This window comes from Thermobia domestica, chromosome 14 (genome assembly GCF_964235325.1).
Source record: "Thermobia domestica chromosome 14, izTheDome1.hap1.1, whole genome shotgun sequence".
NCBI lineage: Eukaryota > Metazoa > Arthropoda > Insecta > Zygentoma > Lepismatidae > Thermobia > Thermobia domestica.
In genome coordinates, this window is record NC_137467.1 from 14,311,258 (window position 1) to 14,533,417 (window position 222,160).

General features: G+C 36.8%; 3 protein-coding genes across 4 annotated transcripts; 2 read left to right on the forward strand and 1 right to left on the reverse strand.

The window, feature by feature from the left end:
- The first annotated feature begins 310 nt into the window (after positions 1-310).
- Positions 311-33,103, forward strand: LOC145669533 (exosome complex component RRP43-like). The gene is made up of 7 exons (XM_081737719.1): positions 311-402; positions 3,224-3,260; positions 4,987-5,124; positions 8,550-8,844; positions 26,598-26,718; positions 30,474-30,577; positions 32,922-33,103. The coding sequence occupies exons 1-7, from the start codon at positions 386-388 to the stop codon at positions 33,032-33,034; spliced, it is 825 nt and encodes a 274-aa protein (XP_081593845.1). The 5' UTR covers positions 311-385; the 3' UTR covers positions 33,035-33,103.
- Positions 33,104-47,860: 14,757 nt separating this feature from the next.
- Spt20 (transcription factor Spt20 homolog) lies at positions 47,861-134,922 on the reverse strand. Of its 2 annotated transcripts, none has more exons than XM_081737721.1 (17): positions 134,674-134,922; positions 114,878-115,007; positions 110,464-110,607; positions 100,591-100,932; positions 94,923-95,135; positions 92,992-93,123; positions 87,878-88,152; positions 83,364-83,646; positions 80,682-80,901; positions 77,572-78,180; positions 70,805-71,193; positions 69,366-69,509; positions 65,248-65,380; positions 61,193-61,278; positions 55,586-55,736; positions 55,189-55,256; positions 47,861-52,950 (listed from the first exon to the last, which is right to left on the reverse strand). In XM_081737721.1, exons 2-17 carry the CDS (start codon positions 114,911-114,913, stop codon positions 52,819-52,821), a joined length of 3,357 nt encoding a protein of 1,118 aa, XP_081593847.1. In that variant the 5' UTR covers positions 114,914-115,007; positions 134,674-134,922; the 3' UTR covers positions 47,861-52,818. The 2 variants fall into 2 exon arrangements, with proteins under 2 accessions (XP_081593847.1, XP_081593846.1); XM_081737720.1 differs by having other exon boundaries at positions 80,682-80,904.
- Positions 134,923-134,965: 43 nt separating this feature from the next.
- Rrp45 (exosome complex component Rrp45) lies at positions 134,966-211,983 on the forward strand. The gene is made up of 9 exons (XM_081737722.1): positions 134,966-135,101; positions 145,643-145,787; positions 148,949-149,043; positions 153,272-153,494; positions 159,368-159,588; positions 164,707-164,928; positions 170,573-171,006; positions 205,891-206,002; positions 211,702-211,983. Exons 2-9 carry the CDS (start codon positions 145,722-145,724, stop codon positions 211,910-211,912), a joined length of 1,584 nt encoding a protein of 527 aa, XP_081593848.1. The 5' UTR covers positions 134,966-135,101; positions 145,643-145,721; the 3' UTR covers positions 211,913-211,983.
- The last annotated feature ends 10,177 nt before the right edge of the window (positions 211,984-222,160 follow it).

Genomic DNA, 222,160 nt, shown 5'->3' on the forward strand with positions numbered 1-222,160 from the left:
TTTTGTATTAATACCATTTACATTTTGATAGAACAAGTGCAAGGTACTCATATTTTGGTTTAAGCTAATAAGAAAGACAAATTTATTTACCTGACTTTTCTTCCTTTTCGTTCAATAATAATAATAATAATAATAATAATAATAATAATAATAATAATAATAATAATAATAATAATAATAATAATAATAATAATAAAAGTACAATATTTATATGTGTAACAAAAACAAGTAGTGACTGATTAAATAGAAAACCAAGATTTAAATGCAGTAATTGGTAATTTCTTTTTAAAGAAAGCGTATAGTTAATATTTGGAACACGACTTGGCAGCAATAGAGTAGGAATGTATCAGTGCTGGCAACAGTTGGTTACTTATGAATTGAAAACATGGCTTCGGAGTACAAGTGAGTATTTGCTTTAAAGTCGTATAATTCATGGTTATTTTAAGGAAAAGTATCCATTATTAAAGCTAATTTGAGATGGACATACTAATTAGATCCATAATCGTAATTATAGTGAATGTGCATTAAGTAGAGTAAAGTACCTAATATTAGTACAAGGGTAAACAATTGTTTTGTTAGTCATACATAGTTCGGTTTTTTTTTTTTTTTTTTTTTAAAGAGTTGAAAATATTATTGCATTGTAACCATCTTAGTGACAAAATCGATTTTGCTTTAAAGCTGCCAGTCTAATTATTATAATCCAAAAAGATTGAATAAATTCACACAAACAATTGATTCATTAGAAACCAGCGTTCAAAGGAACGGAACGGCGCAGATTGGGAATATGAGGCCAAGTAGATAGTATTACACATACCCAGAATTTTTGTTTAAATTTAGTAGACCTACCTTCAGAGTTGTATTTAATAGCTAACTTATTTATTGTGGAAGATCTTTCGGCTAAGGTTCTGGTGATAGCCCACTGTGATTGGAAGAACATAAAGCTGTTTTAACGTTATTTTTCTAATTACGTATGGTTACGTTAGGAGAAGGTTCTAGATTACTGGTCCCCCATGTAGGTTAGTAGATGGGTGGGTTTCTTTCTATACTAAAGTTTATACATTTAATTTACACAGTAGTGCCGAGCGAGCGATAGAGAGTGAAGGCGGGTTAGATCCCCGCAGGGCACGTTGTTTTCTGTCTTTATTACCGCTCAATGGGAAGGGGGACCAGTAATCTAGAACCTTGCCTTCTGTTAGTATACACTACTCACAATTAATCCTCTTTCATTTCTCTACTTCAGTTGTATGTATTTCGCAAACACTTGTTAATTTCCTGCTTTATTTACTCTTCTTCTGAGATAATTTTGGAAGTGGAAAGTCAAAATCAGGTTAAAAAAAAAAAAACACCATGTTTACAGTACGAATGAATTGTTTACGTAAAGGGAATTAGTAAGTATTAACATAACATAACCTAGCCTAAACCATCAAAAACAGACAGTATAGGAAGAAAAGGCAAATTTTAAGCAAAGAATTACGGCCTCCCAAATCCAAAAATTCTAACCAAAAAAATTCTGTTCCTTCTGATGAAGTATGCATTGATATTGCATTATTGCGCAAAGGTAATACCTTTCCACAGTTTAATGTTGCAGAGTCTTGTCATATCCAGAAATAAGAACAATGTTTCAATGGAATTATAAACGTTTTCTTACCTTATCACTGTGAGTGAAGAGTTGCATTAATAGATGCAGATTGATATTGGAACAAGTAAGTATAAATATGGCGTATGGATATATGGCATAAAGCAAGAACTATCTTAAAAACACTAACCAACTTACGCTAGGTAGACACTAAAAGAACGAATGCTAACCGACTCAGGGAAGGAACGCAGTAGGGAGCCTTACGGGGTGCAGGCATGTCAGGACGCTGGGTATACGTATAAACTAGGGATGGCCAGAACCGGTCCCTAGTTTGGAACCGGATCTCCAAGAACCGGAACTTTGTGGCCATTCCTAGGAAACTTGGATATTAGAAATATACTTCATATTCTATAAAAAACACAGGTCTTGCGTATGGCACATCTTTGCGCCCTTCAATGAGTACTTTTTAGACTGTCTTCACATAACATTTCACTTCATCATGTCTTCCGTATAGAGTACTAGGCCTACGTGGTAAGGAGAACGTTTTACACATTATATTTCTACATTATTATTCATGTAAGAGGTAAGATCCCGATATATTTTGTTTACTTGAACAATGATATTGTGAAATAAATTCTTATATTTTTTCCGGGCATTTTACAATTTTGTGTGTCCCGACATAGAATAACAAAGGAACGATACGTTGTGGGTCACTGTAGATAGTTGCTAGAATCAATCGGCACCTTTTTCCCCCCCTGTTGCATCACACACTTCCTAAGTTAGTTACGAAGACAGAGAATTTTCAGCGTCGACACATTATGCTCTATTGTCGGGTTAGCTAATATAACATCATTATGCGCCTTCACATAGTCCAAGATAAAACTTCATTCTTTTCCGTAATTAGTCACCGTACAATGATTATCTTTATTACATTTTTTTCTTTAATGCTTACATTTTGTATAATTCACTCAATTTCCCCGTAAATTTTGTAATTTTGGGGGATCTATCTGCGAAACTTAACCTGTCTTTCTTTGTGATTTCGAGCGTGCATATAGATTCCTTGCTATCCCACTGTATTCCTGCTTCAAGTATGTATTCAGCCACAGAGTCCGAAAAATATCACTCATACACAATTAGTTTAGTTAGGCTAAAACTTAGTTAGTTCATCTTGAGTTGTTGGAAAATAAAATATAAAGAATACATTAAATCTCTCCAGAGAAAATTATTGGCAAGGCTCCAAGTTTTATAGTAAAAAGAGAAAAGATTAAAAAAAAAAAAAGAAAAGAAAAGATTTACTTTACTAAGTTCGTATCATAGCCTAAAATTCTAATAGAACTCTTCACTTTATTAAAAATTAATTTTTTGTATTCATTTCTTAAGAAAAAGCAGAAAAACTCTCAACAACTGAAACAATTTATATCAAAGCTTAAAATCTTAAAATATGTATACGTATGTTAAATACGTAACTTTGATAACTTTTGAAAAAAAAAAATAAAAATACTTAAAGTGATCAAGAATATGCCTTGCTAGATCTAATTAGTCAAAAAATGCAAAAGTTTGCAAAATTATTATTATTATTTTTTTTTTTAAGGGTGAGGTACTTGCTTATTCTCATTCATTCTAATTGTAATTTTGTCCTTGTTTCAGGATAATTCATCCAGTGAAATACTACAGAGATTATTTGGTAAGTATTTATCGAAATGTAGTAATGTTTTTGTAAGATATTAGTATTATTTTTGTATGCTGTCAATTTTAATTGTTTGTTTGTTTAGAATAAATGGTGTTTTTGTTTGTACATTACTACTGAGATTTACAATAAAAGAAACATATATGTTTATTTCAAAGTAGTGTCTTTCTGTGGTACTACATCTGTCCCAACAATTCATAAGGCTGTAATTTCGTGCATTCCCATTCTACAATTTTCTTCCATAATCATTCATTCCGTCTGTTTCTTTTAAGTTTTAATCCTAAAGCGCATAACCATGCGACGTTGAACTAAACACTTTTATTTTCGTTTCATTCCGTACGCTTATTATATTTAAAGTAAGGGCTGCGGTGTCTCAATGCTACAGGGTTCAACTCTGGTGCATGGGGTCCTTAGTTTGATCCCAGCTCGCGCCAAGTGAGCTTTGTGGTGGACAAACACCGTGTGCATGCGTTTTCTCGGGGTTCTCCCGTTTCCTCCCAGTGCATTCCACTATTTCCTTCATTTCTCATCATAGTCAGCATAACCGTGGGACGTAATAAGACCTAAAGATTTCATATATATATATATATATATATATCGGGTGTTCTAAAAATGGCGCTGACACAACAGAACGCTGTTCTTCAGGTCAAAATAAAGCGAAAATGCTATATAAAAATATACCCTTCTGGGCCTCCTTCAACCGCAATGGGGAATCAAAATTGCACTATGTGGCAACGTCGCAGATTAACTTGGAATCATAGCATTGCTCTACGAATTCATCAAACAGTTACACCGATTCTGAGCTAGCGTCAACGTCTATCAACTTCAACTGCCATCCGGTAACGAATCGATGTAACTATTTGATGATTGTTAGATCCTCTCTGAAGTTTTTTTTTTATCTGCGACGTTGCCACATCGTTTAATTCATGTCTTCAGACGAGGACCCGAAAGGTATATATATTTTTCGACTTATTTTGACGTGTAGAATAATGCTCTATAGTCTGTGGGCTCCACTTTTAGAGCATCCGATATATATATATATATATATATATATATATATATATATATATATATATATATATATATATAAAAAGATGCAGGAAATAGGAGTGAATTCAAGTATTTATTTACTATCAGTTGTGAGTAATATTCTTAACTCAAGCCGGTAAAATGTACCAAAAGTTTATGGTAGAAGCAAATAAGAAAGCTTAGCGTGCCATTTTTGTGCGTTCTCCATTTCATCTCATGAAGTTAGTGGCTTTCCTTATAGTTTTTATATGAAGATTAAGAACCAAAAAGTTGGTCTGAAACTCCCTCCCTTCGATAAGATGCTGATGTATTTCAAAGAAGAAGTATGAATATTATGTTCTGCACTTGAAAGCAGAATGAGATCAAAATACTTTTGCAGATTTAAATGAATGTGATGTAAATGGTTCATAACATGGTTAGCATGAAGGTGATTAATTTCGCATCCAGAAAGTAATCGCTAAAATAACGGCTACTTTTGGGCCCTTGAGTGGTTTTCTCTGTAGATCAATCCGCGATGCAATGGTAGCACATATTAAACTCCAGGTCAAATCGTAAGTGCTTCTTCTCATATAATGTTATTGATGAGTACGTGTGACTCCAAGCCATGAGCTTTATTGCATATATTATTAACTAATGTACGAAATAGCGCTTCATGCCACTTGTATAATGCTTTATGTTTATTATTTCTTTACAGTCTCACAATGTAAGACCAGATGGCAGAGGGTTAATGAAATTTCGCCCTGTGGCGATTAATGTCCGCTCGATAAGCACTGCAGAGGGTTCTGCATTAGTGAAGATCGGGAATTCCACAGTATGTTGTGGGGTAAAAGCGGTAAGTAATTTGATAATTAAAAGGTAGTTATATTCAACACATACGGGCAGAGCATATACAAAAGATTGCTCGATTTATATCTGACTGATTTTTAAAGCGTACTCATCTAACGACAATTCTCTCGCCATCATTATAAAGTATCGCCTGACATCGAAATTTTCATTAAAGTAAATTCCGGTGAAACACGGAGAAGAGAAGTTTCTCCAATTCTTTCCTGCAAGTTTTCCAGGGTACGCAGACGCTGATGTTTCAGATGTCTTTTCAATCCGGCAGGCCAATCCGTTAGACTGGTATCAAGGGTCTTCACCGAAATGCCTTGAACAAGGAATGACACAAATTCCTAATTCCCTGATAAAAACGCAGAGATGTTCTGGTGGTATGACATGAAGCCTCGCTACCTGGTTGGCGTCCGCACCATTCAATTGCAGAGTGTCCATCCTAAAGATATGTGTCATAGTGGATTCCTGGAAGTAACTTGTATAATCTACCTTGCGTATCAGCAACTTCTCACATAACTGAATCACGTAATAAAGTTGCAGCAGCCCTTGACATCGCTATCACCCTAATGTGACCACCAATCACAGTGAGATAGATAGATGTTTGCTTCGTTCATTTGACGGCATTCTGCCATTTGGGCTGTGCGTGATGCTTTTCACACAGTTTTCTGCAGTTCCTTTATCGTTCTGCAATGTGGTGCGGGTGCAAGTGGTGTACACGAGTCTTATAAATGTACCTCAGTTAGAGCCGCGTACGGGAGAATGTCTACATAGTTGTAGATGCCAAATTAATCGATTGTCCATCGCACATTTGGTCATTGGATTTTTCTGGTAGGCCAATCGGCAGATCTTCTGCAGCACATTTTTTGGAACTCTTTTCCTGGTGCTTTTCGTAGGCGACTTTATCGCTAGGGACTCTTAGTTTGTAAAACGGGCCACAATAGCTTTCCCAATAGTTACCCTGAGTGTGAACTTATTCTTCCAACACTGTTTCACTACGTTGTATGTGGGAAAAACTAGCATTGAAAAGGGTCATCGCATAAAATCAAACCATTTGGCATAACAGCCCTTTATGCGCCTGAGCCGTTCACATATTCTTCCGAGTAACGGTTTAATTTAGGTGCAATTTAACAACGTCCACCTACAATTTCAAATATACTGCTACTCACAACTGTAGATGCGTCATTCTAATGTAATTCCCCGGATGGCAGTTTATAACAGAAGCATTTGTGGACATTGATGCGGTCCTTAGCTTGTGTCAAAGTGTTTCGGATAGGGTAGATGCGTGTTCTAGTAATGTTGATGGAGTATGTTACGAAATTCTAAAGGATTAAACAGAATTTAATGTCTAATTTAAGTGTTTAACTACTTAATGCCAATATCTGTACTCTTATCATTATTCAGTCATATACTGTACACGTACTTATTATATGTATTTATCGTTTCCTGTAGATATCCATGAGCAATTTAACATAAGTGAACTGACAATACAAAAGCCTTATGCCTAATAACACAACTTAAATCCTGTGTATTAGTACTCCCAATAATATATTTGTATCTTCCTTAATAAACTTGTAGAGCCCATTTGTTCTAAACTGAATCCATCACATTAATTATGCAGCTTTTCTATCGATACTTCTGCTGAACTCGTAATGTCCCATCAATAATCACATACTAACCATTTAACAACAGACTTTACTACCTATATATATATATATCACAATCAGTAACGTTCTTTGTCCATAAATTATTCCTCGACACTACTTAGCTACTATATATCTACTTGTGGGTCACACGGTATATATATGGAACTTTATTTAATCTCCTTCAAAGTACTGACCTTGGCTAGCAAAGCACTTATCCATGACTGTAAGCATTTCTGGAAGGGAGTTCAGCTGCTCTGTCGTGGCCCTCTTAGGGAAGAGCCAGAAGTCGTGTCATGTTATATCTGGAGAGTACGGTGGATGTGGACAGACAGGAATATGTTTTTAAGGTTAATGGACGTTCCAAACGTTGCTCGTCTTCTACCGACTCATTTACGCTTTTAAATCGCTCATTGCACTTGTAAGTAGTTTTCAGTCAGAGCATTATCGCCATATACCAACATTTCATGGTTTTTTTTTTTTTTTTTCAACTTGAAACAGAACTTAATGTTGTTCACGGGTTCGAAATCCATGATGCGCGACAAACACGGTAAACTTAATCTCACTCTAGCGGCTCTGGACGTTGACTGACAAGTCAGAACGTGTTCCAACTTGACGCTGCCTGTCTCAATGGATCAGGCTATCGGACAAGTTACATCCAATGGTTGGAGCGTCATCAGTTGCTGCTATTAAAAAAAAAAAAAAAAAAAAAAAAAAATCATTCACCGCATTTTTTGATCACACATAGTATATCGTATCGGTAAAACGTTTTGAAGTTTTTCGCTACAAGCGAAGGAAAGTAAACTTCATAGGGTTTCAGAGTACTGTGTACAAGAAATTTTGTATTTCTTTCTTCTTCTTCTTCTCCTCCTCCTCCTCATTCTTCTTCTTCTTCTTCTTCTTCTTCTTCTTATTATTATTATTATTATTATTACAGTGGAGTCTCGTTAATTCGAACTTGGATAATTCGAAATATTGGCTAATTCGAACAGAAGTCCATTCCCCTTGAAAACTGTATTGAAAACAATAGTAAAAAATCGTGGATAAATCGAACTTTTGAACCTATGTTTTGGATAATTCGAAGTAAATACATAAATACATTTGAAAATTTTTAAGGTTGGACAGATGTAAACAGAGAAATATAGTTTTAACGTGTTTTCAGTTATCCAGATGCAGCCATAGGGAAGAGTAATACAAAAGATAAATAGAAAAATCTATGTAATGATAAAGATGAAGGTGAGTTGGGGAAGAAGTAAAGATAGAGAACGTGTGCCAATCTCATCTTGTTTCAGAATTGGTTGAAAATTTAATATGAATTATTGATAAAGACAACCAGATGTTATTAATATCGTATTCCACGCAATACATGAAATTCTAGATTTATTGACCGTACAAAAACAATCAAATTTAAGCAAATGAAGTTTACGACTTCTTAAAAGTGAGAACAGAATATTCAAATTGTTACTGGTGTGTAATTGTTTGGGCTATTCAATGTATGTTGTAGTGTTGTACGTAAATATAATTTCCATTGTACATGTAGTTTGAATTAGGTGGAGTCAATGTCGTTTGTTAGTTTGCGGTATTCGATCACACAAATAATAACCTGCTTTAAAGATATAGTCTACACCATATGAATATGTTTTTGATGCACAGTACTTTGGTTTGTTTGTTGTTATATATGTGAAAATAAATGTTGTTGGATAATTCGAAGTTTTTTCGTGTTCCCTTGGACTTCGAATTAAAAAGAGTCCACTGTATTATTATTATAATTATTATTATTTTACAGGAATTAGCAACCCCCAAGCCAGAGGAACCTGATTTAGGCTTTGTCATTCCTAATGTGGATTTGACTCCGCTATGTTCATCCCGATTTAAGCCCGGACCTCCAGGAGACCAAGCGCAAGTTTGTAATCAGTTCATGGCCGACGTGATCGCGAACACTAGCATTCTGAATAACAAAGAGTTGTGTATTGCGTCAGATAAGCTAGCCTGGGTGTTATATTGTGATATCGTTTGCTTGGATTACGATGGGAGTGTCTTGGATGCGAGTGTAATGGCTTTAGTTGCAGCCTTAAAATCAGGTATTTTATTATTATTATCATTATTATTATTATCATCATCATATCTTGTTGTTTTCGTCTGCAGGATGATGCATACAAATGTGTACAGTATAATAAATCTTTGTTTTTCGCGGCAGATACAATAGTCGGTTCCGGAATAATTGATCTGCATACGACAACCGCTTGTCGCCTTGAAACTAGTAACGTAATCTCATTTGGATGAGAAAATATTTACAATTTCCATAGCTTAGGACAATAGTCTTGAAACTTATGAAACTTCTGAGCTAGCCTACCGTACCGTTTTTAAATCCTACTGTGAGCTACCAACAATAGAACTAACAACTTTATTTTAAAAAGTTTTACATTTGTTTATTGCCCATAAACTTATATTTCTAGTAAGTATGAAATCAAAAGTTTTACATTTGTTTATTGCCTATAAACTTACATTTCTAGTAAGTATGAAATCAAAAGTTTTACATTTGTTTATTGCCTATAAACTTATATTTCTAGTAAGTATGAAATCAAAAGTTTTACATTTGTTTATTGCCTATAAACTTATATTTCTAGTACAGTAAATATGAAATCAGACTATCCAAGTTAGCAAATGTCTGATATAACTAACTAACTAACTCTATGACCTATGGAACCCAAAGGTTCAATGCCGTGCTCACAAAAGCTCTCCACTGACTTCTATCCTTAGTCAATTGGATCCAGTTTCTACTTTGTATTCCTCTCTCTGCGAGATCCATCTTAATATTGTCCTCCCATCTGCGCCTAGGTCTTCCTAATGGTCGTTTTCCGATTGGTCTTCCAGTCAAGACTTTGAAACCGTTTCTATTTTCTTCCATCCTAGCTACATGACCCGCCCACCTAAGTCTCCTAGACTTGATGACCCTAACAATGTTTGGTAAACCATATAAATTATGTAGTTCCTCGTTATGAAGTTTCCGCCATTCCCCATTCCCGTTCCTCTTGGGTCCGAATATTCGTCTCAGGATCTTGTTTTCAAATACTTTTAGTCTATGTTCTTCTTCCAGAGTAAGCGACCGTGTTTCGCAAGCATATAGAACAACAGACATGATTATCGTTTTATATATTTTAAGCTTCAAATTCCTCGACAGAATTCGCGACGACAAGAGATTTTGAACTGAATAATAACACGAATTCCCTGCTTTTAGTTGATATTTAATTTCTTCGTTAATATGATTTTCCTCTGTTAATATTGATCCTAGATATTTAAAAGTGCAAATGTCTAATATACACACGAAAAACATAACGTTCACAACCCCACGCATATACAATCAATTTAGAGATGAGGCTGACAATTGCAGTTGAGCGGGAGAAAAAAGCAGTTGTTGTCAGCGCCCCCTGTCGTTACCGTCAGTTCAGTGGAGGAATCAAGGTTAGCCAACCGGTGCATTAACGCGATCTACTGAAAATGTTCCCGCGAACTACTAATAGCTCGCGATCGACGGTTTGGCGATCACTAACGTAGGAATTGTAATTATTTCGTGGTTTTAGAGAACTTGAGAAAATATGAATTAAAAGATTATTAGAATTTTTCTGTATGTATTGAATATAATAAGAACAGAAATAGTTGTATGAAATAGAACATTTATTCTACAAACACGTGAAAATATACTAGTCACTATGTATATTTCAAAATAATTTTGAATCCTTGTACTTCCTTATACCTTATAAATTGAAATGTTTTGATAGATTATAAAACTTCAAAAATTCGTTTTCAGCTATTTTAAAGTTGCCAGAAAGTAGCACACGATATATTCGAGTTTGTTCAAACATTGTATTCATCCTTCTCCTTCTTCTTCTGTTAATATTCAAGGATTTTGTCATTCCGTCTGGTGAATAGTAAAATAGTATTTTCCTAAGAATGTTCTTTTTTTTTTAATGAAATTTATCGCAGACAGGGGCGCCTGAAGAAAATTTTTCTAGGGGCGGCATCTCCATGGATGCTATATTACATCTGGTATTTCTGATATTTAATATACATGGTTTGCTATTTTACGCATACATTTTCGTGAGCCAGTGGGGGGCCGGTTCCTCTTGCTGCCACCTTCGGGCTCCCATGATCGCAGACCATATAATTTAATTATGTATTAGGATAAATTAACCCTTATTGCCAACCAGTTTCAAACCCAAACAATGACATTGAGAAAACTAAAAGAAAATTATGCCATATCGTAGTAAGAATACAGAAAAAGAAAATTACTGAAGTTGAAAATGAAATGAAATCTTTGAGTTTTACGTCCCACGCTTATGCCGGTTAGGCTAAAGGAGACGGTGATGATGAGTAATGAATGAAATGGTGGAATGAATAAAGTGGGAGGAAACGGGAGAACCCAGAGAAAACCCACGCACACGGTGTTTGTCCACCACAAAGTTCACTTGGCGGAGGCTGGAATCGAACACGGGACCCCAAGCACCAGAGGTAAACGCTCTACCACTGAGCCACCGCGGCCCCTACTGAAGTTCACATAGCATATAGTTTTGTTATTGCATTATTCATATGAGGACCCACCACACTTCACTTTAAACCAATAATTCTTCACGGATTACAAGCTCAGACATGCAAAGTCGCAAGTAAAGTACATGCCATATTTCATCAAAACAGGATAAATTTTACGAAAGTTATAGTAGTACAAACAGTACAAAAGATGGGCAAACACACAAATGCATGTCATTGCTTGTTGCGAAATCTAGAAAGAAAATCAGTAAGATCTTGGAAAACTTGAGGAAGGGGTGTAAAGAATATGGAATGAAAATAATCGTTAGAAAGACAGAAGCTATGGTGATTGTAACGAAGTGATCTTGTGTCAAATATTGAAGTAGGAGATGATAAAATAGAACAGGTGATTAACGTTTTGGTTCATGGATGGTATTATTAATGATATGAAGCAGGGTTGGCTGGTTTAAACCAGCAGTTAAAAAAAAAGAAAGAAAAAAAAAGAAAAACTGGTTTAAACCAAAGAGAGAGAGAGAAAAAAAAAAACGAAAAATGCTTTAAATCGTGTGAAGTTCATGGTGACGTTTCCACATATCAAACCATCTGCATTAGTTTTATCTCCTTTTCACCTTTTAATCAAGGTGTCCCATGTTCAATTCTCGGTCGAACCATAACCCTTCTTTCATGTGTAAACCAAGTAGCGGTTTGGATGTCACTTTAAAGCGAAAGTCTTCTTTATAACCTCGGTATTACATAAAGATGTTAAGCCTAAACATACGAAACGAAGCCAAATTGTCTGTTTTTGCTTGCCTGAATGCTTGTTGGTTTATAAAGAAGCAAAGGTTGCCTAAATGTATTGATAGACACTGGCAAAATTTATCGACTGTAATATGCCATTACAGTCTAATGATATTATGTTCTTAATAGGAGGGTGCTCGAAATTTTTTTTGCACCGACTGTACCTGACGTTTAACAAAAAATTTCTGGCTGTTCATATAATTCGTAATATTGTTCATTATTCTATTTCAAATTAACATGGAAAAACTGTAAAAAATTTCATTGGGAATTATAGTTTTGTGAATCAATATCTTTATTTATATTTTAAATTAGTTATAAGTCTTGTATGTGGATGTGTAGATGGATTATTACAATTCTTACGGTGTCAGTGCTATCCGAAAATATAGATCCACTATTGGACGGAACTTTCCAGATCAAATAACCAATCTAAAATTCGACAGAATTTTCTGGACCACCCTTCACCTCTCTTTTAGATACCTAGGTCCTTCTAAAATCTAGTTTGATCCAGATTTTACCAAATTTTATTCGTTTCAAAGCCCCACCGCCAAAATGCTTAGTTTTGATTGGATGATAAACCCACGCTACGATATTAGGGCGCAATTATTCCATTCCATGCCGGAACGTCTCGCTGAAGACACTAGATTTGGATCGTCTAGCTCAAAAAGTTGAAAAAGGAGTAGAAAAGCTGCAACCAAGGTAACATTTGGATTTTATTAACACCTAAAATCGTTGGAAGTCTCTAGGAGCCAAAAAACTGTTAAATTTCATAGTCAAAACTGGACTAAAAAAGGCTGAAATAGTAAGGGCAATATACTGACGCCATGATTTCATCTGCCGATCGATATGGACAGGATTCAGAAGTGGTGTGATTTCTGTTTTCTTTTCTAAAACCGGTTCTGAAGATCAGTGTTTCCCATCATATTTCCACCTTCCAATTTTCCTGCTAATTGAGGGTTACAAGACCTGTCCATATAGAGATTTGTTTATGTAGGTAGCGAGTGATTTTTTTTTTTTAACATACATGGCGGTATTTAATTTTGTTGTAGTTAGAATAGTAATCACAATGTACGTGTAAATTTACAATAAGGGCTCCTATCTGACTCCCAAATTGGGAGTACGGCTTCCAGCGGGATGAGTTGAACATGTAGTTTGTTCCGGGTTCCTGCCCCTTCAGGGCAGGGGTCCTATTGTTAGCTAATACTCCGATATGTCCCCTCAGGGCATTGATTAAACACTTAAGAATGTGATTTAGTAAATATAAGGGCCAGTTGGCCCTGTTCCTTTCTTTCCTTTTCCTTTCGAGCCGATTTAAAATGGTAAAATATGAATGTTTCCTGTGTATATTTATTAGTATAACATGTATTAATGATAGTGATGATTGGTGTGTAGTGGCATGTATGTGTATATTTGTAATGTAGTAGTAGTAATTGTGGTAGTTAAGTGATGAAAGAGTGTGTGAGATAATTAAATATGGACAGTGTAGTATTTACTATGCGATAAATTCTTTATTATTCCGTCATTAAGTGAACTCATACACAATATTTAAAAGTGAACGTAATATAGTATAATAATTCCGTGTACAAGGTCACATTCAGTTGTTCAAGGGTTGATTATATCGTCGCTAGCCCTAGTGTCAAAAGTCAGTACTAACCGCCATTCTTCTGTCGAGGTGCTTAGTGATTTAGATTTCATGAAATTGACCTTTCTTTCCGAAATAAAACCTAGAAGGTATAATTCACAGCCCATATGAATGTACAGTTAGGTCAAGTGACCCAAAATTAATATATTCTGAAAATTTCAACATTCTGCCTAGTCTAGAAATCGAGATATTTAAATAAATAAACAATACGTAAATTTTTAACAGAAGTCGGGCGATATGATGCTAGTTCTTCGCTTTGGAATTATATTAGATGTTCATTTTTCTTCGTGGCTGCAGAAGCTCATTGTTGCTGCAGAATTTTATAAACATTAAATATTATCGCGGATAATTCTATTTTCAGTGAACATACGTAGGATTTTTTTTTTTCGTTCTAAATAAAGCTACCAGGTATTACATAGAATTGTGTGTGTGTGAAAGAGTCTTGAGTTCGAGTGAGGTTGTCGTGCGGTGATCGGAATGGGAAATGTTTGTAGTGACTATAGATTTTAAAGTATTATGATGAAATGTGTAAATAGGCTGGGCGTAGATAGAGGAAACAGGGTGTTTGTAGAATATAGCGTCGTGGCAAATGAATATTAATGTGAATATGAATATAAAGTGTATGAATATTGTAGTAAATGAATATAGAAGATAGAACGCCCATATAGTTAAATATATAGTAGCCCAGTGAATACTTCGCCGTGTGTTGATATATAGATATTGAATAGATACGTGTAGCTACAAACATCTCAAGTTCTGACCCCTGCACCATGATATCACGCGGACCGGAGGGCAATATATAGTCGGACTATAGTAATACTTTGTAGTTTAATGTGTTATAGTAATAATCAACCATAGTAATACCATCTGATAGAATGGGTAGCACCATATAATCGCTGACTAGACATATTGAATAATAAATTATGAAAAGACAGTAGCAGTTATACAACAGGGCTTAGTGAATTATATTTTCTGGTCGGTTTTTAAAATAGAATATCCTGCTCCGTGAGATTTTTTTTTTCCTTCACGTTACCTACTCGGGCTAGCTTACAATGTTCATGGAGGCGACAGCTCTGACAGGGTTACAGAATCAAAACAATTAATTATTGAAATTTATTCGCGTACCCGGATGTCGACCCCTAGTCCCTTTAAGTATTTTCATTTCTTTTCTTAGTTTAATTAGACGAGGGAAATTAACGACATCCCAGACTGTGGCGTGTCTGCGCAGGGTAGCTATCGGTGAGGTTTGGCATAGAAATCACCGATCCAAAATTCAGTTTATTTAATTTTTTTTTATTTTGGCAAATCATTAGTTAGGGATATCTTAGCTAATACTTCTATTCTAGTTTCATTACTGTCCTCGAACCTTCTTAGTTTTTCTAAGGGGTCGAATATTTTTTTTTTTTTACTTAGAGATTTCAAAATTGGGGACGCAGTTACCTGGTCCCTTCTCCCTCTCCTTTTATCCTGCTGGTCTGGGCCGGATACGGGGATCGGATTTCAATCTTACAAGCAAACTCTTGTCGGATTGGGATCTGATGGACACAGAACTTGCATCCTTGGCAGCAGGGCGCCCCTTGAGTCTACGTATTTGAGTAGACCACCCCTTTTGGCATGTTAAGAATATTTTGGCTATGGATTTTGTTGAGAGCGAAATTCGACTTCTATCTTTGTAGCGTTAGTTATTTCTCACTTAAGTCTTTGGCGCCCCTATTCTTCGTCTTCCTTCTTCTCTATCTCTCTCTCTGTCTTCATTTCTTCAAGTTTTTTTTTTCAAATTTTCAACCTTCCCCCCCCCCAAGATTTTGAACTTGTTGTTTACGATTTATTTAACGTACAACTCTGATCTGAAATTACCAGCTGAGACGTTGCAAGACACGATTCATGGATGAAGTAGATAGTGATTGGGTCCTCCATCACATTTTGACCTATGGCCGAAATGAACAAAGACTTAGTATTTGACGACACTTCGATTACGTTCTTTCACCGTCGTTCGTCTTAAGTTTTTTTTTTTTTTTTTTTTTTTTTGTAATCCGTTGGTCACTTTCCTTTCTGTTTTGGTTTTCAATTACCTTGTAGTTAACCTGGGCCCAGAAATTGTACTTTGGTTTATCTAGTTATATCTTTAGAAATGCTCTGTGTTACGTGCCTGCCTCACAAAGTTTTTTTTTCATTATTTAAGCACGAATTGAATATATAAAAGTGAAAAAATTTATAGATGCGCGGTATCAGGTAGAAAAGCGATTTTCTTTTTCATATGTAATGTCGGAAGTCATTTGTTTTGGGACAATGTTTGCAACCTTGTAAAAAAATTTATTATTGGGGTGATTAATTTAAATGTGTGCGCATTTATTGAATATAAATATATATATATATAGAGAGAGAGAGAGAGAAATGAATACGTCGAAATGTATATGTACTTAATATGTGAATATGATTTTAAAGTAAAAGTATGATATTAAATGTATTACGAATATATGTAAGAGCGCTCGTGTCTGTCCCCCCTAAACGTGTATTGGTTGCTATAGTTTGCCAGTGAGTTTTCCGACGAATTTGAGAATGTAGATTTTGTTAAGAATACCGCCGTGCACTTAAGTAATTTTCCTTTTCTTTTGAATAAATGTAAATGGTACCTTATGTAATTATGTAATGGCATGTATTGAAAAGTAACGGCAGGTCTAAACGTAACCCACATCATAACGAATATTATCCCTGAACTACCAACCAAAAACCATTGTGGAAAGTGTACCTTGAATCCTTCTCACCTGCATATGTATCCTGTGACTTGACCAGTTTTTTTTTTATCCTCAATTTGAACCTTTATACTCCGTACACCTGCGGGAGATCGATTTAAAAATCCGAATTATATACACATATATACGAAAGTGATCCTAAGGAAAGGCCTCATGACATGTCCCAGTGTTGCATAAATAACTTAAAACTATTCAATTAATAAGTTTGGAAATGGACCGTCTAAGAGGAGAAACATCCTCTAGCGATAGTGATTTTTCGAAATCCCTGGATGGGTATAAAGCGTCGCAGTGTGCGATTGCAGATATAAACTGTTAAAAGTTATAAACCAAATATAGACGATAAATGGTTTTTGTAAACCGATAGTTAGATATATATATAGATATATAAATGACCACAAACTAAGTTAAATGGAGCGAAATGTTCTGGACACTACGAGTAGTGCGTGATTTGTGATTTGAACTCTCAAAATCATTAATATCTTATTACCCAATGTGAGGTAGAGACTCATATAAGATCTAATACACCTAAAAGTTTTTTTTTCTTTTCTTTCCTTTTTGTTCATATATTTTTTTTTTAGTGAAATAAGTGTCTTCTTTGCGTATGTCGCAAATCATAATTTGCTTTACCATGCCTAAGATATGATACATGTAAATAATTTTTTTTTCTTTCCATTTGTCAATATGATTGAATATATAAAAATTTACTAAAATATAACACTATGTACTCTATTAATATATAACCAAGAACTTGTGCTTTTAAGATTTTCCTTGTAATTATTTTTTCTTTTTTTTCACTATGAATGTAATAAACTATTTGTATCTTTGTAGTTAGTTGGTTTCCTTTAAATATATATACACTGTCCTGAGTGAGTGAGCGTGTGAATGCATGATAAATTTAATTTAAGTAATTTTAGTGATATCATTTGTCATATTAACATCTGTAATATATGTGTCATGTTTTAATATATGTGTTAAGGTAAATAACCTAGGTCATGAAGGACCGCTACTAATGGTTTAAATCGGCTCTAGGAGTGAAACAAAAATAGCAGGATGAGCCTAAATCCGACATCTTTCTTCTAGGAAGTCGAACCTTTTATTGATACGATACATAAATTTATATTGAGTTAATAAGTTTGTTTTTTTTTTTTTTTCTCTTGGCTAATTCATATGTGTGGTCGATCCTAGAGAACAGAGTTCAGATACTGGATGGTTATCAATCACTGGTTAGAATAACAGTACAAAGAATTAAATTTCACTTTTCTCATTTCCAGGTCTAGGTCTGGGCAACCCCACGATCGTGGTGCCTGGAGCTAGGTCTGGGTGGTATGAGGGAACATGTGTCTATTCCGAAGCATTCCAAAATTGATTAGTCGTTAATAACATTTAGAATGATTCGTCTTTCAACGACTTTTCCGACCTCTTACTATATTTCCGGAATTATCCAGTAATCTGTTTCTTATTAAAATACCCTATTTCTTTTTCTTTCTTCTTTACCTACCTCCTTCTTTTACCCTTCTACTTTCTTCTCTTTCTTTCCTATTTCTAAATGAAAGAAAACGGAGTCATGATTGAGAAAAGTCGCTATTGGCACGGTCAATAAGATGTTTCGATGAGTTTTCTTCGGGAGTCCGATATGGAATAATTAACAATAACAAAAGGTTTATTGGAAGTTACTTTATTGAAGAATAATCATGATTTCGATTAGTAGATGATGTTTCGTAAATCGTCCTCGTTAAAGAGAATTAATTTTAGCGACTCCTCTCCTCTACATTAGCTCTTTTATCTTCGTTTTTTTTTTTTTTTTTTTTTGTTTTCTTTCAATTTTGGCGACCGTTGACATCGGACAGTTACCATGGAAACAATTGTTTTCCCTGGTAACGAATCTGAAATTATTTATTAAACACTGTTTAGGATCGAGCACATATTGACTTGGCCACAAAAGGTGCATAATTAAAAAGTTATAGTGAGATTAAATAGTCGTAGTCATTGGCTGTTCTGCTATCTTTGTCTCTCTCTGTAGAAAGGGGGAAATGAAGGAATTTGCTAAAGTGACTTCTAAAATTTGAAAATGCTGGAAGTTGACCCAAGGAGGGAATTAGATAGGAGTTCCTTAATTTATGAATAGTACCTGATTAATAAGTATTGTTAGTCTATAAGTATATAATTGCATGTGTTTATATTGTGTCTTTTTGTATGGAAACTATGGCAACTAATAGGGAAGTAGTATCACATGAGAACGCGGAAGTCTCATGTACACAATGTACTTTAGAAAGTAATGAGAAAAGAGCTCGCGTCTCCCGTAGGCTAGTGAGGTGTCACGAATGTGGGCTGAAATGGATCCATTTCAGTTGTATTAATTTAGAGGATACTGCTGAAAATGCAGAAAAGGTCCGGGCTGGTGAAATAGTTAAATACTGCAAAGAATGTGAGGGGAAGCTCCACCAGTCGCGTGAACCCATGAGTTTATCCTCTGAAAAAGAAAATGAACATCCCGATTCGGACGGTGAGCGAGGGTATAGTACCCCGAAGAACCGAGGCCAAATATCTCCAGTGGAGATATCTGACCTCGATGATGATGAAAAAGATGGGGATCCAATTGGTGATAAACCCAAAGAAAAGCAAAGGAAGACTGTGTCATCTAATAATGACGCTCTCCTCCTTTCATTGCAACAAATGCTACAAAAAATAGATGAGAAAATAGATAATAATAGCCTGGAGATGAGACGTGAAATGAATGAAAATAGCCGGGAGATAAGACGCGAAATAAATGAAAAATTTGACACCTCGAAACGAGAAACCGAATCTCGATTCGAGGTATTAACCCAGAAAATCGACAACATATGTTTGGACTTTGCTTCCTCAATAACCACATTGAGGCAGCAAACGTCTACTGAAATTGATTTGGTCAGATGCGAGGCTCAACAGTCCCTAAAGCAATTTCAGCAGGAGACTGAGGGTAAATTAGAGCATGTAAATTCTGAAATTGAACAAATGGATACCAAATTGCATAAAATCAACAATAAATTAAAAACACAGCAGGCCGAAATTGATAGTTTAAAGTCAACCTTGTCAGACTTATCATTGGAAACCAAACGGGAAGTAACTGACCAGAAAATTTCGAAAATTCAAAACGAGATAGTAAATATTCAAAAAGAAATGACGAAATCTAGTCGCGAAAAATCAGAGGTAACCTATCCTTTCCCCGGTAGCGATTCCTCAGAAATATTACCCGCTATAACAACTACCCGTGGCGCAGGAAAAGAAAATTTAACGTCAGTTGATGCACGGGATATTGCGACGCACTACCCCATGCATCGGTCAGAACCAAAGTCGTGGTTCAATTCCAATAGTGCACCGAATCAGTCGAGTGTTGTGACGACTACGGTGACTAGCGTGAGTGCTCCCTCCTTACATGGAGGTATACAATCACATAGCGTGTTGCCGGGAAGAGGAGATGGGTGCCATTCTGAGTCGTTGTTCACGGGTGCGATTGGTCCGGGGATGGAGCCCAACATATTCAATACGACCAACAGAATCCCTTTCACTTACATGGGTAATTATAACACCGCTACGACGTCGTCGGTGGTAAATCCGGTGACGACTCCGATTGTGCAGGATAATATGTTAATTCCCAGTAACTATTCCCCTGCTTATGTTAGCATGAGTTCTAAAGTGTCCCTCCGGGATATTGAACGTTTTCCCACGTTTGATGGGAACATTGCGAACTGGTTACCTCGTGTTTTCCTGCTACCTAAAAGGTGAACTCACAATTTCCAGAATCTTAAACTTTTCAACTGTACTGAGGACAAAAAACGGGAACTTCTATCTCAATACCCAAAGTGAATGTTACACTGTCTCATTTGAGTGCATGAGTGTATGAGTGAGTAGTTAGTTTATTAGTATTAATACATGTTAATTCTATTCAACAAAATTTTGTTATTCAAACAATTTTTTTTTAACGACGCCGGGGAACTGTAATATGCCATTACAGTCTAATGATATTATGTTCTTAATAGGAGGGTGCTCGAAATTTTTTTTTGCACCGACTGTACCTGACGTTTAACAAAAAATTTCTGGCTGTTCATATAATTCGTAATATTGTTCATTATTCTATTTCAAATTAACATGGAAAAACTGTAAAAAATTTCATTGGGAATTATAGTTTTGTGAATCAATATCTTTATTTATATTTTAAATTAGTTATAAGTCTTGTATGTGGATGTGTAGATGGATTATTACAATTCTTACGGTGTCAGTGCTATCCGAAAATATAGATCCACTATTGGACGGAACTTTCCAGATCAAATAACCAATCTAAAATTCGACAGAATTTTCTGGACCACCCTTCACCTCTCTTTTAGATACCTAGGTCCTTCTAAAATCTAGTTTGATCCAGATTTTACCAAATTTTATTCGTTTCAAAGCCCCACCGCCAAAATGCTTAGTTTTGATTGGATGATAAACCCACGCTACGATATTAGGGCGCAATTATTCCATTCCATGCCGGAACGTCTCGCTGAAGACACTAGATTTGGATCGTCTAGCTCAAAAAGTTGAAAAAGGAGTAGAAAAGCTGCAACCAAGGTAACATTTGGATTTTATTAACACCTAAAATCGTTGGAAGTCTCTAGGAGCCAAAAAACTGTTAAATTTCATAGTCAAAACTGGACTAAAAAAGGCTGAAATAGTAAGGGCAATATACTGACGCCATGATTTCATCTGCCGATCGATATGGACAGGATTCAGAAGTGGTGTGATTTCTGTTTTCTTTTCTAAAACCGGTTCTGAAGATCAGTGTTTCCCATCATATTTCCACCTTCCAATTTTCCTGCTAATTGAGGGTTACAAGACCTGTCCATATAGAGATTTGTTTATGTAGGTAGCGAGTGATTTTTTTTTTTTTTTAACATACATGGCGGTATTTAATTTTGTTGTAGTTAGAATAGTAATCACAATGTACGTGTAAATTTACAATAAGGGCTCCTATCTGACTCCCAAATTGGGAGTACGGCTTCCAGCGGGATGAGTTGAACATGTAGTTTGTTCCGGGTTCCTGCCCCTTCAGGGCAGGGGTCCTATTGTTAGCTAATACTCCGATATGTCCCCTCAGGGCATTGATTAAACACTTAAGAATGTGATTTAGTAAATATAAGGGCCAGTTGGCCCTGTTCCTTTCTTTCCTTTTCCTTTCGAGCCGATTTAAAATGGTAAAATATGAATGTTTCCTGTGTATATTTATTAGTATAACATGTATTAATGATAGTGATGATTGGTGTGTAGTGGCATGTATGTGTATATTTGTAATGTAGTAGTAGTAATTGTGGTAGTTAAGTGATGAAAGAGTGTGTGAGATAATTAAATATGGACAGTGTAGTATTTACTATGCGATAAATTCTTTATTATTCCGTCATTAAGTGAACTCATACACAATATTTAAAAGTGAACGTAATATAGTATAATAATTCCGTGTACAAGGTCACATTCAGTTGTTCAAGGGTTGATTATATCGTCGCTAGCCCTAGTGTCAAAAGTCAGTACTAACCGCCATTCTTCTGTGCGATTGCAGATATAAACTGTTAAAAGTTATAAACCAAATATAGACGATAAATGGTTTTTGTAAACCGATAGTTAGATATATATATAGATATATAAATGACCACAAACTAAGTTAAATGGAGCGAAATGTTCTGGACACTACGAGTAGTGCGTGATTTGTGATTTGAACTCTCAAAATCATTAATATCTTATTACCCAATGTGAGGTAGAGACTCATATAAGATCTAATACACCTAAAAGTTTTTTTTTCTTTTCTTTCCTTTTTGTTCATATATATTTTTTTTTAGTGAAATAAGTGTCTTCTTTGCGTATGTCGCAAATCATAATTTGCTTTACCATGCCTAAGATATGATACATGTAAATAATTTTTTTTCTTTCCATTTGTCAATATGATTGAATATATAAAAATTTACTAAAATATAACACTATGTACTCTATTAATATATAACCAAGAACTTGTGCTTTTAAGATTTTCCTTGTAATTATTTTTTCTTTTTTTTCACTATGAATGTAATAAACTATTTGTATCTTTGTAGTTAGTCGGTTTCCTTTAAATATATATACACTGTCCTGAGTGAGTGAGCGTGTGAATGCATGATAAATTTAATTTAAGTAATTTTAGTGATATCATTTGTCATATTAACATCTGTAATATATGTGTCATGTTTTAATATATGTGTTAAGGTAAATAACCTAGGTCATGAAGGACCGCTACTAATGGTTTAAATCGGCTCTAGGAGTGAAACAAAAATAGCAGGATGAGCCTAAATCCGACATCTTTCTTCTAGGAAGTCGAACCTTTTATTGATACGATACATAAATTTATATTGAGTTAATAAGTTTGTTTTTTTTTTTTTCTCTTGGCTAATTCATATGTGTGGTCGATCCTAGAGAACAGAGTTCAGATACTGGATGGTTATCAATCACTGGTTAGAATAACAGTACAAAGAATTAAATTTCACTTTTCTCATTTCCAGGTCTAGGTCTGGGCAACCCCACGATCGTGGTGCCTGGAGCTAGGTCTGGGTGGTATGAGGGAACATGTGTCTATTCCGAAGCATTCCAAAATTGATTAGTCGTTAATAACATTTAGAATGATTCGTCTTTCAACGACTTTTCCGACCTCTTACTATATTTCCGGAATTATCCAGTAATCTGTTTCTTATTAAAATACCCTATTTCTTTTTCTTTCTTCTTTACCTACTTCCTTCTTTTACCCTTCTACTTTCTTCTCTTTCTTTCCTATTTCTAAATGAAAGAAAACGGAGTCATGATTGAGAGTAGTCGCTATTGGCACGGTCAATAAAATGTTTCGATGAGTTTTCTTCGGGAGTCCGATATGGAATAATTAACAATAACAAAAGGTTTATTGGAAGTTACTTTATTGAAGAATAATCATGATTTCGATTAGTAGATGATGTTTCGTAAATCGTCCTCGTTAAAGAGAATTAATTTTAGCGACTCCTCTCCTCTACATTAGCTCTTTTATCTTCGTTTTTTCTTTTCTTTTTTTTTTTTTTTGTTTTCTTTCAGACTGCCTACGTAGCTTCCAACATTAGCTTGGATTGGACTTCGTTTTAATTTTATTGAATGATATCTACATACTAAATTTGGAATTTAATACCTCAGTTTTAGCGTACTGATTATGATACGTTGACCTTATATTTTACATGCAAAGCAATAACAGGATTTGCTTTGTATTTAACACGTTCGCTGCTGAGGACGCCATCGGCGTCCAGTACTGAATTTGGCATATGCGCCGGACGCCTCTCGGCGCTTGTTCCTGCAGCTGATTCACTTTCCCGCCAGTGCTAGCAATACCTGCACTAGCGCTGGCGGGAAAGTGAATCAGCTGCAGGGACAAGCGCCGAGAGGCGTCCGGCGCACATGCCAAATTCAGTACTGGACGCCAATGGGCGTTCTCAGCAGCGAACGTGTTAAAGTAATAACAAGATTTTCCCAATGGCTAACGCGGGAGTTTCCCGAATGTATATGTAATTCTGTATAATGGTTTCACTTGTGCAACTATTTATCTGTTTGTCCTGAAATGACTCTTGACAATTATATTCACAAGTATGTAAAGATCAGTACAACGTATTTTTATCAGGAGTCCTTCGTGAGTGAGTCGGCAGACTCATTGCATTTGTGGCCAGTTAGTCCCTGTTTCGAGTCCAAATGGACAATTTCTTTCGGATGTAAGCTGGGAAGCTGTTTGGATCCCGCTTCAAGCTTATAAGATCCCTTCCAGTATAACCCTGTCGTTGCATAATAACAGCAAGGCAAAACAAACTTATTTCTGTCTATATGTAATATAAATACATAGAGCAAATTATTTAAACCAAAAGAACCTTTTTTTTAAATAAAAACCACGGTTTTTGCCAACCCTGCTTTGTCTACATTATATGGGACAGAAATATGGACATTACACAAAGAGTGGAAACCTTCGAAATGAGTGTGGAGAAGAATGGAGGGAATTTGCTGGGTCGAACGGAAAATGAATTAAAAGTGTTGGAAATGGTGGAAAGGAAATTGGTTGATACATTGGCTGAGAAAGAACTGTATCATGAGGGACGAGCTAGACAGTATGCTGTCAGGAATGAGACGAAGGGGTGAAGGAGGTTACAGTTGATGGGCCGTATCAAAACAGAAAAATCGTACGTGAGAATGAAGAAATTAGCTGAAGACTCTAGTGCACGGAAGCTCTCAGTTACAGCAAGTGACCTGCCAATAATAGCAAAATAACTTTAATGATGATCATGAGTCGAATGGTATAAGCTCGTCTGTCCTCACTTCAGTAACACTACCTAAACATTGTTCGGCGTAAGCTCTAAACTCCGATAAACAAAATATTTGTATCCTTCCGCTTGTCGCAAACACGATTGGCTAGTGATGTATCACTCCCAGTCCCCAGGGGAGGAGCAAATTATACACGTGCATTTTGACAATACTGTCTCGTGTTGTCCAGATACTTACAGCAGCAGCAGAAAAGAAAGAAAAGAAACTCGAAAGATTAAAAAAAAAAAAAAAGTATTTGAATTTCGCTCGTAAACAATTGTTGCTTAGTGAGTAAAGGTTTGCCTTGTTGGTGTTTTACCACAACAATCGCGGAACTGGGATTCATGCCAGTCATCTTTCAGACTTTAAAAGCAGAACACCCGTCTACAGTTGAGTTGGCGCCATAATTATTGCGCATGCTTAGTGTTTATTTCTATTGTTTCATTAGCCACACTCGATTGCAGTATTATTAGATAATTCCTATTATATTTTTGTCATTTATAATAATATAGCAGTTTTATATGAAGCTTCATAGTAAAAGTAATAATCCAATCACATGAACTATTTTGCGGAGGAGTACAAGCGTCGGTAGGACAACAGCAAATCAGTGAGATTTGGTTTCACGTGGCTTTGTTTATCGCAGTTTAGAGCTTACGCCGAACAATGTATAGATAGCGATTAGTATCCTCTTCTCCTTTTTACCGGGGACGCTGTGGCTCAGTGGTAAAACACCTATGACGCGAGAGATTCCTAGTTCGATCCCACGCTGTGTGATTTTATGGTAGACAACATCGTGGCCATGGATTTTATCGGTGACTTTCCCATTTTCTCCCCCATTCTCATTTCGCAATTATTCCTTTCCATTACTTATCTGTCTCCTTTAGCTGAAAGGGTATAATCATGGTACTTTAAATTAGTTACACATTGCATTTAATTAATTTTCTACTTTCTATCTTCTAACCTCTATATACAGGGTGTTACCAAAAAATTGCCACGGTATATTGGGAATAGATGACACGTCAAAATAAGAAAAAAAAAATGGTATGGATCTGGGGTCGGATACATAGTTTCGTAGTTACAGGGTGCCGTAAACGTGAAAAAATAAACTTTAAAGGTCCACAATTCCATTACTATAGGGCTGATCGTAGTTGGGTCAAACCATCACTGAGGAACTAGTATGTGAATTATCAAAATATCCATCTTTCAAAACCTCCGGTACTTGCACAATCATTTTTAGAGAAGCTGTATGGGAGTACTTGATCACTCTTCACCTACCTCTCTAAAAAAAAATAATGTGCAAGTACTGGAGCGTTCTTAAACATGGATATTTGGATAGTACACATACCAGTTCCTCAGTGATGTCTTGACCCGATTACGATCGGTCCTATAGTAGTGAAACTATGGATTATTAAAGTTCATATTTTCACGTTTCGGCACCCTGTAACTCCGAAACTATCCACTTTTGAGCACATGTTCATATAACTTTTTTTTCTTATTTTGATGAGAGAAATCTGTTCCCAAAATATAGTGACACACTTTTGTAACACCCTGTAGTTATTATTACTTTCTTCGTTACATTCACTAATGTTTTTATTTTTTAACATTTATTTTTTCTCCTGTACCCTTTGCATTTTAAATGAAATCTTTGGGAGTAAGAAAAAAAAAAAAAACTAAAATAACGACAGTTATTCAGAACACTACACACCTGTAAAGTTAGCTTACTGTATTTTTATTGTTTATCAGTAGAAAACTTTTGAGTGTTAATAATACGATTATCATTATTTTGTAGTGACATTACCTCGAGTGGAATATGATGCTGAAAAGGAATCCATCGAAGTATTCGATAATGAAAGGAAACCACTGAATGTGCAGTGTATGCCTGTAAGCACAACATTTGCTATCTTTGATGAGTAAGTAATTTTGTATAATATTTTCTCTTTAAAAAATTGCAGCAATTCAGACCTAAAAACAAAATTTAAAAAAAAATGTTGAGTGTCTAGAAATAAGGGAAAAGAAGGCAATAAATGAAAGCGCGTGTACGCAATTGATTATATTACTTTGCAGAGTCCATTTAAGAGCAGTAAGGGCCAGGGGGCTGAAGTCTGATAGGGGGCCCTTTGTGAGTAGTCATGTAGAAAACACGAGGATCATTTAACAGGCACACAAAGATGTATAACACTTAACTCTAGTACCTAGGTATACTCTAGTTTGTATAGTTTACTAGGTCGCATTTAAAAATACAAATAGAAGAAAAAGCAGTATATTGTAATTATATGAACTTACACTATGTGATCAAAAGTATCCGGACACCTGGCTGAAAATGACTTACAAGTTCGTGGCGTCCTCCATCGATACTGCTGGAATTCAATATGGTGTTGGCCCACCCTTAGCCTTGATGACAGCTTCCACTCTCGCAGGCATACTTTCAATCAGGTGCTGGAAGGTTTCTTGGGGAATGGCAGCTCTTCTTCACGGACTGCTGAACTGAGGAGAGCTATCGATGTAGATCGGTGAGGCCTGACACGAAGTCGACGTTCCAAAACATCTCAAAGGTGTTCTATAGGATTCAAGTCAGGATTCTGTGCAGGCCAGGCCATGCAACAGGTGCTCGATCGTGTTGAAAGATGCAATCGCCATCCCCGAATTGCTCTTCAACAGTGGGAAGCAAGAAGGTGCTTAAAACATCAATGTAGGCCTGCACTATGAAAGTGCCACGCAAAACAACAAGGGGTGCAAGCCCCCTCCAAGAAAAACACGATCACACCATAACACCACCACCTCAGAATTTTACTGTTAGCACTACACACGCTGACAGATGACGTTCACCGGGCATTCACCATACCCACACCCTGATATTTGATCGCCACATTGTGTACCGTGATTCGTCATTCCACACAACGTTTTGCACTGTTCAATCGTCCAATGTTTACGCTCCTTACACCAAGCGAGGCGTCGTTTGACATTTAACTGCGTGATGTGTGACCGTTCGACCATGAAATCCAAGTTTTCTCACCTCACGCCTGACTGTCATAGTACTTGGAGTGGATCCTGATGCAGTTTGGAATTCCTGTGTGATGGTCTGGATAGATGTCTGCCTATTACACTTTACGACTCTCTTCAACTGTCGGCGGTCTGTGTCAGTCAACAGACGAGGTCGGCCTGTACGCTTTTGTGCTGTAGTGTCCCTTCAGGTTTCCACTTCACTATCACATCAGACACAGTGGACCTAGAGATGTTCAGGAGTGTGGGAATCTCGCATACAGACTTCTGACACAAGTGACACCCAATCACCTGACCACGTTCGAAGTCCGTGAGTTCCGCGTGGTGCCCCATTCTGCTTTCTCACGATGCCTAATGACTACTGAGGTCACTGATAATGAGTACCTGGCAGTAGGTGGCCGCACAATGCACCTAATATGAAAAACGTATGTTTTTGGGGGTGTCCGGGTACTTTTGATCACATAGTGTACTTTATACAGCTTCCTTGAACAGGAGACAGGTCACGGTATTGTTTCAATTGAGAATAACTCATCTTCCTTAATTTGTTCGTTTTACTTACATACACATTAAAAGTAACTCTAACATAGTTGCTGACATTTCACTTCCATTTCCATGAATAAATGTCTTTTTAGGGAAAAATACCTGGAACTACTAATTACATGTTAAACCAAACTAGAAATAGGGAGTGTTTGATACAGGCGAAGAACTAAACATATTTGGAAAAATTGATACCAAATCATTATTATACGTATGTGTATATACACCTTGTGTAGTCTTATCTTGTGCTTGAAGCTGCGTTTTCATAGTGTAGCTAGATAAATTAGTGATTCTGCCGGCATTCTCCAAGCACCATAAGCATGTCAAATGCTTCAGCGTTGCTATACAACATTGCGTCCACCACACCAAAAATTACACTACACTTGCCGCTTTCTTGTACGGCTCGTCTATAAAATATAACTTTCGTATAATTAGTCACAAAGTATATTCTTGGGTTTTGACCTGTATCGGAGTAATTTGACAACTACCACTGGAATTGTTCGTAGCACCTCCAGGAAGACAAATCACCATAGAGTGTGAACGCCATCTACTGTACTCAGCTGATACGATATTGGTGCTAGTGAGGAATGAGGTAAAGCTAGTGAGGCGCTGTTTTTGTCTGCAGATAGTAGGGGGACTGTCGTCGTTATATTTGTATAAACACAGGAACAAGTGTCTAATAGAAAGTCATAATTTTAGCTATGGCCAAAGTGTAATATTTTCTCTAAATTAAATCTGTTAGTCTTTTGTTCTTTATTTATTCTAATTAACGAAACAAATCAGGAAGCTTGACAACAGCATTCTGACTTGAACACATAAACCACAAAAGTAAGGACTACTACCCAAAGAAATGTGTTCACTTATTTCGTTAGAAAACATCTTGCTCTCCCTACGTATTACCAATCTAAACCGCTGAATCGTTCCGTTCAATAAACCCTTACTAACAGGAAAAACATTCTGCAAGAAACGTTTGTTGTTCAGTTTTTTCAATCATGAAGTAAAATACATACATTTCTCTTTACAATGGTCTAGTCTCTACGCCCTTCCCCCAAAGGTGAAACATGTTATGGGCCTTTTCTGGGAATAAAGCACACTGTGTTCAATGCACTCTATGACATTTCCTTATCGCACTATTTCAAAATGGTTACCCAAATCGAACATTGTTTCTTTCCAGTTGACCATTTAATAAGGTATGACCCATCCAATGTATCTATTTGAAAATTTGAAGTTGGCCCCTGGGTTCCCTTCATGGAGGGCCTTGAGGGTCACCACAACACCACTTGATATGTTTTATCAATCATTCCCTATTTCAGTTTTTGTTTCATCTTTTTATTCTTAGCCGTTTCTGATTTATAAGCTATATATATAAGATATATATAGGAAATACATTGATCAAAAGGGAAAATATACTTCCCATATCCCGAAGTGAGTATATTATAGTTACTATTAAACAGTTAAGATATTAAACAAGAGTAACAACTATATTATGAGCGCTTTCCAAGTGCTAAGTACACTATAAGTAGTTCCAGCATGGTGTATAGTACCTGAACGCATGTCTTTTTTTTTTTTCTATCTTATTTCTTCTATCTTCTCTCTAGTGAAGCGTCAGCGAAAGGACTTACAGTATCTTTCTTCAATGTTGTGTGGTAAATGTTTACACTATTTTCTGATAAAGCTGACATTATTAGACTACGGTATTACATTAGGATCAGAATAAGAAATGAATGGCATTTGGAGAAGCATGTGTTGCCAGTCGTCAATATTTCGCTGAGGCGTTCAATATGCACTTTCCACCTTGGTTGACATACACTTTTGAATATATGTTACAAGGAAGCATCCCATCCCTTGTACAGAAACTTTTCACTTGTAACTACCACCACGACGTTCATGATTGGGCCCTCTCTCTCTCTCTCTTTGTGACCTTAATAACACGTGACCTAGCTTCCCTTCTCAACACGAATTTCCACGTGGGTTTGAATTGTCAATCCGGTTCTAATTTTGATCCATGTATAACTAGTATGCAAATGTTTTGTCTTGTAGCAAATTCAAGATGGAAAAAAAAAAAAGTGTGGAAATTACAAGTTTGTTCTTGAAAATTTTCAGGAATATTCTTTTGGTTTAATTTCAGTGAGGTTCTGATCGCTGACCCTACGTCTGACGAAGAGAATTTATCTTCAGGCATCGTTACTATAGTGATTGAAGGGGAAAAGTTGTCTGCTGTACACAAACCGGGTAAGTTGTCAGTTTATGTTTAGTGTGTGTGCTGTATACATAAAACGGGTAAGTTGTCGGTTTATGTTTAGTGTATGCCGTACACAAATTGGGTAAGTTGTCAGTTTGTGTTTAGTGTGGGCTGTACACAAAACGGGTAAGTTGTCGGTTTATGTTTAGTGTATGCCGTACACAAATTGGTTAAGTTGTGAGTTTATGTTTAGTGTATGCCGTACACAAATTGGGTAAGTTGTCAGTTTATGTTTAGTGTATGCCGTACACAAATTGGTTAAGTTGTGAGTTTATGTTTAGTGTATGCCGTACACAAATTGGGTAAGTTGTCGGTTTATGTTTAGTGTGTGTGCTGTATACATAAAACGGGTAAGTTGCCAGTTTATGTTTAGTGTGTACAAGATGCCATGCCCTGTAAATTTAAAGTGTTTTTTGTCGTCCATAATGTCGTTCATTTCATTATTCATAAGTTTCTGTTGCAGTTTGCGGCACATTTAGATATCTTTTCGAGTTATTTTTCACTGTACTTACTGTACATCGAGTGCTGTTTCTCCATTACGGTATTGAAGACTAACAGTTTTCGTTCCTTTTGGTTTACTCCGATCTTGTTCTCACAGACTTTCTTCAGTTTTCGTAACTTTTCCTTACTCAATTTGCGTGGGCGACCTTCTCTAGGTTTGTCTTCTACCGGCAGACCGTTTTCACAGTAGTAGTAATTGGATGATTGATGACATACAGAGTGTTATAAAAAATGTATTACAATATTTTGGGAACAGATTCCTTACATTAAAATCAGAAAAAAGTTCATATGAGCCTGTGCTCAAAAGTGGATGGTTTTGGAGTTATAGGGTGCCGAGAACGTGAAACAAGTGAATTTTAAGAGTTCATAGCTCCACTACTATGGAACCTACCGTAGTCGGGTCAAAACATTACTGAGGAACTGTTATGTGAAGTATCCAGATATCCGTGTTTAAGAATGCTCCAGTACTTTCACACCAATTTTTTAGAGAGGTAGGTGGAGAGTGATCAAGTACTCCCAAACAGCCTCTCTAAAAATGATTGTGCAAGTACCGGAGGTTCTGAAAGATAGATATTTGGATAGTTCACACACTAGTTCCTCAGTGGTGTCTTGACACGACTACGATTAGTCCTATAGTAATGGAATTGTGGACTTTTAAAGTTGATTTTTTCACGTTTTCGGCACCAGTGTTGCTATTCAGCCGGTTTGCTGGAACCGTTTGTTATACTTAGACATAACACTAAATTATACCCAAATATACTCAAGAAGAGTAAATTTTAGTTTAACTATCTTTGTTTCTAGACATTCTTACAGCTACTGAGTTAAACATATGATCTATCAGAACAAGGTATGAGCATTTGTTTCTTAATCTCAAATGCTCAGATATCAAGAATGAGAACTGGAATCCATGAATGTAGTAGTGAGGATTATTCACATTTAAAACACATACAGTACATACCATTATCAATAATTGTTGATCTATAAGGTCATTCCAATACTTGTGGACAATTATCTATCTTGGATAATTCGTTTCCAAGATATTCGCAGTGCTACCTAATTTCGTCACACCACCTTGTATTAGGATGCTGTGTCAGGTCTCTACTTGCCCATTTGTGGTAGCCAGTAAAAAAATTGATTTTGTCTACATTGTATGATTTGTTTCGTAAGAGAGTTATATATATCCATTTACTATCTGTCCCTCCCTCCCTCTATATATATGTATATAGATAGAGAACCGATTATTAAAAAATTAGAAACACACCACTGCGTATAATATGAAACTATGAACTTCTTCGTTTATTTTGACAAATTTTTGTAATACCCGGTACCAGTGGCGGCGATTGAACGTTAAAAGTGGGGGGGGGCAAGACATGATCTGAATATTTGTATATCAATGTTAATATACAAATTTCCCTTGTTGAAACTATATACATTAATAGGCCATTTCAGAAAGTAGGGGGCAACTGCCCCCCTTTCCCCCCCTAATCGCCGCCCATGCCCGGTACATTATAATAATTGGTTCTACGCGGATACTTCTCCTTCTGAAACTGTTTTACTATACCCACCTTCTTCAAAGATCCAAGAAAGAGATATACACGCTTCCGGAACAATAGTCTTTCCGACTTAACTGAGCTTATGTTTATTAGAGCTTCTACACCTTTCGACTCTACATCAACACACGCTTCCCTTCGTCACTGTTAACACTGACGCAGATACATCCTTGAAAGTTGTGCAGGAACTATTTACTCATCTGTTAGTTTTTTTTTTTTTATTTATTTATTTATTTCAATTTTGTAGTTATAATTCTTTCAACTGGCAACTGTTTTGTTTTAGGTGGAAGCCCATTGTCTGAATCGCAGCTTCAAGATTGTATTGCAAGAGCAAGAAACAGAAGCCGATTAGTCTGTGAAATGATCGAAAAAGCTCTTCAAACTCCTGATGGATAGAGAATCTTATCTTTAATTTTTAATTTTTTTTTTAATGAATATAAATAAAACATTATTTTTTGTAAGAAATTATTGTTTCAATAATGTTAAACATGTGAGACTTTCCGGGTAGTGAGGGCGAATTCAACGAAAATTACGTGCAGTCTGGTTGTTTGAAATGAAATGAAATCTTTAAGTTTTACGTCCCGCGCTTATGCCGACTAAGCTAAAGCAGACGGTGATGATGAGAAATGAAGAAAGTGGGAGGAAATGGGAGAACCCCGAGAAAACCCCCACACACGGTGTTTGTCCACCACAAAGCTCGCTTGGCGCGAGCGGGGATCGAACCGAGGACTGGTTGTTTGAGTAGTAATACCAAACTACTCTGTGGCAGTCAGTTCTCGTGCTTATACACAGTGCGTGTGTAGTTTATAGAAGTCGCTTCTTTTTCTCTCGGAAAACACAGTTGCAAACAAATAGATGATTATTTTGACCGTTCAGAGAGTATTTTCAGAAAACAAACCTTTCAGAGTTCGCCCTCACTCTCGGAACGCCTCATATAAATTCACAATTTCTAGCAAAAGTCGTCACCCCTTCGGAATAGTGCCTTACGTTCAAAAGATTGCACTTATGAAGAGGTACAAGATATAGCTATTAGTCCTATTCACATGTTTTAATGTTCTGTGGTACATTTTTGTACACAATATAACGAACATAATATGTTGAAAGAGAGTAAAAGAAACATAATAATAGTAAAAATAAAGAAAAAACGAAACAAGCAGTTGGCGGAGTGAGAATGTGGGAGTAAACGAGAGAACCCCGAGCATCATGAACGTGGGCTGGGATCAGAGGTGAATGCTCGCTCATCATAATAGTAAAATGGTGAAGAGCTTTCAAAATTCTTGCAGATACAAAAGCCACTGATCTTTTGTGAAGACACAAGAAACTAATCAATCCTAGCACTTCATTATCTTAATTGGAGATATTCCTGGTTTGTTCCACTTGAATGCCAGGTACACTCATGTCCAAAATTATTGTCATGTCTGTAAATATGTTGTTGTAGGAATATAATTTGATAACGAATTCGCCCGGTATTTCCTATAATGTTAGTATGTGCAAAATCGGAAGAGACATGTATGTGGTACATTTCATGTCAAAAGAGCAGCAAATAAGAACAATACAACTAAAATAAAACTTTCTTATCCATTTACAAAAATTTTTTTTTTTACTCATTCTAATTTTCATATTTATAATTTTTTCCTACGAAATTTACCACAAATATACATTTCCCGATTATACACATAGTATTAGTATTAAAAGTACCCTGCAAAATTATTATCAAATTATATTCTTACAAGAGGACAGTTATAGATATGCGACAAGCATTTTGGACATGAGTCTACCTTAATATTCCTTTTACCCATGATCGTTAACTTCTCGTTGCTTTCATCATCATTTTGGATTCTGTTCTATTGAAATATTGTTTTTATTTAGTGTTGCTTCTCATAGTCTTGAATCTGTAAGTTGTGTTATACTTGACATGGTATAACATTAGCTCGATTCCCAATCGCAGTGCTGATGGTAGTGTCAAGCGTTGGGTTTTGATTACTGGAAAAGTTTTATTCTGTGTATCCATTAGTTAACAAGCAAACACAAAAAACAAAACAAAACAAAAAGAAAGTCCTTTTGGTGGGCGAACGCCGTATCGAATTCGCAATTTCTTCCCCATCTGGTAGTTTCCGAATTTGTGCAAATAAATTAGATACAAGGAACAAAATACACACGTAATAATACTAAATCTTTCTCCCCTTACTCCATTTTGTTGTGGAACTTGTGCACGCGAATAAAGTATCAAAAAGTATTCACAAGCCACACAACTAACGTTCATAGGATTGATAAAAAAGTCCACACCTTTCGATAAACTTCCAATTGCGTTTTTTATACTAATTGGAGGGCGCTGAATACAACGAAACTATTTTAAATGTACACTCATCTCCAAAATTATTGTCGCATGTCTATAAATATGTTGTTGTAGAAATATAATTTGATAATGAATTTGCCCGGTATTTCTTATAATGTTAGTATCTGTATAACCGGCAAAGACATGTATGTGGAAAATTTAATGTCAAAAGAGCAATAAATAAGAATAGAACGAAAATAAAACTTTCTTGTCCATTTAGCAACATTTTGTTTTACTCATTATAATTTTCTTATTTATAATTACTTTCCTATGAAATTTACCACAAATATACATTTCCCAATTATACACATAATATCAGTATTAAAAGTACCCTGCAAAATCATTATCAAATTATATTCTTAAAAGGAGACAGTTATAGAAATGCGACAATCATTTTGGACATGAGTGTACCTGTCCATTGGGTCACAAGGAAAATGACATCAAAAGTTAGGATCTTTGAAGTATCGTTTATGCAAATGGTGAAAGTGTTCACACTTGGATACATTTCTAATTCGATTTGTATATTAGGTAATTTGAGAAACCTGAATCCGATTAACTATTTTATAAATAAAATATCTCAATTTTAAGATAAGTATTCTTTTGACTCAATGAACGGATGTTTTAAACTAGTTTCATTAGATCCTGCATTTTCAAATTAGTATAAAAGCCCAATTAAAAGTTTATCCAAATGTGGGATTTTTTTTTTTTTTTTAACCAGTGGCATGAGCGTTAATTCTTTCGTGCATGTACACTCATGTCCAAAATGATTGTCGCATATCTATAACTGTCTTTTTGTAAGAATATAATTTGATAATGATTTTGCAGAGTACTATTAATACTGATACTCTATTTATAATCGGGAAATGTATATTTGTAGTAAATTTCATAGGAAAAAATTATAAATACGAAAATTAGAATGAGGAAAGCAAAATGTTGCTAAATGGACAAGAACGTTTTATTTTCGTTTTATTGTTCTTATTTATTGCTCTTTTGACATGAAACTTTGCCACATGCATGTCTTTGCCGAGTATACACATACTAACATTATAAGAAATACCGGGTGAATTTATCATCAAATTATATTCCTCCAACAACATATTTATAAACATGCGACAATAATTTTGGACATGAGTGTACCTTGGGTTTAAAAAAAAACTTCTCCTATATCTAATAATAGACGACTTTAGTGAGATTTTAACACACTCGCTGCCGCATATACCAACGGTGGAAACGCCGAATCGATTTCTATAAGGCACGTATATTACCCGTGGTATTACAGAACCTGTTGCTCTTCTGTAGGCTGTAGACTAGTAGGAATGACCTCTCCATGAAATCTATAAACGTAGCCCCCAAGACTGCTTAGAAAAATATTACTATTGCTTAAAATAAAAGACAAATTCTGACCAAACCATATAGTATTTATTAAATAGTATCGTTACAGTTTCGGCAAAATATCTTTGCCTTCATCAGACTATAGAATACAATCTGTAAGACTGCAGCTTATACTTGTATACCTCAGAAATGAGAAAAGGTCATATCTAAGAACCAGTAAGATCCATCCATTCATATTTAACAATTTTTAATTACATATTTTTGCAGTTTTTAATAATACAACTTATTAATGATACAAAATTGCTAAAAATGAAAAGACCTTGTTATGTTATTGGTTTTCTAGATATGACCTCCTCTGATTTTCTGAGATACTGTATATATGAGTTGTAGTCTTAGCGATTGTATCTGATAATGTGTCTGATGAAGGCACGTATACTTTACCGAAACTGTAACGATTTTATTTATTAAATAGTATATGGTTTGGTCAGAATTTATTTTCTACAGGAAGTTCCAAAGCCAGAATGCCATTACTGCTATTTTGAAAATGAGGAGTTGCACTACTGATGCTGACCTGATGGCAACATTCACTATGAAGTTGCCCGGTAGCTAAGGGCATTCTAAAATACGACTTACCTTCCGGGTTGCCATCGTGCATTTTAACCCTCGCACTACCTAGGTATTTTTTTGTAATGCGAACTACTAAGGGTGATGGTGGTGATACCCACTTGTTAAGATTAAAAATATCTCGCAAAAGAAACATATTAGAAACTCTCAAAAATCTCCAGGGACTGAAAGTGAACAGTTCATGGGATAAGACTCACAACCAAATTCAGGAAAGGCGGGATAAGCTATTTATTATACTGCAAATCTAGGAGTGGAGCTCCTCCGTGGCTAAGCGGTTAGTATACGCGCCTTTGGGTGGGCAGCCCGGATTCAATTCCCGACGGAAGCTTATGTGGTTCGGATTCCACGTTAATCAGTAGGTCCCGTCTTATATAGCCTCGCTGCTGAAAGGGACGTTACACTCAAAATCAACTCAACTCAATCTAGGAATGACGCTACTAAATGTCACATCTACTACCAACGTAAGGGGGGGATCTGTGCCCACCAACTTAAAATAGCAAACCATCGTAAGGTACACGCTTAAGCTAAACATGTTGAGCACCCCCCCCCCCCCCCCCGTTGGTGGTCCGAGGGTTAAGTCGATGGATACTTAATTTACCATCAGGATTACCCTGACTATTGGCAAGGTGATCTGAACTGCCAAATAGATACCATACACTTTCAAACCATGGCCCAACGTCCACGTCGGAACCATAGCTGTCTTCATTGTATTATATACAAACAAAACAGACAAATTGCAAGGAAGAAAATATGAGACTTTAAACTCTGCTATAGAAATTTAATCAAACTTCGTAAATAAAATTATCACATTTTAACATAACTCCGTTCTCATCAACAATCTCACATTATATCTTTCTTGTTTTCATCCATTCACTCATCATAGCAGATCTCATAAATAATCAACGCTGTTCTCTTCCAAGGTTGTCATGATTCAAAGAAGACTTACAATAACACTATTAATTACATTCTCTGCAGCAGAATATCTATAGATATACATATATGTACATATTTACGTCACAATTCACACATACACGTTTGCGCAGTTTATTTCAAACTAGTTTTACTAAAGGTGTTCAGAAGTGATTAATATTTACATTTTTTTTAATGAAAAAAAAGAAAAGAAAAGAACTTGTATGCATAACATGTCTAAAGACATGACAATAACGAACAAATGTCTGCATAATTTGAAATCAATTTAGTATTTTTTTTCCTACAACAACCAATTCATTTTTTAAAAATTTGGCACAGAAATGGTTTATATATATACACACACACATATATATATATATAGTACTGTCGTATACAGAAACAACACACTATTCGTAATATTGTATTATAACTATAATTGTTAAGTGTCACACAAGAATTCTTAGCCAGGTTTAAATTTTTCCTGCCGGTTTCAACACGGATTTTTGTTATGTTAAGCATTGGAAAGTTATTTGCTACAGTCCCCTGGATCACCGATTTTTTTAACGCTTCAGTAAATAACCTGAAAACAATTTATGTACTTGTTTACTCAACTAAAATTTATACTTTAACATAACTTAATTTCCAAAATGTGTCCCTGATTTATATATATATATATATATATATATATATATATATATATATATATATATATATATATATACACACGAGGGGCAGTCAAAATGTTCACGAAATGGTGATTTACCATTGCTGGAAACAACGCTGTAAGTCCTGTTTTGGTATGTTCCGAAGTTCAATCATCGCGTTAGTTTGAACGTCTTCTACAGTGGCAAAACGATTACCTCTGAGGCCGTTTTTGATCTTGGGGAAGGCCAGAAATCTGCTGGTGCTAAATCTGCCGGAGAGTAGTGGCGAAGCCTAATCCCACAAGTAGGGTAAGCCCGATAAACTAACAACACAAATAACATTTAATGTATCATAAAATGTTCAAAATTATAGTCAGAATTCTATTTTCCTTATTGAGTTAAACAAAAGACACTACCAAATCTATTTATTTTACAGAATTTTCTTAGCTGCATTTCTAACTGTTTAGAGTTAAATTGATGTGCATGTATACATAGTATTTTTTTTTTTTTTAATTTTACAAGAAAGGATGAATACTTTATAAGCAAAAGTAGACGGAAAGTACTCTATTATTATTATTATTATTATTATTATTAAACAAATATTTACATGGAGGAAAACATGCAATGTGTATTAATGGAATATTCCCATTTAGCTCCACTACAAATATTTTGAAGTGCAGTTCATGTTTTCTTCTGTTTGGAATTTGCAGGGGGGATGAGGTGAATTTCCTCCTCACTTGCTGTTTTCATTTCCTGCATATTTGAAAATGGAGGGAGAGAAAAAGTAAGTACATTCTTACAGTTAACTGTCACATTTCTTGGATAAGCGTTTGTCACTTGCATCTCCCACTTTAAAGTAAGTACAATACTGCATTTAATTAATACATTATGTGATAATGACTTCACTAGAAATGTTAATGCTCAGAAGGAACTTCATTTGAATCAAAGCAAAATATTTAATATTGTATTCTATGCATTTGCATATTTAATGGGGGTGGCTTCCGGGCCTAAGCACTCACCGAAATTTTATCGCAACTTTTGTTTTATATATATTACAGAATTTTCACATTTCCAGGAATGAAGTTAGCAAAGCTCCTCCCGAAACAAGCAAAGTCCCTCGAAACAAAATCGTAAATTCCCCACTGATTCTAAGAAGTGGAAAACTCAAATTACACAGAAATATTATTATTTATCCTGTACGGTAGCGTTTGGTAAATTTATATATATGTTTAATGTATCAGGCTTGTATTCTACAAGATATTATGGTCCAGGCCCCATGTAGAAAAAAAAAAAAAAAAAAAGAAGCTACTCTGAATAATTCCTGAGAGTATATACCTAAAGTAAACAAACTAAACAAATTATCACTAGGGGCACAAGTTTTTTGCACTAAAAATTTGAAAATTTCGCGTTTCGTTGTTCAATAATTGTAAACAGAAACTTCCTACTCTGTGTTAAGGAAATCATTTTACAACATATTTGCATTGAAAGATGCCTTCAACGCTAAAAACAAACCTCCCAGAGGCGAGCCTTCGCACCTTCCCAACAATGCGTGCAATCCCCAGCGATAATAGCTTCGCTTTCTGAACAGCAAAACCCATAAACCTGTCTAGCGAGTTGGTGAGGCTCAGACGAAAGGGACTCCCAAGTGTTTCCAACCTACTATTTTGTTACCGAAAAAACCGAAATGTTGAAGTATTGACTTTATTTTATGAGAAACCGAAGATAAAGAAAATATACGGTAGGAAACAGGGTAGGCCAGGCCTAAGAGCCTCATAGTACGCTTCGCCACTGCCGGATAGGGAGACTGGTAGGCGAAGGGGATCTGCCGTTTCTGTTCGTTTCTGCGATCCGTTTTGCCACGTAGAAGACATCCAAACTAACGCGACAGCAGAACTTCGGGACATACCAAAACACGACTTTCAGCGTTGTTTCCAGTAATGGCAGAAGCGGTGGAACAAATGTGTGTGTTCTCAAAGAGCTTATTTTGAAGGCGATTAAGTGAATATGTATCTATATTGTGGTAATAAATAGTTACAATGAAATTCCGGGAACTTCTTGACTATCCCTTGTATATATATATCTTAAGGGAAGTCACATTGGTGTACTAATGTACTAATTCCTGTATAGAGCTTTTAAATCTTTACCCATGTGACTTCCGTAAAACATCATCATTGTATAAATCCAATCTTTTTAAACAGGTCTGTAAATAAATAAATAAAACTAATGTCTTCAACATATCATGATAGATATCAGAAAATTTTCGTTATTTTAGTGCGGTCTTTACTCTTGGAAACCGGCATAAATCAAAGGAGGCTAAATACGAGAAATACGAAGGATGATCTAATTCAGTAATCGATTCCTCCCCCCCACAAACTCTCTGATGAGAAATGTTCGATCACTCACATAAAGTTTGTCCAGAGATCAACATTTATTTCGTAAAATCGCCAACTAGCGAGTAGTTCATTTCACTTGAGGCATACACACGGACATGGGTTTAGTTAAAACATGTCGGAACACAATTATTCAGTTGATTCCAACCAAATCACTGATGGTCCAGCCAAGAATAAAATTGTCCCATCTCACAAACTCATTCAATGATGATATTTTTTTTTCACTGGGTTGTTTCCAAAACCTTATAAAAATGCTGCAAAATATTGCCAATTGTAATAAATTAAGACAAAAAAAAAAAAAAAAAAAAATGCTTAGCTGTGAACCAACATGACGAGATTGTACATGAAACTTCTTCCACGGATACGTCAGTAAATATACTATTGTCAATAAAAGGATACTTAGACAACCAACAGAATCTTAGCAAAAGCGGACACCTCTCCCTATTATCAATAATGTTAGAAAGAACAAGCCAATTCGAAACTTCTTTTGGCGTAGAAAAGGACGTGAAACTAGACAAGATTTCCACTTATTTGGCAAGTATGAATTTCCTGACTTTTCCAGGTTTTAAAGTTACGATTTATAAATTTCCACGTCAATATATAATATAAGAAACAACTATATTTTTCCCGACCGGGGGTTCCTCATCTACTATGCATGTACAGTCAGCGACAAAAGTTATTTCCGTTTGGTAGAATTTATTTTGGGAATAATGGTGGTCGTTCTGTATGGTTGCGAAACATGGTCGCTTACTCTTACGGAAGAACGCAGACTGAAAGTCTTGTTCAAGACTGAACGCAGACTGAAGGAAAATTTTTGTGGGGGGCGCAGTGGCTCAGTGGTAGGGCGTTCACCTCCGGTGCTTGGGGTCCCTGGTTCGATCCCAGCCCGCGCCGTGTTGACTGTGGTGGACAAACACCATACTCGTGGGTTTTCTCGGGGTTCTCCCGTTTCCTCCCACTTCCTTCCTTCCACCATTTCATTCATTTCTCATCATCACCGTCTCCTTTTAGCCTAACCGGCATAACCATGGGACGTAAAACTGAAAGATTTCATTTCATTTTTTTCTTCTTTTGAAAGTGTTTGAGAACAAGATCCTAAGATGAATATTCGGACCTAAGAGAAATGGGAATGGTGCAAAAACTTCATAACGAGATTCTACATAATTTATGTCGCTCATCAAACATTGTTACCCTCTTCTAATCTAGGAGACTTATGTGGGCAGGGTCATGTAGCCAAAATGGAAGAAAGTAGAAACGCTTTCAAAGTTCTAACTGGAAATCCATTCTGAAAACGTCCATTAGGATGACCTAGGCGCAGATGGGAGGACAATATTAAGATGGATCTCGCACAAATGAAAATACAGAGTAGAAACTGGATCCAGTTAGCTAAGGACAGAAGTCAATGGAGAGCTTTTGTTAACACGCCATTGAACCTCCGGGTTCCATCGGCCATAGAGAGAAAGAGAAAGAAAGAGATAGTGGTATGGCTGGAACGTACAGTAAATTACATACTAAAAACAGTACAGTAAATTACATTCTTTTTAACATACTAAAAACTATATTCAAATTGTCCTTCCGTTCTAAAGTTACTGACGAAACTAATTTTCATCAAATGGAAACAGCTTTTGTCGTTGACTATACATGTATATACTGTGTGTGTGTAGGCAGAGAAGTTTTGCAAAATAAACTAGTTTATTTTTTATAAAATATCCCCTATCAATTAAGCAGGTAAGACGAGAAGAGAAACAGGTTTTGACAAGTAAAAATCCGTACTTAAAATTCTCTGACTTTTTACGAGTAAAATAAATTCCTGATTTTTCCAAGATTTCCAGGTCAGTGAGAACCCTGCCAGACATGGTTATTTTGCAATCTAGACTCATGTGGATCCAGTCTCAGTATCCTCAAAAGGGCTGGCGCTCACTGATAACGACTGAAGAGCACGCTAGTTCAGACTCGCACTTGCTCGAGCTCAGGCACGCGTCTGAACATGTCAGTTAAAATAAAAGAATTTGTAAGGGCAAGTATGCACTCTTGTCAGTAATTGTATAGGATAGAAACTTGCAAAAGATAAAGAATCCACGGAACTGATTACTTCCAATTTTTTTAATAGTAATTATAAATTATCATAACAGGACATTGTGTCTACGGTCTGCAAGGTGGCTACACTCCTTGTGCTCTTTAACCAACAACTTCTTATACACAAAATGAAAAACAGAAATCAATCCACTAGTGTTATTAGGGACTTCTATAACAATAAATTCTTCGTAGAACGCACAGGATTCTACTGCCACTGGTTATTTTGATCACTGAAGCACATATATCCGTTATAGGGGGGCGCGGTGGCTCAGTGATAGAGCGTTTACCTCCGGTGCTTGGGGTCCCTGGTTCGATCCCAGCTCGCGCTGTGTGGACTTTGTGGTGGATAAACACCGTGCTCGTGGGGTTTCTCGGGTTTCTCCCGTTTCCTTCCACCATTTCATTCATTTCCCGATATTACCATCTCCTTTAGCCTAACCGTCATAACCGTGGGACGTTACACTTAAATATTTCATTTCATTTTAAATATCCGTTATACTGCGACAAGTAGTACGATAGACATAATGACGGCCAATCACAAATAGCTGCCACTACAACTATTATAACCAGAAAGTATATCGCTGGAAACAGTAATAGTCAATTTGGGAAGAAAATGTAGGTATATATTAGTGAATTCATACACTATTCTTTTACACTTGCTAACACAATACCATTGCAACTAGGATCTGAATTAACAATATGAAAAGGGGTGAAGCTAAACGAGAACCGATTATATATGCGGTTGACTGGCTAATTGTACTTCGATCTTTATATGAAAACCAGTCAATGTAAATGTTTACAAAATAGCAGATAGACTTCCCTCCAATATTATACGGAGCAGAATGTTGGACGACGAAGAACAGAAGTTGCATGTTGCGGAGATGGAGATGCTACGGTGGATATGTGGAGTGATGCGGAAAGACAAAATTTTAAGAATGAAGAGATCCGGGGTACAGTAAGAGTGAGACCAGTAGTAGAAAAACTGCAAGAAAGTAGACTGAGATAGATTGGGCATGTACGAAGAGCTTTGGAATACTTAGCTCACCGACTGGATGCTGTAGAATTGAATGAGAAACGAGCGCGAGACCAGTCAAAGAAGTGGAAAGATTGTGTTAAGAACCAGGGGCGACATTTAGGAGGGGGCAGGAGGGAGCAACTGCCCCTCCCCCCAAAAGTTCGAGGAATACATATACTTTAATCGATTTTCTATTGATATACTAGTACAAAACGTGAAAATCTTATGTCTATGGTGCTCTTGCGCCCCTCAAGCGAAGTCTGAAATGACGCCCCTGTTAAGAACGATATGGTACAGTGTGGTGTCATAGCGGGTATGATACAAAACAGAAACAAGTGGAGAACAACGATCTGAAAATCTGACCCCAGCTAACTGGGAAAAAGGATTAAGAAGTCAATAGAACTGGTAAAATTTTTGTACAGAGTAATTTGTTTTTCAAGCCCTATTTTCCTTATACTAAACGACAAGAAATGTCATTCTTAATGTAATATTACACAGCGAGTACCTTTTTTTTTGTATGTGTTAATAAGTATCACTTTTAAAAATATTTTTGGAAGACCCATAACCAGGGGCGTCACTTAGGGGGGCAGGAGGAGGCAACTGCCCCCCCCCCAGAGTTTGAGGAATATATATATTTTAATAGATTGTCTACTAATATACTAGTACAAAATGTTAAAAGTCTTATGTCGGTTGTGCTCTTGCCCCCCTCAAGTGAAGTTTGAAATGACGCCCCTGCCCATACCATTTATAACTTCATGTTTCATACTATTTTATACTTAGTTATACATTTCATGTTCAGAACTAATTCAGTCATGGACTTGGAGGAGCATCTGACTTTGTCTTACACCATATTCTCCAGCGGTGAAAAATTGAATATAATTCAGAACAAGGGACGAACTGCGTAACCAAGTAGGTAGGTTAGCGCACCGCCATCGTAGGCCGAAGATCAGGGTTTGATTCCCGTCCCAGCAGCATTTTCTCCTTCTAAATTTCACTGCTGATTGTTTCCTTTACCCACCAGAACACTTCATCTTTCATTAAGAGAAAAATAAATGATAACAGAAAAAGAAGACGACGACTTCCACAACTAGCATCAACATATAGGGAACTTTGATTAGGGTAAGGGCTTATGCAGATGTGGGTCCGCACTTCTGGATATTTTCAAGTGAATTATTTATATTATACAGGATACTAGTAAAAGAATGGCTGAATTTCTAAAGGAATAAAACATATGTTTACTATTACAGACAAGCTCTAGGGTGGATTTTTCTGAATAACTCTTACTTTGTACTACGAACGCCGTTCCTTTTAATTTGAAATCCTTAGTTGGGAAGACGTACTCTAAAACGATTAGTAAATAAATAAATAAATAAATAAAAACAATACATTCAATTATAAAAACAAACATAAAGAATTTTTTTGAAGTGAATAATACTACAGTGGTAGTGTTAGTGGCTTTTAAACATTAATTCTGTTGCAGAAGTTCGTAGAAGAGTTGCAACACACAAGGAAATAATCGCTATATATATATAAACTACGCAGTTTGTTTAAAGTGATAGGCAGGGTAAGAGAACTGAAATATTGTTTCGGCAACATCTCACGGAAAGGGATTTAGTTCTAAGAAAGAGGCTGGATTTAATTATAAGTGCTAAATTAATTGACAAGAATGTTTCTCAATACTTGGGGGCGTTTATTTTCTTTTTTTACAGGACAAGAAACATAATTTTTTCAATGGAATTAATGTGATAGCTTCTACCCACATCGCATAAACATGGGATTAAGGTCACGGAGATTACCGACGTATTAAAAGGAACGGTGTTCTTGGTGCAATGTGAGAGTTATTTCACTATCTTACACGGAAGTAACCTGTGTCCGAGATGTTCAAGCACGCAAGGCCCGTTTCATTCGAGCTCAAGTTCAATAACTGATCCCAAGCCGTGAACGAGCTCTGTAAATGAATAACAAACCAAGCAAGCCAGAGCATGATTTCGAGCAAGCGTGAGATTTAATAAGTTTAGTGAGCGCAAGCGAATTCTGTCGAGAATTTGAAGCTTAAAATACATACAACGATAACCATGCCTGTTGTGCTGTATGGTTGCGAAACATGGTCGCTTACTGAGGGAGGAACACAGACTGGAAGTATTTGGGAATAAAATCCCGAGGCGAATATTCGGACCCAAGAGGAACGGGAATGAGGAATGGCAGAAACTTCATAACAAGGAGCTACATAATTTATACCGTTTACCAAACGTTGTTAGGGCTATCAAATCTAGAAGGCTCAGGTAGGTAGGTTACGTAGCTAGAATGAAAGAAAATAGGAACGCTTTCAAAGTTTTAACTGGAAATCCAATCGGAAAACGACCATTAGGAAGACCTAGGCGCAGATGGGAGGACAATATTAAGATGGATCTCGCAGAAATAGGAATACAAATTAGAAACTGAATCTAGTTGGCTAAAGACAGAAGTCAATGGAAAGGTTTTGCGAACGCGACATTGAACTTTCATGTTCCATACGCCATAGTGCACGAGCGAGCGAGCGAGCAAGCCAGAAAGAAAGAGAGAGAGAGAGAGAGAGAGAGAGAGAGAGAGCAAACCTCATTCAGGATAGAGAGCCCGAGTTCAATCGAATGCAAACCTGACAAAGCGTGAATTAGCCTGAGCCCTGATTACAAAATCGTCATCTATAACTTTCTTTTTTTTGTTTGTTTGTTTGAAATACGTTAATTATTTTCCTTCACTATATTCACCGCTAATCATTCGCAGACAGTCAAATTTTCTTCCCGATCCTTATAGGCCGCACTACACACACGTTATCCAACTAGAAAATCCCTACAGATCGTGACTAAATGATTGTACGTAAATATTTTGTCTTTAATAAGCTCTGGAAAGAAAAAAATCATATGGGGTTAGATCTGGCAAACGTGATGGCCACAAAAAAGTTGTTTTTGTGGTCATTTTTACAAGGACAGGATTGAGAAATATGTACACGTTTCTATATATATGGAAGGAAAAAACTCCGAATTATCTACACTGTAATTCCGTTTGAACAAACTGCTCATACAATTGTGAGGTTACATCTTTGGTAGGTGGCAAATTGCTATTCACTTAAGAAGTTCTTGTACATAAATATTCTTAAGTATAAAACTCTAACCGAAATTAAATAATAACATCAATAACAAAAACGTCTGCTTCAGTATCACTGTAAGTACAGGGGTGCCTACAGGCAGGTCTTACGGCGCAGGTTGTGCCTATGAGAATATTTTGGACGACATAATTTTTCATGGAAACTGGCACAGTCAAACTAGAAAATGGTAAGTTTAAACCTGTCTGTCAATATATTTACGAATGGCAAATTTGGGGTTTACGCCTAAGTTTCTGAATAGGATGGGCACCAGTCTGACAATATATTTACGAATGGTAAATTTGGGGTTTACGCCTAAGCTTCTCTGGGTAAAATGGGCACCCGTCTGTCAATATATCTACGAATGATAAATTTGGGGTTTAAGCCTAAGCTTCTGGGTAGGATGGGTATTGTGTGTCAATATATCTACAAGTTCGAAACTATCCCCTACTATATGCTAGCCCCTGTTTTGCTTTTCCCACTAGATAATCACTGTGAATTTTTTGTAGAGTTCACCGGTCTATTGGTATCCTTTCCTCACAAGTTCCTGTTTATGTTCTACGCATTCATTCTCATAATCAATATTTCATTTGAAAGGTAATTAATTGTAATTTAAAAGAATGTCTTCGTAGACTTATAAAAAAGGCCCAAAATAACGGAAGAGTTTAATGTATCAAAATTGGGACTTCTTAAACGGTCTTCAAAAGACTGGAGAGAGGTCTACTTGTAGCTGATCAAAGTACTGATATAGTTTCGAAATGTTTCGCTGTGTACTATTTCTGCTTTTTTTTTTTTTTTTTTTTTTTTTTTTTTTTTTTTTTAAGAATTACATCAGTATCATATGAAAGATACTGCTTATCACTTCGTAATTTGAATGCCAGTCACTTATTACGTTATACAACGGGTCGTAAAAATATGCAAGTCGAAATAAAATTATGAACAGCGGATTATATAAAGTATCTGGTGTATACTTAATTATCCACGTAGTATATATAGATCTTTAACTTTGTATATCTGTGGTCAAGAGGTTATGCAAAAGGAAATAGAATTATGAATAGAGGGCTGTATAAAGTCTCTGGTGTATACTCAATTACTCATATGCATATATTCTATATAAATCTTTAATTTCGTTTGTTTGTGACCTCTGTAATATATTCAATTATCGATATCCATATCCATATACTGTATATAAATCTTTAATTTTGCTGTCTGAGATCAAGAGGTTATGCAACCCGAAACAAAATTATGAAGAGCGGGTTGTATAAAGTCTAGTGTATATTCAATCATTCTATCTATAGCCTTTTTTTTTTTTTTTTTGTTTTAAATAAAGAAATACAAAGCTTGAATATTTACAACTAATCGACAATTACATACGGGTCCGAATATTTATTGAACGTCCTACGATTCTGTTCTTCAGGTCAAAAGAAACGATGAGAAATTAATAATGAAATGAATATGAAACGACAATATGCAACAGGAAGAGTGTACTTAGCAATCGTAATATATCTGAGTTAAGACTTGGCTTTTAACTGTGCACATATTTTCTTTTAACATATTGGTTACCAATCCCACTCTGCACGGTAAGATTGTTGGTAACGAGCCGAATTTTAGTTTTGGATGTTTGTACCTCAGATTCTAACTGACCCACATACATATGAAACAAGAGGCAAAGTATAAACACTAATTCAGAAAAAGTATAACTTCCAGCAGGAACGTAAGCAGGGGGTGGATCCTGGGGGTCCGGACTGCCCCCCCCCCGAAATCCGGACTTTTTTGTAAATTTAGTCTAATTTTAGGGGCAATTTTACAATTTTTAATATCATTTAGCCTGAAAATGTGTTTGGACTCGCCCCGAGAAGCTTTGGACCTCCCCCCCCCCCGAAATAAAAAATGAAATGAAATCTTTGAGTTTTACGTCCCACGTTTATGCCGGTTAGGCTAAAGGAGACGGTGATGATGAGTAATGAATGAAATGGTGGAATGAAGAAAGTGGGAGGAAACGGGAGAACCCCGAGAAAACCCACGCACACGGCCCCCCGAAATAAATTCCTGCGTATGTCCCTGACTTCCACACCTCGCAGTGGATCACAAACTGGCCGTCACTCCCTCAGACTACTCGGCCATGTCAACCGTCGAACTTTCCCTGGATCTCTAATACAGAGTGGCACCAAGCCGACTGACATATTTCAAACTTGAATATTGCGTAGGCGTAACAACTTATATTGGTTGGCCGGGTGGGAAGCGAAAGAGAAAAGAAAGCCACGTTATATGGTCATTGCAATGGAGCATTGGGTGCACAAAACATTATGTTACCTAAGTTCGTAGCTATTACGAAACTAAGTCTGTACCAGAAGTGCGAAATTTTAATGTTGGTCAACAGAGTAAATTTCCATCTCGGAATACCATATTGGCTTGGGTGAAGAAGTCTAAAAAAAGTGGTTGGATGTGAAACATGGAGCTCCAAAAACAGTTGGAACTCTTGAGAGCGTGGAGAGACCAACATTAGGTTTTTTTTTTTTTTTTTTTTTTCCACTTCTGGCACAGACTTAGTTTCGTAATAATTACGAACTGAGATTATACGATGTTCTGTGCTCTAATGCTCTATTGTGACTGACTGACTATATACGAGGCATTGTTTCCTCTTTCGGTTCCCACCCCGCCGACCAATATCAGTTATTACGCCTTCGCAATATTCGAATTTGAAATATGTCAGCCGGCTCGGCGCCATCTTGTATAAGAATTTATGAAACTTGTGCCCGGCACAACATTGGCTACTCTCAGAAACAATAATATATTTTCTTTTTCTTTCAAATCTATAAACCGCTTGCTATGAAGCCCGAAATTTCACTGTTTTTAGTTTTGTCCATTATTTCTGAAAATACAAAGTATAGCGAATACACATTTCACATTCTGAACGAATTAACCCCTTTTGTGAATCACACACTATTTAAACGACCGTCAAATCGAATGTTACTAAGAAGAAATTAATTTTTATCAAGCGTCCCCCCCCTCCACACACACTTCTTCCTAGGCGTCCCTATAATATGAGCAAGATCAAAATGATACAACGAACGTTCTATAATAGAAATAAAGCACAACCCAAGATAAAAAGTACAGAACGGGGACATACCCGATACTGTGCATAAGATTCTAACGGCACCAAATAGTTAAACAATATAATTTGACTAGAAGTGTTCACAATCCACTTTTAACCAGAAAATACGATACATCGCAAAGTGGGACAATATTTGGACTCAGCATTTTACAGAAATCGCATCTTATAATTAATCTACTGTATAGAGAAAATGTATAAGAAATCCTTGAGCAATCATTCACAACACTTAACGGCTAATTACTTTTAATTTTTACATTATATTTACGTTTGTCTTGAGGCCATTTTTTAAATACATTCGATGAACTATAATAATAAAAACAATGTCATAATAAAAATACCTCAACGTTATTACCATAAATAACAGGACAAAAACAACAACAGGACAAAAGAACATATCAAATAGAGGAAAATAACACTTTTTGAGGAAAAAAATATTTAAGGACCAACTCAAGGTGACTTTCTCGATTTTTTTTTTTTTAAACTTTACGACGAGGATCATTTCAAAAGTCTTGCATACAGCGCATGCGCGACCGTTTGAGTGCTGTGATCAAGCTCAATTTTATGTCAGTTGTGAGTCAGAGTTTGAGCTTGACGATTGTGTCTGTGTTTGCTGGTTTAGTGTTGCTATGTTGTGACAAATTCAGTGTAAAAAATGGAAGGTGAACCCGACTCAGTTATGCACTATTAACCGAGCCACGTAATGTCCATTATGCACACACATTCTTTTAAAATGTAAGTGTGATTTTGGTCATCTCAAAATAGAAGCCGCACCAAATTTCTAGTGCGGCCTATACGTAAAACAAATAACAGAATCCAATAATCCATTAAAAAGAAATTATTGAAAATATTGACAAGAAAACCATCTTGTACGGGTCCTTAGTTGGAAACACAAATACATAAAAAGGAAGAAAACAATGAAGTGTTATTATATATACAGGTTGTTTCAAAACAACACCGACAACGTTTGGAAGGTGATTCCTTACACCAAGATAAGACAAAAAGTATATCTGGGTGCACAAATGTTTCCTTTCGGAGTTATACGCTGTCGAAAACAAGAAAAAGTGAACTGTAAAGGTCCATAGCTCCAATACTATGGGACCTATCATAGTCGGGTCAAGACTTCACTTAGGAACTAATATGTACGCTATCCAAAAGTACATGTTTCAGAATCCTGCGGTACTCACTCAACAATTTTTATCGAGGGAGTTTGGTTATGGGGATATAATTTGAAGTACTTACCTCTATAAAAATTGTTGCGAAAGTACCGCAGGATTCTGAAACATTGATATTTGGATAGGACATATACTAATTCCTAAGCGAAGTCTTGACCCGACTATGGTAGGTCCCATAGTATTGGAGTTATGGACTTTTAAAGTTCATTTCTTTCTCATGTTTTCGGCAGGCTATAACTTCGAAATGACGGGATTTCTGCATCCAAGTTGGTCTATACTTTTTGTCTTATCTTGGTGTCAGGAATCACTTCCCAAACGTTGTCGGTGTTGGTTTGAAATGCCCTGTATATATAAATACATACACACGTGCTCAACCATACACACTCACACTCACACTCATACACACGCAATTATTTCTAATAGATAAAAATACTGTTTGTAGAACAGACTAGGTTGATAACTTATGAACTTAAAAAAAAAGAAGATTATAGAAAGAGACCATATAGAAATAAAATAATAATTAATCACTTCTGAACACGTTTGTTGTTTTAAAAATTAAGTTCATTGATAATGATCAGTAAAAAGATCAGTCTCCAGTAATAATATTAACCATCCATACATTTTTTTATAAATAAAAAATAGACACCGAGTCTCACACCATTCTCAATTCATTTTGTTTTTTTGTACAAAAAAGTAAAATAGGCTCCTCTTTATTATTACAGTATTATTATTATTATTATTATTAATACGTTTACAACCTTCTAAAACGAATTTGGCTGAGGGAACAATAATATGGAATTATTATTATTATTATTATTTTTACCCACACGTTTCATCGCCACGTGTGCATCAAAATGCCTAAATTAGTTAAAATAAAGGCACAATGAATTAGCTTCGTCTTTTTTTGTTATACAGTGTTTGGATCGCACAACAATTTTCTTTCGTATAATATATATATATATTTTACCGCTACTTCAATGTAAATTATTTATACATTCAGTACGCTTTTTTCTTTTTTAAAAAAATTGCTCAACAAAGACCCACACAGCATTTATGTTTAAAAAAAAAAGAAACATTCATCATACAGAAACTGTTCTAACAATTTTTTTTAATTATTTTTATTTATTTTAGAAAATATGCATTCTTTTTCTCTAATGCACTTGGTGAGCACTGCTACTGTAATAACAGTAGTCGTCATATGTGTCAACAACTTGTATATATATATATATTACATATATATTTATATATTTTACAAGAGAATTACAGCCTCAGAGCAGTCTTGAGTACGGGAGCACGTAACAACATTCTGGAGGATTTACAGTAAGATTATTTTTTAAAAAAAAATCATTATTATTATATTCACTGCTTTACGACTGTGGTTTAATCAACTATCGTTCTATCGTATTTTAAGTTACCTCTTTTTTTTACGTATTACATATTGTTCTGTTTATTTGGGATCGCTTGAGGTGGATTTTCTCCGGTGTTTTCCTGCGATTGTTGCCGCTGTGAGATTGGTCTTTTGTTGCTGGTTTAAACACTGTAGTCGAAGTTGTGCTTGTTTTTGTAGCGCCAACTGGAACTGTGAATGAAAACAACAAATTAATACTATAAAAGGCTACTCATTGTTAAAGTGATTATATTGCGAAATCAGAAAACGTGTGCTCTGAAATTCCTGGAAAGAACAGGAATGAGATCTGGCAAAATGAAATGAGAACAGGAATGAGATCTGGCAAAATGAAATGAGAGCAGGAATGAGATCTGGCAAAATGAGATGAAAACAGGAATGAGATCTGGCAAAATGAGATGAAAACAGGAATGAGATCTAGCAAAATGAAATGAAAATGGAAATGAGATCTGGCAAAATGGGATGAGAACAGGAATGAGATCTGGCAAAATAAGATGAAAACAGAAATGAGATCTGGCAAAATAAGATGGAAACAGGAACAAGATCTGGCAAAATAAGATGGGAACAGGAATGAGATCTGTCAAAATGAGATGAAAACAGGAATAAGATCTGGCAAAATGCGATGAAAACAGGAATGAGATCTAGCAAAATGAAATGAAAATGGGAATGAGATCTGGTAAAATGAGATGAAAACAGGAATGAGATTTTGCGAAATGAGAACAAGAATGAGATCTAGTAAAATTAAATGAAAACAGGAATGAGATCTGGCAAAATGAGACGAAAACAGGAATGAGATCTGGCAAAATGAGATGAAAACAGGAATGAGATCAAGCAAAATGAGACGAGTAGTGAGGAACGCATGCACAGAGAGCGAATTTAAGTTTCCTAGGACTACTGTCACTCGTAGTCAAGGTTACCAAACCTCTTCATGTCTTTTTTTTTAAGAGTTACCAAACGTCCTGATTTTCCAGGACATGTCCCCTTTTCTAAGAGCTACCAAACGTCCTCATTTACCAGGACACGTCCTCTTTTCTAAGAGTTACCAAACATCCCCATTTACCAGGACAAGTCATCTTTTCTAAGAGTTACCATACGTCCTCTTTTACCTGTAAATATTTTTAGTATAATAATTTATCTAATATTATTCCTAGATTTTTAACGTGTTTCAAAATGAAATGAAATTTTTGAGTTTGAGTTTTACCAAACATCCCCATTTACCAGGACATGTCCCCTTTTCTAAGAGCTACCAAACGTCCTGATTTTCCAGGACATGTCCCCTTTTCTAAGAGCTACCAAACGTCCTCATTTACCAGGACACGTCCTCTTTTCTAAGAGTTACCAAACATCCCCATTTACCAGGACAAGTCATCTTTTCTAAGAGTTACCATACGTCCTCTTTTACCTGTAAATATTTTTAGTATAATAATTTATCTAATATTATTCCTAGATTTTTAACGTGTTTCAAAATGAAATGAAATTTTTGAGTTTTACCTCCCACGGTTATGCCGGCTAGGCTAAAGGAGACGGTGATAATGAGAAATTAATGAAATGGTGGAATGAAAAAGTGGGAGGAAAAGGGAGAACCTCGAGGAAACCCACACACACGGTGTTTATTCAATTTCCTGATTACCTATACATTTGTAAGGCAAAAGATAAGTTTTCCTGGGAAAAGTTATATATTGCGTTTTGGCAATATTCAAAGGTAGGAAATTATTCTTTGACCATTTAGCTAATATATCAATTTTTTCTTACAATATAACTTGATCTTAAACAGTACTAATTTAATTAAAGATTTTAATGTCATCAGCATACATCAAGTATTTACAAGTTACCTTATAAGATGAATCATTTATATAAAATAAAAAAGCAAGGGATCCAGGTTAGAACCTTGAGGTACTTCAGATGTCATGTTATAAATAACGGAAATATAGCCACTATGTAACACGATTTGACAAATTGTACTTGTTCAGCTTACTTATTAATAAATGATGAGGCAGTTTATCAAATGCCTTTGCAGAATCGAAGTAGGTAACATCAGTTTGTCCACCAGATCGAATAACAGAAAATACACTTTGCATAAAACCTGCCAAGTTTGTAATAACTGATTTGCCGTTTATAAACCCATGTTGATTAGTGTCCAACTGCTCACAGACAGTGCTACACAAGTAATTGTACATTATTTTCCAAAAATTTTGAGTATAACACTCATTAAAGACATAGGTCTATAATCATTGATATTATCATCATTAGTCTTGGATATGTGTGTTATAGTTACTGCCTCCCAAACTTTAGGTTAAGTATTTTCATTTAAGCTCCAATTAAACAAGGATGCTAACACTGGTGAAAAGATATATAGTAGCGATAATAATAATAATACCAACTTTGTCAACATTCTTTGGATGATCATCTTACCTGCTGTTGAGGTGTAAGCGTCGGACCACTGACGACCTGGGTTCCTTGCGTCGTCATCTGCCCAGACGCTGTAAGAAGAAATATATAAATATATTTCGTGTATGACAGTAAATGGGGATAGATAGTTAAATATTATCTACCATCATAATTATAAAATATCAGATCTGTCCGAACTAAAAGAACAGAAAATTGTAGATAGAATATTATTGCCTGCTTATTAACTTCAAGGCACTGTCGCTTTGAGGTGGAAGAGAAGTGAATAAAATAAGATTTTGTATTAAAATGTATTACATGCTTCAAAATAAATATGTGATGCGAAGACTTTTCGATTTTTCCTCGCATAATGATACTGCTTACTTCATATGGTAATATAATATAAAATCTTTAGCTCACTTACGTGATGTCGCCGCCATCTTAACAGGTGCACTGGGATGCCTTTGAACAGCAGCATTAAGCAGCCCCCGTGCAGCTACTTGTTTTGCTGTTTGTGGAGTGAGACCTCTGGCTTTTTGTAACGTGCTGACTAGTTGGATGGACTGTTGCGCTGCCTGAGATGGAAAACGAAATTTTTTTTATCACATTTGTTATCTTCTTTCACTGCACACACAATGCATGTTACAGTAAAAACTTGCAAAGTTGGTCATTGATCTTACTTGGTATTTTGACAAGTTGGCATTATTTCCTATAAAATTAAGAGATCCATTAACAGAAATTATCGTTGGGCTCTCCGCTCCATAGAAAAAAAAAAAAAAATCCGATAGCTTACTAAGCTGATCACTTCTTATTTGGTCATTTGTTAAGTTGGCCTGAGAAGTCCGTCAAAAGGATTTATCATCCAGCTCACCGCTCCAGAGGAATATAAATTTCCGATAACTTACTAAGCTAGGCTTTTTTTTTTTCTTTCTCTTTCTTTTCATTTACTAAATTTCCCTTATACTTACCTGTAAGATTAAAAAATCCATCAAAAAGATTCAACACCCAGTTTCACGCTCAAGAGAAAAAGAAATATCCGTTAACTTACTAAGGTATCCACTCATTTTATTTGATAATTTACCAAATCGCCTTTATCTTTATAAATAGACTCAGAGATCCATCCAAACGATCTATCACACAGCTTTCCGGTCTAGAGGAAAACAAATTTCCGAGAATTTACTAACCTAGCCATTTATCTTAAATTTGGTCACAGCATATCTATAAAACTACGAGATTCATTAAAAGGGATCTATCAGCCAGCTTCCTGCTCCAGAAGAAAACAAATCTCTGATTATATTTGGTGAGCTTTCTCACCCACTTCAGTCAATAATTTGTACGCCGAGAACGGTTGGCTCTTCTTTCGGTGGGGCGTTTTTATTTTTGTGTCAATTTATCACAAATAGAAAGAATTATCTCGAACTTTTATATATTTGTATTAAAGAGCCAAAATTAGAATACACAACATTAAATCTCGGTACAAATATGAGTATAGTAAATAGATGTCTGTGAAACCACTCTTAACGGACATCTTCATAATATGAACAGACTTCCTTGCATTAGTAAGGGACGGAACTCTCTCCTTTACGAATATTCAGATCGGACACGGACAGTCTTCATAATGGAAGAACTATTTTCCGTTTATACGTATTTAGGACAGAAAATCCCTTCTCCCTACAAATGTCTGTGTCACGAGTCAATGATGTAGTGAATCGGCACACAGAATAATTACAAGCTGAGTTTGAAGTTCTGCTTTTTCCCCTGTCCATAATAAACTAGTTCCTGGAACAGGCTTCTACAAGTAAAACTAATCGACGAAAGCCAGTCGTATGACAAAGGGGCTTTGTTACAGAACAGTTACAAAACAGATTCGAATCATTTTACATCAGACAAAACATCCAACTTTAGACTTAGATAAGAATTGCTTAGAAAAACGATGGGACAGCATCATAAAAAAATACCGTACAAAAAACTTTTATTTTATTAAATTAAGCCACATAATACGAGGTGCGTTCGGAAAGTAACCTGTGATCGGTCACTGTGTGTGTAGTGGAGACAGCGCTACCATCTTTGCACAGACGTGCGCCGTAGATCAGCCTGCATCCAGCCGTGCTAGTTCCACTTTTATAGCGTCTCAAAGTGTGTGCTGCAATAGAAAACCCCGTCTAGTACCAGGTGTGATCTGTTATACGTTTTCTTACGGCAAAACTCTATTCGGCAGCAGCTATTAATCGGGAACTTTGGTACCATGTGTGGATCAAGTGTGATGAGTGAAGGAGTTGTTCGTGAATGGGTTTGTTCATTTAAAAGTGGACGAACAAACATTCATAACGAAGAGAGGAATGGCAGGCCATCAGTGGTCACTGATGAACTCGCTCAAAAAACACGACCCGCTCGGGAGAGTAATGCTCCAGGAAGTACTTTTTTTCGCGCGCTACTCTAGCCAGCTGTTTTACGCGCTATCCTAGGCAGTTGTTTTAAGTTGGTCACAAAATTGATATCATGGAGTACAAGGGGAATAAAACGAGCCCTGCGTGGCTTCTAACCCGTTCCTACTACTACTACTACTACTTATCTGCACAAAAGTAAGTAAATCACTTTTTTGAGTATTATTTTCATATTATTTTAATTTAAAGAGTTATAAAAATGTAAAAAAATGTAAACATACTTTCCTCGGGCCGGGTTTGAACTCACGCCAAAAGAGATTTTTGTTAGTAGCATATAGCACTAGCCCACTCGGCCACGAAGACCGACAACAACAGTTCTTTGATTTCTGCTATTTGAATGCAACTTGACAAGAAATGGATAACTCCAACCAATCAGAACTGTGTTTTTCGTTCCTAGATTTGGCTATCAGCGGTTATCATCTCTTCACAGATATGAAGAAGTGGCATGGATTTCAGCGCTTTGGTGATTATGAAGAGCTGAAAGATGCGGACACAGGCTGCCTTAAGGCACAGGCGGGAGGTTTTTATGCTGATGGAACTTCTAAGCTAGTGCAAAGATATGATAGGTGCTTGAATGTCTATTACAAACTACGCTGAAAATAGAGCAAAGAAGTAGTTTTCAGATGTATATAATAAATTCTTTGTATTTACTTTGGTGTTTCTTTTATAACCAATTCGAGGTTACTTTCCGAACGGCCCTCGTATCTTACGTAATTTATATTCCATAGCAGCTTTTTCATCTTCATAAATGTTCAGTTCGCAAAATATATGTCTTTTAAAGTGTTTGTCAAGATTTGGCGTTTTACCTAATGTGTCTTCAGTACTCAATCTGGCGACAAAACAGTTGAATAACAATTACAACATCAGAAGTTCAAAACAGTTTACACACAACAATAACGTAAAAGGAAAAATGGGATGGATTCTTAGTGTAATACGACCAATTACGCGGAATTACTACACCAGTTGGTGAGTAGAGTACAAATATTTGAATTTCGTGAATTTTATAACTTTCTTTGATAGAGAAACTACATAGTTTTAGGTTATATGTAAAATTATCTTCAAGAAATGAAGTAGAAGTGCACAACTGATATTTACACATAGTTTGTGTTTAAAGAAAATTATTAAGATCTCCGATACTCTTATCAAAAAATCGCTTCAAGGACTTTTCTCCTACAAAAACAAGTGTATCTACAGGTCATTTTTTTTCTTTCAATTTTAGAATCCTTACTCCTGAAGAGTAAGGTGTTTTGCTAAAGTGATTCGATCTTCATGTGTCTATCTTCACCTCCTGAGAAAAGTTACATAATAGACCACTGAAACTAAAGGAAATTGTCAATTTCTGCATCACCTCTCTCTCTGTTTGTTGTTTTGTTTCATCTTTTCTTCTTTACTTCTTTTTGAGTTTCCTCCTTTCTTAGGTTTTCTAAGTATACTTTGTAGTTACGGTAAGCAGACTTAGCAGATGTAAGAAGCTTCTGAGTAAGCGGAACCAGTTCTGGCCTATTTCCGAATTTCTTCATTCCAGACATTATATTTAACTTAGCATTGAGAGTTCTCAAAGCCATGAAATAATCAAATTCATCACCTACTCTTAAGAAGAACATACAAGAAGCATAACACAAGACGAACATGATGAACCACACAACGTTGAGCGGAGCCTTAACTATTACGAGAGAAAACTAAAAGACTATTATGATAGAAGAAAGCATAGACACAGAAGGGTTCTCAACCCCACTTTGAGAGCTTAAGCACCCACCAATCATTCACTGTGGTTTAGAAAGAATAAAAGCTGAAGTGAGAATAAAGCTGACTGTTTTACATGTGGTAGCAAGTACTGAAGCTTTCAGAAGAATAATGAGTAACAAGTTTCTGCCTTTTTCCATTTATTTTTATATTGTTCTTAGAAAACTGCCAATGCAAAACACAAATCACAAGAAAAAGTCACTTTACCTCCCAAAAAAGTAACTTTTAGTGACAAATTTGACCCCCCAAAAAAAGTAACTTTTAGTGACCAACTTGAAAAAAGTAACTTTTAGTTAAAAACTGATTCGCTATGAGCCCTACAACCGATTCTGCCGAAATTGTCTACGAAAATTATAGAAGGATGCAATAAGTGATAAATTTAACTAAGTGACCTCAGAAATAGTTGCAAGAAGAAATAATATAATCTCCAACCGATAAAGGTACGTCTTTTAAAATTTATTTATTTATTTATACATATTTCTGAGCAATACCGGTATCTACGGCCTTAAGCCCGTCGTGTATGAGAGATGACGTCCTTCGGCGATCACTATCCGGGGAAGGAGGAAGGAAGAAAGGAACAGGGGAGAGATGAGTGTGTTAAGTATGACCCGGCATTTGCCTGGTGTGAATGAGGAAAACCAAGGAAGTTAAAAAAAAAAATAAAAAAAATAAAAAAAACTCATTTAGGATGGCTGACCTGAAAAAGCTATTACACCTTTCCGAACGAATGTCCCCACCGGGAATGGAACCCGGGGTCGCTCATGCCAGAAGTGAGAGTGTTAGGGACTACGCTACGCCGGGCTACTATTTTGAAATGTAAACTTAAGTTTTACGAGAAGAAGTGTAACACGGATTTTAGCAAGCCTTAAGCCACATTGTCACGTTAGAAGAACTTGTAGCCGTCATAATAATTAATTAATTAAAAAAAAAAAATCTTGAAACCCTACACATAGTCTTGAAAGGGTCATAAAACATTTTTTTCCATCTTGCAAGGAGTTGAACGATGCGCAACTTTCTGGGACGTCTTGCTTGCTACCTGCTATCGCCCTCCCGCTGACATAAAAGAAAAACCAGTTTTGCCGCTTCCAAAACAATGGATTCTTTTGGACAGGGAGGGGAAGTGCGCCAAAATACACGTTTTTAATGAGGAGGTTCACTGTTTGTCCACTAGAGTGCAGTGCTGCATGTGTGGAGAAACCTTTCTTGCCTTCAAGAAGTTGTAACATGTAAACAGTAAATAGAAAGATCGGGTTGAAAGGTTCTTTTTATGACAGCTACAAGATTCATTTAACGTGGCAATGTGGCTTTAGGAATGCATTTCTAGCGTGGTTATCTGAGTAATCATAGGTATACCATTTATCGGATTTGATGACTGTTTGATTGGATCCCTAAACGAGTTTCATACAATTAAAAAAAAAAAAAAAAAAAAAAAAAAGTAATGCAGAAGTAACTGAAGCTTGGCAGAACTAGTGTGACAAGCGAGAAAACAAAAATGAAATCTTTGAATTTTACGTCCCATATTTATGCCAGCGAGGCTAAAGGAGACGGTGATGATGAGAAATATAGGAAATGCTGGAATAAAGGAAGTGAGAGGAGGAAATGGAATAACCCCGAGAAAAGCCACGCACACGGTGTTTGTCCACCATAATGTGATAAGCAAGAATCTTATAAACAAAATTTAGTAAAATAAATTCATGAAAGTATTGTAATTACTCACGGAATTGGAATTAATTACCTCACAAGAACAATACAATATACTTACCCAAAAACAAATTGCAAATATTTATAAGTAATCAATTCATGGATTCTTAAGTAGTTTTAATTAATAAAAATATTTATCGTACCTGTGGAACAGACACAGAGGCAGGAGACGCAGAGCGTACGTTTTGCTGCTGCCCAAGTCCTTTAACGCCTGACGCCATTATTTGCGCTACGATAAAATAAATAAATAAATAAATAAAAAGTTACACAATTATTAGAATTTGTTACTAAATAAAATACACGTACAATACAGATAAACAACGAAACTCACATTAACACCACCAAGAAAGAGTGCGATGAATTAGGGCAACGGAATGAAACCTTCCAGATATCATCCGATAGAGCTTTTTAGTGAAATATAGCAATTTTCCTGACTCTCGGTATATTCTGAAGCATTTCCCGGTTTTCCGTTTGACCCGGTTTGAATTTTTCATGATTTTTCCACATTTTTCCCTGACTTTCAAGATCTGTGTGAGCTCTGAATTGGAAATTTGATGCAAGGAAAATGAGACATTTACTTTACCATAAACAGGGAAGAGTGGATTAACAGTAAGACAAATTACATTACCTATTCAGTGCACGTCTTCAGAAGAACGAAGTGGGGAAAAAGTTGAGAATGCTAAAAGAGAATTGCCAGAACGAACTTAAAAAGAATTATTTTATCGAACTTTATATAAAATTGTATATTAAATTTATACGATTAACTAATCACGAAATACATTATTGAATAAATAACTGGTATTGTTATTGAACCAATATTGGTATTGATCAACACCAATATCATCTCTCTGTGACCTACAGTTCCCGAGATAGGGCTTGTTAAATCTCTCGAAATCGGAGCTTTTTTGGAACGGCAAGAGTGACGCGAAAAATTCCATCACTTCTTTTAGATAGTTTTTGATGCTCTATCGAATGAAGAGCTCAAAATTGAATCACCAACACCAATATCATCTCTCTATGACTCACGGTTCGCGAGATATGACTCCTTAAATCTCCCGAAATCGGAACTTTTCACGGCCCATATCTCGGGAACGGTAACAGTGATGCGAAAAATTCCATCACTTCTTTCTTGAGATAATAATTTGATGCTCTATCGAAGGAAGGGTTCAAAATTGAAAAATTCGCAAATAACAAACAAACAAACACAGACAGCCATTCCCCCACACACATATATATATACAGGGTGTTAATGAACTATACCGACAGACTTTAAGAGGTGATTCCTTATATCAAAGTAAGAGAAAAAGCTCATATGGACCTATGGCAAAAAGTGCATAGTTTCAGAGTTAGGGCTGTCCAAAATCGCGAAAAAGCCAAATTTCAAGAGGCCCTATTTCGAATTCGAGAGTCTGTGGATGGTGGTCCTTATCAGCGTAAAGGAAATCACGCATACGCATTCAAAAAATGCATATTTCATTAATGTTCAATGGGTGTATGGATTATTCCCTGCTGGGTGAAATTCCCAGACATGCCATCAACCGAATTTTGAGATATGCTCTGATTTTATGATTAGTTCAAAGTAGGCAAACGATAAGCCTTGATAGCAATGAGCACTGAATCCTTTAATGCGATGTCGGAAGTGTTAAGGATCGTCAGCAGCACGGTCTCTCGTACTCGGGAAAACGCATGGTGAGATGTTTTCTCTCACGCTTATAAGTGAAGAAAACGTGAAATATACCGTGAAGAAATACACATGATAACACGTTATTGCGAACACAAAGAAACATGGAGCTGCCGGTTCCTAGCATTTCCGCTTTCCCTCCGAAGCACTGGATGTCCATTGTTGTCAAGGTTTACCTCCTGCTTACTTTGGACCCTTCTTGAAATCAGAGAATATCTGAAAAATCTATTGAAAACAAATCTGAGAATTACATCCTGTAGGGAATAACCTTTTGCTGATGATGTAAATTTAATAGGGGATGATAGGAGAACAGTAGAAATAAATGCAGAGATCTTATTAAACGCTTGCAGGGACATGGGTTTAGAAGTAAATGCAGAGAAAACTAAATACATGGAAGTGCGTCGGGACCGTAATACGGCAAATTGTGGAGGCGTTAAAATATTAAATAATGCTTTTGATAAAGTGGATACTTTCAAATATTTAGGATCAATATTAACAGACGAAAATCATATTCACGAAGAAATTAAATGTCGACTAAAAGCAGGGAATTCGTGTTACTATTCGGTTCAAAATCTCTTGTCGTCGCGAATCCTGTCGAGGAATTTGAAGCTTAAAATATATAAAACGATAATCATGCCTGTTGTTCTGTATGGTTGTGAAACATGGTCGCTTACTCTGAGGGAAGAACATAGACTGAAAGTATTTGAGAACAGGATCCTGAGAAGAATATTCGGACCCAAGAGGAACGGGAATGGGGAATGGCGGAAGCTTCATAACGAGGAACTACATAGATTATACGGTTTACCCAACATTGTTAGGGTCGTCAAGTCTAGGAGGCTTAGGTGGGCAGGTCATGTAGCTAGAATGGAAGAAGGTAGAAACGCTTTCAAAGTCTTGACTGGTAGACCCATAGGAAAACGACCATTAGGAAGACCTAGGCGCAGATGGGAGGACAATATTAAGATGGATCTCGCAGAGATAGGAATACAAAGTAGAAACTGGATGCAATTAGCTAAGGATAGAAGTCAGTGGAGAGCTTTTGTGAACGCGGCACTGAACCTCCGGGTTCCATAGGCCATAGAGTTAGTTAGTTAGTTAGTTAGGGAATAACCTTTACATCTATTGAAAATTGATGAAATATGCACTTTTGGATTGTGTATGCCTGGCTTCGTTTACGCTCATAAGGACCATCAACCACAGTCTCTCGAATTCGAAATAGGCCCTCTTGAAATTTGGGTTTTTCCCAATTTTGGACAGCACTAGCTCTGAAACTATGCACTTTTCACCATAGGTTCATATGAACTTTTACTTTTATTTTGATGTGAGGAATCACCTCTTAAAGTTTGTCAGTATAGTTTATTAACACCCTGTATATATATATATATATATATATATATATATATATATATATATATATATATATATATATATATATATATATATATATATATATATATATATATATACAGAGGGTTGATTAATTCGTGTGGCAATTTCATTTGTTCACTGTGCAAAAGTGGTATGACGTAAAGCCGTGAAATTTGGTGTAACTTTAGACGAAGGACATAAGTTTTGTTTCGTCGTAGAAGCATGTCACTTGTACTAAAGATTGAAGAGATATAGGGTGAAAGGTCAAATTTCGATTTTTTCCTTATGGGGCTGCAATGGTAAATTCTGAAAGAGCCTGAGAAAACGTAAATCGAAGTGATAACAAAGAAAAAGCTGTATGGTATGATTCTATGTCCCAAGCCGACCAAATATGCGTTAATCAAGTGCCAAGGTCAAAGGTCACGGTCAGATCAAGGTCACAGGTTATCTTGAGAACCTATTTGAATACACTGAAAACAATGCAATGTCCGTACCTCATCATGTCAAATGGGTTCTCAAGGGACCTGTGACCTTGATCTGAAAGTGACCTCTGACCATGACACTTGATTGACGCATATTTGGTCGGCTTGGGACATAGAATCATACCATACAGCTTTTTCTTTGTTATCACTTCGATTTACGTTTTTTCAGGCTCTTTCAGAATTTACCATTGTAGTCCCATAAGGAAAAAATCGAAATTTGACCTTTGACCCTATATTTCTTTAATCTTTAGTAGAAGTGGCATGCTTCTATAGCGAAACAAAACTTATGTCCTTCGTCTAAAGTTACCCAAATTGCACGGCTTTACCTCATACCACTTTTGCACAGTGCACAAATGAAATTGCCATACGAATTAATCAACCCTCTGTATATATATATATATATATATATATATATATATATATATATATATATATATACAAGAAAAGACATAGAGAATTCCGTAACGAACTTTTTAAGTTCGTTAAAAAAAAAAAATCTCAAGTATCCATCTTATTTGAAATCCAGCTAATAAATATTTGCCATTCAAACACACACTACTCCTTCACTGACATATGGATTGACAGATAAAGTGAAAATTAATGTCTATTTTTTGTGTGAGAGTTCCGAAGAGGATTTCAACTTGAAAATACAGAGAACGATACTTACCTACAGGAAGAGATAACACCTGGCCTTGACTTGGAACCCCACCCGCAGGATTGGCAAGGACCATCGCTGGCGTTGTTGCATTATTTAAAGTTGAGGTAGCAGTGACCGCAGTTGAGGCAATCGATGAAACGATCTACGAAAAAGTAGACAGCAAACGTAAGCTTACTTCCAACGGGTACGTATTAAACTCAACAAAATAATAGTAAAATATTGTTCAAAAGCGTTTTAACCCTTTAACGCACCATTTTTCCCCCGATCAACTGATTTTTTAAAAATTTGAAGTATTTTTTGTGTAGGAAACAAGGGATTTTTTTTAACAATTGGGTGGTCTATAGAATATTTTATGGTGTTTGCATATACAGAGTGAAATTTCGTGATTTTTTCGTCACCTTCTACTATGAAATTTCGTGACCTTTTCGTGACCTTTTCTTCACCAAATCATAAAATTTCCTAACATTTTCAAGAGCGAACTAGGCCGAATTTTCATCCACGCGATAGAAACGTACTTTGCTTGTAATTTGGTAGCATCTAAAGCCGACCACTGACATTTTTGGTGGTGAATTTTGACGTTTTATAGAACGAAATTTTCCAATCTGTTATTACATGTGTACAGTTTTAAAAAATCGTAACCCAAAAGCTAAATTTCGTGACTTTCATGACCGTTTTCTGATTTCGTGACATTCCTGACTTTCGTGACCGATAGACACCCTGTCAAAAGCTTCTCCATTTAGCGTTTTAACCCTTTAACGCACCACTTTTTTCCGATCAAACTGATTTTTTTAAAAATTTGGAGTGTTTTTTGTGTAGGAAACAATGGATTTTTTTAAAAACAATTGAAGCAAATAATATGTAGTCTACAGGATATTTTATGGTGTTTGCATATAGAGTCTATGCAAAATTGCGCGTTGACATCTGCAAAGTCCACTAAAACCAGATAGAACCAATAAAACGCGACGAATGTCAGCGTACTTGCACTTTTACACTCCTTACACTTCTGTCTAACATAGAAAAAGTCATCAGTTCAAAACGTATCCACCTAAACGAGCAAAGAAAGCTCGAAGATGACAAGATGACAACTCCGCGTGCAGCAAGTAATACAAAGGGACCAACGCTGGCTTACTATGACAACTAGCGGGAAATTCAGAACTTCATTAGTGAAAGGGCATCTTAGCTGATACGCAAAGCTGCTTTTCTATGTCCGAACTAGAAACTAGATGATGCAATATAATTTCAAAGTAAACTTTATATATATGCAAAGCTGCGCGCCAAAGGGTTAAGTTACAAAAAGAACCAGACAACAAATGTTTACAAATTTTACGTATCTTATGTATTTCATGATTTACGAGGGCTCTCCAAAAAGTAATAGACGTTTTGAAATAATAAAAAAAAGTAACATAATAAACAAACCTAATTGTATTATATACACTTGAAAGATACACTCTGAAACTATTTTTTCACATAATCGCCATGCAAATTAAGGCACATCATACCGCGGCACGTGTTTTTCAATACCGTCGCGGTAGAAATTCGACACCTGCGATTTCAATCACTGGCTTACATCGGCATGCAGTTTGGCGTCAGTGTCAAAGCGTTACGTAGCGAGCCATATTTTCGTAGCTGGGGCAAGCTGGCAGTCGCTCGGCGCCAAATTCGGACTGTATGGTGGGTGATCAAACACCTCCCATAAAAATAAAGATCCACGTGATTGAACATTGGAACGGCCATTTTTTAAAGTCAATGCATTATTGCCTCACTCGGTCTTCACTCATTCTTCCATGTTTACATGTACACTTCACACAGTTGGCGATGGATTTCAATTGGCTTGTGCTTTTGCCAACTAAAACCTAATCACAAAACGCACCTCCAAGAGGCGGAATTTTCTCGTGCAGTGCACATTGTAACACGTCACAGAAAGCACAGTACGAACGTCACAGTCCTCACGTTACCGTAGCTGGATGCGTACTGAGTGTGGCAACGTTTTGACATCAAGATGGCGACTCTAGCCCCGCCCACTGACGCGATAGAGCAAAACGTCTGGGACTCTCGGGATAGCCCTCGTATTACTATAATCTATAAATATGTAATTTTTCAATTTTTTTTTTTGAAAAAAAGAAAGAAAAAAGAAGTTTACGAATTAGCAGAAATACTGCATGATAGAGGCACAAAAAACTTCCATTTAGAATATGTCTACTTTTCCACCTATAGGATACGTTCCACTTAACATCTGCTCAACTACAGGGTGGCTCATGAATAGTTGACATATTTAAATATTAGACGCTACTTTTATTCATAAAATAAAAAAATATTACATTAGTACACACTGGTTATTACATTCCTGGAAAAGCACAATGTAGCACATGTTCCATGTGGGCACTTTTACACCGAATACCCTCTTCAAGACGGCTGTACATGTTTCTTACCTCTCTGCAATACATCTCATTACACAACTGTGCTATACGAGCTCGAATTTCCAAAACATTTTGAGGGTTTAATCGGTATAGTCTGTCCTTTAAATATCCTCAAAGAAAAAATTCACAGAGGTTTAGATAAAACAAAATAAACACTTTCGCTCGCTGCAATACGGGCAAACGTGCGTGTTCAGCCATTGTTTTCCTTACAATGAAGGTTTGCGATAAGTTTAGTTGCCACGCCATGCCTAAAGATAACTTTCCGTGAGGTCGACTATCCGTGCTTCCACGGACTGCAAAAGATGAAATTTAACATGAAATATTTTTATCATATTTTAACAGTTACATGTGTCAACTATTCGTGCGCCACTTGGTACATATAATTATATAGATCAATTGGAGTTTACTGTCCATTACCAGCACCGAAATTACGTAGCACGGGATTTATTGTTTCACAGCACTCGAGTTTGTGAACAAGACAAGTATATCAACCGGGAATTTAATCTGGGACTACCATAACGACTTGCACACGAAAGGGCACACTTAGTCATACTTGAAAACTTAATATAATAGATAATTTTTCACCATTTGATACGGCTTTACAGTCTCAGGAAATTATATTTTTAAAACCATCACATTTATCTTTGCGATATAGCACTACGAAGATCTGAAAAAAAAAAAAAAAAAAAAAAAAAACTTTAGCGTTTCAAGTGTCATTTTCTTATGTGCGTGCTGTAATACCATTTCATTTAGTGTTAACTGACTGTCTAGACCGTAATATAAGGCATAGTTATTGTGCGCGCGTGAGAAAAACGTTCACATTACTGATAAAATCTATTATTTGCATTGTGAAACATTTGGACTGAAATTCTGATGTTCTGAAAGGATTTTATGCTGTATCAGGTTGGCAACACTGACCGGAGATCAAAGACAAAATGTTTCCTTTTCCGATCTCGAAGTTGCTAATTGTTTATTGTCAAAACAAACACATGTAAATTATAATTCAATGCTTCCTTCGGCCTACCATTTACTGAGACAACACATTTTTTTGTCTCTTCTGTCAGTAAGGTGCTGTCACCTAAGGAGAAATAGTAGAAGTAACTCATGCCTTGCATCCACTAACAAATTTCATCACCTCCAGGATTAATACGACTTTTAATCCACTAACAAATTTCATCATCTCCAGGATTAATACGACCTTTAATCCACTAACAAATTTCATCATCTCCAGGATTAATGCGACCTTTAATCCACTAACAAATTTCATCATCTCCAGGATTAATACGACCTTTAATCCACTAACAAATTTCATCACCTCCAGGATTAATACGACCTTTAATCCACTAACAAATTTCATCATCTCCAGGATTAATACGACCTTTAATCCACTAACAAATTTCATCACCTCCAGGATTAATACGACCTTTAATCCACTAACAAATTTCATCATCTTCAGGATTAATACGACCTTTAATCCACTAACAAATTTCATCATCTCCAGGATTAATACGACCTTTTTAATACGGGATACGTTTTCATGACATCCAAATGGATGTCACTGGTACGCAACGGGTTAATTGATGATTTAGAAATCATGACTCGCTCTACCTGAACTGAGGAATATTAATCTAATTGCACAATCTCTTCAGAAACTAGCAAAAGAGGAAGTATCACCAACAGACAGACATTTGATAGTACAATAATACTTACAGAAGTAATAGTCGTGCACGTGGAAGTACTTGTTGTAACAGGAAGTGATGTCACAAGAACCCCCGTTTGAGGAGCAACAACACCTGCCGTTGTTGATACATTCAATGACAACGATATTGGTACAGCTAATCCGGGAATGGACACCTGTAACGGAATGAATGATGAAAAACAAAAGTGTTAGATACACAAGTAAACTACGCTAGTCGTACAACAACAGCAGCAGCAACAACAACAACAACAACAACAAAAACTCATTCATTTGATTTTTATTTTGTTAGTAATCAACTTAACTGTTAATAAACTTACATATTAAGCTAACAACAGCTGAATTAAATTCAATTCTTATCAGGGTTGGCAGTTTTTTTGTTTAAACCAGTTTTTTTTTTTTTTTTTTTTTAAAGTTTAAATAATTTGCTCTATGTATTTATATCACATATGGACAGAAATAAGTTTGTTTCGCTCTGATGTTATTATGCAACTACCAGGTTATACTGAAAGGGGTTACATAAGCTTAAAACGGAATCCAAACCACTTCTCGGCTTACATCCGAGAGAAATTGTCCTCTATTTGAACTCGAAACCGGGACTAATTGGCCACAAATGCTATACATCTGCCGACTCACTCACGAAGGATCCTGATAAAAATACGTTGTATTGATCTTTAGATACTTGTTAATATAATATTCAAGAATCATTTCAGGACAAAAAGATAAACAATTGCATAAATGAAACCATTGTACAGAATTACATATGAACAATTTCAAAATACTGCAGTGTACACAAGAACTAATTTAGTCCAAGTTAGTTCACTACGACTTTTATTAGTCCAAGTTAAAGAAATACGACGACTTAATTTGCATATCAGTAAGAAAAGTAATAAAGATATGAATTATTTGAGTCCACTTTGGCTCTGGCCTATTTATACATAAATACATACCAAAGATACTTTTTATTTCCATAAATGCCTTTCGTAGAGTTTGTATGACCACATCCCCCCCCAAAAAATACGGCATTTCAATGTGTTTTGTCAATAGTAAACATGATTAAAACGAAACAATATTTAGATTTTTTCTTTGATTGCAGTTGCATAACAATAATAACAAACTATAAAAAAATACAAAAGAAATATTCTGATAAAAAGGCCTTGTGTCCATCTTAAACACAAACTAAATAGACAGCCTTGTAAGAAAGTTGTATTTAGTTTGTGTTTAAGAAATATTCATAAAATCATTAAAAAAAAAATGTTTGAGTAATGAATGGGCAATTTAGGTCTGAATATAATACGAATAATACACGAGAGTGAAACGTGATAACCACAAATGTGTGTTCATCAAGATTTTACAAATACTTACACTTTTACAAACATTTTTCGTATTTTGGTTTAACGACGGATAATGATGTCGGTTAAAGTATTAAATGAAGACACGTGCGGAAATTTACCTGTACATTTTGAAGACCTGGAATGCTCGCGACAGCACCTTGAAGACTGGCTAAGTTTAATCCCTGCAAATTAAGATTCGCCACAGTGACTTGGGGTTGAGGACTGGATAAAGGAGAAGGAACAGTCGGATGAGTGACCGTGACTACAGCCTTTGGAGCAGGAGGGGGAGGAGGCGGGGAAGAAAATCCTGGAATCGTTCCAAGACTTTGATTGAGATTTGGAGAAGGAGTGGAATTCGCCACCGTGGAAGGGCCGGACACCGAAGACGTAGGGCCAGGTTGTTGTCCTGCATTCGAGGTATACGATGTCCCTGAGGAAGCAGTGAGTCGTTCTAACAACGAGGAACTCGACGTTGCACCTGGAATTGGATTATCAGCCGAAGGCGTCCCTGCAGAAAAGAAGAACATACTTCAGTAATATACAAACAGTTTGCTGGAAGTTAGTATTTGTTTAACGAATCCTGTCATTTGGTTTCTTAATCGCATCACATGCACTTTCTGCTACTCTGGCATTTTCTTTTGTACACAATAATTCATAATGCAAAGAAAAACTCACGAAGTGTAGACTGACTATAAAATCTGTGCTAAGTGCGGAAATGAAAATGCTGAGTACAAAGCCCAGATGTTACTTCAGAACTGATGGGGCATATACCCACGCGCATTTTTCTGGCGATTATTGAATTACATCCACAGTGAATACTAGATAACCCGTTGTTCACTGAGCAGTGTTAGGCACATAGACCACATTTCGACATTAAACCGAACATTTCCATGTTTGGCACTTAGCCCGGATTTTATTTTCAGTCTACAAGTATTTCTGACTTTATTTCGAACTACAAATATTGAAAAAGAAAAGTTTTAGTAAATAGTTCCATTCTAACATGCTGTTTAAGACAGTTAGCGCCAATTTGAACTACCAAAAAGGGTTATATATGAAAAGTTGAGGAAATAACCGATTTTATGAGACACCAATTCCTTTATACAGGATGTTTCAAAACAACACCGACAATGTTTGGGAGGTGATTCCTGACACCAAGATAAGACAAAAAGTATAGACCAATCTGGGTGCACAAATGCTTCCTTTCGGAATTATAGGCTGCCGAAAACATGAAAAAATGAACTTTAAAGGTCCATAGCTCCAAAACTGTGGGATCTACCGTAATCGGGTCAAGACTTCACTTCGGAACTAATGTGTGCGTTATCCAAAAATACATGTTTCACAATCCTGCGGTACTTCTATAACAATTTTTACATAGGCAGTTTGGCTACAGACATATAATCTGTAATACTCACCAACTACATCTATAAAAATTGTTGTGGAAGTACCACAGGATTCTGAAACTCGGATATGTGGTTAGGGCACATACTAAGTGAAGTCTTGACCCGACTACGGTAGGTCCCATAGTTTTGGAGCTATGGACCTTTAAAGTTCATTTTTTCATGTTTTCGGCAGCCTATAACTCCGAAAGGAAGCATTTGTGCATCCAGGTTGGTCTATACTTTTTGTTATCTTGGTGTCAGGAATCACCTCCCAAACATTGTCGGTGTTGTTTTGAAACACCCTGTATATACAGGTATAGATGCTAATTCAATGATACACAAAGAGAAAAATATCTACGACTAGACCAGGTTTCGAACCTGGGTCTTCGCCTTACCATGCCAATGCATTAACTACTACATAACCACTACAGCCAGTACAATGTACCGTGGTTTGAGTGATTGGCACCGACGGCAAAAGTGATAGAATATATGACTGTTCAGAGAGCGAACTGGGTACGTGGTGATTAATGCATCGGCATGGTAAGTAGGAGATCCGGGTTGACAACTCGGTCCAGCCGCGAATCTTTATTTCATTTTTTTTAACACTTTGTATACCAAACAGAATTTTAACAACCTGAGACGATTCTTCTGAAACGAGACAAAAAAAGTATCAAAGTTATTAGTTTAGATATTACGGCGATAAGATTATTACTACTATTATTTTTAATCTTTTCTCTGAAGAAGTGGAAGAATTAAGTAGAATTCTTAACGTACAGACAGAGCTCGAAAACCTCCTTGCACCGGTCGACATCGTGATTGAAAATACGAATCTGGCGCCTAGTTAATTTATGGATCAAACTATAGGCCTATGTATGAAACTGGATTTGTATTTGTATGGCGCCTGGCTTTCATATCTAACGCCTAGATCAGAAGAAAATTCTTCGAGCACTGTATACAAATATTATCTTTAACTTCGATATACATCAATATATTTTTACAGAATGTTTCAAAACAACACCGACAACGTTTGGGAGGTGATTCCTGACACCAAGATAAGACAAAAAGTATAAGACCTACGTGGGTGTACAAATGCTTCCTTTCGGAGTTATAGGCTGCCGAAAACATGAAAAAATGAACCTGAAATGTCCACAGCTCCAATACTATGGGAGTACCTTACGATTCTGAAACAAGCATTTTTGGATAGCGAACATACTAGTTGCTAAGTGAAATCTTGACCCGACTACGGTAGGTTCCATAGTTTTGAAGCTATGAAACTTTAAACTTCATTTTTTTCATGTTTTCGGCAGCCTATAACTCCAAAAGGAAGCACTTGTACACCCAGGTTGGTCTATACTTTTCGTCTTATCTTGATGTCAGGAACCACCTCCCAAATGTCGGTGTTGTTTTCAAGAACACCCTGTATAATTGTCATAATTTTCAATACGGACTTCTATCTTTAGCGGCGATTTTGAACCACATCTCGTGATGTCAATCATATTTTGAAAAGTTAATCTGCTATGGTATACATAGATATCAAAATCAACATCTTATTTTGGAGATTCCATCAAGAAGAGCCATTGACACAATGTTCAAAATAAGAGGCTGATAAATGGTCGCTGATAAGAGTACATGTGTACCATTTTGATAAAGTTACAAGTGATTTCAAGTTGAAGGTCATATTAGTTTAAACATTCTGGCTTTTAATCCCACTTCGGACAATCTGACTCAAAATTTGACCGTCCAGAACTCGTGAACCGAAAGCCTGCAACCATATTTCACACCCTTTTATAGCAGGTCAAGGATTACATCATGCCAAGTTTGATCCTGATTGGATTAATTCAGTTGAATTTATTAGATATACAAGGTGCGATTAAAAAGTACGGTGAATGTGGTTGCACAGTGCCATCTATCGATGCTGTATTCATTTCAACTAGTAACCCTGGTAGCCTAAGCTTTTGGTACAGTCAGTGTCGAGTTTGAACGAGTTGTGACATGTTAGTTGAGTTCCAGAGGCAGAAGAGTGAGGACGTGTTAAGAGTGTCTGTCGAGTGCCAACATTAAGTTTTGTTCTAAGCTGGAAAAAAAAATGATAAAAAAACTCATGAAATGTCAAAATTAGTGTATGACGATGAAGTGATGACAATGAAGACTGTTTACAAGTGGCATGAGCGATTAAAAAACGGCAAGGAGTCGGTTGAAAACGAGCAACGATCGAGACGTCCTTCGACGTCAAAAACAGATGAAAACGTGCAAAAAGTGGCACAAATGATTTGTTCAAATAGGCGAATGACTATTCGAAAGCTTTTCGAAGAACTAAATATCTCGTATGGGTCCGTGAAAAGCATTTTAACCACCGATTCAATGAGCAAATGGTTTCCTTCTTCACCATGAAAACGTGCCATGCCATACTTTGCTTTTGATCCGCGAGTTTTTCGCCGAAAAAAAATATTTCTGTCTGTCCACATTCGCTCTGCTCTCCAGGTATAGCACCATGCGGCTTCTGGCTCTTCCGTATAATTAAAACCGGGTTTAAAGGAAAACGTTTTCACACCATTCCTGAAATTGAGAAGGCCACAACAAAGCAGCTGAACGCCCTTCCAAAAGAAGCCTTCCAGAAATGCTTCTTGTCATGGGTTCAACGCTGGGTTAAGTTCATTGCCTGCCAAGGACAGTACTTTGAAATAGATTAAATCAAATTCCTTGTAAGCTTATTACTCTATTTCTAATAAAATTATTCACAGTATTTTTTGATTACACCTCGCATACAGTATCCTTGAATTTTCAGGGTAAAATCAAATTAAGATGGATAAGTTTTAGTTTTATAGTTCCATTATTATAATGCTCCCTCGCACTTGGAATATTTTATAGTTCGAATTACCGGCAAAATTACTAGCTGAGGACATTAATGTGGCATAAAACTGGAGTGCAAAGGGCTAAAGAATGCACTAATGATGATACGAATTTATTGCTGAAAATAGGATTAGGAATTAGATTTCTGGGCCATGTGAGACAACGATGAAGATAAGACACCAGTAATATACAAGTGCCAGTAGCATGCTTAAGGGGGGCTTCTGGGCTTAAACCTCCCCGAAATTTTATTCACTACATTAAAGTAAATGAAATATCTTGCAGAATTTTCACATTTCGAGAAATAAAATTAGCAACCCTCCCGAAACAAAATCGTAGATACGCCACTGACAAGTGCAAAATATTTTAACATAATATTTGGTCTAGGAATTAATTCGTGCGGTTGGTACGCACACATTGAAGCTGTAGTACAAACACAAAATACATAAATACCTTAAGAAAAATATTGTCCATCGCTAGCCACCACTTTCGCCCATCTGTCAGGCAATGTACGGATTCCGTGGCGAAAGAAGTCCTCATCCTTGGAAGCGATCCAGTCAGAGACCCATGTTTCGATATCTTCTGAAGAAGTAAACCGTTGTCCAATCAAATCGTTGTTCATGCAATCGAACAAGTAGTAGTCCGAAGGAGCAACGTCTGGTGAATACGGCGGGTGGGGTAAAACTTCCCATCCGACATTTTCTAAATAGGTTTTGACCGGTTTTGCGACATGTGGGCGAGCGTTATCATGTTGAACAATAAGTTTATCATGTCTGTTCTCCCATTCTGGTCGTGTTCTGGCCAGAGCTTGCTTCAAACGCATTAATTGTCGTCGATAACGTTCTCCATTCATAGTTTCACCCGGTTGCAGCAGCTCATAGTACACCACACCTTTCATATCCCACCATATGCACAGCATAACCTTTGCACAGTGAATATCTCGTTTTGGTTGTGATGGACCTGGTTCACCTGGTTTCACCCAGGCCTTTTTTCGTTTAGGGTTCTCGTAATGGATCCACTTCTCATCACCCGTAATAATTCGATGCAGAAACCCCTTTCTGCTCTGTCGTTGAAGCAGCAATTCGCAAATGGTTTTTCGTCTTTCAACGTCTCTGTCTTTCAATTCATGTGGAACCCAATGTGACATCTTTTGAATCATTCCCATGGCTTTCAAGCGTTTGGAGACTGTTGTTTGATCAACACCTAATGCTGCTGCAAGTTGTTCCTGCGTTTGACACGAATCCTGCTCGAGCAATGCTGTCAATTCTTCGTCTTGAAATTTTTTTGGCTGTCCAGCTCGCTCTTGGTCTGCCAAGCCGAAATCACCACTTCTAAACCGTGCAAACCACTTCTGACACGTTCGCTCAGCTAGAGCATGGTCACCATACACTTCCACCAAAATACGATGACTTTCAGTCGCACTTTTCTGCATGTTAAAGTAATGCAGCAGGACACCCCGCAAAAACAATTTATCAGGCACAAATTGCGCCATGTTCACTTAACTACAAACTGGTGTTGTTGACGCTTTAATCCACTGTCCTATACTACGAACGATACGCGATGACAGGGGTTTGCAACACATGTGTGGATACACGGAACTGTGGGACGCTCCGTTCGTTGCGCCATCTCTTGTCCACCCGCACGAATTAATTCCTAGACCAAATACATCAATACATACAGCCAAAAAGTCGTAGATACTATGGCAAAATATGTACATTTTCCGCCCTAGCCACACACTTGATATGACATATCAAGCCCTGTTATTCACTGTATGCTGTAGTTTACTCCCTACTGTACATTTGTTTCTTCTGCTGTCTTGTTGTTGTATATTTGGGAGTTTCATTGTACGGATCCCATAATTTAATTTTACAGCCTCTATCTCCGTTATTTGGTAACACTGATAACTCACCTTTTGCTTATTTTCTTTCAAAGTTTTAAGCAAATTGTTTTAATGCCATAATATGGTATATGTTCTATTTGAAAAACTATAAGTTTGTGTCCCCTCACGTAGGTATCAGGTTACCTGCATACATTTTTCATTTTCTGCCTTTTTGGGCTATAACTCAGCACAGCCTCACTCGGTCACTGCTTGCTGTATGTATTATACGTAGCGGGTAAACAAGGCATTTCCGCACCAAGTGACTATCACCACATGATTAGCAATCCACAATTAGTGAGATTACCAATTTTCATAAATATCTATGGTCACGTTAGCCCGTCACGTATATAAGGGATTACGTCCCTTGGCAATCACACTATCCGAGGAAAAGGAAGGAAGAAAGCGGCCGGATACCTGTGTGTTAGGTACCATCCCGGCATTTGCCTGATGTGAATGAGAAAAACTTTAGTCAGGATGGCTTGTCTGAAAAAGCTTTTATATTTTCTCGACTAAGTGTACCCAGAGGGAATCGAACCCAAGACCGCTCGTACCAAAGATGAGAAGTTTAGCAACTACGCTACGCGAGGTCACTTATCGGCGAAATGTTTGCAATGAGTGTTAGATTCCGATATTTTTAAGTTTTTAATTAACTTTCATTAATAAAATTGGCATATATCAAAGTTAAAGTTAATATTTCTAATCATACGCCAGTTTAGTTTCTTAAGTAGTCTAAATATGTAAGTAGCTTAGGAGTAAATAAAAGAACAAATCTTTTCCTTACCTGCCAATAAAGCCGATAACCCAGGCATAGAGAGCCCTAAATTGGAACTTGTAGAAGCGTCTGTCCCAGAAGAAGGCCTCCTGGTCGTTGAGGCGGTGGAAGAGTTGACCAACGACGACGCATTGACGCTGGTGTCCGCCGCAGCAGAGGACAGCATGGAAGGGACCCTTCCTGAGAGGTTGCTCGTCCCTGCCACTTTCCCTGATACTGAGACCGTGTAGCCGGACAACGTAAAGGAAGCATTGGGCGTCGTACTGGCATTAGGCGACGACTGCGGTCGAGCAGTGGTCACCATGGAAGAAGGCGGGATAGGAACTGGATTGCTTAACTGGGAAACTAGATTCGACAACGTCACACGAACCTGCTGCGACGCCGACGGTGCAGGGGTGGGGGTTGTTGTAACTGAGGCGGCTGAGGGAGCGGGAGCAGGAGGAGTGGCGGTTGAAGCGTTTACACGGGAGTTGAGAAGGTTTGTGAGAGTCATCTTCCGAGCGGCGACGAATTTTTGATTCAAAGCTTGAGCAGCTGCCGACCCCGCCGATGTGTTCAAGGCCCCAAGGTTTGAGTTTGTCGCAGCAGCAGCCGCCGCGGCAGAAGCGTTATTCATAGCTGCAAAAATACCAATCATAAAGATAATTAGTATAAAAAAAAATAATGAAATATTATATCATAAAATCCTTAACACATACATACTCAGATTGCATATTATGAAACTAGATATCATAAAATAGGGTAAGAAAACGAGAAAGATAATACTTCGATAATTTTCAAACTGGAGAATTAATAAATACAAGTGTTTTAACTATCCGTACAGTCTGAAAAATTTCCACTTTTTGGAATTTCGGAGAGTTGTCAAAATGCTATGGCGAGACATTCTCGTTACCATTCTATTCAGGAATTTGCTACAGTGGAAACTATTCTCCCGGGTCGTTACATCGGACTAAATGGGTGCTGGAGATAGGGTATTTACTAGCCAGGTAAGTAATTCAAAGAGGACTACTTCTATCGTAAGCAATCCTCTGTACAACCTGGTCATTCAGTAAAACCTATGTTCCACCACATCGCTTCTCAATAATTACCTCAAAATCTTCAACAGCACTCTCGTTGTAACCATAGAGTCCTCTACTCCCGAATTTCGTCACTCAATGCTATCTTAGCTTCCATTCTCAATAGATATTCATGAATCTTTTGAGTGGATGTTAGACTTACGAATTAATGACTCGAAATTTACGTATACAGGGTGGTCCAAAAGTAGGTATACATCCCTGCAATGATCAAGTATAACATTCTAGTTTACGGATTTATTTGCTTCGACTGTTCCGGGCCTAAGTTATAAGTAAAAAGACGTTAAGAACAAATGATAAGGAAACTAAGTCTACGTGTTTGATAACAATAAAAAATGATACAAAATACGGAACGGGACTATATACCTACTTTTGGGCCACCCTTATATCAAACCTACCAGAAGCATGCAATATCCCCTCATCCAGGGTATTTTATCGTATCTTTTGTCGCTTATACAGCTACGCCAAGTCATTATCAACTACAATAGACCTTCAATTTAACAGGAACCTTCCAGTTACCGAAAAAACTATTAAAATAGCGCAAACTACACTTGGTCTTACTATAAACCTGTACATAAACAACACGTAGTTACGTACTTCAACCGTTCTACCAAATCAAAATACTTCATCCAATTAAACATGAATAACACCTTGTCTGATTACTTGTCTTCCCAGGATTGGCTTACTAAGAACGGTTTATAATTACGTTAAATTACACGGTGCGGCAATTAGGAAAAATACTGATTTAATTTGTGCGAAGTTAGTTTTGGCAAGGAGGATTTTCATGGTGGTGAATCTTGTGTCTGACCTTGGGAACATACGTAGAAATTCCCAGCTTGGATTATTGTCAGTGTAGTGCGTGACGCGGGTAAGTACAGACTGGTATTGTGATACCTCGCCACTACTTCAACAATGGGACAGAAAGTGAACATCAAGTTCTATGTGCGCGTACGGAAAACTTCAAAGGAAACACATGAGATACTGAAAGAGGATTATTAGCACAACTGACTTTCTCGTTGCCGTGCTTTTGATGAGCAGAAAACGTTCAGTGTTGGAAAGCTGTTTGTGGAAGATGACAAACTTGCAGGCCCAAGGAAGTCAGTAAGTCCTTCGTTATTATTTGGCAAAACAGTCTTCTTACTACCCCCATGAGGTCCCATACTACTCTGAAACTTGCATTTAATATCCCGAACTCTGTTAGCTTTAGTTGTTCTTACGATTGTGACAAACTCTCCATATATAAACTGATTGCCACACTGTGTATATCTTTCTTTACGCAACACTGCAAGTACAATTTAAAAACATAAATTTAACTACAAATGCAACGTATAAGAACCCAAGTCTCTGTACAATGTGGTGCAGGATAAAGTAGAAAATTCTGACTTCTTTACCCAATATTGGCGTTTTGAAAAAATTACTAAATTTTGTTTGTCTTACTGGTGGTGCTCTTGGAGACATGTTTTGTCACGCAATCACGCAATCTTGTCACATCTCAGGGATAACAACAATGTAAAAGAAAAAAATACACAACTTAAAAAAAAAAATCCGATTTCACATACAACACTTGTTTAAACAGTGTTCTGAAACTTTGCAGTAAAACCCCTGCGTCGTTAGACAACGATAATAATGCTAAATGTACGACTGCCTATAAGCATGTTATTTTGGCATAATTAAAGCAGCATCCATTGAGATGTTTCACAGATTTGCTCCAAAGATTACTATCATATACTAACAAATTTATATGGGACTCTCGAAAGGTACATTATATCAAACAAGAAAGAGAAGCATCAAAATCAGTGAACTTATGTCGAAAGTATGCGAGAATATATACATATACAAACAAGCTGAATTGACAACAACTTTTTTTTTTTTGAAGTTAGTAAAAAAAAAAGTTTTGGCAACCATATTACAGGAAGGCCGAACAGCGAGAGTGTAGTATAATATTGATGCACCTCCATAATTCAACAACATGAAATTACATGCATAAAGGATTGTTTTACACATATCAAATGTAATGACGTACCGAAGCATCAAGATGATACTCACCAGCTGCCTGCTGAAACTGCTGAGCTGAATTCATTAAACTCGTAACTAAAGCACTAATAGCAGGATTTGTTACTGGTCTCGATGGTGCCACTGGCTTTGCAGGAGTCGGTGGCTGAGTATTCACAGTTTGCATTGCTTGCGGCTGGGGCTGAGGTTGAGGTTGAGGTTGAGGTTGAGGCTGAACTTGTGGCTGAATTTGGATCTGCTGCGGTGTTGGTGCCTGCTATAATCAGAGAAAGAAATTATATATGTATGTTATATACAACCTTCTTTCGAAACTCATAACGCATTTAGGGATAAGATCATCTAAACATTTTTTTCTCCCTGACAAAAATTACAGATAGACAGACAAAATTGTTATCCTTGCATACAATTGTTTATTGCAGTTTAGCGTGTGTCAGCACAGCGGTTATATGAGACGTGCACATATGTAAAGTGATTTCCGAATTACCGTAATGCGTTCCAAGTTTACTGCTCTTCAGACTGGCTCAATACTATTTAGACAAGTAACGATCATGCCAAAAAACGCGTACACAATTGAAGGGTAAGGGGAAAAAACAAGGAATGTCCATGCATGTGCTTTACCGGGTGCTTTGTCCTATCTGTTGGGGACTCTTGGTACTATTTGATTGTATATGCCATGCACGCGTAGATGTAGAAATATTCATGTAAAAAGGGACGAAAGATTTAATAACCCTATTCTTTGTACGTGATTTCCAATATTAAAATGCCGTTTTCTCAAAAATGTAATTTTGTGACATTCCTTCTTTTTTCCCCTTACCCTTCAATTGCCCTTAAATATCGTGCATCGTGCATATCTCCTTCAACACTGGATTAGTTCACTTCTATAGTATGATAATAGCCCATAAAATAAAGTGATGTTACTTTGTCGCGTTTAAGCTGCATTTTCGCGACACTCACACTGTCTAAGGACATAAGTGATACTTTCACATATACTATTACACTTTGAATACACAATAATAATTCTACTTTATAATGTTATTTTTTACAAAGTATTTCTGTAAACTTTGTTTCGTCTCCGAACTTACATCGTAGAATCCACATTTGAGCACCCAACATCACCAGAAATCTTTAATTTCTACCATTTTTTTAAAAAGACTCATACGCTAGAATATATACCGGTATATATTGGGTGTTCTAAAAATGGCGCCCACGGACTATAGAGCACTATTCCGTAAGTCAAAATAAAGCGTGGGGACGCGGTGGCTCAGTGGTAGAGCGTTCACCTCTGTTGCTTAGGGTTCCGGGTTCGATCCCAGCACCTGCCAAGTGAACTTTGTGGTGGACAAACACCGTGTGCGTGGGTTTTCTCGGGGTTCTCCCGTTTCCTCCCACTTTCTTCATTCCACCATTTCATTCGTTACTCATCATCACCGTCTCCTTTAGCCTAACCTGCATAACCGTGGGACGTAAAACTCAAAGATTTCATTTCATTTTTCAAAATAAAGCGAAATATATATATATATATATATAAATATAATTGTACACCTTTCAAGTCCCCATTTGGAGACGAGAATTGCACTATGTAGCAATGTCGCAGATAAAGAACCATAGATTCTACCAATCCAACAAATAATTAGTAACTGTGTCTTGACAGATGAGCCCACTTGTTAGCATAACAATCGATATATCCGTTATTTGATGGACTTGTAGAGCAATGCTAATGGTTCCAGGTTAATTTGAAATGTTGCCACTTAGTGAAATGATTCTCTATAGCGGCTGAGGGAGGCTCCGGAGGATATGCCATTATATACCATTTTCACTTTATTTTGAGGTGAAAAATACCGCTCTGTTGTCCGTAGGTCTCATTTTTAGAACATCCGATATATATATATATATATATATATATATATATATATATATAGGGTGTTTCAAAACAACACCAACAACGTTTGAAAGGTGATTCCTGACACCAAGATACGACAAAAAGTATATAGACCAACCAGCGTGCACAATTTTTTTTTTTCCCGGAGTTATAGGCTGCCGAAACCATGAAAAAGTGAACTTTAAAGGTCCATAGCTCCAAAATTATGGAACCTACCGTAGTCGGGTCAAGAATTCACTTATTAGAAACTAGTGCGTACCCTATCCAAAAATACATGTTTCAGAATCCTGCAGTACTTCCGCATCAAGTTTTATAGAAGTTTGGCTACGGGTATATAATTTGAAGCACTCACCAACTACCTTTATAAAAATTGTCGTGGAAGTACCACAGGATTCTGAAACATTTATATTTGGATAAGGTACGCACTAGTTTCTAAGTAAATTCTTGACCCGACTACGGTATGTTCCATAATTTTGAAGCTATGGACCTTTAAAGTTCACTTTTTCATGTTTTCTGCAGCCTATAACTCTGAAAGGAAGCATTTGTGCACCGAGGTTGGTCTATATTTTTTGTCTTATCTTGGTGTCAGGAATCACCTCGCAAACGTTGTCGTTGTTGTTTTGAAACACCCTGTATATTCGTTTAACGTCCCACGTTTATGCTCTTTAGGTTAAATGAGACGGGTAATTAATGAAAGTGAATGATTGTAAAATTAAACTTTTGTGCTCTCCCACCGGAAATCGAATCTATAACTACGTGCACCAAAGGAACATGCGCTAGCCACTAGATCAGCGGTGAGGGCCTATATGCAGAAAGCCAGCTAAGGTACTACTTACCGGTATTGCCGTGGCGTTGACTGTAATATTTGGAGCTGCCCCTGCAGTTACAGCTACATTAGCTGCCACCGAGGAGGAAGATGCACCGGCGGACGAAGCTGCCGTTGCAAACGCTGATGCAGCCTTTGGATCTCTCTCACGCATGCCTGCTGTGCACGTCACACGAGGAGGCTGGCCTGGAACGATGTGAGTAATCTTCACAGATTTACGGCCTTCTTCGGTAAAGATCTCTGTGAACTGTTGAATGTAGCGGTTCGCATTGGTCCTTGTTCCCAGTGGAAACCTGTAAAATCACACAGTAAGTATGTAATACCGTTATTTCAGAAAAAAATAGCAAAGTTATTCATGATTAATCTTTAATCAGAATACAAGAGAATACTGCCTCTATAAAATATCTGTCAACTATCTGATTGGCTTATGTTCGAAGAACATGCAATTCAAATATAGGTAACCCATCCAAATTCATGCAACAAATATAGCTTTCATCAGTTTTCTTAGTGACGATTCACAGAAGAACGTTCTTACCTTGAATTAGGAATAGTTGTACTTCAATTAAACGTTTCAGTGTATGCTGACACCTCTGTCGATGACTTCTGAATTTGCTAAGATGAAAACATATATGGAAATTCCGATGTTTCTGTGAAACTTTTCTGAGGAAAAAAAAAGTACACAACCTCTCTTCTCAAAACTGTAACGATCATGACTTCTAGAAAATCAGAATAAAAATTCTTGATAACTAATTCATTTTGCGGCTAGTTCAAAAGAAAAAGAATTCGACTTCGTGTTAAAAGTACGATGCACACTTTATAGTGTAATACCCCACACATGGTTCTATTTGTACACATTAACATGTACTTTTATTTATAAACAATACCACGCGAATTTACTACAAGCTACTATGAGAAGCAGACGACAGGAACCAGCCAAACCACTCATCACGTGATAGAAGAGTAACACCAGCGCCACTGCCTCAGAGGAGCTTTGAGGTTTCCTTTCCCACTTAGCTTGCAACGGAGCTCTGAAGTTTCCTTTCCCACTCTCTTAGCTTGCAGTGGAGTTTCGAGAGATTCCTAGCCACAAGCACTCAGTTTGCTGCGGAGCTTCGTGGTTCTCCTTTTCCTGCCTAGCTTGCCGTGGAGCTCTGCGGGAATCCAACCTCTCTCTGCTTGCACTGGAGCAGTGGGAATTCTACCCCACCAAACTCAGCTTTGAGGTTTCCTTTCCCACTTAGCTTGCAACGGAGCTCTGAAGTTTCCTTTCCCACTCTCTTAGCTTGCAGTGGAGTTTTGAGAGATTCCTAGCCACAAGCACTGAGTTTGCTGCGGAGCTTCATAGTTCTCCTTTTCCTGCCTAGCTTGCCGTGGAGCTCTGAGGGAATCCAACCTCTCTCTGCTTGCACTGGAGCAGTGGGAATTCTACCCCACCAAACTCAGCTTGTGAGAAATCCTTCCCTCGACTATCCTCCTAGGAACGTCTACTTATCCTGATTATTAGTGAATTTTGTACTTATTCAGTGGAATTGTATTATACTGTTTTATACCAGGAAGTTTCTGTAATAAAACTGATAGTGGAAGACAACGATTCCCCTATGTAATCGCTCTACCTTCTACCTGCTTCAGCAGAATTTTACAATAGGCTTATCACTGATTTTAATTTATTGTCCTTCCTGTGAGCGAAAATTGGAAAGAATTTCTACAACTGTAATTCACTTCTCAACCACCTGTGGAATCGAAATACAAAAATCAACGAAGAGGATAAAGTTGGCATGAAATTGATATCTTGCAGCTGATAACAATGGGCTAGCGAACAAAAGGAAAATATAAAGTTCATGTCAACTTTATCCTTCTCACACATTTTTGTATTTATATTCTACAACTGGCTGAAAAGTGAATTACAGTTCTAGAATATTAATGAGAGGAGGAAACATTTATTTATTAATTTATTTATTTTTACACATATCCTCTGTAGCTGCGAATTCCAAACACAGAAAGAGTGAATGACTGGGCTGTGACTCGAACCTGGGATTTTCAGTATACTGTGCCGATGCACTAACCACTACGCTACCCAGTCCGTAGAATAGCCACACACTCTCTCACTCCTGCAGTCGGTGCTCTCCACTCAGACTATAAACAGTGAGAGAGTGTGTGTCTGTTTTGGGATGCGGAGTGATTAAGGCATCGGCGGTATACTGAAGATCCTGAGTTCGAATCTCGGTCCAAACATTCACTTTTGCACTCTTTGTGTGTTACAGTTCTAGAAAATTCATTCCAATTTTCGCTAAACACTACGAATTAAAATCAGTAATAAGTTTATAAACTGTGCACCGTACTTTTCCTAAAAAAGGTCGAGTTAGTCACAGTTTTGAGAAATGAGGCTGTTTATCCATAGGAAGACAGGAAGCTTCACAATGTTTCCAGTTAAAGCAACTTTTAGATATCATTGATAAAGGTGTTAGCACAAACTAAAACTGTTTGACTGAAGTACAATTACTTCCTGATACAAGATAAAACTATTCATGTTTCAGTTATCCATCATATGAGGAGCCTAGTATCAAAACCCGTCAAATCCATTTTTTTTTTAAACCGAAATTGAGTTATACATCGCTTGTTATATGTTTGATCTAAAAGAATTCCATGGAGATTTGTTCAAAAGCTTAATATTTCATATTAAAAAACTAGTTCAAATATGGGACTTTGTACGCGTATATATGGAGCTTCACTACACATTTTGCAAGATTACTCGAAACTAAGCGAAATGGATGTAGCGGATTTTGACACTAGGCGCCTCATATATCCTATCGCACTAATCAGTTACTACAGTGATACGAGTTTTCGGTTCTTTTACAACTTACAGATAGAAAACCAAGGTCAATTTACCAACTGTTTTCTAATTATTGATAACTATGTTCTCTGCAACGAACATGTTTTATCTTTATGTGCTAATAAAAGAAAAGTAATAATGTTTCTGTGAAGTTCTATGTTAAATAATTTCAGCAGCTTGCTTGCCGCTTTCATCGGACAATCAAAAAAACTCAAAAATCTCTGCTATACTGCTGCAAATTACACGATGTTCAATTTAGGCCATTCCCCACAAAACACAAGCCAAAGTTACTGCATTAATTTCTTCATCTTCTTTTTATATACCTTGCTGAAATGCTTATTATATTTTTGGAATCATGCGCCAATTCTGTTATGAGTGAAGGTACAAAAATGGGAAGTTGATGGAAATAGGCGGCTTTCAATTTAAAATTGTATATTTTTTTCCAATCACACCAGATAATTGGGTTCCGCACTGGTATATTAAATGGAAAAGCAATGTTTTCAGTTGAGCAAGCTGTTCGGTGCTGTTCAGCAAGCCGTTCCATGAGAACTAAAATGAAAGAGAGATGGGTGCTTTCTTTCACTCACTGTGCTCTGCTCGTGATTCAGTACCCACCTTTCTAGTTACATTCATTTGGTGATATGTATTCCTTTTTCCATACCAAATTTCTCTAATCCATTTTTGTCCTTGCTACCTTACTACTGAAGACGGAACTAATTTGTTCCGATACGTTTGGAGAATATTTAGTTTCCCTACGGGAGAATTTAGTGGTAATTATGGTAATGGGTAAATTTACTGGTAATGGTAATGGTAAATTCTGGTAATGGTAATGGGTAAATTTACTGGTAATTAACCCATTTTTTTGTTAAGGTAAGGAACATATGTTTACGTTATATCTTCAGTCTTTATAACAATGCTATGGCACTACAGCTATGAAGGTATTTATAGTTCGAAAGACTTCGATTTCATAGTTCCACTGGAGTTTTAGATATGTATCAGCTCTGTTCCTAAGACGGAATTAGCCTGCATACTACCGAGGAAGAACTTACCTATTGGAAATATTTAGTTGATTCACGATTTATGGTGGGTTTAAGAGCATGACGCAGGTCATTCAATTAGAATATAGTGAACTGATTCTTTAACCCTTAACGGTTCACTACCTTTTCTGTCTGTTTTCGGTACTGCTTGCAAAACAACATATCCACAGACTACTTCCCGCGTAAAATTCACCAGAATTGTCACCAGGGGGCAATAGCTGCTCTGCCATCGCGGAAAGTATGTACACAAGTAATTACAACGAACAATACCTGAAAATAATACTCTTTAAGCGCAATAGGCAGGATCAAAAAAATGTATAGCCAAATAGTAACGAAAACTCGTTAAGGGTTAACAATGTGTCACACCTTATCTGTATCACAACTATGAGTAGTTCTATAACAATGAATGGCAATATACTATTTTTACTTAACGAAATTAATAATCAAAACCATTCAAATTCATTAATACAACGAACAGAATATGAAGATCTACTTTCCTAAAAACTTACTGGTTCTCGTGTCCGTGTTACCAAAACAGGTCCAGCAGTTCCAGAGGCAGTAGAGTATATCTTCACATACTTACACACATACACACAGAGCAAAAAAAAAAAAAAAAAAAAAAGAACCTCTTTCTTTGGAAGTTCTCTTAAAACTCACCTGCACGACGCTCCATTCTCCACCCCTTCCTTGTGGTCCCTATCTACGTACAATTCACCCAGGTACTCGTAATTGGAAAGTCGCTGGAATATCGTAAGTTTGATGTGATAGATTCTTCCTTGGGCACGTTCCGTTTCTAAAATATATTCTTCCACCAACTGTGGTGTGCAGTCATATGTATCTTTGGGTCTTTCAAAACATTTGGCATGTTTCATCACATCCACTTGTTCAGGTACACTAAGTACAACATCCATTGAAGGTACACTTTCGCTAGGCTGCACACAGAAAGGAAAGGAACAATTATTTTTATAAACCATTCATTACATTTTAATCTTACTATACTACAATCAGAATTAAATTTATGGGTTTATTTAGCAATATTTAGATTATAAATAAAACTGATAAACTGTACTGTTTTGAAATTTTCAATTAGAAATTGTAGATACAGAAAAAGCTTTTGACTACGTAGATTGGAATATCATGTTCAGAGCGCTGAAGAAACTGAAGCTGGATTACAGAGACAGAAGAATAATATACAAACTTTATAGGAGCCAGATAGCTGTTATAAGAAGAAATCAGAAGGAAGCAAGAATAAGTAAAGGAGTAAGGCAACGATGTGGACTTTCACCTCTCCTGTTTAACATCTATATAGAAGAGGCTATGAAAGAATTCTTTTAAAAACACGAAAAAGGCGTAAAAATAAATGGCCAGGTTTTCAGCACAACAAGGTTTGCTGATAACATAGCGCTGATAGCGGGAAACGAAAAGGATTTGAAGGAAGCACTTTCAAATCTGAACGAGCAGCTGGAAAAAAAAAATGCAAAATAAAGATAAATAAGAAGAAAACCAAAGTGATGAAGTGCACAAGAGCAGAACAGGAAGGAGCAAACGTATGGCTAAAGGAAGAGAAAATCGAAGACGTTAAGACGTTCACCTATTTAAGAAGTTTAATATCCTCGGACGGAAGAAGTGAAAAATATTTAAGTTCAAGAATAGGCAGCCTAAACAAACATTCAATAGGAAAAGAGGACTGCTAACATCAAGACATGTGCTGTTGGACGTTCGAAAATGATTTATTAAGACTCCGGTATGGAGTGTGGCGCTTCACGGATTAGAGACGTGGACAATGAGAAAAGCTGAAATATTCAAACTGCAAGCATTTGAAATGTGGCGTTGACGCAGAATGCTGCGCGTATCATGGACCAAAAGGGGAAGGAATGGAGAAGTATTAAAGGAAGTTATTGAAGGACGATAGATCGTGAAGATAATAGGACAAAGAAGAAACAGCATGCTTGGCTAACTTATCCGGCACTTCGATTGGTTACCGTTTTGATAGAGGAAAAGGCGGAGAAGAGGAAGACCAAGGATAGAATTTCTAGATATAGTTACAAAGAAGAGACCTTATCAAAGTATAAAACAGCTCTCCCAAGGGAGAGGAAAGTTTTAAAATTTAAAATTTCCATGTTGCCCACCAACCTATGGTTGAGATGAGAAAGAAGAATTACACTACAATACCTATTTAGAACATTGCTTGAGAATTTTGCTTTTGGTTGCGATTTTCACTAAACAGGGTTTCGATATGAAAGAAATACGTATAATAATAATAATAAAGATTAGAATTTCACTAAAATGTATAATACGAGATTTTAATACTTTAACACAATTTATGTATTTGGTCTAGGAATTAATTCGTGCGGTTGGTACGCACACATTGAAGCTGTAGTACAAACACAAAATACATAAATACCTTAAGAAAAATATTGTCCATCGCTAGCCACCACTTTCGCCCATCTGTCAGGCAATGTACGGATTCCGTGGCGAAAGAAGTCCTCATCCTTGGAAGCGATCCAGTCAGAGACCCATGTTTCGATATCTTCTGAAGAAGTAAACCGCTGTCCAATCAAATCGTTGTTCATGCAATCGAACAAGTAGTAGTCCGAAGGAGCAACGTCTGGTGAATACGGCGGGTGGGGTAAAACTTCCCATCCGACATTTTCTAAATAGGTTTTGACCGGTTTTGCGACATGTGGGCGAGCGTTATCATGTTGAACAATAAGTTTATCATGTCTGTTCTCCCATTCTGGTCGTGTTCTGGCCAGAGCTTGCTTCAAACGCATTAATTGTCGTCGATAACGTTCTCCATTCATAGTTTCACCCGGTTGCAGCAGCTCATAGTACACCACACCTTTCATATCCCACCATATGCACAGCATAACCTTTGCACAGTGAATATCTCGTTTTGGTTGTGATGGACCTGGTTCACCTGGTTTCACCCAGGCCTTTTTTCGTTTAGGGTTCTCGTAATGGATCCACTTCTCATCACCCGTAATAATTCGATGCAGAAACCCCTTTCTGCTCTGTCGTTGAAGCAGCAATTCGCAAATGGTTTTTCGTCTTTCAACGTCTCTGTCTTTCAATTCATGTGGAACCCAATGTGACATCTTTCGAATCATTCCCATGGCTTTCAAGCGTTTGGAGACTGTTGTTTGATCAACGCCTAATGCTGCTGCAAGTTGTTCCTGCGTTTGACACGAATCCTGCTCGAGCAATGCTGTCAATTCTTCGTCTTGAAATTTTTTTGGCTGTCCAGCTCGCTCTTGGTCTGCCAAGCCGAAATCACTACTTCTAAACCGTGCAAACCACTTCTGACACGTTCGCTCAGCTAGAGCATGGTCACCATACACTTCCACCAAAATACGATGACTTTCAGTCGCACTTTTCTGCATGTTAAAGTAATGCAGCAGGACACCCCGCAAAAACACTTTATCAGGCACAAATTGCGCCATGTTCACTTAACTACAAACTGGTGTTGTTGACGCTTTAATCCACTGCCCTATACTACGAACGATACGCGATGACAGGGGTTTGCAACACATGTGTGGATACACGGAACTGTGGGACGCTCCGTTCGTTGCGCCATCTCTTGTCCACCCGCACGAATTAATTCCTAGACCAAATATTTAAAACAGTAGATTCGAATGATTTTGATTTGAACTTTCAAGTACAAGTACTGTTCACTTAAAAAGATTAGAAAATGAATGTAAAACATTTTGCTTCAAATATTAAATGACCAACCAGTAAACCTAATCTACTTTAAAAAAAAATACTCTATACAATTAGGACTGTTTTTGCATTATAAGCTTCTTCCTTTAGTGAGTCGTGGTTATCAGAAATATACTAACTCACTCTATGGCTTATGGAACCCAGAATTTCAATGCCACGTTCACAAAAGATAATTATCGACAAAAACTGAATTCAACTATTCGATAACTATCGACTAGGATCGATATTACCGTCGATTATCGCAAAACCCGATTTAATAAAGATTCGTTTTTCGGACATTCTCCACTGATTTCTATCCTTAGCCAACTGGACCAAGTTTCTACTTTCTATTGCTATTTTTGCGAGATCCATCTTAATAGTGTCTTTTATCTGTGGCTAAGTCTTCCTAATGGACGTTTTCAGATTGGATTTTGAAAATGAAAAAATGAAATCTTTAAGTTTTACATCCCACGGTTATGCCGGTTAGGCTAAAGGAGACGGTGATTATGATAAATGAATGAAATGGTGGAATGAAGTGGGAGGAAACGGGAGAACCCCGAACACAGTGTTTATCCACCACAAAGTCCACACGGCACGAGCTGGGATCGAACCACGGACCCCAAGCACCGGAGGTGAACGCTCTACCACTGAGCCACCGCGCTCCCCAGATTGGGTTTGAGTTAAAACTTTGAAAGTGTTCCTACTTTGTTCCATTCTGGCTACATGACCTGCCCACCTTAGCCTCCTTAAATCTGATGACCATAACCATATTTGGTAAATGGTATAAATTACGTATCCTCGTTATGAATCACAAATACAGTACCTTTGTTTTAAATACCCGCAACAGTGTCCGGAAAACGAATTTTTACTAAATCGGGTTTTGCAATTATCGACGGTACTATCGAGCTTAGTTGATAGTTATCGAATAGTTGAATTCAGTTTTTGTCGATAATTATCATAATAGCCAGATACAAATGAACTGATCGATTCTAGTAAATATGGCGTTTCGTGAACAATATATATCAATATTTTCTGTATTATTAATAAGTTTTTTCGCACTTTTGTTTCGGTAAGTGCAGGAAATTTGCTATTATGTTTTTCTTTAAATACGAACTTTATGGTTTTCTTTAAATACAGGGTGGGGCACACAAACTCCCTTTTTAAAATTATTATAGAAACAAAGTACAAGAAAAAAAAATCCACTTTTCAGCCAGGCACACATCTCCAGCGTTTGCGAGTCATAACAAAAGGGGTGTGACTGCTCCACCCTGTACAATATGAACACAGCACTATTTTTCGGGACCAAATTATTATTTCGTTAAATGGGGGAACATAAAATCGCGGTTATATTGTATTTACCTTTTCAATATACTTCTTGAGTAAATCTGACAGGGGACGATAGGAGAATAACAGAAAGAAATGCAGAGGTTTTATTAAACGCTTACAGGGACATAAAATTTTACATACTATTTTTGGTAAATACTTTCAAATATTTTACTACTTACAAAGTAAATACTTTCAAATATCTAGGATCAATATCAACAGATCAAAACCACATACACGAAGAAATTATGTCGATTGAAAACAGGGAATTCGTATTATCGAAATCTTTTGTATCGCGAATCCTGTCAAGGAATTTGAAGCTTAAAATATATAAAACGATAATCATGCCAGTTGTGCTGTATGGTTGCAAAACAGGGTCGCTTACTCTGAGGGAAGAATGCGGAATCGTAGTATCTGAGAATAAATCCTGAGGCGAACATTTGAACTCAAAAGGAGCGAGAATGGGGAATGGCGAACGTACAATGGTCATGACTGTTGTAGTAAAGTTACATGGCAAATATTAATTGTTGTATTACTTATCTGTCAATCTCCAAAATAATGAAGTAAGATGAATCAGCAACAACAATGCCGTGGTAAATTGCACGTATTCGAGTCAGTACCACGTGCACCTAGAGCAATATGCGAATTTCTCTTCGGGCAACATAAAAGTTCTTCTACAATAAATATATATATATATATATTTTTTCTTTTTTAAATCTGGATATTATTGTTATCACTATGTACTGTACCTTTTTAGTCATCTTGGCACTGGCAGTAGGCACATTGCGGGTTTTGGATTTTCGTCTACTAATGAAATCATGAAGTTGGAAGTTTGGTTGAGCTGATAATTGGTCCAATTTCCTCTTCCTATTAACAGAAACCTAAAAAGAATTAAGAATAACAATCAACATCCTATTACTGTCAAAGAAGACGAGATATCTATATATAAGAAAGGCAAACTTAACAATGTTAATTACCTTTGCTTTTATGGCCGTTGGCTTTTATGGATATATATATATATATATACAGGGTGATCCGGAAGTGTGCGTACCTCCCCTTTAGTTTCAACAGTATAGTGTTAGTTATGGTAGAATGTCTGCACACAGTTACCTTAAAGTCTTAAGAGTCATAAACATCGGTATGATTACCATCCATGTCGTAACACAGTTGAATTCTGCGCTAAGTTCTCACAGACGTTTCCTGGCCTCTGGATTGGAAGAGGTTGTGCATCTTCACCAACTCCCTTTGCCTGGCCTCCAAGAAGTCCCGATCTGACAACATGAGACAATGCTCTCTGGGATTTCATAAAGCAACAAGTAAGACACACTCAATATCACACAACGCAGGAATTACGAGCAGCTGTGAAATACGCCTTCACCCTCGTGACTCCGGAGTATCTCCGCAATACATCTTCGAGAAGTTGGCGCAGAATTCAGCTGTGTTACGATATGGATGGTGATGATACCGATGTTTATGACTCTTAAGACTTCAAGGTAATTGTGTACAGACATTCTACCATAACTAACACTATGCTGTTGAAACTAAAGGGGGGTACGCCCACTTCCGGACCACCCTGTATATATATATATATATATATATATATCGGGTGTTCTAAAAATGGCTCCCACGGACTACAGAGCACTACCCTACAAGTCAAAATAAAGCGAAAAATATATATAATTGTATACCTTTTGGGTCCTCACGAATTGCACTATGAGGTAACGTCGCAGATAAACCCAGAACCATAGAGAACACCTACCAATCTATCAAATAATTACATTGATTTTTTCCAGACGTTCACACTAGCACCTCTTATTAGCATAAAAATTGATGTAAGTGCTTTGAAGGATTTGTATAGCAATGCTAATGGTTCCAAGTTTATCTGCGACGTTGCCATGTAGTGAAATTTTGATTCCTTATAGCGGCTGAAAGAGACTGGAGAGTATGCTATTATATAGAAGTTTCGCTTTAATTTGACCTGAAGAATAGTATTCTGTTGTCCGTGGGCGCCATTTTTAGAACACCAAGACATTGCGCAGGTATTCAAACCTTTAAGCACATAATACAGACTAAAAAATTTCAGAAATTACACTACTTTTTTTTTTTTAACTGTGCAAGATCCTGACATATTGTACTTGGCCTATAAAACAAAACAACAAAGAAAAATAAAAGCATTTCAATATTATCTTTAGCAAATTAAATTTGAGTTTTGTACTAATATCATCTTCAAATTTTTCGCTCTTTTGAAAATAAATAAATAAAGCAAGCAAACAAGAAAGAATGAAAGAAAGGAAGGAAGAAAGAAAGAATGATTGAATGAAAGAAAGAAAGAAAAAGACTGAAAGAAAGAAAGAATGAAAGAAAGAAAAAGAGAATGAAAGAAAGAAAGAAAGAATGAACGAATGAATGAAAGAAAGAATGAATGAAAGAAAGAATGAGTGAATGAATGAAATATAGAAAGAAAGAATGAAAGAAATAAAAAAGAGAGGGGGGGGAAGAAAAAGAGAGAGAGCAAGAGAAAATAACAGGTCTGCACTTTTTCTTTGCTAAAATGAAAATACAAGTTATTTTAGAAACATTACAAAAGCCAAATACACTGTTTCTAGGTTTACAAAGAATAATACGCAAAATTTATTTATTTATTTATTATTTTTTTGAAGTTCAAATAATAGAAGCTTACCTGAGAGAATTTACGTGCACAACGCCTCAGCGGAGTTGTGTTTAAATTTTGCTTATGATATTGCAGCCTGTTAGCTACGATGGCCAACGCTGGTGACGGGTCCAAACAGAGGGGTCCATGGGTTGCCAATACCAACTGACTTTCTAAGGCTAACCGTTCCTCCGTGGTCCAGTCTCCGTTCCTTGTAATATAATTTATATCGCCTAGTAGACTCTGGAATGAACATACAAGAGACATTGCTAATGAATTATAACATTTCAAATTCTTACTGTAATTTGCTGGTTTCTTTTATATTCTAAATCGTTATTACATTTCAAATAAAAACTATAAAAATTAAAACAAAGAATAATAACTGAACCAGGGCTAGAATCCGGGATCTTCGGAATATGCCAATGAGTTCTCTACGCTACCCAGAACAGGCACACACTTTCTCACATCTGAAGTTGGTGCTCTCTACAGATGATATGGTGTGTAAAAAATTATGTTGTTTTTCCTTTCATTAATATTATACATGAAATTACAACCGTCACAGAGGTGTTTTCAATATGTGAACACTGGATTGGCCATACACAGCAGCTAGGCTGTGGTACAAGCCATGCACTCAGAGTAGAGAGCACCGACTTCAGGAGTAACAGAGTGTGTGGCTGTTCTAGGTAGCGTAGTGCTTAACGCATTGGGACGGTATGTCGAAGATCCCAGGTTCGAATTCCGGTCAAGTCATTCACTTTTTCATACTTTGTTATTAAATTCACACCTATAGAGGATTTGGCGTGTAAAGAATTCGGTTGTTTTCTTTTTTTATCACTAAACAAATTAGTTTACTTTAAGAAATATACAGCGTTACAATATGTTTAAAAAAAAAAAAATCACTCATCTTGCGCTGGCAGTTATTGCGTTTTGTTTATAAATCTGTATCTTCAATATTTCATCCCACTCTAGTGCTTAGGTCACGAACTATCATTTTCAAAGCTAGAAGACAATAATTCAACATTATTTCTGTTGCTTTGTTCTGTAACAAAATAGAACCAAGTACTTGAAAAACTACTACCTATATTTAACACTGTAAGGTTGGAATTATGTCCAGTTACTATTGATATTGAGGTAACCACAATCGGATGGTATATTCTAATTATGTAACAAAATCATTTCATATTGTAAGAAACTTCGTCACATTAAATTCATTTAATTTTGCCTATTCTTATTATACACATGAAATCTCGCTGTAATTAATTGAAATAAGTTTCTTGTGTTTCCGTTACACAAAACAATGACTGAACAAACTACACACAAGTTGCACAAGCATAAATTTATGATTTTTCTCTCCAACAAAAATTCTCAACTTAATGTAACTTAGGAATCTAAATCACAGATGGAACGGCACATGTTTTTTTTCTCTCCAACAAACATTTTCAACTTTATTTACACTTGAGAATCTACATCACAGGTGGAACAGCATAATTAATGTCTAAATAAATGACTAATTTAGGGAAAAAAAACTTAAGTTTCTTCTACTTTTTTGTGCATATTTTAAGTTAGTGTTTTCAAGGAACTGTAAAATAGCTTTAAAATCAACACTTTCTGGCAACATTGGTTTACACACACATTGAACATCTGCAGTTGTTCAGTGATTGTTTTCTATAACGGAAACACAACAAACTTATTTCAATTAATCACAACTGACGAAGTTCCATGCAGTGTGAAATAATTTTGTTACATAATTAGAATAAATCATCCGATTGTGGTTACCTCCATTTCAAGAGTAACTGGTCATAATTCCAACCTTACATTGGCAAACATATATAGAGATTTTGAAATACTTGGTTTTATTTTGTTACACGGCGAAGCAAGAAAAACAATGTTCATTTAGTGTTTTTCAGCTTTAAAAGTGATTGTTTGTGACCAAAGCAATACCCGGAATAAAGACTGATAATACTCAGTACTTGACAAATCATAGTTTTATTATTCATAGGCATCAGATACATTAAAAAAAAAATCTAGCATAAGAAAATGTAAGCAATGCCAGACTCATCTCAGGTACCCCTGTAGTTACCAGTCCACTTGCTCATGCGAACCCCTGAAGGAAAATATGATCCAAGGGTAGATTCTGTACTTTTTCTCCATTTTTGATCTCATATTTCCTGTGTTTTCCTGATAAATGTTGAAAATCCTGATATTTTCCGCCTGTAGGCACTCTTGTCTTATTTGAACTTTAGCAGAACCCTTGCACCAAAAGTTCAAAATGTTTTTACAAAATAATTCGATCATCATATAAGCGACTTAACCTGGTGAACCAAGCTCACATGCAAGGACATGATTTTTACCAGGAAGGAATGTTCAAACTCATCTCAGGGTGCGACAAGCGCCTCAAGCGATATGGAGACTATGCCGAAAAATAACCTAATGAATATACATAGCACGTCCAGAAAGTAAGTTCCGTTTCAATTTATCTCCGCTGCAGCGCTGCGATCGCAGTTCCGCACATGCGCGGTAGACGCTCTGTATCAAGGAGAAGAAACGTGCGCCATTTGGAGATCGCTGTCAGTCACGTACGCTTTGTTGTGCTTGTTTACATTGTCGGTGTTGATTGAAAATCCCACCGCTTGTGAAATCAGAGCGGTGATTCGTTTTCTGAATGCGAGGAAAGTGAAACCAACTGAAATTTATCGGCAAATTTGCGATGTTTACTCGCTCTCGGTATGGAATATGGTATGCTTGGCGGTCAACACTTCAACAATGAAGACGAGCTGAAAGAAACTGTTTCCAACTGGTTGAAGACACAGGCGGCAAACTTCTATGATGAAGGTATACAAAACCTTGTGCCACACTATGACAAATGCCTGCAAAATTTCGGCAGTTATGTGGAAAAGTAGTTTAAGAGTTGTAGAATTTTGTGCAATAAATAATATTTCTGTATCTGTACACAAATTTAATTTTATTACCAAACGGAACTTACTTTCTGGACGTGCCTCGTACTATCCGTTAGCTGTATTGGTTGTATGAAATAATATATACACATTTCAGTGCAGGCTTTGTAACCTTACTTGTAAGCATTTCCTTTCCTTCGATACCCATTTCAATGAAAGTGTAATAATATAAACCCGTATACGTCACCTTTATCCATTCCTCACTTCATACCGATGGGGGTTGAAGATGGACTTAAATGTCACCGGGAATTTCACTATTCATCTCAGCGACCCCAAAAATTATTGATTAAACATTAATGTCAATGTTTTATTATTATTATTATTATTATTATTTTAAATGTCACATCCTCCCCACCCGACATCCCATCTCTTTTCAACCCGAATGCCGATGACGTGATAAAAACTTAAGTTAGGCATGACTCACTCATGTACAGTCAGCGACTACTTTCGTAAGTAACTCAGATTAAAAGGACAATTTGAGTACAGTTTTCAATAAATTAAATTTTTCTGTACGTTCCAGCCATACCATCGTTATTTCTAAAATAAATTTTTACGAAACGGAAAGAATTTTTGTCGCTGACTGTACTAAAAATAATCAAATTAGGTGCAGGGATCAGGGAGAACTTGGCCGTTAAACATCTTACATTTCATTTTTATAAAAAATGGCCCCCTTAAAACGGGAATTTTCAAAAGTGCTGGAACATGTGTCTCTTTATTTTTAATAAGTTTACATACAGAATTTCAATTCTCATCTTGACGAGTTCCTGAGATACTCTCAATTTTTCGCATAAATTATGACCCCACACTCCCCTCTCTTAGGATATGTATTATCAGGGTGAAAAAAAATTATAATTTTTTTTCTTTTTTAAAAAATCGTTTCTGTTGATTTATATTATTTAAATCGATTTTTAAAAATTTAAATCACATCTTTCTCCTCGTATAATGCAAATCGCGAATTGAAGAAAAAACATTAGGAATTAGCATTAAATGTTAATTATGCCATCTAAGTGGAAGTATTGGGGTTGAATTTGGAATTACACCCCAATCGTTAACCTATTTCAATCCTAAACAATGTTTCTTAAGCATTAAAGAAAAAGTACAGCAACGTTTATCAACATGGCGCTTTTTGTCACAAATGTTATTGATATTTGGCAGACATTATTATTATTATTATTATTATTATTATTATTATTATTATTATTATTATTATTATTATTATTATTGGGCGGTCCAGAACTAGCTTGCGTCACGAAACACATATAAAATACGTAAATTTCGCCTATAGTTATAACAGCTACAAAATTTTTAAGTTTCGGAGAGGGTATCGGACCCACCTAAATACGCCCTATTATCTGAGAACAAATAAACAGATGTACACACAAAAGAATTTTCGTCTTACATGTCGAATGGTGGTTACCCCGTTGGAATACTTAACGATTTGCAAACCCTATGTTACGAAGATAAGAAAGTAGGATTGTCCTGTTACCCTTGCAAAACGGGATTTTCCTTAAGCATCCTCTGCATGGAACACTCGCATATGTACTGCACATATGTACTGTGCTGTACATATATTTGGGTCTCATTGTATTATAATTATTATCTCCCATAATCGAAATAACAGAACAGAAACGGGATTTTACTTATTTTCACTTCAAATTAATTTATTTCGGAATTTGATTTAAATCAATTATTTTTATTTTAAAAATCAGGCGATTTAAATCTTGATTTGAATCACAATCAATCCAAGCTGTGCATTATAATCAAAGTAACATGATAAGAATCCAGTTCGAGGTATTTGACACCTATATCCAAAAATTATTTCAAACAGTTCAGACGTTTTCCCGTGATTCGATCGCTTTCTTTTATATATATATATATATATATATATATATATATATATATATATATATATATATATTTATTTAATAAGAAGAAATCTGAAGGGGGCAAACGCGGAAATCGAACCCGTCAACAGGCGTTCATATAACTTAAAATCATCGGATGCGTCCGTCAAAAGAAATTTAAGTATGGTACAGCAATAATACAATGGCGAATGACGCACAATATAACAATAATTGCAATTAAAACAAAGAGTAAGAACAATGCCATCGGGTACACATTGTTGGTATCACCATCGTAATTTGGAAATAAAAACATGCTATGAAAACTGTCCAGAAGATGGCGTAGAATGTTCTACACAATGGAGCGTCATGCTCTTCAATTATTTCAATTTCATTTTTAACAACAATTTCAATTTTGGACATAATTTAGTGCATTATAATTTTTATAGTGATTTACATATTTTTTTGTATGTTCTACGCTTCTGCCTTCCTAGTCACAAACTAGTGTGGAAACATAACTATTTGAAACAGGCCAATTCGTCCATTTTGGAACGGGCCATCTTTTACAATTATAATAACAACAAAAATATTTAAAACAATTCTAGTGAAGCAGTCAACTTGGCCTTAGTGCTGTGACTTTTAATTATAAAATCTCCCGCGAGGAGATGAATAGAATAGAATAGAAAACTGCCCAACCATATACAGAAGTTTCAAAATCATTTTGATACAGAAAAATTGAGTTGAGATATCTGGCAATAGTATATTAAGTCACTTCACTTATAAAATAAACAAAACTCGCGACAGAGAAATTTCGAACACTGTTCACTATGTAACACTTTTTTTCACATGTAAATGGTGCACGGTTAATCACAGAAATAGCTTCTTCAGCTACCAAGAACATACCTGAGTTGTGGGCCTTAGCAACACATAATGAGTTTCTGACGCGTAATGCGACACCGGATGTCTATAGTCTCGTATTTCGGCAATAACACACCCACTATAGAAGACATCTTCATTGGCTTCTTCTAATAAGTCTATTAAAATAGTCGGAATTTCTTCATTGTCGATAAATTCCAGAAATTCTTCGTTATCGTATGGCAGAGGCTGAGTTTCCGCTTCCTTCCCTCCTTTTGTTCGGACCATTACGGAATAGCCTTTGTTCTCTGGGTAAAGGTTGATCACCAAGGTATTCAGGTTATCCCGAACCACCAGCTTCTCCAATAAACGAGATGTCGATTTTAAATTCTGGAAGAAAGATAAACACTAACTTAGATTCATATTAACATACATGGTCATATATGAACAATAGCTGACAAATTAAGTTGATATATGGACAACGTCAATTTCTTGCTTTGAAAGGAATATTCTTTAAGTCATATGTCGTATTTACGCGAATATACTGCGCATGCCAAATTTAGAAATTAATAATAATAAAAACAACAAAAAAGAAAAAAATGCGTTAGTTGGCGAATGTTACGCGCATCAATGAAACAGTACGAGGAGCGTCCGATAAGTTATCTACCTGGTCATTACTGTTTTTTCGATAGTCCCAATGGAGGTCTATGCCCGTCCCCACTTTGTGGGCAGCGAAGAAATCCCTCCCTCCCTCCCTAAAAAATACTCTTTATCATGGCATGCAAACCACTGGAAACTGTTGGACATAGTCGTCCGGCGAAAAGCGTCCCCGTAGGTGTTTCTACTTAAGGAGGAATTTGTCATGGTCCTCCTCAAAGAAGTCCAACAAGTCTTGGAACAGCTGCATTCAATACTGCTTCTGTGGAAGCATCATATTGTTTAAATAATGCAGTAATATAGTGGTTAGATTTTATTGAGAGGATGATTGTTACCACCTGTCATTAACTTAAAAAGTTATTGGATGGTATTCAAAACAAAAGACAAGTGTTTCTATTTTCCCCTTTGCCAAAATGCAATGTTTTATTTACAGGTAATTACAGAAATCAATCTAATGATTACATATAAAAAGAGAGCCATTAATTCTGAGGCTTAACTTTATAGCAGGAAACCAAAACTAAAAACTTGGGTTACCAAAATAACAGCGTTTTGTGAATGAAAAATACAACTTACATTAAACAGGATTTGAAATGAAATGAAATCTTTAAGTTTTACGTCCCACGGTTATGCCGGTGAGGCTAAAGGAGACGGTGATAATGAGAGATGAATGAAAATGGTGGAATGAAGAAAGTGGGAGGAAACGGGAGAACCCCGAGAAAACCCACGAGCACGGTGTTTGTCCACCACAAAGTTCACTTGGCGGGGGCTGGGATCGAACCCGGGACCCCAAGCACCAGAGGTGAACGCTCTACCACTGAGCCACCGCGCCCCCCTAAACAGGATTTGAGTCCAGTTCTCAGTCGTCTACCCATTCTTCCGAGTTCCGATTACTGGGAGTTTTTGTTTTGAGTCCTAATGTGAACCTCCCTCCACTGTCCTCTCGTGTTCCTTTTACATTAGAAAAATTGCATCATTCTGGACCCTGAGGTCCACTATAATTACTTTGCTTTTTCTCCTAATGATTTTAAATGATACGAGAGGATACGTGATCGCCTGAGACTAAAATTCTTTTGTTACATTTAGATTCCCATCACCTAATATTCACATTTTTAAATTGCCACAAGATAACGATACAAAAATGATATTTGCAATTTCAGGGTCTTCTTTCCCTTTAACATTATAGTAAAATTTTTCATGTCTTTCATAAAATATATACATGTTTATTTATTTATTTTTTTTTTAACTCTGTTCTTAGATTTTCATTACAATATAAACATCTGCTACGCAGCGTACCACAAACACTGTTCACAGCCACTGCGTTGCTCCGACTGATTTCAAATTGCGCAGCGGGGTTTCCCACAGTGACCTTCGCGTACGTGTCTGGCGTCAATATGCTCTGCCTCTTCCTTCCTGTCCAGGTAGATAACTTATTGGATCCTCTCGTAAATCTATTTTATACAACAATGGATTTGCACATAAATTATCAGAACACACAGTATGTAGACATTGTTTCGTGATACAATCATTGTTAAAGAAATTTATTGTAAACATTTAAAATGAAGTTATATACTACTTTGCGCTTGAAACCAGAGATGTTCACCCTCGCGAGGGTGGCCCTCTCGAGGGCATCCTCACCCTCAAGTTCCCTCACCCACAGTGACGCGAGGGCGAGAACAAGTTTTGGCCGCGAGGGCGAGGGTGCGCGAAGGCGAGGACAAGTTTCGGCAGCGAGGGTGAGGATGCGCGAAGGCGAGGACAAGCTTCGACGAAGAGGGCGAGGGTGCGCGAGGGCGAGGACAAGTTTCGGCAGCGAGGGCGATGGTGCGCGAGGGCGAGGACAAGCTTCGATGGCGAGGGTGAGGGTGCGCGAGGGCGAGGAAAAGCTTCGACAAAGAGGGCGAGGGTGCGCGAGGGCGAGGACAAGTTTCGGCAGCGAGGGTGAGGATGCGCGAGGATGGCGGGGGTGAGGGTGCGCAAGGGCGAGGAAAAGCTTCGACGAAGAGGGCGAGGGTGAACGAGGGTGAGGGCCAAGTGTTACTGCGGGAGCGAGGGTGCACGATGGCTAGAGACAACTTCCTTCAGGAGAACGAGGGCACGCGAGGGAGGAGGACAAGCTTCCTTAAAAGCAACCGTTTTGGAGTTTGCTGTTTGACCTCTTTTGGAGAGAGGCAAAATTTAAAATATCTGCCATGTCCCCTAGATGAAAAGTTAGTGTCATAGCAAGGTTATACATTAATCGTATTTTTCCTTTCAATTAATTGCAGTAGACAATTTCTCGTGTGTACTTACATAATTATTAAAAATAATAATGCAAATAAGAATAATATTTGATTTTTCCCATGAAAGTTTCCGGGTAGAAATAGCGCTACATTAAGAAGTAAGTGTGCCTCATTTTTGCTGGAGACGTTTTAGATAAGAAGTGTCTACTACACTGTCATGTTTAAAGAGTGTTGGTAGACAGACAGACAGTCACTCACGTCATTCAGCAGTAAATGACAAGAGCGCTGATATCTGAACAAACACAATCAATGAGAGAACCATCAGAATGCAGTAGATCAGATGAAAAAAGACTTGATGGAATGACTTTGGTTCATAGATGGCCAATTTGCTCTGGACTCTCTCGGACTCGGGCTCATTTTTTTCAACTGGGCTCTCGCTCATTTATTCCTTTGGGAATCGTGCTCGGGCTCACTTCCCTCAGTTGGACTCGCGCTGACTTATTTCATTGGCGCTCGGCGTAGCGCTTAATTATTGAACCCGAGAACGGTCGAGCGCGAATGCCTAGCTAGCGAGCGTTGGGCTCGTGAGTTTGGATGCCCATGAAATGGGCTGATTAATAGCATACATCCTCCTCCAATGTCCACCACTGATGAAGTTGTTACAATTAATCGGAATTTCTAACTTTTCATAGTTTTGTGACAGCCTAAACTATTATCTGAATCGATATTTGTTAAAATAATGTCAGTCACTATTGTATCGATTTTCATTGTTTCTACTTTTATAATCTACGTGGGTAGAGCTATCATTTAGTTACAAAATAAATAATATGTTTTTTCTTGTCCTTAAATAGAAATATCTGACACGTTGATACTGAAATTTTGTTAAAAGAGCTGCTTTACACATTCAAATCAATGAAGTCATTCATGTTATAGGTTAGAGTGGGTATATATTTCCGAGTGATAATTCAACAATAGTGTTCTGAACTATTTTATTTGTTTGCTGACGGAGTTTAAAAATTAAGCTCTTTAGATCTTTCCCTTTGAATTTGTTCAAATTCCTCAGTTACGCTACATACATCAGGGATGGCCAACGTGTTGACTGTCAAATTCTGACAGATAGTACGCGGCAGTCACTCTACCGCCACTCATCAAACCTTGGTTTCACCCTCACCCTCATGAGAGCCGCCCTTGTGTGGCTGAATACTTATGCCTGCATCGTAGTTCAAGAAACATTTTGAAGTAAAGGCATAAATGATGTAAACGTCACTATCGACCGAGATCTCCATTGTAACAGTTGTTCCATTTTAGGTGTTCCACAGTAAGTTATACGATGATATGTTTAGTTTCCTTTCTTTAGGACGTATGTTAAGCAAGGGCGGATCCAGGGCGGACTTCTGGTGGGGGTGGTGGGTTGCAATACTGCTACTTAGAGCTACTTTTAAGAGCTCCAAACTCTGGGATGCGTTTTATTTGTATATATAAAATAAAGAAGTTTCCTCTTCTGGGGGGAGCGATCGCCCCAATCGCCCCCCTGGATCCGCCACTGACGATAAAAAAATAATTCAACAAATAGGTTGAATAATTGATGCTCTGATCCTCACGAAGGAGGCCCTCTCGAGGCCTCCTCACCCTCAATTACCCTCGCCCTCAATGATGTGAGGGCGAGGAAAAGTTTTGAGCACGAAGGCGAGGGCGAGCGAGGATAATGGACAACTCCTATCGCGAGGGCGAGGACAAGCTTCGATGGCGAGGGTGAGGGTGCGCGAGGGCGAGGAAAAGCTTCGACGAAAAGGGCGAGGGTGTGCGAGGGCGAGGAGAAGCTTCGACAGCGAGGGTGAGGGTGCGCGAGGGCGAGGACAAGCTTCGATGGCGAGGGTGAGGGTACGAGGAAAAGCTTCGACGGCGAGGGCGAGGACAAGTTTCGGCAGCGAGGGAGATGGTGCGCGAGGGCGAGGACAAGCTTCGATGGCGAGGGTGAGGGTACGAGGAAAAGCTTCGACGGCGAGGGCGAGGACAAGTTTCGGCAGCGAGGGAGATGGTGCGCGAGGGCGAGGACAAGCTTCGATGGCGAGGGTGAGGATACGAGGAAAAGCTTCGACGGCGAGGGCGAGGACAAGTTTCGGCAGCGAGGGAGATGGTGCGCGAGGGCGAGGACAAGCTTCGATGGCGAGGGTGAGGGTGCGCGAGGGCGAGGACAAGTTTTGGCCGCCAGGGCGAGGACAAGCTTCGACGGCGAGGGCGAGAACAAGTTTCGACAGCGAGGGTGAGGGCGCGCGAGGGCGAGGGCCAACTGCTACTGCGAGGGCGAGGGTGAGTGAGGTCGAAGTAAAATGAACATCTATGCTTGAAACTAGCGTCACAAGATGTTATTTTCTGTTTGTCGTCCATTTTGTGACTATCTCATTGTTGTAGGTGAAACAGAACAATCGTGGTAAAACGAATTTTTGTAACAGGCAAGTATCCGGAACAGAGATGAGTAATCCAGTATTTACGATTTTTTTTTTTTTTAATTGGAGAGAAGTAAAAATTCTAGGACAAGAAGATAGAAGCATAATCAGAAAATAGAAGGAGGCACGATGTATTGAAATGGAGGGTAATAAAGCGATGACTGGAACTTAGAACTTAACATAGACCGGAAGTGGAATAAATTGTTACAAAAGCTTTGGTGAAACTGTAACACATATTTAATTTTTAATGAAAATATATGGTTTTGCTCAGCAAACAATTAGTGTGTGTGTAATTAATTTCTCAGTAGCTACTACCCGTATCTGAACCAAATTTGATGGGAAGTAGCACATCACCTAAGGAATAAAAATCGATATATTTGATGGCAGAGCTCGGCTTGGCAACAGAGGTTATGTTTTACAATTTTGCAAGCCAGGAGCTTTCGACTTCGGTTCACATCGGCTTGTTCTTCTTCTTCTTACTGTTATTTTCTACATTCTATTCCATTTTAGTCGCACCGTTTTGTAAGTTTGTACTAAGCTATTCTACACAATTCTACGAGAAGAAGTCACAAATTAACATTCCCTATTATTATTATTATTATTATTATTATTATTATTATTATTATTATTATTATTATTATTATTATTATTATTGCAGGTTGAGGAGACTATAATACTAGGGTGCAGCGTTTTACCACTTTTTTTTCGGAACGAAATGTAATACCTGGCAAAAGTGGCCCACCCACATGGACATTACAAGTATAGATTTTTTTTTAAATCAGATAATATCTTCTGTGAGAACTAATGCCTCAAAGTTTCAAAATTTCGCTGAAAATTACAAAAAATACCAAAATTGTTCATGAATTTTAGTTATGTTAAAATAAACATATTTTTGGATTTATATATGCCAGATGCTATGAAAACTGACATTCAAGTCTCAAAATGCCAGTTATATGCCCCTGAGGTGGGATAGGGGTGCCTCCTCTGGGGCCCACAAAGGGGGCAAATTCAGTACATTAAAGCGGTTTTGCAGGTCCTCGCTCACCTGGTCATATAGCCTGTTCAAGCGTCTACCACGTGGATGTGGCTGCACCTAAGGCTCCTCCGCCAGCCCTACCCAACCAACCAACCATATATAGGGATGGATGAACTAACCAATTCGTCACTGTCAGGAACAATTTTCACAAATTGGGACTTTGATTGCAATTTAGACACAGCTTGCCTAGAAAGTAAGGTTGACCTGATCATCCCGTCCCTAGCATCACTGTCACATACTCGGGAGGCTGCTTCAGTGACTAATTTCACTATCCGTTCTACTGCCATCGTGCGGGTGGAGGACTATTCTGGCACAGTGTTGTTAGAAAGTGAAAGTTTGTCCATGGGCTATTTGTTTGATACCGTCTTTATAACTGTTGGTACAGTTATTGAAACATCAGTGCTTTCCCAAAAGATCATTTCAGTGTTATCTTTCGCCTCAAAATTCAGTCTGGAAATGATATTATATCTAATAGTGTTATGAAGATTCTCTGCTTCGTGTTTGCGAGCACTAAGAATCTTATGTAATACATCTTGTCGGACAGCAAGTAGACCATCAGTTATCATGGCGAAAAGAACATTCTCTGGGAGTGCGAGAAATGCATTCGTCTGAATGGATGAACGGATTACAGCCTGGTATTCATTTGGTAAGTATCTAGACCTGTGAAAGTTTTCAAAGACGTGACAAGGACCATTAGCAATGGGAGACTTGAGATAAGTATCACAGGTCTTTACTGAGTTTTCTGAGCTCTTCTGACTATGATGAGGTAAGTCACATTTTATTGGTTTCAATTACACCATTGGAAGCTTTTCACAGTCAGATAGGTTTGAACCTATGGGACCTGTGTAAGAATAGGGGCTTGAATTAGCGCCAATATTCGTGAACAGAGCTCGGAAAGGCAGTTCATTAAAATGCAAGAAACAAATAGCCTGTTAGTTCCTTTAATTTTCGACGAATACCTCCCTTCCAACCAGTGTTAGTGTTTGTTCCATCACATCCAAGAACCTCAACTTCATCAAAGCCACCTTCGATTTGGTTCATGATGTACTCGAAAATAGCCGCGGTCTCGTCATGGCCAAAGCCAGAGGATGGTGTCACGTTACCAACGTATTGAGAGTTAGGTTCAGCCACAAGTGATAAGTGCTCTTCTGTAACGATGCCTGCGTGTGTTTTAGTGTCTTCCCTTTGACCATCAAAGTATAGGCTTTTAGTGGGATCATCATTTCTAGAATGTTCTTTTAAATTCCGAGCAACTTTAAGTTTCGCATGCCTTATTTTGCTCCTGTCCACAATAAAAGCAGAGTTATGTTGCTAGATTGTTGAAAAGTTATAATTCCAGTCTTTAAAGCTGACTGAAGCACAGTTGATGTTATATGTGCCGCAGCCCTTTCGTTTGCATTGTATCTCTGAGCAATCATAGCAGTTTCAGTCAAATCTAGCTTCGGTTTAGATGTTCTGTCTCTGGGTTTGGTCCCTTCTTCAGAAGAGCTTTCCTCTGCTTTCTCTTCAAGGTCTGCTTCATTGTCACTGAAGTCATTTTTGTGATATAATAAATAAGATTGACTGTCTTAAAAAAGAAATACAGAATTTTCTGTGAAAATAGTGTTTAGCAAACTATTATCTGTAACGGCCAATTCATATAAGCTGAAGGCAACAGTAACCAAATATAGCGCTTGAGAAATGGCGCCCAATTTGAAGCGTATCCGGCTCGTTCCTGATAGTGACGCTGAGTTACGCAGATCGGGACAGAAGGGCGTTGCAGTATTGTGAGGTAAAGGGGTGGGAGTGTCATGGTGAAAAATAACGATGCTCTGCTACCACTATGAACCACCAGTAGAAGGAAAAGGCAAGGACGAAAATAGCTGTAGAAACGCTTGATTGTACTGAATTTGCCCCCTTTTTCGGGCCCCAGAGGAGGCACCCCTATCCCACCTCTGGGGCATATAACTGGCATTTTGAGACTTGAATGTCATTTTTCATAGCATCTGGCAGATATAAATCCAAAAATATGTTTACTTTAACATAACTAAAATTCATGAACAATTTTGGTATTTTTTGTAATTTTCAGTGAAATTTTGAAACTCTGAGGCAATAGTTCTCACAGAAGATATTATCTGATTTGAAAAAAAATCTATACTTGTAATGTCCATGTGGGTGGGCCACTTTTGCCAGGTATTACATTTCGTTCCGAAAAAAAAAGTGGCAAAACGACCCACCCTACTATAATACTGCAACAGCAATAATACAGTACACATAGTAGAACGTCCATCGTATTACTTGCTTTCTATGGTGCAAACGGCAAAACAGCTAGACAAATTACTGAACAACTCATGTCTGCGTATGCAAACCATAAAAATGACATGCAAGATGTGAGTAAATGCTGCCGAACAGATCTGCATGATAGAGTGGGCAGAGGTTAATATTCCTTAAGCGATAATTTCGAGTTACAGATGGAAGCAGAAATTCCTGCCATCCACAGGCTGCGATTGAATAGGATATAATACATTAGCGCTTGGGGTTGCACTAAATGGTATACGCCATTGTGTTCCACGTAAATTCAATGATGAATACAAAAATATGGGCATGGGGATTGTAGTGTATACTTGTTTAAGTATCCACGTGAAGGTGATACGTTCTTCATGTCATCGTAATAGGTGACCAAACGTGGGTTCACCATTATTTCTGGAAAGCAAGGATGGAGTCCATGATATGAAAACATTTGTCCTATGCTGTCAAAAAAAGTCGCGATTAGCAAATAATGAACCCAATTTTCCGGTATTACCAGAAGTCTTTCTGGAAACACCATAATTCAGCCACGTATGTAGAGGTTATACGAAACCTCAGAACGCCATTCGTCGCAAGCAACCAAATCATTATTAACTGGGATACATCTTATGCATCATAATGCTTGTCTGCGCGTTGCATAAGTCACTGTGTAAGCATTTCTTAAGCCAGTGACATTGAAAAGTATTGTCACATACGTCGCATAGACCTTATATAGCGCCAAGTTACACCTGTTCCCACATCTCAAGTGATATCTTACATATCTCCCTGCGAAAATATTCAGCACAGAAGGCGACAAGAATCCACAGTGCGTGAGTAGTACTGGATGCAATGCACCAGTACCAATGGAGAATTCTACCGCAGCAGCATGGGAAATGTCGTTGTGCGATTAGGGCAAGGCCCTGAACAAATATGGTGACTACATGGGGAAATAATGTATACTCTGCACTTGCACACCTGTATGGTACTTCCTTTTGTGTGTTTAATACAGTCTGACCAGTAACATACTTAAGTTAATTTTAACATACCCTCGCAATATAACACTTGTAATTGGGATTACTTCTGTAAAACAATATATATATATATATATATATATATATATATATATATATATATATATATATGTAAACAGTAATTTTAGCATGTGAGTCTGAGGTTCGATTCCCTGTGGGAGTTCATGTGGTTCGGATCCCACGGTAAGTTGTATGTCCATGTTCCATATAACCCAGTGCTGAACGATATGCTACACTCAGATCAACAAACGATAAGTTTGTTTTACCTTGTAAGGCTGCGAGTTATCTTTGGCACACTCTTCTTCGTATATTTCTCTTAGTTTCTGATGGATGGATTTGAAAGTTGTTCCATTCTTTTCCTGATGAAATTGTACCGAAGAAGGCCTTCTTCTTACCATATGTAGTATTCGCTGAAAGATAATATGAAACATTAAAAATATATTATTATTTTATATAACACAGGAATGTACTATGAATTTAGAAATTAAAAATCTGCAGAAACACACACATACAAATCTGACCGCTGACGTGCCCAGGATACGAATCTCTGGTTAGAAGCTATAACAGTTACGTGATCTATTTTTTATGCTTTTGATTTTTTACTAGGCAATTCCTTAACTAATCAGTCATCTATAAAAGTCAAATGCATTGTTTACCTGCGTGGTGCGTCGTCAGTATTTAAAAAAAGTGCGATATATCATTGGCTTTATTTCTGTCAACCTTGTCAAGAATGTTATCACTCTGGGATTATTTCTTGAACTGCTTTTATATTTAATTTCCCTCTGATGTGTACAAAAGGATATGCAACTGCCTTCTTCGTTTGTCAAAATAACAGAGTTTCTATATTCACTGACATCGAATTAGATAGAGCGGCCCCGCGTACCGTAGGGCGCTAGTGCTTTCAAGTTCGGTGCGAGCGGTCCTGGGTTCGATTCCTGGTGGGGGCACTCGGTCGGAATAATGTAAAAAGCTTTTTCCGGCCAGCCACTCTGAATGAGGTTTTCTTCATTCACACCAGGCAAATGCCGGGGTGGTACCTAACTTACAGGTCCCAGGTTGCTTCCTTCCTTCCCTTTCCCCGACAGTTTGCTCGCCGAGGGACGTCATCCCTCAAACGTGACGGGTTAAATGACCATAGATGCCGAAAGCTCAGAAATCTAAATCCTCTCCCCGAACTAGATAGAGGTTGTGAGGTGTTCACTATTCGACAGTTACGGTAACTTTTGTGTATTGTTGATTGTAAATAATGATGCAGTTCCATTGCTTGTCAAGGCTCCTTTATCCAGATTTAATTCGGGACCCTTGGTCCTAAATGTAGAGGATTCATCAACTTTTATAGGCGAAGAAGATTTGTACTAAATACTTGTTTGTTTGATGATATGCTTGGATTCACTTAGGTCTTTTGATAATCCTGAAATCGCTTTTACTTTGATTCTTAGTCTTTAATATGTTCCTTGATTGTATTATCGATGTTTCCTTTTGTTATTCTAATGTAGGTTTGGTCACACTTATATACCATCTCGTAAATACCAGAGCTTACCATTTTATCTATGTAGTAAGTTTTGTATCCTGTGAGAAAATTTTCCTTTAAAAAAATATTTTTCTGCAATTTTTTGGAGACTGGATCATAAACGCGAAGATACCCATTGTTGTACTATTTGCTGTCTTTTCCATTGTTGTTTCTCTGAAGCTTTGGTCCTTTTCTGTAAATGTAGAGGATCCATTTTTCTGGTTCCATTTGTAACGAGTATTTATTATAACCATCTTGGACACCAATTTGGTAAATGAAATCTAAGTTGCCTTTCGATGTCGTTGTTTTGTGATACGTTTTACAACACCCAAAGAAAGAAATTTACCCAACATTTACTTTTATTTGTGTAGAATGCACTAACTTTTTATTTATGTAGATATCACTCATGTTCGGTTTTCTGTACATATTCGTATATGGAATCTGCTGATGGTAATGTCTAAAAACTTGATTTTATTATTTTTTTCTAATTCTATTATGCAATTAACTTTTAGAGTGAATACTTTAGAGCTCTAAAAGTACAGTCTGTAGATCCTCGTGCTTTCTGCAGATTAGAAGAGAGTCATCTGCATATCTATAGTATTTTACTAACATCATTTTTTCTTATTGTACAATTTTGGTTTCGTAGTAATTTATTACAATATTTACTAAAAGTGGAGGAAAGGGCAGTTCTTAAGTAAACTTTCTATTTGTTTGTACAATTTATTTTGAAAGTAGTAGTAGTTTGTGCGAAGGGACTATTCTAATATTTTATTGGCCTCGTAAAATTTACATGTCTACAATGTCTATTGAGGCTCTATTGAGACGAAGTATCTCAAGTGTGTTGGCTTCGCATTTGGGAGGTTGTGGGTTCGATTTCCGCTGCTGACCATCCTGACTGGGGTTTTCCAGGGTTTTCTTCAGTCCTACCAGGCAAATGTCAGGATGATGCCTACTAAACAGGCCCTGGCCGATACCTTCCAAAATTTTTTCATTGTTATTGTTGTTGTTGTTGGTGTTGTTAGACACCCAACTGGATATCTATAGGGTATATATCTGGAGGGTATTAAATGCCCTCTGAGCTGTATCTGGTTATTGTTAAATAAATAAATAATTTAAACTTTTCTCCATTGACCATAGCGCAGATATTCCATTTTAGTTTAGTTTAAAATGACATACCATTCAGGTAAAAAATCTTTGGGAGGGTTACAGCTCTCACAGAGGTGTTAACAAATCTTAAAGCACTGGTTCAAACCTACCTAATCAAATACATTATGTGCTTAAAACTAGGTAACATTTTTAATACATTAAATATGTGAGTTTACCGAGTAATCACTTTTGCATTTGGAATACTCGTGCATGAAAGTGGCAGCAGCTCTAGAAATGATCTCGCTCGGATGAACACATTGGCATTGTAAGGTTAGCTCCATAGTGTCATTCAGTCGGTTTGCCCGAGCCAGTTGTTAAGAGTATATCTTCATCTCTAGATCCACTATTAAAGAAATTACTTCTGAATACTATTTTTGAAAATTAATACACAAAATGTCAATATAAACGTATAATATAACTTAACCTTAGTTCACTATTATTAATATGATTGGAACAAATAATTACTAAGTTACTACACTAATCATAGAACCAGTTGTTAAATGATTTGAACCGACACCACTAGGTTAGTTATATAATTAGTTACAAAATATGTGCCAAACTGTTTTTATATTTCATTCCTAAACCTATTGTTTATTTATACGAGGGTGATTCAGAAAGTAATGCCTCCAAGGTGATAACTTTATATGAAATGAAATGAAATCTTTGAGTTTTACGTCCCACGGTTATGCCGTGAGGCTAAAGGAGACGGTGATGATGAGTAATGAATGAAATGGTGGAATGAAGAAAGTGGGAAGAAACGGGAAAACCCCGAGGAAACCCACGCACACGGTGTTTGTCCACCACAAAGTTCACTTGGCGGGGACTGGGATCGAACCCGGGACCTCAAGCACCAGAAGTGAACGCTCTACCACTGAGCCACCGCGGCCCATAACTTTATATGTGTTTGACAGATAGAATTGATACAGGTATTAGTGGAAAGCTAGCAATGTTAGCTACAAATGGTGGTATCATTTTTCAACTTAGTCCCCATTACTTGCGCCGAGGCGAAACAAGGTTTTTCATGCCGTCGATAAAGAATTGTCATGGCTGTTGGCGACACCATTGCCGAACTCCTACATCCACCTCCGCGTCACAACTGTAGCATTGGCCCTTTTAAGATGATCCTTAAGTTTGGGGAAGAGCCAAAATCGAAAAGCACAAGATCCGGACTATCGACAGGATGAGGCAGAATGTCAACAACACTTCACCAGCAAATGGGACAACTTCATGAATTTTTTTGGCGAAGGAGAGGATGTGTGGTGGAACTCCATCGACTGACACTTCGTTTCCAGGTTGTAATGGTGTATCAACGACTCGTTGCCGGTGACGAATGCTCCTGGGCGCACAACCTTCTGCAGTCAGAAATTCAACGATATCCCGTTGTTTCAACCGGACGTCATCACTGGATGCCATAGATTGTTCCATTACTTTGGAGTGAGACGAGATAGGAAGGTGAAACAAGTGACACTCTATAGCTTAAACATCAGTACATTAATGATAAACAGTTCAGAATGTTTGCAGTACTATTAGCCAAGTAGTGGGCTAGGAGGTATTACTTTCTGCATCACCCACGTATATTACAAAGCGATAGACATAGCTATTGTTCAATGAAAAGACTAACAATAGAACTAGATATTCAGAAGAAAGTGGATCAGGATCAAATTCTTTGAAGGTATCATTGTAGAACAGAGAACAAATTTTGAAAAACTGTTTATTTAAATGACGATTACAATTACTAAAGTTTGCGCGGCTACGAACGTCAGAATAAATCTTTCAGTTTTACGTCCTACAGGTATACTGTGTAAGCTAAAAGAAACGGTGACGATGCGAACGAGTGAAATGGTGGAATGATGAAACGGAAGAACTCCGAGAAAACTAACGCACACCATGTTTGTCCACCACAAAGCCCACTTGGCGCTAGCTACGATCCAACCAGGGACCACACGCACCAAAAGTGAACACTCTAACATTGAACCACGCGGTCCCGGACCCTTTCATTGTGTTGTAGATAACAGAATACTTACTTCAGCTTCCTCACATGCAGCCTCCAGGCTTTGCATGGTTGTCTTTCTGTATCTTCATTCAGCTAACCACAAGATCGCAGGCAGGTATATAGATAACACCATTCAGGCAGATAAAGCACGGAGGGACAGCCTGCAAATATACCAAATCATAGCGTAGAAACAAAAGCTTAGACAATAAATACATAGAACACATACAGAAAACATCTTGAGGACTCAATAAATAAGGTAGGTCCACATTTCCATTTTTTAAACAGAGTAAGCACAAGAAATTGACAGTAAGACTATTCATGGCTTTGGATTGATTGTTTTAACAAAAGAAACACTGACCAAAGCTTAAAACCCACTTTATTTTAAATTATAATTTGTAACTGTTTCGGATATCTAGCATATCCTTCTTCAGACACTATCAAAAATAAATGAAAATACAGACATATATATAAATATTGTTATGGCAAGGAAGTTTGAATAGCATAGAGAAAAAGAAAATTTAAAAAAAGACCCTTATAAGAACCAAAAATGAAGGAACGTGATTAATTGGAAAGTGAACACGAAGACTTATGGGATTGGCTGAAGGCCTCAGTAAATAGGAATAAATAAATAAATTTTAAAAAAATATAAAAAATAAAATAAAAATAAAAAAAGTATAACAATGACTATATATATGACGGTTAAATAATTTAAACTTTGTCAAAACAATATTTATATCGGCCATTCCACGTAAATATGAGCCTAAGGACAGAAAATCGTTTTAAATATATTTTGCTCGTTATTTATATAAAAATGACCAGAAAAGTTCAAAATTTACTATGCAGATCGATTTCTTGTTAAAAAGTTTTAGTTTTTGTCTTTTTGAGCGATTGAAATTCCATGCTGTACGAAGCCAGTCGAAGGGAGAATTTACCAACAATAATGGACACCCCTAAACAACACATGATAAGAATTTGATTCAGTTGCACTGCGGTGTAGACAAGCACGTACACCTTAGGAACTGAAACTCAGAAGTTTTAAAGCTGTTAGTATATTAAGTAGTCTTCTATTTGACTACTTTTGGTACCAATGTAATTATGTAACGCCCGTTACAAAAAGATATATTTTTTTCTATACAACTTGTACTAAAAGTCAGAAGTAGTCTATCTTTTGCAAAAGTAAAAATGAGCACATGGGCAATACAATAAGAAAATGAATATTATTATATTTATAATTTAATAGGCAAAAACTGCGTAACGGGTGTTACACGTGAATCATTAGCTTGGTTTGACACTAATATTTTGTACACTTAGGCTAGCTCTAAGATTCTAAGAGGGAATTTGAAGTTAGTAAAGTTATAGAGGGTCCTCTTCTGAAGACATGAATTATGGTAAGGGAGAACAGTGTGCGAATTAAGGGACATTGAACCGAAGGTGATGAAGTGCACTCCAAAGAAAATAACATCTAGGAGATATCGTGAGATAGGGGACTCCCTCTTATTTCCCCGTTAAGTCACACACTCAAGGTAGTGGTTAAATAACATAATAAAAGGGCCATATTTCAATTAAGTACTCATAACATACTAGAAGTCTACTTCTTTATCAGAAGCCCCATACGCTGCTATTGGAAGTCTTCGTTTAGCAAATCATTAGAGGCTGCAGCGCCACAGATTTTCATCAAGAAACCGGAAAAACCCTACACTACACTACACAGACTCCGAATTAAAGTTGTGAACAGCCCTTTGCGGAAAGAAGATGTTTGTATTGGAATGTTGTCTTGCTGGCAATGAAAGATGAAATAAGTAACAAAGACTATCGTCAAGTTGGAATCCGTCAGGGACTTTCGGACGAAAATGGTGATATTAGAGTTATGTTCTTGAAATCTTGTGGCGAAAAGGAATTCGAACTACGCCGAAGTTTAGAAAGTATACTAGTGACGTGCCGTAAGGAAGGTTTAGCGGGGTGACGGCCCCGGGCGCCGAAGTAAGGGGGCGAAAAATTCGGTAGGAAAAGAAAAAAAAAAGAAAGAGAGAAAAATACTTCACATATCAGTACAAATTAGTATGCACTTAAATCCTCTTCCTGTTGTAGAAATTGGTCCTATAATGTTACTCATGTTAGGAAAATACATGTGCACATAGATAAAATGGAAGGAAAATAATAAAAACATCCTCAAAATCAAGGAAAAGCAGGATTTATTTTGCAAAAGTTTCTTACGGTTTGCCCCAACCATAGTGTCGCTTCGCGGCTGGTCTGTCGACCTCACTACTATGAATGGGGGCGCCGTCGTATTCTCTCGCCCCGGGCGCGGATTTTCCCAGCACGGCATAATATGATTCATTTTCAACGTGATTTGTAAACTGCCAAATCCGATTATGAAAATTAAAGAATAACGTAAAGTTGTGTAGCAGTTTAGTTCCAGAGTTAATGTCACTGAAGCATAAGAAGAATAGACTTTTGTTGATGATCAGTGTATCAACAGACCTATATATTTAATACTGAAACTTCCTACATTCTTCTGATTTATATGTTTATTATTTTGTGTTTTCATTTCCTACATTGTACTACATGTGTAATTTTTTATCTATTAACATTGTAATATTTTGTTCTTTACATAATATGTTCATTAAAAGTGAAGTGGATTTAAGTTCATTCGCACTGTGTAACACCCGTTACAATTTGTGCAACACCCGTTACGGTATTGAACATTTTTTAAAATAAAAGCCATTACACTTATGGAATTTCTGATTGTAATATTCACATCATACTTTCAAAAAAGTGCACACATAATTGGAAACAAATTTTGAGCTGGACATTCGCAGAGTTTGGCTTAACTTTACATGCATCTGAAAGTGCATGTCCAATTGCTGTAACGCCCGTTACGCCACATTTTTCACTCTCACTAAGTTGTGGTATCATGCATATGTAACAAATTAAGTGTTTACTAAAATACACAGACAAACGGTGATGTTTCGAAGCAGTTTGATATATCTTGACCCAGTAAGGACATTTCTATAATAATTTCTATTCGTCTAAATGTAACACCCGTTACGATGGAATGGCCGATATATATATGTCTGTATTTTCATTTATTTTCGATAGTGTCTGAAGAGGGATATGCTAGATATCCGAAACAGTTACAAATTATAATTTAAAATAAAGTGGGTTTTAAGCTTTGGTCAGTGTCTCTTTTGTTAAAAGAAACTTGAATTATTTTATGCCTCAATTTTGTTCCTTTGCTTGGATATTTCGATCTGCGCTGAGAACATTGTCAGCAACAGTATTTGATGCGTCATTGCATCCTTTCTTCACGTCTCCCATTGTGATTTAATCTATCCTATAAAATACAACTTTACACAGTGTATTTCATCGAATTAATTTCGGTTATTCGTTTGTCATCTATTGGCTGTTACTAATTTTAACAGCCCACTCCCTGTTTTATGAAAGGACAAATTGTTCGAATTAGCGGTTTATGTAAAATTCCACTATTTTGGAGGGGGAGGGGGTATTAAAGTTGCTGGAACTAAACTTCACTTTTCGGGGCTGTTGTAAACCCTATGTTCCACAAACCGGATTCTCACACTACGAAAACAGTATTGTGAGTTACACAATTTGTGCATGTAAACACTTAACTCTATTTTGTTTTTGACTACGTACAGCTTAAGCTCCTGAAGATTTCTTCTACTTAAACTAAAGGCTTTTTCCCTTTAGTGACAACAATTTTAGTAGTTCCAAAATTAAAAGTCCTATTGTGAAATTCCACATAAATCGCTAATTCGAACAATGAGGATCATTTCATAAAACAAGGAGTGGAATGTTAAAAATTACAAAGACAGCTAATAAGTGGAAATTAATTCCCGAAATTCATTGTAAAATTGTATATTTAATAGGATAGCTAAAACCACAATTGGAAATGTAAAGGAAAGGATTTGGTGATCCGTAAAGCAGAACGTTAAAAAAAAACTCCTCCGATGGTTTAAGATAGAACCATAAACTTTCTGCAAGCATTTTAGTAATAGCGTAGTAAAGTTAAGACCTAGCACACAAAATAATAAAAAAAAAGTTTTTAAATTGTATTTTTCAAAACATTTATGTTATGTTATAACTTCTCCATAAATAGACTTTTTATTTATGGAGAAATATACAGAGGCCTTACAGAGCTGTATAATAACCGAGTAAGTAACCAATTAAGAAATCCTCACATAATATTTACTCAAAAAGCATTTACTGTTTGTTTTTTTTTAAACTAAAAAAAATGGCATTGAATCATTAAAAAGTCTCCTTGTATCCTTCTTACAACTTTGGATATCGCTTTTTAAGACATTAATTTGTCTCCAGGTGGCGTAGCAAATGGGAAACACCGTGGTCTAGTGGTTATAGCGTTAGACTCATGTCCGCGTGGTCTTGAGTTCGATTCCCTGCCGGTGCTCCCCAATTTTCGACGTCCACCCAACGTCGTGAGTCACGTGAAAACAACACGTAATCTAGAAAGCTTCTGATGTAGGGTTCCCAGACGTCCCGGTTTTCAATGAAAGAATTAACTGTCCCGAAAAAGGTTTTCGGGACGCCGGTTTTCGTTCTTCAGATCGAAAAGAATTCAATCCGCAAGAACTAGTATGTTTCAACTGAAAACGAAAGGCAGTATTTCTGACTCAAATGATGACGCAACAAAGAAAAAAAAGTATTTCTTCAATCATAAATGGGAAACTGTGTCGTAATTTGCGCAATATCTAGGCCCTGATAAACACAAAAAATCGGGAATTTGGAATGAGACAGCAGGCGGCTCTCCTTATGTTAGCTTTTCACATTCTTTATACTTCCTTTGTGGAGCTTCATTTGTTGATTGATTGTTTTTTTTTTTTTTTTTGAGTTTTACGTCCCGTTCAGCAGCGAGGTATATGAGACGTGGACCTACTGATTAACGTGGAATCTGAACCACACGAGCTCGAGCCGGAATCGAACCCGGGTCTCCCGCGCCAAAGGCGCGTACGCTAACCGCTTAGCCACGGAGGAGCTCGAGCTTCATTTGTGTTACCTGTATATAGAATGAACTGGAAAGTCGTAAGTACTTTTTTTTAAGTACTAAGTAACTACTAAGTACTACGTAAGTACTAAGCTGGAAAAGACAGGTAATTAATTGATTCTGTTCAAATGAGTAGGAACCGTGATCTTATATATAGCCTGAGATTGGTGTCCCTGTTTTTCGCTTACAAAATCTGGCAACCCTATTCTGATGCGCCTGTTAAGGACACGTGCTCGCCAATAGGCTGAATGTAGCTCAGCCGGGCGCTGGAGCAGACTTAGGCTCACAAAATAGGCCATTACACAAAGTTAAGGTTGCCAACTTTGAAAAAAAAAAGACACCTCCTTAAAATTCCCTATGATATAGACGTAAGTGTGAAGTATCTGTTCGGACCCATCCATGAGAAGGAAATGTACAATAGTGAACAAAAGTGCATTAGCAACTGTATTCTGGATATCCTTACAAGTAAACCTTACGTTTGGGTGAATCGAGTTGCTGACTGAGACACATATGAAAAAGTAGTACTAAATGTGATTAGTATTTCAGTGAAGTTTTAGGTGCGAAGCTCCAGGGGTTTAGGAGATACAGCTACCAGAACATCACATGGAAGTACAGAATAGTCTTCATACAGTTGGAGGTAAAAGCTCTGTAAGACCTCTTGTAACGACAAAAGGTGCATAACAAATATATGGGTACATATTAGGACTAGGGGGAAGTCATATAGTAAGGGTATACCTGACGGCGGCCATCTTGAAATCCGCCATTTTGAATTAAGGTTAAGTTTTTAAAATAGGAATAGGGTCATGTGATACATGATTTAAGACTCAAATTTAATCAGAAGAACAATGGTGACGTTAATTTTGATTTACGCGCAATTGGTAAAAAGTTACAGGGAAATTAAATATTGTTGCTGCATATGTATTAGTCCTTTACCCCACCTTGTAAATTTTGTTTTAATGATAATAATTAAATAAAAAGCAGATGGATAAATATTAGGTCTATGGTAAGAGTTGCCTTGATGGCGGCCATGTTCAAATCCGCCATTTTGAATCAGACAAAAGTTTTAAACAAAACGCATAACAGTGACACCTTATTAATAGCAAATTTTACCATAAATCCAACGGTATAACCATTTTTGCTTTATCATTAACCAGCATTTGTTATCGCATAAACAAATTGCTAATTTAAATAAAAATGACCAAAGTGGAACTGAGTCATAATTGAACTTGGGTCTTTGGTGTTTTCCAGAAAAGTCCTCAATTAGTACAATCAATATGTAGTTCAGGAAAGAGTGCATGACTTGCACAAATGCTCTGCTCACAGTGAGCACACCTGACACAGGCAATCGAGTTACACTTGACACATTTGTGGTTAACAATTCCGTCAAAGCAGTAGTCGTAAGAAGCGATCCATTTAACTTTGTGCTGGTTAATGATAAAGCAAAAATTGTTAAAAATGGTTATGGTAAAATTTGCTATTAATAAGGTCTCACTGTTATGCGTTTAAAACTTTTGTCTGATTCAAAATGGCGGATTTGAACATGGCCGCCATCAAGGCAACTCTTACCATAGACCTAATATTTATCCACCTGCTTTTTATTTAATTATTATCATTAAAACAAAATTTACAAGGTGGGGTAAAGAACTAATACATATGCTGCAACAATATTTAATTTCCCTGTAACTTTTTACCAATTGCGCGTAAATCAAAATTAACGTCACCATTGTTCTTCTGATTAAATTTGAGTCTTAAATCATGTATCACATGACCCTATTCCTATTTTAAAAAATTAACCTTAATTCAAAATGGCGGATTTCAAGATGGCCGCCGTCAGATATACCCTTACTATATGACTTCCCCCTAGTCCTAATATGTACCCATATATTTGTTATGCACCTTTTGTCGTTACAAGAGGTCTTACAGAGCTTTTACCTCCAACTGTATGAAGACTATTCTGTACTTCCATGTGATGTTCTGGTAGCTGTATCTCCTAAACCCCTGGAGCTTCGCACCTAAAACTTCACTGAAATACTAATCACATTTAGTACTACTTTTTCATGTGTGTCTCAGTCAGCAACTCGATTCACCCAAACGTAAGGTTTACTTGTTAGTATATTCACTACTAGTTGAATATAGGGGTCTGTATTTGGAAGTCAACGCCTGTGGGAGTATTACCATTGATTTCAGCGACCGCGAAAACTATGGATTTCACACTAATATCGGTCATTCTGGATTACTTTTATATGTCTCGGTATCTCTTCCCCCTCCCCCCCGGGGGACCCCCGGCCCGGAGCCAAATAGCGTGAATTTGGAAGTTAATGCGATCGGAGTTTCACCATTGATTTCAGCGACCGCGAAAACTATGAATTCGACACTAATATCGGTCATTTTCTACTACTTTTACATGTCCCGGTAAACGCCCCCATGAGACACCGCTGCTTCGAATTTTGACAAAAACGTGTAACTCTGGTCTGGGGCCTGGACCAAGGTATTCGTGACTAAAATTTGGTAACTCTCGGTCAATTTGTCTGGTTCCCAAGCCGGTTCCGGTAAACGCCCCTCCCCCCTGAGAACCCCGTGGTACGAAATTTGAAAAAAAAAAAAAAAAAACCCGCTTCGTCTTGATTTAGGGACTGGACCAAGGAACCCCTGACCAAATTTTGGTAACTCTCGATCAACTCGTCTAGTCCTCAAGCCACACACAGACAGACAGACAGACAGACAAACACACAAACTCATTATTTTATCTATATTAGAATAGAATAAGCTTAATAGATACATTTTGCTATGAATGGGAAACTAAAATCAGCATTGATCATTTTATTGTATTTACCAGTAACTGCCACTTCTTTAAAATTATTGAAACAGATGAACAAAAACATATTAATCTTTACGTGACAATTTTGGATTTGGAAAATTAAATTTATTCTTTAAACTTATACTTCAACTACAGGAAATTGCTTTAAGAAGTCCTTTTTCACTTTCAATAAACGTATAAATGTCCTTACAACTAAATTTCAAAATTTCCCTGATTCAGTCCCTGTCATTTCTTTAAAATTATCTAAACAGACGAAGAAAATATATTAATCGTAGATAGAGGGTGAAAGGTGATACCACAGTTTTGGATTTACAGAATGAAAGATACTTTTTAAAATCTATACTTCGAACTGGATACAAATTAAAAAAAAAAAAAAAGTAATAAAGGGGCTGGTAAGAAGTTTGTACCGGTCACCGACATTAATCAAAATAACAGCAATATTTCCAGTCAGTTAGTGGTTTGGTTTGGTTTGATGTAGAAAAAAAAAAAAAAAAAAAACTGTTCATAATATTCCCAGCGCGGACGAAAATATCTCACTAAAGAAACAAAACTTTGATAAAAGGTATATGGAGGTCACGTATCTTACAAATATATGCTCTACTGCTTCAATCAGTAGATATATAGTATGCATACTTACCCTGTATAGCTTAAGTTACTGTTAATTATGAAACAACCCAGGAAACAGTTTACAGATGGTATTGTAAACCAGATCATAATTTTATTCATTTTTTTAAAATTTCAAAATATTGTTAATTCATATATATAGAAGATATTTCTTTTGGAAATGAACCTAAGGTTAGTTAAATTAAAATTTGCAGTACAATATGTTCACTGGCTAATTTAATTTATGTCGTAACAAATAAACAAACAACAATATAGCAGAACACGAAACTGATAAAATAAGTAACAAATTTATCTCAGTGATCTGCACTGAAAACATTACTCAGATCACTGTCAAAATGCTAACTTAAAAACACAACATTGTTGACCTAGTCAGACCTTCCATCTTATCTGACCAGATGCTCAATATAATTAGAAAAAACTCAACTGTCAGCCCAAATAATTAGGAAGTGGAAAGCATATATTTTAAAAAAAATTGTATCAATTGTAATATATTAAAATCGTTTTTTGTGTTGATATGTTATTTTTTTGGGGAGGGGGTTACAGCAATTCCTGCCGCCTTGTGTATGAAAGTCATACAGTTTCATTAATTCACTGGTTTCTATTCTGCGAAAATAAATACAACCTTCTGAAAAGAAACAATACATTTAAACAGTCATCTTTTAAAATTTAACGAGATAAAAAAAGGACCCTGTTAGTAGTTGCAAATAAGTCTAAGAAATTGTGATTTTCTTAATCATTTTAACTAAAGTTTTTTTTTAAAGAGTGTAATCGTGCGCAGGGGTGCCCATCCCCCCCAAAGCTGATGGCGCACTCCCCCCCAAAATTAATAATCTCTTCCCTCCTCAAAACTCAAGTCCTCTAAAAACAATTGCCCAGTGTAGCAGTAGTTTTTATAGTACTAGTAATTGTTATTTTTGTTGTTGTTTTTATTTCCTGTAGTAGCATTATAGAATGCTTGTAGTAGTAGTAGGGGCAGTAGTAATTATAAAAATGGCATTACTTTTATTAGTAGTCTTGGTAGTGTACTATGTGTGTGAATGTGTGATTACATTTTCCAGGATCTGCGAAAAACGAACAACTGCCTAGCTGGCTTCACTCTGTACAATACATGGAGCTGAATATATAGAATACTACTGGAGCGACCTCTCACGAAAAGTCTCTATTGTACACAGTGATGCCACTTTTGAGCTGGTTTTCAGTTTACCGCAGGCCCTGGAAAATGTAATCGCACAAACAGAAAACTATACAAAATATTATCATTAATTCATTTATTATACATCATGTAGCAATTGAACATCATTACTTATTAAGTGTCGTACATGGTATAAATGAAAATGGGTAAATTACCTACACAAAGCGATAAACCGACCAGCCCATCCTATCATATAGCAACTTGCGCGGTACTTCATTCATAGAGTTTCTAAACAGGGGGGGTAGGGGTATTCATTCTCGAGATTTAAAAAAAAAAATCGCATCGTATTCCAATGTTATTCTGATGACAGCAAAATTACTTATTCGACATTAGAGTAAAATTCTTCCCCAATATTTTTATTCCCCCCAATTTTTTCTCGATGGCACAACTTGCGCCATTCATCCCTCCTGTGGGCGGCCCTTCTCTCTTAAAACGAACCAACCTTTCCTTTCATAAGGCTACTTGCGCGGTACTTCATTCATCGAGTATCGAAGTAGGGGGTACGGGGGTTCACCCCGGAAAATTTTTGAAACTTAACTTCTCAAAATCGTGTTTTAATGATATTCCAATAGTAAAATTGCTAGTTCGAAAGTAGAGTAAAATCCCCCCCCAAAATTTTTCTCAATGGCGCAGCTTGCGCCATACATCCCCCCTGTGAGCGGCTCTGAGCGTGCGAATATAGAAAGATTTTCGCATAGAAAGGCCTCATCCACAACCATCAAATTTCGTACTCAGATAGATCTTCACCAGATCTAATCGTGTTCGAAGTCGCTTTATCTACTTTCGACCCGTGGGAAATTACACGTTCTGGAGGCCCAAAAAGTAAAAAGCACAGACAGTATCTCAGAAACCCTTTAAGTTAGACAACCCAAACTACTCTAGTGCAGTGAAAGTTGCATACTGATCAGTCCATGCCAAGAACAGACACTTGAAGCTCGCTCTTTTCCAATAAAGTTCATATTATCTACCAATAGATCCATTGACTAATAGACTGTGATGGAAAGGGGAGGGGGTTACCTGTTGGCAACATTCGAGCGCTCTCTTGTGGTTGCGAAGAAAAGAGACTGAACTCTGAACTTCTGAAATTGAATATTAGGAAAATGTTTCTACTACACACGATCAGTACATCAGCTCCCAACATAATGAACAAATGGTGGCGAGTCAAAAGTCTCCAATCAAGGTTACTCGAATTTATGGAATGCAGACAAAACCAATTATTCCAATAGCTGAAACTCTATTATTAATATTATTAATGTTCAGCGGTAAAGAAATGAGATATAAACGAACCAACAATTCTTATTGAGCTGTACAAATTCATGCACTTGATATATAGCCTCATGCGTCGTTTTCGAGATGTTATACAAGAATCTGCCACTTATTCAGATGAAAGTGGTACTAAAATATACACTCATTAGGCCCTTCATTACGAGGTTTGCACTAAAAGTTTCGGGAAAAACGTAATCTGTTAGATTTTGTAGTAGTTATGAACTGCCATCTCTCTCCACTCTAAATGCAAAACCGTATGTACCTCGGAATCTTTGTCGTTGTAGGGCACTAGTTTGAAAGGAGGTGGTTGTAACCGAAAATGGACCTGACGAAAGAGCACTTTCGTGCCATGACTTATTACGATTTTCGCAAAGATTCGTGCAATAGATGTTCAAATAATTTAGAAACATTGTTAAAAAAAAAAAAAAAAAAAAAAATTGCTAAGCCAGTAACGAGGATCAAGTTTTAGAAGTTTTACTTTCGTCCGGTTGATTTCAACCGCTGAAAAATACCACCATTTACCGTCACGAGATATACTATAACTTTTAGCATTCTATAAACTATATGCCTTTGTCTCAACAGTAGAGAATGATAATCACGATTAAAGTCACCAGATGTGGTGGCCTTTATCAGCTGAAAGGAAGTCATACATACGCAGTAAATTGAACTTTAAAGTCCCCTAGTTCTAAAACAATGGGACCTACATTAGTCGGGTCAAGACTTTTCTTAGAAACTAACATGTCCTATCCAAAAATCCATGTTTCAGAATCCTAAGGTACTCACGCAACAATTTTTAGAGAGGCAGTTTGGCTACGTGCATATAATTTGAAGTATTCACCAACTACCTCTATAAAAATTCCTGCGGAAGTACCACATGATTCTGAAATATGGATAGTTGGATAGGACACATATTACTTCCTAAGTGAAGTCTGGACTCGACTGGGGTGGGTCCCATAGTTTTGGAGCTATAGACCTTTAAAGTTCATTCTTTCATGTTTTCTTCAGCCTATAACTCCGAAAGGAAGCATTTGTGCACCCAGGTTGGTCTATACTTTTCGTCTTATCTCGGTGTGAGGAATCACCTCCCAAACATTGTCGTTGTTGTTTTGAAGCACTCTATATATATATAGTGTCTCAAAAGTCCCCTGGTATAGGGTAACTCTGTTATTATTAGAGTGAGTGAGTGAGTGATTTTGAGTTTTACGTCCCGTTCAGCAGCGAGGCTATATAAGACGTGGACCTAATAATTAACGTGGAATCCGAACCACATGAGCTCCCGCCGGGAATCGAACCCGGGTCTCCCGCGCCAAAGGCGCGTACGCTAACCGCTTAGCCACGAAGGAGCTCTCTGTTATTATTAGAGTTACAATAAAATGTAATAGGGGGAACCGTCCCCAAATACAATGTTTTCAATCTAAAGTGAAGTAATTTTTTCAATCGGACGAGCCGTTTGAACTGTGTACTTTTTATGCGCCCAATATTAAACGGAAATGCAACGTTGCCATTTACCTGCGGCTGGAGGAGAGAAGGACGGGACAGGAAGCAGACAAACTTTGGAAGAGTTCGGTGAATGGGGACACGTTTGAAATGGAAGCTGCCATCGACACGTTAGCATAGTAGACAGTAACTACATTCACTTATGTTGTGGATCCAAATAAATAGCAACGTTTCATTTTCATGTAACATTGGGCATATAAAGAAAAAATGAAATGAAATCTTTGAGTTTTACGTCCCACGGTTATGCCGGTTAGGCTAAAGGAGACGGTGAGGATGAGAGATGAGTGAAATAGTGGAATGAAGAAAGTGGGAGGAAACGGGAGCACCCCGAGAAAACCCACGAGCACGGTGTTTGTTCACCACAAAGTTCACTTGGCGGGGGCTGGGATCGAACCAGGGACCCCAAGCACCAGAGGTGAACGCTCTACCACTGAGCCACCGCGCCCCCCAAGGCGTATAAAGAGTGTATAGCCGAAACGGCTCGTTCGATTTAAAAAAGTTCCTTCCCTTTAGGTGTATATGCTAATAGAACAGGTGACTTGTTTTCGATACCTGGGTAATATTATTAATGATGATGTGAATTAAAAGCAAGAATAGGAATGGCGAAAGAAACCTTTTAGGAGAAAGAAAAAGAGCATTTTGTGGGACCTTGAATAGAGTTGAGAAAAAGATCCATAAAATGTTTCGTGTGGAGTGTTGTGCTATGTAGGTCAAAACATGGACACTACGCAAAAGGGATGAAAAACAACTGGAAGATTTCGAAATGTGGGTGTGGAGAAGAATGGAGAGAATTAGCTGGGTCGAGCGGAAAACGAATGAGAAGGTGTTAAAAATGGCGGGGAAGGAAATAACAATTTTAAATATTATTAAGAAGAGAAAGAGAAATTGGTTGGGACATTGGTTAAGAAGGAAATGTATCATGAGAGACGTGCTAGAAGGTGTGGTGGCAGGAGAGGAACGGGGCGAAGGGGGCTGCAATTAATGGACGATATAAAAGCAGAAAAATCACACGTGAAGACAAAAAGGTTAGCGGGAATCTTCTCAACTGCGGCAAGTGACCTGCTAATAATAGCAGAATACATATGATGATGATAGAGGCTATTTTCTCTTCTGATGTTAATTCTAATAAAAAAATTCTTAAATATTTCTATGTAAGACACAGGACTAATCACATATGATGCTCCCCCTCCTCCCACAAAGGAATACTGAACGATCCGATCCCTGTCCCGACCGTCCCCAAGTCACAATGTCACTAACTTGAACTTTTAAATACTACACTACGAACATTTAATTCTTTCTGAACATATATAACCATAAAGTGATCGGAGTTGATTGAATTCAATTTACATTATTATGACAAAACTGTCGACGAAGTTTGCATTTTCAGTAAACTTTAAAGGACTCGGCGCTTACACTAAAGTTTAATAACAACCGGCCTGAATATCGATAACTTATTGTTGACGAGATAGAAAAGTAATAACACGGCAAAATTACGATTATATCAAATTTAATCACCGAAGTCTGAAAAATTATAAAAACAAAAGTTTACTTTATATTTCATTTAATGCATGTCACGTTAATTTATTTTTATTAAACATTCAAAACTATTGTACATTACCGACTAAGGCAAAACAGAAAAGGAGGTCCAATCTGCCCATTGAGATCTTAAAGTGGAAAGGACTCCTCCCCCCTCCTCGCACACTGCAGGGTTTTGCGTTATAGTAGATGCACCCTTGATGCAAGATCATAAATAGCGAATCCTCAGTAGACGATCTTGAACTCCAAAAAAGAGCTGAGACGAGTGCACTGACGTTGTACGTAGATTTAACGTCTTTTAGGTGTCTTAAGGTAAGAGAATCTTTATTTACAGTTAGTACATGCCATCCCATCCTTTATTTAAGCGCTTGATATAGCGTAAACTTTACTTTTACGAAATAATAATAATAATAATAATAATAAAAAAAAAGTTCATAAGCAATACCTATGGCCTGGGCAAGTCGTGTAACTATTCGAACACATGGTTCCGGGACAGAGCCACACTGGTGACAGGTTGGCACATCACACGTTAAATTTCTGGACTCCTTTGAAATAACTTTGGTGCGTGCTGAAACGGGATGTTCGAATACAAGCAACTCTATGAGTTAAGGTGACATACTCCCCATATAACAAATCATGTTACTAAATTATTTCGTCATATTTAGCGCTATGGAAGTCTCTACAGGTAAGAGTAGGTCGGTGCACTTGAACACCACTATTCTTCGCTAAATACCGAAACATACAGTTATCTTCTGTGGAAATAATGTTGAAAAAATGGTATCTTCCACAGTACTAAATATAAATTAATCCTAATGTTGTACAAAATAGTTCCTTTTTATCTGTGAAGTACTCTTTCAATAAAGAAAACAACGGAATTTTTTCATGTTTTTTTTTTCACATTTTTGAATAGTACAATAATTTTATTGCTTCTTTTCAAATTGGCGTTTATCCTAAACAGTATTTGAATGTTGTATGGACAAGTAGATTTGATTTTGGGTTTAGCGTTCCTTTGAGCAGCGAGGCTGTACGGCACGTGAACCTACAGCTTAACGTGAAATCCAAACTACAAGAGCTCCAGCCGGTAATCGAATCCAGGTCTCCCACGCCAAAGGCGCGTACGATAACCCTTAGTTACGAGGGAGGTCTTTGGACGAGTAGAAAATTATTGTGTCCTAATTATGTAATTTATAGTATTTTACAATACATATTAGAAGATTCAACAGTCGAATGGATAGTCTAGAGTACCTTGGGGCAATTCCCCAACGGCGTGATGCGGATTTGCTGCGACGGCTCTCATCTGGCATCACTATACAACAGTAGCCTCTGTACATCCGGGAGACAAGAAATCTCAAGAATTACTCTCGATGAAGCACCATCAATTTTGACCAGGGTGTACAGGATCAAAAATTAGGAATCGTGTTTATTGATGATGAGATTCAAACCAGAAGTTGTAGAATTTAGCCATTTTCAAGTTCTTACGTTGATCATGATAGAGCAAAAGCAGAAATAGATAGCGAGAAGCGGTTTGTTACAACCTACTAAGCGTCCCAAGATTACATTCCATTTCCATCCTCGAAATGACAGAAATCCACCTCAACATCCATTGTGCGATGTGTCCATTTGTCCGGGATGCAAAAAACCTCATCTATATATTAAAATGCTCGGTTTATATGTTTGTGGTCAAGAAAAGTTTATATGCTTGTCTCCAATCCTTTGGACAATGAAATCGCGAAAACCACAAGTACTAAAAACGTGCAGTTTTCTCGGGTCGATTTCAAATTTTGTGTAGATTGTCCAGTTCTAATTGAATATTTAAAAAAAAAAACATGGCCATTATTTCTTATTACATTTTTTTAAAGGATACACTGAATATGTTGAAAATTTAAGAGTAAAGCACCATATCCTACAGGTTATACATTCCAACACAACTCAGTTGCATACAGGGGTTGTATATCTCTCAGGCGTTTGTTTCATGGCCAAATGATAACGAAAAACGAAGGACAATCATTTCTCCAGGCTAAGAATCTTTATTGTTTGGAGTGTTTTGCCCAATAAACACCATGTATCACTGACATAATTAATTGTACATGTAATGTATTTGCTTACTACATACTGCATGCAAGAAGAAAGAAAACACTGATCACATATGAATTAGAAATCCCAACTGGAAATAGGCTGAATCTTGCAAACGGTGCGAGATATTGAAAAAATAATGAGAAAAAAATCTCCTCTTTCATGATGCCCTTTGCCAATTTTTATCAAGATGTATTTCACTTTTGTCTGTAAAGGGACAAGTACAGATGTTGTGACGAATGACAAGGAGATTCATGCTCAATGTAAATGATGCGCTGTGTATAGCGAGTGCAGGTTCAGCTAGTCCAGATTTACAAGTTTTAAAGAATTTTCCATGGAAATTGTTTATATAATGCAATTCATTGTCAAAGAAACTTTTCTCCTGGTGCCCAAAAAAGTTCCAGATATATATCCAGTAAAACCTGTCTTCAACGGACTCTTTATCAAAGGGAAATATTTCACGGTCCCATGAATTTACTACTGAAAATCGTGTTAAATTCCCTTTATTAAACGGAAACTGTGTTACGCGGACAAAGGAAATCAAAATAAGCCTCTTAACGGAAAATTTCAACTTTCGGACTGCAGCACTTAGAAGATTTTTAAACATCCAATATACGTGATGTACAATCCGAAGCAGATACGGCGAATATACATGCTTTAATTGAGAATTATACGGAAAGTCTGAAAAGAGAGGAGGAGGTGGAGGAAGAAGAGAAATAAGGCATTGAATTGTAAGAAGAGTGTAGGCTAAAGACTTTAGCTGTCAACACTTTAAAGGAACTGCAACATTTCCCTTACTTCGAAATGACATTTTCATATGCTTAGTGTGGTTTCTCAGGCTAACGTTTTTGTGGAAAGTTGAGCAGACAAGCAATGATGTGTACATGAAACCCTACCTGATTATTGGAAAAATTAAGTTAACGTGTGTACAGTACCTTTTCCGTTTATTGTAAGTTTTGCTTGTATTAATGCGTAGTAGAAATAAATACTGTAAATTGTAATGCGTATGTACAGCATTCTTATTTTATCTCAGTATGTCCATTAAATCCATGCACATTTTTATTTCCACAGGTCTACTTTCGTTAACCGGAAAGCTGTCCGGTAAAGACAGGTTTTATTGTAAACAACACTAAAACACGAATGATACAACATGCCTTTCAAAATGTGACTAAAATAGCAGTGAATATACAATTTGCAACATACATTCTTAACACTGTAATACATCTAAAAATGAGGAAGAAAAAACAAGGCGTCAACTCAAATTCCAAAATAAAATTTCGTGACTTTTTCGTCCCTTTTCTTTCCCAAGTCATAAAATTTAGTAACATTCTGAAAAGCGAATTTGGTGCGAATCCGGCCAAATTTTCATGCATGCGATAGAAATGTGCTTTGCTTGCGATTTGGTAGGGTCTAAAGCCGTAAATAGACTTTTTGGTGGTGAATTTTGACGTTTTATAGAAAAAAATTCAGTATATACCATATTTCTCCAGGTAAAAAAAAAATTGTGACCTAAAAGCTAAATTTCTTGACTTTCATGACGGCTTTCTGATTTCGTGACTTTTTCATGACTTTCGTGACCGATAGACACTCTGAAAAAGAAAAGATTCACGTAAGTATTAAAGTGAAGCAACGCACAAAAAAGAATAACTCAGAAATAAAATGCCGTACTTTATTCAAAATTCAGAACCAGAAAGATTTTCAGCATATAAATTTTATGCATATTAGAAACATTTTTTTTAACAAGTCAAATCTAGTAGCTAATTTACAAAGGATGAGGAACGCTAAAGAAACTTACTTATGGAGATGCCAAGCATGTACGTCACAAAAAAGACAATACACTGTGTGTATCATTAAGAACTAAACTTACCTTAATAACCGGCACTATTAAGTACCAGTGCAAGTAATAAAGCAAGTTTTGTTTTTATAAGTAAATGTACCCTACAACATGTATTAGTATTTATATGCATATCATTATTATGTGATTGTAATTAACAACTAACTTGTAACAACCACCCAGCACAGGTTGGTGTACGTTTATCCCACCTAGCTTCCTTGACGCGCCTTCACGTCTTCCAGGAGTTTTTATGGCACATTATAAATCCGTACGTAGTAGGCCGGTTGGCGCCAAGAAAATAAAAAATGCAGTGGCAATTACGATACGAAGAAGTGTGATATTGAACTGTCGTGTCAATGACCCCGAAATCTTAATTTTCACAGTTATTTTCTACGGAAATCTCCTTCAACGTATTCGTTCTAAATAAAAATGTTTTTTAAAAGAATAGGGTTAACAATTTACAAAAGGCATCCACACATCAATGGCAAAAAATTTAAGTTACTTTAGGGAGGTTAGATTAGCTTCAAGTAGGATAGGTTGGGTTGGGCTAGGCTAAGGTTGGTTGCGTTTGAACCTCTTCTGTCAAATTTAATCCACAAATTTAGAGCGGAATAACAAACTGAACTAACTAACTTTCATTAATAGTAAAATTGTGAAAAGGCATCAGCGGCCACGCGCAAATTTTAGTACGGTAAGTCGATTGATGATACCGAAACGAATTTGGCTCGTATCATAGTCAAAAGGCGGACTGACCTGGTATTCCCGTGAATAAAGTCGACCATAAGTCTCCTTCTTAGAGGAAAAATGTTAATTTCGCTTGTGTGCAAACTTACACTTAACAAATCGGATAGAATATTAGCATAAATAATGAAGATTAGCATTCTGTAGTAATGTTAATTACGCTTTAATTCGAAGAAAACTCGACAGCTTGAAGAGAATTTATTGTAGATCAACGAAAAGCGAGAAATAAAACATAGAACAAGTAACTTAAACAGTATGTAAAGATTAACAGACTGAAAGAAAATGTAAGATAAAATGAAGTTTGGATGGCATTGAAAATCTCTCCCAAATCCATCCACGATTCCGAAATTGGTACTATGATTATAGTAAGCCGTTTTAAACAACCTCGTTTATGCGCATACCTACGATCATTGACGCGCCTGCTCCGTACGGAAGCATCCCGTCGCTAACGCTCAGGTTCCCCCTTGCTGGGCTCCTGCCCTGACTCGGTTAGATAGCAGTAGTGCTTTTTGGTGGTCATCTAGCACAAATTGGTGGTATTTTATGCACTGTAATTTTTATGCCCTATGTCCATACTGCATTTATATTCATTGTAATTACGAATAACAAACTGTAATCACTGCCAAGTGAGCCTGAATCACTAACAGGTGATTCGGAGGAGAAACTAAAAAAATACCCTGAAATTTAGTTCAAGCCACTATTTAAAGCGGGAAATAACTTAAGAGCTCTACAAAAGTCAGGCTTATAACGCAAAAGCACCATTAAATAAATATAAATAATTCTCCAAATTTATCACTGTACCCTCACTTTCCTTCGGGAAGGAAATGGGGGAGATGACCTGTTCTGTCACCAAGAAAATTTATCCACTTGCACTAACAGGTGATCAATTTAGATATAAATTTAAAATTAAACTGCAAATATCTACTAATTTACAGAATCGAAAACAATAACTTTACTAACATTGGGACCTGATTTTCTTATTTACCTGCAATTATTACTTTTTTTAACCTCTGTACTCAAGAGATATAAACTACTCCAAAAGTTAATGCCATGAATGACCTACTCAGGAACATAAAAGTGCTTAGCGCTACGATGTATTAAAATCCAAAATGTGATATGCTGTTCGTATTTTATTGATCTAAAATAATAATTCGTAACATGTGAAGAATGAAGTACTCTTCCCTTTATTAAAAAGTATCACTAACAAACCAATTTGAGAATCCCACCTTAGAACTGTCTGCAGTGACGGCCATCGGCACATAAAGCAAGTGATGATTTCTAATATTGAACACTGTATGCACACAAAATTATCACTGATTAACTACCATAGAAGACACTTAAAGCACCACTATACACACACAGATAAAAATCGGACTTTTTATAACTTGAGTTACACGTGAAAATTTTCCAATTAACCTTGCAGTTTACAAACATACTGCTTATAGAACCGACATCTGTCGGCAGGTGAAGTAATGAATTTATTCTTATCAACAGATGTCGCACACTTCGTAAAAAAAACTACGATCGTAGCCCGTCACACAAGAAACAAAACACTGTCCTAAAGCGAATACGAAAATAAAAAAAACGGCATGCATTACAGTAATACATTATAATATTGGTACTGTATTCGAAAACCAACGCATTAGAGAGTAACGTAAGTATAACGATGTATGATCCTAAAATTACTTTTCAGCAGTATAATCAAGTTTGAATTCACAACAACTATTAAATGTTATGTGGTTTCATTAAAAATACTGGAAAATAATGTACGCTACTTCAATCAAAAAACGTCGAACGTAATGTGTTAAGCGTCATTTCACATTCCACTAGGCTTTTTCGTGCTACTTGACTTTATCAGGACGTACTAGTATTCATGATAAATCAGTTTCTATTAGCAGGAAATGTACTATTACTGCCTTAGAAAGTGTTTCTTAGTGAGAGTTACATTAATAAGTGCAGATTGATTTTAGGAGTGCTAAGTAGAAGTACAATGTGTGCCCTTAAGGCATGAGAACTACAGTGCATAAAACACGAATCAACATAAAAACACAAACCAATTTGTGCTAGGTTTCCACTAAAAGCCACGAATGCTATCATTCAGGAGAGGAGCACAGCAGAGGCGTCCGTAGGCAGCAGGCGTATTAGTGACAACGTGTATACGCATTAATGAGAGTGGACAAACAGCACATATGGCATAAAAGCACGTGCCTTGCGTATGGCACAGCTTTGTAGCACTTCTATTATCATTTTGGATAAATTTCTAATTATGGGGTCCAGAATTTTTGGATTAATTCTAATTGCGAGTGGTCAATACAAACCATGAAAGTAAATACAACGTAATGTAACCTAATCTAACCGAACTTAACCTAACCTAACCAAAATTAGGCTATAGTTATAAAAAAAAATTATTGATTCTTAGGAACAATTTGGGAAGGTTCTAGAACATAGGTCTCCCATATAAGTTAATAACTAGGTTGTTTCCTTTCTGTACCAAAGTTTAATATTTTATTCACACAGTATTTCCGAGCGAGCGTTAGCGAGTGAAGACGTATTAGAGCCCGGAGGGCACGTTGTTTTCTGCCTTTATTACACCTAAATGGGAAGGGGAACCTGTGTTCTAGAATCTTGTCACATCCTTTGTGGTTCGACACTAATAAAATTGTACGAGTAAACTTTACAACACGCGCTCCAGCTGCGCATCGATAAGTAAGACAGTCGCTTTAAAAGGATGTAGTAGAGTAGAATAAGATAGTGATAAATAGGGTAAAGATATGAAAGGGTTAGCATAAGCTTAGGGAAATTTTGATCAATTTTCAAAAAATAAATAGAATGTAATTTTTCGTTTCTGAGTGAGTATGCCAGCTGGAGCAGGCATTAAAATTGAGGATATAGTATACATGAAGCTGTATCAGTTCCCGAAGGAGCAGAACGCTCATACTTTTAGGGATTATTCATTGAGTATGTACGAACTTATAAAGGGGATAACAAAGCGATTTTTATTTACTTATCGACTTATACGAAAATAAAAAAGAACGTACCTGTACTTTATATCTGCATGTGTAGTGCCCTTGTACTTTATCTATGACTGTGTGTGTGGGGGGAAGGGGGAATTTAATGCATATCGCATGTCTTGTGCACATGGATACTTATTACTATTGCACTACGTAGAAAATTTATGGTGTTTCATGTAGAAGTGGTAATAGAACACAGAAGAAACGCAAATCAGGGGGTTCTCATGTATACTATTACCAAAATTAATCCCATTGTACTTATGAACATTAAATTCTTTTTTCTTACATTGTAAAGAAATGCTCCTACAGTGGAAATTAATATCTTAAATAATCCTGTTTTATATGCACTCAACTTATTTTAAGCGTAAAATTAACATTTTCATGGTGAACTATTGTGCACCAGTACCATTATTTGGATTTTTTTTTTTTTTTTAATTGTAGATGTTTTAATTCAGTCATATTTCAAGTCCGCACTTCAGATATAATGGTGATTTACGAAACCCAATCTAAAATAAATCATAAAGTCTGATTGTTGATGGCTCTACATCTGCAAGAAAATGACTAAGGGATCTCTCCGAAACTGATCACCATAATACTGAATGGTTGACATAAAATGGGTATGGCTATTGAATGTATTCATTTTTCCTGTAGAAAACTTAAACTTATAAACTAAAATGGTTGCACAAGCTATGTAAAAACCAGGGTGGATTGATTTAAATCAAATTCCAAAGTAATTTAAAGTGAAAATAAGTAAAGTCCCATTTCTGTTCTATTATTTGATTTATGGAAGATGATAATCATAATACAATGAGACTCAAATGTACAGTATGTACAGCATAGTATGAAAACAAGTGTCATGCAGAGGATGATTAGGGAAAATCCCGTTTTGAACGGGTAACAGGGCAATCCTGGTTTCTTTTCGTAACATAGGGTTTATATTGTAAATCGTTAACTATTCCAACGGGGAAATCACCATCGACATTTAAGACGAAGATTCTTTTATGTGCCCGTCTATATATTTTTTCCCAGAAAATAGGGCGTATTTAGAATTGTCCTATCCCCTCTTTTTTTTTTTTTTTTTTTTTATTTATTTATTTAGATTTTATAACTTTAGGCAAAATTTATGTATTTCGTGCCGCAAGCTAGTTACAATTTCCTTAAAAATATGCCCCTGCCAAATATCAGTAACTTTTGTGGGGGAAAAAAAGTGTCACTTTGATAAGCGTTGCTGTACTTTTTCCTTAACGCTTAACCTTTTAAATTATATCACCTATTTTTAGGTGATAGCATAAAATCTCCATTATTCGATTAAAAAAGTACCAATAAAGCTTTTTACTTAGTTTTTTCAGGACTGAAGGCGTTGTAGAGCACGTTACATATGCTTTCACGCCTCTCTGCGTCGAGACAGGATGTGATGACGTCATAAATTTAAAAAAAAATTTTGTTGTGCCTATTTTTAATATTTTTTTGGCGGGCGTACATTTTGCATTCAGAAGACTGAAATTCTGCACACTCGTTCAGTGCACCCTTAGTATTTTTCAGATGATTTCAGATCTCTGCATGGAAACAGGGGGTCCAGAAGGGCAAAAATGAAAAAAGAGGATATTTTTAACAAAAAAATAGCTTTCTTCGCGATTTTGCCGCCTAAGATGGAGACAAATGAATGGTACCATCTGAAAGGCTGTTCTATTCTGAAGAGAATGATGTATGAACCGTGATCTTAGGATAAATAGGGATGTCTCAGAAAACTGTTACCTGAGATCCTGTTTTATACGGGAATCTGGGATATTTGGGGATATTATTTTTCGCGGGCTTACTTTTGCATCTATAAGTTTGAAATTTTTTACACTCATTCACTGCACCCCTTAGTATTTTTTCAGATTTGTTTCGGATCTTTGCCTTTAAACAGAGGGGGTAAAAAGTAAAAAAAAAGGGGGGGATATTTCTTAACAGAAAATCCCTTCTTTCGTGATTTTCCAGCCCCAGATAGCCTACAAGATGGAGACATTTGAATGGTACCGTTTGAAACTCTTGTTTTATTCTGAAGAGAATCATGTACAAATCATGATTCTAGGATAAATAGGGATGTCTGAGGAAATTTTTATATTACATCCGGGGTATTGCGGGGATGTTCGTAGCTCATTGTTAAATATTTTTCCCGCCCTTACTATTCAAGATAGAAGCTTGAAATTCTGTACATACATTTAGTACACCCTTAGTATTTCCCAGTTGTTTTTGAGATCTGTGCGTTAACATAGGGGAGTCCAGAAGGGATCAAAATTTTAAAAAAATCAGAAAAAATCCCGACTTCTCTCAAAATTTTCCGCTTCAGGGACATGATATGGAAAATGTGAATGTTACCGTTTTAAAGGCTGTTCTATTCTGAAGAGAAGGAGGTATGAACAATGATCCTAGAATAAATAGAGATGATGCTTGTCTGAAAGTCTATAATTTACAAAAAAAAAAAAAAATAAATAAAATAAAAATAAAAAATAAATAAATAAATAAAATAAAATAAAATAAAATTGTTAAAAAACATTGTTGATATAAGTTAACGATTGGGGATTAATTCAAAATTCAACCCCAATATTTTCACTTAAATGGCATAATTGGCATTTAATACTAATTCGTAATGCTTTTTCTTCAGTTCGCGACTTGTATTATACGAGGAGAAAGATTTGATTTAAATCAAAAAAATCGATTTAGATCAAAAAATCATCAAAAATGATTTTTAAAAAAATCATGATTTTTTTCCACCCTGGTAAAAACACATAAATAGTGTGTTGAAAATAAAACGGGGAATGCATCATAAGGTAGATTTTAAAAATTTATGCCACCGTAAACTGCGATAGAACCTTAATTTTGATAATAGTTCATATAAATGGAGTCAGTCAAGATTAACAATCATTTAAAGGTGCCGATTTACTATACGGATACATAAATAAAGTAATTGCGTAGCTGGGGCCGCGGTGGCTCAGTGGTGCTCTGGTGCTTGGGGTACCGGGTTCAATCCCAGCCCCCGCCAAGTGAACTTTGTGGTGGACAAACACCGTGTGCGTGGGTTTTCTCGGGGTTCTCCCGTTACCTCCCATTTTCTTCATTCCACCATTTCATTCATTACTCATCATCACCGTCTCCTTTAGCCTAACCGGCATAATCGTGGGACGTAAAACTCAAAAATTTTATTTCATTTAATTCCGTAGCTATTTACAGTTTCTTTCTGAAATATATTGTTAGTATCTGTAAAACTTAATTGTTATGAGCATAGTTGCGTTCTGGGTACAGCCACATGTGCAGTTTGAGAATAGATCATCAAAACAAAAATGTATTTACTTGAATTGTATAGTTTTAAATTATTCTCTAGAATGTTGTATACTGTTACTTTATTGTGTATGCACAAATAATTGGGTACAGGTCGATAATTTGTGTAGCGTAGGATAGGTTAGCATATTAGAGTAATGTAGGGTATAGATTAGTGTTTGTATGGTGCATTTAAAGGCACCGTTAATGTGGTTTCCCCAGTCTCCACGAGTTCCAATAGCAGTTACTGGTTTCACATTAGTAACCCTACATTTGTAAATATAAAATCAGCTTATATATAGGGTCAGTGAGGTAATTATGAGACACTGCTTATAGAGGATAATTATGCGACACCCCTTACTGATCTTTAACTACTGTAGGAAAATACAAATTAAGAACACAGGCATTTAGTAACATCCTTCAAAATGCTCTGATTACATTTTTAAGTTACAATTTATAAAAGTTTGTATGTACCATTTTTTTTAACAAACTCATTAAAAAAAAAAGTTTTGAAATTTGAAATCTGTCATTTATATCTACTTTTTTATTTACTCGTGCAGTAATATCATTGTTGTAGTACCAATGGACGTTGGTGGAAGTCCGATAGGTCAGCAGTTATAGGTTACCGTAAGCTGAATTTGTTCCTTGGGCTTTCGCTTCACAGTTACTAATTTTTGTGTTGTATCTCATTTTGCTTATATGGAGGGTAATTACGAGACGCTTGCTAGATTAATGTATTTGAGAAATAATTGGGATCTGTCTCTGTATCCAAGTACGTCAAGTTTCAAGAAAGCAACTGTTTCAAGAAGTTTCAAGAAAGCTTTCTATTCTGTAGTTGAGGCAGTCCTATAAACTTGTTTCTTAGTAACTTTCAAAATTGTAGACGTACATTATTTTGTTGAAAATAGCCTATAGGCTTCAGATCAGTATACTAAAACATAAGGAAATAGAAGTAGCCAGAATTCTTTTTTTAGTGAATAGCCTAGAACTTGGTCTAAATTTGTTTCATAAGCCTATTTTGTAACTTGAAACTAGCTAATATAGGCGATTAGCCTATAGGCATATTATAGTCAACTCACAAAAATGTTGTAATAACATCAACAGCTATTTCCACTGTTCTTTCTTAGTTATTTTCTTGTAACTGAGACAATTATTTGTATATCTTTATGTAATAAACACAAAATAACGAAACTTCTTTGTCTCACATTGGACTCCTTCATACCTCAATATCACTTACAGAGAGCTTTGGACAACAGGTGTCTCATAATTACCCTTTGGAAGGAAGTTATGAGACAGCACAAATTTGAATTTTACGCATGAACTTATGAGATGACAGGAAATTTCTTGGCAGCAGATTGTTACTCTATTGGCTCCGTAAACTGCTGCTTTCAAAACTAAAATAAGCTGAGTAACATGGAAAAGTTGTGAAATCTGTTTCATAATTACCCTCACTGAGCTTATAGCACTTGGTGATAATGACAGTCTTGAGCAGAAAGAAAAAACGGGGTAACATCCAGAATTCCTAAACGGCACAAGTCCTAAAAATATAGGCACTAGTCCTAAATTTTAGGACTTCTGCTGTTTAGGACTTCTGCCGAGATATGATTTTTAGGACTTCTGCCTTTTAGGACTTGTGCCGTTTAGGACTTCTGCCTTTTTCATTCACTTGCTTTAGTTCTGAAATTCGCCACCACCACACGAAATTGAGACGATGCAGCAACTAGTTGGCAATAATGTTACGAACGTAGCTAATTCCAACAGTAACAGCTATATTTGTACTACGTACTAAGATTATTATTATCACTATCTGTTCTGCAATTATACACGAGTTACATAATACAACCTATTTCATTCTAAGAATTAATTACATAATTAGTTAAGAAATTAGTTTCTTTCGAATGGAGATACGAGAATCCCAAGACAAATTCCTAAAACAAAAATAAATAAATAAAAAATAAAAAAATGTTTAAAAAGCATATTTTACCAGACTTCTGAAACCAAGCAAACATTCAGAATTGCAATATATACTATGCGGAGCGTATTTTATTAAGAGTAGGACAAAAATCCACCAAAGTTTACTTAATTAGGACAAAAGCTCACTAGACATTTCACGAGTGAACATTAAATACCAACTGTATACATAAAGAACGCAGTAAATTTAAAATTGAACAAAGAACATTTATTATGCAATACAGTGGGTGACATTCATAAGTCCTAAACGGCACAAGTTCTAAAAATATAGACACTAGACCTAAATTTTAGGTCCTGTGTCATTTTTGCAGAAATTACTACATAGTCATTTAGGGGTGTGGCTTGCAAATTTTTCTAGGGGAGCAGGCTTTTTATATATTAAAAGCAAATCAAAAGTTTATTTCCAGATTACGAAAGCTTCAATAAGACAATAAATTTATACATATTACACATGTACATAAATACATAATATTATTATATTTGGTCTAGGAATTAATTCGTGCGGTTGGTACGCACACATTGAAGCTGTAGTACAAACACAAAATACATAAATACCTTAAGAAAAATATTGTCCATCGCTAGCCACCACTTTCGCCCATCTGTCAGGCAATGTACGGATTCCGTGGCGAAAGAAGTCCTCATCCTTGGAAGCGATCCAGTCAGAGACCCATGTTTCGATATCTTCTGAAGAAGTAAACTCCTGTCCAATCAAATCGTTGTTCATGCAATCGAACAAGTAGTAGTCCGAAGGAGCAACGTCTGGTGAATACGGCGGGTGGGGTAAAACTTCCCATCCGACATTTTCTAAATAGGTTTTGACCGGTTTTGCGACATGTGGGCGAGCGTTATCATGTTGAACAATAAGTTTATCATGTCTGTTCTCCCATTCTGGTCGTGTTCTGGCCAGAGCTTGCTTCAAAAGCATTATTTGTCGTCGATAACGTTCTCCATTCATAGTTTCACCCGGTTGCAGCAGCTCATAGTACACCACACCTTTCATATCCCACCATATGCACAGCATAACCTTTGCACAGTGAATATCTCGTTTTGGTTGTGATGGACCTGGTTCACCTGGTTTCACCCAGGCCTTTTTTCGTTTAGGGTTCTCGTAATGGATCCACTTCTCATCACCCGTAATAATTCGATGCAGAAACCCCTTTCTGCTCTGTCGTTGAAGCAGCAATTCGCAAATGGTTTTTCGTCTTTCAATTCATGTGGAACCCAATGTGACATCTTTTGAATCATTCCCATGGCTTTCAAGCGTTTGGAGACTGTTGTTTGATCAACGCCTAATGCTGCTGCAAGTTGTTCCTGCGTTTGACACGAATCCTGCTCGAGCAATGCTGTCAATTCTTCGTCTTGAAATTTTTTTGGCTGTCCAGCTCGCTCTTGGTCTGCCAAGCCGAAATCACCACTTCTAAACCGTGCAAACCACTTCTGACACGTTCGCTCAGCTAGAGCATGGTCACCATACACTTCCACCAAAATACGATGACTTTCAGTCGCACTTTTCTGCATGTTAAAGTAATGCAGCAGGACACCCCGCAAAAACACTTTATCAGGCACAAATTACGCCATGTTCACTTAACTACAAACTGGTGTTGTTGACGCTTTAATCCACTGCCCTATACTACGAACGATACGCGATGACAGGGGTTTGCAACACATGTGTGGATACACGGAACTGTGGGACGCTCCGTTCGTTGCGCCATCTCTTGTCCACCCGCACGAATTAATTCCTAGACCAAATATTTCCAGTTAGTTCCTTTTTGAAACCTGGACCTTGACAGTGTAAATTTAAAACCACAGCTTGTGGGAAATGTATGAATAAGTTAGTTATAAGAAATCGGAAACTGTTCATGGAAGTCCATTTGTTTGACTGTATTTATCTTCTGTACTCTTACATAAAAGAGTAAAGATGAGTGATTTTTTGGGCATACTACTACAAGTAGAGTCGTTAAATTTTAATTATAAAATATAATTTTCTTATGAAAGCAAGACATAAGAAATAATTTTTGGAAATAAGAAAGAATTTTTGAAAACTATGGATTCGCACTGATATCGATTATTTTGAATCATTTTAATATACCTCCCCCTCAATTTGCGGGGATAAATTTAAATTTTTTAAACGGTATCCAAAGTGTCACTGTTCACCTTAGCGACCTCGAAAACTATGGATCCACACTAATATCGATTATTTTTCATCATTTTTATATACCTCCCTCAATTTTCGGGAGTAAATTTGAATTTAAACGGCATCGAAAGTGTAACTGTTCACCTCAGCGACCGCAAAAACTATGGATTCGACACTTATAGCGGTCATTTTCGATCATTTTATACATCTTCCTCTCCTTCCCCCAAGTTGCACTGCTGAATTAGAATTTAAGCTTCATCGGAAATGTCAGTGTTCATCTCAGCAACCCCGAAAACTATGGGTTCGACACTAAGATCGATAATTTTTAATATATATCCGCACTTCCTTCCTCCAAATTGCACCTTCAAAGTGAAATGATAAAACCATTTCAGGCCCGAACCTCATCTATGTTGAAAGTTTTTGTCGAGATCAGTCTGGTGGTTTAAATGTTGTAAAGTTACAAATATAGTTACTTTCATTTTTATATATATATATAGTTACATTCTTTCATTTCTAGTCTAGTTAGTTACATTCTAGTATACTTTCATTTATATATATATATTTATAAAAAGACTCAGCTATTGCTTCTGCACTATTTCAATGGTTCGTTCTTTAATACATCCCTTCCTCAACAATGGTTGCGGAATTGATTAAACGTAATGTTCTTGTATTAAATAAATTTATTTTAAATATATCTTTCTCATTAATTTCAATTAAGTTGCTTTTCAAAGATCCTCTAAAATTTCAGTGACGTACTATGGGCTATAAGCCATTAACTTCTATGGCCACCCTGCTACAAACTACAGACTTAAATATTCGATGAAGCATTTCAGTAGTAAGTAGTTGCACAATACCAATATGAACGTATTTAATTCCAACGGTAACAACTATATTAGTAACACTAAAATTATTATTAATAATGATAACGAGTAAGTAGTAGTTAATTACGAGTATGACAATTATTTGCTACAGAAAGACTTCTGTACAAGAAATATATGTGTAAAAATAATTTACTTCAAAACAACACAAGGAAAGCAAAATTTATGACGTACACAACTAAAACACAATATTATGTTACTAATATGAGGTCAATGGTGTGGACATTATGAAAGATCTGGGAATTACATTTGGTAGGAAGTTAAAATTTTGTCAACATAGAAATATATCATAGAAAGAACAAGAAAGGACAATAGGCTTCATTTATTTATTTATTTATTTATTTATTATTTCAGAATGATAGAATATGTATTTATACAAATAACTTGTAAGAACTAAGGTTCTGTAATTTGAAACAGTATATCTAAAACTTTGACTAACAGATTGACAGTATTCTTCTTACGGACGCGATGGTAGCGCCACAAGAGATTTTTAGGACTTCTGCCGTTTAGGACTTGTGCCGCGAAATGATTTTTAGGACTTCTGCCATTTAGGACTTGTGCCGCGAAATAATTTTTAGGACTTATGCATTTTAGGTCTAATGCCGTTTAGGTCTTGTGCCTTTTAGGACTTCTGCCGCGTCCCCAAAAAACGCACGATAAAAGAAAACTTTTAAACATAGTCCAAGTACACAACTCAAAACCAAATTTCAAACGTCGTGTTAATGCAGAGAGATCTAACAGATTTTTAACAGTACTCTGACAACCAAAAATCTTATTCTGAAATCTAAGAAATAAAATGTAAATGCGGTAGCACTTATATTAGCATTACTAAACGTAATATAAAAACCAGGATTAAGAAAATAATTACCTGTTCTTACATCTACATTCTTTTCTTCTATAGGTGTACAAGTATATTGAAGAGTGAAAGGAAGATGATCTGATATCCATTGAAACAATTATTGTAAGAGAATATTAAAAAGATGAAAGAGGCATCATTATCTAATTGTGAAAGGGAATTCGTGTTAAAAGTTATCTCAGAGAATAGGGTAAGTATAATATTTAAATATATATTATACTTACACAATTTTTCAAAAGTGAAAGTTATTCATACACAGGTGTGCCAATTAAAAGTTTAGCTCTTAAGTGAAAGTTGATCATTAAAAGTTGCGTATGTATTAATTAAAAATTGTTAAAGGAAAGGACGAATATGATTGGTTCATGGAATGACCTCCTCTCATTTTAAAAAGTATATATCTTAGAAATTGTATTTCATAATGTGTCTGATGAAGGCAAAGTTAATTTGCCGAAACTGTAACGCTATTATTTATTAGTTAATATATGCTTTGGTCAGAATTTGTCTGTTAATTTATACAAGAAGTTCCAAAGCTAGAATGAGTGGTATTCAGATTTAAATATATATTAGTGGTGAGCACAAAAACCGGAACCGGTTTTGAAGTTTTCAAAAAACCGGGTTTTCCACCAAAACCGGTTTCGGTTTTTCCAAACCCGGTTTGGTTTTCACCGAAAGTGGTTATCAGTTTTCTCCAAAACCGGTTCTTGTTTTCACCGGATGCGGTTTCGGTTTTCTTCAAAACCACTTTTTTTTTTTTTTTTTTTTTTAAATTTCTGACTAGAATAGTGTTTCGTTGTTCTCCGGGAAACGCATCCGTTTCCACAGAAATAGTTTGTGTTTTCTGAAAGTTTTCACCGAAACCGGTTTTGGAGAAAACTGAAATGTTGGTTTTCCGGTTTTGGTTTTTCTAGAAACCTGTTTCCAGTTTTTATAAAAACTGGTTTTGTCCATCCCTAAAATATATATACATAAACTTACACATGAAATTTTTCTTAAAAAAATAAATAAATAAATAAGTACTGTATTCATTTATTTCTGTTCATAAAATTTATTTTAGTCTTCAGCTACAAACTATGGTGTTATTCATTAAATTCATAAAAAGAGAAAAAATACAAGTAATAATAATAAAAGCTATTAAATACGTATCTATTATTAGAAAAGAAATTCTCCTACCCTGCATTTGGAACTAAAGAATCATAGTAAGATATCTGTAGATCATTTCTCAATGCATCTTCTATTACTACACCGCTATCTAAAACATGGTTATAGGTTCTGTCCATCTGTATTACATTGTGGCATAAGCTTTTTGGATGTGGGTTATCCCTTTCGTGCCTCTTGCGTAATTACTGTTGTAGAACCCTCAAAACTTGGCTGCTTTTCGATGTTCGTGATATTTTATCGTCCTTAGCTTGCAACACTGCATAATAAGTGTAAAATTATAAGTTTTCGTTTTACATTTAAATTTGAAATAATGTAATACGCGAAGAACGTAGTGCCATTTAAAATATAACTTTATGTTGGTTTGGCAACACTGTTAATGTGGTGGTATTAATGTGTGGAGTATCTTACATAATGCCCCTCTGTCAATATTTGCATGGTACGACATTTCAGCGTTTTGTATTTATTAGTTTATTAGTTACAAGGGTGTATCAAGGTAATAGTCCGCCTTTTATATAATTACTAGCATCAATGTCCCACTTCGCTTGGTTAAATTAAAAAAAAAAAAAAAAAAGGTAATATGTTCTGTTAGTCACTTTTTACTATTACTAAAGCGCTCTTTGGTATTGGTCATTTTCGGTGATTTTTATATATATCCGTCTCCCCTCCCCATCTTGCGGGGCACGGCATCGGAAGTATCATTGTTCGTCTCAACGATTCCTGAAACTATGACTTCTACACTGATATTGATCATTTCGATCAATTTATATATTTCTCCCTCCCCCAAGTTGCGGGGCTGAATTTGGATGTAAACGGCATCAGACGTGTCACTGTTCATCTCAGCAATCCCGGAAACTATAGATTCGACACTATCATCTGTCATTTTCAAATGTTTCTTCCCCTCCCTTAAGTTACACCGTCGAAGTAATATGACAAAAAACATCACAGATTCGAACTTCATCTAGGTTGAAAATTTGATCGAGATCGGTCCGGTGGTTTAAGAGTTATTAAATTTTATTTATTTTTATATATATCTCCCCCACAATCTTTAACGCAATCTTTTTGTATGGTTGTTCTTGTGACCTAAAGCCTGTGACAAACATCTTGGAATTTCAGCTAAACGAATAAAACGCAAGCTCTGGCGCGGCGTTGCCAAGTGGTAAAGGGGTGTGTCTATGGGTAAGCAGACAAACTACAGCGCAATCAGGTGACAGGGGATACACGTGGATGTATACAAAATAAACGTGGCAATACCGCTAGCCTCTCATTTGCTAGCAGCATTTAAAGGGAACTTGGAGCGCCGCCTTCAAATGCCAAGATGTTTGTCACGCTGTTTAGTAATAGTTATTGCATATGTCAATAGTAAGGGAAACTGATTCCTTTGAAAGGCAAAGGGAAGGACATTATCTGGTGGTGACAGTTTTATGCGTGGAATAAGGACTCGCTCTCCTTTGCACGATCCTGTCATTCGCAATCGATAGAGTTATTATGCATAACCATGACCATCATTCTAGTCCCGTTAATTAGCCCTTTAGCACTGTTGAGATTACGCATGAACAGAACGATAGCTCCTGTCTTGAGCTTAAGCTCATGTCTGGGCATGCCACTAACCTCAATACTGTAAGACAGTCACTTTTATTTTATTTATTTATTTATTTATTTATTTTTTACATATATATGTCCCCCTTCCCCTCCCCTATATTATGCCGTTAAAGTAAAATGATAAAACCATCCCAGGTCTGAACCGTATCTATGTTGAAAGTTTGATTGAGATTGGTCGTTTGGTTCAAGAGTTATTAAGTTTTATTTATTTTTTATAATTCCCCCCCTCTTCCCCTCCCGTAAGTTCGACCGTCAAAATGAACAGCTAAAAACACTCCTGTCTTGTGGGTAGTACTGGCGCCATTGTTATTTACTTCATGCACTTGGAGAGGATATTTATTACAATATATATGAGAGTTTAGGTAAAGACATTTCTGTTACTTTGGAGCACTTTGCCTTTTATTTTGTTTTCGTAAATGTATGCAAATGAAATGGAAAGGCAACCTTAAAAAAAAAAAAGAAAAAAAAGAAAAAAAAAACTTGAACAGTATATATATATATATATATATATATATATATATATATATATATATATATATTTCTCTATGCGTTCAAACGAATACCTGTGAATGACTGCATTTTGTGTTTTTGTAGAGATTAGATGGTAGAAAACATAATGAATACCGACCATTGGAGATTTTCTATGGAATCGACTGGGGCTGCTGCCAAGTTTCCATGGGAGAAACAAAGTAAGTACATTTGCGTAAGTGATATACTAAGAATTTAAGGGGGGGGGGAGAAAATGAGGCTATTCGTTTATTTTTCACAGTAATTTGAAGAAGTACCTGAGAAACCCTGTTTGGAATGTGTCAACAGCTATTTTAGGCAACACAAATTAATCACCAAGCATTTTATTTTTTACGTGTGGGAACAGAAAGAAATCATTAGATGTTAAATCAAGTGATTACGGACAATGAATCATTAAATCAACATTTTTTACTAGACAAAAAAAATCAAGAGAATTGTGGTCAGCTGAGGGCTCTGGAGTTGTGATGGTAAAGAATGATGCGACAATTTCAGTTTGTTTTACGCAGTTCATTAATGGTCATTGTCAAAAATAGATTTAGAAAAAAACTATTGCATACTACTCAACATTTACAGTCCTTCGATCTTCTGAAGCTATGATTGCCACATGTCCAGCATAACCGAAAAGACGAACTATTATTTGCTAGGGATCACTCCTTGAATGATCAACTTTTATTGGTTTTGGCTCACTTTGAAATAACCAAACAGTGAATGGCTGTTTAGTTTCGGGTTCGTGCGAATAGATCCAAAGTTTCGGTTTCGTCCCTTGTAACGATGTAGTACACCAAATTTAACTTACCTCTGTGAATTTTTTGAGCATTTTTTTGAGTTTCGATCAAGTTGTGTGGGACTCAACTTGTATGTTAGTTAGTATTTAAGCTCTTATGTTAGTATTTAAGCATGACTGAATCTCATGGTATCTCACATGCCGATCTCTCTCAATCATTTCACGTACATCATCAACATTACCGGCAACAACAAACGTGAATGGACGACCTTCGCGAAATTGATCACAGAGAAAGCTGAATTCGAAAAAAAAAAAAAAAAAAAAAAAAAAAAAAAAAGTACACAATCGTATTGAATGGTACTTTGTTTCCAAAAACCAAATGGAGTCGATCGATGTGGAACTACAGTTCAAATCATAAAAAAATCATTGCCCGAAAGTGTTCACGAAAATGTCCATTTCTCGCACGACGCGACTTCAAACTACTGTACAAAATAAATTAATAGGTTTGAACAATCAAACATAATTTAAACAGAAAGGACTATTTTTCCGAATTTATAATAGCAGAACATTAGCGCCACTGTTAGTATTAGTTTGCTAAAACTTTTCCAGTAGCCCTTATACACATACAAGGTGTGATCAAAAAGTACGGTGAATATAGTTGCACAGTGCCATCTAGTGATGATGTATCCATTTCAACTAATAAGTCCGGTAGCCTAAACCTTTGGTACAATCAGTGTCGAGTTTGAACGAGTTATGACATGTTAGTTGGCTTCCAGAGGCAAAGGAATGAGGACCAGTAAGAGTGTCGCGCGCCAATATTAAGTTTTGTTCTAAGCTGAAAAAAAAAAAAAAAATGGCGAAGAAGCTCACGAAATATCAAAATCAGCGTATGGCGCTGATTGAAGTCTGTTTGCAAGCGGTATGAGCGATTCAAAAGCGGCAAGGAGTCAGTTGGAAACGAGCAACAATTGAGACATTCTTTGACGTCAGAAACAGAGGAAAACGTGCAAGAAGTGACACAAATGATTTGTTCAAACAAGCGAATGACTATTCGAGAGCTTTTCGAAGAACTGAACATTTTGTATGGGTCCGTGAAAAGGATTTTAACAGTCGATTAAAAGGGTAAATAGCTTCCTTTTTCAAAAGGAAAACGCGTAATGCCACACCTTACTTTTGATCCGGGACTTTTTGGCCGAAAAAAAAAAAATATATATTCCTGTCTGTCTACATTCGTTGTGCTTTCCAGATAGAGCACCATGCTACTTCTGGCTCTTTCCAAAAATTAAAACTGTGCTTAAAGGAAAACGTTTTTGACACCATTCCTGATATTGAGAGCGTCACGACAGAGCAGTGGAACGCCCTTCCAAAAGAAGCCTTCCAGAAATGCTTCCTGTCATGGATTCAATGGTGGGATAAGTGCACTGCTAGCCAAGGACAGCACTTTAAAGGATATTAAATCTAATTCCATGTAAGCTTATTAGTTTGTTTCTAATAAAATGATTCGCTGTATTTTTTGATTACACCTCGTACTCCTGTCATAGGCCCTATATATACTCCTAACAGTGCTACACACAATCCTAATGGGATCGCGGTGGCTCACTTGTTGAGCACGCCCTTCTGGTGCGTAAGATCCAGGTTTGATCCCAGCTCGCACTAAATGGGCCTTCTTGTGGACAACACCGTGTGTATGTGATTTCTTGGTGTTCTTCCGTTTCCTCCTAGTTTCGTTTTCTCCACCATATTGTTCATTCTCGCCATCGCTGTCTTCCTTAGCCTCGGAACGTTATCGTGAGACGTTAAACTAGAAGAAACATGGTCCTAACAGTAACATACGTGCTTCTAACAGTGACATGCATGCTCCTAACAGTGATACATATATTTATAATAGTGACAGGCATGCTGCCAACAGTGATACATATATTTATAACAATGACACGCATGGTCGTAACAGTGATACATTTATAACAGTGACACGCATGCACCTAACAGTGATACATATTTTTATAACAGTGCTACATATAACAATGGCACGCATGCTTCCAACAGTGATATATATAACAGTGACACACGTGCTCCTAATAGTGATACATTTATAACAATGATACGCATGCTGCTAAAAGTGATACATATAACAGTGACATGCATGCTCCTAACAGTGATACATATATTTATAATAGTGACATTCATGCTCCCAACAGTGATACATATATTTATAATAGTGACATGCATGCTCCCAACAGTGATGATATATTTATAACAATGATACACATGCTACTAACCAGGGCCGGATTTCCATGTTTTTGCGCCCATGCCCTAGCCCTAGCGAATTTGCCCTGTCCCTAACCACATCAATCACATCGTTCTCCAAAATTTCCATTCTCATGGATCCACTTCTTAAAATATTACTTTTATGTTCTTACTAATAAAAAAGAATGAAGGAAGTTTAAAAGTTAAAAAAAATTTTAAAAAGAAAGCAATTCAACGAACCCTTTTCGGTGGCCAGTTGTTCCCAATGTATGTATGGATGGCTCGCAATTAGATAAAGCATACATGATCACCCAGCTCCATCGCTCTCTTGTTTTCGTACGTAGCACGCCTACGGCTGTACAGAGAAAGACTACATAACTACGTTTCACCACTCTTACGTCCTTTTTTAAGAGCATTGATTTAAATAAATGTAAGTGACTTTTCTTTCCGAAGCAAAAAATGGTGCTAATGTAGGCCATACAGCTTCAAACAGAGTGAAATAACTCTGTTGGTAGAGCGTTGGGTTCGCATTCGGAAGGTCGTAGGTTCGATCGTCACCGCCGATCATCCTAACTGGGATTTTTCCTATTTCTTTCCCTTGTTGTTATATATCCAGTATAAAATGGTCTTCAGGCTGTATCTGGTATTTGTTGAATAAATACATAAATACATGCCAATTTGTGAAAGTACGAGTGTCGAGCTGCCTTTTGCCGCCATTTTTAGCAGATCCACCGACAACTGATCAAACCACCATAATAACCAACTGACTTACGACAATATTTGCTACAATATTATCGTAGTCACGGCTATTAAAAAAATGACTTTCAATTATTTTATTGAGTCATTGGTGAAATATTTTGAATAGTTTTATGGTTTTTTAAATTATATATTTTTTTAATTGCCGCCCTGGTCCCGGGCCCATGTGACCCATGCCCAAATCCGGCCCTGCTACTAACAGTGATACATTTATAACACTGACACGCATGCTTCTAATAGTAATACATATATATCGCCGTCTGAGATTCAACACCGCGTATCTCCAATTTTCGCGAATTTGAGTTTTCAATACCATGAGACTCAGTATAGGATGGCGCACAATCTGGTTAAGTAGTACACCTATATCACGACAAATGCCTCTGTTATTCCTTTAAAGTAATACTGGGTATATTAAGGCTGAAGTTAATTTTTTAAATAGTTTTTTGTCTTTCCTATAAAATTGGTGAAATGTTACTTACGCGGTATTGAATCTCAGACGACGATACATTTATAACAGTGAGACGCATGCTCCTAAGAGTAAAGCATATACTATTTGTAATGCTTAAGAAAATAGGAATATCTTGTTTGAAAATGCTACATTTTCATTTTTATTAGTGTCAAGTCGTAATTCTTACTAACTGAATGTATTTTTTTTTCAACAGAGTATTGGCTCAAGTATCATGCGAAGTCCAGCAGCCGAAAGCTACTCGTCCAAACGAAGGCATTCTGTATATAAATGTCGAGCTCTCCCCAATGGGCGCTCCCCATTTTCAAATAGGAAGACAGTCAGATATCGCCGTTCAGTTGAATCGTTTATTAGAAAAATGTATTAAAGAATCACGATGCGTGGATTTGGAGTCATTGTGTATTATGGCAGAAGAAAAGGTAAGTTTTATTTATACGAAGGCAAATCAAAAAGTTCCCGGAATTTTGTTGTAGCTCTTTATTATTAACACATCTACTTAATCGCCGTGAAAGAAGGCACCTTCGGAATACACACACTTCCACCCCTTCTGCCATTACTGGAAACATCGACGGACAGTCTTCTTTCCATATCTTCCGAAGTTAATGGTCGCGTTGGTTTTGATCTCTTCTACGGCGTGGCGTGGGAGACCCGGGTTCGATTCCCGGCGGAAGCTCGTGTGGTTCAGATACCACGTTAATCAGTAGGTCCACGTCTCATATAGCCTCGCTGCTGAAAGGGACGCTAATCCAAAATCTACTCAACTCTTCTACGGCGGCGAAACGGGTACCTTTGAGGTCCATATTTAGCTTTGGATAGAGACAAACATCAGATGATGCTAAACTGCTTTTAAGACTATCAAAGTCTCTGAAGCACATTTCCCCAATTTACACATGAACTTGATGTTTGTGTGGTTGTTCGAACTGCGACATTGTAGCAACTGATCGTCACACACTTTTCCTCAGTTCTACACTTCTCGTACACTGCCTGTTCTTGTTCACTCTCTAGGGAGCGCGGTGGCTCAGTGCTAGAGCGTTCACTTCCGGTGCTTGGGGTTCCTGGTTCGATCCCACCTCGCGCCTTGTAGACTTTATGGTGGACAAACACCGTGCTCGTGGGTTTTCTCGGGGTTCTCCCGTTTCCTTCCACTTTCTTCATTCCGCCATTTCATTTATTTCTCATCATCACCGTCTCCTTTAGCCTAACCGGCATAACCGTGGGACGTAAAATTGAAAGATTTCATTTCATTTTTTTCTGTTCACTCTCGTCAGATTCATAATGAGGCAACCTGTACACGATTCATTGTGATTGCATCAAAAATGCCAAAACTACAACATTCCGGGAAATTTTTGACTGACCCTCATATATATATATATATATATAGCAGTAGTACTGTTGTTATTTTTACAAACTACGCTATATTGTGTTTGGATTTAGAATGTATGATCACAGTCTCAAATTTTTCACCACTCAAAGCAGATTCAATAAGCAATAGATAAAATATAAAACTTTACATGAAAGAGCGAGCGAGAGAGAGAGAGAGAGACGAAATATGACTTTAGAAGATTCGATTCCTGAGAAATAAGTCAACGTTGCAATTAATCAATGTAAGTAAATGTATAATAAAATAGTCACGGTCTGGTATCTCGATAGCACCCTATACTTCGGGTAGTAGAATATCCCAGTCATTGTGGACACAGCTTGGTTGGACAACGGTCCTATAAATAGAATCAAAGACTATAGGACAAGCCATAAAGGTATAATACCCATTTTTATTTATTTATTTATTTTTTTTTTTTTTTAGATCCTTTGGGCCGTAACCAAACTACCTTATACAATATCATAGAAATTTAACCAGTATCTGGTTTTTATTTATTTATATATTTATTTCTTATTTAAAATGTCGGAGTTAAGGCATAACCTTTTCTTCCACTTAACCATTTGCATTTTTCTTTTACAGTCGTTTTTTTTTTTTTTTTTTTTTTTTTTTTTTTTTTTTTTTTTTTTTTTACAACGAAAATAAAAATGATATACAGTTAGGCACGTTAAAGAGTTACCGACATACATAACAATACAGAAAATAAAACATGAAAAATGAAAATGAAACTTATTACATATAAAATAAACACTAAAACAAACAAGAGACAATGCTAAAGACATGTTAAATTATACAAGGAGAAACAAAGACGTCAATCTTGATTATATATAACATAAAATACATACCTATGATTCACTATCTATAGATAAAATGATGCACCTACTTAAGTGATTGTCTATAATGTATACGTTCATACACATGTATCAGAAGGGATTAGAAAAGAAAATAAGAAGAAATAGAAAGAGAGAGAAAAAAAAAAACGACTGCATAGTAACGCCAGGAATAGGAATGGTTCTGATTGTCGTCGTTATTAGCAAAGTACTCTATTTGCTAATAGAGTATTTGCTGAAGCTCTTGTTTGGACTTTTAATTGTTTTATTCTTTCGTAAACAGTTTAAAGACATCTCTAGTTAAAGTTCCATCACCCAATTCGTAGAACCCGTATAGTTTCTAAAGCCAATAAATGCAGCCACTCTGCAAGAAAGTAATAAAAATACTCTTGATTTGCTGCCTTGCAAAGTTATATCTTAGGTTGGTGACTAGTAGGTTTTTGACAGAGAAGCAATTTGACCGAGGCCAACGCTACCCTGTAAAACTAAGAACTTGTTTATTGGTTAGTAGCTGAGTTCCTGTTCCTGATTTTGATTTTGCCACTCTAATTATGATTAGGTTTATAAAGTCTTTTGCTAATTGCTTTTTTTTTCTAAGGAAGAACTTTGGCTTGTTACTAAACTTGTGCGTAGTTGCAGGACTAAGTCAAACCCCTACCGCCGGTTCACCACTTTAACAATTGGTGACAGCAATGTAGAAGTTACCCACAATTCCTGCAGAGGCATCAGATGGTGGCTAGTGATAAAGGAAAGTGTTTCGCTGCCCACTACAGTTATATTATTTACAAAAATCTGTTTTTTTTTTATTTTTATTTTTATTTTTTTATTTATTTATTTTTTTTTTAATATTTTTTATTACCGAATAGCATCATGTATTCGTTGCTTCTTCTCACAATGATTTCCAGTTTTTCCAACATAAGGGTGACAGGAGTTACGATTACAGTATAGGCTATTCCAAGTAATTTCAAATTTTAATGTTACTTAACAAATGAAATACAACCGTCAGTTCGTTTGCGGGTTTCATATTAAGAGAATTATGGACGAAACATTTTGCGTGCACTAGGGTTGAAATACGTACGTAAAATACAAAATGGCGTTAATCGAATACATCATTGTGATCTATATAGTTTAGAAACGCAAAACACATCACTAAAATAGAAAGAGAATTTGTTGCAAATAGTTTGTTTCGCTAATAATAAAGCAGTCTACGTGGCTGAGCTTTGTCCATCGTGATAGTCCCTGCAGGTACTCTACAGGAAGTGTGCGTTGCTTTCTGACAAAAGATGAAAGCACCAAAGAAATAGCGGAAAGTGATTTAGACAAGTTCAAAGAATACTGAAATGAAAATCCAACCATTTTGAATCCTTCAGAGTAATTATATTAATCGTAAAATATGATACACACAAATGTTACCACCAGGATTAATGTTCTTTTTCTGAAAACTTTCTCTAGTAGCAAATATGGTGAGTGGAAAAGTAAGAAAAGAAAAAAACAAAACAAGAAACAGTCACAGCACGTGAAAAGAAATATGTATTTTTTTCTTCTTTCTTTTTAAAGTGAAGTTAAATAGCTCACTGCGTATCGTTACAAATATTTGATTGATACATGAAGGCTGGTTAACAGTACCGATTGATCTCTCTTGTAGTCGTATGTGGTCTGGATTCGATGTCACATGAGAGCTTACGTGGTTCAGATTACACGTCGAACTGTAGCTTCTCGTCTTATATACCATTGGTGCTGAAAAAAAAAGCAAAATTCCAATAGTTTCGTTAGCTGTTTCGTACTTCATCGTTTTCTGCATTCTTTCATCTTTCCTTACATTTTCTTATTCCTTGTAAGAGTTCTTAAAGGAAGAACGAAATGTTTGTAATTGAATTTAAAGATTGAAAGGCAGACGGTTTTACATTGATTTCAAATTCACAGTTGCAGGTCTCCCAGCTGTCCTATTTTCCTATTTTTTTCGTATATTTTGGAAATTTGCGTATATTTGTCTTATACATGTCCTATATTTTAATCTTGTCCTTTATTTCCTGTATTTTTCAGTCATTGAATTATTAAAAATACAAGCCAAGAGCAGTTCCAGTGATGATTTAAATTGCTACATATTACCAATATGCTAAATATGTCTTTGCATTTTTTTTTTCCTGACTAGTCACTAATTCTCACTATTATTATTTATTTTTAATTTGCTTTATTCTATCTTCACTATTATTTTTTTTTTTAATTTGCTTTATCCTATCTTCCCATGTCCACTCTTTTTTTCTTTGTTTCCTATGTGCTTGTTCTTCCCCAGCGAAGCTTAACTGAGGAACCTTGCCGTGCTTCAGTTTCTTATAACACAAGCTGTATCAGCGCTTTCTTTCAGCAGTGTTTGCAGCAGTATTGGCTGGCTATTGAGGTTGTTGGTATTCACCAACTTTTCCAACGTCTTCCAATATTGCTGTACATAATATACAGGGTTCCCACGCGTCCTGGAAAACCTGGAAATAAAATTGTGTTGTGAAAACGCCCGGGAAAAGTCATGGGAAGAGTGAAAATCCTGAAAATTATTTATGAACCGGAAAAGGCCTAAAATTTATGTTGTATACCAATTGTTAGAAGTGTATATATAATGTGATGAACGAAATTCTTTTACATTGTTTGTTTGAAAGGGAAATGCGTTGATCATTTTTCTTTAATCAGTAAATCAAGTCATTTATTTCAATCAGATTCTTTTTTCCAAAACAATACAACAGGTCCACTAAGTTTAAAAAGTAAAAGGTTATATATATATACACTCTTATTCTGTATTAATCTAAATCTTGTTTCCAGTTGCCTATTAGGGTGAAGGGTGGCCTTTTCTTACAATACTCTTTGTATTTTATTTATTTATTTATTTATTCATTCATTCATTCATTCATACATTCATTCATTCATTCATAAATAAATAAATAAACCAAACTGTCCTATTTTTCCTATGTCCTGCTGGGAGGCCAGCAGTTTTGTCATTTTTTACCTCACGGACATTTCTTATTCTTGGGTATATTGCAAGTCTTGTTCTATACAGTCTTAAATAATAAATCCAGAATTTAAACCTTTCACCTTTTATTACGAAAATAAAGTCTTATAATAACTTTTACAAAGTTCTTGTAGTCTCTAAATGTTTTTCAGAGTGCAATAAAGTCTTCGGCATACAAAAGTAGCCTTAAAAAAGGTTCATTTGTCTTTAGCTCGAACTGGCCTTAAACAGGTAATGAGGATAACTCCTTTGCTCAATGCAACCTAAGGAGTGGATGATTAAATGATGTTCCCTTTGCTAATAGAAACCTCGAGAGACAGTTAAAGGATTTCTCCGTAGCACATAGTAGTCCTGGGAGAAAGATGATTATAGGATATCTCCTTCGCTCATAGCAACCTCACGAGATGGTTTTAACCCTTAAATTGCGCGCGCTTGAAAACTCTGCGTCTCGTAAATTACGAAGCCACTTAAACCGATTTTGTAGGGTTGTAAAAAAACGTAATGTTTGGCTTAGCTGAAGTCAAGTATATAGGTCTCTTTGTTCTTTCCATTCGTCAAAGGTGATATCAGAAGCCATTTGAGCTCTTTGCGTGTAATAATAAACAAGATTGAAAGTGATACAAAAGTTATTGTGGTCGTATTTTGAAAATGAAATATCCGTAGTTGGGTCTCTACATTACGAAAACAAAATGTTCGTGATTTAACGGTTAAAGGAATTCCCATAGCCTATAGTGGCTTCAGTGTAAAGATGTTGATGGATGAGTGATCAGCTGTAAACTGATGGATTTGTCCTCTTCAGGTCTTCTTTTATAGGCATCTTCTTGAAGGGGAGATCCATGAAGGGAGGTCGGCCGTCTTCATGTTTCTTCCGAATCCTCTTCGTGTCTCCCGTCCTCTTCCGTCGTCTGTTTTTATTCATGTTTGAACATAATAACACATGTTCGTAGTAAAAGCATGTGTTTGTAATAAGAACATGTAGTTGCTGTGCGTGAAGGTTTGGAACCTTACAGTATTAAAGCCACGAACTTGTGTATATTACACTTCCCTAATAGCATGATTAAAATGAATCCATTGTAACTTATGTTTTAGGTATGGGCGTTACGAGTGGATGTAAACGTGTTAAATCATGAAGGCAATTTATTGGATTGTGCGTCGGTGGCTGCACTCGGTGCTTTGGCTCATTTTCGTCGACCTGATGTCACACTTCTCGGACAAGAAATTGAAGTACATGATCCATCAGAAAGAGATCCTATTCCTGTGAGCTTACATCATCATCCAGTATGCGTATCTTTTGCGTTATTTAACAAAGGGTAAGTTACACATTATTATGTAGGTGCATGAGAGGATGATTCAAATAAACAAAGAATTTGTTACTTACCAATAAATCCTCCAGTGGGGAAACTAGAAAACTCTACATACGTTTCGGAACACCAAGCTCGTTCCGTCTTCAGTTGTAAGATAAGAAAAGTAATAATAGACGAGAGAAAAAGGTATAGAAAAAGGAATACATACCACAGAATGAATAAAATATAGCGTGAAAGATACTAAAATACCACGAACAGAGCAGTGCGAAAGAGTCGAGTTGAACGAAGCTCAATGTCCATGTTACGTCACTATTGCTAGATCCAAAATATACATCAGAGTTAGGTAACCAGATTCTATCAATGTTGATCCACTAAATAAGTCAGGTATTTATCATGCTCAATGCGAATATATAGTTGAAACAAAACGCAATATTAACACTCGAATTAAAGAACATATTAGACAATTAAAAAAGTCACAAGAAGAGGGCATGTCGGAATTGGCGCTTTACTTAAAATAACATACACGCAATGTAAAGCAGGTTAATGTAATGGGTTCAGCAAAAACAAAGAAACAACGGGAGATTAAAGAACAGGGTGTCTATCGGTCACGAAAGTCACGAAATCAGAAAACGGTCATGAAAGTCAAGAAATTTAGCTTTTAGGTCACGATTTTTTAAAATTGTACAAATATAAGTACAGACTGGAGAATTTTGTTCTATAAAACGTCAAAATTCATCATCAAAAATGTCTGTAGTCGCCTTTAGATGCTACCAAATCGCAAGCAAAGCACACTTCTATCACATGCATGAAAATTCGGCCTAATTCGCACCCAAATTCGGTCTTAAGAATGTTATTGTTTTGTGAAGAGAAGGTCACGAAAAAGTCACGAAATTTCATTTTGGAATTTTAGTAGACACCCTGAAGAATCATTTTTTATTCATAAATATAAACCGGCTTTAAATTTGGATATTGGCAACATTGATAAAGTCTGGTTATCTACCTTTGATGTATTTTTTGGATTTGGGAATAGTGATGTAACATAAGCATCGCGCTTTCTTCAACTTAGCTCATTCTTTGGCACTGTGCTCTGTTCATGATATTTTGGCATCCACTCGTTATGTTATATTTATTGGTGGTATGTATTCCTTTTCCTTCACCTTTTTTCTCGCATCCGCTTTTATCTTTGTTACCCTACGACTGAGGTCGAAACTAGCTTGTACCGAAACGTGTGGAGAGTGTGTAGTTTCCCCACGGGAGGATTTATTGGGAAAGTAACCAATTCTTTGTTAAGGTAAGTTATTTTACGCATTTTAAATACGTAAACAACATGATTAGATTAATTATAAAGTGAAAGTATTTTATTTTTGTTACAGAACATATTTAAAGTGCGAGTAGGGAAATATTTGTTCCATTCTTTCAAGACATAGTAGTTCCGTGGAATTGGTTATTAATTCGATCTCAGGCGATGTCAGCTTGTACACATATCGTGTCCGTGAGGTTTTTCGGTGTGTATCCATTTCCCCCCACTGTTCAGTATCAAGGGCGCCCATCAGGGGGGCAAGATGAGGCGCTCTCCCCCACCAAGAAAAAAATGTACTTGGGAATATCGAAAACCTAATAGAATTTTTACATTACTTACAGCAAAATTTGAAACTATATTTGAAACATTGCTTATACTCCCCCCCCCCCCTCCTGGAAACCACAACATGGGCGTTCTTGTTCAATATCGCAGTATGCTTTTTTCGATGCATAAAGTTTTGCACAATAAAACGCAAAAGAAAGTGGTAAAATAAAGAAAGTTATAGATGTAAGAATGGTGGGGTGAAAGAAATAAATAGGTTGGAAATAAGAGTGCTAATATCAAGATTATGTTGCAAAGTCAAGATGTTTCCAGTGATGGCTTACTGTGTTCTAAATGCTTTGACAAGAAATCTCCCATGGTGTGTGATGAATATTTTGTATCTGCAGAAGAAGAATTACATTCCCTGAATCAGTCTTCTATAAGGGTTGGTGTTAGTCCATGTAAAAAAAAACATGGTCAGTAAAACCCGAAATAAGTCACGGCTCACAAGCAGGAAGGTTGGTAGGCCATTTGTATTTTGCAACACGCAGCGTCTCAAGAAGAAATGTCACCAGTATAACGCACTTCAATTGTAAACAGTGGGTCCACTCTTCTAGCAGGTAATCCCTCAAACACTGCTCACAGTTTGTAAACTAGAAAATTAAGATCAGGCCTGCTAGAGGGTCAGTCATCAGTGGATATGAAGTTAGGCATATTATGATCCAGCCACTCCTGGTTCGATTTCGCCTTGTGGAAAGCAGAATCTTGCTGGGAAGTCCATCAGGTAGTTCTAAAAGGGTGGTGGTTAAGTCCTTCACTATAGGCTCCACACAGTGTGTTGGTACACCCGGACACAGGTTTTCACGCTTTTACCAGAAAAATGAAGACATGTTGTGCCAGCATCAGCTCAGGCCGTACCACACCATAACTGATGCTGGATGTTGGCCTCTTTGGATTTTCAGAACTCTGGCCCTGGCTTCCCGAGAGATGAGGCATTCATTTTATTGGCGATTAAAACTCTTCGATGGTGAACAGTTTCTTATCGGTGAAGAGAATCTGTCTGTGCTCATTGTTTGCGTACCACTGAAGCAGACATTCATATTTACGCTTCCTTTGCGACTTTAGACGCAACGTCAGAAAGTGTTCTGTTGACTTTGGTAAGCTTGAGGACTATGATCTTTTCTGAATAGCCTGGACATTGTTCTCTGTGAGATGTTCATATCACGCGCTGTCACCTCCTGTTTTCCGTACGGGATTTTTCCTAACACGCGTTGCCACTACTTTTACATCTTCTGAAGTCCTTGCACTTCGTGGACGACCTTCTCTCGGACAATCCAGAACAGACCCAGTATCAAGGAACCACTGGATTGTGCGATACATAGACATGCGACTGATTTTCAGTTTTTAAAATGTGTTGAAAATTTCACTCGCAGATTTTCCAATTCTGTATATCGCTATCACTGCTACGGGATTTTGTAATCACCCCATTCCATTCTACCTTTACGAAGTACGGTCTTTCTTTCTTCAGAAGCACTCACAATGAGTCATTGCACATTCCAGCGCTAAGTTCGTTCATTCTTCTCATTGCAGACAGTGTTGCAGCTTTTGGAACTTTGTAACAGTATTTATAGCCAGACCAGGTAGACTGACTGAGAAAGGTTAAAGATTTCATTTCATTTTCCAGAGATAAGTTTTTTTATGTTCTTACAACAATATCCGAATTGACTTGTTTCTTGACATTCAGATTGGGTTTTAGATATTAAATCTTTTGTCGTCGTGAATTCTATCGAGAAATTTGAAACTTAAAATATATAAAACGATAATCACGCCTGTTGTGCTGAATGGTTGCGAAACATGGCCACTTACTCTGAGGAAAGAACGTAGACTGAAAATATTTGAGAACAAGATCCTGAGATGAATATTCGAACCCAAGAGGAATGAGAATGGGGAATGGTGGAAACTTCAAACCAGGTACCACATAATTTATACTGTTTACCAAACATTGTTAGGGTCATCAAATATAGGAGGCTCAGGTGTGCAGGTCATGTAGCCAAAATGGAAGAAAGTAGGAACACTTTCAAAGTTTTAAGTGGAAATCCATTCGGAAAACGACCATTAGGAAGACCTAGGCGCAGATGGGAGGACAATATTAAGATGGATTTCCCAGAAATAGGAACACAAAGTAGAAACTGGATCCAGTTGGCTAAGGATAGAAGTCAGTAAAGAGCTTTTGTGAACGCGGCATTGAACCTCCAGATTTTATAGGCCGTAGAGTTGGTTAGTCGTTGCTCATTTGCTCAGTGAAAGAAACTGTTTCTACATCTGGGATCTATATCAAATTGAACACTGTTAATACATCTATTATTGAAGACAAGTAACCTACACATCTCATACAGCCTCGATACTCAGAAGGAGTTACACTGCAATATAATTTTGGCTTCCTTAATATAATTGTAACAGAGAGAATACCGTATTGTGTTTCTTTGAGTCAGAAAATCCATGAGTCACTTCTGATAACGTGTCTTTCAAGTAACATGTAGTAATTTAAAGTGTGTAATTAATGCACGTTCTTGAATAATTAAACTGACTTACCTAGAAATGCGTAGCAAGTTCCAAACGATTTCAACAATAGCTTCCGTCTTCTTCGGTGGGTAAAAATTTCTTGGTGAATTCTTCTTGGATCCCAAATTTTTGTAATAACACATCATCATAACTATTGCAGGTTAAAAACAGTTGATTCTGTGTGTACTTATATATATATATATATATATATATATATATATATATATATATATATATACAAAAGTTCAAATTGAGAATGCTATTGGCGACAAAAACAATCATTAGGTTTTCAACCACAATTTATTTACGAATAGAATTTTCACATCAATAATTTTGTATCAACGTTTCAGCAACAGCGACAATAAATAAATAGCGTGCCTGGACGAGAACTTCCGTTCGAAAGAGTGGCACAAAAATAACTTACGTCTTAAGACCGGTTAAGATACAAAAACTGTACATATCTTGTAGCGTCTTAAGAATGGGGTTAGTCTAAAATGTGGACCTAATTTGTAGAACAAATAAATTAATTGTTCATTGATAACTGATTACACAAATACGAAAAAGTAGGCCTAAGATAAAAAGAAGTCAAAATTTACTTAAAAAAAAAAAAAAAAAAAAATTGAAGCGGTCTTTGATAAACAACTGTATCTTCTTAGTAAAGTCGCGTTCTATGACGGTGTAAAAGTCGAAATAGATCGTTCCCAGAAAATTATTCAGTTGAATACAGTTTTTTGAGTGAGGATATCAGCTGTGAGCAAAAATGATAAAGAAACCAATATTCGTAATATGAACTTCTGAAGAAAAATCGTACATGCTTTCAAAGGATACTGTTCCAATCTGGAGCTGTTCCCAACTAGCAAAGAAGTTTTTACCCGTTGAAGAAAGCAGAAGTTGCTGTCGAAATAGTCTAGAACTTCAATATGATGTATTTGTAGAAAACATTATACCAGCTCAATATATATTTTTTTCTGTTATTTTATTTTACTTGCTTTTGTTTCTAGTGAGAAGGTGGTTGCTGATCCTACAGCGCTGGAAGAACGTGTATCTGAGGCTCAAATCGTGTATGCTGTCAACGCATACCGTGAACTGTGTGGACTTCACTTGGGTGGTAATACTTTAGCATCGTCAGAACTTGTTTTCAAATACGCAGATAAAGCGGCTATCAGAGCAGCTGCAGTTGTCCAACAAATCAAGGATACTTTAGCCAAGGACACTGAAGCACGGTAAGTTATACATATTTGCAGCTCTGTAATTATCATTATATAATGAGTCATATTTATGAAACGATTTCTGCTTTGGGTGTCAGATTCTAGGACGCTGTGAAAGATTGAGAATATATACAGTATAACCTCGTTAACTCGCTTAAGCCGAACGCTCGGTTAGGACGAACAAAATTTCGGTCCTGGCATCGCTGTACATTATCTTATAGGAAGTTTTATCGGTTAACACGAATTTCGGTTAGTACGAATTACGAACTAATTTTTAGTCCCTTGAGTCAGTAAATGTTTTCATTTAACACGAACTTTCAATCCTTTGTTTTGTTTTGTTTTTTTCAGATCATTTTTCTTATTTCAGATTTCACTCCAGATCAGTTTTTGTCATACAGTATTTATACAGACGAAAATTGCCTTGTAAATAAGAGAAAAACTAGAAACAGGTATCTTTCCTCTCTTATGAGGTGTTGATGCTGTCCTCCGTCAAGCGCTGAACATGCAGGAGCTTGGCAGACGAGGTGCTGGCGACAGCTCGAGACAAAACATCTCTCCCGTGTAACTCCAAACTGGTGACAGCAGTCATAAATACCTTTCCGTTACTAGCGTTACCCAACCCGCTAGCGGAGTTATCAATTTTATAACTTGACCTGGATTTTCTGCGGGTTTTTTTTTTTTTTTTTTTTTTTTTTTTTTTTTTTCGAAAATAGGATAATAAGCTTACTGTAGTGTTTTCACTTTTCAGAGGACGGTACCGAGACCGAAACTAGTCTCGATCTCGATCTTAACTCGAATTTGAGACCGAGCCGTGCTTTTCGAAATCGAGACGAGACCGAAACTCTCAGCCTCGTCTCGATACAATTCTGTGGATGGTATCAAAACGGAGAAGAGTCTTGGTCTCGTCTCGAATGTGGAACCTAGACGAGACCGAGACTACTCAGTCTCGTCTCGATACCATCTCTAGTGTTTCTATGACATACATATATACTTCATATATATATATATATATATATATATATATATATATATATATATATATATATATATATATATAGTCTGTATACTGTAGTGCGTATGTATAGAGAAAATGTATTCGAATAATAAAATTTGGGTCCCCGGTTAACACGAACTCCTGATTTTTCAGTCCCTTGGAATTCGTGTTAACGAGGGTTTACTGGATATATCTATCTATATATATATACCGGGTGATTCAATAAGAACGTACCAGGCCTATATCGCAGCTAATACTGCACGTAGAGCCTTCAAACAAAAAATTGCATTGCCAAATCGTGTGTGTAGAATGCAATAAAAATAGTAGCGAGACCAGTGGCGTCTCGTGAATACCTCCAACGGGGGGCAACTTCAAAATTTGGAATGGAAAGTGGTATAACTGTTGGAATCGTTCGAAAGGACATTAAATGTCATGCAACTTTTAGAGGACAAACTTTGTCATATCCTTTCCCACTTAGCCGCTAGGGGCGTTGTTGCAGACTTGTATCTGACTACCCGTAGCAGGCCTTTATCTCAGCTAATAATGCACATAGAGCCGTCAAACAAACAATTGAACTACCAAATCGTATGTGTAGAATGCAATAAAAATAGTAGCGACACCAGTGGCATATCGTGAATATCTGCAACGGGTCATTTGCAAAATTTGACATGGAAACAGGGGTTGGTTTTGCCTCCATTGAAACAAGCGCACAATGGGAGAAACGTCGAGAGGAAACACCCTCGCACCTCTGACTTTCGCCTAGTAATGCGACCGTGTTGCTACCAACGAGGAAGAAATATGCCAAGGTGTTTCCTCTCGACGTTTGTCCCACTGTGCGCTTGTTTCAATGGAAGTACAACCAGCCTCTATTTACATGTCAAATTTTGCAGATGACCCCCGTTGGAGATATTCACGATACGCCACTGGTGTCGCTAGTATTTTTATTACATTCTACACATACGATTTAATAATGCAATTTTTTGTTTGAAGGCTCTACGTGCAGTATTAGCTGCGATATAGGCCTGGTACGTATATATATTGCTTTATTTCAGGAGTATTAAGACAGGAAATACTTTTGAAGAAGTTACTGTATTTGAAAGAAATATTATTTACCTTGTTCTTCCACTTTCTGAATGAGGAGCATAGTAGCTCATTGGTAGAGTGCTTACCTTTGGTGCGTGGGATCCCTGGTTCGCTCCTCGTCCAAGTAAGTTTGTGGGGACATCATGATGTCAGGAGGTTCTCTTGGGGTACTTGTGTTTCTTCTTTCATAAGGGAAAAGGATGATGAAGGCCAGTAAATGTTGATGGAAGAATTGGTGGAATGTTAATGTTAGAGAAAACAGGAGTACCCGGGAAAACCCACGGACACGATGTTGTTCTCCCCATAAACTTACTTGGATGAGGATCGAACCAGAGACTTCACGCACCAAAGATAAGCGCTCTACCACTGAGCCAATATTCCCCCGTAATATTTTGAAGACAAAGATATAAAAAGAAATAGAATATCAGGCTTGCCAATGTTCCTATATTTCCTATTTTTCCTATATATTTGCGACTCTTCGTATAAACTCCTATATTTCCTATATTTTAACGAAACCTATATTTTTGTGGTATTGCTTCTTCCACTTGTGAAATAACATAAGAAAATAAGGTGTGGGTGTTTGGAGGGCCTTTTGTCTCCACAGTAGGGTGGTTGAATAGAGACCCTTCTGTGTTTCGTCCTTTCTTTCTTATTGACTAAAGATAATTATACCAAACAATATACAGTTAGCGCTGTATACAAACAATATACTCCAGAAAATGAAAGTAACTGATACTTTCACTTGTGTATATATTTCCTCTTAGTTCTGTATGCAATTGTGTATTTAGATACTTAAGAGTCTTCATCCCGGCGAAATTAAAATACCGCTAATTGTACAGTAATTATGTGATATCTTCAAATAGATAAAAGATAATTGAAATATGGAACAAGAGCGCCCTAAACAATATTATTTTGCGTGAGGTACCGTTATCACAAGTCACCTAGTGGCTTTCCGTTTTCAGCTGTTTAGAAACGCGAAAATAAATGCCGATTTTCAAAATGGCTCAAAATCGAAAGCAGATAAGTGAGTCGTGATAACGGTTTCTCATGTAAAATATTATTGTCTAGGGCGCTCTTGTTCCACATTTCGATTATCTTTTATCTATTTGAAGATATCACATAATTACTGTAAAATTAGCGGTATTTTAATTTCGCCGGGATGAAGACTCTTAACAAACCAACTCTTTGTATTATGTGTTTTGTGATTTTTTAAATGAATTTTGTATTGATTTTTTACAACATATGTATATTATTTGAAAAAAAAAAAAAGAAGAATTAACATAGAAATGACAGGATCCTGAAAGTAATTAAATTATTCACATTTTGGAGACGTATATTTACAAACACTGATTTTCTGATGCAGATCCTTTTTACACTTTCCTTATGGCCGTTGCTTATAATAAAGTGCAGGCTACGAAACCTCTGACTCGACAAAGTTCGGTATTGTTCCCTTCCCTCTAACCAGCTTCTCCCTTTACAGTGTTGTTGGACTTCACTTTTCACCAGCAGAAGCGAACATGACACATCTCGTACATGGCTTGATTAACACCCGTGAAAGCACACAATGATGAGTAGAGAAAGTGGAACCAGCTTTGAATCAACTAAGGCCTCTCATTGTGATGCGATGTTGCAACATAGGGATCAGCTGCAGTAGAAAAGATAGATCTTGTAGAAACAGTTTTTACATTAAAAGAATGTAAAACCACAGTAGTAAGACAGTAATTTTCTGTTTTAATTTCTAGCAGACTGAAGATTTGTGTCTTCCCATTTCAATACGATAGTGTTTCCACTTTTCCAACCCTGCTTTCGATTTGTGATTTTAGGTCTAATTCAGAAACATACTTTAAAAAGTTCTCTGATGGCTACATGTTTAGCATACGAGCGACGTCTGGGGTCCAGATTCGGTTCCCAGAGATCTCACATGATTCTAAATCTTACATTCAGCTGTAGACGTAGACCTAACGTAGTTTCAGTGCCGCTAAGGGACGTTAAATTGAAACAAATATGTCTTTTTAAAAATAATTAAAATCCCTACTTCTGTAAAAACGCGAGTGCTGATATCAATTACGCATTATTAATACAAAAATGTTAATTTCAATATATTCAGGATATTGCTTAGTTAGATTTGGGTTTAGTGTCCGTTAGAGCAAGGCTATACGATATATAGACCTACAGTTTAACATGTGTCCAAACCAGATAAGCTCCACAGAGAATCAAATCCGCGTTGCTCGCGCTAAAAGTGCATATGCTAACCATATAGTCACGAATGAACTAGTTTAAAAGATTAATAATAATAATAATAATGATATAATGGTTGCTTTTTCATTGCTAGCTTTTATCAGAGAGGAATTTATATGCTATTTCTAAGCTATACTTGTAAACTAAAGAACAAAAATTAAAGCACGCTTAAATAACAATTTCAAATGCCATTACTACAAGCAGCGCAAAAAGTGCACAATGAAACCTGTTCAATTATTACCTCAGTAAGTTCTAAACTTCATCCACCCCTTTCTATCAATATCGTTCGTTCATTTTTAGTTTAACGTCCCATGACTACTATGCTCCGAAGGTAAGCGAGACGGTGATGATGTTAGTGAACAAAATGATGGAATGAAGAAAGTAGAACAGCGAACGAAACGGTAAAACCTCGAAAAAAATGTAATACACGGCGTTTGTCCAAAACAAAACCCATTTGGCGCGAACTGGAAGCGAACCAGGGATCCAACCACACAAAAGGTAACCGCTCTACTACTGCGCGACAGTGACGCGTTATTGAGGACCATGTAATCGTTGCAAGATTCATTATATTACGTAAGAAGACTAAAGAGGCTCATCCGTCAGTTACTTTTACTTATGATATGAATGTCACTTTCTTATAATTTGATATTACAGTTCCATAATTTTGGATAAATATTTGATACTTTATTTTCTATTAGTTCTATAGAAACTTTGCTTCCAATTCATCAGTCATTGTAAAACTACTTCATAATAATATTAGACAAACTGGTAAGAAAAGCTGACGATGAAAAGACTGTTTCAGTGCAAGGACGTAAGTTTTCTTCTGCTTGGTTGGAAGGGACCGAGAGTCTTGGTTTATACGTTGACCCGCCGTTTAGTACTGGTTAGCTACGTACGAAAACACTAAGAAACTCGTATTTTGCAATGGTAATTTCTTTCTTCTTCTTTTTTTTTTTCCTATTGGACAATTGAAATGTTCCTTTTTCACACCTTCACGAAACCTCCTATATTTTTTCGTCGTGATTTCCTATATATTTTTTTTCCATTAGCATTGGAAAGCCTGGAATATATGGAAATTAAGCAGATTATTCGATTCAGTTTCTCCCAACAATGATGAACATAATAGTTCTTACTTTGCTGAAATAGATTATTTATCTGCATATGAAAAATATACACTGTTCAATAGCAGCGTGTATCTATTGATATTTGACTTCTCCTAACAATAATGAACTTAATACTTGTCATTTCTATTCCTCCAATTAAAATCTCGTAACGGTGTACATACAAATGAATATCACCCTTAAAGATGGGGCATTATTAATTATATTATTTCTTCTGTTTCAGGACTAAAGAAGAAGCCGTGGGTTTCGTGGAATCCATTAAGAAGGGAAAATTAACTACGCTATGTAGGGATAGAATGATTCTTAAACTTAGCAATGTTCAGCGGGAAGTAGAGAAAATTGTACAAAATGGACGAACCAATGTTGACCAAGAAACAGATGAAGATCAGGAATCGATAGTGTCGGATGGTCCCGGATCCGCAGAACTTGTCTCCCCCAAGCAGCGCAAAACTGCAAGACCAGCTTTAACCGAAGTACTGTCCGCATCTAAAGCTAGGATTGGTCAGGGGGGCCCAAGTACGTGGGACGTAAAGGGGGAAGTGAGCGACATGGAATCCGAAGAAGAGACTAGCTCAAGTGGAACAAGTTCAGAGTCTGAAGTGGAAGTTGTAAAACAATTATCGGCTGAAGAGAAAAGGCAGTTGATAGCAAACATTGGTAAAGTAGTGCTATATATGATTCAGTATGTTTATATGTACATAATCCAATGATTTTATTCACTCTTGCGTATTATTTTAATTGGTTTAAATAGTAGCATTGGTTCTGTTCCTAGTTTTGTACGTTGCTAATTATATACTTATTTCAGCAGTGAATGTTTTAGATTTAGCTACTAACTGCTATTAGGAAGTGTGCAGCTACCTGCACTTAATATGCCTTAACGAAAGGAACAATTTCTGTACATCCCCCTCCAACATACAGAAAATTAGAAAATTTTTCGAATTCTCTCAATGTTTCACTTTATTTATGGTAATTATTATCTAAAATTAATGATGTTAGTTAAATTAGATGAAATACAACGAGAAATAAATTTAACACTTTCAATACTGGGCTCTGCAGTTCAGTCTTTCCCAAAAATGCTGAGCTTTTTTTGCAACCGTTTATGAATTTATATCTCAAAATCTAGAAAAGCTAAAATAATGCAACTTGCACCGTAAAGTTTAGATCTTGCTTTTTATTTTTATATATATTCTGTATTCCAACCACAAAACCATTACAAATCACAAATACCACTTACACGTACAAGGAAAATGAGTGCGAATTTGAGAATTACTATTTCAAGGTTACTTATCTGGCATATCTGATATTTCTGTTGCTACATAGTCTGGATCATTTTCACAACCGTCCAATAACTCTTCTTCAAACAAATCACCATCATTGTCGCTCGATTGCGCTTCTACACTGAAGCGTATTGAATCACCTGACAGGCTCTTTCTCTCCAGACGGTCAAACAATAAGGAAATGGTTTTTGATCCCTGGCGGTAGCAAGGTATTAATTAGGATCTTCACGCCATCTATTGACGAAATTCCGAACTATGAAGTCCAAGGGATATTTCAAAACTGTTAACTCCGTGTATTAAAGGAGCAAAACTATTTAAATGCATTTTGAATCAAATGACGTATAAATACGGAATCCGCAATCTACAAAAGATCAGCTACTTCGTAAAAATACGGAATTAGCGCTCAAAGTGGTAAATATACTACCTTAACGGACTTGCGTACCTACGCCATCTTTGTTTTTAGCCCTTTGATTTATACGTCCGTTGCCCACCCTCCCTTTGAAGTGAACTGGGGATATGATTTTACTGATTTCTTCTTCTTCAACTTTTTAAATGCTATTTGCTTTTTCAAAATGAATTTGCGTTATACGAAACAGTTAATATCACTAAAAATAAAATTTGGTTATTAAGTTTATAGAAGGATGGCAGAATCTGGTATGTACATTTTTTTATAGGAGATCAATAGTTCTAAATTAAATTTAAAATATTTTCAGTTCGTTAGTGGAAAAAATGAAATGAAATCTTTCAGTTTAACGTGCCACAACTATGTCCGTTAGGCTGAGGGAGATGATGATATGAATGTGGAAGGAAACGGAAGCACCCCGAGAAAACCCACGGACACGATGTTGTCCACCACAAACTTGCTTGGCAGGGGATCAAACCAGGAACCTCATGCACCAGAAGTAAGAAATCTACCAGTGACTATGCGCTATCGTGCGCCCCAATTCACTAGTGGAAATGAAATACGTATATATTCTTACGAAATACTTATATATATCGGAAGCTATACTCGTATCAGTGACCGCAATCCATTCATGAAATCCATGAAAAAATCAAAAATAGTCGCACAAATATTACGCACGAGGAAGGAACCGGACCACATCTCTACGGCTCCTTCCTCGTGCGTAACACTTATGCGGCCATTTTTGGATTTTTCAGTTCATTCATAGATACTCCGTTGCGACAAGACACTGTTCCCGCATTGTGCCAGAAGCCTTTGATGGATTACGGCCCCTGATATACCTTTGGACCACAAAAACCGGATCACTGTTCGTTGTTCCTCTTCGGTGAAAAGTTTTAATGGAGCGGCCATGATCTATCTGCAACAAAAGGAAGACAAATGGGGGGATTATGGTCAAACTTTCATAGCGTGATCGCAACAGTATAACAATAAAATAAACGAGGGCAGAGATCAGAATGAACAATATAAGAAAAGTTCTGACTACATTGCGGATAATTTTTGACTTACCCTCGTATATTTACAGGGTGTTTCAAAACAACACCGACAACGGTTGGGAGGTGATTCCTGACACCAAGATAAGACGAAAAGTATAGACCAATGTGGGTGCACAAATGCTTCCTTTCGGAGTTATAGGCTACCGAAAACATGAAAAAAAAAAAAAAAAAGAACTTTAAAGGTCTATAACTCCAAAACTATGGGACCTACCGCAATCGGGTCAAAACTTCACTTAGGAACTAGTATGTGCCCTATTCAAATATCCATGTTTCAGAATCCTTATTTAGGAACTAGTATGTGCCCTATTCAAATATCCATGTTTCAGAATCCTTATTTAGGAACTAGTATGTGCCCTATCCAAATATCCATGTTTCAGAATCCTAAGGTACTTTCGCAATAATTTTTATAGAGATAGTGGTGAATACTTCAAATTATATGCCCGTAGCCAAACTCCCTCTATAAAAATTGTTGCATGAGTACCTTAGGATTCTGAAACATGGATATTTGGATAGGACACATACTAGTTCCTAAATAAGGATTCTGAAACATGGATATTTGGATAGGACACATACTAGTTCCTAAATAAAGTCTTGACCCGACTACGGTAGGTCTCATAATATTGGAGCTATGGACCTTCAAAGTTCATTTTTTCATATTTTCGGCACCCTATAACTCGGAAAGGATGCATTTGTGCACCCAGGTTGGTCAGTACTTTTTGTCTTATCTTGGTGTCAGGAATCACCTCCCGAACGTTGTCGGTGTTGTTTTGAAACACCCTGTATATATACACTAAATAGGGAGTTTTTAATTAAGCGATGATCAACTTTTTCCAGCATATAGCTCTCTGTGTGACCAACTAGCGGAGTGAAAAATCGGGACATGTCCAAAACTGACATATCCAGCCCTATTCAGGGACGTTTCCATATGTGATTAGCATCGTACTAAGAGTTGATGGTAATTTCTGTTATTTATATGTAACTACAGATTATATCGAAAAAGGCCAACCACAAGTTTTCCGCAAAGGTTGTCGAAACTTATTAGGAGAAATAATGTTAGCGTCATGTGTTAATCAAACCCTTAGTACGACGTTAATCACACATAAAAACGTCTCCCAATACGGCTGATCATGTTTTGCCATTCTCGTATACAGGGTGTTATAACAATGTGTCACAGTATTTCGAGAACAGATTCCTTACATCAAAATAAGAATAAAAATTCATATAAACCTGTGCTCAAAAGTGAATAGTTTCGGAGTTATAGGGTGCCGAAAACGTGAAAAAAAATGAACTTTTAATAGTTCATAGCTTCACTACTATGGGATTATCGGAGTCGGCTCAAGACATCACTGAGGAACTGGTATGTAAAGTATCCAAATACCCATGGTTAAGAATGCCCCAGTACTTGCACCGAATTTTTAGAGACGTAGGTGGAGAGTGATCAAGTACTCCCAAACAGCCTGTCTAAAAATCATTGTTCAAGTATCGGAGGTACTAAAAGATGGATATTTGAATAGTTCACATACTAGTTCCTCAGTGATGTCTTGACCCGACTACAATCTGTCCTATAGTAGTGGAAATGTGGACTTTTAAAGTTCATTTTCTCACGTTTTCGGCACCGTATAACTACGAGACTATGCATTTCCGACCACAAGTCCATATTAACTTTTTTTCTTATTTTAATGTGAGAAATATATTTCCAAAATATTATGACAATTTTTTTGTAACATTTTGTAGATTTAATTCGTAAGGTTCTGATTTGCTTTTCTGTCAAAATGTATACATCAAAATGTGTTCTGCGATCCTCATATAGAAATATTAAAATATGTAACAAAATTAATTTTCAGACAGTAAGGGACATTTGAGTGTATTTGAAATAGGAATCGGTGAAAAATCAAACTATTAAGATTCGTTCATCATTTCAAATAATAATAAAAATACTAATTCTTTTACATAAATCAATGGGCTGAAAAATAAAATTGCAAATAATCAGCACCGTTAACTAAATTAATGTCGTAATGATGGTCGTAGCTTCTAATCTAGAGAAAGGGAAAAGTTACCGCTAAATTAGATGTTGGGTAGAAACAAAGGGTGTCGAATATTAATGTTTGTAAGATATCACCTTGTTTTGTTCGTAACAAACACTGGTGATCAATTACTTCTTCCCGTTATCTTTTTACACCATCTGATAATACTTTTCCCTTCCGTTTGATTACAAGCTACCAAGTCGTTTATTTATGAGTGATTTCATGCTTTATTTATTTTTATGCTTCTTTTATCAACATTTAAGCTGCATATCTGCCCCTATCTTATTACTTCAGACAATGATCGCCTTGTTGGGGAGAATGTTCTTCAGAACTAAACTGTCTACTACTACTTATTGATTACATTCTCTGTTAATTTAAGAATGTAGGAAAAAAGCTACAAAGCAAGTGTGATGCAGTTTCATTAACCTTGCGTCTGACTAGTTTTAGGACTTAGGAAGAAGTATTTTCTATGGTTTTCACTAACAAAGAAGCCAATTTTTTTAAAGAAATTAACTCATAATCGTCCTTTAAAAAATGTAGAAAGCTGCAACATGTTTCGTCAATCCACTGTTGATTTTATCGAAGTAAATGAGAAACTAAAAGTTGCTTGAGTTGTCACATTGCGTAGTTGCCTCCAATTAAGAGACAATCCTATAGATATACAAATGTAATGGATGGACTCTTGCTGCAGTACATGTAGATTAAAATGTTTGCCTTGTCGGCTGGTAATTCTGATTTCTGATTTCTTTTTAATCTATAAACTGCGAAATTACTGTATTTTACGACTTATAAAGCTCAAATCTTTCACTATTTTTTCTTATATATATATATTCAGGTTTACCTAATTAACATTAGTATTTCCTGATAAAAGTAACCGTTATATCCTTAATCAAGCATTGATAGTGTATGTTTGAAGTTTGACAGAGGTACATGAAACTACCATTTTGTTGTCAGCCAAATATCTTTTACTCGAGTCAGTTTTCGTCAGTTTAAAACGAAAATAAATGGTATCAGTTTTCGTGTCTATACAATGCAGCAAGAGTTCATCTATCTCATTTGTATATCTTTCACATCGTCTCTTAATTGGAGGCAACTACGCAATGTGACTATTTATGAAGCTTTAGTTTTTCATTTACACCAACGAAGTCAACAGTGAATTGACGAAATGGTTTATAGCTTTCTTAAATATTAAATATGCGTCTAATAGTATCTTTAAGTCATGGAAATAATAAGTTGTTTAAGGAATTTGACTCAACAGTGCACTATTACGAAGAAATTTAGCGGATCATATATAGCCATGACTTACCTTGAAAACACCCTGTCAGTTCATTTCCTAAAGCTTTTAAATATTATGTATGCACGCGATCATTTGTTTTTAAATGTGTTAATTAAAGAAAGAAATATGCAGTCATAATCGTACGCAGTTAGTATTAGTGGGAAATTTTTATAGGGAAGATGTGTTCCTTATTACCGTATTATACCATACAAATAAATACCTGTTATCCTTTTCATCCTGTAATTCCATTCCTGTAAATTTTTATAGATAAGAGAAAATAAAGATGGTCACATTGACGTGTCAAAAGAGTATTTCATTTTTGGTGTTTGAGATTTTTTTAAAAAAAATATGCGTTTCGATCCGTGTATTTCTCGATGCTAAGTTTCTTTTCGCTCGATGCGAAGAGAAAGATAAACTTCAAAGTAAACAAACAAACAAAGTAATTGTAATAAAACTATCCTATGTTGAGCAAAATTATGAAGGAATCTTACGTAAGTCTTTCTAACAACTAACTCGTGGAAGTAACTTGCGTTCTGGAGTTTTCTACAAAGAATCCGAGGCTGTGAGTTTGTGTGTCTCAGATCAAATATTAATTTGTTTGGTGGATATTTAAAGACGGTATACCTTAAGTTCCTGTAATTTTGTTGTAAACTGTGGAGCGTGGTGGTGGTGTCTCAAAGAAATATCAAAAGAAAGAAAAATAGTGTCAATAAAGAGTGCAAAAGTAATATCAGTTTAATTGCTCTGACAAAGCGGATAACTCGAGAAAATGTCCACATCAGTTGTTAGATGATTACAATAGTTCGGTATTCTGTAAAAAAGAGACCTCTGTATAACTGCCAACCTAGGGCGGGTACGATTGGAATAGGTTGGTATTCTGGGGCTGGTGTATGCAGGAAGGGACACGTAAGGATAGTTCTTGAAGTACGGTTTCCTATCCATTAACTATATTATGAAGAAATTTCAGATCAAAATTATTTCTGCGTACTCCCGGAATCTGGATATTAAGTTATTTCTGCGTTATCCCGGAATCTGAATATCTGGATATTAAGCAAGAGTTCATCCTTAGCTAATATTCAAAGTTCGGGAACACGAAAGTGTACTGTAGCAATAAAGAAAATGAGAATAGAATCAAGTCTAGAGAGAGATGTGGTGCTGCCGTGGTAGAGCAGTATTCGACCTTGTGCGCTATTAAAGTTCATTTTACTTCTTTTCCCTAAACAAAGGGAGGGTTCTCATCTGTCAGAGGATGGCAGCGGTGTGGTCGAAGTATGTTTCGCATATTTTCCGAGGGCACACTTAAGATAGACTGACTAATAAACACCAAGGAAACAGTTCAATAGCCCGACAGATGTCACTCCAGGGGGCTTTCTTCGAAAGAAGTTGTGACCTACTTTTGAAGGGCTGGTTTGTAGTAGTGGAAGGAAGGAAATCGAAAGAAACACCCAAGAAATCGTGATCCGAGGGAAAGAGATTTCTGCATGGTACAACAGAACGAGGTACTAAGTTAGAGAGAACATTGACTTTTTTAATGCGGGTATTATGCGTATTATGTTGACCTAGTCCAAGCCGACGAATAAAATTGTCCGTGAAACAATTGTCGTTTCCGTCTTTGGCAATGCCCTACTTACTGTCCTGCCACGTAATGGAAAGGTTGAAATCATCCAATAGGAAGATGTCACTGTGTGACAACGCATGTTAACAGTGAATCATGACAAGCTTCTAAGATGTTGTAGGAAGTGTTCTTATGTGGTCTATAAGAAGCACCCAATAAACACAGAGCAACGCTTTGGAATAAAAACTTCCACCCAAGTAAGTTCATAATTCCGCTCAAAATCCAGTCTTCTCTTGCTCTTCCAATTATTATTTACCAGTTCTCGCTTATCCAACGGAGGTGGTTCACTGGGTCCGGATTCCTAACGAAACTTCGTAACGCCTTTTAATACTTGTGTTTTGTCTTCACCAAGAGCGCACTCACGAGAGGTTTCAGACCTGGAACAATCCGACTCGACAGACTTTCTTAATAAAACTATAACTTGCTTTGGCAAAGAAATGATGGGAGTAGCCTAACAATTTGATCTTACGCTACATCTGTACTCTTTCTTTTCTTATAAAAAAAAAAAAACAAATTAGTTCTATCATCTTTCAAATTAATTTTTCTGAGAATGAAGGAGAAAGTTATTGAAACAGAGGCGTCATTTAGCGGGGGGGGCAGGAGGGGGCAATTGCCCCCCCCCCCACAAGAGTATGAGGAATACATATATTTTAATCTATTGTCTACTAATATACTAGTACAAAACGTGAAAGTCTTATGTCGGTAGTGCTCTTGCCTCCCTCAAGCAAAGTCTGAAATGACGCCCCTGTATTGAAAACTTGTGTATCGTGTTCTTAGATTAAGAGAACACCAGTTCGACCCAAAACACACACACACACACAAAAGATACATTTGTTTTCGAAAGGGATAAGAATAGATTTCTTTCTTCAGACTGACTTAATGAATGAAGTCAGTAAAATTTTCAACTGTGGACAAATCTAGATTACAAAATTGAAAGTGACTATGTTTGTGACTCCTAATCTCTTGAACCACAAGACCGATCTCGATCAAATTTTCAGCATAGATGAGGTTCAGGCCTTTGACGATTTTTATCATTTTACATTGACGCTGTAACGAAGGGGAGGGAGAGGGGAAGATATACATGTAAAAAAAAAAAATAATTAAAAGTGACTGTCTTTGTGACTTTATCACTCCTGAACCATCCGTTCGATCTCAATGAAATTTTCAACATAGATAAGGTTTAGGCCTGGGTTCGATCCCAGCTCGCGCCGTGTGGTCTTTATGGTGGACAAATACCGTGCTTGTGGGTTTTCTCGGGGTTCTCCCACTTTCTTTATTCCACCATTTCACTAATTTCTCATTATCATCGTCTCCTTTAGCCTAACCGGCATAACCGTGGAACGTTAAACTTAAAGATTTCATTTCATTTTTCACTTTGACGGTACAACTTAGGGGAGGGGGATATATATATATATATATATATATATATATATATATATATATATATAAAACTTAATAATTCTTGAACCACAAGACTGATCTCGATCAAATTTTCAACATAGATGAGGTTCGGACCTGGAGCTACTTTTATCATTTTACTTTCACGGTGCAATTCAGGGGAGTGGGAGGAGGGAGATATATATTTTAAAAATAAAAATGAAAGTAACTTTTTGTGAATTCATCACTCTTGAACCACTCAACCGATCTCGACCAAATTTTCAACTTAGATGAGTTTCGGACCTGAGATGGTTTTTGTCATATCACTTTGACGGGGGAACTTAGGGACGGGAAGATACCTTTTTAAAAATGATCGAAAATGAGCAATATTAGTGTCAAATCTATAGTTTCCGGGGTCGCTGAGATGAACGGTGGCGCTTCTGATGCTGTTTAAATCCAAATACAGCTCTGAGCTTGGGGGAAGTGAGGGGTATATATAAAATATATGTGACCGAAAATGACGAATGTTAGTGTCGAATCCATAGTCTTCTGGTGGGTCGCTCAGTTGAGCAATGACACTTCCGATCCCGTTTGCGTCCAAATTCAGCACCGCAACTTGGGTAAAGAGGAGGAAGGAGATATTTAAAAATGAACGAATATGGCCATTATGAGTGTCGAATCAATGGTTTATGGGGTCATTGAAATGAACAGTGACACTTCCGATGCCGTGCCTCGCAACATGGGGGAGGATATATATCAGATCATCGAAAATGACCTATATTAGGGCCGAATCCATAGTTTTCGGGGTCACTGAGATGAACAGTGACACTTATGATGCCGTTTAAATCCAAATTCAAACCAGGAACTTGGGGAGGGGGAGGGGAGATACATAAAAATGATCGAAAATCACTGATATTAGTGCCGAATCTATAGTTTTCGGGGTCGCTGTGATGAACAGTGACACTTTCGATGCCGTTTAAATCTAAATTCAGTCTCACAACATGGAGGAGGAGGAGGGGAGAAATATAAAATTCATCGAAAATGGCCGATATCAGAGGGCGTTTTAGTAATAGTAAAACTTGATTAACTAACGGAACATATTACTCTTTTTTCTTAATTTAACCTAGCGAAGCGGCTAATTAATGCTAGTAAATATATATTTGTGAGTCTTGTGACTTTAACACATTGCAAAAATAGCACTCTGTACCTCTAAGGTCCATAAAATCATAAACTAATAGCCTGAAACCATATATGAAAAAAAAAAATGGATCTCGGCCCGTCTTATTTCCTAGACTTTCATACAGACGCAAGAAAATTGTTTAAAAATACAACTGAAAACCCAAAATTTTAAACCTCCGATTAACACTGAGAAGAATTTACCTGGTTATAAACAATATTTTGTCTATCACGAAACTCACTCTAGTGTTTTACTAAGTTATATGTCAATGCAATAATGCTTATATAAGCATGACGAAGCGTAACATTCAAACTAGAATTAAAGATCACATCAGAAATTATAAAGAAAGATTGCAATCATCTCAAGTTTGTCAAATCATTTATCTCAACGTAATTTCAATATAAATAGTATAACATATTCTATATAAATCAAATACCGTAGGTAGATAGAAACACTTCTAAATTCTTCTGTATTCGCATTATGTATGAAGATCTTAATATAGCGAAACGTTACCTAATTGGTACGTTATAAAGGAATTTGGATAAAAATTATGATTTTACCATAAATCGATTTAATAGTTAAAGAAAAAGAAGTTTTAAAGTTGTGCAATTTGTAGTTTAGTATCTATAGTGTTTGTGAAAAACGAAAACGTTAAGATGTTCCCCTATGTACGAAAAGTTCAAGAATAGAGCATGCTAAATGAGCATTCAATAGGAAAAGAACATCAAGAAATGTGTTGTTGAACGTTCGTAAACGATTTATTAAGACTGGTATGGAGCGTGGTGCTTTACGGATCAGAGACGTCGACATTGACAAAAGCTGAAATATCCAAGCTGAAAGCATTTGAAATGTGGTTTTGGCACAGAATACTGCACATATCATGGATCGAAAGGAAAAAGAATGAAGATGTACTCAAAGAAGCTAATGAAGGACGACAGATCATGAAAATAATAGGAAAAAGAAGAAACAACATGTTTGGGCATCTTATTCGGAACTCCGATTGGATTATCGTGTTGATAGAGGGAAAGGCAGAAGGAAAACCAGGAAAGGGAAGACCAAGGATAGAATATCTAGATGCAGTTACAAAGGAGACACCTTATCAAAGTATAAAGCAGCTCTCCCAAGGGAGAAAAAAGTTTTAAAATTTCCATGTTGGCCACCAACCAATGTTTGAGGTGAACAAGAAGAAGAAGAAGTGTTTATTTTGTTTTGTTTTGTTTCTGAGTCATGAAGTGAACTATATATAATGTGTATTAGTATTATGTATGATTTCATAATTTGCCAATTCTTTTAAAAAAAAAAAAAAAAAAAAAAAAAAAAAAAAAAAAAAACAGTATTTTGCAACGACGAAGACCTGTATTTGGTAAAATGTCTATGTACAACTGGATAGATCGGGTTCGAGCACAGATGGGGACAGATTTATTATTATTATTATTATTTTGCATCCTTGTGCTAATGCCGGTCAAAAACTCACCCAAACTCAGTAAAATGGATATCTGGAGAAACCTGAGAGAATTCTAGAAAGGGTAGAGCTTTACCTTTATTCAGTCCAGTGATGCATTTCTACAATTTTTGATATGTATAAGCTCGACCGCTTTCAAAAATATAGCATGTACATTTCATGCCCGTAAAAGAGTAAATAGAGAAAATTGCATCAACATCAAATGGAAAACAAGCTTTACCATGTATTTATTTCCTGACATACACATATAACGCTCACATTTACTCTAAAAAGAAAAATAGATGAATAAATAATATTAGTATCTAGTATGGTATGAATATGTCAAGATGCAGTACTTTTTACTTCTTTTTAGTAACCTAACTGCATTTGGAAAAAGGGAGCCTGGGTGAATTAAATAAATAATTATTTGTCCAACACATTTAATTCTCAAATCGATCTATACATCATAATGTGTAAAAGTATTACGAACGACAGAATTCTTTCCGTGTTCAGACGATAATGAGAAATGTAAATATGAAGAACAATGTGAAAGGCAATTCTGAAACTTCGCGTCATACACGTAGTTACATGGGAAGATTGTGCACAAAAGTCAAACTCAATCAAAATTATATTCTCTCAAACACTATCTATATAAATATATATATATACAGGGTGTTCATTTATTATGTAGCCAAAATCCACTGGTGAATCCTCACACCTAAATAATAATAATAATAATAATAATAATAATAATAATAATAATAATAATAATAATAATAATAATAATAATAATAATAATAAAAGGTCCATATGAACATAAGGAGAAAAAATCGTTTTTTCAAAGTTATGGGATGCTGAAATCGAGAAAATTGTAATTTTGAGGCTGCCCAACTCGAAAACTATGAGAGATATCAACGGCGGTTAAAGAAATATTAGAGGAACTAGTACACTATTTATCTAAATAACCAAGTTTCAGAGTTGGGACGTATCGGCGCAACAGATTTTATATTCGTTACGTGCAGTATAGATTCAGCTCTTCCTTCATTCTCTCTAAAATCATATGCGCCTGTACAATCCAACTCTGAAACATGGTTATTTAGATAGATAGCGTACTAGTTCCTCTAATATTTCTTTAACCGCCTTTGATATCTCTCATAGTTTTCGGGCTAGGCAGCCTCAAAGTTACAATTTTCTCGATTTCAGCATCTCGTAACTTTAAAACAACTTGTTTTTCGTCTTTTGTTGATATGGACTTTTTTTTTTTTTTTATTGTTTAGGTGTGAGGATTTCACCAGTGGATTTTGGAACAATAAATTAACACCCTATATATATATATATATATATATATATATATATACCCTGAGCGTGTATATATATTCTATACGTATGGAGTAAAAAACCTCCATTGCAAGGAAAAGTCCCTAAACATTAAAATCACAAATGAATAAAGTGAAATTGGCTTCTTTGAAAGTTGTTGAAACTCCGGCTGATGCTTTTGAATTGTACATTTCAGACGATGTCATAAATATAAGAGTAACTAAGAAAGTTCTGTCGCTTTTTGTGGAGGTTTGTTTTCAATTGGCCCTCACACCGTAAGTTGAATGCGAATGCAGATAAGGCGAAGGTCAGTTGTTGGCGTGGGTATATCCAGCATACTACCTGGTTGTGATAGTTCAGTTACACCGTAAGGACAGTGAACATGGGACCTCCACAGAATGTCATAAGACCATATATGCTGTACAAGTTGAAACTGAGGTCAAACGACGCCGCTGCACAGTGGTCCAGAAACCCTGAAAATGTGGCCAAAATAGGAAGATGTGGTTCCATGTCCATGAAACTTGACAGATAAAGGTTTGTGAGGTCGCTGAGTACGATTCTGATATCCAAATTAAAAACTTCAAAATGGCGGATCCAATATGGCGGACAGAAAAAAGATAAAATCAAGCCATGGAGCTGAAATCTGGTAAATAAACGTTTTGGGGGTCGCTGAATACGAATCTGATATCCAAATGAAAAACTTCAAAATGGCGGATCCAATATGGCGGACAAAAAAAACATTGTTCCGAAATTGGGTAAATAAAGGTTTTGGGGGTCGCTGAATACGAATCTGATATCCAAATGAAAAAAATGCAAAATTGCGGATCCAATATGGCGTATTGTGGAAACAAATAAGACATGTAGTCACCAAATGTGTATAATAGCATGGAATATATATATATAAAGTAAACAAATATATAAACAGTCCGTGTTGCATTGTACATACAAAACAAGTATTTTGTTGAGAACAATAACCAACGTGACAGATAGGCAGTTAATAGTCTTTAACACAGTTATTCGGACTGATCATCAGAAGACTGTGCGTGCGGAGCCTCTATATCTTTCAAAAGCATGAGTACAGCCGGAGACAGTTGCTTTTTCCTATGCTTCTATGCCATGGGTTCGCGAAGCGTCGAGATTTTGGGATCACTTTTTAACAGGAGTCGCAGAAATACATATCGCAACGTGCCCCCTCGTGTGCACTTACGAGAATGATGTTCCCTGTACTGTTTGATATGCTTGTTTCGGGCCTCCTGGGCCTCTTCGGACATCTGCCCAATCGGTAATATGCAATGACTGATAATTGCGGATCCATGAACAAGAACTTTATGCACTGAAGCGGGCATGTAGAACCACGAATAGTGTTGAAGGTACAGTTCCAGTATATCATTTGACCAAGCTTCAAATTTACGTGGATCTATCTCCAGCCCACAAGATGAGGCGTGAAGCAACACAGCACACTTCTCGATAAGATTCCGGTTCAGACCTGTTATGAATGCAACCTTATCGGGATATTGAAAGAAACGACGGGCAGTGTTTCTGTCATTTGAAGTACCGCTTCCGCCTTGCCTTGGTTCATCGATGATCAGCCCTAGCTGGGCCTTCATGGCCTTTTGGATGTCGGCTTGCTTCTTCTTCATGATCGGTTTGTGTTCTTTACGAATTTGCCATCTTCGAAGATCCAAGCGGTATGCAACATGAAGGAGCCACTCCATAAAACGGATCCATGTATGAAGAGGAGACAGTCCGAAGCCAAGATTGTCAGGTTTTACTGGCTTAGGGCCCTTTGTCAATGTGTTCATCTCCTTTGGCGTTGCGCCACACACACAGCAGGTCTGTGCTGATTTTGTGTGCGTAATCGCGTTACAGACTTTGCCGTCAACCATTGTGAAATGCAGGCTGTGTGTGACCTCAAATACCTTTCCTGCGATGGTGATTTGCCTAGGCGTCAGTTCTCGTATTTGTCTCTGCATACATTCAAATTCTTGTCGTATCAGTTCAGTTGTTTACTTCTTAAACTGCAACCTTATGGGCCGGCAGAATTTCGGGGATGATGGCCGCTGATTCTGCAACACTACGACTCGTAATCCCTCCCTTTCATAGAACAGTTGAATTGGTACAATTGACGTGAACACAATGTCAGTGTCTGTAAAGCCCTCCTCTTGTTCAACTTGTTTGTATTCAGCGTGTCCAGTAGTACCATCGCATCCCCATTTGGTGATGAGCTGAAGTGACATACTATATTTTGCTGGAATTCTTTCTAGCACAGGCTCCTGTGTTTGTACAATTTGTGCAACTGTGTGGTCTAGCAGCGATTGCAGGGACACCTCCGCCTGGGACTCGGCAACGTCGATCAGTTCCGGGTAGCACGCTTTTTTTGCGTCAAGCACACGATTATATGCAGGATATATATCACATGATAAGTTCTTTGCGCCGTTTCACAGCAGCTGGTACTGATGGCATATCAGATTTCCTTCAAGGAGCAACGCCAGAGCTTCGTCCGCATTATAACACTTTGTAGTTGTCTGTTATGACTGCTTCCAAGCCCTCCTCATTTTGGCAGCCCTGGTTGGCGATTTTTCTATTTCATGCAGCAGTTTGGTCTTTTCCAACTCGCCCTCCTCTCTGTATTTCATAGCAGCCGCATATACGAGACACTCACCACTTTCTGCCGACGATCGTAATGACTCCGTCTTTCTCCGCTTCGAGCGCTCGCTGCTCTCCGCGAAGCCTGTATGCGGCCTTCCCCTTCGCCTTCTCCTTCTATTGACGAAGAAGGTTCAGGATCAGCTGCACTGTCCGGTCGAAGCACTAACACTAACGCATCGTTCAACCACTCCCCATGTTCCGCGTCTAATCTTTCATAATTTCTGTTGCACTGATCTAGCTTCTGAAATATTTGGTAGCAAAACTCATTCACAGTTCGCTTCGCTTCTTCTGCTAGTTCCGCTGCTGTTTCCTCCCTCAGGAACGCGAAAAGGTGCTTCTTTTTTGCAGACATGCGTCCTGCAGTGGCTCGTAAAACGTGGACAAGTTTTCGTCTTAATATGATACGCCATGTCTGAAACGAAAAGAAAATGCCCATTCAGCATTAATGACCTATATTGTTCGTCACATTACGATTATCATAATTACTGATACTGTAAGTCATAACTCTGTTATACACACAACACACTGTTATTGTATTGCTGAGGTCTGTCATTGTGATTTGTATGGCAATGTATGTGCTGACATCGCATATAGTCTTCTATTTACTCCTTCATGCACAATTTCTCGTCATTAGGGTTTCAATTTCCAATCGTTTCAATTGTACATGCTTTTAGTTAGTTTGAATAGCTTTTATGTCACAACTATTTTATTACAAACACAATGAGAGCATTATTTGGAAAGTCGAACACACATTCGACGTATAATATACTCTGTTATGAAATGTCGTTGGTTTCATTTGTCTACTCAATACCTTACTCCAGCTTTCTTTGCAAACCTTTAGTCTAGCAACACTGAATATCTACAGATGGCAATACTGAAGGTGCTTTTTCCATCTCCTTTGTGTCGACTAACATTATCTATGGTCATGGTACGTTACTGTTCATTATCTCTATTCGTCTATGAGACAATAGCAAACGAATGAATATCAAACGTTTGCTTTCCAGAGGGGCCGGCCGCCCCTTACTTTCATTTATTTTCATTGCTTCAACTACAAACTGATCCTGTTAGCATGTTTCTGGTTTCGGATTTACACTTCTCATGACATAATACTTTAGAACAACATATTTCCATATATACGACAGTTTACCCTTGTTGTTCAGTCACTTCGTACATTTTTGTTTACTATCAGCTTCCCACAAACATCCCTCGATTTTACACAACCGAGCAAAATGGAGCAAAGTTTGTTTGTAGTGTCTAACTCCGAGGATATTGGGCTCATATGTACGAGAAACATCTGAGCTTCACTTGGCTTCACTCAAAAGAAAAGTCTAGAAACACGAAAATACACGCATATTTTTGTTTCCTTTGCTACGCTTACCTTTAACGCTCATTCCAACAGGACACTGCAATCACATCACACATCTACGCACACCAACAGCAAGTATAAGCTTTGCATATATAATATATCCTGACCCCCTTGTTCAGTTGACGAAGGACATACATAACACAACACTGTCAACTTTGTTGTCTCTAGCTGATACACAACTGCTGTTTTGTGCACAGGCAACCTCTTACATTGGACGCCAGTCACAGACTGCGGGACGCTATTATTTGAAACACCCATGTCGATATGATTGCCCAAGATCAATGCCTATCCAGCACTACTACTAGTTCCGAGATTTGCGTCATGTAATTTTGGCCAGGTTTTGGGGGTCTCTGGACCACTGTGCGCTGCAGCGGGGCGGAAGATACGACAGGACTTTGGTGGGGTGTCGTAACTACGCGGACAGTGCAGTGATTTAACAAGGTTAAGGACGGTGACGAAACACTTCAAGACACACCACGTGCCGGAAGACCAGCACATGTAAAAAATGAAGATCTTCAGGCAGCAATTGAGGCGAGCAGTGGTCAGACATGTGAGGAACTGGGACCACAATTCAGTGTGAGTGAGGAAACCATTCGGCAGCATCGCCATCAACTTGGGAAGCACTACAAGTTGGGTCGATGGGTCCCACATGATTTGACTCTGGGCCAAAAGGCAACGCGAGAGTTTCTTTGCTGTCTCGTGTGAGGAAGGAGCCATTTGTGGACAGTGTGTTGACATGTGATGAGAAGTGGGTCCTGTACGAAACTCACGGCGCCGTCATTATTGGTTAGCATCCCATGAAACTGTTCCAAAACAGTCGAAACAAGCACTGCCCAGAAGGTGGTCCTCTGTGTGTTTGGTAGACTGCTCGATGCTCGTGCATCGGGAACTGCTACCAGCTGGTCGGAGCACGAATGCAACTATGTACTGTCAGAAATTGAGCCGTGTTCAAGAAAAACACCAAACTCTGGAGCCAGCACTTCTGAATTGCAAAGGGGTTTTCCTGTTACAGGACAACGCTAAGCCCCACATGGTTAAGATGACCCGGAACACCATTCTACGCCTTGGATGGGAAACTATTGCATCCGCCATACTCCCCGGATATTGCACCGTCCTATTGTCACCTGTTCCATTCCTTGGACAGTCGCCTTAGAGGACGCCAGTTAAAATTCATAGTAGAGGTGCAAATGCACTTGATCCTTCTTCCCTTCACGGCCTACCAAGTTCTACCGCGATGGAATCCATGGCCTTTCAGAACGTTGGCAGAAGGTCGTCAATGCTGATGGGGACTATTTTTGATCTTCCAGGTACGTCTTAGGTAACATATCGATATTCGAAGGTGCTGGGTGAAAAAACGACAGAACTTCTGTTGGTTACCTTTATATAATAGTGAATATACAAATACAATGGCTGAGAAAGTTTGATTCGAAAAGTCCTCCAGTTAGTTGGAAACCATGTGAACTTGTTCTGAAATAAAGGCTCTTTTGGGGCTGCTTATCGGGGCAGGACATTTAAAAGTAATCACTCGAGTACAAGGATATTATGGATTCGCTTATATGGACCACCTATATTTCGAGCAGCAATGAGGCTGAAAAGATTCGTTGACTTCATGACATACTTGAAGTGTGATGATGGAACAACAACCAGAAGTGTAAGAAGAGAAAAATATAAATTTTCAGCCTTCAGAGGTTTGTGGGGGATAGTAAGTGTTAACTTAGGAAGTTTTGTCTACCCGGAGAGAATCTCACAGTTGACAAGCAGCTAGTGTCATTCAGAGTAATGTGGATTTTGACAGTATATAACTTCTAAGACAGCATATCCATTGAAAGACATACCTTATCCTAGGAAAAATAAGAAAGAAGAAAGGAAACGTAATGTGGCTGAAAAGATGTAGTGGGTTTACGTTCCACGACACCAAAAGAAATGTTCTTGTGACTTTTTTTTACGTCACTTCCGCTAGCAAGAAAATTGTTAAAAAATGGTCTGTCTGACCATTGTAGGCACTGAAAGAAAAAATAAGATATTTATACCAAAGGATTTTCAACCAAATAAAAATCGAAAAAAATCAATCTTTGGGTTCACAAGACAATTCACGCTTGTTTCCTGTGTGTCTCAAAAGAACAGATCCGTAGTGTTACTATCAAGTATGCATCACTCTAATGATTTCATTGCAGAAAAAAATCAAATAAATCAGACATCATTCTGTACTACAATAGTACCATAGAAGGTGTTGATACCCTGGACCAGGTGGTTTGCAACTATTCCTGCAGTTGTAAGATAAACAGATGGCCAATGGTGATGCTTATGAAATGCATCGTTATGTCTGTGTTAGCAGCCCACATAGTATTCTGCAATATCAAAGGGCAACCCCGTCATAAGCAAAATGACCTACGGCATCAATTTTTGGTTGACTTAGCTGAAGAATTAGTACAACTGCAAATCAGGAAGGAAACGCTCTAAATTTGGACTTCAGAAATCCGTCCTTGCAGCTATGCATTATTGCGTACCTTCAACATCACAGCAAGAACAATTGTGTGTGGAGTCTCCGAACAAAAGAAGACGTTGCCACCTTTGTCCAACAAATAAGAACACGATGCAGAAAACAATATGTGATACGTGTAGGAAAAGTGTGTATGGAGAGCACTTTTGGTTTTTAAGAAGTTCTTAAAGGATTTGGGGAAGTTTCCATAAATTGTTTCTCAAGATGCAAGTACCATGAAATTTTTCAAGTATTGTAGTGAACAAAAATAATAAATCCGTGTAGTGAGAGACTAATTCAGTTTATTTGGCGCAGAACTCAAGAACTTACGAGGGTTGGGGCAAAAGTCATGGCAACTATTTTTTTTCTTGCAGATATGTGAGCGGATCACAAACTTCTATGTGTCGTGTGGAAGTTCTGCAGGCATAGTGTGTATTCAGAACAACAGATGGCTCTGTGATAACTGGTAGTAGCACAGCGAGGGCTGTGAAATCAGTCAGTTGATGAGTGTCGTGCGAGATGGAAGTAACCCGTGTTGAGCAGCGCGCTTATATCAAAATAGCTATTCTCAGAGTGAGAAATGTGATGGAATGTCACAGTGAATTAGTGGAAGCCTTTGGGAATAATGCTCTACTATACCGGACAGTAACACGGTGGGTAGGAAAGTTTCAGCAAGGACGTGTGTCAACCAATGATGAGCAACTTCTGGACGAGCTGTCAGTGTGCGGACCGACGTGGCACATGCCGTCATCGAGCAGCTCCTGGATGAAGACGATGGACGCTACTGGAGTTGGCGGAGGCAAGTGGCATCGAGAAACGCACCATCCACAGGATATTGCGTAATGAGCTCCAACTACGCAAAATCGCATCCAGTGGTACCGCATGCAATGACGAAAGTTCAAAGGTGGATGCGCTATGCAATATGCTCCGACCACCTTGCACGCTGGCAACAGGACCGCGATCAATTTTTGTCACGAATTAGCGCCATCGATGAATTTTGGGCCAGGGCATACGAACCAGAACTGAAACGTCAGTCCGCGGTTTGGCGACATGCTGGATCACCGAGGAGGCAGAAGTTCCGTCAGAATCCGTCCTCAGTCAAACTGATGGTGATCGTTGCGTATGACGTCAGGGGTGTCATTGTTTGCCACTTTGTTCTACATGGCAGAAAAGTGACCGCACAGTACTACAGGGACTTCCTGGTGCGATAGGTACGACATGACGTTCGGGGAAACGTCCGAATCTTGTGGACAGAGCAATAATTCTGCACGACAATGCAAAACCACATAAAGCAGAGTGTGTAGGGCAGCTACTGTGACGTTCGGGATGGGAAGAATTGGAGCACCCACCGTACTCTCCTGACATTTCGCCCTGTGACTTTGATCTCATTCGAAAGATTAAGGAACCACTACGTGGTAGGCGGTTTGCAACACGCGAGGACATTGCTAATGCTGTGTGCGAACAGGTGACCGATTCACACAGGGTGCGGCAAATAATGAGACGGATGGTATTCAGCGCCTCCCACATCGTTAGCAGCGAGTGGTGCAAGTAGCAGGGGACTACTTTGAGGGTTTTTAGGCCCAGGTTTGTCATGTCAACTGTATGCGTACTGTGTTGTCATTCTTTTGCACCGTGAAGGTCATATTGCCCTGTATACTACCGTAATAAATTAGTGAATTATGATATTTCAGTGCTATTCATTATTCACAAATGTAGTTAACACCTTGTCCTTTCGTCTGTATATGTCACATTTTCCAACCGGACTGGTATCTTCAAGAAAAAAAAAATAGTTGCCATGACTTTTGCCCCAACCCTCGTATTTGTAACCTTGATATAATGAACAAGCCTAACATTATTCTAGTATTCTATCACATATGTAAAGGTTCATCAAAAAAGAGTAATACATTACAATAGGTGTTATAATGTATAGAGGGAAAATATAAGTGTATTGAAAAATAAAAATAAAGACTTACACAAAGAATACAAAGAAAACATTGTTTTTAATAAAGCGAAAATATATACTAAAATAATTATAAAAATTACCATGGGCCTCAATGCTCACCTTGCGTAAATTAATGGGGAAAATACCTTACGTAGTCTAGGGTTAAGTATGCTACCCTATCATGCACAACGAAAGGGAGGCAAAGCGCACGCACTCGAAAAGGCCTAAACACTACAAATACAGTCTCGTTTGTGTCTTTCTTGAAAGTAATAATCTATTATGTTAGTGAAAGATAAAGCGAATGCCCCTGCAGAGGAAAGATTGTAATCCTTTTTATAGAATTCAATATTGAGCTTCAATCTCAATATATCAGTTTGCAATTCCAGTGCAAATAGCTCTTGTATCTTTATTTCTTGATTTTCCTTCTACATATGTTAAAAAAAAAACTTAAAAAAAAAAACAACTTGTTTCCACCTTTAATGAGAAGGAACTTGTTTGTGACAAAGACAAGACTATTTTTTATATCTAAACTGTGATAACTAGCTAAATGGAACAAATGTTCGTTACTATTCGAGAATTGGGTTCTTGTATTTGACAACAATCAAGCAATTCATGCATACTGGGATTTGTTTGACCATTTAGCTTTAGCAATGTCCATGTAACCTTAAACTAATGGGACCTAAACTTGATTTATGAATGTAGTATTCAGATAGGTCAGCTTATTAAATTTAACTACCATCATCACGAAGTCTGTTTCCAACAAGAAATATTTATTTTAAATAATATAGCTATGACAGATTTTGCCGTTCCTCGAAACTTGTGTCCTCATGCAAATGCTCATTCGATTGTGACCAAGGCTTCATTGTATATATCGTTCGTGATTGATCAAACTCGTCCGATTTAGACCAAGGCTTATTTGTGTGTATCGTACCCAGTGGATTAAATTCATCCCATTTTGACCAAACTTTGCATGGTGCTAAACCTTGACGCGTTTAGCACACGTATGAAATATTGTAGTGTGTAACCCTTTAGTTCCCGAGTTCTATACCATCAAATTTAAAGTCAAGTTTTCAATATATGCATTATGTTTAGAAATTCGATTATCAAACTCTGGGAGGCGAGTCCTTATATCAAATGAAGTAAAAAAAAGTTGTAATAAACATGAGTCGAAAAACGTTTCCTTTCAGAGTTACAAACCGCTGAAAATACAAAACATCACATTTTAAAATACCCTGGCATGAAAATTATGAGACCTATCGGTAGCGATTTAAGAAATATCCATATTATATAATCCTCTGGTACCGGTGAAACTAATTGTATGAAGGAAATTGGGACACGGGCATAAACTTTTAAGTATTAATTGAACATTCGTTTCTCCGGTACTGGAGGATTCTGAAACATGGATATTTAGATATACCGCGTACTAGTTCGTGTATGATTTCTTGAATCGTTTCCAATATGTTTTATAATTTTCGAGCTAGGGCGTTGTAAGAAGTGATACTTCGCATTTTTGCCCGTTTATAGCTCTGAAAGGAGTCATATTTTGTCCTGTGTGTATAATAACGTTTTTACTTTGTGTGATTTTAAGGATCACTTCCCGGGATTTGGTCATTGAATTTCTAATCGGCTGTACTAAAATTGGCACCCACGGACTACAGAACATTACAAATCAAATTAAAACGAAAAATATATATGTAATTAAATACAGTGAATGTTTAATGGATGATGGGAATTAGTGATTCCAAGATTGAAGGGCAGATCATTAACACGATCAGGTATGCAGATGATACGGTTAGTATAGCTAGAACCGAAGAAGGACTACAGGAGATGACTGACAAAATAGTTGACACTGGAAAGAAATGTGGAATGGAAATCAGCATTGAAAAATCAAAAGTCATGAGAATATTCCGTGGAAACGCGCCCTTACGGGTCAGAGTAGAACAAAAAGAACTTAAAGTGGTCGATTATTTCAAGTATCTGGAGAGTATTTTGACAAGAGATGCTTATTGCACCAAAGAGATGAGGTTAAGAAGTTGCCATAACCAAAGAAGCATTCAACAAGAAAAGATCACTCTTAACTAGCAGCCTTAATATTGGACTAAGGAAGAAATTGGTCAAGTGCTATATATGGAGCATTGTACTGTATGGTTCAGACTTGCACACTACTGAAGTTAGAGAAGAAATACTTAGAGCGCTTCGAAATGTGGTGTTGGAGGAAGATGGAGAAGATAAAATGGACGAAAAGAGTAACAAACGAAGATGCTTTAAAATAAAGAGGAGAGGAGAGGACGCGTTTTTAGCCATTATCCTTCGTAGGAAGGCTAATTGAATTGGACACATCCCTTGCGAAGAAATTGTTTTCGTACTGCTATAAAAGGAAGGATGGTGTGAAAGCGAAGAATATGAAGAACAGGAGCACAAGGGATCGATGATCTGAAGAATAGAAGAAAATATTGGGGATTAAAACAGGAAGCTGAAGATCGAGAAACACAGAAGAAATATTTCCAGGCCCAAATCTTAAATAATAATAATAATAATAATAATAATAATAATAATAATAATAATAATAATAATAATAATAATAATAAATTAGTCCCAGCATCTGCCAAAAGGCAGAATACTTAATAATAATAATTAAAAACAGGGGTTGTGTCAAAATGCCATAAATGACAAATTTTGCCATTTTTCTAAGGTGTCGCGCTTTTTTTTTTTTTTTTTTTTTTTTTTCAATAAATACATGTATCATTGATCATATTTTCCATTTTATAGGAACTTCTTAAGTTTTGTTCACGAAGTCACATCGCTCGTTGTTATCATAAAATGCAGCTCACCTGCAAGATTACCGGAGGACGAAAAGCACGGTTGATGTTGCTACGAATTCCAAGGTTATGACATGCATCAAATATGATTCTGTCACATCGGTAGATGTTGAACGTTGCTTTTAAGGTCTCAAACGCACCTTAATGAATACCTAAAGAATACTGAAGTACCTAAAGAAAATGCTGATGAGAACGTGTAATCAGAAGTGAACTATGTTGTATGGGATAACTGCTTTACCAAGTGCCAGGGTAGAATTTATGATTTTTTGGATCAAAAGATCCAATATATTTCAGGCAAAAATTTTCTTGTAGGCCTTATATCTAGAGAACTACATTTAGTGTATCCAAACCCAAACTATCACTTAACTCAGTATGATGTACTTATTCCGTAGAAAATATGAAAACTTGATTTAGGGTCGTTCAAATATTTTGTGGCCCCTCATCCAAGATCCAATATATTTCAAAGATTTTCTTGTACGCCTTATATCTGGAGAACTCATATAGTGTAGCCAAACCCAAACTATCACTTAACTCGGTGTGATGTGCTTATTCCGTAAAAAGTTCGAAAACTCCATTTAGGGGCTGTTCAAAAATGTTGTGGCCCCTGATCAAAAAAAAAAAAAAAAAAAAAAAAACTTCTTGGCCTAGATCGCAATCTTTTGATGTATTTTTTTATAATTCCTAAAATTCTTGTTCTTTCTTTCTTTACGTAGTTTTTGGTCACATTATTAATATTTTGATCATATTAATATTAGCAATATTTATACGTGATTTTTTTTAACATATTATCACATAGCCTTGCCCAGTGTGTTGTTGTGTTTTAGTACAAAATAGAAACAAGGCCTGATAGAATAGTAGGCCTACTTAATTTGGCTTAGATTTTTCGTAACAATCCTCATATTGTTAAACGAGATGAAATATAAAAACAATGGTATATATGTATATTAACCACTCAATTCTTAGAATCGATATTGCCACACTATTCTTATACATGCAAGGTCATATATGTATACGCTAATATAGGGCGGTTACTAAAATATGAAATCGAAATGGCATCCATAATATCGAACACCATATATATATAAAAGTGACTATATTTGTGACTTCATACCTTTTGAACCACCCGACCGATCTCGGTCAAATTTTTAACATGGATGAGCTTCGGGCCTCGGATGGTTTTTATCATTTTACTTTGTGTAACTTAGGGGAGGGGGAGGGTGGAAATTTAAAACTGATCGAAAATGACCGATATTAGTGTCCAATTCACACTTTTTGGGGTCGCTGAGATGAACAGTGACACACAAATTCATCCCTGCAACTTGGGGTAGGGAAGAGACATAAAAATGATCAAGAATGACCAATATTAGTGTCGAATCCATATCTTTCAGGGTCGTTGAGACGAACAGTGACTCTTCCGATGCCGTTTAAGTCCAAATTAGCTCTTTATGTCCAAATTGAAACTTATTCTCCCCATGCGAAGAACGGGTGTTCTGCTAGTAACCTTTTATGGTGAAAATGGTATGAAATTTGTAGTTCAATATCCCATGGTTATGGACGTTAGACTAAAGGAAATGGATGATAATCGAAATGAATAAATATGAAGAAATTGGTGGATTGAGAATCAGGAAGGAAACGGAAGAACCCTGACAAACGTCACGCACACGGTGTTGTCCACCACAAACTCTCATGGCCTGGGATAGAACAAGGTACCCCTCCCACCAACCGTTGTGTCCCCTAGGAACATCTATACCTGTTTACCTATTATTATTATTATTATTATTATTATTATTATTATTAAGTATTCTGCGTCTTGGCTGGACCTGTGATTAATTAGGATTTTTTTCTTCCTTTGTTTTATTTCTTAGGTTTTGGATTCGAATTCTCGATCTGCACTTTCCTCTTTCAACTCCGAATATTTTCTTCTATTTTTCAAATCATCGATCGTTTGTGTTCTTCTTGCTATTCCTCGCTTTCCTTCCATCTTTGCTTCTATGGCGGTATGAAGAATACAATTTTTTCGCAAGACGTGTCCAATGCAGCCTTACTACGAAGGATGGTGGTTAGGAGCGTCCTCTTCTCTCCTATCCGTTTTAAAATAAAACATCTTCGTTTGTTACTTTTTTTTATTCATTTTATCTTCTTCATCTTCCTCTAACACTACATTTTAAATCCTTTCTAAATATTTATTTTCTAATTTGTAATGTACAATTCTCCGAGCTATACAATGCAATACTCCATATATATAGCACTTGACCAACTTCTTCCCTAATCCAATGTTAATTCTACTTGTTAGAAGTGATCTTATCTTGTTAAATGCCTCTTTGCCTACGGTAGTTCTTAACCTGTTCTCTTTGGTGAAGTAAGCGTCTTTCGTGAAAAGACTTCCCAAATATTTGAACTGAAGCTTTCTCTTCTACTGTGATCCGTAAGGGCTGTCTCCACGATATATTGTCATGACTTCCGACTTTTCAATGGTAATTTCCGTTTCATATTGTTTCGCAGTGTCAACTATTTTATCAATCACCTCCTGTAGGCTTTCTTCGATTCTACCTATAATAACCATATCATCCGCATACCTGACTTCTTTACTGTAAACTCTTTTTACCTAAAATACAAAATGCATACAATTTCAATTAAAGCACCTCAGCTTCAACCTCTAGCTTTTGATTTCAATTCTTTGATTTACGGTTATTTGTAATTTCACGTTTAAAAGAAAAAAATATTTTAAACTATGTGTACTTTTATTAAGTTATTTAAATATATCTTTTTCACAAGGTTTATTTCTAAAGATTTTTATTCTTCAAAGAGCCTTTGTATTTTAATAGGCCTTCTCCAAAATCAATGCAAATAAATTGTGCTGCCATCTTTGGAGTACTTTTAAACTATAAGTTTGTGGGCGTTTGTATGTTTGTGGCCAATCCTTTCGACAATGAGATCTCGGAAACTGTAGACGCTAGAAAGATTACGTTTTCACTGATCGATTGCAAATTTTGTGTAGATAGTCCAGTTCTAATTGAATATTTAAAAAACATTGCCATTATTTCTTTATTACAATTTTACGGGTACACTGGAAGTGTTGAAATTGAGAAAAAACAAACCTAAAGCATCACACCTACCTATTATACATTCCAACACCACATAAATGTATATAGGGGTTGCATATCTCTCAGGAGTTTGTTTCATGGCCAAATAATAATGAAAAAGGAAGGATAATCATTTCTCCAGTCTAAGATGAATCTTTATTTTTGGAGTGTTTTGCCCAATGAACTCTATATATAACTGACATTATAATTAATTGTGTATGTAATGTATTTGCTTATTACATACTGCATGCAAGAAGAAAGAAAACACTGGTCATACATGAATTAGAAACTCCAACCGGAAGTAGGCTCAAATCTTGCAAATAGTGCGAGATATTGAGAAAAAATAATCGACAAAATCTCCCCTTTATGATACCCCGTTTTTTTTTTTAATCAAGACGTCTTTCACTTGTGTCTGTAAAGGAACATGTACAAATGTTGTGAGGAATGAGAAGGAAATTTATGCTCATATGCGAATGATGCGCTGTGTAGAGAGCGCAGGTTCAACTAGTATATATACTGTATATATATATATATATATATATATATTGTATATATATATATATATATATATATATATATATATATATAAATGAAAGTGACTATGTTTGTGACTTAATAACTCTTAAACCACCCGACCGATCTCGATCAAATTTTCCACATAGATGAGGTTCGGGCCTGGGATGGTCTTTATCAATTCATTTTGACGGTGCAACTTAGGGCTGAGGGAGAGGGGAGGTACATAAAAATAATCGAAAATGACCGATGTTAGTGTCGAATCAATAGATTTTGGGCTCGCTGAGATGAACAGTGATACTTCCGATGCCGTTTAAATCCAAATTTAGCTCCGCAACTTGGGAGAGGGGGAGATACATATATATAAAAATGATCGAAAATGACCGATATCAGAGAACGTTTCAGTAATACTAAGAATTACTGACTAACAGAACATATTCCTAATTTTTCTTATTTTAACCCAACGAAGCGTGTAAATGACGCTAGTAACGTAATAATGTGACTTTTCCATATACATAAAGTTTTTTTTACATAATCTTCCGTCTTGACTGAACAACAGACTGACTAAATTAGCCAGTAGACTATTAATTCCAATTATGCCTAATTTCTCAAACTTTGAAAAGTGATTATCAAACCACTCCCTAGCTTTTTCCAAATTTTACAGAAATATCTCTATATATAAAAATATAAATTTATATATTTGTGACTTAATAACTCTTGAACCACCTGACTCATCTCCAGGAAGTTTCAACATAGGTGAAATTCGGGCCTGGGAATGATGTTTTCATTTCACTTTAACGGTACAACGTAGGGGAGGAGGAGGGGGATTTTATATATAAAAATAAATAAAACTTAATAATTCTTGAACCACGAGACCGATCTCAATCAAATTTGCTACATAGATCAGGCCCGGGCCTGGGATGGTTTCTATCATTTCACTTTGACGGTGCAACTTACGGGTGGAGGAGGTAGAGATATTTAAAAATGATCAAAAATGTCCTATATTAGTGTCAAATCCATTGTTTTCGGGTCGCTGAGATAAACAGTGGCCTACTGATGCCGTTTAAATCCTAATTCGGCCCCCATTAATACTTTATGTCCAAAATTAAACTTATTCTTCCCGCGCGAAGAAGAGATATTCTGCTAGTTTTCGAATAATTATAATTTATCAGCATAATTTTCTAGCTAATACTGAACACAACTGGGTAAGCTAATCAGCATTTTTTTTTAATGATCTTCATTCTTGCTTAGTTTATTATCTAAATCTATGACACTGTAGTTGATTTGAGGTTTTATTCTTTGACAGTGATGTCGATAACACAAACTATTCCAATAAAAAATATTAGTTTCTAAATTCTAAATTATGTAGCAGAGAAGTTTTAATATTATAGTTTGATTTCCTGAATGCACTAGACTCGCTAATCTGGCCATTTCTTGCAAAGAGGGTGTTTTCTGGATTAGCAAATGTGCCGGATATTGAAAGTGTCTGATATTCAGTTTAACATATATAGTACTATACTTTATTATGTATAAGGTTACATACATTATCACAGAAAAATAGAGAAATTAAATTTAGTGCTTGAGATTGTATGTAAATTATCAGTCACTATGAAACATAAGTGAATTATCAGTCAGTTGAAGCAATAAAGATACTCGACGGTAGCATGTATTATCACGCAGCCGCTTTACAAGTAACAGTATACGGAAGCCACACTAGTACTGTATGTATTTTCCCGCCACTATAGTATAAACAAACACAATCGTTGAGAGATTGTTGTAACGTTATGCGGCAGACGCCAGATGTGAGACCAGATTACTGAGAGGACATACTATTGAGGGCCAGATTAGCAAGAGTCGAGTGTATCTTTACAAAATGTGAAAATATGGACACGGGGACGGATGAGCATGCGTAGGTCACGTAATCGTAAATGTGATTAAATTTGGGTCGCGATGGTTCAGTGGTAGAACGCTAACCTTTGGTGCATGAATTCCCAGATAAGATTCCTGCTCGCACAGGGTGTCTATTGAGTTTCATTTTCAAAATTCCAGTATATTTCCAGTATATTCAGTATAACTATCAGCAAAATTCCAATAGCTAATAAAATGATTTTTTAAAAGTTCTTTAGGAATCATCACACTCTTGATGATTTCAGGTTTGTAATTGTTTTACCATCAAAAGACTATTTTTAATAAATTTAGTTAACCTTGATTTTTTAAAAATACAATGAATTTTTAACATTTTCTAAAGGACCTCCCAACTCCCCTCACAGCCCTCTACTCCACCAATTGCTTTAAATGTCTAATTACAAAATGTATACAACTCTTGCTTTGGAAACATTTACAATCTCAATGGATACAAAATTCTTTCTAAGACTATAGTCGACTATTAAAACAATTACAAGAAAGAAAAAAAAAGTTGACAAATTACCAGTTTCATGATTTTTCAGTATGTAGATCAAAATTCAGGATATTAAAAACTAACTAACTCTTTGGCCTATGGAACCCGGAGGTTCAGTGCCGCGTTCACAAAAGCTCTCCACTGACTTCTATCCTTAGCTAATTGCATCCAGTTTCTACTTTGTATTCCTATCTCTGCGAGATCCATCTTAATATTATCCTCCCATCTGCGCCTAGGTCTTCCTAATGGTCGTTTTCCTATGGGTCTACCTGTCAAGACTTTGAAAGCGTTTCTACTTTCTTCCATTCTAGCTACATGACCTGCCCACCTAAGCCTCCTAGACTTGACGACCCTAACAATGTTGGGTAAACCGTATAAACTATGTAGTTCCTCGTTATGAAGCTTTCGCCATTCCCCATTCTCGTTCCTCTTGGGTCCGAATATTCTTCTCAGGATCCTGTTCTCAAATACTTTCAGTCTATGTTCTTCCCTCAGAGTAAGCGACCATGTTTCGCAACCATACAGAACAACAGGCATGATTATCGTTTTATATATTTTAAGCTTCAAATTCCTCGACAGAATTCGCGACGACAAGAGATTTTGAACCGAGTAGTAACACGAATTCCCTGCTTTTAGTCGACATTTAATTTCTTCGTGAATATGATTTTCGTCTGTTAATATTGATCCTAAATATTTGAAAGTATCCACTTTATCAAAAACATTATTTAATATTTTAACGCCTCCACAATTTGCCGTATTACGGTCCCGACGCACTTCCATGTATTTAGTTTTCTCTGCATTTACTTCTAAACCCATGTCCCTGCAAGCGTTTAATAAGATCTCTGCATTTATTTCTACTGTTCTCCTATCCTCCCCTATTAAATTTACATCATCAGCATATGCCATAACCTGGTGAATGCCGTTCAACTCTAGGCCCTGGTTGCTATCTTTGATTTTCTTTATGGCGTATTCCAGCACAAAGTTAAATAATAATGGCGACAACGCATCTCCTTGTTTCAGGCCATTTTCGACGTGGAAGCTCGTGGACAAAAATTTTCCTACCCGGACTTTACTTTGGGATTCATTTAAACATATCTTAATTAATCTAATTAGCTTTCTCGGTATTCCAAGTTCTTTAAGAACGTTGTATAATGTTTCTCTCCTAACCGAGTCGTAAGCCTTTCTAAAATCAATAAATAGTTGATGTACCGGGGTATTGTATTCCCACTTCTTTTCGAGTATTTGGCGAATGGTAAATATTTGGTCGATAGTTGATCGATTTCGTCTAAATCCGCACTGATAATCTCCAATAATTTCATCTGCGTATGGGGTCAATCTTGCTAACAGAATATTTGAAAGGATTTTATAGGATGTTGACAGAAGAGAAATGCCTCGATAATTATTATAGTCAGTTTTGTCGCCTTTCTTGTGAATTGGAACAATGATTGACTCTTTCCACTCTTGTGGCAATTCTTCCTTGTTCCAGATAAGGAGAATGAGTTTGTGTATCTTGTTCCACAATTTTTCGCCTCCAGCTAAAATTAACTCAGCCGGAATTTCATCTACACCCGGAGCTTTGTGTTTCTTTAATTTCTTTATAGCGGCTTCCACTTCTATTCGGTTGGGTTCTGGAATATACGGTTCTGCGGTGTGTATCTCCTTTTCTCCACGCACATTAGTTTTTGGCTGCGTGTTCAGCAAATAGTCAAAGAAATCTTTCCATCTATTTAAGATGCTATCCGTATCAGTGAGAACTGTTCCGTCAGATTTCTTTAATATATAAGCACGAGGTTGATAGCCTTTCTTAAATTCGCCTATCCCCTTATACATGTCCCGAATATTTTTATTTTTACTATTATCTTCAAGTTCCTTAATTTTAGCTTTCAAAAAATCCCGTTTCTTTGTTCTAAAAGTTTTGGAAGTTTCCCGCCTGATATATGCGAAATTTTGTGTAGTTATTTCATTCGGATTTTGTAGCCACCGTAATTTTGCCTGTTTTCTCTTCTCTGCTAGTTTAATGCATTCTTGGTCGAACCATGGTTTGTTCCTACGTATTTCCGTTTGTCCCAATTTTTCTATTGCTGAACTTTTAATGCTATCTCTAATTTCAATCCAAGTATCCTCAACACTAGTGCACTCCGAGTCTTCTAAGACCGAGAATCTATTCGAAACTTCAATCTGGTATTCCTCTCTTACCTGGCTCTCTTCTAATTTCTTTAAATTAAATCTCTCCGTTTTCGGACATTGAATATTACCTTTATTCAACGATAATCTCTCCCGTATTATCGCTACTACCAGGTAGTGATCAGTGTCACAATCAGCCCCTCTAAACGACCGGACGTCAATTATGCTAGATTGTCTTCTTCTATCTACTAAAACGTGATCAATTTGATTATGTGTTTTTCCGTCTGGTGATGTCCAAGTGTATTTATGAACGTCGCGATGTGGGAATTTTGTACTCTTCACGATTAGGTTTTTGGATGTTGCAAAGTTCACGAGTCTAACACCGTTGTCATTACTTTCCTTATGCAAACTTTCGTTCCCTATAATGGGTTTGAAAATATCCTCTCGTCCTACCTTCGCATTGAAATCCCCTAATAGAATCTTCATATGGTATCGCGGGAGTTGGTCAAATATCCCTTCCACTTCTTCGTAAAAACTGTCTTTTATATCGTCACCCTTATCTTCAGTTGGAGCATGTACATTTAAAACAATATCACACCACCGTCCCTTAAGAGTAATAAAAGAAAGTCTGTCAGTAACAAATTCAACCCGTTTAATTGCTGGTAATATTCGTTTGTGAACGAAAAATCCTGTTCCTAACTGGTGATTTTTATTTCCTTCCCCGTAAAAGAACGTAAAATTTCCGGAATTCTCAGATCCATTTCCTTCCCACCTAACTTCCTGAACTCCTACTAAGTCCATCCTGTATTTCTCTAACTCACTCGTTACAGATTTTAACGCGCCTGCCCTATAAAGACTTCTAATATTCCATGTTCCAAATCTCATGTCCATTTTCTTTTGCTGATGTCGTGCCAAGTTATCAGTCCTTGTCCAAGGCTTTTGTGAATGTTTCTGAACAAGTACCTTTTTTACAGGATGAGGGTGTTAGCCTTACCCAAACCCCCAAGCTGGAGGACCACTCCTAGTCGTCTGTCCGCGACTGCTTATTCAGTATATTCGCAGCTAACCTCTATATCTAGAGGCCTTCTCCTCGATCCGCAACCTGAGGACGCGCCATGCCGTGGTGACCCATAATTCAAGTATTTCCAGTATCAGTAGACACCCTGTTGCACCAAGTAGTCTTTGTAATGGACAGTCACCGTCAGTCTTCTTCCGTTTTCATTCTACAGTTTTATTCATTATCCTCATCACCGTCTCCTTTAGCTTCAGGGCATAACCAATACTGTAGCCGCTGTAGTCACTGTTTCAGTTCGGTTGCTGTTTAGCTGTGTTAATGCAAGGAGATACCGATGTCGTCGTCGTTAAAACTAAATACTGGGCAATTTTGCGCTACAATTTAGCATATGATTTAAGTGTTGATCAATGTTTATGGTTAGTTCCTTTAACCGAAGTGCAGTTCGTATATAAAGAATGCCGCCTTCTACGTCTGGTGGCTCGTGCCGCCTTGTATTTAAGTCATCGTCCGAGGGATCTTGCGGAAAACACCCCCGATAACTAATTGACCAACCAGAACCCTCATTTCAAACAATAGACAGTCGCTTATCAACTCCACGCGGAATCTTAGTTGCTACAGTTCTAAATTCTGTCCTTTAAGTTAGGCTCGATTCCCTGTTCCCAAGACCAGCTTCCAGGTCCTTACATTACTTCACATCTGTTTTATATTAGCCATAGTATTGGGAAGAAAGAATAGACACAGCGGGTGTTAAGTCGTTGCAACCCCACAAAATGCGGTCAAAAGAGGTTTGGAGGGAGGAAAGGATGCTGTTGTAAAAAATCATCATGGGAACTTGAAAGAAATTCACCGAACTCCACTTCTAGTGAGTAAACGCACTATACACGAAATGGTTCCTGTGGTAGCAATAATGCTCAGTGCTATATAGAGTCATTATAAAAACTAATGGTCTCACTATAATAATAATAATAATAATAATAATAATAATAATAGTATCAAACAAGCGTGTCCCGATGTCCTAGATGCTCAGTAAAATATGTCTCCAGTGAGAAAAGGTTGAGAACCACGGCATTATACTGTACTTCCTTATCCACTCACTTGATTTTTTTTTTTTTTTTTTAATTACACACTATTCCGTCAGAGATAGTTGTAAGCCATGAAAATGCCTTGCGGTTGTTGTACTGATAGTCGCTGATATTCTTCAATCAGTGAGACAAAAAGTGTAATTAAAGTAAGAGAAATTTGATAAAAATGAGGTAATAGTGTATAAAGCTTCTAGCTTCTATTATTATTATTATTATTATTATTATTATTATTAATTATTATTAGAGCAAACCACATTATGCTTTATTTTTTGCTTAATTATGCTTTATATTTTTCCAAATTATGTTTTTTTGTCAATTTTAATGATTGTTTAACATAAATCGTGTATAATGTATAATATTTACTATACATTAAAAATTCTAAATATCTTGATATATTTATTAATATTTTATGCAACCTGTTTCTTTCATATTTAATGAACTTTCCACTTAATGCACTTGTAAAGAGATATGCTTTACTCGAGTCAGTTTTTTTTTTTTTTTTTTTTTTTTTTTTTTTTTTTTTTTATCATCATCATTTGTGTGCGCCTTTAAGGTTAAGGTGCATATATGCAGAAAGAGAAAGTAAAAGATGCCACCAGAAGTACTCAAGTTCAAGAAGTACACAAGTGGAGTTCTTGTGCACTTTTTGTACATTTCGAATCATCATACATAACTGCGTAGTTACACATAGATTAAAACTATTGTTTATTCATTGTTGGTGGAAAGTTTTCTTCTTTATTTCCGCTTTTCTTTTCTCCTCCTCAAAGGATTACACCGAAATAAGAATAAGCTCTTCCTTGTTGCATTGTTTTGCTCTCCAAAGTTTTGCACTGTAAATATTGGTTTTAAAAAATATTAATACAGTTTGTTAAACTTGCAGTTAAACAGAATTTTCCAAGAATTGTGCTATATATTTTAAATTATGCTTTATGCTTTATTTTCCGAAATTATGCTTTATTATGCTTTTAAAATTAGTTTCTTTTGAACCCTTAGACAACCACAACCATGTTGAAGGTACCAACCATATGTGTAAATTGCTGTTATGCTTTTGGGTTGCCCTAATTATTATTATTATTCCTCTTGTATATAATTTATTTGTGTCATTGTTTCAGAGTTGAGTGGTGATAGCGAGGAAGAGGAGACGGTTACATTGAGAGGGGAAGAACTGAATATGGAACAGGAAACTCCTTTAGAGGAGAAGTCGGAACCAAAGCGAAGTTCAGTGTAAGTATTCTGTGAAATGTTTCGTAAAATGAAAATTCAATGTTTGACTTTTGAAGCTCTTTATATACAAGGCTGCAACTTTTTGTGAATTATTTCGGTTTAGATTAGAGGTTTTTTTTTTTAATATGAGAGAATAGCAGTTGCTTGTTACTAAAAACAGTTGTCTTGTATTCGCTCATGGTGGGGACTCTCAGTCAAAACAGCTTTATTGTGCTACCCATCTTGAGTGAGGTTTTTTCCCCGGGTTTCCATCATTCACACCAGGCAAATGCCGGGATAGTACCTAACATATTGGTCCCAGGGTGCTTTCTTCCTTCCCCAATCCTTGCTTTCTTCGGATAATGTGCTCGCCCAGGGACGTCATACCTCATATACCTGACGGGCTAAATGGCCAAAGATGCCGACAGCCCAGAAATCTAATTCCTTGTATTCGCTCAGTACGCACGACCATAGTAAACTGCAGCTATTTGAGTTTGGGCATTGCCAAGACAAGAGAACGGCTAATATCTGATATTTCTTTGTCCTCTTTTTACGTACCGTTGTGCACAATTCTTTCATTACTCAATCTTCTGCTTGGCTCTGATTCTTGTAATATAGGTACATTTTTATTCACCATGCAGTGATTTGATGTGGCTCTTGTGATCACTTCTTTGTGTTTACTTGAAGTTCTTTGTAACAAATTTCTTTTGATCTACCGCTTATAGTTGCTATCAGAACGTTATAGCACTGTATGGCAAAATTAATACTAGAACCCAGAGTCAAGTCTCTGCTTCAAATGCGAGCTTTCACACTGCGCCATTGGCTCCTGCCTATTTTACTATTAGTACTAGCGCCGAGTCGTGAAGCTCGGGCTCTAATCCAATCATTGCTTGAGCTCTGATACATCGGAAAACTTCGGTACAATTCGTGGAGCCGCTTCCCGAGCGCACACTTGGGGAAACGTAAGAAAGGCATTTAAAACTTACCAATAATAACACTGCACAACAATAACTACCGTTATCAACTATTCTAAAATGGTAACAATAGTACAAATAGTAACAACGGAAATATAACGCGCGCAAAAAAAAAAAAAAAAAAAAAAAAAGAACTTGGCGCCATTCCGACAACATTGTACTCTCGGGAGATGTTTTCCCTGTAGCGCGAGAGACGACACTGACAAAATTTGATGGGTGGGGGTTGACGACTGGAACACACCCTTGCGTTCTATTGGGTGGTGAAATCGATAGATGTAGGTCAAGCATCACGACTCGGCGCGAATACTATAATGTGCAGTTTCTCATTGTTGATTGATTGATTGATTGATGTGTTGATGGGAGGGATATTATGTCCGAGGCTATTTGTACCCCTGTTAAAAGTCGACATTTTTTTTTTTTTACAAGAAAAGAAAAAGTAAATAAAAACAATGATTACAAATAAAGCTTCAAAAAAGTATAAACTCGATACAAACTCAATCTTCAATTATATAAAAATGAAACTGTGTTATCTATTATATAGAAACGAAACTGATCTTGTTATCTATTATATAGAAACGAAACTGAACTTGCTATCTATTGTATAGAAATGAAACTGATTTTATCTATTATATAAAAATGAAATTGATCTTGTTTCTGATCGAATCACGGGAATATGGCTGAACCGATTAAAATGAGTTTTTGGGTATAGTCAGGCCTGTATTTAGTTAAGTGCTATTCTGTGCTCGAGCACAGGGCAGCAGAATTTAGGGGGCGGCAAAATTTTGGATTTTTTGTAAAGATTCACAATAAAGTAATATTTAAAATTAGTAACTGGCAGAGTCCCGTGCAAACACGACAAAATATGTTAATGTGTTTAATTCACTCTAATTACATTAGTTACTAATTAGTTAACCTATCTGATTATTGTTAAAAAGTCATCCTCTCCCACCCCCACCCCAAGGGGTGAGGATGAACTTGAACATCTTGAAAACTGATACCGTTAAACTTAGCTATCTCGAAAACTACGAATTCAACACTAATATCTGTCATTTTCGATTTAGGTATACTTTTAAGATCTCTCCCCTCCCTGGAGAGTAGAGTATAATCTTGAAGTTGAATTGGATTAAAACTATCACTATTCATCTTAGCGACCCCAAAAACTATGAATTCAACTCAATATTGGTCGTTTTCGATTATTTTTAAAATGCCCCCATGTTATTCTTCTGGGAACTTTGCACCCTCGTATTTCAGCTCAGGTGTGACTTAGGGATCTGAAACAGGTCATTTGGATCATTTCTCTGAGAGCTTTAAAACGTATTAAAATTTCATGTTTCTATCTATTAAGGTTCTCAAGACAGACAGCTTATTGTATTATTAATATAGATGCTACCAAACCATTACTGACGGTGAATAATGTGGACAATTATTTTTATCAGTTATCAGTGATATTAGTGCAGGGGAGCGACAAATTATTTAGAGCACAGAGGCGCACAATATATAAATACGGGCCTGGGAATAGTTATCACCTACTTTGAACTGAATTTTTATCATGTTACTTTAGTTAAAATGCGTATATTAAGAGGGGCAGTATAGGGAACAAAATTTAGACCAAAAATTGAGTATCTTACGATCCTGTCAAGTTAGGAAAATAAAACTTACCAGGAATACTCACCAACTGTAAAATGGATTTTACATATTCTGAAAATAGATTTAAATAGCCGCTCCAAAGATGTAATTTATTCTAAAGTTTAGCTACTAATGGACATAAAATGGTAACATTTTAATATAAATGTAAATAACTTTAAACGTACGTAAACAATCTACTATAGAGGTTTCAACACTATAGAGTCTATAAAAAGGCATTAATCACCAATACTGTAATGCAGTGTTGCCAACTTGGTATGCAGTTTTTTTAATTTTCAAATGACACTACTTTATGTCATTAAGTAAAGAAGGTGACTACATAATGGTGAACAAAAATATGTGTCTAATATGTTGCAGTGTTGCGAACTTTACGTGTTATTTGAGGAGATGAATTACCACAGCTTTGATCCATATCTAGATGTAGGCGATTAATAATGAAGTACTGTGTATCAAAAAATCTCGCAGTTCAGCTACATTTATTTTCGGTTATACCTATTTTATGAATAGAGTTGTCTTTATTAACTATATTATTATTATTATTATTATTCCATTATTGGCAGGTCACTTGCTGCAACTCAAAAGCTTCCATACTCCACGGTCTTCCGCTAACCTCTTTGGTTTCACGTACGACTTTTCTGTTTTGATATCGTCCATTAATTGTAGTCTTCGTTCCCTCCCTCTATTTCCTGCCACCATACTCTTTAGCACGTCCCTCATGATATAGTTTCTTCTTAGCCAATGTCCTAACCAGTTGCTTTTTCTTCTTAATAATAATATGTTCTTTACTCCCCCAACATTTTTAACACCCTCTCATTCGTTTCCCGCTCGACTCAGCTAATTCGTTCCATTCTTCTCCACACTCACGTTTCGAAAACTTTCAGTCGTTTCTTATTTCTGCGTAATGTCCCTGTTTCTGACCCATACAGAACAATACTCCACACGAAGCATTTTATGTTAACTATGTAGAGTGCATTATGTATGATGTCCAACCATGATAACGGAGAAATGAAAAGAGGGAGAAAAGCGAGAGTTTGCACGAAGCAGTTGTAGAGGGGGACATCTTTGCTCATATTAAACAGAAACAACCCAACATAAAGTTTTTTTTTTAATTACATTACGTCAGCTCATTGCATATTTTAAATCAACATGTCAAACGAAAACTTAAAATACCACATTTATTATTCAGTGTTCCAAACTAAGGATGTTACAGTGTCACAAACATCCAAAGTTTCGAAACCTCTATCACACATACAGCATTATCCTGATGGGCGGGATAACCACGGTCATGGTATGACTTGTTTCGAATGAATGGTTTGAGATATTGAAGTGCTGTAAACGGGAAAATGATTTGTTTGCAAACCATACTATTAACTAGATGTGATATTTATCTAAGCATGTTTTTGAAATAAAACCTTTCGAAAAAATTTAAATTTTCAAGCCCTTGTAACTTCATTCCGTAGATATACTGTAGATGTAATAAAAATGGTGAGGAAGAACGTGGTAGGCTACTGTTACATGTTATTAGGATAATAATCTCTATAAAAAGTGGCTCACGTGTCTTTCCGGCGTTACTTTGCAAGAGACACCGTGTAGACCATTCTATGTGTTTGATTCACCACATTTAGAGCAGTTGTGTGATTCACAGATGTCTACCCCTACGCGAAGTGCAACTGCAATACGAAAACTTTCGGTTGAAAGGTACAGTCCTAGCGTATTTGATGGTAATGCCTATAGCCAAGCACCTGAAACTGGAGATGAAGAGAGACGGGGCCGCGGTGGCCCAGTGGTAGAGCGTTCACCTCTGGTGCTTGGGGTCCCGGGTTCGATACCAGCCCCCGCCAACTGAACTTTGTGGTGGAAAAACACCGTGTGCGTGGGTTTTCTCAGGGTTCTCCCGTTTCCTCCCACTTTCTTCATTCCACCATTTCATTCATTACTCATCATCACCGTCTCCTTTAGCCTAACCGGCATAATCGTGGGACGTAAAACTCAAAGATTTCAAAGATTTGGAGATGAAGAGGCGAGAAGTCTGGCCTTATCCACTTGACCGTCTGGTTCTTGCTGTAATATTGATTGATGTAATTTGATTCCAAGTTGTCCCAAACTCATTGTGACCTTCTGTCCGTTATTTCAGGAGTACTTGAACTAGCTAGGTAGGACTACCAGATTTGCAGTTTTGGACATGAGATTCTATGTGAGGTTCATCTTCCCAATTGAAGAGTATCTCAATGATACACCGAAATTCATAGAACGACGCTAAAAATGTAGGAGACGGCAATCGGTAGCCCGACGAATCAGGGACGTCAGGGGAGCATTTGCACCCCCTGAGTTTGAGATTTATATAGATTGTATCAATAGAATAGTTGTAAGTCAGTGAAAAACGCGAAATTTTACTTATGTCAAGGGGTCTTGACCCCCCCCAAGCCAAATCTGAAATGACGCTACTGCGACGAATACCAAGACCTCCAGAATGAACTGGAAAGGAAGCCTGTATCCACGTGTTACTATATAGGTTACAGTTAAGCAATGATTCCAGTCTGGAATCAAACTTCTAGTACATAGACTGATTCTTGGAAATAAAAATATTTAGATATGATGAACGATCATTTTTATAAGCTTTACAGAAGGTTTAAGCGAGTGAATTCGCCAACTTATTAAGTTACGTGGGGCGACTAATCCAATCATTGATCGCACCCAATCAGGGACGTATGCAGGGGATGAGTTATGGGTGTCCGGACCTTTCCTTCTGAAATCCTGATTTTCCTGTAAATTTAATCTGATTTCAGGGGTGATTTTGCAAACATATCGTCATATTGAATTTAAACCCCTCCAAAGTTTTGGACGCCTCCCGAAATAAATTCCTGCGTAAGGACTGAATCTCTTATTATACTATGTAACTGTAATGGAGAAATATCCAATTATTATTATTATTTTTGTTGCTTCTTTTGATAATAACAGTAACATGTATTAATAATTTGCACTGAATTGATAGTCAGTTTCATATTAGATTGTTGTAAAATCGGCGTTTGAGAGCGTCTGACTGAGTATGCAGTAGGTACTTTGCTTTTATTTTACAACATTTTTATTTGTTTCATTTCACAGTAAGATGGAAGTGAAACGAGAAGTGGACTACCAACCACGCGATATCGATATGGCGGAAGCATTTGAAGTCGGATTAAAGAAACAGGCGATGTTGAAATTGAAACACGAGGTAAAAGAGGAAAGTGACGATGATGATGATGATTCGGAAGAAGAAGAGGAAGACGCTGGTGATTCGAGGGCCAGAACGTGGTATCCGAAAGGAGTTTGGTAAATGAAGTACATCATCTAATCTTGTATTGTTTTTCTTACCGTAAATAAAGAGCATTTATATATAAAAATTTAGTTTTTTTTCCACTTCAAATCAAGGACCCAGCCCCCGCCAAGTGAGCTTGGTGGTGGACAAACACCGTATGCGTGGGTTTTCTCGGGATTCTCCCGTTTCCTCCCACTGTCTTCATTCCACCATTTCATTCATTACTCACCATCACCGTCTCCTTTAGCCTAACCGGCATAACCGTGGGACGTAAAACTCAAAGATTTCATTCCATTTTTTTCAAATCAAAGAAGACTTTGCTAAATTTTAATTAAGTTATATTGTAAACCAACTAACTTAAAAAAAAAAAAAAAAAAAAAAAACGAGCGGCCTTGATCATAAGTAAGGGAGAGTTATACTCAGATGTATTGTAAAATTGTTGTCGTTTGTTAATGATTTAAATTAGATGTATTGAAGACCCACAAAACAAAAATCAAGAATCACGAAAATGTTATCATGATCATCTAAAAGAAAAATATAGGGCATTCTAGAAGAAAACTGAAAACTAGAACTCGAAAGTTATATTATCACTGATACTACGAGGTGCGTTCGAAAAGTAACTTCCGATTGGTCACTGTGCGTGAACTAGTGGAGGCAGCGCTACAATCTTTGCACAGACGTGCGCTGTAGATGTGACTGCATCCAGTCCAGGGGCGTCATTTAGGGGGGCAGGGAGGGGCATTTGTCCCCCCCTGAGTTTGAGATGTATATAGATTTTATCAATAGAATAGTAGTAAATCAGTGAAAAACGCAAAATTTTACTTATATTAAGGGGTCTTGCCCCCCCCCAAGCAAAATCTGAAATGACGCTCCTGATCCAGTCGTGGTAGAGTGAAGGTTGTCTGGTGACTAGTTCCACTTTTGTAGCGTCTCAAAATGTGTGATGCAATAGAAAACCCCGCCAAGAGCACGGTGGGAGCTCTTATACATTTTCTTACGGCAAAACAATATTCGGCAGCAGATATTTATCGGGAACTTTGTGCCGTGTATGGACCAAGTGTGATGAGTGAAGGAGTTGTTCGTGAATGGGTTCGTTCATTTAGAGTACGTTTGTTTTGTCTTGACACGCTTCCCGCCAGAGCACTTGGTTGGCTTTTAAAGTACTTTCTGCTAGCACTCACGTGAACGCTTTAATCCAATAGGCGTCTTATTGGCTTTGTCGTGTAGGTGGCGTTAGTTGTCAGCCAGCCCATCAAATGAGGTCTTTGCTATTTGGCGGGTATTTGAAGTACTAAGTTGCCACACGCGAACAAGTATGTTACAGTGACTTTTGCTGTTTCCTGCGTATTGTAACTCGCAACTTAACTGCAGCGTGGCAAGAACGCGTTGCAGACAGATCCATCCTTTAGACGGGAATCGTGCCAAGATAAAACAAACGTCCTCTAAAAGTAGACGAACAAACATTCATGACGAAGAGAGGAGTGGCAGGTCATCAGTGATCCTGATGATCTCGTTAAGATAATTGTTGGAAAAAATCGTGATTATCATCTCTTCATGCATATTGTAAGGTTCCACATGCCTTCACATCATGCTATAACCATGTGTGTACTTCACGTGTTGGCAGTAAACAAATACAACGCGGAAGAGATGTCGCCCACAATCGCCAGCAGTCGGCAAGACGGAAATCACCGAAGGTAGCCGACATTTTAGACACCAGCACGCCTGAAGAAGCATCAATCTCCACAGGTTGATCAAACCACCAAAAGCCCTAAGGCACCTGGCCATTGGGAACACCTTACCCTCTCACGACGCTTGGTCAATTGAGAGAGACCCTTCCTAAAAGCCCTACGACGCTTGGTCATTGGGTTCCCTTTCTCTCTCACGACGCCTGGTCAAAGAGAGTAACCTCACCTACAAAAGCCCTATGACGCTTGGTTATTGGGTTCCTTCCACTTTCTTACCTAAAATATTAGAGGAAACTACTTATTGTAATATATATCTGTATTCAAGAGGATCTTTTATAATAAAAGGTGATGGGAAAGTCCAATCTCCCGAGTACGATAATTGCTCTACCTTACAGAAACTGAGAGAATTTTACAATATGAAGAAGTGGCTTGGATCTCAGCGCTTTGATGATGATGAGCTGAAAGATGCGATCATAGGCTGGGTCAAGACACAGACGAGAGATTTTTATGCTGATGGAATTTCTAAGCTAGTGCAGAGACATGATAAGTTCTTGAATGTTTATAGAAACTATGTTGAAAAATAGAGCAAAATAGTAGTTTCCAGATGTATATAATAAATTAATCTTATTTACTTTGGTGTTTCTTTTTTAACCAATCGAAGGTTACTTTCCGAACGGCCCTCGTAGTAACATATATAAGATTTTGTTTCCAAATATTTTGTAATCATTGTATAAATACTTGACTGATAGTGGTGTGTTATGTCACATGACTGCGTGAACCAATCTGACAGCTTCTACCTACTTGCATTGCTTTTCTTCTGACTTGAAAGGTAACTTAGTTTTATATTCATTAATAATTCCGTAAATATGCCAATCTAAAGTAATATTACCGATTTAGGGGTCAGTAGTTAGAGGGTTACACAGGATATACAAAAATTTATATACTCCCAAGTATATGCATCATACAACAGCATAACACAATTATCAGAAAAAATGGAACGTACATCTTAAGAAACCAAATATCTTGATGTATCCCTCCGAAATATCTGCACACTTAAATGCGCCGCCAAATTCGTTTATTCATGTTAACCAACGTTCGTGGTAGCGACGTCTTTGAATTCATCGTTTATGACTATGGAGGCTGCGATATAACGTCGATTCATCTACGTAATATGAATATGATCTCTGCCTTCTGCGCCATTGTTTGAAATTGTTGAGACATCAGACCATAAGCATTCACACTGCTGTCTATATTGGTATCTGTTAATTCATGCCCTACCAATGGAGTTCAACATTTCACTTCCATGTCCAACTTCATCTGTTTGCTCATGGTTGATTCAGTATTCCCAATTTCGGTGCACGTTTGCATGTGGATTTTATTATGAATCGTTTGGGAAACTCTGCTACATTTCATGTCTTCTAGATGGCCTTCCATATCTCGACTCGGCCCGTAGTGGCCACTGCGCGTTTCAAAAGTTTTCTTTACCTATTGCAACAACGCCTTCTTCGTCCATGCTGCTCTCTCAAATTGCGCAATGAAGTCATGCATGACCTTCTTGGATCGAAAGATCCAATAAACTTTAATCGAAAATTTTCTTGTACGCCTTATATCTGGAGAAGTACATATAGTGTAGCCAAACCAAAGCTATCAGCAGGATTCCCACTCTCTTTCCCCCAAAAATTTCCAGGACAAATCACCAATTTTCCAGGACTATGACGCAGGAAGATATAACAGGATTGCAACTACAGGTTCAAAACTGAAAACAGTGAAATGAAAAGTACAGCTTATTCAGTGAATATTAATGCAAGTACAATATTAATACACAATAATTAAATACACAACGCGGAGCGTAATGTGCTGCTTTTTTCCCCCTCCCAATTCCTCTTATAGCCACCCGATCCAGCCACATCCAGCACATGCCATTCTTTCTACGTGACATTTTAATTCTGCACCGAACAAATTTGCAAACAACAAAAAGTCTATTTTTCATACATGGCATCTTCATTGCGTGACAATGTGACAGATATAATTAGGGGAAAAAAGGAATTATTTTACAAGTTTTTCAACTGAGTATGGATTTGTGTGATTTCCTCATCTATAGGCATAATTTCTTTTCTTCTTTAGCGAAGCTGTTCTACGGATAGCATTTGACTTTGTCAATAAAGTAACGCAAGACTTCTGCTCTGCTTCATATGGAAGCTGGTTTGCTTCAGTCTCCAAAGCTTTTACTTGATTCCATCAATTTCCTTTTCTTTCTCTTCAGCTGCTGCTCATTTTCAATTCTCTTTCCTCTTGCTCTGCACTTTGACTTTCTTTTTCAACAGTCCTTATTTTATACAGCTCTGGCATATAGCGCTGCCTTGCATGATGGAGCATTTCTTTCATGAACTTAACTGAAGCAAGGTCTTTATCGAAAATATTACCATACACCAATCTATGGAGGATTAACACTGGTACAAAGCACAGTTTCTGGAGGATAGTGCTAGTGAAGACAGCATCCAAGAATGGATTGACAAACTAGTGGATGAAGGAAGAAGAGAGAAGTTCTCCCAGCTAACCTCCCTGTTGGAAGAAAGAAAGCCCACCAACCACCCACACATGCAGGATCACGACAAATTATTATTCAGCACAAAAACGGGAATGGCAAACAAAAATAGCAATCAATTAAAATCTTAACTATAATTATGAAAAATCTGACATTCAGTATTTCTGTAAATTTCAAGAACAGAAATGCATTTTCAGAGACATTTCCAGGACGAGTGGAAACCCTGGATTCTCTTTGCCAAACGTTGGTTTGAGGATGGCATGGTGGGATTTCATAAACCCAATCCCACGTTTACTCTAGTAATCGATGAGTTGTTTGTTTGAAGAGGGTGGTCTGTTATTTATAATCATGGCCTGCGACCACCCGAACTGATTGAAATAAATATACTTTCCTAAGGACGGCTACCAACAGTATGTTCTTACATTGGCCTCTGTTCTCAGTACTCACAAATGTTGTCCATGTATCACGATTAAAATTATGGTTTCTAAAGAGGTTGGAATTACTAATTTAGAAACTAAAAAGACGGCTTTCGTCCACGAGCAATTCACATCGTCGCTGATTATGCCGTTTGAACTTTTTTATCGGTGCTATGGGTAGCTGGACTAGCCATCTCTGTACCGTCCATATAATACCCTGGGAAAGAAGTATGTGCCTGAACTTTTCCCCTATAATCCACGAACAACAGATTTTATATATATATATATATATATATATATATATATATATACGGTAAGTTTTTAAAAACTCACGAATTTCTTTTGGGTCTAGAATTTCGAACTGAAGTCCGATTTTCTTGCGGTTTGTGGCAAATGATTGGTGATTGGAACGAAGAGGTCTGTGTCAAATATAAAAGTGGGAGGGGAGCAAATAGGACAAGTGAAAAGTTTTCGATATCTGGGTAGTATTCGTAGTAATGACATGAAGTACGAACGTGAAATAAAAGCAAGGATAGGAATGGCGAAAGAAGCCTTTAGGAGGAAGAAAAGTCTGTTTAGTGGGACCTTGAATAGAGAGTTGAGAAAAAGATTCATAAAATGCTTCGTGTGGAGTGTTGTACTATATGGGTCGGAAACATGGACATTACGTAAAAGTAATGAAAAACGACTGGAAACATTCGAAATGTGGGTCTGGAGAAGGATGGAAAGAATTAGTTGGGTCGAGCGGAAAACGAATGAGAGAGTGTTAGAAATGGTGGGTGAGAAAAGAACACTTTTAGATATTATTAGGAAGAGGAAGAGAAACTGGTTGGGACATTGCCTAAGAAGAAATTGTATCATGAGGGACACCCTAGAGGGTATGGTGGTGGTAAAGAGAGGGAGGAGGTGAAGGAGACTACAATTAATGGATGGTATAAAAACAGAAAGATCATACGTGAAGACGAAGTGGTTAGCGGAGAATCGTGAAGCATGGAAGATTCTCAGCTGATGCAAGTGACTTGCCAGTAAGGCCAGAATACCTATGATGATGATGATGTGGCGAATGATTAAGAATGGGAGATTTAAGGAACTATATTTACTTGTTTAAATTTATCCGGGGTAATATCGGCCACGTCTCAAGAAAAGCAGTAAATATTCGCCAGTGTCCTTAGAATTAGAATAAGGTGCGGTGCGGTATGGAGATTTGAGTGTTCTTCGTTAGATGGCAACCTCGTCAAGGTCAATAAAGAACAGGAAACTGGGCCGTTGTATTGGGAATTTTGCTGTGCAGTTTTGTGCTACTTTGTGTATGATCAGGGCACAGTGAGAAGGTGTACTCTTTGGAGCAACACGTATTTATTATTAAAAGTTTTTGGAGAACGGAATCTATTACTATGCAAAGGGCATTTAGAAACAAATTTGCCTCACCTTCTGTCCCAGACAGGAAAATAATATGGTCGCTAGTGAATAAATTGGAAGAAACAGGATCGCTTCTGAGTGAGAAAGGGAAGCATTGGACCCCGCAGGCGGTTGTTGTGGAAGATATGTTATCGACTCCTCAGATCGCCCAAGAAAACTCTCCGTCGTTTGTAGTAGAAACCAGCTATTCAATGTGTGTTTTATGGGTGTTATCACTAACAATTAATTTGTATTGTGCAATTTCGCTTCAAAAATCCAAAACCTTATTTCAATTTTTAAGGTACACTGGCGAATATTTGCTGTTTTCCTTCAGGTGTTGTCGATATTACTCCGGAAGAATTTAAACCAGTAAACATAATCCCATAAATCTCCCATCCTTCCTTGATCACTTACCACAAACCGCATGAAAATAGGACTTCAGTTAGAAATTGTAGACCCAAATGAAATCCGTGAGTTAAAAAACTCACCCTGTATATATGATCCACAAGTTCTTTCGTGGAAACGAATATACCTACCTTTTGTATTGCCAAATATATCTAGCAGATTTACTTTTAATTCTAGACAATAAATTTTATACGTGGTGTGATTAGAAAGTTTTAAGACAGGAACCGCCACTGCTCAACAGAAGGGGCTAGGGTTTGGTCGCAAATGTGGAAGAGGAAGCTCGTTCTGTAAGGTCCTACGAAAAAAATCACCGCGATATGTTTATTCAGTAGTGAGTTAGCCAAGTGACTGAAGATCTGTGTTCGTCGAAATACTGACTTCAGAAAATGGATGAAATAATGGAACAACGAATCCATATCTGTATCAAATTTTGTGTTAGATCTGGGAAATCTGCTTCGGATACTTATGATCTTTTATTTTATAAAACATCTTTCGGGGTAAACGTCTGTGCCGGTCAAATGTTTTTATTTGGTACAACAGATTTACAGATGGCTGCGAATCAATCGACGATGGTTCCCAGCCTGGCCGGCCTTTGCATTTCAAAAAACAATGAAAACTGGAAGTTTGCGATTTAGTTAGCTCCGACCGTAGACTTACAATTAGGGAGATATCATTGCTGATGTACTAAAGTTAAGCTTCTACGCGATTCCTGAATTTTAATTAAAATTTACTCCGAAATTGTCGTCAGAACACTGACTTAAAATGTCCCAAGAAATACTTAATCGCGCAGAAATTGGTCCAGATTCGTTAAACAGAACAATTACAGACAACAAATCATGGGTTTATGGATACGACTTAGAAACGAAAGCACAATCATCGTAGTAGAAGGGTTCAAGTTCACCATGATAGGGATGGCCACATTTTATCGAAAAATACCTTTTCGAAAAAAAAAATCGAAAAACGGAAAACTAAAACTTTGCCGAGAAACGGAAAACAGATAATTTTCGTAAAACAAATTGAATTCATTTCATTTGTATAGGAAATCTTATAGACCGGCTATGTTCATCTGTCTGTCTATCCATCCGTTCGTCTGTCTACAGGCGTCAGAGCAAGAGAGGGTCAGAAATAGCGAGAAGCGTAGTTTTCTAACACAAATAGATTTATCTAATCCATTTGACTTTTATTTAATCCAGGACTGGTAGAGATCCATCGCTTTGTTACATTGTTGATTAGGGATGCGCACGAGACAGGATTTTCCTGACAAAATTCGAGTCGAGACACGGCTCTTCCAATAGAAAAATATACATTTTTCGAGTCGAGACATCACTTTTACAGCACATTTTCGAGACGAAACAGCCACAAATCTTGTCTCGTGCGCATCCTGTTGATCACCACACAACACAAACGGTAACATATAAAGAGATGCGATTTTCCAGAAGCAATTCAGTGTTCCAAGAATATATTCAACGTTCGCCCTTTATTACACTTTCAGCTTAAGCTATGCGTAAGTGTCGGAAGTCATAGAACGACTTTATCCGTCCGTATGTCGACAGGTATCAGAGTAAAAATAGTAACAGATATTCAAGAAACCGTTTCTTGCAGTCGATTTAGAGCCCCCCAAATAGGTTCTATCTCCTTCCTTAACCCTCTATTCAAGCCGGAAGTGGTTCAAATTAGCCATTTCTGCTTTCAATCTTTATCGCCATAGAACAAAAACGATAAAAAAGATAGCTAATAATGGCTTTTTGATACGCATTCTACATCCGAGAAACAGACGCTATCTTTGATCTTATTAAGGTTGGTGTAAAGGGACAAGTATTTTCGCTAGATGTCACTACAGTCTTCGTACATGTATTTTTTACCTTTCACGAAAATTTACAATTTCTCTTACAAATTTCAACCTAAAGACTTAAAATTTTTAGAGAAGGAACTTCATAATCTATGCAAGGGAACAATCCGTGTCGATATTTTATTTAGTATTTTCTTCATTTTTGAAACAGTTACATTGTTAAAGGTTTGGATATCGATTTCAACATTCAAGCCATTTCAACAATAAAGAAAATGCTAAATAAAAAATCGGCACGGATTGTTCCCTTGGATAGATTTTGAAGTTCCTTCTGTAAAAAAATTGAAGTCTCTAGGTTGAAATTTATAAGAGAAATCGTGAATTTTCGTGAAAGGTAAAAAATAAATGAGATACGAAGACTGTAGTGACATCTAGCGGCGAAACTTGTCCCTTTAAACTAACCTTAATCTATTGCAACCAGTAGTTTTAGTTCTGCTACTTGTTGTACTGGAAGTTTGAGTATTCAGTTCGCATAGAATCGAAGTCTATCGTAGTTTTACACTGTGAAACGAAACTCATTGCTTCTCTACTTAAACAGGAAGTGGGAGAAATGTATCACAACTTCCGGTTTCAGTATTGATCACTATAGAGCAAGCATGGTAATAGTTAGCGAGAAGCATGACTTCAATACCTTGGGAGTAGACAATCTCCAAGTTTTGTCTTCTGGTAGAAATTTACTATCACTTCTAATTTCAATAGTGATCACCATAGAGCAAAAATAAAAAGATAACGAGATATGTTTTTTTGATACGAATCCAGGATTCGAATATTGCCATCTCGATCTCTATCCCTGTATGTAAACCGGAAATGGTGAGAAACTACCATTTCCAGTTTCACCGTAAAGAAAAAACGATACCCAGAAGCAGTTTTTGATATGGATTCTGTGCGAGAATGGCAGTTTCCATCTCTAATTTTAATGCATGCGAAAGTGATAAATACTTACTAAATCTCCGACAATATTGATTCTCATAGAACAAGAGAGATACTAGGAAGTGATAAAAGTTTCTTTTAAATATATAATTTTATAATCCCAAGAAAAGATTTCAAGCCCTGCCCACTGGTCTAATGGCTAGCGCATATTCCTTTGACGCACAGGGTCCCGAGTGTGGAAAGCATTGAACGTGTTACCGTGGTTCGGATTCCACTTTAAAATGTAGGTCCACGTCTTGCATAGTCTCGCTCGATACTGAAAAGGGACGCTGAACTTCAACAATCAAATAAAAAATATTTCATCTTAGTAGTATTCTTCTACTGAAATTAGTAGCAGTAAAAAGTAACACGGAAAGAAAGATCCATCTGTTTATAGTCAGACAGTTCTCTGTCCTACCATATATAAAACATGTTTAGAACAAATAAACCATTCAATAGTATTTTGTTAGTATTAAATTGCCTATTTTTGAAAGCAACCAAGTTGTTTTTGATAGTTATAGAAAATAAGAGAAATGAATGAGGGATCTTAGTGAGGAGTCTCTAGAATCATCATCAGTACATATAATCACTTCATGTTTCATATTTTGTTAAAATCAATTTTTAACAGAGTTGCTTCATACTATCATGATCATACTACCATGGGCGCCCGAAGCTGGGGGCAGAGTGGGGCTCGGAACCCCCTCTGGCTCACGAAAATGTATACGTAATATAGCAACCATGAAAATGGTCCCCCCCTCTAGAAAATTTTCTTCGGGTGCCCCTGGTTTATACAGAAACCTTTTTGGTAATTTATTATTATTTTTTTTTACGTTATAAAATATATTGTCGATAACGCATCAATAATCACTATTAGTAAATAATTGTATTTTAATATTCTGTAAAGTATAAATTTTACACTGTTTACCTTTGATGATTATTATTTCTAATTTATATCACTCGAGACCTGGGAACCAAAGGTCTGTACATCACAATATTTTGTGCTGAGCTCGCACGCGTATCAGGCTCGTCAAAGTCTATGACCATTATCAACTTTTTCCAATA

Excerpts from the sequence above, each read along its gene's own strand:
- Rrp45 (XM_081737722.1), top strand. The coding sequence starts at position 145,722 with ATGAAAGAGGCATCATTATCTAATTGTGAAAGGGAATTCGTGTTAAAA. Across the intron at positions 153,495-159,367 it reads GTATTATGGCAGAAGAAAAG|GTATGGGCGTTACGAGTGGA; the intron begins GTAAGTTTTATT and ends CTTATGTTTTAG. Across the intron at positions 159,589-164,706 it reads TTTGCGTTATTTAACAAAGG|TGAGAAGGTGGTTGCTGATC; the intron begins GTAAGTTACACA and ends TTTTGTTTCTAG.
- LOC145669533 (XM_081737719.1), top strand. Across the intron at positions 3,261-4,986 it reads AATACTACAGAGATTATTTG|TCTCACAATGTAAGACCAGA; the intron begins GTAAGTATTTAT and ends ATTTCTTTACAG. Across the intron at positions 8,845-26,597 it reads AGTTGCAGCCTTAAAATCAG|TGACATTACCTCGAGTGGAA; the intron begins GTATTTTATTAT and ends ATTATTTTGTAG.
- Spt20 (XM_081737720.1), bottom strand. The coding sequence starts at position 114,913 with ATGCAAAGCCTGGAGGCTGCATGTGAGGAAGCTGAA. Across the intron at positions 93,124-94,922 it reads GTGCACGTAAATTCTCTCAG|GTTTCTGTTAATAGGAAGAG; the intron begins GTAAGCTTCTAT and ends AATTCTTTTTAG. Across the intron at positions 61,279-65,247 it reads GGTGTTATCTCTTCCTGTAG|CGCAAATAATGGCGTCAGGC; the intron begins GTAAGTATCGTT and ends ATTTTATCGTAG.